We start from the raw sequence: 288,358 nt of genomic DNA, 5'->3' as shown, positions 1-288,358 counted from the left end.
GGAATCGAGAAGGGAACGGCGCCTTCTGCCTTGCCTATCCTGGACAAACCCCTCCCCCCCCCAAAATCTGAAACCTAGGAACCTGCCACCAAGGCCTTCATGAGAGAACTCTTTGCGGCCATTAAAGAGGACATAGCGGAGCTACGCTCGCAATTGGCTTCTGACCTTCGTGAAGTGCGGAGGGACGTGGACGAAGTGGGGGAGCGGGTAGAGACATTGGAGGAACACGACGTGAGTACAGCTGAAGACATCCACCAACTCCAGCAGGAAGTGCTACACTTAACGGAGCAAAATATGGACTTACAGGCCCACGCAGAGGACCTAGAAAATAGGTCCTGTCGCAACAATATCCACATCCGTTCGGTCCCCTGGAAGGGCGAGGGGGCGGACTTGCGGGACTATGTTGAAATGCTCTTCAAACACATCCTGGCAGAGGAGGACATTAAGACCATTCGCATGGAACGAGTGCACAGGGTGGGTCTGAAAAGCGGAGCTCAGGCACCACCCCCTGACATCCTAGTGTGTGTCCATGACTTTCAACTGAAGGAACAGATCCTTCGTAAAGCACGGGATATGGCTCCCCTCCAATTCCGAGACCACCGCCCGAGCTATATCAAGACCTGGCGGCTTCCACCCTGCAGAAACGCAGGACCTTTAGACCTGTGACCACCTTTCTTCAGGAACAGAAAGTGCCCTATTCCTGGGTACACCCATTCTGCCTCATCTTCCGCTGGCAGAATAAGCTAATCCAAGTGCGTTCTCTGGAGGCGGCGATGAATCTTTTGGGCCTGGATCACTCGGAATTGGCGTCTGGGGGGCGGTGGCTCGTCTGGAAGACGGCGACAACGCTCGACGGAGTGGCAAAGAGTGGGCAAGCCATCGCGTATTGGGGGACCGGACCTCTCCGCAAGGCTGCACTAACGAGGAGCAGCGGTCGCCTTGGTGGCCCTGGTCACTGATGCGGAGGCGGAGCAGGATGCAGCTGCTTTGTGAGTCCGAGGAGGCCAACAGCAGGTGCCGGAGGGGGCTTCCACCCTGAGGTAATACTTGTGCTTTCTCTCCACGATCGTGAGGGAGTCCAACAACACGTTCTGGAGGTTTAGTGACTGGCGCCACGTTCCCCTATTCCTCAGACTCTTTCTATCTTGTTTAGTGTATTATGTTCTTTATGGGGGGATGTTGGGGAGGGGGGAGGGATGGGACAGTGGTGGCAGCAGGGGTAGGTTTATAGCGCCTGTCCTAGGGGCTATACTGGCGAGATGGGTTGGGCTGGGAAGGGGGGGAAGGGGGCGATACCTGTGGGCTGGATTGCCTTGGCCATGGGCGGGGGAATGTGTGCTGCAATGGGTCTCTTGGGCCGGTATGGGAGGGAGATGTCTGTTCCTCTGGCTCCACACCAGGGTAATCGGGGACTTCAGCCTTTTGTAATGCTGTTTGGTAGACCCTTCCAATGACACCCTTGGCTTTAGGAACCTGGAATGTGAAGGGACTTAACTCCCCCAAAAACGCAAGAAGGTCTGGAAGTATATCATAGACCACCACCTCGATATAGTGAGACTTCAAGAGACTCACCGGCCCAAAAAGGAGGACTCTCGCCTTAGACACAAGAAGTTCCCATTAATCTACAGATCCTCTGCACTTACGAAGCACAGAGGGGTGGCCCTTATGTTCCGCTCGGCCCTACATTTTCAGGCTATGGGGGTACAGGGTGACAAGGAGGGTCGTTGGATCATGGTTAAAGGCCTTTTGAGGGGTAGGCTCTGCACTTTTTTAGTTTTATATGCGCCTAACACGGGGCAAAATGCCTTTATGCACACACTACTGAAAGCTGTTGTTGATTTCGTGGAGGGACCTTTGATTGCTATGGGGGACTTCAACATGGTCTGGCTGCCAGATTTAGATAGCACACACTCCCACAGATCAGCCACAGGTGTGTTCTTGAAGGACTGGGTTCTTTAAGACCCAGCGGTGCCAGGGCACAACACCTGAAACCTTCGTGGGTAACCTGCTCCGGCGTACGAATGACAGAGACACGGGACACTTCCTTCGGCGTCAAAGATTCAAGGTTTATTTGCTGCAGGGAACACAGAAATCACAGGAAGTACATCGAGTGTAGTTCGGGGAGACTGCTTCAAATTGGTTCTGTGGATCGCTCCTTTTATACAGTTTTTACCCATAAGACAACATGGCACACAAATGTTTACAACCCGGTTCCCACCATTATCCCCCAGAGGGGTCGCTTTGGTCACTTTGATACACATGAGGTCCGGAGCATAAGTGCGGAAACATTTGGTGGTTCCCAACTGTAAAAACCCATCTTCCCACCATTAGCGAATTCCAATCAGCAGTAAAACAGATCGAAATAGGAACAAGGACAGGTGCAGAGGAAGACGGAGACAGTGGGGAGATCGGAAAGGGTGTAAAAGGGGAGGTGTCGGGAAACACGAGATACAGGCATCAAAGGGACGTGCCTAATGAGATGCACGGCTGAGACAATAAGTCCGTGCGGCAAGATGAGCCTCGAGCGGCGCCATCTGCTTTACAGTAGCATCCCCCTCGTCATAAAGACACTTACAAAGGACATGTGTCTTCCGCAAATATCTTGGGAGTCCCAGGGTCGCGAAGCGGACAACGTCCGTTCGCTGGCTACTTGAGGGCAAGAGACAAAATGGATGCCGTATCTAAGATGGAACCCGTGGGTACAGATGAAAAACCCACATAACGAACGAACGGTTTAAGTTAGCACAGCGAAACTGCGCACACTTACTAAACTCGTCATTTGCGGTTCATAGATACCAGACTCGACCATATTCGTGCGAGTCGAAAACACCATTTACAATTGTCACTGAACCTCAGACGCTCCTTTTGCCCTCATGTAGGCAAGCACTAGTCGGAATCATATTCGATATTCATCAGACCATCGAGATGTTGCTGTAGCATAGCTCTGTCCAACCGAGTCCCCTTGGTAACAGATGGTTGTCTCATACACGTTGTAGCACAGAGGCCACATAAGGCAGGACCACACTGCACACAAAGGCAACACGTGAACAGGAACACTACAACGACTCTGATGATCATCAGAATCTTCCAACCCCAAGTCGACATCAGGCCCCAAAACCACCCAAGTAGCGTCCAATCCCCTACATCCACGTGTATGGATTCGGAGATCTTATGCAACCTCGAGATGGCTTGATAGACAGTTGGAGCGTTATCTGGAATGAAAATGCAGCAGCTCGAATGGATCACCTTACATACCCCACCTCGATCTGCTAAGATGACATCTAAAACCATACGGTTTTGTAACGTCATAAGTCTATCCGCCTGAAGTTCAGTGGTGATATTACCAAGGGCACTGGCAGTAATATTAGCTGTCGATTTTACCACCCGAGTCAACTGTCTCAGGTTCCTACTATTAACCATAGGTCCCCAAAACGGGAGGAAACCCTTGAAAAAGTCTCCTGCCTCTTGACCGACAGTATCCTCTTCGCTAATTACGCCTCGCACAACTCTAGTCTTATGATAATCGGCATCTACAGTGAACGTCGGAGGCAACAAATTTGCAATGAAGCATGAGCCCATGAAGTCAGCGGGCAACCATGCATATGCACGATCATAGCAGATAAAGTATGTACCCTTGGCAGCCAGAAACACAGGGGACGAGACCATCGGCAGAATGTAATTTTCAGTGCAAGCACTTGCTCCAAGTCGGGCTTACGATCTTCGACCACGACCCATGAGACAACAATTACCAGTGTGGGGTACGACCCATATCGGAGGCGAGCTTTTAAGCTGCTTTTCGCTAGTGAACGCACTATATTCACCTCTACTTAGGACCCTATAGGCTTGTATCTCTTCTTCGGGAATAAGCGAGGGATCATAGATATCACTATCTAAATCCTCTATTGCTATCGACAAAGGTTTTTGATACGAGGTAGGACCAGAGTAGGGGGAACGTGGTTCTCGAATGGGGTGGAAACCCAGTGCGCTTCGAAACATTGTTTGAAATGCTCGAGCTGACCCTTGGGAACTATACGGTAACACCAGATATGGAATTCCCTTATCCGTAGTATGTGGCATCAACCCACACACCCAGCAATTAGTAGTGTTAACCACTAACTGATGCTGATGAAGGAGCTGAATAAAGGAATTGTTGCGGAATTCTACACGTCTAGCCTGTTCGTGTTCCGGTAACATGTGAAAGGAATGAGGAGAAACAGTGGAGGTAAGTTTAGGGTCAGGAGTAGGAGTAGGTGTAGCAGAAGGTAAGAAGTAAGACATCGTGTAATACACCCCACCCGCCAATAATGCAGAAGCAGTCAAAAACAATACAAACAGTTGGAATATAAAACATTTGGTACGACTAAGTTGCTGCAGCTTAAATCTATGAGCCTGAGCTCCTTCCAAATCATTCAGCTTCGAGAATGCCATTCCCTACGACCGTCCGCAACGTTTCTTGACGCACTTCGTTCTGTGTAGCAATAGTCAATCCCTAGGAGTTCCCAGGAACCGACGGCCTTTAACCTAGCGTCAAGACCTACTATCCAGAAGGAAGTACGCGCGCGGCCCTACGGCCTTTAATGCACAATATGTATATATGCAAAAACAAAGTCTCTCAGCTGTGGAAGCAAAAAAAGTATAAGGAATGAAGCTCAATATATATGTACAAAATAATTACAGTGATATGAATGTTCAAACTGATCACGGAAAACGGGATAATGCAGTTGTCAATACAGCAAAGCAGGATCTTTTATTAGTCTTTAGTGCTAGATCGTAGAAAGTATCGAGTTTTCCCAGGACGTGTCTGCTCGTCAAACAAAGGATCCGTTGAAGAGACAGCTTCCCGCTGATCAGTCGAGTGGTTTGATCTTGAGTCTTTGGATGATAATTGTTCAACAGTGTCTTTCTGCTGCGCTGAGGATTCTCCAACAGGCTGCGCGTCGCTAAAAGGTACAAACACCGACAATCCTTCAGTTTCAGTTGATGCAATGCCTCTCCTTACCCACGGGTCTGTCGGCAAAGGGATAGGGACCTTTTTGGTATGGGTGGCATGCACCCAATTCTTGCGTCCCTCGAGACGAACAGCAGTCCTCGTGGCAAGGAGAACCTGATAGGGTCCAGTAAACCTCGGGTCCAGGTTATTCTTGCATGAAAAATTTCTCGTCACCACCCAATCTCCGGGCTGGAGCTGGTGGCCTGGACCCTCCGTCTGCGTCGGCAATGCGTCGTAAACCTGTTGGTGAATTAACCTCAGTTTAGCAGTCAAGTCATGAAGATAATCGATCAACATTGGGTACTCAAGATCACAGAACATTCCTGGCCTAGGAACCCCCCACACATTCGCAGGACGGCCGAACACTATTTCATAGGGACTAAGCCCTACTCGGGAGTGTACAGTCGCCCTAGTTGACAGTAATGCTAAAGGTAAAGCGTCAGGCCACGAAAGACCAGTCGTAGCCTGAATCTTCGCTAGCTTTAGTTTGAGGGTGCCGTTGTACCCTTCAACCAATCCAGCTGACTGGGGATGATTGGCGCTGTGGAATTTCTGATTAATTCCAAGGCCCTTACACACACTCTTCATCACACTACCCACAAACTCACTTCCGTTATCTGACCACACGACTCTAGGCATTCCATACCGAGGAAAATATTCCTTCAGTAGGATTTTCGCAGTAGACAAAGCAGTATTGTCTTTGAGAGGATAGGCCTCGATCCATCGGGAGAATGCGCAAACCACAACTAAAACGTATTTCAGGTTATTGCATCGCTCCATATGGATGAAGTCCAATTGAATCACCTCAAAGGGGCATGAAGGGGGAGCAAAACTGCCAGGAGGAGTTGGGGTTCCTTTGCCAGGATTGTACATCATGCACACCATACAATTCTTCACCAGACGTTCAGCACATTTCGTGATACCATCATTCTTCCATACAGGGGACAGCAACTTACAAATACCTTTCGCGCTAATATGTGCTAACCCATGCGCCATTGTCACAACGGCCAGCACATACGCATCCGGTAACATCCATCTTTTCTGATCAGACAAATCAATCCAACAACCATTCGCATCCAACTTTCCCGTATTTTCTTTCCACTTCGCCTTTTCAGTCTCGGTGGCCTCATTCTGAATTTCTTTCACACTTTTGATAGTGTCTTCACACATGCTCGATTCTGTAGGCCACCTAACCGAACTCGTCACATACATTCGAGTGCTAAGGTTCCGGGCAGTCTCCTTAGCAGTCTCGTCCGCAAACGCATTACCACGACCAACATCATCCGTCACCTTACGATGCGCACTACATTTAACAATTGCAACTTGCTTAGGCAACGTAAGTGCATCCAAAAGATCATTCACAAGCTGGCCATGCTGAATCTTCGTACCATGCGACGTCAAGAAACCTCTCTCTCTCCACAATCGTCCAAAACTATGTGCGACGCCAAATGCGTATTGGCTGTCGGTAAACACATTCACACGTTTCCCTTTCGCTAACACACACGCTCTAGTAAGAGCGATCAGCTCTGCAGCTTGGGCAGAATTCTGATTCAATCTTGCAGCCTCAACAACAGTATTCAACGTTACAACAGCATAAGCAGTAGTCACATCGCCATTCGGCAACTTAAAGCATGACCCATCCACATACAATGTACCATCCGGATCTTCCAATGGGGTGTTTTTAAGGTCCACTCGACCTTTTGTTTCCTCCTCTGTCCTCAAGTAGCAATCATGTTCTGCTACTTCATCTGACTCTGTGCTAATTGGTAACAAAGTTGCCGGGTTCAGAACATTACAACGTTTTATTTGAATGTGGCTTGCCAACAGCGTCAACTCGTACCCAGACAACCTCGCACTCGTCAAGTGCTGAGTTTTCGTACGATTCAAAAGAGTATCGACTGCATGCGGAACCATCACCGTAAGCATATTATCCATGACCAATCCTGCTGATTGTCGGATGGAGACCGCAGCTGCCGCTGTTGCTCGTAAACAACTTGGCAATGCTCTAGCTACCGGGTCCAAGGTCGAGGAAAAATATGCACATGGACGTTGCTTACCACCAAAAGGTTGCGTTAAGACACTCAAAGCACAACCTTCCCTCTCGTGAACATATAACGTAAACGGCTTGCTGTAGTCAGGAGTACCCAACACAGGAGCCGAACACAATGAATCACGCAGTTCAGAAAAACTTTTCTGACATTCTTCCGTCCATGGTAAAGGAGTTGAAACATCCTTGCATGTAAGAGCCACCAATGGTTTCGCTAGCAATGAAAAATTAGGAATCCATTGCCTGCAGTACGACGTGATACCTAGAAAGGCACGCACATCTCTTTGGGTTGTTGGCACAACCATTCGCGCAATTGCTGCAATTCTCTCTGGGGTCAACCTCCTTCCCTCCTTTGACAATAAGTGACCTAGATAGGTTACTTCTTGACAACAATATTGGAGTTTAGAAGGGAACACCTTATGATTCAACTCACAGAGATGTTGCAGCAACGACACCGTAGCAATTTTGCAAATGTCCTGAGTATCAGCAGCTACCAATAGGTCGTCGACGTATTGGATTAAGGCCGCACCAGCCGGCAACCTAAACGCATCCAGTTGACCCTTCAAGGCTTGACTGTAAATAGATGGACTTTCACAGTAGCCCTGAGGAGCGCGTTTGAACCGGAAGCTGCGTCCACCAAGAGAGAAACCGAAAAGGTCTCTGCTCTCCTCGGCAATCGGGATGCTGAAAAACGCATTTTTCAAGTCAATCACCGAAAACCATGATGCAGAAGCTGGAATCAGAGTCAATAGCGCCGTGATGTCAGGCACAACGGGGAATTGAGGAACCACAATTTTATTCACCTCCCGTAAATCGATAACAAAGCGATAAACAGGCGGCTTTGAAGGATCAGTACGTTTAAGAATGGGCAGCACAGGGCTGTTGCACACGTTTCCCCGAGTCTCCTCAATAACATCTTTCTCGATCAAATCATAGATGATCGCTAACAGTGCTCGTTCACCATCAAGGGAGATACGATATTGGGGAATACGTGGCAAGCGCACATTAGATTTCAACTGAACAACATATGGTGAGATATCAAGTAGGCCCACATCATTTGGACCCGTTGCCCATAAAGACGCAGGAAGAGAACTCAATTCCGGTGGGAGTTTTTCGAGGGACAAGTACATGGGAGAGACAACCCTCTCTCCTAACGTAAGCTTTACACCCGCAGGAGAACAATACAAAGTCGCATACAAACGTTTAAGCAAATCCAGGCCCAAAAGATTTTCACCACAACCCGTAGTCAAAATCAACGGAGCTTCTAGCTCACGTGGCCCAATTTTAAGGGGCAAAGGGCGCGAAACTGGATTGCTAACAGGGGCGCCAGAGAATCCAACGGAAACATTTGTTAAGCCAGACAAAGGTGCGCCAGGGAGTTTCGAATGCTTAATGGAACTTTTCGCTGCACCAGTGTCCAACAGAAAAGGCTCAACGACGCCCGATGTAGCAACTGCGACGTAAGGCCCTCTCTGATCAACCGGAACTGATACCACTCCCTCTCCTTGTCTTTGGCTGTCCTAGTAATTACTGTCGTCAGTTCCCTGATCGACGTAATAATCATCTACATTGTACTGCGCAGATCGTCCTTGCGACGATCCACGTTGATCAAAACAATTATCGGAATTTGATGAGTTATCTGAGCGATCGTTCTGAGCTCCACGACCTCTACCACGTGGTGCCTGCTGCGAACCACCACGACCTCCTCTAGATGAGTTACCACTATTACGTTCATTCAAAACAGGACAATTGAATTTAATGTGACCCTCTTGTCTACAATAAGCACATTGATTGTACCCTAACGAGGATCTTTGGGAAGAGGAGTCATTACGAGTTTGGGATCTGGTCGATTGCGGCTGCGATCTATTCTGTTGTGAATTATTCTGATTTGAACGTGGGGGATACGCTTGCTGAAGCAACACTTTAGTTTTTAGCTCTTTCGTTTTTTTATCGGCTCGGTCATTCTCTTCTTTCTCTCTGTTCTCATAATATTGTGCCGTAGCCAATATCTGAGCCGAAGTAGAAACGGCCCATGCACTTTCTGAATTCCTCAATTTATTGCTCAAATCGGGCAGTAAGTTCGAAACAAATTTATCCACGAACAATCTTTGACCACCCTCAGTGCTCATATCCTGGCCACTATGGTCGATGAATGCCTCCTCGAACCTCGTAAAGAAGTCGTAAACACTCTCGTCCTTCTTTTGCTTACAAGCCGACAATTTATCCCAATTTACTCTCATAGCCGGCATAAGAGTTTTCATTAATGTTATTATTCGTTGGGGAAGATCAGTAATCAGCTGGTCGGGCTTAGCACCACCAACTTGTCCGGCATCTGCCGCTACAATGGCAGCCCAAGCACCACCTAATTCATTTGGATGGTTTTCATGGCGAATCTTAGCCCATACCGGCTGCGGTACGACATTGCCGAACAACATGTCGATATCGGCAAGATTCATTATCGTAGCATCTACGAGCTGCGATAATTCTTTGTAATACCCTGCAGGATTTTTGCGAGGGTCAGGCAAAGATTGCTTCACCTGTAACACCTCTGATCGCTTCCACGGGAGATGTATCCATACTCTCTGGAAGAACGGCAAGATCGGAGGAGCAGCTGCGGGGTTACCTGGCATCCAAACCGGCGGAACTTCACGCATGGGATATTGGCCAGACTCATCTGTCTGTCTTTCGACATCCTCGACAAACAAGGCTTGAGGTATAGGAGTGGGACGAAAAGATAGCAACCGTTCAACAGCACGTCGAACATTAGTATCCACTATCAGTCCAGTCGAAAACTGAAGCTGTAGATCAGACAAAGCGGTCAGCACCTCGTCAGGCGCGTCGGCCGATATCTGATCACGAAGAACCTTACACATTTCCTCAAACACAAATCTCTGGGTTGGTATATTGAACTGACAAAACGTGTCGAGTACAACACGTGGTGGATTTCTAAGGGGGTGCGTCATCCAACCCATCGCCATATTATATAGCGAAGCACGTTCCCTATTACCAGGAAGCTGACTACGTCTCTGAGGACCATCTGAACCAGCGGACCCAAGAACAGGTCCGAGTGAATGAAAGAAGCTAGCCGCAAGAGGAGAATTACGACTACGAGTAGAGGGAGAAGCATAGGACACAGGACTAACAAGTGAAGGGGTAGAGGCAGAAACAACAGCAGGGGTTAACAAAACAGGAGCAGTAGCGTGAGCAGGAGTATGTGGAAGCGGAGGAGCAGTAGGAATAGAAACAGAGGAAGGAGCAGGAACAGTCGGAAGAACGGGTGCAGGTTGAGGAACAGGCAAAGGAAGAATAGGTGCAGGAACAGGTCCAGGGGGAATCACAGGGGCTGTGGTACCCTGTACGTACGGAGGTGGCGATTTCATAAGATAGGACATTAGAGGATCCTCAACTGCATCTTCCTTCTTTTCCGACTCCGTAGGCAAAGTAGGATAACATTTATCTATAGTCATACGCTGTAATCTGTCAAACACTTCCTTTTCCCTAACCTCCTTATCATGCTGGAACTGCTCTGCTTTCTTTACAATGGTACGAGCACTATCTCGCTGATTTCGTTTAGTCTGTCTGATTTCTTTCTGTCGGGCTTCTTTACGCCACAACCGAAAGGCATCAAACATGGCCGGCCTTGACTTTTTCGCGAACAATTTAACCTCTAGATTATCTAAGATCGGTGCCTCAAAGCTACCATGTGGTGGCCAGCGAAGGTCACCATCTTTCTTCGTATATTTGATCCAGTATTCATTAAAAGTAATCGGGCCTAGCCCATGTTTGCTATATAGTTCATACGTGGGAGTTCCAACCGGAGGTATCGGACACGAGTCCTCCAGTCGGGAATCCGTACCACAAGGCTTGAAACAACTAAACAAAGTACTGCGACCAGGCATCTTGCACACTAGCCGAGTTTCACAAACTTCAAGGGTTACGGGATTTACCAAGTCCCAGCAAAGAACAAAACCCTCGGTTTTTGGCGGCTGCAGTCGTCAAACAACACAACAAAGTACGCTAGCAAAGTGTCACCGACAAAAACACTCACACAGCGTTAACAACAAAAACACTCGCTAAAGTGTCAACAACCAAGAACTCTGGGAGCGACCCACAAATACTTAACTCAAAGATCGATGGCGTCACCAGGAAGGCCCGTCAATCGTCTCGCTATACCAAGGTCTACGCCAGGCGCCAAAACAGGTCTACAGTCAGGGCAGCAGTCCGTCGCAGCCGTCAGGAGGCGGGAATCTTCGCGGGAAAAGTCTTCGGGCCACTTGTTTCGACAACAGGATCGATGAAGCGGAGTGCACCTTCCCTCGGAGATTTCACACGAAGTTCCTCACGATCGTCGGGCTTGGACCGGTACCACTGATGCAGCCCCACGTTGGGCGCCAACTGAAGGACTGGGTTCTTTAAGACCCAGCGGTGCCAGGGCACAACACCTGAAACCTTTGTGGGTAACCTGCTCCGGCGTACGAATGACAGAGACACGGGACACTTCCTTCGGCGTCAAAGATTCAAGGTTTATTTGCTGCAGGGAACACAGAAATCACAGGAAGTACATCGAGTGTAGTTCGGGGAGACTGCTTCAAATTGGTTCTGTGGATCGCTCCTTTTATACAGTTTTTACCCATAAGACAACATGGCACACAAAAGTTTACAACCCGGTTCCCACCATTATCCCCCAGAGGGGTCGCTTTGGTCACTTTGATACACATGAGGTCCGGAGCATAAGTGCGGAAACATTTGGTGGTTCCCAACTGTAAAAACCCATCTTCCCACCATTAGCGAATTCCAATCAGCAGTAAAACAGATCGAAATAGGAACAAGGACAGGTGCAGAGGAAGACGGAGACAGTGGGGAGATCGGAAAGGGTGTAAAAGGGGAGGTGTCGGGAAACACGAGATACAGGCATCAAAGGGACGTGCCTAATGAGATGCACGGCTGAGACAATAAGTGCGTGCGGCAAGATGAGCCTCGAGCGGCGCCATCTGCTTTACAGTAGCATCCCCCTCGTCATAAAGACACTTACAAAGGACATGTGTCTTCCGCAAATATCTTGGGAGTCCCAGGGTCGCGAAGCGGACAACGTCCGTTCGCTGGCTACTTGAGGGCAAGAGACAAAATGGATGCCGTATCTAAGATGGAACCCGTGGGTACAGATGAAAAACCCACATAACGAACGAACGGTTTAAGTTAGCACAGCGAAACTGCGCACACTTACTAAACTCGTCATTTGCGGTTCATAGATACCAGACTCGACCATATTCGTGCGAGTCGAAAACACCATTTACAATTGTCACGGAACCTCATTCTCCCCCGACACGCAGCAGCAACTCTCTGACCTGGGCCTTATTGATGTCTGGCGCTCCCTATACCCTCAGTCTAGGGATTTCACTTTCTACTCCCACGTCCACCACCCTCCCGGGTTGATCACTTCTTCGTGAGTCAGTCGCTGAGGGGGGATCTGAGAGAAGCCAAGATTTACCCGCTCTCGGTATCAGACCACAGCCTGCTTGCGATAGGACTCCAGTGGGGGGTGCGAACTGACGGCAGCTCCAAGTGGTACTTCCCCGCCTCCCTCTTTAGGGACAAACCCTCCTGCACCTCCTTACGGGATCTCATCAATAAGTACTTCACATTCAATGCCTCGGGGGAGACTTCCATATACACCACGTGGGATGCCTTCAAGGCGTATCTTCGTGGACACTGCATTGCACTAAATGCCACTCTTAATCGGCAGCGAGGTTGTGAGCGGGAACAACTAGAAGCAGAGCTCTCGACCTTAGAACAGGCACATAAGGAAAATCCCTCCAAGATCAGGCTCAGGCGACTGAGGGCCATCAAGGGTAAACTCAGGGCCCACTATGACAATAGAGCTGAATATACCCTACTGAAACTACAACGGCTCTTTTACTCTCAGGGTAATAAGGTGGGGCGCCACCTTGCCAGGCAATTACGGGTTAAGAGGGAATGTGAATTTATTGGAGGTATTCAGGATGCACGAGGTGAGGTGACGTATCAGGACGAGGCGAAGACGGAGCTCTTAGGGGACTTCTACAAGTCCATTTATACAGGGGAATGCCTGGGGGACACTGCCCAAGCCAAATACTTGCAAGGGCTGACACTGCCTCAGGTGTCAGCAGAATGGAATGAGGCATTATCCGCCCCATTTACCAAAGACAATGTGATGACAGCCATTAAGGCCCTGAAGCCTCACAAGGCTCCGGGTGCAGACGGGTATACGGCCATCTTCTATAAAACTTTTGCTTCTGAACTTTGTCCACAACTGGTACAACTATTTAACCATGTGGCTTAGGAAGGTGAGACCCCCCGAACCATGGCGGAAGCACTCATTTCCGTCATCCCTAAGCCCGGTAAGAATCCTAGTAAATGCATGTCCTACAGGCCGATTGCCCTCCTAAACCTGGACGCAAAGCTTTATTCTTCCATCATCGCCCACCGACTTAACGACCTCATGCCGGCCCTTATAGGCCCGGATCAATCGGGGTTCATCAAGGGGCGCCAGACTCACGATAATACCCGGAGGGTGATTCATCTTATCGAAAAAGTTACCAAATTTAACATCCCGGGGTCCTGGTAGGACTAGACGCCGAGCAGGCGTTTGACAGGGTAGACTGGGGGTTCCTCTTCAAGACGCTGGCGGCATTCGGCTTCTCCTCTAAATTCATAACGATGATCCGGGCGAACTATCTCTCCCCCCGATCCCGTGTGGCAGTGAATGGTCGATACTCTCAATTCTTTGACAACTCCAGGGGCACTAGACAGGGTTGCCCTCTTTCGGCGCTGCTCTTCGCCCTTAGCATTGAACCCCTGGCTATTGTGATACGAGCTAACCCTGACATCCGCGGGATACCCTTCACGGGGGAATCCCACAAAATCACACTCTTTGCGGATGATGTTCTGCTATCCCTTTCGGACCCGGCTCGCTCTCTCCCTCAGGTACAGGCAGCACTACAGCGCTTTGAAGCAGTAGCAGGTTTCAAGGTCAACTATGATAAGTCCTACGTCCTCAACCTTATGATCCCTCAGGTGGACGTCCCCAGCCTTCAGTCGCTCACCCCCTTGCCATGGACGAAATCCTCCATTCAATACCTGGGCGTCCACTTGACCCCCACACTGGGGAAACTATACGCTGCTAACTTCCCCCCTCTACTTACTAAGATCCAGTCAGAGCTGGCCAGATGGAAACCCATGTTCATCTCCTGTCTAGGGAGGATGCACGCAGTCAAAATGACCCTCCTCCCAAAGCTCCTGTACTTCTTTCAGGCCCTTCCTATAGATCTTGATGCAGAATTCTTTCGGCGGATAGGGTCGATGCTGCTGCTCTTTATTTGGCAAGGGGGTCGCGCGCGGCTATCTTTCGCCACCCTACGCAGACCAGGGAGAGAGGGAGGGGTGGGACTGCCGGATATGCATCTGTATTACAAAGCTGCACAACTCCGCATTATAGTTGAATGGTCACAACAAGAGCCAGAAAAACACTGGCTGCATATGGATAGGAGCGTGGCGGGGAGGTCGATTTGGGATTTGGTGTGGAGGCCCAAATGTGACCGACCAAAGAATGTCTACCTCAGCACCCCTACAGGACCGTCCTGAAGGTTTGGGACTCTATCTCCACTGATGATAGATGGACCACCTTTCCCTCACCCTTCACACCCATTCACTTCAACCCTGCCTTTCCTCCGGCATCCCATGAGGGGACTTTCAAGACGTGGAAAGACGGAGGATGTCTAGCTCTTACTCACCTGTTCCACAATTATGACCCACTGACCTTTGAGAATTTCAAGAGGGACTATGGAATATTAGAGACTGAACGATACCACCATGCCCAATTACTCCACTGGGCACTTTTGCCACAAGTGCGGGAGGCGGCCACCCGACCCCTCACACCATTCGAGAACTTTCTGACCAGGACAGCATCCATGAAAGGGGCGATCACTTTCATCTGTCGACACCTCCTCACCACTACCACTTTTCCTAGGCCCAGGTACATGCATATGTGGGAGGGGATCCTCCAACACGACATCTCTGACAATGAGTGGTCTCACCTATGGTCTGATATTGCTAAATGTAACCACTCGGTGGAGCTTAGGGAGGCGCATATGAAAACAATGATGGACTGGTACTTATACCCCGCAAAATTGAAACTGATCTTCCCGGGTACTTCAGATAGGTGCTGGAGGGGTTGTGGGTTCCTGGGGGACTTCCAGCATATTTGGTGGGACTGCCCCGTTATACGCCCATTCTGGGAAGAAATCCTGGCCCAAATTAAAGATGTTCTGGGATACCCTATCCCTACCACGATGGCTGCCACCCTGCTGGGCCTTCGTGTTCCCAATCTCGAACACCAGACCAGGGCGGATAAGAGAATATTGTGGCTCTGTATTGGGGCAGCTAAAATTACTTTGGCGGCAGCCTGGAAAAAGAAAGAGGCCCCGGCCACCTCGCTCTGGCACTCGAGGTTGTGGAAGCTACTCAGTTTGGAAACAATGGCTGATATCTTTCTAGATGACATTAAAAACTTTGAATTTCGCTGGGGCCCGTTGGTGAAGTTCCTCTCCAGGGGCCTGCCATCCGCAGTCTGCCCGCCCAGCGTCCGTAAGCTCCACCTGTTCCAGGTTTGAACCCCTGTCGCTACTCAATTGGTTCTTTGACTGCGCTTTATTGCTACCACCACTAGGGGAGGGAGGAGGGAAGGAGAGGGAGGGAGGGGGGTAGTTTCTTATGTCTTCTTTGTTGACTATTGCATCCCACTAAGTGCTCTGCTACATTGAGACCACAGAGCCCTAAATCCACCGCAGGATTCCTAGCATTCTCATGTGCCAAGTGTACCACCCTGATGGAGGGCTAATTAAGGCTCCAGGTTGAGAGCCTCCGGTGCACTTTTGCCTTTCAGCGTCCCGCCCTAGAGGATTAATGACTAATGTCCTATATGCTAGCAGCGTAGCACTGCCCTGGACATCCAGCTGATGAAATTGCCTTGTGTGCGACAGCCCGGCCTGACTCTGTTGGGTTGCTCCAGGACTCATGTTTTACACACCCCTGCGTGGGCTGAATTGTGGGATTGTCGCATGTTTCTTTTCTATGATTCCCTTTCCCCTTTTTATAATTGAACAATAAAAATACTTTTGACAAAACAGTGAACTAAGAGGTAAGGCAGTTATATGCACTCTTAGGGTGGGCTCCTATTACACATAATCAACATTATAGTTTATTAAATCAAACAAAGGAGAAGGTTTTGTGCAGAGCACACCCTGAAGTAATGAATGTATTTCAAGATCTTTTTTATATGCGATAAAAGAAAAGGGCGAGAAAGTGAAATGAAACAATTGCCTAGGATCACACAATTTGGTGAAGTGTGTAAGCTGGGATTAGTCTCAGCTTTTCGGGTTTTATATTGTGCAATTCAGTCACTAGATGTATATGCTTCACTTCCCCAATACCTACCTTAATGCGTGCCGCCCCCCCTTGCGGCCCCCGGTCACATCATAGACCAAACTTTGCGGCCCTTGGGAAAATGTTTGTGAGTACCCATGCTGTAGAGCAAGGGGCTGCTGTAAGAAAGGGCGCCATTTTGTCGGAGCTCCCCATCTACTTTTTCCTGTTGGACTTTTCTGGCATTAGAACTTTGCACATTATAATATTTCGAATCAGTGAATGAGAAAGTGTGTTTTTGTTCTAAACATATGCGGTAAAAATAGCTACCACCTATTGCCTTCTTTACCTTTCCACTAAGGGTATGTTAAGTTTGCGCTGGAAATATATCAGTGGTGTGGAAGGGTTATGTAAAATGCGAACTGCGGTTTGGATTTACAAACCCCCTCCCTCCCTACATACATGACTAAAGTGTATGGCTCCAGAGTACACTATTACACACTACTCCAGCCTTTTACTGGAGAAAATCTCCCACCATTTCCAGAGTGAGAATGAGTTGGAAACAATTTTGTGAACGCCACCTGCTTGCATGTTTGTCGGCGTGCACAAACTCTCAAGTCAAATCATGCCTTCATCTACCAACTTCCCACTTACATCTGTGCAATTTTACACATCTCTGTCATAGAATCATTCTCACAGTAATAAAACAAATTATGTCTGACAGGTATGTTTTTTCGTCGGTAAAAATATGATTAATTACGTCTGAAAATGGCCCTGTGAACTGGGCCCAGCTTTTTATCCAAATATCAAAGGAGTAACCCCCAGACTGATAGTCAGAAGAATGTGGGTATGAAGGGGGATTTCCTGTGGGAACACTAGCTGCCCGGCTTTACCCTCATTTCACCCAGAAACATGTTGTCAGAGCTGTAGAGCCCCTGGTAAGTAGCAAAAAAAGGGGTTCATCGCATGAGAACCACAAAGAATAACATATAAGTGCTAATCTCCCGTGAAACACATTTATTTATTTACTGGTGTGATATCTCACCTCTATGGCTCTGGAGGAGAAACCATGCCTTTTTTTGTTTTAGATCCCGCTCCCTATAACTAGCTAACTAAGCAGATCTGTGCATAGAAGAGAGGAAAGGTGTATTTATATTACGCATATGGCTTCTCTATTTAAATCGTAGTATCACTTACTTTATTAATTTTTAAAAAAGTACATGAGAGAAATTGTGGATAAAACTGACTTCTTATGATAAAGGTGAGCAATATTCATAATGCTATGACTAAATGTTTAAACTTAGCCGCTCTGCTGTAGGATAATAAAGTACACATCTTTAATTTTGCACGTCTGTCTTTATTAACAATGAAATGAAGCACTTACCGGGGGCTGCTAATGTTCTCTGGGGATAATGGGAAATCTTTCTTTGCTTTCCTCTTGTGATTTTAGCATGTTCCATATCCTTTCGCTGTCAGTCCTTTAATTGCTTTTTTCCCTATTAAATGCATCTTTTGCTGTAAATTACGCTAATCATTGAGCAGATACCAGAACTTGCCATCGAACGTGACACAAGCACGAGGGCACTTGGATGCTGATGATGTTTGCAGTGGACAAGACAGATTGCATCAGTTAGAAGAAGGAAACGAGGCCGGCACTTTCCAAACTGTGCCACTCAACTTTAATGGCCCACCTTGTTCCTGACCTAATTTGTCTTCCATTCAAGTCTTGAGACTCCCAACAGCATATTCATATTTGAGTTTCACACACTTTTTTGGTTATTAAATTACTGATTTTCAAGAAAACGCATATATCAGGATGGAAATTTGTTACAGAATGCATGAATAAATATACAATGTATAAATAATATAATAAATATCTCAACACCCTTGCATTATTCATTCATGAATATTCATGTGTAGTATAATATCCACAGCTCAATTTAGTGAAATCCATCAAAAAGGTCGCAATGGACGTTAACTTGATCAAATAATAGTCAGCACTTATATTATTCCCGTCCATAAAAGGACAGCTTATGAACCAAAGCATGAAGTTGTAGCAATAAAATAATGTAATTTTTCAGATAGGATGAAACAGTCAGTGTTGCCCTTTCCAAACTTCTTGTAGCACTGGACTGATCTGTATGTAGCAAGATGAATGCCAGGTAAGTCATAGGCATACATGTAGACAGGACATTTGGGGAACCAAAACAAGGTGAGGGAGAGACAGGTCACAGCTTGGAAGTTGGGCAGTTTTCCATCAGGTATTTCCCCTGGTGTCAATGACACAGGAGTGTGGAATTGGTGTTTCTGCACCGACTCCTGAAGTTTTTCACCCTGAGATTTTACCTGCTTTGAGGAGATGCAGCCTCAAAAGGGGGGGGGGCACTTCTGGCCCACTCGATTACCGGGGATCGTGAAATCACGATGGGGCGCTCACTTCCCATCTGGATTACAGCGGGACTCATAATGAGACCCTGTGAAATATTTTCACTCATAGTGAAGCTTTTTCTGTGGATGTATCAGGAGCAACGGGCCAGTTGAAAGCGGTGGTTTATTTGGCCTATAGTAGTTGAGTGAAGGGTCAAGGTACAGATAAACTGCCTGAAACATATACATTCTCCCTGGTCTGATTACCCACTGATTGCTCCTTTTGTCCCCGGATTTTCATAATATGACTTGAACCTCAAAATTCCAATAAATTCAGTAACTGCTGTCAGTGGCCTCTTGAGAATTAGGAGACCACTCGTAATGTGGGCCTAAGTAGGAAATGTCCTTTAGCAGATACATTGCTTAGCTTGGAATTAGAACATTTTGTGATTCTTTTCTTTTACATTTTTTTTTCTGACAAAACAAAACACAGACACACAGGTACTAATATGCGCCCATTTAAAAAATAAAACACACATCATTAACAAGCAAATGTCCGTTTTCATACAAGAAAGAATTAATGACCACTGACTTACAATATCAGAAATAGAATGACTTTCATATTAAATTAGGCAGGAGAGTGGAAGGTTTCCATGTTTTTCTAACATCCTCAAAGCTTTACAACATTACTACGTTTGCAGACCTTTTAGGTGGGAATGAAACGTTGAAAATGAGATGCAGCTGGCCAGAATGTGCCAACCAGAAATTGCCTGGTCTGTGCAGTGGCGTAATGCAAAATGATGGCGCTTCCTGCAGAATATCAAGAGGGGCCTCTGACACTGAGACTCACATATCTTACATGTATTTATTGGTCGTGGGCTGAATGGGAGGCCCCCTGAAGGGTGTTGGTCCCCATGAGCCACAAGGGCTGTAGAGACGGCTTTACACCCCTTAATCTGCCTAAACAACTGAAGGAGCCGAGTTCCATATTCTAGACTTACTCTGGAAATCCTAGCCGTTGTCTCTTTTTGTCTACGTGAAAGTGTGGAGGGTAGGAAAATATCATAAGCCAATTATGCATTAAAATTCCAATGAACCATAACTCTGAAGAGTTACAGCTCCCAAATCAGTTTAGTTTATTACTAGGCGAAGAACAGCTGTACATACAGACACCTCAAGACAAGGATGTAAAAATGCATTGAACTAATACAAAGCCAAATCTAGGGGGTGAAGTTAAGACGATCTAGCAAACACAGATTAACCAATTTGAGAATCAGGACACAGAATATCACAGAGCTTATATCCAGAGTCCCCTTCATTGGAGGTTCCTAAGTAAAAAGCATTAGTCTGTCCCTACACTACTGCTAACATGACACCCCTACTTAGCATTCCCAAAGGCAAGTCCTGAAAAGGTGTCAAATCATGAAGGCTTCCTAAGAAGACCATTCACATTAAATGGGTCAAGTAGCATAAAGCTACAGAGCTCATTCTAAGATGCTCTCCCCTCTCAAGGTAAGGCAGAAGTCCCCGAACTCTGTCCCCAACTCCAATACAGGAATTGAATTCAAACTGCCATCAGGCTGTGCGGTATCACCCCATCCACGCAACACACCTCCTCGTAGGTTAATTTTCAAGCGACAACAACGCTCCCAGGCTTTGGCTCAGTGACCTTGCTTCCCAGGCTCTCTCCTGTGAGGAAGAACACCATCCCACATTATCAGCATCACTGTTCAATGTATCTTCTCCTCCCTAAGCCTAACTCTTAAAACAAATACATTATTCCAACTAACAATGATGCATTTCTCTACCTGCAATGGAAAACGCGAGAAATAACAAGTTCTGCATACACATGAATTCTAATAATCAACCGAACTTGAGAGCAACAGGGAGAAGTACACATTAGGCCTACAGAATTCAGACAACCTAAGAAACAACACGTAAAGTCATAGAACACACGTGTATATCAGCATTGGTACTGTGCAAATTTAAATCAACATGTTACAAAAGCATACAAATTATAACATTCATAGTCACAGATACAATTCTTCACATTAAGGTTTTCATCTAAGCATACGCAATAGCAATATGGATTTCTCTACATTATACGGAAATATTCCTGTAGCTTCACTTTCCAAGTTATTACAATGCACAAGCTAATAGCACAAATGTTGACATGATGAAGATTACATGCGGATGTGAACTAACCATGATTATAATGCACCCCTACATTGACAGAGCATTTTGCCTGTATCCCAACTAAAATGTCTGAATCAGTGAGTATCATCACTTCTAAACACTAGACAGAAATACGCTTCCATGACAGACATAGGAATCAATCAATCAATGCAAAATGCTGTTCTCAGCAGTTGCTTTGCGATATAGAGAAGTATGGACTTTGTTATTCTTAATATAATATAACTGGGAGAGAAACATGTTTCTCTCCCAGTCTCGCAAATTTGTTTATGGGAAGCTGGGAGGAGAGCATTAGGGCCGATCCAACATTGCAACAAGATTTTCAGAAGGTGTCGATGTGGCTTCGCTACATCGACGATCTGTTTATTGTATGGAGGGGGTCCACTGATGAAGCCGATAACTTCATTAGAAAATTGAACAACAATAATCGTAACATTGTACTCAGTGGGACTATGAGTAAAACCAAAATTGAGTACCTTGACGTCATAATAGAGATTATGAATAACAAATTCCATACTTCTCTATATCGCAAAGCAACTGCTGGAAACAGCATTTTGCATGCCCTCAGTAGTCACCCGGATAATCTCAAATGGAGTTATCCGTACGGTGAACTGCTGAGGGCCAAACGCAATTGCAATACCAATGACTCATACTCTCTGGAAAGTGAGGTAATTTTGGAGAGGTTCAGGGAGAGAGGCTATCCTGAATAGGTACTCAAAAATGCACTCAAAAGAGCAGCAAAGGTAGAGAGGGCTCAGACCATTGCTGACGCCCCCACTGATATTGACAATGACAATGAGACCACTAGGCTTGTACTTACATACAGTTCTGATGCCCAGGCCATTAAGAAAATCATGGTTAAACATTGGGGGATACTTAGGTCTGACAATGTGATTGGGAATAGCATCCCCGGTAAACCCAGTATTACTTATCGACGTAATAGAAACATCAGAGATATGTTAGTTCACAGCGACATTACGTCTTGCCCTCCAACTACACTGCAGGACCTCAACGGTTTCTACCCTTGTGGCCACTGCAAAGCCTGTGGCCAAAGTAGAAGTTGTAAAGAGGTTTGTCATAATGGAATCACTAAGAAAATCACCCAATTTCTCACTTGCAGCTCCACCTCTGTGGCGTATGCCATCACATGTACATGCTACAAGTGTTACATTAGCAGTATGACCTGCATGGCAAAGAAACGTATTTTGGCGCATACCCAGGCCATTAAAAATGATGACCCAAAATACCGCGTGGCACGTCATTTTAGGGAGAATCACAACTACTATACCAAGAATCTCAGTTATATCATCTTAGAGTATGTTGCCAAAAATCCCAGGGGAGGGAATAGGGTCCTTAGATTGAGATAGAGAGAGTCGAGGATGATTATAGACTTTCAAACCAGGGCTCCGGGGGTCCTTAATCAAGAAGAGGAATTATCAGTTCACCTTCAAGAATAAGGTCTGTTCTGTAGTAGGTTTCTCATGATTCCATTTCCTCATGTAAATTTTGTATAGTCCTGTGTCCTTGTTTATTCAAGAATATATTATGAGCTTTAATGTAATTGCATTACAGGCTAGTGCTAGCCTGTTTTTAAATCACAGTTTTATTTCTCTTCTTTTTCCAGGAGGAAAGAGAGGGGCCCAAGTCACTCACATTCACTTGCCATGGTATAACGCAACTTCTTCATTGTCGGTGAGGAAATAAGAAGCTGAATTTAGAATGCTGGTTGGCTAGGAATAAGCTAGAATTAGTAAAACAAAATACGTATTTAGGTCTGAAATACATTTCCAGCTACATTGGGATGATTATTCGCAAATTGTCAGAGTAAAGTGCATTCTAGACTATGCAACTAAATATGTTTTGATCTGCAGTATGGTTCCGTGGTCTTTCGTTAGTTCATGTAATGCAAGCTTTTCAAGGGCAAGTGAATATTACACAAATTGTTTAGTTTACAAAGGCTAAAGCGGTTAAGTTGTGTTGCACATCCATGTGCTATCCCAAACTGTAGTAACATTTAAAGAAAGTGTTTTTTTATTCTCGGTGCTCAATCCATGCACTGCCTTTCTAACTATGACAGATGCCAAAATGCATATGATGGGAGTTAACTAACAGCTAATCAATAGCAGAGAGCAGCTAACCAATAGCAGCACACCAGCTCATGTCTCGCAACTGATCGGAACAAAAAGCCCAAATTCTAGTCAGAGGTAAATATGAATTTAAGAATGTATTTATACAAAACAATTTCTATTGCAGTTCAGTGAGTAGTCCAATTAGACTGGGTAAATGAGGTGAATGAGCTGATACGAGTTTCATTCCTGTTCCTAGGGATGTCATCAAGTCTGCAAGAAATCAAGTAAACATTTTTTACTTCATCAAATAATATATATTTTTTGTTAAATAATTTTTATTTAAGAGAAGGAACACAGAGTTAAAAACATTACATAACTCAGAGGATATATAGCAAGAAGCAATATAAGATGATACAATCTATTTGAACAAGAATAATAAATAAGTACATAATGCAAATGCTATAATAAAATACGAAAATATAAAAAGAAAGATATCATAAGGATACAAAATCTTAACATCGTTGTTAGAAATGGGATCCCTGGCTGGCCAGTGCTTGCGCCAAAGTCAGTCAGAGACCACCACTCCTAAGTCAGGGCAAGGGAGTTACACGCCAAGATAACCCCTGCTCACCCTCTAGGTAACGTGGCGTGAACAGCAAGGCTAAACTTGGAGGCGATGTGAGTTAAGTATTTGCGCACGCACCCCAGCAACAACACCCAAGGCCCACCACAAAGGAAACTCCACACAAGGTTATATATAAAAATAGCCTTTGTATTATACCAAAACACATTAGATAAAACACACACTTTACAATGTGCCAACGGGCACGGGCAGAATTTACAAGGGATATGTACAAGACAGGGCCACATGGACCACTGTCAGGAATCAGCACTTTTAGAACTTAGAATACAATACTTATAGGCCTAGAACTTAGCACATAGAGCCTAACGGACAGTACCTCCCGTCCTGGTTGCGTGGGATAATGTGAGTGACCTCCTTAGTAAACTTGAGCGGGTGGCCGGCTAGATACAAGCGTTTCCCTGGGGCGACCAATGTGTGCGGCTCAGAGGAGAAGGGGGAGGCAGGATGCGGGCGACCCAGCGAAGTGGCGCGGCTCAGGGGAGAGCGGCGCAGCTCGAGGCTAGGACGGGCTGCCGTGCACGAGCTGCCGAGGGGAGTGAGCGAGGCACACTTCAGCAAGGACGCAGGGGCCCAAGGGAGATCAGACAAGTCCCAGCAATTTGTCAGGGAAGGCACAATAGAGTCCACTGGTCCTGGGACTCTGGTCAGGGGGCGAGCTCAGTATCAAGCCCTTGGAGATAGTTAAACACCAAACAATCAGGTAGCACAAAATAGAACATAAAGCACACAACCATTAACCACTGGTACCAGGTAAGCACCACCTATGCAACCCTAACCACCTTAGGAGAATATTAAACAGGGAACCTGGGCTTCGCTAGCAACACCTGAACTAGCAAGAAAACAACCACCTAAGTATCACAATACATTTAGGGGTATAGGCATATCACACATGATGTATCACAACACATTCAGAGGTGTAGGGAACAAGGCACATGATGCATCTACAACACATTCAGAGGTGCAGGACACAGGGTGCGCAAAACATACAACACACAGTACATTTCCTAACACCTAAAAGCAATAGGACATAGATCATAACAGCATCTAAACCACAGTTAGCGCAGGAATCATAATAGCACATGATTTACATCAAAGTCCATGGTCCAGGTTGCGCCACTGCGCCAAAACCTAAACGTAGCAGCTGCCCACGAAGTGCAGGGCCGCTGGAGGCAGGGACAGAACAGGGCCTAAACGCTGCAGCTGGCACTAAGTGCTGCGCAGCTGGGGAAGGCCAGGGTAGGAAGGAAGGAGTGTGACTCACTCCTAAGTCCAGAACATGTCCCTAAAAAAGAAAGACCTAAACGGTGCAGCTGCCCACTACTTGCTGGGCAGCTGGAAAGAATCTGCGACAGGGGGCCCTCACTGGCCCTCTGTAGAAAAGACTGCGCAAAAGGATTGGAGCCCTCTGGGCTCTGAGAAATGACTGTGAGTATGGGAGCACTCTGGCGCCTTGAACAAATCAATGCCCCCATCGTTGGAGCCACGGAGCTCAGCACGGGCTCCTCGGGCCCTTTAAATCGATACTGTGCCCTGGGGAATCATTAGGGAAACGTTGGGGCGGCCCTCCACCATCCAGGGCTGCCCTGAAGGCACCTCTCTCATTGCGGAGCGCACGGACCCAGAAAAAAACATTATGCCCCCACCGAGCCCTCTAGGCTCGAAAAACAACTACTGTGGGCCGTGGGAGCGGCCCTCTGTCAGGCGGGGCCGCTCAGCGTTGCGAGGGAAACCCTCAAGCACTCTCACCACCCCCACCCCCCCCCGGGCAACCCTACTCACCGGCTGCTCTCCGGAGGCGGCGGGGGATGCAGTCTTCGGGGAGCAGTCTGCCGGGGCTCTCCCTCGCTCACGGGGGCCTTGGCAGATATCTTCTGGCAAGCGGGGCTCTCCCTCACCTCATGGGAGCCCCGCCCGCTCTCTCTCTCACCTTCACCCGGTCCCCCATCTCGGGACCTTGACTCAAGGGGGAGCTGTAAGGCTCCGGACCAAACTCCCCTTCCGTGCAGCGCTGGCCAATCACAGCGCGGCGGCGGACGGGACTTCCTCCGGCAAACCGGAAGTCCCGCCCCGCATCAGGCACCGAAGTCCTAACTTCCTGTTTTGCCGCGCGAGGGCGGCGGTGGTGAAAACTCGGGGCCATAGCGAGGGGTGGGCACCCTCGAGGTGAAAAATAAATGTAGCAGCGAGGTGGGCACTCGCTTAGGACCCTGATAAGCGGGGTGAGCACCCGCAGTACAAATAATGAAAATGGGGCATAAGGCAGGGTAGCACCTGCGAGGAGCACGAGCAGGACAGAGAGCAGCTCCACGCTGCCAAGCTCAAGTAAAGCGCTCCCAGAGGGGGACAAAGCGCAGGGACAGCTTAGGGCATGGAAAATGAAAAGTCAGCACACTCACGGTGCAGGGGCAGCCCCTAAAGTCTCCTTAAGGTCCGGGGAATACTCCTGCAAGGCAAAGGGGGCCAAAAGAGTCCTCCAGCATCCAGGGGCTGGGCAGGGCCCAGGGAGGCAAGCCTTCCCCCGGGCCCAAGTAGCAGCATGCCCCTGGCAGGATTCAAGTTGGGAACAAAAACATTTTCATGGGGTCACAGCCCCTCTTTTATACACCTTTTCCCTTTGTTTGTGTGTGCAGGGTGGGGGAGAAACCAGTCGCAGCTGTTTTTGGAGCACCCTTGATGGCTTAACCACCCCTTTCATTCACTTTGTGGAGAAGTGTGGCTCAGGGGTTAGAGGCGGCAGACCCGGAAGCTGAGATCGGCCCTGGACCAGGGTTTAATTCCTTGCCTCGGTGGGTCTTGGGCTCAAAAATTCCACGGACTCGATAATTCTCGCTCCGGTTCCTTCTCGACTCACAGGTTCACACTCTGCGACTCTGGGCAATAGCTTGCTAAATCTCCACAACGGCCCCTCGCGGCGGGATGCCTGGCTTTCACCTTGTGGATACCCTGCCGGGGTTATCTCACAGGGGAATACCAGGACGGGTTCCCTAAGCAAGCGCTTAGATACCGACCTCGGTCAGTGATTTGTGCTATATAAATACATGTATATTTACATTTACATTTACTAGGGAGGCTAGGGTCATCAGTCGCACCACAGGGGGCGGAGCCCGCATTGTGTGGGGAAAACCCAGCCTCATTCAGGACACAGGTGCAGGCCCTCCCTCACATCAGCATGCTAATCTCTCCATTTACCACCGGGGCAGACCCACACAGACTTCCTGGAGCCAGGCTTCCCAGCCAGCTCCAGCCAATCACACGCCAGGCATATTTTACACTAATATGCCAACTCCTAGAAGTGGCACTTCCGCACAAGACACAATCATGCCACATACATCATTGCGAAGCATTAAATCACACGAGTTTGCACATACCAAACTCGAGCATGCACATCTCACGCATCAGGAACTACCAGGGACACAGACATTCCCCATGCATTCCTATGGGAGGGCAGGCCAATCTCACACACGCACTCAGGGGAGCGCACGCACTTTACACTGCGCCACAGTGTCAAAGTGCGCAAAGACCAGAAATCGCTATAATTATTTATTAACACCAGGCAAAAAGTTCAGGGGTGAACCTGCCAGAAGGGCCAAGTCCAACAATCGTAATAAAATAATGTGTTCTAGAAGAAAGCGGGAAAAGGTATAGTATAATTCTAGATTATTTTTTTTAATAAACAGAGAAAGAGTAAAGAAAAGGTAGAAGAGAAAAGAGGAGAAGAATAGAGAGGAAAAGAGATGGAAAAGTGAGTAAAATGGGTATTATAGGGAAGATGAATGTGTTGACAGAAATGTAGTAAAGGGTAGCAATAATAAATCAGATGTAATCTTTAGATGAATAGAGGAGTGAGAAACAGAAGCAATTCTATGTTCATCACAAATTAAATTCCACCAAAGCAAAAAGGATAATTTAGAATTGTCTTTTCAACATGTTAATATAACTTTAAAAGCAACAGCAATAAAAAGATCAAAGAAAATAGTTTTTGAAAGGAGTTGGTCAAAATCAGGAGAATAAGTGCCTAAAAATATATTGTGAATAGCAAATGGAACCCCAGAGGAAAACATCTAAATACATTTCGGCCAAATAGCTTTCCAAAAGTCATAAACCTTGGGACAATAATAAAGTAAATGTATCAATGTTCCTTCAGCAGAGAGACAGGACCAACGTAATGATGAGATAGAATGTTTAATTTTGTGAAGAAAGGGGGGGAGTAATTACAACTCTGTTATAAATAAAATATAGGGATTGTGTGATGTTGGCGGCTTTGGAGGAGGAGAAAATCTTTTGCCACAATCAATCCCATTGAACAATAGAAAGCGATTGGGATAGATCTTTTTCCTAAGCTAATTCGATAGTAGATTTACTCTGAGTGCTAGTAGATAAGGATACGGTTTGATATATAAAAGAGGCACTGGGAATTGTGTCAGAATGAATTTGAAACAGGGGTGTATCAGACGTAAATTAAATAGGAATGGGACTGGAAATACATTTTTGTAAAATGGTTTGGAGAACCGGTGATGATATGTTATATTGCTGAATATAAGAATCAGGGAGGCTAAATTTCTCTTGTAGTTGATGAAAGGGCAAAATCGAATTGTTAGCTATCAATTGATTAACATAGAAAATGTCCTTTTCTTTCCAGTGTTTGTAGTAAAAGGATTTGTGCCGGAATATAATGTGTTTATTAAACCATAGTGAAGAAGATAAAAAAGATTGGTATAGGTCGAAATTTTTGGAAAAAAGTGTGTGTATTAGATAGAATATTTCAAAATTGGATATTTGGAAATGAAGGTACAATTGGTCATAAGCATAACATCCTGAAAAGAAAAATCATTTAAAAGTGAACGTTCAACAGCAACCCAAGTTGGCATAGGTAAATCTTGATCACCTTTAGACATGGAATAAAATTGGCGAATCAAAAAAGCATTGTGGTATATTTTGAAATCAGGAAATCGAACACTACCCACTGATTTATGATGAATCAATTTAGAAAGGCCAGTACGAGCACGTTTACTATTCCATAAAAATTGGTACATAAAGAGTTAATCTGTGTAAAATAATAATTAGGAATTTTAAAAGGTAACATTGAAAGTATGAATAGTACCTGGGGACCAATCATCATTTTGATTGTATCCAAACTGCCCCACCAGGATAAGAATGGTGGGGACCAGGAAGACAACAAATTAGTGAGTTTGAGTTTTAAAGCAGTAAAATGATGGGAAAATGTGTCAGGAATATTTGAGGAAAAGCATGTTCCTTAGTATTTAATCTTTGGAGACACCAAGTAAAATTGGTTGAATCTGTAGTGTAGTTCCTATTTTCCCAATAGGCTCTGCGCATCGGAATAACATAAACAGCAGTGTAGACGTAGGACTGAGGTCATCTAGGTCTCTACTGACTATGTTAAACCTAATTTCGGTTTGCAACAGCTAGCTCAGAGGTCACCGGAAACTCTCTTGAATGAAGAGGGATGGATAACCTTCCCTGGCTCAGACAAGAAGGGATTCAGGGGCATATTATCAAGCCTGTGCGCTAAAATTATCGCCGCTTTATCGGCCGAAAACGGCCGATAAAGCGGCGATAATGGGCTTGATAATATGCTCTGTGGAATTCCAATCGAAGCCCATGTTAGATGTCTTCACATCTAACATGTGCTTCGATTGGAATTCCATAGAGCATATTATCAAGCCCATTATCGCCGCTTTATCGGCCGTTTTCGGCCGATAAAGCGGCGATAATTTTAGCGCACAGGCTTGATAATATGCCCCCTTGTTTCCGACAACTGCATAAACATGACAACTTTGCTCCCTCAGAATAAGAGTATATCTCTAGAGTCGTGTGAAAACAATAGACAGATATTTCACTCAGTCATCAGTGCATACTTAGTTTCACCAGAGTGCAGAGAAATAGAGAGACAGGCGTTTTCAATAAAAAGGTGTTATTTATTGAGCAGTCTTCTTTCTCATACAAGAGAAGTGATTTGCCACAATTGCAATACTTAGAGTAAAGTAAAGTGAGTACAGTAAAAGTAGTATTATGAAATAATACTGTAAAAGCATTGATACGGTTTCTTAGCCATATGATACTTTAAAATGGTTAAAATATATACATACACAAATACATTGACTAAAATACTCAACTGGTGCTTCTAACTAAGCCTACCCCGGTGTACCTGACCTAAGCCTAATACTCGGGAAGGGACAAGTACGTAGCGATGTTAAGTTAAGTTGGTTAAGATAGTTTTGCCAAGAATCTGCATCAAGAATTCTCCTAAGGGTTTAGTCAACTCCGTACCTTGGTATTAGAATGTGGGAGGTCTGGTATCTCTTTCCTCAGGACTCGATATTCCAGCAACCCGCAAGGGTAGGCTGGAAACACCGGAGCTGGATTTTCTCGGCTGGAGAAAAAGACAGCGTCTCTCTCAGTGCGTCAAACAGGATAGGCGGCTTCCGTGGGCACTCGCATCAGCTGGTCTCTCGGGCAAGTAGATGGCCGCTCTGCTCCAAACCACAGTGTGTTTGCTTAAGGCAACTGTTGGTATTTTATACCTGAAAGGTGCCGGGTTTGACGTAAGGTTGGACATAAGACGTCACCAAGAACTAATAGTTCTTGCAGGACTTCAGGAGTACTTGTTCAAATCAAAACAAAAGCAGGGGGGGGGGGGGGTTCCCGGGCTGCTGAAGGCTTGGTTTGTTTAAAGAACGCATTGTGCTTTCTAGGAGTCGATGGGAGTAGCCGTGCTGTGCTTTGGATTGCATGGGCTATTACTGAATACGAATCTGATTCTTATGCCGTTGTCAGGACATTATTGATTATAACCTCACAGGGGCATTAATCGGGAATATTGAATTAGGGTCCTAGATAAGAACACGACAAATCAAACATATAACGATAACATAATGAATTTAAACCGCTAGCTGCGCTGAATGTTCTGCACCAGTACACAAAACGGGAAGGGCGCATCGGCCAACGGACGTGCGCAGCACTACCGAGGTAGTGTTTGAGATGGCCGTTGGCCGACAGCAGCAGCCAACGGGTTAAAGGTATAATTTCAGTCTTGGAGAAATTAAGTTTGTAACCCGAGTCAGTGGAAAACAAAGTAATCTCTTTTTAAAAGGGAGGAAGTGAGTTGCTAGGATTGGACATGTAAATAAAGATATCATCTGCATAAGCAGAATTTTTAATTTTGTGGGAGTTAAGTGTAAAACCAGTATGTGACGGGAAAGTGGGGCCCATAGGAAGAACTGGTCTCACTCCTTCCCCGTCTGTCTCTTCACAGTGTCCCCCGCCCATTTAAGCCCCCTGTATTACAGCGACGCCGGACTCGTAGCCCTGTTACTTTAATTGGGCGGAGTTGGCGGGTGTTCCCGCCCCGTTCACCAACGTCACTGGAGAAGACGGCTTGAAAGCCTGGACGCCCATTGGAGGAGCGTGCGAGCCACCAGAAAGGAGGGAAGCAGAATTGGCGGAGGAGACGGAATACGCGGAGGCGAGAGAAACAGAGCGAGTGTCCCTGCGGAGCCCGAGCACTGCGATCCTGAGCGGGAGACAAGAGGAGCCTATAGGCCAACGTACCCATGCGCTGCCCAGCCGCTCTTCAGGAGAAGAGTGGCTTAACCAGATACGAGAGCGAATAGCAGGCTGGGCAGGGAGAAGAGTGTGAAACGACCCCCTCACAAAATCCCTGCTCCCAACACCCACTTCCCCTCCTGTTCACCGCCTTCACCGTGTGCTTCTGTATATAACGCACGTTGTGCCTCCCACACTCACTTCCCTGTATAAAATAGGAAAGAGAACATTTCCTGACTGCATCTTTCATTTTTCTTTTGGGGGCATGGCCGTGTGAGGAGTCATCCTGGAGAGAAGACGTAGGACGCCTAAAAGCTGTCTTTTGCCAGACGACGAACCGGAGTCCTCACTGCCTTATTATCGCCCCAGTCCGAGAAGGAGAAAGCTTTTGTTGAGTCTAAATAAATCCCCTGAATCCAAAGATACTGTGTCCTTGCATTCATCTAGCCCGCTCACACAGTAATATTGGGATTATGTCTAATTCATTCGAGAAATGGTTCTAAACAGAGTAGGAAGAGTAATGGAGAAAAGGGCAGCCCTGACGGGTACCTCTTTGTAGATGGAAATATAAGGAAAAGAGGCCATTAACAAACACACATGCGCTTGGGGCAGTATATAGTAGTTTGACATATGAAATAATCCTTTGACCAAAACCAAACCATTGAAGAGTGTGAAGCATGTGTTGCCAATTTATTGGGTCAAATGCTTTTTCAGCATCAAGTGATAGGGCAGCTAGAGGAGAGGAGCACTTTTTTACAAGGGCAAGAATATTGGAGAACATTCTGGCATTGTCGGAGGCAAGACAACCTTTGACAAATCCAGCATGATCTGTTTTAATGAAAAGAGGAATAATCTTTTCTAAACGGGAAGCTAAAAGCTTTGCAAACATTTTACATTCATAATTGATTTGGGATATGGGTCAAAAATGTTTACAAAAAGAGGAATCTTTGTCTGGTTTGGGAATAGCAATAATAAGGGCTCCTAGAAAAGAACCACAGGCTTTAGAATTAGAAAGGAATGAATTAAAAAATTATAATAATTTTGGAGCAAAAATTGAGGAAAAAGCTAAAAATAATTCTACTGAGAAACCATCTGGTCCCGGCGCTTTTGCCTTTTTCAATGATTTAAAAGCATTGGTTATCTCTTGAAGAGAAATATAATTTTCAAGAGGTAAAAAAGTATCAGGGAGAGAGTGAGTTTGGGTATACCTTGGAAAAAAGATTCAAAATCCCCTTCAGTAAGATTCGTATTCTCTGTGTATAAAAGATTATAGTCGGACTGAAAAGTGTCTACAATGCTTCAGAATCAGAGAAAATAAGTTTATTGGTTGTTTCTGAATGAATAGGTCCAATATTTTGATGTTCAGATTTGATTTTCAAATAATTTGCTTACATTTTCCCTGCTTTATTTTGGCCACCATAACATTTTGATTTAATCTTAAGAAGAATGTTACAGGCAACCACAGTGGCAATTTAATTCAGGGTACATTTAGCTGCAATCAATTCTTGTAAAGTGGAGGAAGATTTGGAGAAAAAATAATTATGCTCCAGGGTTTTAATTTGTTGAAGGGTTTCCTGATATTTAGCATTCAGTAATTCTTTCTTCTTTGAAGAGTAGGCAATAGTAAAGGCTCTAAATGATGCTTTAAAAGCATCCCAGTTGTTATGGCTTGAGGTGTCTGAAGGATTGTTAAGAATAAAAATTCATTGATAAAAGAAGTTATCTGTTATAAAGGTTCGGTCTGAAAGAAGGTGATTGTTAAAACACTAATGACCTTGCTTGCAAGTAGTGAGGGACATATCAAAAGAAGCAGACATGAGAGCATGATCAGAAATAAAAATAGACCCAATTTCAGAGGAATGGAGACAGGGGAGTAATGACTTATAAGCCAAAATATAGTCAATACAGGATATAGTATGGTGGACAGGTGAAAAGAAAACAAAAGTCGGAAGTGGCTGGGTTACATGTTTTCCATACATCATACAAAGGACGAGAGGTGATGGCAGACTGAAAAAATGTATGGGTCTCATCAGGTTTAAATTTACATTTAGATTTTCTATCAGAGAAAAGATCCAGCCAATTTTTAAAGTCGCCACCAACATCTATATTGGGGTAAGGGATAGAGGATAATTTCAATGTAATACAGTGCCAAAATTGTGGATCAGGTTTGACAGGACCATAAATATTAAGAAAGGTAACTTGTGATTTGCATATGATAGCATCAACCAAAACCCAACAACCATTGGAATCACATTCTGTTGATATTATTTGGGCATTAATTGATTTATGACATAAAATAGCTACACCACCGTGACAATCAATAGCAGGGAAAAAACAATTTGATTGACCCATTGGCGTTTAAGCTTAAGAGATTCCACATCATTACAATGAGTTTCCTGTAAAAAAGCAACATGAGAGTTAAGTTTAGCTAAGTGAGACATAACCTTTTGACACTTGACAGGAAGACCTAGACCACATACAATCAATGAGACAACGTTAAACATGTTGATGGGTAAGGGGAAACATATGGAAACAGGAACAATAAGCTGTAAGACCAACAAAAAAGAAAAAGAGACAACAATTAGCAAGTGATGAGAGAAAGACATTCCAAAAGGTAAAACAGTAGTAATGAGAAAGAACCGTGAGGAGAAAATGCCAGGAAGCGAAAGAGGAAGAGAGAAGGAGGAAGAGACAGAGAAGTAAATATAGTAAACAAATCAAGTGGTAAAATCCAGATCTGAAAACAAATGAGTAGCCGGAATGAGAGGAGCATGGTGACGTTGAAGGACACGGATGAAGGTAATAATGAGTAGGTAAAGACAAAGCCTCCTAAGAAGAAAGGAACAAATATTCAGAGAACGTCAAATAGATAAACTTTTAGAACAATCCTGTATCTAAAAGAAGATCAAATATTAGTATCCATGCCACAAGAGGAGAAGTTGTTGAGAAAAAGTTTATGTTTTTCAGGATCATCAAAAGAGCGCGAGTGTCCTTCATGGGTAATTTTGCAAAAGCAAGGATGTTGAAATCTGAGGACGAAGAGCTAAAAATTCTTTGCGTCGAGCATTCGTTGCATTGGAGATATCCTGAGAGATGTAAATATTATGTCCCGACCAAGTAAGACGGTGTTTGTGTTTTACTGCCTTCAGAACATACATAAGTTCAGTGAATTCCAGGAACAGCATTATAATTCCACTTGGCTTGTTTGGAAGGAACTACTTCAAAAATGATAACATGTCTGAACCTTCAAGATTTTCTGGAACACCATAAAGGTGAAGGTTGTTCCTACGATTATGATTTTGTGTGGATTTTCAGCTTGTGGATCTCTTGTTCTAATAAAGGAATTTTTGTGGAGATATCTTGAAGGTTGCTCACTAGTTGCTCAAGTTCCAATACCTTTCCCTCCATGACAATCCATCTTTCTTCTATCTGCTTTAATTTTTTGTTGGTAGTGGACATAAAACGTTTAAGGCCACGTACCTCATCCAATATAGAGTCAAGAATCGGATTATGTGAGAAGAGAATAGGAGAAGGTGGGTAATTTTTTCAGTATTTTGGGTTTTCTGCCTGAAGAGGATGGTTTGGTAGAGCTGTTAGAATCGCTTGCCGTCTTAGCTTGTTGAAATGAGCGATGAGTGATGAGTAGTGCTGGTCTGATTTCTCCCATATAGCAATAGAGAAAAAGCTGTAGAAGCACTGAACATCCAAAAAGGAGGTAGGTAATTTGGAGTATATCAGATGTTGTGTAAGTGAAATATATTATTCACTGAAAGGTAAATTTAATAATCACCTCAATCAAGAGTAGAACCTCCACTGTAGTTAATGTTCAAATATTGACAAAAAACCTATTATGTTGCACCATCCAAAAACATAGAAAAAATAAAGCTCCTTTAGCGCACAATAGTGATATGGGAACACCTTGTATTGTAGATCATTCATCCAAAGTAGTATTCACTGAGGAGAAGTTAACTAGCACCATTTCCATGTCCAAAACGTTAGTAAATATAGCCATAAACAAATGACTGTGTGGCTTTCATTGTCCTGATATCAGTATAGCATGGCAACAAGAACCACAATGGGAGCTCAGCTGAGAGGAGAAACGTAACAAAAACGAAACGCGAGCGCCGCGTTTCAAAATAGCAGGTGCTCGCATTTTCTTGAGGAAATAACACTGCGCGGCTCCCGGGCTCAAAAACAATGCTTGACGAGTCAAGGACGGCATAGCAACTCACCGCCACATCATCTTTGCAGGACCGCTCTTTAGGTTCGACAAAGTCCGCAACAAGAGGCACTTTTAGTCACTGATGCTCTGCATTCAAGCAGAGCTTACACCGGGACCGCCAAGCCACGCCTCCCCATCAAATAATATATTGTTTAACATATTTGAAATACAGTAAACAGCTGAAGAAATTCATTATATGAAAATACAAGCAAAAAAATGAATTGTTTCATATCATTTCCTATAATTAGGAGTGCAGAAACAAAGTAATATGTGTATATGCACTCCATAAAGGGTGCTATTTGAAAGAGACATTATAGCAGCCACAAATATTAATGTTCAAATGTTATGAAGCTTAGAGTTGCTACTGTTGGTATTAGCAGTGTCACTGTTAGTGATGAGAATAGTCAACATTACCAAAGTCAAACATAACAAAGCGGGATAGTTATTACAAGGGGTATTGTTAAACCAAAGTTATTGTTTAAGCTTCCCTGATATCATCCCCTATGAAACAAAGTTAGAATAAAATAGATATCAAGATTCATAATATGTGAATATTGTCTACATGAGTGATAACATAAATGATGGAAGACATTACATGTACCATTGGTTTTTGTGACACCAAAAGTTGCTACAGGACTAAAAGTTGCATGTCTCACCTTGAAGTCAGTAACTGGGACACTGTAAAATACAAATTAAACATACAAATGAAATGTAGCAGGGGAATATTGCAATTATAGCACAGTGTTTGTAGGTGCTGAATACATCTTTACTTTGTATTTTTAAGGTAGGAGACCAGGAGGGGAGCAGTAGAAGATAATCAGTAACAATAATACACAGCAAGGCATAACAAATCATGACATTGTAATCTCATTTTTGGGATAAAGTTGAATTGGAAGAAAATGAATGTATATCGGTGAGCACTATCTTTATTAGGCCTGGGCAGAATTTCAAATACATCAGAGTAATGCTTGTAATTCTGCACTACTGCAAGAGCACATTAAGAGAGATACGAGTGGCCGCTCAAGCTCGCTATTCATGTTCTGCTGTATTTAACTCTGTTTCTTATAGCAAAATTCATCCTCACATCCATTTTGGATGTTAGGGTGCATTTGGCAGTAAACAAATAGTGTTAAATGCGGGTAGTAAGTGAGGAAAAATCCTTCCCTGGGGCACATTTAACAAGTGTGAGTGGCATGACGGTGCTTGCTATTTGTGTTCTACTGCATATAGCACTATTTCATTTTTGCTCTAAGAGATTTCGCTAGAAGCAGAATTACTCGTTTGGCATAATTAAAGCTTAATCTTGTGGGATTGTTAGGTAATTCTGCATGATTATGCAGCACAGAATTACGCGGGTTACACCTACCCCTACTCTTTAATATATCAGATAGTGCTAAATCACAAATACATGTTGTCACATGAACACAATGTACATAAGGGTATATTCACTAGAACGTGTGATAACTACAGCAAGAGTGGCGAAACGCAACTTTTAACTTTGCAGCCCATCGCGGGAAAATAACCCCTTGACAACGTGAAATTCACAACATGGTAGTAGCATGCGATAGTCTGCCGAAACCGCTGAAAATTTCCACAATACAACCACCTCGACGACACACCACAACACCAAAAAACCCAAGTTGGGCCCAAGCGTGATGAGGAAACCAGCGATAAGCAGTGCCAGGCCTGCAACACACACCTATCAATCGAGAAAAATCACAATAAAAGTAGAAAAAACACACAAACACAAACTGACCAACACTAAAGCAACATGGAGGCACCTGGAGCAGGCACAGAGGGCGAGCGCAACCCCACAAGCACCCCGGACGACCAGCCCGGGACCTCAGGGACAGGCAAGGGCAAGGACGGCAGGACTGCGTGAACTGAACATTTGGAATCTGAATGTCAGATCACTGGTAAAGCACCATCAGGAGATATATGATCTCCTTAAAGATTAATCTCCTGACGTGCTTTTCTTGACTGAAACCTGGTTGCAGGATTCGGATTCTTCTATACTTAACTTGGCCTTCCCCCCAGATTATTCTATCTTCACTCTTAATCGTTCTACTAGGGGGGGAGGAATTGCAATGGCCGTTAAGCTGTGCTATCCATGCAAGTGGAAGGCCTTGAAACTCCCAGGATGTGAAAGTGCTCTTTTTAAAATTTCGTTCAGCCATCACTTTACCTTTTCTGGCCTATTAATATATCGCCCTCCGGGCTGCGACTCTGCTTTTAGGGCTGCTCTCCTGGATCTAATTAGCACGGAGGCATTAGGATGTGCTAATTTCAATGTTCTCGGAGACCTTAATCTTCATTTTGACTGTCCGTCCTCGCCCCCCATTAGGAGCATTTTGGCTGATTTAGAGGCCTTGCAGCTTTCCCAGCTGGTCATTTCCCCCACTCATAGAGATGGCCACATCCTTGACCCTTTTTTTTACTAACTTAGAGGGAGTCAAGGCTCTCTGTCCGACCCAGATGGTCTGGACAGACCATATGCTGGTGAAAATGACATGCCCCATATCTGAACCTCCTTTTATACCTCAGGACAGAGTAGTCCTTAGACGACACTGGAACAAACTGAAATTGGAGGACTTTTACCATTTGCTGGAGGAGGCACCACTGGGTCCTTTCACTGATGTTGACCGCGGATATGATTCTTTCTGTGAGTGGAGCTCCCATGCCCTTGATTCTTGGATCCCCTTGGTATGGTCCAAGTGTCGTTCGAAAGAGCCCAGCCCATGGTATGACAGTGCCTTAGCGTCTCTTAAAAGAGCCTGTAGACAGGCTGAGAGGCTATGGAGGAAATCGTTTGATCCTGAACTGAAGGCCTGCTACCTTGCTAAAATTAAAATTTACCATAGGGCGGTGTGTAGAACACGAGCATCCTTTTATGCCCAAGAGTTTCAGAACAGCTCGAATCCCTCGAAACTCATTTTTAAGGTGTTAAAGGATCTCATGGCTAAGAGGACAACGGCGGCAGAAATATGTTCGGACTCCCACTGTGAGGGTCTGGCCTCCTTCTTCCTTGAGAAAGTTCAAGCCATCTATCGAACCTTCTCGACGGGCTCTCCAAATTCAGAGAGGGTCAGCTGCATCCCGAGAGGCAGTGAGTGTCTTACTACCCTGCCCTCCCTATCTATGGAGGCCTTCGATTCCCTGAGCCTTAAAATTAAGTCAGGATCTCCTGCAGATCCGTTGAAACTGGCTCAGCCTAAGAACATGTCGCCGTTATGCCGCACTCCGGTGCTGTCTTTGATCAATCTGTTACTTTCCTCAGGTGTAGTTCCCATTAGGTGGAAGCAGGCTGTAGTTACACCTATTTTGAAGAAGGCTACCCTTGACCCCCTTAAACCTGAGAACTACCGCCCTATTTCCTTGCTTCCTTGGGCTACGAAAGTTGCTGAGGCCCATGTGAATGGCATTCTTGCAGACCATCTTACCAGGGCTAACATTCTTGACCCTACCCAGAATGGGTTCCGAGCGGGCCACAGCACGGAGACGGCCCTACTTTCTATGGTCGAACATCTGCGTTCTGTGCTTGATGCGGGTCGGACGGCGGCACTATTGCTATTAGATCTCAGTGCCGCGTTCGACACGGTCTCGCATAGGATTTTGCTTCAGCAACTTGAGGAAATAGGCGTCACGGGCTCTGCCCTATGCTGGTTTCGATCTTTTCTTGCGGAAAGGTCATTCCAGGTTGCGATTCCAGCCGGTAAGTCCAAATCCTATCCGTTGGACCTGGGGGTCCCACAGGGTTCATCGTTGAGTCCCACTCTATTCAATCTTTAAGTGAGGCCGCTGGCTGCGGTCGTCAAGCAATGGGGCTTGACGATGGTTTCATACGCAGATGACACGCAGCTGGCGGTCACGTTGAGTGGGGACTCAGACATGGAGGCTCCCAGGTTCCGTGACGGTCTACGGGCAGTGGCCAACTGGATGAATTCCAACTGTCTCCAGTTAAATACCAAGAAGACCGAGGTTATGGTGGTCGGCAAGCAGGCGGAGTTGTGGGGTGACAAGTGGTGGCCTTCTGAACTAGGTGTGACCCCCTCTCCAGCATCGGAGATAAAAAATCTAGGGGTCTGGCTTGACCCGACCCTCAGTTTCATTTGTCACACCAAGAAGGTGGCGGCCTCTTGCTATGGAATTATTAGAGGACTTGGACCTATCCTTAAATTTTTTGATGCCTCCACCAGACAACTGGTGGTTCAAGCATCAGTGTTGTCCCAGCTGGATTATGCCAGCTCGCTTTTGGCTGGGATTAATCAGTCAGAACTTACCCGGCTGCAGCGAGTTCAAAATGCTGCAGCCAGAGTGGTGATAGGTCTGCCTAGGCGGTGCCCGGTCTCCAAATCTTTGCACTCCACTGGCTCCCTGTAAATCAGAGGATCAAATTCAAGGTTCTTTGCCTTGCGTTTAAAATCTTCAAGCGTACGTCTCCCCAAATTTTGGAGAATCTGCTGACACCGTATGTACCCCCGCAAACCCTCAGATCTCTGGGTCAGAATCTGGTTGTGGTTCCCCGCTTCAGGCTGAGTAGAGCTGGTGGCTGCTCTTTTTGAGTGCTAGCGGCGTATTGGTGGAATTCTCTTCCTTTTCATATCCGGGCTATTGATGACCTTCTTCAGCTTAGACGTGCCATCAAGACCTTCCTATTTGTTTAGCTCTCATGCTGTTCATGTGGCCCTCCTGTTTTTTATCAGTGTTGTGTTGTGTTTGCCTTGTCAAAGCGCCAGGACGCCCCTTCGCTGGGGCAGCTGTGTGCGGTATAAGTAAAAATAACATAACATAACATAACAAGAAGAAGAGGAAGACAAAGTTCAGTCAGCAGGCGAGCAGGATCATAGACACGGAGGTGATGGAACACCATCAACAACTGTTTGTCAATTCCAACGTGTCATTAGGCACCAAAAATGGGATATGGCGGGACATCGTGGACAAGGTGAATGCAGCCAGGGAGCACAAGAGGACAATGGACGAGGTCAAGAGGTGATGGAATTACATCAAGCGGCGGACCAAGGAGAAACTCTCGGCCAACCAGAAGGCAGCAACGCAGACTGGAGGAGGGGGCCCAGAGCCACAGCTCGAGCTAGATGACATGGAGGAGCTGGTGTCGACATTCATTAGTGTAGAGGCTGTGGCCGGAGTCGGTGGATCGGACACTGTTCGACAGCACACAACGCAACCGCAACAGGGTGAGTGACCACCAGGTACTGGGGGGACAGGTGGAGAGGGCCCCAATGGCACACATGCACAATCAAGCAGAGCACAGAGCACACACACAATTACTGTGGGACCCCGCCCAGATCTATAGACTGTCACAATGCACAATGCCTGCTGATTAAATGTCAACATGTACCATGCGGCTACATACATGTGGACACATCGTAATACAACGGCCCCTCGCAGCGGGATGCCTGGCTTTCACCTTGTGGATACCCTGCCGGGGCCTCTCACAGGGGAATACCAGGACGGGTTCCCTAGGCAAGCGCCAGGATGCCCTTTGTGGTGACAGGTCGCGCTATATAAGTATACCTACATTTACATTTACATTTTACACCATCTCCCTTTCACATTGCATGGGCACCATCAACACCTCCTGCAGAGCAGTCCCAGCCACTCTTTACTGATGATGAGGAGGACAACACCAGCATCGACACATCAGCCATCCAAGACATCATTGACCTCACCAGCCACTCGCCTCCAGGATTAGGGCAGACCAGCTATATCAAGGAGACCCCATCCACTACCCAAACCACCCAGCAGGAGGCACTCACAGCCCTGGCACCCCCTCGACCCCCACAAACAACACATGGCCTTCCAACACCGCGTGTTGGAGTGCCAGAGGGACACAGCAGAGCGGGTGGGCTTTCGCAACATGACAACCAAACTTAACACCATCCTTGGGTATGTAGCCCCGCTACATGGTCTCCAACGAGCCCTGACTGACATCGCTGGAGTCATGACGCAGAGAGAAGAACACCTCTCTGCTCATAGTGGCTCCAGCAATATGAGCTGTGAGCTGCCACAGATGCAGAGACTCATGGAGCACATGGTGCGGATAGAGGCGGAAAGGATGGCAGCAACCGCTGCACATCAGTGGAATGTAGATGGGATCTACCATGCCCTGCAGATCCTCATCATGGCATTACTGCCACGCCGGGGCTCTGGGCGTGGTTCAGTACTGATAATGTGCAAATGCATGTGTCTCTGTCGCAGTGTGGGTCTCCGTTGGGGGGTGTAAGTAGTTCCTGATGGGACTTAAACACCCACGTATGTGATCAAGTTCGGCTTCCATCAGGTCGAACCCCACCCGCACCTGTTCGGTCACCTCCTTCTGGCAGTCTAACACCTGGCCTTGGAATGCGATGTGTGCTTCAGTGAGGTGCTGGGAGCCAGCCGTGGTGGTGGGTGCTTCCTGCTGAGTGGTCTGTGCAGGGGGTGGGGTCTCTTCGATGCAACTGGGCTGCTCTGCTCCTGGAGGTGGGTTGCCTGAAATGTCCATGAGCTGTTGTAGGGCGTCGGTGTCGAAGGTGTGGGGGTCCTCTGCAGCATCACTGATGAGTTGTCAGGTGTGCTCTGCTGGAGGTGTTATGTGTCCCTCTGCAAAGTTAAGGAGAGATGCATTTAGACATTGTGTTGACATGTATGTTGGTGCATTGGTCATGTTTAAATACAGACTGTATGACTATGTACATTGTGACTGTTTGGGAGGAGCTGACTATTTCATGCCGAACAGTGGACATTTGGACTACATGACGAATGTGAGGTTGTACACGTATATTTTCAACTCAAAGTTTCCTGCTATGTCAGATGTGATTGGCCAGTTTCTAGGCACAAGCGGACCCAGTTGTGTCCTCTGTACTGCAGTGTAAGTGTTGCACTTTATACCACATTGTTGTCAATGTGGATGTGCTGTTCTTGCTATGTGTGTGTGCTGCTTTGTGGGAGATTCACCCCTGTAGCTGTGATTTTTCTTCCCCCTATCCCTTTGAGGCAGTGTACCTTTGATTTTTGTGCTTTTACAGTGCTTTTACGGTGCTGAGATGTTGGCGACTTGGATCATTTGTGTTCTTGAACGTTTTTTGTGGTAGTTTGTGCACGTGGATGTGTCAGAGTGTGACCTTCTCCTTTCCGGATGAGGTCCACACTCATCCACCTCAGTGTGGTGGTGTGAACAATGTCATGATGGCCTCTGCACATGGTCCGGGTGCATTCATGGTGCTACGTAGTTTCTTTTTTTTTCCCTTTGTTTTTGTTCTGCTTTTATGGTTGCATTTTCCTGCGTGAGGCGTGGGAATTGAAGGCCTGTCGCTGGTTATCGCTCATTTTTGTGTCACAATTGGCCTCATCGCAACTATTTTTGCGTTCGTGTATTGCATGTTTGCGGCGTTGCGTTGATTTTGACATGGTCATTTGACGCGTTTTCGTGTGCCTATCGCATGGTACCGCCGTGTTGAGAATACAACGTTAAAACGGCTTAATTTTCCCGCAATAGACCGAGATGTGAAGAGTTGCGTTGTGCTAATTTTGCGATGATTATCACTTGTTCGTGAGAATTTCCCTCTCTGTGCAAGCAGCTCCACAGTGGGAAAATAGCGAATGTCACATGACATTCTCACTTGTACACCTTGAAAACAACTGCGCAGCTTTCCAGTCGAGCTTCTGTGAATGTTTGTGGATATCCAAAAGTCATAAATGTGCACCAATGCATAGGAGCACATTTAAAGATCAAAATTAGTAACTTTTTGTTACACATATCTGGTCCTTTCTGAATGAGGCCCCAGGTCGGTCACTTCAAAATAGTGTTACAATAATATTGAGAGTAAGAAGACAGGCTAGGTAAATCAGACCGACCCGCTCGCGCAGCATCTATTTTAAGCATTACTAGCGACAAACAGTGCTGTATGCAACATGCCCTGTATGATTGATTGACTGAACCTAGACGACATTTTTTCCCTTCAGCGGTTTCTACGAGTGCTGGTGAGGGCTGTAAGGCAATATCCTGGAAATTGCAATGTGACCCATCACAGTATTTCATCGTATACGCAGTAGGAATTGCAAAGAGCATCAGTGGGTGCAGAACAACAGAGCTACAGTTTAGCCGATTTTATTGGCCACAGTCTACCAGGATTCTCTTCCAGACGGAACTGACGCACTTTACTTGCTACATATATCTTAAGAGTGTCGTTAATGGCTACATGATCTCCCCGTGTTTTTTTTTCTTTCTCTGCCTCTCTTTTTGCTATCTCTCATTCTCCTCTCGCCAGCTCTCACCTTCCCCAAGATGAAGGGCACGGCAGAGAATGACTCATAAAGATGGCTGCCAGAAAACGAAGCAGGCCCGTTGTCCTCTAATGTTATTCCGTGCACATTAGCTGGAGCATCTCCAGCCCCTGTGACATAGGCTGGAAGCCCTATCAGGGCAGATTTGACAGATGACTTGATAAAATGTCATCCTGCACTGTATGAAATCTATTTCTGCAGCTGGGGCCCTAATGCATTTGTGCTGATGTGCCCGTTTTGGTTTTTTTCTTACAAAGGCACATTCTGTTTGAACTCAAGTTGTGAGCGAGGGTCAAATCTGAAGGTCAAACTTTTTTCTTGGGCTTTCCTCAGCAGCCTGTCAGTTTCTGTACTTGAATTCAGCATTGTGTTCCATTTCCTGTAAACAATCATTCTACTTCCGAGGACAGCAATCAAGGAAAAAATAAATCAAATCATATTGGACGTTAGGTTTAAAAAGACAAATATTCGGGGTTATTTAGATTTTGGTGGATGCAGGCCATTGCCCCCCTATACTTTTTACATTCATATTCATATGCACTCTAAATAAGGTGATGGGACAACCCCCTTGTTCTCTTAAGAGAGATGCAAACATTCTCTCCACAAAAATAGAGAAATTACCATGGGGGCATATTACCAAGCAATATCGATAATTATCGCTATTGCTTGGTTAGAGACAAAAATGTACCGCTGAGCTGCGGCGATTTTTATCGCAGATAAACCTTGGTATTACCAAGGTTTATCGCAAATGCGATAAAAATCGGCTGCAATGCATGAATATCGCTGAAAAGTCAGCGATATTCATGCATTAGCGAGATAATGCTCTTAGCCATGTTATTCACCTCCCATTGGATAACATGGCTAAGAACTGCTCAGGGCAGGTGTTAGCTTTTGGAGATATTCGCGCTTAGCGGGAATATCTCCAAAAGTTGGTAATAGGAGATAGCTGTTTCCAGTCGCTAACATCTTGGCACGCCCACTTTGCATGTCATTAGTGATAAATATCACTGACATGCAAAGTGGGGCCCAAGATGGTCGCTATCTCCTACTAGGTGTCGCTAACTGGTGTTAGCGGCAGCTAGGTAATAGGGAGATAATTTTATCTCCGCTTTCTTGGCTTTTAAAGCCAAAAAAGCGGAGATAAACCCCCTTGATAATATGCCCCTTTGTTCGTTTACTAAACTGATGAAACACTAAATAAAACCATACACAGCTCAGATTCCCACAAGGATATTGATTGGCAGTACAATACTGGTATATCGGTTGACAGGACAATAGCAGTTTTTGGTCTCAAAACCAAGCAAAGAAGGTCTAGTGTGATGTAAAGCCATCTTCTATACACCCTCGGGGGTTTCGGTCAGGTAAATCGCGCAGGTAGAGCACATGGGCTTTGCTCTTCTATGAATGGCTGAGCAGAAGTGTCAGGCACAAAGGGCTTGATTATCAAAAGCCGTTTGCCCTTGTGTTCAGCTCACAAAAGTTGATTAAAAAGTGCAAGACCTTCACATAAACTGACCTCACACTTGCAAAACATGTACTCTCGGAAACAAGTAGTGACAAGGGAGGTAATAGTGGTAAAAATCCTGGAAAACCTTAGTAAATGTATAAAATTCGTAAAATTGCACCTATTCTGAGTCAATAACCTGGGGATGCAGAGTAACACGATTTATCTGAATGCAGCCCTGAGAGCTTAGCATTCAAGGCATGAGTACATCCCACTTTCAATGCCATCAGTCAGCACAAAGTGCTGGGGAAAGTTGGTCCAAGGAAGAAAGGCCAAATTTGGAGATCAAGAGACCATATAAGTTAATTAGGGACGGAGAAAAAAGAAGGATAAGAAAGATGATTGGGGCTAATTCTAATGATAAAGCGAGCCAATAGCAAAAGACCTAGTTGCACCACAAAAGGAAGAACATTAGGAAGAGGCCATCAGAGGATTGTAAACAAACATGTACAGACAGCCGGAATGGATGACCACCTCCATAGAGCTTTCGGTTGCATTTTTAGGTATCGCCTAGGCAGCGTATGCGCTATCTCGGCGAGAGATGCTGTATACAGTATAGTGGGGGAAGCTCTCCCACTTTCCGGCTAGCTTTGTGATTTGCTGAAATCCTAAATGCTGCAATCTGATTGGTTTTCATCAACTTAATCCCGCCTCCTGACGGCCATGTCATAATTTTTCTCCTTCCATAGCTATCAGCCCCTTCACTTTCAAAACATTTTTGTTCCCCTGTCTCCCCCGTTCCCTCCCACAGTCTGTGGATTCTCTGCCCACCACCACCCCCCTCCCACTCCCATTCGTACCTTCTTCAAGGCATGCACTTTTATTTACACTGCAATAGGACTCCTATAAACACGAGTCCTATTGCCTTTATAAATGCTTGTTTTTTGCTCAGATTGGCTGGGGGAGTTCGCACTCTATTTTGCCTGACCTGTCCACAACACATGCACGCACATACAATGTTTTTCATGCTGAAGGAGTTTGTTCTTGTTTGCAACACAGGTGGAAGGCAGAGACAGCACAAGCAGGGAAACAAAACAGGACAAAGAGAAGCACACCGGGTTGAGTACGCTGTCCTTGTTTTTTTATTCATTTCTGCGTGTGAATTGCTGCTGTGGGTACACGTCATGCCCTGTTTATGTAGGCGTGCCGCAAAATTAGCATATCCGAGGTCTGAATAAACCTTGATGGCCGCCTTCCTCAAGACGAATGGATCCCTCGACCACTCACAGTCTGGCTTCCGGGCCAACCACAGCACCGAGACCGCCCTCATCGCAGCCACCGACGACATCAGATCCCTGCTCGACAACGGAGAAACAGTGACCCTCATCCTCCTGGACCTCTCCGTGGTGTTCGACATGGTCTGCCACCGCACCCTAGTACAGCGCCTCAGCAACAAAGGAATCCAAGAGAAGGCACTGGAGTGGATCATCTCCTTCCTCGCCGGAAGAACCCGCCTCCCCCCGTTCAGATCCGAGGCCACCAAAGTCATCTGCGCCGTATCCCAAGGGTCATCACTCAGCGCCACGCTGTTCAACATCTACATGAGCCCCTTTGCGGCCATCGCACGCCAACACAACCTCAACATCATCTCCTACGCCGACGACACCCAGCTGATCCTCTCCCTCACCAACGACCCCACCACCGCCAGAACCAACCTTCACGAAGGGATGAAAGACGTAGCCGAGTGGATGATGAACAGCCGCCTGAAACTGAACTCAGATAAGACGGAAGTCCTCATCCTGGGATCTTTGCCCTCCGTCTGGGACGACTCCTGGTGGCCCCCTGCCCTGGGCAGCGCACCCAAACTGACAAACCAGACACGCAACCTGGGCTTCATCCTGGACTCCTCCCTCTCCATGACCAGACAAGTCAACGCCGTCTCCTGATCATGCTTCCACATCCTCTGCATGCTACGTAAGATCTTCCGGTGGATCCCCACCGAAACCAGGAAGACGGTCACCGAGGCCCTCGTCACCAGCCGTCTGGACTACGGCAACTCCCTCTATGCTGGAACCACAGCCAAACTTCAGAAGAGACTCCAACGCATCCAGAACGCCTCAGCACGCCTCATCCTGGACATTCCCCGACACAGCCACATCTCCGAACACCTGAGAAACCTGCACTGGCTCCCCATCAGCAAAAGAATCACGTTCCGACTCCTCACCCACGCACACAAAGCTCTCCACAACCTAGGCCCAAGATACCTCAACCACCGCCTGACCTTCTACACTCCCACCCGCCAGCTACGATTGACCAGCCATGCCCTCGCCGCCGACCGCCGCATCCGAAGAGTCACAACGGGAGGAAGATCCTTCTCCTGCCTGGCTGCCAAGACGTGGAACTCCCTCCCCATCCACCTCCGCCTGACCCAAGACCACCTGTCCTTCAGGAAGCAACTCAAGACCTGGCTGTTCGAGCAGTAGCGGACCCCCTTCCCCCAGCGCCTTGAGACCCTACGGGTGAGTAGCGCGCTATATAAATGCTTTGATTGATTGATTGATTGATTGATTGATGCAGGCCACAACAGAAGTCAATGGGAGAGGGGCACTTGAGCGAACGCAAGCTTCTACTTCAGTAAGATTTGGCAAGACAATGATTTAGGTACAGCACTAGCCCCTTCTTACATGCACAGGAAACCCAAACTACTCGTCACTTCTCCGAACTTGAAACCACAGAGCATGCGCAGTAGTAGATTGCCTCGGCTGGGGCATAGCGCTACAGTACTGGCTTACGACTGTCATTTGTGAGTTTGCAAACACCGTTGGAGGAATACAGTGGAGGCGGTGTTACTGCCACCGGACGAGCGGAAAGAAAGTCGGAGGTGGGTATACCGGAGTGCCCCTCTTCCCTCTGAGGCCCCACCACTTCTATCCTCACGACTCTGTTCAATGGTGCTAGACTGCCCGCTAGGCAGGGCTTTTTGCATGCAGACACCTGCTTCTCCCTGTTGTACTGCGTGAGCCTGGCAAGATAAATAGTTATATGTTTGTGCGGCCATGCAGGTAGCGTGGTTTGATCGGCATGCGGGCCAGTAGGTCGCTACACCCATAAGACCGCTTCAGTTCTAGCACGTGCGCAGCGCAATGGAATCTTGTGTTGGAGGGAACTTCTTCCTCCGTTGCGGGGAGTGAGCGGGCCAGGAAGGCTTTCCGGTGGCTATCGGTGAATACTTTGCCTATGACACCAGAGGGGGGACGGTCACTCGCCTGCTGGTTAGTTGCACTATTAGCCCCACGTGGCTTTTGTTACTTAACCTTTTCGGGGTCCAAAAGGTCGATAGCACCTCTACTTAGGCTGACTAGATGCCCCTGATTTCCCGGACAGTCCCGACTTTCAAATGACTGTCCCCGCGCTTTCTTAAATTTGAAGTACATGTCCCGGTTTTTGGGACTAAGGTCATGTCAGACATGGGAGTGGATGTGGTCTGACGGCTAGACTGCTGACTTTGGTGTCACTCTGCTCGCCAGAAAAAGTAAGTGTGCCGGTGCCCTACTTTGTAGGAGCTGTGCGACATAGCTGAAGTCGCACTTACTGCTGGTCAGCAGGGGAGGGGGGATCTTAACCCAACGCTCGGGGTATAATGATTTTAAAAACAAAAAAGGAAGTATAGAGGAAATGATAGAATCACCCTCCTGGTCAATCCATATAAACAAAGAGATTCTATCAAGAAAAGTGCAAGTGTTAATTTTTAGGATTTTTTATTAATTTAAAGGGAAATTGGGTCTTCATCAGACCTGTGGGATGAAGGCACTATGTGCTTTTAAAATACCCCTCACACACTAAGAATCCCTTAGTGTCATGCTTCATCATGGGGGTCTTCCCGTCTCTCTACGGGGCGGGGCGTGCTACGACCTACAAGCTACGCGGGAGCACTTTTATTTTGTGGTGAATGACTATGTGTTAGTGCAGTGACAGTGGAGGTAGTGAGGTGTAGGGACCTGGTGATGTGATTAAAAAAGGGTTTAAAAATTCCCTGGCTAGTGGAAAAAATAATGTTATTCGCTTCCCTGGCTGGGAATGTTAAAAAGGGGTTGTGAGGTAGGGCTGTTAGCACCTACCAGGTCGACATGTTTCACAGACAGTCCCCTACTGTCTGATCATCAGGACCTCTGGTGGTCCCTACTAGGAGGTACTCAGTTCTAAATAGTTTTGCTTAGAGACCTACAAACCGATAGCAAAAATAAGCTGCCAGTTTTTGTGCTTCAGGGCATGAGTTGGCCCGAAGTGAAGCTTGAAAAAATGAAAAAATGAAAAAAGACACACTGGTCTTTTCTCAGTTCTGAATGAGGGTTCTCCTCGGAGCGGCACGGATGTAGGAATAAAGCACTGTCGATCAGCGGTTAATTGACCGCGTTGAAAAACCCTCGTTTCAGCCGGCTCATGAGGCACGCATTCAGAACTGAGAAAAGACCAGTGCGTCTTTTTTCATTTTTTCATTTTTTCAAGCTTCACTTCGGGCCAACTCATGCCCTGAAGCACAAAAACTGGCAGCTTATTTTTGCTATCGGTTTGTAGGACTCTAGGCAAAACTATTTAGAACTGAGTACCTCCTAGTAGGGACCACCAGAGGTCCTGATGATCAGACAGTAGGGGACTGTCTGTGAAACATGTCGACCTGGTACGTGCTAACAGCCCTACCTCACAACCCCTTTTTAACATTCCCAGCCAGGGAAGCGAATAAAATTATTTTTTCCACTAGCCAGGGAATTTTTAAACCCTTTTTTAATCACATCACCAGGTCCCTACACCTCACTACCTCCACTGTCACTGCACTAACACATAGTCATTCACCACAAAATAAAAGTGCTCCCTCGTAGGTCATAGCACGCCCCACTCCGTAGAGGGACGGGAAGACCCCCATGATGAAGCATGACACTAAGGGATTCTTAGTGTGTGAGGGGTATTTTAAAAGCACATAGTGCCTTCATCCCACAGGTCTGATGAAGAGCCAATTTCCCTTTAAATTAATAAAAAATCCTAAAAATTAACACTTGCACTTTTCTTGATAGAATCTCTTTGTTTATATGTATAATGATTTTAGCCATCAGTAAGTCCAGTCAAGGAGTACCTTTTTAAATAATTGCTGCCGGCTTTGATAGTTCAATGTCGCTCATAAGTACACTGAAAACTTGGCAGCAATGAGGGTTTAATGTCTCGTATTTAAAGGTTTCCCTCGTCTTTATTTCTTGGTTTTGCTTGCGGGAAAGTGTCAGTCATAGTACCCGAATATCACTCATAATTACACTGACATTACGGAAATGTCATACATAAGCAGTCTGAATCCTTGGTAGCTATGCACTGAGAGGGTTCATTACTGTGGGCACAAGACTGCAGGGGGCAGACTAAGGGTTAAAGTGCTCCTGCCTGCAAACGAGGACAGCGGCGCGCTCTTTGGATTGCTTTTCCAACTCTGCACTGCACCAAGGACATATTTTATAATACACTAATTGGCGAAACCAATTGGCATGGCCAATGCTTGTTAGCATCGGCATCTAGTCAAACGGGAGAGGAGGGAAAAAATTGAACATGGTCTTAAAGAAAGGATGTGTATATGGAGCAGTAGCAGGAAAAAAGGAAAAGATGATTTGCAAATGAATTAGAGGGAAAGAAGCTTGTGTGTCTCGAATGAGAACATTGAAGGATAGCTGGTAGGGAGGGAACCCCTGCACCGAACAACAGAGAGTTATCATATCTGTGAGAACATGGAAAAAGAGAACATTGCGACACCAGAGGGTGGCTTGTGACCCACAGTTGGACAAAATACGGCGGGACTGGGCCTTGATAGAAACAGAGGTAAACTACAAATGAGAGGTTTATTAGGGAACCAAAGAAAGAGGATACAGAAAGAATAGGTAAAGGGGAAGCCCCATCTAGCACTTAGAGAGTGCTGGATGGGTAAGTGGGAAAGCTACATAAATAGCAATGCTGGTAAAGGAGTGATGTTTATGGACATAACAAAACTAGAGAACAAATCTAATGTCCACGACTAAAGATAAGCTTGACTAGAGGGGTTTGGAATGATGTTTAAACTACTACAAAGGGAAACGAGTTGCAAAGAAAGATCTAAATAGGGGATAATGGAACAGGCCCTGGTTCACAAGAATATCTTCCTTCAACTGTGCTCTCCAGAAATGCACCAAAGCCTCACATAACTACTTCTAAGAGATGAACATGTTACTCTTCAAATACAACAGTGTAACTCGCATGGCTTACATAAATGTTGGTGAGATTTTACCTCTCTGGTGGCACTAATAGTTTAGAAGCTACATGGGGAAAACCCTTCCAAATATGGGGAAGAAATTAATATTGATGTGTCATTGCAGAGGGTGACTTTCATACAGTCAGTTGCAGAACAGCATAAGTCATTGGCCTAACCTGATCTATACAATCCCTATCATGGGCATGGCACCCAAAAAGTGGAATTTATAACAAAAGAACATATGACATGAGAGGGGGTATTTTGGATGCTAAATAAAGAGCTATGCTTGAGACTACCAATGAACAGCAGGCATAAAATGTGGTGAAAGATATTCTATATTGCAATTATAATGACAATGGAAAAGACAAGCAGGCAGAACAGTTTATGGGGGTGTACAAGAACCATTGGGTATTGACTCCTACAACATTTCAAGTGATTAAGAATAAGGGATTTTGGCCTGTTGCACAGACAAGGTAAGAGAGATGATTTGAATGGATTGTCCAAAGGCGCACGGTTTGAATATGTTTAAACCCTCTGGGAAAGAGATGTGTGGGTCCAATACCTGTGATACAGGCTGAGAACATATCACCTGTGAAGGGGACACCACACATTTTTGAAAACGTGATTGGTAAAGGGGCTAGAAGGTGAGTGATTGACAGACCCCTTCATAGTCTCTCCCAAGGATTACTAATAAGAAAGCACATAAAAGCACAAAGTGGGTATAAACTTACTCCTCACTTGACAAGCATGAAGGTGCAGCTGTGAATAATTTCATAGGTGATGATGAATGCTATGTAGAGTATTCTAACATTGGCTTGAGAGTGAAGTTAATAAAATGTTGTGGGATCTACTAGTCTATCTGAACTGTATATATGCTGTGTTGATAGGTGTAGGGAATTACGCTTAATAAGTTCTGGAAGGAAATGCCTCTTTTTGCATGATCACCTCTAAACATTTGGACTGATACTGCTGGCTCGTCTACTCTGGGAGCGCTCTGAGGCCTGCTAACCAAACTACAGTGACAATGCCGGTGCTCTGACCCTTAAAACTTCTTTGTCTGATTGGTTCACCCCCAATTGGCATTAGGTAACTTACTTTAAGTCCCTACTAATTGGTACCAGGGGTGCCCAGTGCCTGTAAGTTTAAGTGTCCCTCATAGACTGCAACACTTATTGTGCTACCACATTTGTGACAAAGCAAAACAGGATGCCCAGCCTGCCATTGCTGGCTGGCCGACAGTTTATGAAGTGTTAACTTGACTTTGCCACTTGAACTAATAACTCAGGGCCCGATTTAATCATTGGCAGATGAAGTAATCTTTGTCAGCCTGGGGAAGAAATTTAAATCTGTCAGGCCAAGACTAATCTGTCCCCCAAATTTAGAAATGACTGCCAAGTCGGCAGTTATTTCTAAAGAATTTGCAGGAACTGCCATCGCTGCGGTTACTGACAATGCTTTTGAAAGATAGGCTCGTGCTTCCATCAACATGACAGAGCAATTAGTTCAACTTTTGTTTTTCTTTTCAAAAAGGAAACCGCAAGGTGAGATTTTCATTTTAGAAATGAAAACATCCTCACCATGAGAGTTATGTCCAATGGTGAGGGGGGCATTAGACAGTTTTAATTGTACCATACCTCCAGAGTTTTCCTGGCAGGTTAATGGCAGTGAAAACTGGCCTGTATGTCTGCCCTTCTACATTAGGTGGGCAGACATGGAGGGCAGCCTCTGACAGCCCTTTATCACGGCTGGCCATAGGAGGAGTGTGACCATGGTTGAGATGGAGTAATCCTTGCCTTGGTTACACCTATGGTCTGCCCGTATCTTAGTTCGGCATGAGGACCAACATCTTGGCAGTAAGGATACTACGTCACCATTGCGATGAAGTATCCTTACTGCTAAAGTTTGAAATAGCCCCAAAGTCCAGACGTTCCTTTTTAATGTATATATCACCCTTATGGCAGGCTCATCGAGCCTAAAGGCAGGGTGCTTTAGATTAAAAAGTAGGATATATGCTTTTATGTGTCCCTAAAGAAAAAATGTAATTTGCCTTTTTTTGTGTTGTAGAAAGTCTAGCAACCCAATTAGTTAGTACAGGGTTACACAGTGACTTCTCAGCAGCGCTAACTGAATGGGGCGACTAAATTTGGTACTTCAAGGTATCAAAAGGATCATTACATTAAGCCCGACTAGATGCCCATGTTGAATTTATTGTAAGTTTTAAGTTAATGGCAACTTTAGATATTTGCCATTCTGTTACCCCAGCCTTAAGGCAGGGTGCTCTATATTAAAAAGTAGGATATATGCTTTTATGTGTCCCTAAAGTAAAACTGTAATTTGTCTTTTTTTGTTGTAGAAAGTCTAGCAACCCAATTAGTGAGTACAGGGTTACACAGTGACTTCTCAGCAGCGCTAACTGAATGGGGCGACTAAATTTGGTACTTCAAGGTATCAAAAGGATTATTACATTAAGCCCGACTAGATGCCCATGATGAATTTATTGTAAGTTTTAAGTTAATGGCAACTTTAGATATTTGCCATTCTGTTACCCCAGCCTTAAGGCAGGGTGCTCTATATTAAAAAGTAGGATATATGCTTTTATGTGTCCCTAAAGTAAAACTGTAATTTGTCTTTTTTTGTTGTAGAAAGTCTAGCAACCCAATTAGTGAGTACAGGGTTACACAGTGACTTCTCAGCAGCGCTAACTGAATGGAGCGACTAAAGTTGGTACTTCAAGATATCAAAAGGATCATTACATTAAGCCCCGCTAGATGCCCACGTTGAATTTATTGTAAGTTTTAAGTTAATGGCAACTTTAGATATTTGCCATTTTGTTACCCACATTTTTTATTTACCGTTTATAGGTGCTGAATACGAGGCAACCTTCTGCTTGTGGAGAGACGCGGGGGCTCTCAGGAAGGGACACAAGGTGCCGGCCATTAGAAGAGGTTTTTACCTCTCCCTGGTAAGAAGGCCAAACATGGTGTGAGCCCAAAAGGTGAACTTCAAAAGAGAAGCCACATTTAAAGGGCAAATGGTGGACACATCTTAGAAGGGCTTCTCTTTTGCTCTGGTATACAGGTTGACAACCGGGACCGAGGGTGAATCAGTTGCTAAACCAGATTTCTGCTGGCGTTTAGCCCTCAGGTAGCCACACCTCTAGGGTAGGATACTATTCTCCACATACATGAAACAGAGAGGTTATGCTTTCTTGGAAGTGGGCAGGATATTGGATTCTGGAATAGCTAGATGCACACTTTGCAAGAGGTCAACATCAGACAGGAGGGGACCTGGCAGCCCATTGGTTAATAGGAACTACATCCCAATGGCAAACTCTGAGCATAAAAATGGCAACCTTGGCCCCCAGACCACAGGTGATGTCTGCACTGGAGGGAGGACCAAATATGGATTGCCCTGCTTTTCCCTGGACAAGGCAAAGAGAAGCTGCACCAAAGACTGGACAGCACCTGCAGATCCTTGGGCTGGCAAAGAGAGGACTGGGCCTGTAGTGCCCTGGTCGAGGAAAGGTAATCCTGGGCCCCAGACATGAAAAAGTGGCTCCAGGAGTCAGTTGGCTGAGTTGATATTACAGTTCCACTGCCTCAAAAGCTGATATGGCCTGCTTTAGTGAGTTTGTAGTCACAACTGCTTGATTGCCACTGACCGCTGAAGCGCAGCCTGGGAGACCGAGTCTCGACACACAAAAATTGCACCAAGGCTGATGGACCCGGAAGAGTGGTCAGAGTGCAGTCTGATTGCCCAAGACAGACACTAGCCTTACTGAATAGGGAACTCCTAATTTTGTTGCAACTGAAGAACAGTAAACCAGTATGCAATTTGTTTTTGGCTGGGCTTCAACCGGGCTTAGAGGGACATCGGCCTCTGTTGCCCAAGTTGCCCCACCACCTCTATGGACCAAGGGGTGGCCCTAGGAATGTCCCTCTCACCAGATCAGCACGTGCAGCATCCTTCAGCATCTTCAGCACCCTTTATCCCTTGCATCATGACCACTCCACAGATGTCTTTGATGGTTCACACATAGAGCCTAGATCTGGACTGGAGACAGCTTAGATTGCAAGGAAAATGTCCCGCCAAGTCTCATTGGTCCCTTTGACTTGCACTTGTAGCTAAATACAACTTTACAAAGGTTTTCAAAAGTTTTCCAAGTAACCTCTTATCACGGTAGTTGCCAATGTTTGTTTGTGATTTGAAAGAAAAGCAGTGATTTATTTTGTGCTTAATAATTTGTATCTCCTGAACCCTCTGGTAGATTCTGCTCATTTTGGTGTCTTAAAAAAAAATGATACAAAGAAGAGCTATTCGCATACGTTGGTGTTGGATTTCCTTGTGTCATGTTACTTTCTTATTCAACTGTTTTGGTATTTCTAATCGCTTTGCACTTGACATAGTGATAGAGTCCATGCTGTTTGGAGATACATCTACCTACACAGTGTCCCTAAGTGAATACCGTAGAGTGCTCCATCTGTTCCTTAATATTCTGACCTTGGACATGACCCTTTTCGGTACAGGTTCAGAGATAAGCCCTTGTTGTATTGGCTTAAACTTTGGTCTTCTTATAGGATGGGCCTTGCTGAACTTTTGGACATTCCTAGGTCAAGATATCTACCCTGGATTTTTTCAATGTATGTTAGTTTGCACTTTGACACAGCGTGCATTGGTCACTGAAAATAAAACGATTACAGTAAAAGAGGAATTCTGTTGGTGGTAAAGATGTTACAATGTTTCTGAAATAATTTGTTATCAAGGATAGGTGGGATCCCAGCTGTTACCTTAACTTGTCTAGATCGAACAAGAAAAAATTAAATTTCATCACATTGTGCCTCGAAATTCCCTAATGGCTTCCTTCACCGCGATATGGAGAGGGGTATTTCTCCAAAACCCTATTGCTGGGTGGTCGCTGAGGCACATTTTCTTCTTTATCGAGACCCTTCGTAGTTTCACAAAGGGTGTTAGCCCCTTCAGTTAGAACAGCTAGAATCAAATGTTGCATGGGGTTCTGTAAACTAGCATATCTAGCGTTTTGATGTGTGCAGTTTCCCAGTTTCTTGAAGGGTTTGCAGCCAATATGCAAAATAAAGGCCCATTAGGAAATGAGGCAGTAAACAAAATACCCTCCTATGATTACGGTGTTACACATTAGGATGAATAGTGATGTATTTGTATATGTATTTGTTAATTTTTATACTACGAAGTGACTGAATTCCTGTAAGGTTTCAAACATGAATACAATTGTTTTATGATGTTTCGTCCTAAATAAACATCTATTGAATTAAATGGAAATTCCTTTGCTGAGTTCCAGGGTCTGGAGTTATTACTGTAGCTGGACTGTCATGTAAATCCCACTTACCCAGTCCCACCTGGTAAACATATGTGTGCAGTGTGTGTGCCTGGTCCAGTGGCTACCTCCACCAACTGAAAAGTGACTGTAATTGACAGTTTTGAGGTAAGCATCTTTGATGCTTTGGTCCCCATGGTTGACATAGTATATGTGACCAACTACAGCACCAGTAGTCTGTCAGTGCTGAGCTGTGGATTCGAAACCAGTTTGGTGGTCTACTGGTCTCTGCCTGACATGTGTTCCCTTGTGACTACCAATAAGAGGAATCTGAAAAGCTCAGTTAACTCTACTCCAAGAATTTGGCAACTATCCAGTCGTACCCAACATCATTACAATTGAATTTGCTCATGTTCATATTTGTGACCTCCTCCTGTTGGTGGAGAAGCACTATGATTGTTTGTGGGTAGCGACAGCATTGACAGATGAGGCCCTTTGGTGTGGGACCACAAATGGCATCATCGGACAAGATGAGGTGCATTCCGATATGTTGATATGTTGGTGGAGACCCACTCGAGGAAGAACACCAACTGGAGCAAGGTGAAGGGCGGGACCCAGAGCACTGACTTAACCCACTGGAAGGCGTGGCCCACAAGGGAGAAGATGCTTATGAGCCTGGGACCCCCAGCAAGACTTCTTTCTTTCCGCACTCCCCCTGCATGGGAGGCTTCATCCCAGTGGAGTGCTACGGTGAGGTGGTGGTTAGGATGTGGATATGGCGGGCCTGATTCTCTCTGACACCGTGCGAGTAGCGGGAGGACTGGTGCAGGGAGTGGACTTAAAGCTGGGTGCAGTGACCACCAGGGGTAGTGAAGACAGTCATAGACTCTGGTGGCTTTCTGGTGGTTTATTGCCCCCTCCCTATCCTTGCCTATACGAGACAGTGTGCTGATGGCCTGTGTCCTTGGCTCCCCCACCGGCGGAAGGAGATCCATTGTGAATGTCTGCTGCTGGGCACTTTGTCTTGCCCTGACCTACTGAAGCCTCAACTGGAGGGGCACCTAAGCCAATGAGGGGAGCTCTGTAGCTGGGGATGGGAGGTCCAAGCCCTAATCAAATGGTGGACTGAACTACAGAGGATGAGTGGATCCTAGCGTGCAGACCCCCCCATGGTGTGGAAGGTGTTCTCCCCTTCCCTCAAATTAAATTTTTTTAGGCTTGACTGGTGAGCTCATCGATCCTGCTGGATAAGATTAGACAGGAGTTAGTTGATGCGGGTACCCGCCTGTCCAAGAGAGATGCAAATAACTTCACAAATCACGGTCCCTGTAGCTGTTTGCGCTAGCCAGGAGGGAAACAATGGGCAAGGAAAAATCCTGGGTTCCATTAAGGGAAGGAAAGATCAATCATCACACCAGGCCCACAGATGCCCCGGAAACCGGGGACACAACTAAACACTTGGAGGTCCCCAAAGACTCTGGGGGAGCTGCTTCATTTTCCCTAACAGATAAGATGCTGAACTGTGTACTAGCCCTAGAAGACAAGTAAGGGGGTGTTGCAGTTGAGGTGTAGTTTCTGCGTCAGAACCTGCGGATGCTCTCGGATCAAACTATGGAGGTTGAGGTCCAAGTCTCCACTGCAGAAGATGGTGTGGCATCCCTTCTACAAAGAGGTGAAACAGCTGCAACAAATGGTGAAAAAAACACCATCTAGTTTGGGGTCTAGAGGGAGTCGAATGTCCCAAAATGGAGCAATGCTTCACTACCTGGTTGAAACTTGGCTTAACAAAGAGGGTTGTCTATGTGCTGCATACTAGAAAGGGTGACCATTTCTTTGTGTCCTATTCCCCACCGGGAGCGTCCCCACGTCCTATTATCATCAGGATCCTCAATTATGCTGACAAAGGTGCCATCCTTCAAACTGCTAGGCAAAAGAAAGAACTGGTCTGCCAGGGCTGTGGGGGGCCTCTTCTTTGGAGGCAAGGATTGGAACTAGCCCAGCCAGCCCAGCCAGAAAGACAAACTGAAGGTGTTCCTGTTGATATTCCTGCTCCGGTTGATACTGTGCTGGGGACACCGGGTTGGCCGCTCCTTAGCCACTTTAACTTCATGGAACGCCTAGATAAGGGGCGCACTGATCTATTCATCACTGTTAGACTACCACCAGTTATTAAAACGTCCTAAATGCAATGTGCATTTTTCAACTAGTTTTTTAAAATGGCGACAGATTCTTCAGTACTAGAAGTGTAGGGTGGGGTGTTTTCAGGGATGTTTGTTTTTTTATGTTGATATGTAGGTCTACAAGTTGGATATGATGACGTGCCTCACTGTTAGCTCTGTATAAGTTGACCTCCTGGAATGGTAATGGGCTGAATAAAAAAGCTAAGAGAGGGGCAATTTGTCAGCAAGTCAAGAAATGGGTGCCCATAGTGCTACTATTGCAGGAGACTCACCTCCTGGGGGAAACTTTCAATTATTGGGCAGACAAGGCAACTCCATATTTTTTCATTTAGGGTACAACAGAGAATCTAGGGGTTTGGTGATTATCCTTCATTGCACCTTCACCTTCGAGGTGGCAGAGGTTAGTCACAATCCTCTGGAGCGATGGGTAACCATTACTGGCAGATTAGAGGGCAGGGCATGGTCGAATGCTAGCATGTACAGTCCTTCAGCACTGATCGAAAATACATTTCAGGACCTGGCAGCACTCCTGTAAAAGCTCCCGTTAAGTGCTGTACTATGAGGGGAGATCTTAATTCAATCATAGATAGTGGACTTGATTCTACTACGCCGACCGGATCAGCCAAGAAAATGCCCCTGAGGACATGGATGCCACTAGTCAGTCTCTCGATATTCAGTGGCTCATGCACCCATGTACACGTCAGTATACCTATTACCCTTAGAGACACCACACGCAATCAAGATTAGACTATAAGCTAGCTCCTCAGAAGATATTTGTCTGATCACTCGCCTGTCAAGCTGACCATTGGATGTCACAGGGTGGTGACTGGGCAAGCTGGTACTTTCTTACCTGGCTCCCATAGGAGTCTGATTTCCAGGAGATGATTCAAGAGCCCATCAAATGATTTTGGAAAGGTGGATAGTCATTTCCGACGTCACCCTGTGAGAGTCTCTTAAGGCGGTCATTATAGGTGATATCATCTCCTACGCCATGCAATGTAAGTTAGGGAAATGTGCCGTACTCACAGCGCTAGAGAGGACATTTGAAGAATTAAAGGGAGAAGAATCCTGATCACTGGATCTTTTTGTTCTACATAGACTATATATAGACAGGAAGGCAATGAAAAGTAAACTGTGGGTGCAGGCTAAAACAGCAATACTCGCCACAAAATGCAGAATCTATGAAACTGCGAACAAAGCTGGTAAACTGTTATGTTAGTTTGCCAACAGGGTGGTAGAAGTAAACTTTCTCGAAATATTCATGGGAGGGAGCAAGGCACAATCAACTATTCAAAGGGACTGACAGCCTCCTTTCTGGATTACTATACAGAACTATTCATGAGGTAAGAGCCGTTACCCCAGGTACTACACAAGCCCTTTGTTAGAGACTTACTACTCACCAGTCTAGCAGGGAAGGTTATCGAGGAAATGCACCAACACGTGTCAGAGGAGCAACTCATGAGCACAATGAGTGGAATGCCCACAGGCCCTTCAAACATGACACGTCCCATCTAGTATTGTAGTTCCATCTATGATATGAAGCGGCATTGAAAATGAGGATCCTGCAATATTATCTCAGGGGAACGCACATAGTGGTAATTCTTAAGCATGGTAAATCCCAGATGGGTTGTGCCTCATAAAGGCTGATTTAATTGATAAATATGGAATCTAAAATTCTAACCAATGTCCTGCCTTCCCTCGGCCGGTTGGAGGTGATTTGGCACTGGTACACTGGGACCAGAATGCCTCATGCCTTGTCAGGGAATGAGACATTATTAATGCTGCATTCAGGCAGAGTTGGTCCTGGAACATCGGTCCATGGAGCCTCAAGCAGTAACCTCAGTTGATTTCAAGAAGGCATTCGACTCTGTTGAATGGTCCTTCCTACACCCAGTGTATAAGGAAATGAATGTTGGCCTTAGGTTCCGTGCAAACGTTAAACTCCTTTACAAACTGCAGTGAGGGTGAATGGTGTGTTGTCTCTCCTTTTTTAATGTGACGAGGCACGAGACTGGGATGCCCCTTCTTTCCCCTTTTGTTCGCATTGGCAGTGGAATCTCTCACGGAATGGATCCAGTCTGATGCTCAGATATGGGTGTACACCAAGATGGTGAAGACCGCATTGTTCCCAATTGTTGTGGATATAAAACTTTTTGGGGGAAGATTCTGCACTCACAGTAAACTGACAAAAGTCAGTAGTATTCCTAATCAAAGTCTCGCCAGACACAATGAGAGTTCAGGCTTGCAGCCCCTTGAGGAGTGTTGTCAGTTTTTTATTTTATATTTGGGAATATACATTCCATTGGATCATGATCAGTGCTGGGAGCTAAATCTGGCAAAGATGCGGAGTTGGCTCTGCACCCAGCTCAGAGTCTGGGGCAAACTCCCAATCTTGATGATGGTTCTCAGTGCCGTATTGAAAAAGATTGCCCTACCCAATAGCTATACCTCCTTTAAAATTATCCATACGCTTTCCTTGGGGTTTTTCTTCCTTTCACTGAAAGCCACTTTAACCATCTACATTTGTGCTGGGAAACCATCCATGGTAGCCTTTAACAAATGCATTTTGTCTCCATGCGCAGGTGGATTAGGTCTGGTGGACATTAGACACTACTATCAGACAGCATAGAGGCTGTTCATAAATGGCTGGTTCTACGCAGATGGGAGGAATTCCAGCGTAAAGTCGGAAGTGACTTTCGCTGGAGTACTGACGATGTTATCACAACTACATTGTTATAAAGTGTCTAAGGACCTCCCTGAGATCACACAGCACATGCTAGAATGCTGGCACTGCGCACTTAGAGACATCAAATGGCAGAGGAAAAATACAAAATAAATGCTTCTCTGGTACTGAACATGGTTCATGGAGGTCCCCCACCTGAACGGCTTCTCTGGAGGATATTATTGGGATATCCAAAATAGGTAACTTGTGGGAGACATCTCATATGGACCCCTTCAACAGGCTACAGACAGATTTTGCACTCGACAAAATACAATTTTTCCCGTGCTATCCATGTCATAAATGCAATGAAAAAAAGGATCTGAATGCCTACAAGAGAGCCCACCTGTTGGAATCTAAACTGACAATGAAACGGCAGGGAAAGAAGACTGTCTCTTATGCCTACACGGTCCTAATAGTGAACATGCTAGACCCAATGCTGTAACTTAGAGAGAGATGAGAAAGGGGCATTGGCCCACTGGAGGAGGAAAATTGGGTAGAGGCAAAAATGTGGGGATGACAGCTGTGCTCTATAGGTGCACTCTTTCCCAAATACTAGTTGTACTACTAAATATCAACCCCCAGAATAGCATGACACAATAATATAAACTGCAAAATATTGAAAAGGTAAATGTATCTAGAGATGTATAGATTTACTATTCCGAACTGCAGATCTCCATACCATGATGATATATGTATATTGCGTAGGTACATATATGCGTCCTAGGGTATAGATAAACTATACTTACCAGTCAATATTTTGGATTTGATGTCCTGTCCTTGATATAGTGTGCTATCAAAATAAATTATGGTTTTGAAATTCAGGTGCACACTTAGTGATTCTGTGTGAAGGAATACATGGATCTTTTAAGGTGCACATTAAAGGGCACTGCATCAACTTTCTGCAGTCCACCTTTTAATCCTATCAGTTAGATGGGATTTAAAGTAAAAGGGTGTAAAGTTGTAAAGTAGGCTGACTCTCAACTTTGTGCTTTTTCTAAACTGTTCAGGTGTTGTGCAATACAAAGTTTATCAAGTTCTTGTTTAACTTGCTGGTTTCTGATCCAAGCCCTCCCTCTCACACTTCCTACATCTGGTGGTGGATGTCCAACCTCCACGGTCAGAATTATTTTGCTGAAAGATGTCCTACCTGAGATATTCTGCATCTGGAAATCATCACACTTGGAAGGACCAAAGGGATAAACCTTTCCTCACATAAATGTAGGACATTTTATCTGCTTTGAAAAATGTGGAGTTTCCTAATTCTGACCAACTCTGTAAGTAAAGTTTTAATTTAACTCATCACTGACTTAAAAGAACTTTCGAAAGATCTTGAAGCATAGCCATTAAGAACATTGTGGGTAATTAGTGACAAACAAGGGGCGCGTCACTCTGCCCATTTGCTTACCTACTCCTCAGCAGACCTTCTTAGTCTCCAGGGTTCTTGGTCCTTACCTGCGGCCATACGTTCCCGTATTTCCTTACTTGGCTTGTCCCCCTCTCACGTTCCCCCTCCCCCTTACCACGTTCCCACCAATCCCCCGAGGGGTACTACCAATCCTGCACTCGTCAAAACTCTTAAAGCTTGCTATCTTAATACCCGGTTCGCCGTTGCTCACTCGCATGAGCTATCGGTATTGTTGGACCTTCATGCCCCTGATTTGCTGTTTCTTACAGAAACATGGTTTCGTGACGATTCCCTCCCGCCCTTTTGGCTACTTTACCAGCTTCATACTATGCCCTACGCTCGGACCGCCTTACCGGCAGGGCTGGGGGAGGCGTAGCGCTTATTGCCCGAGCAGATTTGCCTTTTCAAATTCTCCCGCTGCCCGATATTGCTACGACCGAGTACCTGGCCATTCGCACCACTTCCATTTCCCCTCCTCTTACCTGCTTACTTATCTACCGCCCCCCCCAATCACCCTTATCGTTTCTCCCTACCTTCTTGGAAGTATTAGCCACAATTGTTGTTAATAACACTTCCATCCTGCTCTTGGGTGATTTCAATTTTTGGCCGTCAGACCCTGCAGAGTGTTCTTCCTCTAAGGAATTTTCAGAAACCCTCCGATCTTTTAATTTTATACCCCACATCCACTCCCCCACCCATGCTCAAGGACATGTGCTAGACCAGATCTGGTCCTTGAACTGCCCTGTAAATTCTGTTTCTATTTCACCCTGCACCTGGTCGGACCATCATTCGATCTACTTTACCCTTCCCATATATCCCCCGGTCAAACCCTCACTTCCTAAAAACGTTTGGGTCCGGTCCTGGGGACGAGTAGACCCAGGCAATCTCTCTGACTTACTTACTGCCTCCTACCCTTCATTACAGGGGTTATCTACTCTCACCCAAGCCGCTTCCATCAACCAGTGGCTCACCTCTGGTTGTGACTCCATTGCCCCACTCAAGCGGGTTACGTCTAAGCGGGAGAAGGATGCCAACCTGTGGTTTAATGAGGACCTCAAGACTACTAAATTAGCTGTACGTAGTGCTGAGCGTGCCTGGAGGAGAAATTACTGCCCCCTATTGAGACTGGAGTTTATTAACATCCTGGCCCAGTATAAGCAGGCCATCTTAGGGGCAAAAACAGCTTATTTCTCCTCCAAAATCCTCGCCGCAGAGAACCAATCGAAAGTAATCTTCTCGATTGTGAACAACCTGGCATTCTCTGACAGAACTACACTAAAACCCACTCCCTCACCTGAACTCTGTCACTCCCTTAATAACTTCTTCATCCAGAAAATCTCTACCATCAAGGCCAACATTCCTCCTCCCTCTCCTACGTTTGTGGACCATCAGTGTCCCCCCCCTAAGGGTCAACTTGACGGTCTTCCTCCGCTGACTAAGGAATGCCTTACCTCGATTATTCCCTTGGTCAAATCTGGTTCCCCTCTTGATCCTTGTCCCTCCCACATTCTCCGTCACATTTTTTCTTCATGTTCCGATCCCCCCCTTCACTTCCTTAACAGCTCACTCTCCCAGGGTGTGGTGCCCACCCCACTGAAAACTGCTATCATTGTCCCCATCCTTAAGAAACCTGGCGCGGACCCCTCGGTCCCGGCCAACTACCGTCCCATCTCCCTTTTGCCATTCTTAGCAAAGGTGCTAGAGCGCCACGTCACTCGCACCTTGAGCACTTTTGTGGAGATGCATGGGGTCTTAGCCCCCCGCCAGGCCGGTTTCCGCCCCGCACACTCCACGGAGTCCGTGGTACTGTCGGTCCTTGATAACCTCAGGGAGGGAATGGATACCAACAAGACCCAGGCCTTGGTCCTGCTTGATCTCTCAGCCGCCTTTGACACGGTCGATCATACCATCTTACTTTCCTGTGTCAGGGCGGCGGGGATCGGAGGCACTGCATTGGTCTGGTTATCCCCCTTCCTGAGGGACCGCACCCAGGCTGTTCGCCTGGGTGACTTTACTGCGGATTTCCGGAAAGTTCAGTGCGGGGTCCCCCAGGGCTCTTCTCTTTCCCCCCTCTTGTTTAATCTTTACATTGCCCCACTTATTTTTTCTTTACAGCAGATGGAGGCCGCAGTATATAATTATGCTGACGACCTCCAACTTGTTTTTGATCTGTCCTCCTCTCCCTCTTCTATCTCTAATTTCCAATCTACCATGACCCACATTCGTGACTGGATGAACCACAACCATCTAAAACTCAACCCAGATAAGACCGAGCTGGTGTTGACGGGTGGTTCATCCAGCCCCTGGTCTCCTCTGTTCTGGCCCCCTTCCCTGGGTTCCCCACCTGTCCCCTCTTCCTCAGTAAAAACCTTAGGTATCAAGATCAATTCTCAACTTACTCTCCACTCCCAGGTTAGCTCTGTGGTGTCCTCTTCCTTTCTTTCACTGCGTACTATACGCAAGGTGTCCCGTTTTTTTTCTTTTCAGGCCCTTAAACTGATCACCTTGGCGATGGTCATCTCCTGCCTGGACTACGGCAACGCCCTATATGCTAGTATACCTGCATATAGTCTTAAGCGGTTGCAACAGATCCAGAACCAGGCGGCCCGCCTGGTGTTCAAACTACCAAAATTTCACCATGTCACCCCCCTCCTTAAATCTTTACATTGGCTCCCCGTTCGTGAACGTGTCCAGTTCAAGCTGGCCTCTATCACCTTCCAAGCGAGACTGGGCACGGTACCGGCCTTCATCTCTTCCGAGATCACTCCCTATGTCCCCACCAGAGACCTTCGCTCATCCACCCAGGCCCTTCTTACGGTCCCGCGATTTCGGAGGAAGAAATGGGGCGGCTCGAAATTTGCGATCCTCGCCCCACTCCTCTGGAATTCCCTGCCCCCTGAGCTTAGGACCGTGACTCTTTATTCCCAGTTTAGAAAACAACTTAAGACTCTCTTGTTTTCTAAAGCTTTTAATTAAAGTCTTCCTCCCACAGTCTGAATTGCTTTATTTCATTGTCCAGTTCACCCTGTTTCTGTAAGTTGTAGCGCCATGAAGCCGCTGGCGAACGTGCGCTTAATAAATAATTTTAAATTCAAATTTTTAAATTCAAACAATGTGCTTTAAACATTTTAGGGCTGGAACAATAGTGAAAACTAAATATCATTTAATTGTCACTTTACAGGGAAAGTTGGGATGGTCCCACAATGAATTTCACTATAAGGTTAGGACAAAGCATAGATATTTCAATTATATTTGATCAAATGCACCAACTGCACAGACCTGAAGCAGGCTCCGAACATTGGCACTCACCCTCATAGATAAGGCACTTTTTGCAAAATGTGTTGTACAAATGGAAAGCATGGTAAAGGATATGTGATTGTGTGAGTGCAGGATGAGTCCATTTGAGGCCTATGACCTGGCTGAGGATGCTAGTTCAATCTCCAGTTAGAGGAGCCATAGTTGGAGAGGCAACAGCACTGTCTCTAAGGATCTGAGTGGTGGTTTCACAGTTTAGGAGCCTGCTCTATTACAACAAATGTCTTGTATTCTGCTTGCATGGTATCTCCCATTTGGATGCTAAAGAGTTGTCAACTTCCATAATTATGGAATCGTTCACCTGCAGTAGACTTTTTGAATAGAATCCTCAAGGTGGCTCCCACAGTGTGGCTAAAATTGATTTGAAAAGCATGCACCTTTCTAAGTTGTGGAATGTAGAAAGAATGGAAGCCCACCATGTGTATACAAAATGGAAAATATTTACATACAAAGATATTATTTGCCATTACTGCTGGTGCAGATAAAAGTTAAGCTTCATGTCATGAAGCAGTTACGAGTCTGCCATATTTAAATGTGCACTGAAAAAGTCACACCCTTAACAGAACTTGGACTTCTCAACTATATCAGCAAATGTAGACATGACTGATATGAATCAATAGATAATGTGTCACCAAGAGCATAGAGTAACAAATAACAAGGAGGTGTAACAAGGAGGTGCCATTGTTCAGCAATTTGCAAAAAGCAATGTGGATCATGTAATAATATATAGACCTTATTAGGATTGTACAGGCTTCTAAACATACTGATTTTTGGATCATGTAGTAAGGTCCCTTTCAGACAATAAAGTGAAAAAAGTGCTTTACAATTACCAATGGCCCAACATCTCCACTTTAAAAGAATAAGCAGCAATTTGTCAGAAGACATACCCTGACATTTAACCTGTCTTGGAACATGCAGCAAATGTAACAAGATAAAGGCTACATTTGAAGGCATGTTTTTTGCTCATTCACCTTCTGAGCTCATGCCCCTCTAAACTGTGCCAGCTGCCTCTGTTAATTGTGGATGCCAAATATAGATATGGACTGGTCCGGCACTCATATGCCCCCCAGTGGCTATGTCCCTGAATATGGGTACTATTACATCACAAAATACACAAAGCTCACAGCAGCAAAACTTTCAAAACTAAGTTACACTTGATTCTTTAATTAGTGTATACCTTTTAAGGAGCCTATTACGAAGAGGCCAATAAAGGCTCCGAACTGTGGTCGGGGCCTTCAGGGGCACATCGTAATGAGCCACGCGGGTTAGATTCTGACTGCCTCATTATGATGGAGACAGTCGGAAAGTAAACCAGCAAGTCATTCCAGCTGGCTTTCAACTGGCTCAAAGAGCCCATCAGCCAGTCGGAAGCTAGCCAGTATTTCCGCCCTTGAGATTACGATGCACTGTTTCCAACATGGTTTCCATGCCGGCCTATCCGACTTGGAAACCATGTCGGAAAGCATGTTTGGGGGCCCCCAGCATGGCCCCCTTTCGTTGCATAGCCTCCAGTTGGAGGATGATGGGGTACCTATGGTGCCCACCTCTTGATACGTGCACCTTGTGGTAGTCACCTTGCGGTGCCTGCCACGGGGTGCAGGGATGAACTGCAACTCCCTATTCTCAATGGGAGCTTGTGTTACGGACCGTTTACGGTGGCAATACAAGATTCCATTCAGAAAAGGGAGCATGGGACTGAACAGTGTACAGTTGTATTGTAATGGGCCGGTCGGGACTGCCGATCAGGTGTCGGTCAGTCCCAGGACTGACTAGGTGTCAGGCAGAAGTAATGCCGCCTGACATTGAAATCAGTCCCTAAGGGCTTAGAGTATTGAATGAATAAAAAAGCAATAAATATTAAGGGGTAAATTACAATACAGAAAGGCTCTGACTGACAGTTGGATCTCCCTAGACCATGTTGGAACCCATCCGCCCGACTCTGTCGGATTCCAAACCTCCTGACTGATTATGATGTTTGCCGTTGGAAGGTAAACCGATCGGTCATTCCGAATAGGTTCCGACTGGCTCTCAGAGTATCTGTGTCGGTCGGAGCCAAATCATACAGCTCTATATACAGCATTTCGGACCAAGCGATTATGATGTTGGTTTCCAGCATCCTTTCCGGGTCGGTCTGTCCGACACAAAAAGGCTGTCAGAAACTGACTTTGGGGGCCACTAGCAGGCACCATGGGGTTCCTGCAACAGGGTGCAAGGTTTTCCGCAAACACCCATTTTCCCCGTAGAAGCCAGTATTGTTGGTCAGAACACTGACTCCCATAGAAGTCAATAAGACTCACACAGAACAATGTTCTGTCGCATCGTAATCGGTCATGCAGAACCGCAGACAGCGAGTTGATCGGAAGTGATTCCGCTAAGGAGTTGGGTGGAAAGTTCCAGCCCAACATCAAAGTAAGAGAATATGCTACAAAACAAGCTAAACACAGTTTATATAATATCAAAAAGTAAGGTATTACATTATACAATCTAATAGGCACAAAGAAAATATTATTTTCTATGAAGTGGAGGTGCCATGCACATATTAGTTACTTTACAACACAACATATACCAACCAATAGAAATACCGCTACCTTGAATGTAAAAACAGATCTTCAGCAACTTTACATTTGTTAATTTAGCAATCATTTGATCAAGGTCAGTAGAAGACATTGACAGCACAGAGTAAGACATTGATATAGGAATGTGTGGCTGAAGCACTATTACACAATAGCAGAAATTTGATTTCTTTTAAATAATCTTAATACAAAGAAATTGTCTCTTTACACATAGAAAAGTTAGAGAAAGATGTGAACAGACCACCTGTTTGACCAATACAAACTGGTTGTCAGTTCCTACTTATTCATTTTTGCAATTTTCTTTCCTTTTTTTTATTTAATCCTATTTATGTGGTCATGTGACATTGTGGTAACATTGAGTCAAGGACAAGCGTTCACACTTGGCTCAACACTGAAAGCATGGCTTGTTGTTTCTCCACAGAAAAGAGTATACAGTATTAACATTCTTGATTTATAAATTGTGGCCCAGGAAGAGAAATTATAAACCAGAATATTGTAACCCTGTAGAATGAAATACGCTTTTATTTTACTCCAATCATCTACACTAGAAATGTGGCCAGTGTGCATGTAAATTTTTTAAATAGAAAAATTGTGTATGGCAGCTAAAAGCACACTGCAAAAGGGGGATACGTACAACTCAATGAGGGGACCAAGCAACTTTATGTATATCTGAGCATAGTTCATCTATTAAGCCTGGGTACCAAAGAGACCATCTAGCGTGTTAACTATTTTTCTCTTCACACAATGGAGACTATCTCACAAACAACAAACAACAACCATCCATATACCACGTGTGTAAAATGATACAGCACTTTGTAAGCCCTCAGTGAATCAAGACACAGTCCATATTTCTGAACTGGATTTACCACATTGGTATCATTGGCACTAGTTCCACAAGGAGCAACAGCCTACTTGCTCACACCAACATACACATGAAAAAAAATTGAGGCACAGCATGTTTGAACTACTCCATTGAATGCCCTCGTGGAAAGCAGTACGTGGAAATGACCACTTAGGAGATGCTCAGAAGGATTTTAGAACATGAATAACTAATTAAGTGCCATGTTGCTAATGCTCCATTGGTTGATTACTATGTGCCACACTAAAATGCAGACACTGAGATCAGTAAGCAAGTTGCTGAATGTTTATTATTTTCAAGCAGGAAACCTAATATGTGTCCGACGTCCACCATATCAGAGACGGGACCACCCGACTTACTGTCAGCGGTCCCGCCAATGATTTAAGAATATGACTGCCTTCATGGCGGTTGTAAAGTGTGTCTTTTGCATTGCGGCATGTGTTGCAGGCTGCAGCACACACTGCAGTACAAAAGATGCACTTTCAGAATATCCCTGCACTCTGTGGCAGGTACCACGTGGTGCTTGCCACATGGTGCAGGGAAATGGTGCCCCCCAAAACCCATAACTGTTGGGCCAAAAGGGAAGGGGGCCAGCTACGGGCCCCCAATGTCCCTTTCACCAGCCTCTTGATGGCAGGTAAACCGCCATGAAACAGTCAGCGGGAAGGGACATCATAATCCGTACGGCAGTGTATGGCAGGCATCACCACCATGCAAATCAATACATTTGGTGTTAGTGCCTGCCAAATCCCAGATATTGATATGTTTATCCATTTATTATAAACCTTCTTAGCATTGTCCATGCAAAGTCCATTGTATATGTACTACATTTTATTTATAGCACAAGTAACATTGTTCTTTCTCTGGATCGATCCACTGTTTCATGTGACAGGTGAGTCTATATGTGTGTATATAGAGTATCCTGGGTGGTAGGCTACTCCTTGATTCAAAACAGAGTTGATGGTTTCTTGCCTTTAGAGTGCTTTGCTGCTGATACATCATTTTTTCACAGTTCTTGGACTCAATATATCCATGAGTTTGTTTGTCATTGTCTCCTCCCTTTTTTAAAGTCATTTGTTGAGTAATCTTTTCCAAATAGTTAGCATTTTGCATTTTTTCTTTTTTAAACTCATTTATTTGCATTTCAAGAAAGATGACTGTAACTTTGAACCAATCTCAGGGATAGCCCCATTGTTTGAGGAGGAGGACAACGCCAATGCAATACCCGCCCTGAACGAGAATTGTATGGTGGCCGGTACAGCATTGGCTTTACAAATTACACGGTTCCTGACCTCACATGGCTTGAGAGCATGTAATGGCCGTATGCTATCAGATAGCCCGAAAGCCCCCACATTTAAGAGAGGCAATTATGGGAGTAAATTAGACTATGTTATCGTCTCCTTTGACCTTTGGCCCTTTACAGTAGACCTAAAGGTCAAAAAGAGATACGAAAGCGACTATTACCCTTTAGAAATGAGTTTTCTACTAAGCATGGTAACGGGGCTTGACAACATGGAGAGAGGCCATAGTATAGCAACCTCAATCACAATTGATAATATTGTCCTTAGCAACAATCGTAGGGTGGTTAAATGGGCATTTGTGCTAGAAAAAGAGGATTTATTGGCCAATATTTACTGCACTTTTGCAGATACTCTGGAGCCATATTGCCCCCTTAGCTGCAACCCTAAAGAATTTATCGATTTACATAAGTCCCTTTTCAGACAATTATTAGAAATTCTTACTAAAAAACCTAAAAGAGGTGCTGGTAGGACTAGTGCAAAATCCGTAGGCAAACCTTGGTATAACAAGGAATGCCGCCTTGCCAAAACTGCACTGATTAACGCTGTTAAAGGGGAAAGTCCGTTAGTAATTAGAGAGAAAAGAAAGGCTTATAACAAAATATTACTAAGAGCTAAATCCTCATGGGGTGAGGAATTGTGGCTCAATATGTTAACAGCCGCTAAAAACAAGGACCAGAAACAATTCTGGGAATTGGCAGCTAAGGAAAATAAACGGGAGAAAGGTTCCAGGGAGGTCTACTTAGATGAAGACACTTGGGTCAAGCACTTTTCGTTATTGTATGCAGCCAAAACTCCGACTGAGGCAGCAAATGATGTACCCCCACTTACAATATTAGCCAATACTCACCCGGTAGTGTTTACCTTACAAGAAACAGAGGTAGCAATTATTACAATAAAGAAAGGGAAGGCGCCAGGGCTTGACAGAATCCCTGGTGACCTGTATTTGTATAATATTGATGTTTGGGCACCCTATTTAAATCATTTATTTAACATAGTTGCGGCTAGTGAGCACATTCCGGATACTTGGAATGGCGCAGAAATCATCACCATTTTTAAAAAAGGGGATCGTGGTGATCCAGCAAATTACCGCCCCATTAGCCTTTTAGATATCACGCAGAAAATATATGCTAGGCATATTCTAAATAGAATAAATTCATGGTTGGAGGAGGAGTCAATTTTATCTAAATACCAGGCGTAATTCAGAAGCAAAACAAGTACTATTGATCAAGTATTCAGGCTATGCTGCTTGTATTGGAAGTATGTCATCATCCGCAAAGGTCACTTGTATGTGACCTTTGTAGACCTACGAGCAGCATTTGATCTCATTCCACGAGATCTACTTTGGGAAACCCTGAATAGGCAAGGGCTGCCTGGCGAATTATTAAAACTTGTAATAGGACTGCATCGGGAGAATTACGCTAAGGTTAGATGGGGCCCAAATGGGGAACTCACAGACCCGATCCCGATAAAAAGGGGAGTGCGACAGGGCTGTGTCCTGGCCCCTACTCTATTCTCCCTTTATGTAAACGACATTGCAACCTACATGGAAAACTGCGATAACGATTCTCCTCGACTGGGAGGGGAACGCGTTGCGTCCCTCCTTTTCGCGGACGATACAATCCTAATATCGCAAACGCCACGCGGTCTACAGATCCTATTAGACAGGTTCCAACAGTACTGTATCCATAAAGGATTAGAAATCAATATAAAAAAAAACAAAATATATGGCACTGAACCCGCATAAAACTTTTAAAAAGAACTTAATGTTAAATGGGCAAAGATTAGACTACGAGCACAGTTTCACTTACCTGGGGGTCTTGATAGACTCTGTAATGGGATGGGGCCCACAATTGGAAAAATCTAAATTGGTGTTTAAACAAAACTGTTTCCCAATAACACAGAGATACAACAAAAGTGTGAACAAAGCAGTTACTCCAGCAATAGAGCTTTTTAGATACAAGGTACAATCCGCCTCTTTGTATGGGGCAGAAATCTGGGGGCCAGTATGCAAAAAAACTTTTGAAGTACTGGAGAACAAATTTGTCAGGGGACTATTAAAAGTTCCAATCAATACCCCCCTGATACCCCTATTCTTAGACCTTAACATTAAACACACAGATCAGCACGCTATATTGAGACCATTGATGTTGTGGGTCAGATTATGGACAACCCTGGAATTATCTGACTATAAAAATGGGCTGAAGGAAGTACTAGAGCTGGATAGAGACAATAAGATCTTCTGGTTTAAGCATGTAAAAAACTGGCTTACCAAGCTCGGATTATCACACTTTTGGAACGAGCCTGGATCTCTAAACTCAACTTCCAAGAAAATTGTCAAATTAAGCTTTTGGTCATACTTGAGTTATGATTCTGTGTATACAAGAACTCACGGCCCTCTCACTGAAAAAATTCTTTTGGCAAAAAATGAGGCTCTATTCGAACAATTTCTAGATGAAATTCAACCTCCACTGGCTAAATCTTTATATTTAAAATTTAGGTATGGAACGTTGAGGATAAAAGTAACTGAGAAAAGATGGGGGAAGACTGATAAAGATCATTGTACCCTGTGCACTAATAACCAAAGGGAGGACATTTTCCACATACTGTTTTTTGCCCCAGTTATGACAAAGCTAGGAAAAAGTGGATAGTCTCCTTGTGCCGTAACATTGGCTCTACTTCCCATAGGGAAGATGGCAGAATCCTAAGCATGGACACCAGTCAAGTAATCGTGTTCGGTATTAGCAAATTCTATTGTCCACTTATTTTGTTAGAAGGAAATTATCTCTTTCATTTTAAACTAAAGAAAGCTGCTATTCAGACTCTCCGAAATCATGAACAAAGCCAAGGCATCGCATTTTTAATTCTGGTTGCTCAAACTCAATGTAATGTCTTTTTAACTTTTCTATTGTTTTTAACATTTTAATATTTATCTGATACTGTGCCAAACTGAAACTGTAAACTATGCGCTTTTATTGATGAAATACTAGCTAACGTGTTAAATTTGATGAAATGTAGAAGTAATGCAGTATTAGGGTGCCCATTATAACGAATGCTATATTGTTGTATATTTTATCATGAACTGTACATTTTATTTGTTATCTTTTATGTTGCAATGCAACGAAATAAAGATTGAAATTGAAATTGAATTGACTGTATACACATCTTTGCAGCAGAAAAGAAAACAGCACACAGTTGAGTCATCACAAGTCCAGGTGGACCACAGACAGTTGATGAATATTCTACTGTATGTCTTATAAATACTCACAATTTAACAAGTTTACTGCCCTGTTCTACGGTAATTAGATTTACATAGTCATAGCAAACTGCCCATAATGGCAACAGAAACTTCCAAACAAACTCCTCCCACACAATCCCACACCCCTTAGGCTTCCATGTGGATATCGCTCACAATGATTACAATCAGAAATATGAGCTGGATGGACCAACAGCAAGGTCTCTTATGATGTAAAACGTGTGAGGTCATGGTTTTTGTGCTGTGGCTGTGCCTTCATTTTCCAACGACCATCTAACCCAGTAAGAGAAGGAGACCTTCATTCCGTTAAATCTTCCTCCGACAGGTTGGCCAGTGTTTGTGTCATCATCCCCCATGAGAGTAAGACATCTGACAACCTGTCATCTCTGTTCGATTGTCGCATGTGTGCCTCTTAGGCACTCGCCCCCTCAATGATATCCCTCCTCCAATCCTGTATTGTAGGGGAGCATAAGCTAAGCCATCGTATTACAATATGTCTCTCGGCCACTACAATGCCCAGAAGTTCAAACCACCTGCTCAGTTTGCTTTTAGAGTTATGTGTGGCCAGGCTCAGCAGGCATTGTTTATTAGTATTGTAGACCACCCATCCTGAGGAGGATTTAATGTGGTACAACACATTTGCCCAGTAAATAAAATATCTGTGTAGCGCCACACTATGTGGGCAAAGTCAGCTTTATAGTGACTGCACCTAGTGCATGCAGAGGACCTACTAGGGTAGATAACGTGGAGTCATCTTGGAGATAAATCGGTGAATTTCCCATGATTATATTGTATACGTTTGAGCCAAGAGTTTCCATAGACTTTCCGCACTGCCTGGTGGATTTTGGCACACTACCCAGAAGTCAGGGGCACGTGACATGCCTTGCGTCAAATCTCTTTCAGTTGGAGTGCCCAGACCTGATGATCTGCCCAGAGTTTCCTGTATATATGTGTTATATGTCTATGGCCCCCAGTTTGAGAGAGCATAGTAACCATGATTAACATGGGTTCTGGGGTCTCAGGGAACATTGGTCACAGTTGCCAGGCTGTGGCGGCTATTTTAGCATATTGTAAGAAGTGCTCATGTCCAAGTCCAAACGCCTGTGAGGCCGCTTGTATAGTGATAAAACGCCCCCCTGGATATAGGTCAGTGAGCAGAAGACAGCCACCTTCCACTTGTCACAATTTTAGGGAAGGGACACACTATCCATAGGTCTGGATGTGGAGCACCCCCTTACAGTTGGTTCCCAAATCCAGCACTGTAGCTAGATTATAGGGGGCACTGACTCTGGGACATTACTGTGCCTCATTAACTATGCACTTAGTTGGTGTTCCTCATGCGTGCCCACTAGTAGTGATCTCTCCCAGTTCTCATTGACATCAAACCAGTGGAAGGCGTGCTGAATCTGGGCCGCCAAATAGTACAGCTCCAGATGCGGGACTGCCATACCTTCCTTCTCCGATTCACACTTAAGGTTAGTAAAGCCTATTCTGCAGTGCTTCCCTACCTATAAGAACTGAATCAAGAGACAATCCAGCTCCTTAAAGATCCAGGTGGGACCTCATACATTGCGCCTTGTGGATCATATAAACGTCTGGGCAGCACTCTCATTTTGAAAAAGGCTATCTTACCCATGAGAGATAACTTTAGTGAGTTCCAAAAATCTATTGACGACGAAGATTATTTATAACCCTTCTAGATTTAATGCATTGTCCTGCCACTCTCCATGAATGGTATAGATAGCCAGGTAACGGACAGCATTGAATTTCTACATTATGTCAGTGTTTGGCATCTGCACCACAGGCAATCTCGCCATCAAGCCAATTGAGAACATGCTCAACTTAGTATTATTGATACACATGGCCGAATAGTCACCAAATTCCGGCATGATATTCAATAGAATCGGGACCAATATATCAGACTGACATAGATAGAGAATTTCATCATTAGCATAAAATGAGACTATATGAGTAGTATTGCCAACATGGATACCTCACTTATGAAGCATGGTTCTTAAGCAACGTGCCAATGGCTCCATTGCAATGGCAAAGAGCAAGGATTACAACGGGAACCCTAGCCGCATTCCTCAGATCTATGAGTGCTTCCACTCTAGTTTGGCATAATGGTATTTTAGGAGGAAGGCCACTCTCACCCTTTATCTCCCGAGGTATGCATATACACGGTTAATCTTTTATGTTTTATTGAGACCTTGCACATTCCAAGTGAGGATTTTGTATTAGGTCCCCCATCTACTATAATGCATTCTGATTGCATATCCAAACTTCCGAAAATCGGCATTAGTCTGAAGTTAGACGTGTCATGACCACTGGCTGTGGAAGCCCCCCATTCAACACCAACAATGCAAGTTGGAACATGGTCTCCCCAACTCTTTCCCTGAACCCTTCCAAAGGCAAGACTAACTGAACCCCCTGACTCAACCGGTGGCCAGAAAGGTCCTGAATCCTGCCCCACACTTCCACCCCCTGAGCCCTAACTAAACCCCCTGTCCAAGTGGCCTACACACACACAAACTGGTTCGCAACACAGAAAGGGTGGCAGGTACTATTGCTGCACTAACCGAGAGTTATTACAACCGTTTTTTGGTTTACACTATTATTTCCAGTTCTGACCACCTCCTAAGACCAGCCACAGGAAATGGATAGGCAAAGCATATCAGTACTACTTTGTGGCTTCAGATGCCATGCATTTGAGTCAACATAGATGACAGGAGTAATGGTTGTCCAGACGGTGACGTGATTATCAAGTGCCTTTATTGTGTTCATAAAATCCACAGCCAAAATCCACAGCCGTTGTTCCTGATCTTTTATAAAGATGTCCTTTCTCTTTTGCTAAGATTTTCATACCTGTACCTTTTATTAGAGGTAAGTAATTTGTCTTCTAGTTGGTACAGACTTAATGTGACTTGCTGGTGGAATACGTCTATACTGTTTAGGTGTGCTCCCTGCTGTATGAACCTGCTGTTGGGATGTAGGCCGCTATCTAGTGTGTAGTCCTGTTCTATACCCATGTCTTTCATGGTCTGCTCAACAGTCTGAGAGTCCCCCTCCGTTATAGACAATAGCAAAGACACATTTTCCACAGCTGACACCGATAAATCTGAGGAAACCATAGAACATTTTTCAACATTTTTATTGACCTTATTTAGTGGAAAATGACATTTAAGTTTTGCCAATCTTGAGAATTTAAACAAATCAATATGTATGTCTGAGAAGTTTCCTCTATTCGCTGGACAAAAACTTTAGCCCTTATTCAAAGCAGACAGTTCATCCTGATTTAGTACATAATTTGACAAGTTTACCACCAGGTTACCCTCATCCTGTGTAGTCTCCTCACGTGCATCATTCCCCTCTAATCCCATTGCTACTGTTTGTTCATTTGCTTTCTCTGATACCGGGTCTGGACTCCTGCTTTTACATCTGTTTTTCCGCCTGCCCCCGTCTAGTCTTTCTTTTTGTCTGTTCCCGATTCTGAAACGGCGTACCTCATCTAAAAAAGGCGCTGAAGTATTCAGAAGCCCCCTTGTTTCAGAACTAGTACTTGGTTCTGGCTCCCCAATCGAAGAAAGACTGGATGTGCTTGCTGTGCTAGATATGCTAGGTGTTTCTGAAGATGTTATCTCAGGGGGTTTAGTAACTACTATGTTATCAAATCGTTTTGCAAACGTATAGATCCCCCCTGTTGCATAATCCCTGTCATCCCTTCAGATTTTTGACAATTTTTGGTCTCTAATGGCCCGTTGATGTTTAGCTATTTGTTCTTTAAGAATTACATAATTCTTATCAGAAACATCTTTCTGTCCCATCTGCTGTATCTCCTCTTCCAACTTTTTAATCTCTTCTCTTAGTATCACACATTTTCTCTCTGAATGTTCTATTAGAATTTTCATCATGGTATATGAGGACCCCTGGAGATTTACCTCCCAGTTGTTCAACAAGTCAGGGTCCAAATCATCAAAATTGGGAAAAGTCAGTAGACGTAATCCCCTTGGAACTTTTTTATTATCCAAGTATTTTTTCAACGTGACTCCGTCCCACCGTCCCACCACAGGCGGAAAAACCGATGTAAAAGCAGGAGTCCAGACCCGGTATCAGAGAAAGCAAATGAACAAACAGTAGCAATGGGATTAGAGGGGAATGATGCATGTGAGGAGACTACACAGGATGAGGTTAACCTGGTGGTAAACTTGTCAAACTATGTACTAAATCAGGATGAACTGTCTGCTTTGAATAAGGGCTTAAGTTTTTGTCCAGCGAATAGAGGAAACTTCTCAGACATACATATTGATTTGTTTAAATTCTCAAGATTGGCAAAACTTAAATGTCATTTTGCACTGAATAAGGTCAATAAAAATGTTGAAAAATGTTCTATGGTTTCCTCAGATTTATCGGTGTCAGCTGTGGAAAATGTGTCTTTGCTATTGTCTATAACGGAGGGAGACTCTCAGACTGTTGAGCAGACCATGAAAGACATGGGCATAGAACAGGACTACACACTAGATAGCGGCCTACATCCCAACAGCAGGTTCATACCGCAGGGAGCACACCTAAACAGTATAGACGTATTCCACCAGCAAGTCACATTAAGTCTGTACCAACTAGAAGACAAATTACTTACCTCTAATAAAAGGTACAGGTATGAAAATCTTAGCAAAAGAGAAAGGACATCTTTAGAAAAGATCTGGAACAACAGCTGTGGATGTTGACTGTGGATTTTATGAACACAATAAAGGCACTTGAAAATCACGTCACCGTCTGGACAACCATTACTTCTGTCATCTATGTTGACTCAAATGCATGGCATCTGAAGCCACAAAGTAGTACTGATACGCTTTGCCTCTCCACTGTTGTGTTAAACACACACAAACTTCCAGTACCACAGACATTCTTTGCAACTCAGTGGAGGCGTAGCCCCAGACACTCCCACTTGAAAATACATTTTAACTCCTGATATTTAAATATCCCTAAGGCTTGGTGAGTACAAAAACAGGAAGTGGGAGGAATAATGAAGAATGAACAATACATAGCTGTACTCATCCCTCCCCTCGGTTGAGTCGGACATACAGTGCTTGCTCAAATTTGATAATTTGTAGTTACATGATGGTCTCTAATGATTCAGTATCCATCTCCAAGTCATCCCTGATCACCCCTCATCAGTGCTATCACTAAGAGTGTCCGGTAAGGTGCAAAATTGGGAAAAATAATTTTTAGATATAATGTCTATAGATTTCCATCAGGGCAAACCACTATATGTCGACCACCTTCCTCAGTAAAATTCTGGGGGCGGTCCTTCGGCTTCACCTCACTTCTGATGGAGTGGGGAACCATTCGGCATTACAGTTCTCGCCACCCCAGGGTAAGTCATTCATGTGCCAGGCCCAAGGCACCACACCAATCAGCCACTGCCTGAGGTGACTCGAAAAACTGGACTTTGCCATTGTGTTGCTTTCTCGGTTTGGCAGGAAACATGAGGCTATATTTGATGTTATGTTTCTAAAGAAATTTCTTGACTGGCACAAAGTTTTAATGCAGGCCTTGGACCCTCTGGGTATAGTCAGGGAAAATAAGTATGGTCCTTTCTCCAAAGAACTGTGGGTTATGGGCGTTGGTGTGCTGCATTATCACATCCTGGGACCTGTAGTTAAACAGGTGGACTATTAGGGCCTGGTAAGGGGCACCCATCTGAGGCACTGGTGCCAGAGCTCGATGCTCCTGTTCAACTGTGAAAAACTTCGGAGGCTTTTGGGCTTCAGAGTATTAAGCATCCAGTCTCTCAAAAACAATCCCGCAGATGGGCCCTCTGCTTGCACTGGGAATCCTAGGAGGCAGATAATATATTCCTTCTTGAAGGGTCCTCCATGTCTTAAATGTAGCCAACTTCATTTTTTGGGAATCAACTTCTGCACCAGCAACATGTTCAGCGACCTTCCGAAGATCCAAACGCAAATATTTAACATCAATGGCTATGGCGTCCATCTTGGCCTCCAAAGCTATCCTGGTGCACTGGCCGCTAGTACCTTAGAGGTGGCCACGCCCTGAGTTCCCTGGTTCAGGTCAGATCGTTCTCCCTGCATGTGACCTTGGGATCCCTGACCTAGGATTTTGTTAGACTGCAGGTTTTGGCCCCTTATCTTTTCCCATCATGAATGTAGGTAGGTCTTTGAAAGTAATCTCAATAAGCACACCCAGCCACACTCAGCTAGGCCACCAAACTGCACCTGCCATCCAACCAGGCCCCCTCCATTAGACAACTTCACAACTCCTTTGTTGCACTCTTGTGCAGACACTGTGAGCCCAGAGTCAATTTCTGCAGCCCGTGTCTTTCATACTGACGTGATGTGTTCAATGGCACCCCTTTCTCTGTGTCTCTAGCAGACTTTCCCATAAGGGCTGAAGGGTAATGGAGCTCATACTGTCCCACCTCCCCCCCTTACACCTCCATCAGTTAGTGGTAGCAACAAAGGGATGTTTTTTCAAGCACTGTTTTTGTGGCAACCAAGGAGGAGAGGGCAATTTTGATTACAGGGGCTCTCGCTTGCGGTCCCGTGTCCACAGAGCAATTGCATCAATTACCTATAAAGTCAGTTGGCCTCGGTTTTGTCATGTTGGCTGTAGTGCACATAGCAGGGAACCCCAAAGTTTAGCCCCACTCCGCAGGGAAGTGGGCGGCAGTCCCACTACTCCGCAGAGTGACCCTGCGAGTTGCCGGGGCTCTCCCTGATCCACAAGCATTTATTTGGGAGAGCACTTCAGATATTCTCCCAGCGTGGCAAATGGTAGGGTTGGGCCTAGCAGCAGCACAGATCAGGGAAACTTCATGGGGACGCCAAGGACCCAGAACGCAGCCTATGCACGTGCTTTCAGGCATGCAGATATATTGGTGGTCCACAAAACATTCTGTACAGTGATCACAAGGCAGAGATTTTCTCCAGTAGTCTCTAGGGATTTCCCAGGTGCTGCATGCAGGGCCACACAGGCTTCCTCATCTGCTGGCCCTGGTCTCCCCACATACACAGCTCCTCACCTTGGCTATCAGTTATGATCAGCACAGGCCGGGGTCATGGTAAAAGAGTTTCTCCCCCGACAAGGGACCAGGGGGCCACATCAAAAGGTAACAGGTACGCCCCCCCCCCGAAGTTTTTCTGCCGCTATGCCTGGCGATGTTGCCACTCACTTCACTGCCACTCAGCACTCCCCAGGCCTGAGATATAATCTCTGGTGCTGCATCAGTCCCTAAGGGCAGGCAGCTGCACAGTAAGTTGGTGTCTACTATGCATCCGCTCTGTCTTCCTCAGTGTTGGGCATAGCCCATCAATAGTCTATGTAGGAAAGGGCCACTTTTTACATGTTCAGCCTCCACTTTTTGCATGATTTAATTTTGAAGTGCATGAGCACTGGGTCCATGCTAGCCAGGTTTCCAGTGTCAAGTATAATTTCCAAAACACTGTACCACAATTGGCACCACTTCAGCTACCCTTGTAAGTCCCTAGTAAGTAGTACCATTTGGTACCTAGGGCAAGGGTACTGAAGAGGTTCCTCTGTGGGTTCCTCTGGGGCTGCAGTACTGGTTGTGCCACCCTAGGACCCCCTCATTTAGACTATGCACTTTGCCATTGCAGGTTGCATATCTTGGTGCAAGACAATCTAAAGAGTTGACATGGCATACCACCCTGTGTGCCACCCATGCCAACCACACACTGTGTACGATATAGATAAGTCACCCCTACTGCAAGCCTTTCGCCCTAAGGCAGGGTACACTATATCCTATGTGTAGGCATATCAGCATAAGCAGAAATGCCCCTACTATGTACAGTCCATTTCGTGATGTTGTAAGTGAAAAAGAAAGCCATAAAGAGTACATGGGCTGGATATTTGTCAGCACAGGTTTCCTAGCTTCATGATCGTTTCACTGATTTGTAAGATGTGTGGTACCAAACATCTTGCATTAATAAACCCTCACTGTTGCCAGTGTTGGATATATGCATATATTTACACAGGAGAACCTTTTAGAGGGTCAAACTTAACCAAACACTAGTGGGGTTTGTGGCCAGTTTTCACCAGCCTGCAATCACCAGACTTGGCCCTGACTTCATGGGGTCTCTCTCTCTCTCTCTCTCTCTCTCTCTCTCTCTCTCTCTCTCTCTCTCTCTCTCTCTCTCTCTCTCTCTCTCTCTCTCTCTCTCTCTCTCAGAGAACCGAATCATTACCTGTTCTGTCCTTCTCCAGGAAAGGATTGGCCCTCCCAGGAGGTAAGCTTAAAAGACAATGCTGCCTTTTAAATCCAACCCAGGAACCCCCAGATAGGGGGGAGGCCAAGCCCCCTTCCCTGCTCCATTTTTGGTGGCAGAAACAACCGGAAAATTAGATGAGGAGGCTGGAAAATTAGTTAGATGAGTACGAGGGTCCCCCCTAAGCCTGCACCACCCCTGGGAGGGGCATGGGGTGGGGGGGTGGGGCTGACAAGCTGAACCCCTATACTGAAAATCCACCATCTTGAGATGGTGGAAAAACCTCCAATCAGAACTAGTAGTCACTGAAGGGTGTAGAAACCCTAAAGGAAGATAGCCCTTTGGCCATTTCCTGTTTCCCCTTGTAACACCCTAAATTCAGTATTTAGGTGCTTCTCTGAGACCTGAACCTTAGATTCATCGGACCAAGGAAGACCAGTACAAAGAAGACCCACTACACTAGAGCTAAAGCCCTGCTGCAGAAGGAAAAGGCGCCAAACCCTGCCAGCTGCAAGAAGCACTTGACAGTCACTGCAGCTGTGTCGTCCTGAAACCTTCAAAGACTCCAAAAAATCTCGAGTACTTCCAGCCTTCAAGAAATCACCAAGAAGCTTCCGCATACACCAATCCTGTGACGTCCGGATTTTCGACATGCTGCTCCCCAACAATCTTGGTACAGCACTGAAGCAAGAAGAGGTACAACAGCTCAGGAGCATCAGATCTGCCTCTCCACCATGTTTGGAGGCACCAGGACCTACCAGAACTGCTGCTTACCAATACCTAGGATCCAGACCCCCAACAGGAAAAAAAAGAAAAAAGAGTCCACACTGGACTTCCAAAGCACCAAAAGCAAGCACTAGTCGAGGGACTTTGAGACACCCGAGACTCACTTCCTAAGTGGCCCAGCTATCCTGAGATCACCTCTCAAAGTTGCCTGCTCCTGACTGCGAGGACCCTAAAGAAGCACGACCACCAGCTGACCGGTTCGCTCTGCACCCGGCCCCGACCGGCCCCAGAACCGATCAACCTGCTCTGCTCCTGTTGTCCCCAGGGACTTGTGACCTCTTCCCTCCAAAGAGAGCCACCGGGCTTACCTGTAAGTATATCTGTGCGCTGCCTTTTCAAGTGGTCCCCTTTATCTTTGCGCACCAGCTCCAAGACCTCGGCACTCTGCTCCCGGCCAATCCTGGAAAGTCCCAAACTTCTCCTGCTAGAATTTTGGACCTGGCCCGACATGGAACTACAGGGAGACGATGAACTTCCTAAAAGCATGCCTCATTTTATATGCAATTTTCTATTTTCTCCCATTGATTACTAAGGTGCTTAATTGCGCACAAATGTGATGCATTTTTTGAACGCCTTAAAAATTGTAACTCGGAAAGTACTTACCTTAGAATGGTTCACCAAGGTGTGTGCACAATGAGGATCAGGCGTAAAAATGGCAGAAATGCGGGTGCACAGCAACACATGAAGATGTGTACATCAGTGTTTTCACAGATGCATGTTGTTCATGATACGCCCCTAAATGTGCTACAGGTATTTATTTGTCTTCGATTATGAAGCAAAAAGCTGGCAATTTATTCAACAATACATTTTGGAAAAAAAAATGATGCTGTCCTCATGGCTTAAATTAACTAGTGAGACAAATATGGAAGCCCCAACGCGAATTTGAATCAGTTAACAAAATATAAGCTCCACGTTGTAATATTTCAGATTTGGGTCAGATTCATAATACTTAATATACATAATTGCCAGAAAAGTCATTTGTAATTCAACTTGCGAAAACGCACACCAGAGGAGAGGTTTCCAAGCTTCATGTAAATTAGTTCCCTCTAGCTTTCTTGTCCCAAAACTGCTGATCAAAACACCTACCTCGAGCGAAATTCGCAGTCTGTTTCCCCTTAATTAGTACTTTAATCTGTTCAGCTAGCACATACGTGTTGGAGGGTTACTTTTATGATACAAGGGCTAATGTATTTTGCTAATGGGCCTAAATGTGGACAGATGTTACCTAATCTGTTCCTGGAAGGATTAGAACTGTACATAAAGGAAACCATAAGTAACCTCGGGAGCTGGAGGGGGGTGGGGAGGGGGCGGACTAGAAGGTTTGCTGGAGAGCAATAATTATACTAACTCATTTTTAATGAGTTAGTGGTTTCTTCATATGTTATTGGATTGAATTGATTACAGTGTTTCTATTTGAAGCAATTGCTGACATAAGAAAAGCCATGCATAGTATACAGGCATGGAACCTTGCTTTATGTGACCCGGAAACAATGTATTTCTTAATATCCCCAAAATGTCATGCTCTTGAAAATATTCATGCCTCTATTAACATTTTCCGTGAATTCTGGTTATTTTTGTCACTCACGTCTAATTCTGTAAAAGGTAAAAAATTACCTCTTTATTTTGTTTGCAGTTTGCAGGGTAGATAATCTATAGAACTAATACAATCATTTTCTTCAAGTATCTGCGTCTCATCACATAGTTACCCATGAATTTCTTTGCATTGTTGTTTTGTTCTGTACTTTTGTCAATGTTAGTAGTAGGAGAAACGTGGACCCCCTTAGTGTAGTAAAATTTAAAACATTGGAGTATCAAGATACTGTCCTCTGCCAGCAGCAGCTCCTCTTCAACGGCGGAAGAGCCTAGCCCAGATGGTTCAGAGCCAGCAGCTGAAAAATAAAGCAATATTTTATAATTGTTTAATTTGTTAGCTGCTGGCCAAACCAGCGAGTGTAGGACGGGCGGAGCTGGGGTCACAGGGGGGAGTGGTTGGTGCATTTTTGAAGTGTGCATGTGTGTTTGGCTGTCTGTTTTAGACTGGCCCTGTCAGACATGAGCAGTTAGTTTTATCTAACCCAGCTGTATTCTACAGCCGGGCGAAGAAATGGCACAGACTCCCTGTCCCTGAGCAGAGCATTAAACTAGCCTACTCAGGCAATCTCAGTGCTGCTCTCACAGTTTGAGAGCACTGTCTGGATTGGTTGGGGAGTCTGTCCCAGGGACTGTCGGGAGCAGCATGGGAAAGAGGAGCACTAACGTGCAAAGCAGCCACAGGATCAGGACAGTTTTTTTTAATTCAACCCCCCAGCTGCTTCTGCTACCCTGCCCCACTCTACTGCATGTTGACAGCAGCTACGACTGGTATCCGCATAGGTTCTCTTCAATGTTCGAAACATTGGTGTATTTGCATAGGTGCTCTGTCCAATGTCTGAAACATTGGTGTATCCACATACGTGCTTTTTCATTACTACTCCTGTCTCTTTGGCTCTTTAATTGATAAATGTACCTGTTATTTTGACATAATATTCACAGTTTATGGGTTGTACGTTGTGATAACATCGGGGTACCAATCAAATATTGAATAATTTAGCTGTGTGCTTAAGATTCATACTGGAAGCACGGGATACGTCCCAAACTCAGACAGGAATGACCTTACAAATACCCATTGTTCCAGAGTGTTGATAAAAGAGGGGGTTGCAAGGTTTTGAAGATGGGAGACTTGTAATTTCCCTTAAAAAATGTACAAACTTTGCAAGATTTACAAAGTGCTAGGCACCTGAAGTTTTTTTTTTAAATAAACAAGAAGGGGCAGTCACTTTGGCCTTGTTGCTAGAGGACTTGAGCACAATGATTTAACTCCAACAATAGAGGAGGCTGGCTCATTAAATCCTTTGCTGAATAGCCCTACATAGACCTTTGTGGTCAACAATGCTCTTAAAGTCTTAAAGTGCTGCATAACCTATGGAAAACAAAGTTAGAGAACTGTGGGTAATTCACTGTCTTTAGGTGGAGAGCTGTTCTCTATATAAAGATTGGGAGCTACCCAGGGTCCTCCCTAAATTTTGCATAATGCTTTATGTATGTCTGTAATGTGGATGTCTAAGATATAGCATAGTAAATATTCTGGTATCAAATCCTCTATTTTATGTATTGTCTAATTTGGTTGTTGTTAGTACATTTTATATATAAATATAAGTTACATTATTATTTGATTTTATATTATTATAACTTTTATTTTTGGGGGTTGTCATGCTTAGTAGGTGATTGGGTGGGAAGTGTTTAATTTGAAAAATATAATATTGTACCAATTTGTGTTTAATTATTTTATCATTTAAACTTTAAAAAAAATGCTATGTTGAATTATTGTTTATTAACATAAGTATGTACGTATGTGGTATTTCTTTACCTCAAGTCTTGCTAAAAAGCAGCGGAATACTGTACATGGTCAAAGAAAAACTGGAAGCCAATGAGTAATAGGAGAGAAAGCTGTGTTGTGGATGGTTAATGCATTGTGACATAGTAGTCTTTAAAGAGGTGAGTCTTCAACTCTTTTTTCCAATGGAGCAGTGTTGGGCCATTCCTGGGTGCATAGAGGGGAAAGGCTTGTTTAAATGTTTTACACTTCTTAGGGGCCGATTAGGATGCCGTCTGAAAAGGCTCTGAATGGGATTTGGAGTCTGTGAATTTTATGAAGAACGTATGTTTCCAACCGATTCAAACACATGTCCAAACGACCGATTACGATGAAAAGAAACCGTTCAAACTATCTGAATTGGGTCCAAACGGCATTCAGACAGCAGGAGTCATTCAGAGCCGAATTGTACAGCTCTATGGGCATGGTTCCTGAACGAGCAATTACGATGACCGATTCGCACAGCTGTTCCGAATCGGTCTCTCCAACATGAAATGGCTGTCGGAATCTGACTTTGGGGGTTAACTCAGAGGCCTCGGGTTGGGGCCCGTGGAGGTACCCATGGGATCACACTTTACCACCATGCACAGTGTGGCAGGCACCATGCAGTGCCCATCACATGGTGCATGGTTTTCCCCAATCACCTCTTTTTTCGATGGGAGCCTCTGAGCACAGGCTCCCATTGAAGTCGATGGGAATCAAACCGAATGATGTACGGAAGTATCATATACGGTCAGTCAGACTCGGAGAACGCGTGTTGGTTGGAAACGATTCCGAAACCAATTCGGTCGGAAGAGCTTCTTAACTACATCATAATCAGCACCTTAGTCTGCAATCTGATAGTTTCATGGCTGAGGGAGTCCTGGAAACCACCAGAGATGGTGAGCTTGTTTGTGACATAAGCAGGATGCAGGTTGTGATGACTTTGTAAATGGAGATGGGGTGATGTGGTCATATTTCTTCATGCCCTTACTGAGATGTGCTGTGGCATGTATGATGTTCTCAAGAGGTGCCAGTGTTCAGTCTGGGAGACCGTGGAGTAGGCATTGCCACCCTCCAGATGCAAGAGTACAAGGCCATGAACAGCAGGTCTGAAGTCACTTTCTGAAAGAAATGGTTCGACTTTTTGACAGAGACAGAGAGTACTGGTACCAGGCATTTTTATTTTGTAGTCATAATTCCTTGAGGGTGAGGTTGTTGTCACAGGTGAATCCAAGTGACTTGGTATTTCATGAGATTTGAGGTTCAGAGCCATCAAAGTTCATGTCATTGATCAAGGTTTGTACTCTCTGTTGTTTATTGTCCTTGGCAAATAACAGGTCTTCTTGGTTGGTGGGCTTCAGCTAGACGCTGGAAATCTAGGACTGTATGATGTGCAAGCAGTGTTTGAGGCATTGAATGACTAAAGCAGATAAGACTTTTAAGTAGAATTGTGCATCTTCGGCCTATTGGTGAATTTTGATGCTGTTATCTGTGAGTAGAACAACACGTGGGTCCATGTAAAGGATGGAGCTGACAGGAGGCACCATGGAACCCTCTTGGACTCCACATGTGATAGAGATCTTTAGTGACTTGGAATTCTCCATGTGAACAAACTGATGTTGGTTAGAAAGGTAGGAGGCGAACCAGTAAAGGACATTGTCGATGAATTTCGTCCGCGACTTAAGGGTGCTTAAGGCGGTCGACTCTGATGAAGACAGTTGAGAGGTCCAGAAATATCAGGATGCAAGAGTCGTCTTCATCTATGGTCAAGAGGGCATTGTCTACAATGCATAAGGTGCCATTCTTCACGTTGCAGTGTGATCTGAAGTCAGATTGGTGGTTGTGAGTTGTACTGGAGATGTTTAGCATTGGAGTTGAACATACACTGCTTCTTCCATGATCTTGTTGGTGAATGGTAGGTGAGTGATGGGTCGGTAGCTGGTGAGGTCATCAGGATCTAGTGTAGGTTTCTTTAGGAGTGGAAGGATCTGGCCTGCCTCAAGAGCATCTGGAAAGATGCCTTCAGTGAGGGAGGCCTTTCCAATGGTAAGTAGGGGTAAGGGAGCATCCACAGAAAGAGATTTGATGAAGGATAATGACAAGACATAACTTCATCAGAGATATGTTTGAGGGAGTTAAGTATGACAGCCTGAACTGGAAAAGATAGGGAATGGTGGGAGTGTACCTGAAGGGGTGGGTGTAAGAGATGAAGCACGCTTGGTATCATCGACGTGCTGTCAGTACGTCTGCATTTTATTTTGCAGAAGAAGAGGTTGATTGCATTACACATCTGTGGAGGGAGGAATTGATGGGTCCGGGAGCGCACTGATGCAGTGCTTGGATGTCTTGGACCAGCACTCTGCTTCTGTTGGTGTCTTCAATGATGGTGATGGTGTAGTACTTTGCTATTTCTATTGTACTGTCTGCACGTTACAGGGAGGAAATTCAGTATCAACAGGTCCTCAGGATTTCTATTTTTCCTCTATTTTTTCCCAACTGCAGATGGATAATTTATTGTCAGAAAGGTCTTTAGAATATCAGTGCACTGAAGGCGTGGATGCAATTGCATGTTTAATTGGTGCATGGATCCTGTGACATTACTTCCTGTGCAGTTGGATAATCATATGTTTTTATGTTTGGCGTTGCAGGGATAATTAGATTCATTGGATGGTTAGGTGGAGAGTGCTTTCTTTACTAATACATTAATATGCATGTGAAATTGTAAAAAGATGTAGTTGTTATTGTATTATTTTACAATTAAATAAATAATCTTGTAAAAATACTATGACATATATTTCAGTTTAATAAATTGTCAAAAATAGGAGCACGGTCCGCTATTTTTTTGAGGGGTCACGAGCATTGTTTATTGGAAAGAATAATTTACATACACATTAGTTGACTTAGTTGGTATTAAATTGATTTTAAATTAGGTTTGTAATTGTAGATATTTTCATTATGCTATATGGGGTTTCAGTGCTTAGGTTACTGTATTTTAAAAGAAAATCTAAATTATTTCCCAAAAAAGTGGGTGCACATCTAGTTTCTATTTAGATTTGAATATTGTCTTTTCAATTCTAATTTCAAGCAAATTATTTTATATGTGGGATTCAATATTATTTTTTTAAATACATAGGTTACTTTTCCCAAAGTTACAAAGACAAGAGTAATTCACCACCTCCAAGTGAAGAACATGACATTTCCACAACATTTGTGAAACTGGAGTTAGAGTAGATCAGCCCACCCAAACATTTATACATCCCTCAAGGTTTTTAGGAACTGGAGTGAAAATAGGAAATTTGCACCCGCCCATCTTTATAGTACTGGAGTTAGATTACTTCATGTAGTCTCTCCCACCACTCCTGAAATAAACAGCCTTTTTTACAGTATTTCTGGGACATGACTTACATTAGTCACCATCTCCCTTCTGGACTCCTCTGAGAAATTGTTCAGCAGGGCTCTGCTGCAGAAATTGGAGCAGTTGGCCACTGATACCTCTATTCTCCCAGAGGCTCAGTATGGGTTCAGGAGGGGGCTTGGGAGGGTCGAGCAGTAGGTAAGTTTAGGCCTACTTATCGGGAAATACACTAAGGTTAAGTCAGGTTCTCTTCACTTGTGCTTTGCTGACTTAGCAGAGCCTTTTACCTGGTGGGCCATTCGATTCTGTGGCACATATTGCTCTCATATGGGGCCCCTGAGAATATTGTTTTTTTTCTTATCCCAGCTGTATGAGAATCTATCTGCTAAGGTCCAATATGCCCCCATAGGGGAATGCTCGCCATCATTTAACATTAAGAGTGGAGTCAAATGGGTCTGTGTCCTGGCACCATTCTAATCTTACCTTTTCATAAACAGTGTTGATGGTGCCATACAGACCCTGCAGGCCAATTCGCCTGTAGTTGCTGGTCATCCGGTTCCTGTGCTTTTGTATGCTGACAAGGTGGTCCCAATGTCTAGGACTGCCATCGGTCTGCAGAGACTGATGGACACTTTTGCTGAATTTATGTAGGCCAGAAAATGAAAGAGTAATAAAACCAAAACATCCACAATGTCTTGTGGGAATAACTTCCTGATGTGTAGGGCATTTTTAATCAAGGGTGCTCCTATGGAGAAGGTTAATTCATTTTGTTATTTGGGCATTCTGTTTTCTAATGATGGTTCATGGTCCCAACATTTACGAAACGCTCGATGTAAAATGAGTAGGGTATGTGAGGGAGTTTTAACCCCTTCCATGCTGATGACGAACCCCAGCCGTCATGCACTACGGTGCTCGTGTGCTGATGACGGCTGGGGTTCGTCACGGCCCGCCCCTGTTCGTGCTGTTTATAGCACACCAGGGGAATAGCGGCCGCATGGAAGGGGTTAAGGACTCCCATAAACTTGGTAACGGGCCCATCAGGGAACTGATCAATATTGATAAGGCTAGTGCATTGTCAGCCGAAACGTATAATGTGGGCCTGTGGGGTCATATGTCTTGCTGTCCTCTTCAGGTTGAAGAGAATGCCTTTCTTTGTCATCTCTTGTGCATCCCTACTTCAAAACTATCTTTAATTGTCCATAAGGAAGGGGGCATAATTTACCTGAAAGCCCTGCTCTTGTTCAAGCCTATTTTACCCTGGCATTCAATCAGGGTTAAAACAATAATGAGTTTCACGAAAGCCAAAGTTTTGGATTGTTTAGCGTTAGACCATGCGTTCAAAATCCTGTGGCTTTCCTATATTAATGATATCTCTAAATTATTATTTGGTTCCCCCGCACTTCAATACTCCCTCAGAATCCTTGGTCTTCACAAGAGTAAGGTGAAGGTCTCTTTTTTATGTGTTAATGTTGAAAACAATGCCCTTGTTGAGGCCAAGAAACATACTATTGTTATATACTTGTCGAATGCCTTACCGGAGGGCTTTCAAACGTAACTGTCCCTGGTACCAATACTCAACATCGCTTCTTTCTAACAAAGCTGCGATTGGCTATAGTACATCATCTTGTTGACTTCCTTATTATGAAACAATGGAGAAGTGTGGCTCAATGATTAGAGCAGCAGATCCTGATGCAGAGGTCTTGCCTGGGACCAGGGTTCAATTCCCCACCTCGACGGGTCTTGGGCTCAAAATTCCACAGACCTGATAATTCTTGCCTCGGTGCCTATTCCAATCATGGGGTCTCACTCTGCAACCCTGGGCAATAGCTTGATTAATCTCCACAATCTAAGGATGCCTGGCCTCCACCTTGGGGGTGCCCAGGAGTGGATGCCTCACAGGGAAAGCCAGGATGGGTTCCACAGCGGTATTCGTACAAGCGCCTTGAGACCCTTGCGGGTGAGTAGTGCGCTATACAAGTATCAATTTACATTTTTACATTTACATGGTACAGGGACACAGTACCATGCCCTTGTGGTGGTATTTCGAAACAGGGCGCTCACAACTTTATACTTTTTTTGTCACTTCTACAATGGCTTAAGGAAATATATTCTGAAACTGATATTTGTTAAGTTTATCATCAGGGATTACAATGTTGCCCTATGCTTTCCGTGAGACTTGGAGACCCCACTTTAAGTTTTAGTGTAGCCTCTTACATTGGGGGAGCGATTTGAATCAACAAAAGTATTTGACCTAATTGTTGTACTTGCTCTGTATGTTCTTTTAACACTGTATGCGTGTATGATTGCTTATTTTATGATTTTAATCTATTTGATGTACTGCATTAATGTATTATCTACTCTTTTATGGCCTACCGTGATTGTGCAGAATAAAGATTTTCAAATCTAATCAACGTACAATAGTAAATTTAACCTCTCCTCAAGAAATATTTATTTCATTATGTGTGAGACTGGAGTTAGAATAGTAAATCTGACTCCCACTCACCACATATATGCACCTTTTCCAATGCTAGTAAGACTAGAATGAGAACAGAGAATCTGAACCCCCTTAAATATATAGGCGTTCCATAATGTTTTTGAAATAGTCATCCACACCACCCTAAACAAATACACTTTTGGCAATGTTAGTTTACTGGATTTCAAATACAAATCTGCCACCACCAAAATATATGCTCTTCCCAATATTTATGGAAGAAGAGTTAGAATAGTATTTTAACACCCCTCCACCCCCACACACATAAATGCCCTTTCCCCAATGTTTGAGTGTCTGGATCTAGAATAGTTAATTTGCTCCCCCAAATATATGCTTTCTCAAATGTTAGTAGAAATAGTGGGGTTGGCATATCAGATCTAAACCAAATACATACACAGTCCCCAATGTCAGCAGGACTACAGTTAGAATAGTAGATCCGACACCATCAAATATGTGCACTGTCCCCAATACCTGTGGGACTTGAATTAGAAAAGCACATTTATCCCAAAAAAGCACTTTTCCCAATATATGTAAAATTAGAGTTACAAAAGTAAATTTGACTACATCAAATGCACCCGTCCCAAACTTTGTGGGACTGGAGTTAAAAAAGTAAGACCGACACCCTCAAATAGATGCACATTCTTATATATAGTATTTGTGGTCATAGAGTTCAAATAATAATTCTAACCTTCCAATATATATGTAATTTCCTCAATATCTGTGGGATTGGTATTAAAAAAGTAAAGCTGACTCCTTGCAGGATTAGAGGTAAAAGAGTGGCTCTAACCCCTCCAAGTGCATGAACTATCCCCCATTTTTGTTCTACTTAAGTTAAATGCAAATATACTACCCTCCTACAATATATACACTTTCCCTCATTTATGTTGGGCTGGGAAAGTATAGCAATTTCACACCTCAATTTTTGGTTTAAAAATGTTTGTAGGATTGTGTATAATATTATGTTTTTATTATTTATTTTTGTTGTGGTAATTTTTTTGTGTTAGTTTGAATTTGAAAATAATTATATTCATATCATTGATGGAACAATCGGCCTGTACATGTTAATGGTGTAAGGAGAGCAAACTTTCTGTATCAAATATGTACATACATTGGGTTGACACTGTTATCACAGTAAATTACACAAGAAGAAGAACATTCAGGAGTATTAATTGTTCTTCTTTTTTTTATTTCTGAACGATTGCCCAGCCATCACGTGTTTTGTCTGGGCAGTACTCCAAGCATTCTTCAGGGCTGAAAGGATGTACAATAAGACAGATCAGACACTTAAACCCAATGAGAAATAGATGCATTGGTGCAAGGCGACTAGTGACATGGTGAATAAGCACCCTCAGTGACAAAACTGTGTTTACAAGATCCAATGGATCCACTTTCAAAGTGTTCAATCCCTGGTGAGTATGTCTGTGGTACTGGTGAGCATATGTATTATTTCATGATCACAAGAACAGAAAAAATACTGGTGCCAATAAAATACATCCGTGTGCAGGATCATGGTGACAACAACTCGAGGAAGAGAGAATGACAAACAGGGAAGGAAGTAAAAGGAAAGAAAAGAAAAGGATGATTCTTGTGGATGTACTGCGAGGATGGGACAGACCCAGTAGGTCTGGAAGGTACGGATTAGTGGACCAAACAGTGGAGTCGAATTAAGGCTCCACTGCAATTAAGAAGATAGACATGATGATGGGTTTGATTCGGGAGCGCATGATTTAAGGAGTGAAAAAAAGGGACAAAAACACACCCAAAACTGAACCCGGGGAAACCAAAAGTGAGGTTCTCGGGCAATGAGCCTGGATCTCTCTGTTATGGGGGATGTGCTGATATGAAAAACCCTCCATATCCCAATGCACGAGGACCGAGACGGTGAGTGGGCATTAAAAAACATCTGTTTAAGATACAGGAAAAGGCGGGAGAAAAACCTCCTTATGTAGTGCCTTCACGAGTGGCGAGAAGCTCCAGCTCACATCCCGGTTAGGTTTGGGCGGGTGGATCCAAAGTTAGCTTTCTGGGGAAACGTTGGAGGGAGTTAGGTTTCTGAAGGAAAAGGTGACCAGTAGATGTGAGTGGGCACCCCCGGGAATCAAGACCCTCATCTGTAGCTCGTAGCTTGTAGCAGCACGTACGCTGCACTTTCTGATGACTGAGGGGTAAAACCGAAAGGGCCGTCTCGGCGTGAGGAGGTCTTTTGGAGTACGCGAGAGTTAAAGGGCTGCACCACCACCTGTGGTCAAGTGCCACGTCCTGGAAGGGAGTGGGTGAAAGTACTTTGAAGGTATAAAAACATCCAGTGGCAGTGGGACGTGAACTGGATGCACTGCCAGATCCGTGCAGCTATTCCTCCAGCACTTGCTGCACTAGAATCTCAAATTGGGCCAATCCATTAGGTGGTTTCACTCTGAAGCTACCTTCAGGAGCGTGCTCCTCACACCTGTGCCCCCTTCTTCTTCTTAATCCTCTCCCTTTCCCCTTTTTCTTTACCTACTGAACCCCACTGGGTCTGTCCCATCCTTGCAGTGCATCCACAAGAACCATCCTTTTCTTTTCTTTCCTTGCACTTCCTTTCTCGTTTCCCTCTTTGCCACTGTCACTCCCTTAAGTTGTTGTCACCATGATCCTGCACACAGATGTATTTTTTTTATTGGCACCAGCATTTTTTCTGTTCCTTTAATCATGAAATAGGCGGACATACTCACTAGGGATGGAACACTTTGAAAGTGGATCCATTGGATCTTGTTAACACAGGTTTTGACACGGAGGGTGCTTATTCACCATGTCACCAGTCACCTTGTACAAATGCACCTATTACCCATTGGGTTTAAGTGTCTGATTTTGTCTTATTGTACATACTTTCAGCTCTGAAGAAGTCTTGGGGTATGTGTTGGCTGGGTAATCGTTCAGAAATAAAAAAAAGAAGAACAATTAATACTCCTGAATGTTCTTCTTCTTGTGTAATTTACTGTGATAACCCTGTCACACCAATGTATGTGAAATTTCGATACAGAGAGATTGCTCTCCTTACCCCATTAACATGTGCACAGGCCCACTGTTACTTTGCTGAGCTTGTGTCTATTTTAAGGGGTTCAAGGTTAGCCCCACCTGTGGCACCGTCATATAGTCATTGTAGCTACATACTAACGCACACCGGCCGCAGGCGCCATCACATACCGCATACGCTTAAACCCTGTCCTTTGTAGTTCCTACCATTGATGATTGAATGCCGAAAAGATAACCTATTGTTTATAAAATTATAAATGGTTTAGCAAGGTATGAATTTGTTAAGATATATTTAGATATATTTTATATTGATACATTCACTGTTTGTAATTCTTTAACATTTTTAACCTTTGGCTGTGTTAGGTGCGAGGAGGCTGAATTTTGGTCAGGACCAGCTAGCTCTGGCTGAACCAGCTGAGCTGTAGAACCATGAACCAAATCACAGAGTCTGGATTTTTTATGATTAGGGCCAGAAGGGTTACCTGCTCATAATTTTGAATCTGAAATCAGGATAGATGTTCTTTGTTGTAAAAAAAAAAGCTCTAGGAGGCCTGTAAAATATACATTATTATATAAAAATATACATTATTATATAGTACTTCCACTATTTACAAGCATGGGAAATAACAGGTGTTACTATTAAATCTACATAATGGTATTTAATTTATCAACCTTTATGATATTCAATGGCTGATCTTCCTTGCTGAAATTAAAACAGGTAATCTGGTGCTCAAGACATGTTTTAGCAGTGACTATTCATCTCATGGAACCATCATGCTGGTTATTGTGTGTGCTGGGCTATTCACTGAGTTGCTCTATGAACTCAGTGACTCTAGTAACATGATGCTTCCACCTCCCCGGATCCTATGTCATAGAGTTTTCAAGATGCAATAGTACCTCTTCTGTGCACTAGAATGCTTATGAATCACATCATCTTTAAAATGGTGTATTGAACAATGGTACCAACACACAGAGTTTGGAATAGATCTGGGGCCTCATTTATGAAAAGTGATGCATCGCTGCGTGAAAACAGCGATGCGTCACTTTTCACTGCGCACTCCTTGCGACACCAATGATGCGTCATATTTAATGTATGGCGCATCATGTCGCAAGGACTTACAGATACGTCAGTATTTCTGACGCATCTGTAAGCGCAAAAGTGACGCATTGCTGGAGTGTGTCACAAAAGTGACGCAACTCCAGCAATGCGTCCTTTCACATGGGGAAAGCCCCATGTGAAAGGGCTTGCGTCAGTCTTACGCCTGCTGTGAGGCAGGCGCAAGATTTTGACGCAAGAGCATCCTAAAAGTGACGCAGTGAAATCTCATAGATTTCACTGCGTCACTATTACGAGGCTTTTTGCGGGGGAACGCCCCCTCTGCATACATTATACCTGACGCAGGTATAATGTGGCGCAGGGGTTTAAAAAGTGACGCATCTACCTAGATGCGTCACTTTTTAAATATGGCGCAACAAGGCGCATGTTTTACGCCGCCGATGCATCACAAAAAGTGACGTATCCGCAGCGCAAAACTGGCGCAAGGCCTCATAAATGAGGCCCCTGGTCTTTAAACATAGACATACAATTATAAAAAAGGAACCTAATGCCTAAACCACTGAGGAGAATTGAAGTGCTGCTCCTCACTCCGAAAAGTATAGGATGTCTCAACTAAAAACAAACTGATGCCTGAGTCAGGAATGAACAGCACAAAGGTGATCTGTCCGCTGATTGACTTTTGACAGCAAAGTGACAGAATGAACAAGCTAATTTTTGACACAGCACCGGTAAAATAGGAAGTCAGTCCCATTAGCATGAAGAAGCATGAATTAGATCTGAAGTGAGCGAACAGTCCCTCTGAAGATGGTCTTCTAGCAAAGCCAGTTGACAGCAGTGATTCTCAGACCTTTTCTTGATGCAGCCTTTGGATTCTGCAATTATAATCGTTATGCCATTAAAGTAAGCACTTTCATATAGTTTCCCTTCATTCGTTCAACGTTTCTGACAGTCTACTGTGCAATTCAGTTTTATTTTGGCATACTTAGAGATTGAATAAGGTGAAAATGGATAATACCTTCAAATCTGTACCAAGCAAGGCACCTTAAAAACATAGGGCCCAATTCACAAAGGTAAACTGAGAAAGTCTAACTTTACTATCGTTATTCACAAAGCGCATTTACAAGAAATAAAGTTAGACTTTTGTCTCAGTTAAACGTACGTTTGGGTCTTAAGTTTAACTGAGGCCAAAGCTGAGACCAAAGTGTAACGTTACTACTTGTAAATGGCCTTTGTGAATATTGAAAGTCACAAAGTAAGACTTTTGTCTCAGTTTACATTTGTGAATCGGGCCAATATTTCGTCCCGCCCTAAAAATTCTTCAGATGACTCTGGGATCAGAGTCTGGCCTCTAAGCCCTCCCAACATTTCAGCATCTGTATCAACTTGGGTTACTGTTCTTTTTCCTCCTTCTGCATTTTTCTATATCTCTGGCACAGCAACAGGGAAAAAGGCACACCTGGGGGCCCAATATTTAAAAGGCGCACTTGCCATGTTTGTGCCCAGTGCACCTTAAAACAGGTGTGCTGGCACAAACAGGACAAGTGGACCCTATTACATAGAATGTTCTGCCCCCACAGCAGCCACAAACTTGTGCTGCGCTAAGGGCATCGCATTCAAGTGAAATACAAAGCGACTTTGAAGCATCCACTCCATATTTCACAGTACAGGCGACAACCCGCCGGCACTTTTAAAGGAGATTAGAGATCCCCTTGCAGCTGGGTGCAGTCAGTGACTGCACCTGCCTGGAAGGGTATGTCTGGGGGGCTCCATGGGAATCCCTTACCCCCACCAGAGGGCTGCAATCTGTTGTCGCACTGACAGTGTTCCACCTTTGAGGTGGCGCACTGTCAGTGCACCTCCTGAGAGCTTCTTTGCCTCTACGCCCACGTCTGTAACATGGCAAAGGTGCAGAGGAAAAATGGATTCCCTCATTTGCACGGGGCCATGCCCCCAAATGAGGGCGCACCCTCTTGAGAAAGCACTGGAACTGTATGTGCACCAGCACTTTCAGTATTACTGAAGGAGCTGCAGAAGTGTCATACCAAAATGCCCCAGGGGCAAGCGAAGCAGGCACACACGCCTTTTGTGGCCCACAGCGTGGTGACTGAAATCTGGCGCACCTCAATGTACCTGATTTCTGTGACCATGAGTCCCTTGCGGTGCAATTGCTCCCGAAATTTACAGAGCAGGAAAAGGAATGCTGCCTCTCGTGTCTATTTTCTTTTTGCATGTACAAATGTGCTTATGTACAAGTGGTCACTGAACTACCTGGCGCACTATTATGTATAGGGTGCACTTTCCCTGTTTGAGCCCTGGCACACCTTAAAACATGTGAGCCGGGGGAATACTGGGAAAGTGCACCCTATTAAATCGAATGTGCTGACCCAGAGCATTTGAATTTTCAAGGAAATGATAGAATGCACTTGTTTTCAACTTTAATCAGATACTTTGAAGTATGTCTTTTGGCAAAATTATTGCATGCAGACTTTCTTGTGCCAACCCCAACAGCATGTTTTAAATGGTTCCACAACAAATGGAGCCTTTTTTACATTCCAAACACATGTCGCCCTGCGGGCAGCGCATTCAATTGAAATATGGAATGGCTTTGAAGCAGCAGGTCCGTGTTTCACTGTGCAGGCGGCAACCCATCTGCGCTTTTAAAGGGGATGAGAGATCCCCTTGCAGGCGGGTGCAGTGGGTCCATATACAAATCAGTCATGACCTTGCTTTATAGGACCACCTTTCCCCCCTCCAGAGGGCGGCTATCAGGAGGCGCATTGACAAAGGTGGTGCACTGTCGGTGCGCCTCCTGAGAACTTCTTTGCCTCTGCGCCCACGTCTATAATACAGCGCGAGCGCAGAGACAAAGGGAACACCCTTTTGGAAAGTGCTGGCACTGCATGTGTGCCAGTGTTTTCAGTATTACAGAAGGAGCCCCACAAGCGTCTGTGGCCCCTTCTATAATACCAAAGTAATTTGGGGGGCTGCAAAGCGGGTGCACACACCTGTTATGCCCCCGGAGCAATTAGTGTTATGCGCCCCCTCTTTCGCTACCGCTCATTGTAGGCGAGAACATTTGTCACTGCTACTTACTACACAGAATGACGTTAAACCTGTTTTGTATGTTAAGAAATCTTCCACTGCTCTTACCTTGGGTAGTTTGTCAGCAAAGGTTGGTAAAAAAGTTTCACTTTCAAGTGAATGCTTTTTACTATAGTGGCTAACATTTGTTGATTGCTTTTTCACGGTGGGATCTGAATTTTTCAGTGCCAAATGCAGCCAATTAAAAATCAGTCATTTTCGTTTTTACATTTCACTTTTTTTGTGTGTATTTAAAGGATTCGACATCAAATCTCTAAATTGTTGGAGGATTTCCATTAATCAAATAAAGCAGTCTATATTTTTCTAATCTGAACCTTCAAAGACCAACATTTTCTCAAGTTGTGTTTTTTACGTGCGAGAGTGTGTCTCTTCCAGTTGTGCTGATGCCTGTGTGTGAGGCACTTCCAATATTCACTGAAGTTTAGAAAAGTCCTCCGCCTAGGATGTAAGTGAAGGGTCGCAGTGCCCGTGATTCATTGCTACATTTTACTGTTCCATCAGCCAGCAGCTCTGACGTCAATACTGTCTATGGTTACAGTATCACCCCCTCCCTTACGCTTCCACAGGATCCCGTTGGGGAATGTCATTTCTGTTCATAAAGCAAAACAAGATTGATGCCCTCCAGTGCCATACTCACACCTGCCAGTTATTTGTTGCTTAGCAATATAAATTGATACAGATCCCTGAACACAGTACGGACAGTTGGCTCCTATGAAGGGGAAGAGTTAGATTTTCGCTTTTCCCTTTGGTTTTAGGTTTTTGCTTTGTTCAATTGTTCATATGTTATCAATATTGTTGCACGAACGTCTGCCGTTATTTCTGCAACAGTAGTTGCTAGATGGGATAACAGAATGCCGTTGTGGGAGTCCGAGACTCATGTAAAAAACATGTGTCTCACTGCATGCTACATATTGGGGCAGAGAGTGTTTTTGTCAGTTTAGATGCGTTGGTAGTTTTATTATCCAAGTGATGGATGACCATGATGGGAAACAAAACGGTCGTGGACGAAAACTCCATCTGCTTACAGCAAACGTATATAGCAAACGTATATATGTGTTGTTTTCTGCTGGCATTTTATGTTATATAGAGCCAGCGCGGCTCAGGGGAGTGTGTCCTGACCCCAGGACACTCCCACGCCAAACAGTGCGCCAGCTGTGACCCTGGTGCCCCCTCGCTGCTGCTCACTCTTCTAAGCTGCTCCTGTCCTCATTTTCGTGCCCCTCGTGATTGTACTTCCTCTCTGCCTCTCTGCTGGTATTGTGATACTGTGCTTTTAGTGATATTGTGCTGATTGTTTATTGTCCCCTCTGGTGTGCCCCTCCCGCTCCTGCTTCCCGCTGCTGCTCCCTCGCGGCCCGCCCCCATTTTCTCTTCTGTACCCCCTCCCGCCTCCCAGCTGCTCCTCCCTCCCACTTGTCCTCATATAGAGCCCGCACAAACGCGCAGCGGTCATGCACAGTGAGCGCGCCGATTGAGCGTCGAAGGTGCGCCAAAGGCAAGCCCGTCTACGCCCGTCGGCGCCTGGACCGCGCCCAGCGCCATGACCCCTAGCCCCCGAAGATGCCAGCCCATATGACGGACATACGATGCCGCCACTCTCAACGCACTCAAACCCGACCGGAATCCCGCCTGCTACCGAGCCACCCCGAAACGCACCCACGAACCCTTCACCTGCCAAGCCTGCAGGTTCACCTGCCTTCGGACCTGCACCGCCCTCGCCAAGCCGAGCACCAGCACAAAACCTCAAGTGCATTCTGCTCAACACGCGCTCCGTCCACAGACACGCCCTCAAACTCTGGAACCTGCTCGACACAACATCACCAGACGTCGCCTTCCTCACGGAACCCTGGATGAACGCCTCGTCAGCGCCCGACATCACCATAACCATCCTGGAGAGATACAAGATCACCCGGAGGGACCACGTCAACCAGACCGGAGGAGGCATCGCCATCGTACGCAGGAACACCATCCGCATCACGACCAACTCCGACGACACCTTCACCGCCGCCGAACACCTCCACTTCCAGATACACACCGACCCAAAGATGACCCTCAGAGGCCCCCTCATCTACAGACCCCCAGGACCATGCACACTATTCAGCGAAGACATCGCAGACTTCATCAGCCCGCACACCCTCACCTCCTCTGACTACATCCTCCTAGGGGACCTCAACTTCCACCTGGAGAACAACAACGACAGCAACACCACCACCCTTCTGGACAACCTCGCCAACCTCAGACTCAAGCAACTGGTGAACACCCCCACCCACTACGCTGGCCACACGCTTGAGAGAGCGCAATTTGAATAAAAAGTATATCTGAGCCATATTCACAAGCATATCGCATAAACGTAGAAATGAAATGTATACCGTAACGTGAAGTTGACACTTGTAGCATAAAGTTAACCGATGTAACCAAAGTAATATAGGAAATGTATTTGTATTTACTCTTGAACATGCATTAGATTTAGAAGGCCCGTATACATAGTGGGCTAATGTAGAAATGTGTAGAAAAGCTTACGAACGGAAGAACGTGCAAAGTAGAGTTCATGTACGTGTGTAACTTTAAATGGATAAAGCGGCGAGAAATGTAAAACGAAGAAATGTGCAGAGCATATATATAGAACGATGTAACGAACGAGAAAATAAAGATGTATTCTATGTAAAATGTATTCACTTATAAGCAAACGATTTGCTAAATGCGATTATATATAAATGTGTGTTAAAGGTTATGCTGTGTAGAAGAGTTTGTAGGAATGTTAGAAGAGTTTGGTCATGTGTGATTTTAACCTGACCGACCAAGGGTTCGCAGGAGTGTAGTCCGCTGTATGTAATTTAGTGGGCTCACAGGAGTCGTGAATAGCCTTGATCTGAACGTGCGAGCCAAGGAGTCTAGGGTCTTGTTAGATTTAAGGTGACAATGCCGGACGAAGTTTATGGCCTAAACGTGAGAGGAGACGCTTGGAATTTGAGTCTTGTTTTGAAATGACCAGTCACAGGACCAAGGAAGGTTAAGCATATAGTCGTAAAGAGTAAAGTTCTGCTGAGGTGATAGACTTTTGCTCCGAAAGTGTTAAATGAAATGTCAAATGAAGTCACCAGCAAGAAGATGAAGATGGCGTCTAAGAAGAAGGGTCAACTTAACGGACGACGCGAAGAGATGAAGCTATGGAAAGAGCTAGAAATGACATCATGGGGAAAGTCCGTGGTGGGCGTCGAAGGGGCGTTCCACCCATACTGTGATTGTGTATTTTAGGGACAGCACCCCGGAGAGAGGATAGCGAATAGCTCAGAGCGAAGGGCGAATAGGGAGCGAGAGAGCAGATGACTTGAGCAGATGCGCTGAGAGAGATCAGAGCGCAAGGGAGCAGTAGGCCGAGGACCCTTAGAGAGCGGATGGGTAGGCAGAGAGGGTACTGCTTCTTAAACTTAAGTTACCATTAGAGGCTAAGAGAGTTTGAACTTCTTTGGAAGTCAAACTGCTGACACCTTTTTTAGGTAAGGAACTTGCGAAGAAGGGATGTCACCTAGCATAGAGAAGGGACAGATTTAACTTGTTTATTTTCTCTTTCTTTAGATGACGCAACGGAACCACATTTTATCTATGCTTTTTAATCTGTTGATTCTCGAACTGATTTTAATTATATTCGTTTGTAGACTGAGGTTCTTTAGGAAATATATGTTCCTTCTAGTTCCTGTATACTTATTGAATCTTATCCTGAGAGGATTGTATTTGCAACTTTTCTTAATTTTATATTAAATCTTTTAAACTTCATCAGTTGTAAGTGGTTCTTCAGAGTTGCGTCAGTTTATGGGGTTTATCTAACTTATGCGGGGTTTGTCTTTTACTCAATGACAGAAAATAATCGATCCAAATTTGACGAATGAGATAGGTATCAAAGTGATCAAAAAGGGTATTAAAATTTCATTCCCCGCAGTTGGTAGCAGAGAAAGATGGTTTTCTTCTTGAGGAAGACAACCTAGGTTAGGTCTAGATTACCCCAAGGTCCCTAGTCATCGACGACCAGAAGAAGAATCCCTGCCGAAGAAGGTGCTGACGGTGCGTCGAGAGAAAAGCAGCAGAGTCGGTCGAGAGTGAGTATAAGGGTCATGCGTTGTAAGATTGCGGTGTTTTATGTTGTACCTGTGTTGTAATGTCAAGCGGAGTTGAATGCCTGTAGTGTGATTGAGGGAAGGTTGTGAGCGCGCGCAACCGGATAAAATCTTAAGATCCAGAGAAGGGCTTAAGTGGTTCGGGTGTATCGAACACCCAGAGTAATTTGTCTACCATTGAAAGGGGGTCATGAGGTACCATTGATCGCCCGACGGACCGATGATAGGGGGAGCGTAAGAGTGAGTGTATGAGTAACGGACGCTGGTCGTACGTTTACTGTGTGTAAGTAACCTATCAGTTACGGCGAGCGTCTGAACGTAAGAGGGAAGACGTTTCGCCAGTTGAGGTAGCAATTACAGTTAGACTGTGGCCGTACAGTCAGAGAAAAGTGATCGCTTGGACGGAAGTAGTCATTTTTCAGTGTATGAATGAGACGCATGTAAGACCGCGAGACGAGTTGAGAAAGGAGGGGAACTGCTGCAGAGGGGACGAGTGACGTCAGCGTAGAGCCGCGCTGAGATTGGCCGGTTGGTGTAGAACCGCGCTGGGATAGGCCGATTAGCGAGAGCCGCACAGGGATTGGTGGTTTGTCATCGGGACGTAAAAAGGAAGAGAATAAGGAAAATCGTAGATTATCAAAAATGAAGTGTTTTAAACGTTTAAGGGCGATCTTTAAGAGAGATAGAAGAAACTTGTATGCAGGAGAAGAAGCTCCACCAGAAGGCACACCAGCTTATCATATGGCAGTAAAAGTAGGCTTACACTCGATACTATGGATCTCTGAGTGGAATAAGCTAACTGAAGGGAATAAGGAACTGACGTTTCCGAGATACGGAACGTTTAAGCTAGAAGTATTGAACCAACTAAAAGCGGTAATGCTCGCAACGAGACCTCTACCGAGGCCAACACAGTTCGAAGCCCTTAGTGCATGGTTCAGAGCAGCACACGAAAAGAGCGTGAGTAGACGCCAAGAAAGAGTGAGACGATCAGTAAAGGCAGTGCAGGATGCAAAATGGGACGATGAAGCTAAAAAGTGGAGGGTGCAAAAGATAGAAGCAGACAAATTGTACCCGATGCTAGAAGTTACGGGAGAAAAGAAATCTCTAGAAGAAGATGAGGATAGCGAGCCAGATGAGGATCTGATAGATAGACTATTGATGGATAGACCACCTCCGTATAACAGAGAAGCCGAAAGTCCCGTACTACAGCAAGGGGACGGAGCTATATGGGGGGAATATAAACCGCTCCCAGTAACAGAGTGGGATACCAAGAAAGGTGAGGAAGTACCTCAATCTAGTTCCGAACAGAGAGTAGTAGGAAGATTCGTGGTCCAGAAGGTGCCAGAAACGCAGCATGCAAGGTCGTATCAAATGCCAGATGCTCTACAAGTACCTGTTACCATAGGCCCTATAGTGTCAATCTACAACCCAGAGGGGGTCCAGCAGGAGGAACAGGCACGATGGGACAGGGAAAGGGCAGAGACGGAGAATAGGAACAACACGATAAATCCTCAGAGGCAGTTGCTAGGACCAATGAGTCGGAGTACCCCATTAGATTCCGCAACGGGTCCCTGGATAGAACAAGGGGGTCAAAGAGGACACATGGATTTGAGGGGACCGAAACCAAAATCCTATAAGAACTAAGGGAATATCTGAGAGAATGGGATGCTGCCGAAGAGACTCAGAATAAAAGATTAGAAACAGGAGCAGAATGGAGAGATCAGGATAACAGGATCCTCTCTCATTGTGGAGCTGGCGAAAGCAGCCCGGAGTGGGAGAGAGGAAGTCAAGGAAGCAGAGGAGATACTTGCCATACAACCAGTGGCAATAGACAAATGTGCGACGACAGGAATGCAGGGTGTGGGGGAGTGCCTCGCGTCATCCTTAGTGAGGGAGAACGAAGGACGCAGGAGTACCGAAATAGTTTCAAGTGCACTCACCATGCCCCGGACGAAAATGTGCAACATTGGAATCACGGGAACATGGAGAGTCGCGAAGGGTCTCGCCATGCATCCGGTGATCATGGACGAAGTCATGAGAATATAGGGAGTCGCGAAACGTCTCGCCATGCATCCGGTGATCACGAACGAGATCGCGGGATCATGGAGGACCGTGAAGGACCTTATCGGTTATTGAGCGACACCAGACAGCAAGGGATTTGTAGTGATACAGAGCAGCATGGAGGGTCCTATATTGTATCTAGAGAAACCGAGCCGAAAAAACGGAATGTAGTGATGGGGAATGGACCAATGTTCCACCATACCCCAAGGGAAGATGGAAAAGCTTGGGATCTAGAGAGGTGGGAACAAAGAGATGCAAGAAGAACTCCTCATAACTCACCTGTGCTTAGACGTAGGGCGCATAGTGGAGGTGAAAGGGGTGTGAGCGAACAACCTAGGACTGACGTACTGAGAGCTGAAATAAAAGCAAGACGGCTTGATGTAATGAGTTTGAAATCAGACTTGGATGAAATAATAGATGGCACAGTGGCAATAGAAAGGTTAGAGCTGTATGAACCAGATGAAATACTGTTTTTATCTAAGGATGTTACTCGGAAAGCAAGGGCAGCTCATGAAAAATTATCTGAATTAGCAGACAGGTATATGATAGACATGTCACGAACTAAAGCTTTACAGGCCAACCATAGGCTGAATTGCACGGATCAGGATCTAGATGAGCGTAGGACGATTGGGCTAAGAGTACACATAAGGGAATTAATCATGTGTATCAGAATATGGAGGGATCTGGATAGATGGGAGGAAAGATGGTCCAAGAGGGGAACCGTCAGAAGGAGTACACTTGCGAAGTCCCAAGATGGAGAGCTAATGCGAATGGAAGCTTTCCCTTTGCGAGAAATCGCGAACGGAAACTACGTCCATGTGCCCTGGAGTAGGGGGGATTTAGCGGCATTTACTAATTCCTTTCCAAAGCTTAGAGAGAACCCCGTGGAGTGGTATAAGCAGGTAGAGAGATTCGTGAAGATCTCTAAGGTGCTCTGGATCGATTTGAACACCTTGTTCGATATCGTAGTACCCGGAGATTTGTGGACGGCATGCAAACTTAGTGTTGAATGGCCCGCTTGCGAGCCTCCGAGGGATGCCCGGACGAATGGTCCATCAGATAGAGTCATGGAAAAATACGAGAGAGTAATAACATGGCTAAAAGAGAAAGTGCCGGTGCAGGACATAGACTGGGTTAAGATAGATCGAACAACTCAGTAGCCTAAAGAGACCGTTCACGAGTTCTATGAGAGATTACTGAAAGCATTCAAACAGTACAGTGGGTTAGACGTAATGGATCCTAAAGACATAGGACAGTTTGTGTCAAAGTTTGTTCTAGGATTGAGACCAGACATAAGCCTGATGATTCAACAGCATTTGATCTGTTGGCAGAACATACCTTTAGATGAGATTCTGAGGTATGCAAGGTACTGTAGCGATGAAATAGATTCGAAGGCAAAGAAACTCAAGGAAAAGCTGATGTTGGTGCAGATGCAATCAGCTGGAAAGGGTGGACAGCGGCAACAGGGAACAGGAACGCCAGGAAAGAAACAGAATAATCAAAGCAGAGATGAGGAAGAAAGACCGAGACCGAGAATAGATATCGCAACACTGAAAAAGACAACGAGGTGCCATCAGTGTAACGAGGTGGGACATTGGAGACGCGAGTGTCCTTATAATGTCGAGACAGGAGAATTAGAACAGGAGGAGGAAGAGGTACAGAACAACGTGGTTAAGGGAGCAGCAGTCCCGAAGGGAAAGTTTGTCAAAGGGGGGACACAGACTCCTCGAGCCCCGTTTCCTCAACCGCCTCGCATTACAAATGGAGGGAAAACCTACAGACAGATGCCATTGTTCGTAGGAGGAGAAGAATGCTACTACGTTGATCCTCTTACAGGGCAACGAGTGAATAGAGAGGAAGACTGTACTCTAGGAGCAGCCCTGGAAGTAGATCAGAGAGGACCATACGTAGAGGCTGAAGTGGCTGGATGTCCTACGACCTTTTTGGTGGATACGGGGGCCACTCGATCCACTTTGAGATCAGCGGTAGTCCCAGGTCTGCCAATGTCGGGAGAAACTATTCAGGTGGTAGGAGTCGCAAACAGGAGGATGACGAATCCTCTGACAGAACCAGTGTTAGTAAAGATAGGGAATTACAGTGACGAACATCAGTTTGTGATCTGTGATTCTAGCCCTGTGTGTTTGCTAGGAAGAGATCTGTTGTGTAAACTGAATTGCACAATACATTGCACACCTGAAGGAGTAGAAGTGCAGACCAACGATGAGGATGCCGATTTTAAGGTTGTAAACTCGCAGGAATGCGTGGAACTATATCCTACTTTAACAGTGGAGGAGCTTCCACCGGATTTGAGGGAGAAAGTGTCAGCTGAGGTGTGGGATTTTACCGGAGAAGAAATAGGATTGATCAAAGGGGTAGAACCAGTAAAGATCCTGGTAAGACCCAATGCCGAATATCCAAGAACACCACAATATAAGTTGACACCGGAGACGATTGCCGGAATAAAGCCTGTGATCGAATCCATGATTAAACAGGGAATACTGAAGGAGATCGTGGGTAGTCCATGTAACTCCCCGATTATGGGTTTGCAGAAGCCTAGTGGGAAATACAGAATAGTGCAGGACCTTCGAAAGATTAATAATATTGTTGTCTCATGTTGTCCAGTGGTACCGAATCCATCAGTGATATTGTTTCAGATACCGTTTCAAGCTGAATGGTTCACAGTGATAGACTTGTGCCAGGCTTTCTTTTCGATTCCTTTAGATGAAGAGAGCCAGTATTTGTTCGCTTTTAAGCTGGAAAATCGCGTTTTAACATGGTGTCGTATCCCTCAGGGGTATACAGAAAGCCCATCGATTTTTAACCAGCTGCTGAAGAAAAATCTTGAAAGTCTAGTACTGCCCAAGAATTCGGTTCTGGTCCAGTACATAGACGACCTCCTGGTTGCGTCAGAAACTGAGGAAGCTTGCAAGGTAGACACCATCACCTTGTTAAATCACTTGGCCGAGAACGGACACAAGGTGTCTCCAAGTAAATTGCAGTATTGTCTGACTGAAGTGCAATACTTGGGCCATAGGATTGAAAAGGGAAAACGGAAGGTGTCTCCAGACAGAATAGAGGCGATTATGAAAATGAACGCGCCTAAAACACAAAGAGAAGTCAGGATGTTTCTAGGCATGGTCGGTTATTGTCGGCAGTGGATAGCCAACTTTTCACTAAAGGCAAAGCCGTTACTACAACTGACGCACAAAGGAGTGAGTGATCCGGTACCATGGGACAAAGATTGTTTGATGGCGTTTTTGCAGCTGAGGGAGGACTTATGTCGCGCCCCGGCTTTAGGAATGCCTGATTACACAAAACCATTTTTGCTTTACTGCTGCGAAAGAGAGGGTTGCGCGTTAGCAGTTTTGGCCCAGATACACGGAGACGCGCGTAGGCCAGTTGCTTATTTTTCGGCTACATTAGACCCAGTAGCCGCAGCGTTGCCCGGATGTCTCAAATCCGTAGCTGCAACGGGTGTCAGCATTGAACGATGTGAAAGTGTGGTAATGGGACATCAGTTAGTGGTGTACGTACCGCATTCTGTGGAATTGTTAATGACCAGGACTAAGACTCAGCATCTGACGAATAGCAGGCTCACATGCTACGAGCAAGTCATATTGGCTGCCGAGAATGTGACCCTAAAGAGATGCTCCGTCTTGAATCCTGCTACTTTGATGCCACTTCCAAATGATATTGATGATGAAATTTGTACAGATCATGACTGCCTTGATGTGACTGAACTATGCACCAAACCGAGACCAGATATCGTAGATGAGCCATTGACTGACCCCGATGAAATATTCTTTGTCGATGGTTCATGCGTAAGAGACGATATCGGTCAGCTGAGAGCAGCTTATGCAGTTTGTACAATTACCAGAGTTGTGGAAGCCGCCTGCCTGGAAGGAGTACATTCCGCTCAGGTAGCTGAAATTATTGCTTTGACGCGTGCTTGTTTAGCAGGTAACAAAATTCGAGTCACCATATACACCGATAGCCAGTATGGTTTCGGGGTAGTTCACGATTACGGGCAGTTATGGTCTCAAAGAGGTTACATGACCTCCTCGGGTTCTCCCATTAGGAATGGAGAATTCGTGAGACTGTTGTTAGAAGCATTGCAAGGCCCGACAGCCATAGCGGTTGTCAAATGTGCCGCGCACACGAAGAATGTAGATTTTGTGTCGCAAGGCAATCGTTATGCAGATGAAGTAGCGCGTTACTGCGCAGAACAGGGATATTCTCACACCAATGTAGAAGTGGGGGAATACAAGAAAGAACTGAATTAACAATGTTGTTAGACACTGTAGATACGTGGGACGAGTTGAAATGTGTTCAGGAAAATGCACCAGATGATGAGAAAAAGGGCTGGGAAACAGCTGGATGTACTAAAAGTGAAATGAACTTTTGGATTTCTGCAGATGGGAGAGCAGTTTTACCAAATGAACTTGTTAGTCCACTGGCAAGGAAATTGCATGGATCAGCACACATAGGTAGAGATGCTATGGTGAGAGTATTCAGACAAACGTGGTTTAATCCGAAATTTAGAGTAGCGGCAGAAGCAGTATGTCAGCGATGTGCGATCTGTCAGCAACTAAACGTAGGAAAGAGAACACCAGTCACATTGAGTCACATAGGAAGGTCTGGGGGGCCTTTCAATAGAATGCAGCTTGATTTCATCGAAATGCCTAAATGCAATAGACTCAGATACGTTTTAGTGATTGTCTGTATATTTTCTAGATGGGTTGAAGCTTACCCTACACGTAGGTGCGATACACTCACAGTAGCGAAATTGTTGCTTAGAGAGTTGATACCGAGGTTTGGGGTGCCATCCTCTTTGGAATCGGACAGAGGAACTCATTTTAACAGCGAAATAGTGAAGATGCTATGTTCAGCTTTGAGTATCGATCAGAAGCTCCATTGCAGCTATCGACCAGAAGCTTCAGGGATCGTAGAGCAAATCAACAGTACAATCAAGTCCAGACTTGCCAAAGTTTGTTCATCAACATCCCTGAGTTGGCCAGACGCACTTCCATTGGTTCTTATGAGCATACGTAGCACACCAAATAGGAAAACAGGTCTCTCTCCACATGAGGTGCTAATGGGGAGAGCTATGAGATTGCCATCGGTTCCGACTGCAGCGTTATTGAACATCACAGACGATTTGATCTTGGACTACTGCAAGGGACTATCTGATGCCATTAATTCTGTGTCCCTCCAGGTCCAGGCTGCAGAGGTTCCACCAGCACAAGACTTGTGCCATGACCTGTGTCCGGGGGACTGGGTCCTGGTGAAGAAGCACGTCAGGAAGAACTGCTTAGACGTGCGCTGGCGAGGACCATTTCAAGTCATACTAGTTACGAACACTGCAGTAAAGTGTGGAGGCTTGCCCAACTGGATACACGCCTCACACACCCGAAGAGTGCCAACACCTCTAGAAGAAACAGCTCCTCTCTCGGATGAGAATCCAGCGGAAAGCGGAGAAGCCACAGAGGTGGAAAGCCAAGCTGTAGAGGTGATCGAAGAGGCTGAGCCTGTGTCGGAACAGGTTGACGACGGTCAGGACACCAGTGGGACCGAAGTCGCCTCAGGAGAAGAAAGTACCTGGGAGTTCGAATCAGATACCGAACAAGCTGAGAGTGACCAAGAGACAAGTCCAAGAACAAGGAGCAGGAGGACAAGGAGTGACGAAGCTAGTTGGCCGGAAAGAAGAAGAAGGCCAAGCTTAAAAGCAAATCAAGAAAGAACTCTTGTCCCGATCGCCGAAGAGTCGGATCAAGAAGAAGAAACTACGGATTCAGGCACTGAGAGTCCGAGAAGATCAAGAAGGGTACGTTTGCCCTGCCGAAGGTACGCCACCCCAGAGTGGACTTATCTAGCAGATGTCTTGGGGACAGAAATCTGGGAGAGTGAGAGAAGTGAAGGTAATCAATCTCGATCCATTTGTGGCAGTGGAGATATGGATGTTGACGCCTGGACTCGAGACTGAGGGGTTACTGACTTTCACACTTCCCATACCCCCATACCTGAGTCGGATCAAAGATCTAGTGCTAAATCGATTACAGTTTCCAACTTTTGGTCATCAAATACCAGAAGAAGAAGAAAAAGTTGTTCGTTTTGAATTATTGGAACATGTTGTTAAAGCTGCAGGTACGAGAATAATTGTAGATGCATAAAGACTTTTGTTTAAGCTATAAAGAAGAAGATAACCTAGCGCCGAGTGGAAAGAAGAATAAAATTAGGGATTACATTTAGAGGACGGAGAAGGGTTAGGGTTGTCTGTTGCTGAAGAGAAAAAGACATTGTTGCGAAAAAGAGACTTTTGTTGATTTGTTTACAGACTGAGAAAGCAAATAAAGACTTGCAAGAAAAACTTTCCTCGAAAAAGAAAGAGCTACGCTGTTTGATAACATGCAGAACGGCAACCCAAACCGAAAAGCCAAATGCATAATAGGTACACTAATAGCAGTAGTAATTTTTCTCATTATTACAGTACTGACCATATCATACATTGTAGGACATGAAAGTGATAAAGAAACAGCAGATGTAAAGCCTGTAACGACTTTGAAACCTGCTCTTGTTGGGAAGAAGGAGGAGAGCAATGTTATTCGTGAAAAGGCGTTACTGGCAGATGAAGCTCGTAGGTTACACGTAGACGAGTCACAGGGAAATTTTAGGTCAAACGCATATGCCAAGCTATTGTACGAGTATATCGATGCCATGGAGGCCAAAGATTGCTATGTTTGTATGCAATTGCCGGCTTCTGTAGATGAAGGCATCAGATATCATCATCTCCCACTGACTTATGGGATAACATGTAGCTTACTGCTCAGTATATTTTATGGTAGAGAAGGGTTCGAGTACTACTTTTCAAATTATGATTCGGTATTGCCTGAAGTTCCGAATTATAAACAAATGAATAAGTGGGACTATTATAAAAAGGAGGATAGACTGGCCAAATTCTTTCTTCCTTGGGATATGCTAGATACTTCATATGCACGCAGAAATAATCTGACTTGCAAAGTGTCAGAGGTTGAGAAAAAGTTCATAGGACAAGTAGATGACCGATACAGAAGGCAGAAGATTCTAAAAATGTCAGGACAGTGGAAAACAGATTGGACCGAAGAAGAGAAGCCACATAAAAAGAAAGGTAGCAATGGTCCAATAGCTTTGGATAGAACGCAGAAGGGAAAGTTATGTTTAACTCGAAGCAAGACATATTATGAGAGTGTATTTGTAGGTGAAGTAAATTGCGAACATGCTTTTAGGTTAGAGTACTACACGAAAGATTTCATGAAAGGGATGCAAGCTATTCCTAATGTGTATTTTGTATGTGGAAGAAATGCCTATGTAAAACTGCCTGACAATTGGTATGGTTCGTGTTACTTGGCAATTGTCTTCCCCAAAATATATCATGCAAAGGATTTAGCGATCATAGAAGGAAAGGCTTCGACAAGAGCGAAAAGAGAAGTAGGAGATGCAGAAGTAGTAGGAGACATATTTGGAGCGATGTTTCCTATGTTAGGTTTAATACTTAACAATGTTAAGATCAGGAGACTAGCTACAGTTGTAGATAGATTATCTGCAAGTACTGCAAGGTCATTAATGCTAGTAGAAGGCGAGATGCAATCGATTAGAGCAATGGTTCTTCAGAATCGTCTTGCTCTAGATGTTCTGCTAGCGAAAGAGGGCGGAGTCTGCAAGGCTTTGAAGGTCCAGGAATGTTGTACTTATATTCCTGATAATTCAAAACCACTTGAGAAAGTCATACAAAACATTACAGAGATACACCAAGAAATAGAAGATTTAACAAAAATAAATGTTTGGGAAAAAGTAGGTCATGGAGTAGGAAAGGTTGGAAGTTGGTTTGCCAACCTTGGTAAAAGCATTGTGTGGTACATATTAAAACCTGTATTAATAGTATTAATTTGCATAATTACATTGTTAGGGTTAGTGAAACTGTACAAATGGTATAGGTCGAACCGGTTACAAAGGTCCATGAGAGAACAAGAAAGGAGATTAGCTGCTTTACAAGATCAACAATATAAAAGTTTAAGAGCTCTCGAAACGATAAAAAGAGGGAATCTTGTAACTAGTTCTGTGTAAAGGTGTTATTCAAATTGCATTTAGTGATGACCCCTAGAGGTCATCAAAGGGGGGAACTGAGAGAGCGCAATTTGAATAAAAAGTATACCTGAGCCATATTCACAAGCATATCGCATAAACGTAGAAATGAAATGTATACCGTAACGTGAAGTTGACACTTGTAGCATAAAGTTAACCGATGTAACCAAAGTAATATAGGAAATGTATTTGTATTTACTCTTGAACATGCATTAGATTTAGAAGGCCCGTATACATAGTGGGCTAATGTAGAAATGTGTAGAAATGCTTACGAACGGAAGAACGTGCAAAGTAGAGTTCATGTACGTGTGTAACTTTAAATGGATAAAGCGGCGAGAAATGTAAAACGAAGAAATGTGCAGAGCATATATATAGAACGATGTAACGAACGAGAAAATAAAGATGTATTCTATGTAAAATGTATTCACTTATAAGCAAACGATTTGCTAAATGCGATTATATATAAATGTGTGTTAAAGGTTATGCTGTGTAGAAGAGTTTGTAGGAATGTTAGAAGAGTTTGGTCATGTGTGATTTTAACCTGACCGACCAAGGGTTCGCAGGAGTGTAGTCCGCTGTATGTAATTTAGTGGGCTCACAGGAGTCGTGAATAGCCTTGATCTGAACGTGCGAGCCAAGGAGTCTAGGGTCTTGTTAGATTTAAGGTGACAATGCCGGACGAAGTTTATGGCCTAAACGTGAGAGGAGACGCTTGGAATTTGAGTCTTGTTTTGAAATGACCAGTCACAGGACCAAGGAAGGTTAAGCATATAGTCGTAAAGAGTAAAGTTCTGCTGAGGTGATAGACTTTTGCTCCGAAAGTGTCAAATGAAATGTCAAATGAAGTCACCAGCAAGAAGACGAAGATGGCGTCTAAGAAGAAGGGTCAACTTAACGGACGACGCGAAGAGATGAAGCTATGGAAAGAGCTAGAAATGACATCATGGGGAAAGTCCGTGGTGGGCGTCGAAGGGGCGTTCCACCCATACTGTGATTGTGTATTTTAGGGACAGCACCCCGGAGAGAGGATAGCGAATAGCTCAGAGCGAAGGGCGAATAGGGAGCGAGAGAGCAGATGACTTGAGCAGATGCGCTGAGAGAGATCAGAGCGCAAGGGAGCAGTAGGCCGAGGACCCTTAGAGAGCGGATGGGTAGGCAGAGAGGGTACTGCTTCTTAAACTTAAGTTACCATTAGAGGCTAAGAGAGTTTGAACTTCTTTGGAAGTCAAACTGCTGACACCTTTTTTAGGTAAGGAACTTGCGAAGTAGGGATGTCACCTAGCATAGAGAAGGGACAGATTTAACTTGTTTATTTTCTCTTTCTTTAGATGACGCAACGGAACCACATTGTATCTATGCTTTTTAATCTGTTGATTCTCGAACTGATTTTAATTATATTCGTTTGTAGACTGAGGTTCTTTAGGGAATATATGTTCCTTCTAGTTCCTGTATACTTATTGAATCTTATCCTGAGAGGATTGTATTTGCAACTTTTCTTAATTTAATATTAAATCTTTTAAACTTCATCAGTTGTAAGTGGTTCTTCAGAGTTGCGTCAGTTTATGGGGTTTATCTAACTTATGCGGGGTTTGTCTTTTACTCAATGACAGAAAATAATCGATCCAAATTTGACGAATGAGATAGGTATCAAAGTGATCAAAAAGGGTATTAAAATTTCATTCCCCGCAGTTGGTAGCAGAGAAAGATGGTTTTCTTCTTGAGGAAGACAACCTAGGTTAGGTCTAGATTACCCCAAGGTCCCTAGTCATCGACGACCAGAAGAAGAATCCCTGCCGAAGAAGGTGCTGACGGTGCGTCGAGAGAAAAGCAGCAGAGTCGGTCGAGAGTGAGTATAAGGGTCATGCGTTGTAAGATTGCGGTGTTTTATGTTGTACCTGTGTTGTAATGTCAAGCGGAGTTGAATGCCTGTAGTGTGATTGAGGGAAGGTTGTGAGTGCGCGCAACCGGATAAAATCTTAAGATCCAGAGAAGGGCTTAAGTGGTTCGGGTGTATCGAACACCCAGAGTAATTTGTCTACCATTGAAAGGGGGTCATGAGGTACCATTGATCGCCCGACGGACCGATGATAGGGGGAGCGTAAGAGTGAGTGTATGAGTAACGGACGCTGGTCGTACGTTTACTGTGTGTAAGTAACCTATCAGTTACGGCGAGCGTCTGAACGTGAGAGGGAAGACGTTTCGCCAGTTGAGGTAGCAATTACAGTTAGACTGTGGCCGTACAGTCAGAGAAAAGTGATCGCTTGGACGGAAGTAGTCATTTTTCAGTGTATGAATGAGACGCATGTAAGACCGCGAGACGAGTTGAGAAAGGAGGGGAACTGCTGCAGAGGGGACGAGTGACGTCAGCGTAGAGCCGCGCTGAGATTGGCCGGTTGGTGTAGAACCGCGCTGGGATAGGCCGATTAGCGAGAGCCGCACAGGGATTGGTGGTTTGTCATCGGGACGTAAAAAGGAAGAGAATAAGCAAAATCGTAGATTATCAAAAATGAAGTGTTTTAAACGTTTAAGGGCGATCTTTAAGAGAGATAGAAGAAACTTGTATGCAGGAGAAGAAGCTCCACCAGAAGGCACACCAGCTTATCATATGGCAGTAAAAGTAGGCTTACACTCGATACTATGGATCTCTAAGTGGAATAAGCTAACTGAAGGGAATAAGGAACTGACGTTTCCGAGATACGGAACGTTTAAGCTAGAAGTATTGAACCAACTAAAAGCGGTAATGCTCGCAACGAGACCTCTACCGAGGCCAACACAGTTCGAAGCCCTTAGTGCATGGTTCAGAGCAGCACATGAAAAGAGCGTGAGTAGACGCCAAGAAAGAGTGAGACGATCAGTAAAGGCAGTGCAGGATGCAAAATGGGACGATGAAGCTAAAAAGTGGAGGGTGCAAAAGATAGAAGCAGACAAATTGTACCCGATGCTAGAAGTTACGGGAGAAAAGAAATCTCTAGAAGAAGATGAGGATAGCGAGCCAGATGAGGATCTGATAGATAGACTATTGATGGATAGACCACCTCCATATAACAGAGAAGCCGAAAGTCCCGTACTACAGCAAGGGGACGGAGCTATATGGGGGGAATATAAACCGCTCCCAGTAACAGAGTGGGATACCAAGAAAGGTGAGGAAGTACCTCAATCTAGTTCCGAACAGAGAGTAGTAGGAAGATTCGTGGTCCAGAAGGTGCCAGAAACGCAGCATGCAAGGTCGTATCAAATGCCAGATGCTCTACAAGTACCTGTTACCATAGGCCCTATAGTGTCAATCTACAACCCAGAGGGGGTCCAGCAGGAGGAACAGGCACGATGGGACAGGGAAAGGGCAGAGACGGAGAATAGGAACAACACGATAAATCCTCAGAGGCAGTTGCTAGGACCAATGAGTCGGAGTACCCCATTAGATTCCGCAACGGGTCCCTGGATAGAACAAGGGGGTCAAAGAGGACACATGGATTTGAGGGGACCGAAACCAAAATCCTATAAGAACTAAGGGAATATCTGAGAGAATGGGATGCTGCCGAAGAGACTCAGAATAAAAGATTAGAAACAGGAGCAGAATGGAGAGATCAGGATAACAGGATCCTCTCTCATTGTGGAGCTGGCGAAAGCAGCCCGGAGTGGGAGAGAGGAAGTCAAGGAAGCAGAGGAGATACTTGCCATACAACCAGTGGCAATAGACAAATGTGCGACGACAGGAATGCAGGGTGTGGGGGAGTGCCTCGCGTCATCCTTAGTGAGGGAGAACGAAGGACGCAGGAGTACCGAAATAGTTTCAAGTGCACTCACCATGCCCCGGACGAAAATGTGCAACATTGGAATCACGGGAACATGGAGAGTCGCGAAGGGTCTCGCCATGCATCCGGTGATCATGGACGAAGTCATGAGAATATAGGGAGTCGCGAAACGTCTCGCCATGCATCCGGTGATCACGAACGAGATCGCGGGAACATGGAGGACCGTGAAGGACCTTATCGGTTATTGAGCGACACCAGACAGCAAGGGATTTGTAGTGATACAGAGCAGCATGGAGGGTCCTATATTGTATCTAGAGAAACCGAGCCGAAAAAACGGAATGTAGTGATGGGGAATGGACCAATGTTCCACCATACCCCAAGGGAAGATGGAAAAGCTTGGGATCTAGAGAGGTGGGAACAAAGAGATGCAAGAAGAACTCCTCATAACTCACCTGTGCTTAGACGTAGGGCGCATAGTGGAGGTGAAAGGGGTGTGAGCGAACAACCTAGGACTGACGTACTGAGAGCTGAAATAAAAGCAAGACGGCTTGATGTAATGAGTTTGAAATCAGACTTGGATGAAATAATAGATGGCACAGTGGCAATAGAAAGGTTAGAGCTGTATGAACCAGATGAAATACTGTTTTTATCTAAGGATGTTACTCGGAAAGCAAGGGCAGCTCATGAAAAATTATCTGAATTAGCAGACAGGTATATGATAGACATGTCACGAACTAAAGCTTTACAGGCCAACCATAGGCTGAATTGCACGGATCAGGATCTAGATGAGCGTAGGACGATTGGGCTAAGAGTACACATAAGGGAATTAATCATGTGTATCAGAATATGGAGGGATCTGGATAGATGGGAGGAAAGATGGTCCAAGAGGGGAACCGTCAGAAGGAGTACACTTGCGAAGTCCCAAGATGGAGAGCTAATGCGAATGGAAGCTTTCCCTTTGCGAGAAATCGCGAACGGAAACTACGTCCATGTGCCCTGGAGTAGGGGGGATTTAGCGGCATTTACTAATTCCTTTCCAAAGCTTAGAGAGAACCCCGTGGAGTGGTATAAGCAGGTAGAGAGATTCGTGAAGATCTCTAAGGTGCTGTGGATCGATTTGAACACCTTGTTCGATATCGTAGTACCCGGAGATTTGTGGACGGCATGCAAACTTAGTGTTGAATGGCCCGCTTGCGAGCCTCCGAGGGATGCCGGGACGAATGGTCCATCAGATAGAGTCATGGAAAAATACGAGAGAGTAATAACATGGCTAAAAGAGAAAGTGCCGGTGCAGGACATAGACTGGGTTAAGATAGATCGAACAACTCAGGAGCCTAAAGAGACCGTTCACGAGTTCTATGAGAGATTACTGAAAGCATTCAAACAGTACAGTGGGTTAGACGTAATGGATCCTAAAGACATAGGACAGTTTGTGTCAAAGTTTGTTCTAGGATTGAGACCAGACATAAGCCTGATGATTCAACAGCATTTGATCTGTTGGCAGAACATACCTTTAGATGAGATTCTGAGGTATGCAAGGTACTGTAGCGATGAAATAGATTTGAAGGCAAAGAAACTCAAGGAAAAGCTGATGTTGGTGCAGATGCAATCAGCTGGAAAGGGTGGACAGCGGCAACAGGGAACAGGAACGCCAGGAAAGAAACAGAATAATCAAAGCAGAGATGAGGAAGAAAGACCGAGACCGAGAATAGATATCGCGACACTGAAAAAGACAACGAGGTGCCATCAGTGTAACGAGGTGGGACATTGGAGACGCGAGTGTCCTTATAATGTCGAGACAGGAGAATTAGAACAGGAGGAGGAAGAGGTACAGAACAACGTGGTTAAGGGAGCAGCAGTCCCGAAGGGAAAGTTTGTCAAAGGGGGGACACAGACTCCTCGAGCCCCGTTTCCTCAACCGCCTCGCATTACAAATGGAGGGAAAACCTACAGACAGATGCCATTGTTCGTAGGAGGAGAAGAATGCTACTACGTTGATCCTCTTACAGGGCAACGAGTGAATAGAGAGGAAGACTGTACTCTAGGAGCAGCCCTGGAAGTAGATCAGAGAGGACCATACGTAGAGGCTGAAGTGGCTGGATGTCCTACGACCTTTTTGGTGGATACGGGGGCCACTCGATCCACTTTGAGATCAGCGGTAGTCCCAGGTCTGCCAATGTCGGGAGAAACTATTCAGGTGGTAGGAGTCGCAAACAGGAGGATGACGAATCCTCTGACAGAACCAGTGTTAGTAAAGATAGGGAATTACAGTGACGAACATCAGTTTGTGATCTGTGATTCTAGCCCTGTGTGTTTGCTAGGAAGAGATCTGTTGTGTAAACTGAATTGCACAATACATTGCACACCTGAAGGAGTAGAAGTGCAGACCAACGATGAGGATGCCGATTTTAAGGTTGTAAACTCGCAGGAATGCGTGGAACTATATCCTACTATAACAGTGGAGGAGCTTCCACCGGATTTGAGGGAGAAAGTGTCAGCTGAGGTGTGGGATTTTACCGGAGAAGAAATAGGATTGATCAAAGGGGTAGAACCAGTAAAGATCCTGGTAAGACCCAATGCCGAATATCCAAGAACACCACAATATAAGTTGACACCGGAGACGATTGCCGGAATAAAGCCTGTGATCGAATCCATGATTAAACAGGGAATACTGAAGGAGATCGTGGGTAGTCCATGTAACTCCCCGATTATGGGTTTGCAGAAGCCTAGTGGGAAATACAGAATAGTGCAGGACCTTCGAAAGATTAATAATATTGTTGTCTCATGTTGTCCAGTGGTACCGAATCCATCAGTGATATTGTTTCAGATACCGTTTCAAGCTGAATGGTTCACAGTGATAGACTTGTGCCAGGCTTTCTTTTCGATTCCTTTAGATGAAGAGAGCCAGTATTTGTTCGCTTTTAAGCTGGAAAATCGCGTTTTAACATGGTGTCGTATCCCTCAGGGGTATACAGAAAGCCCATCGATTTTTAACCAGCTGCTGAAGAAAAATCTTGAAAGTCTAGTACTGCCCAAGAATTCGGTTCTGGTCCAGTACATAGACGACCTCCTGGTTGCGTCAGAAACTGAGGAAGCTTGCAAGGTAGACACCATCACCTTGTTAAATCACTTGGCCGAGAACGGACACAAGGTGTCTCCAAGTAAATTGCAGTATTGTCTGACTGAAGTGCAATACTTGGGCCATAGGATTGAAAAGGGAAAACGGAAGGTGTCTCCAGACAGAATAGAGGCGATTATGAAAATGAACGCGCCTAAAACACAAAGAGAAGTCAGGATGTTTCTAGGCATGGTCGGTTATTGTCGGCAGTGGATAGCCAACTTTTCACTAAAGGCAAAGCCGTTACTACAACTGACGCACAAAGGAGTGAGTGATCCGGTACCATGGGACAAAGATTGTTTGATGGCGTTTTTGCAGCTGAGGGAGGACTTATGTCGCGCCCCGGCTTTAGGAATGCCTGATTACACAAAACCATTTTTGCTTTACTGCTGCGAAAGAGAGGGTTGCGCGTTAGCAGTTTTGGCCCAGATACACGGAGACGCGCGTAGGCCAGTTGCTTATTTTTCGGCTACATTAGACCCAGTAGCCGCAGCGTTGCCCGGATGTCTCAAATCCGTAGCTGCAACGGGTGTCAGCATTGAACGATGTGAAAGTGTGGTAATGGGACATCAGTTAGTGGTGTACGTACCGCATTCTGTGGAATTGTTAATGACCAGGACTAAGACTCAGCATCTGACGAATAGCAGGCTCACATGCTACGAGCAAGTCATATTGGCTGCCGAGAATGTGACCCTAAAGAGATGCTCCGTCTTGAATCCTGCTACTTTGATGCCACTTCCAAATGATATTGATGATGAAATTTGTACAGATCATGACTGCCTTGATGTGACTGAACTATGCACCAAACCGAGACCAGATATCGTAGATGAGCCATTGACTGACCCCGATGAAATATTCTTTGTCGATGGTTCATGCGTAAGAGACGATATCGGTCAGCTGAGAGCAGCTTATGCAGTTTGTACAATTACCAGAGTTGTGGAAGCCGCCTGCCTGGAAGGAGTACATTCCGCTCAGGTAGCTGAAATTATTGCTTTGACGCGTGCTTGTTTAGCAGGTAACAAAATTAGAGTCACCATATACACCGATAGCCAGTATGGTTTCGGGGTAGTTCACGATTACGGGCAGTTATGGTCTCAAAGAGGTTACATGACCTCCTCGGGTTCTCCCATTAGGAATGGAGAATTCGTGAGACTGTCTTTAGAAGCATTGCAAGGCCCGACAGCCATAGCGGTTGTCAAATGTGCAGCGCACACGAAGAATGTAGATTTTGTGTCGCAAGGCAATCGTTATGCAGATGAAGTAGCGCGTTACTGCGCAGAACAGGGATATTCTCACACCAATGTAGAAGTGGGGGAATACAAGAAAGAACTGAATTAACAATGTTGTTAGACACTGTAGATACGTGGGACGAGTTGAAATGTGTTCAGGAAAATGCACCAGATGATGAGAAAAAGGGCTGGGAAACAGCTGGATGTACTAAAAGTGAAATGAACTTTTGGATTTCTGCAGATGGGAGAGCAGTTTTACCAAATGAACTTGTTAGTCCAATGGCAAGGAAATTGCATGGATCAGCACACATAGGTAGAGATGCTATGGTGAGAGTATTCAGACAAACGTGGTTTAATCCGAAATTTAGAGTAGCGGCAGAAGCAGTATGTCAGCGATGTGCGATCTGTCAGCAACTAAACGTAGGAAAGAGAACACCAGTCACATTGAGTCACATAGGAAGGTCTGGGGGGCCTTTCAATAGAATGCAGCTTGATTTCATCGAAATGCCTAAATGCAATAGACTCAGATACGTTTTAGTGATTGTCTGTATATTTTCTAGATGGGTTGAAGCTTACCCTACACGTAGGTGCGATACACTCACAGTAGCGAAATTGTTGCTTAGAGAGTTGATACCGAGGTTTGGGGTGCCATCCTCTTTGGAATCGGACAGAGGAACTCATTTTAACAGCGAAATAGTGAAGATGCTATGTTCAGCTTTGAGTATCGATCAGAAGCTCCATTGCAGCTATCGACCAGAAGCTTCAGGGATCGTAGAGCAAATCAACAGTACAATCAAGTCCAGACTTGCCAAAGTTTGTTCATCAACATCCCTGAGTTGGCCAGACGCACTTCCATTGGTTCTTATGAGCATACGTAGCACACCAAATAGGAAAACAGGTCTCTCTCCACATGAGGTGCTAATGGGGAGAGCTATGAGATTGCCATCGGTTCCGACTGCAGCGTTATTGAACATCACAGATGATTTGATCTTGGACTACTGCAAGGGACTATCTGATGCCATTAATTCTGTGTCCCTCCAGGTCCAGGCTGCAGAGGTTCCACCAGCACAAGACTTGTGCCATGACCTGTGTCCGGGGGACTGGGTCCTGGTGAAGAAGCACGTCAGGAAGAACTGCTTAGACGTGCGCTGGCGAGGACCATTTCAAGTCATACTAGTTACGAACACTGCAGTAAAGTGTGGAGGCTTGCCCAACTGGATACACGCCTCACACACCCGAAGAGTGCCAACACCTCTAGAAGAAACAGCTCCTCTCTCGGATGAGAATCCAGCGGAAAGCGGAGAAGCCACAGAGGTGGAAAGCCAAGCTGTAGAGGTGATTGAAGAGGCTGAGCCTGTGTCGGAACAGGTTGACGACAGTCAGGACACCAGTGGGACCGAAGTCGCCTCAGGAGAAGAAAGTACCTGGGAGTTCGAATCAGATACCGAACAAGCTGAGAGTGACCAAGAGACAAGTCCAAGAACAAGGAGCAGGAGGACAAGAAGTGACGAAGCTAGTTGGCCGGAAAGAAGAAGAAGGCCAAGCTTAAAAGCAAATCAAGAAAGAACTCTTGTCCCGATCGCCGAAGAGTCGGATCAAGAAGAAGAAACTACGGATTCAGGCACTGAGAGTCCGAGAAGATCAAGAAGGGTACGTTTGCCCTGCCGAAGGTACGCCACCCCAGAGTGGACTTATCTAGCAGATGTCTTGGGGACAGAAATCTGGGAGAGTGAGAGAAGTGAAGGTAATCGATCTCGATCCATTTGTGGCAGTGGAGATATGGATGTTGACGCCTGGACTCGAGACTGAGGGGTTACTGACTTTCACACTTCCCATACCCCCATACCTGAGTCGGATCAAAGATCTAGTGCTAAATCGATTACAGTTTCCAACTTTTGGTCATCAAATACCAGAAGAAGAAGAAAAAGTTGTTCGTTTTGAATTATTGGAACATGTTGTTAAAGCTGCAGGTACGAGAATAATTGTAGATGCATAAAGACTTTTGTTTAAGCTATAAAGAAGAAGATAACCTAGCGCCGAGTGGAAAGAAGAATAAAATTAGGGATTACATTTAGAGGACGGAGAAGGGTTAGGGTTGTCTGTTGCTGAAGAGAAAAAGACATTGTTGCGCAAAAAAGAGACTTTTGTTGATAAAGAGCACTTTACAGACTGAGAAAGCAAATAAAGACTTGCAAGAAAAACTTTCCTCGAAAAAGAAAGAGCTACGCTGTTTGATAACATGCAGAACGGCAACCCAAACCGAAAAGCCAAATGCATATAAGGTACACTAATAGCAGTAGTAATTTTTCTCATTATTACAGTAGTGACCATATCATACATTGTAGGACATGAAAGTGATAAAGAAACAGCAGATGTAAAGCCTGTAACGACTTTGAAACCTGCTCTTGTTGGGAAGAAGGAGGAGAGCAATGTTATTCGTGAAAAGGCGTTACTGGCAGATGAAGCTCGTAGGTTACACGTAGACGAGTCACAGGGAAATTTTAGGTCAAACGCATATGCCAAGCTATTGTACGAGTATATCGATGCCATGGAGGCCAAAGATTGCTATGTTTGTATGCAATTGCCGGCTTCTGTAGATGAAGGCATCAGATATCATCATCTCCCACTGACTTATGGGATAACATGTAGCTTACTGCTCAGTATATTTTATGGTAGAGAAGGGTTCGAGTACTACTTTTCAAATTATGATTCGGTATTGCCTGAAGTTCCGAATTATAAACAAATGAATAAGTGGGACTATTATAAAAAGGAGGATAGACTGGCCAAATTCTTTCTTCCTTGGGATACGCTAGATACTTCATATGCACGCAGAAATAATCTGACTTGCAAAGTGTCAGAGGTTGAGAAAAAGTTCATAGGACAAGTAGATGACCGATACAGAAGGCAGAAGATTCTAAAAATGTCAGGACAGTGGAAAACAGATTGGACCGAAGAAGAGAAGCCACATAAAAAGAAAGGTAGCAATGGTCCAATAGCTTTGGATAGAACGCAGAAGGGAAAGTTATGTTTAACTCGAAGCAAGACATATTATGAGAGTGTATTTGTAGGTGAAGTAAATTGCGAACATGCTTTTAGGTTAGAGTACTACACGAAAGATTTCATGAAAGGGATGCAAGCTATTCCTAATGTGTATTTTGTATGTGGAAGAAATGCCTATGTAAAACTGCCTGACAATTGGTATGGTTCGTGTTACTTGGCAATTGTCTTCCCCAAAATATATCATGCAAAGGATTTAGCGATCATAGAAGGAAAGGCTTCAACAAGAGCGAAAAGAGAAGTAGGAGATGCAGAAGTAGTAGGAGACATATTTGGAGCGATGTTTCCTATGTTAGGTTTAATACTTAACGATGTTAAGATCAGGAGACTAGCTACAGTTGTAGATAGATTATCTGCAAGTACTGCAAGGTCATTAATGCTAGTAGAAGGCGAGATGCAATCGATTAGAGCAATGGTTCTTCAGAATCGTCTTGCTCTAGATGTTCTGCTAGCGAAAGAGGGCGGAGTCTGCAAGGCTTTGAAGGTCCAGGAATGTTGTACTTATATTCCTGATAATTCAAAACCACTTGAGAAAGTCATACAAAACATTACAGAGATACACCAAGAAATAGAAGATTTAACAAAAATAAATGTTTGGGAAAAAGTAGGTCATGGAGTAGGAAAGGTTGGAAGTTGGTTTGCCAACCTTGGTAAAAGCATTGTGTGGTACATATTAAAACCTGTATTAATAGTATTAATTTGCATAATTACATTGTTAGGGTTAGTGAAACTGTACAAATGGTATAGGTCGAACCGGTTACAAAGGTCCATGAGAGAACAAGAAAGGAGATTAGCTGCTTTACAAGATCAACAATATAAAAGTTTAAGAGCTCTCGAAACGATAAAAAGAGGGAATCTTGTAACTAGTTCTGTGTAAAGGTGTTATTCAAATTGCATTTAGTGATGACCCCTAGAGGTAATCAAAGGGGGGAACTGAGAGAGCGCAATTTGAATAAAAAGTATATCTGAGCCATATTCACAAGCATATCGCATAAACGTAGAAATGAAATGTATACCGTAACGTGAAGTTGACACTTGTAGCATAAAGTTAACCGATGTAACCAAAGTAATATAGGAAATGTATTTGTATTTACTCTTGAACATGCATTAGATTTAGAAGGCCCGTATACATAGTGGGCTAATGTAGAAATGTGTAGAAATGCTTACGAACGGAAGAACGTGCAAAGTAGAGTTCATGTACGTGTGTAACTTTAAATGGATAAAGCGGCGAGAAATGTAAAACGAAGAAATGTGCAGAGCATATATATAGAACGATGTAACGAACGAGAAAATAAAGATGTATTCTATGTAAAATGTATTCACTTATAAGCAAACGATTTGCTAAATGCGATTATATATAAATGTGTGTTAAAGGTTATGCTGTGTAGAAGAGTTTGTAGGAATGTTAGAAGAGTTTGGTCATGTGTGATTTTAACCTGACCGACCAAGGGTTCGCAGGAGTGTAGTCCGCTGTATGTAATTTAGTGGGCTCACAGGAGTCGTGAATAGCCTTGATCTGAACGTGCGAGCCAAGGAGTCTAGGGTCTTGTTAGATTTAAGGTGACAATGCCGGACGAAGTTTATGGCCTAAACGTGAGAGGAGACGCTTGGAATTTGAGTCTTGTTTTGAAATGACCACTCACAGGACCAAGGAAGGTTAAGCATATAGTCGTAAAGAGTAAAGTTCTGCTGAGGTGATAGACTTTTGCTCCGAAAGTGTCAAAGGAAATGTCAAATGAAGTCACCAGCAAGAAGACGAAGATGGCGTCTAAGAAGAAGGGTCAACTTAACGGACGACGCGAAGAGATGAAGCTATGGAAAGAGCTAGAAATGACATCATGGGGAAAGTCTGTGGTGGGCGTCGAAGGGGCGTTCCACCCATACTGTGATTGTGTATTTTAGGGACAGCACCCCGGAGAGAGGATAGCGAATAGCTCAGAGCGAAGGGCGAATAGGGAGCGAGAGAGCAGATGACTTGAGCAGATGCGCTGAGAGAGATCAGAGCGCAAGGGAGCAGTAGGCCGAGGACCCTTAGAGAGCGGATGGGTAGGCAGAGAGGGTACTGCTTCTTAAACTTAAGTTACCATTAGAGGCTAAGAGAGTTTGAACTTCTTTGGAAGTCAAACTGCTGACACCTTTTTTAGGTAAGGAACTTGCGAAGTAGGGATGTCACCTAGCATAGAATAGGGACAGATTTAACTTGTTTATTTTCTCTTTCTTTAGATGACGCAACGGAACCACATTGTATCTATGCTTTTTAATCTGTTGATTCTCGAACTGATTTTAATTATATTCGTTTGTAGACTGAGGTTCTTTAGGGAATATATGTTCTTTCTAGTTCCTGTATACTTATTGAATCTTATCCTGAGAGGATTGTATTTGCAACTTTTCTTAATTTTATATTAAATCTTTTAAACTTCATTAGTTGTAAGTGGTTCTTCAGAGTTGCGTCAGTTTATGGGGTTTATCTAACTTATGCAGGGTTTGTCTTTTACTCAATGACAGAAAATAATCGATCCAAATTTGACGAATGAGATAGGTATCAAAGTGATCAAAAAGGGTATTAAAATCTCATTCCCCGCACGCTTGACCCCGTCTTCTCCTCCAGCAAGCACATCTCCTTCAGCCACTCCACCGAACTACACTGGACGGATCACCGCTTTGTCCACTTCAGCTTCAGGAGAACCATGACCCACCACCACCCGCAACAAGTTCCCCGCAGGAGCTGGAGCAAGATCACCGTCGACCAGCTCACCACCTCCCTCAGCCAGAAACCTCCCACTAGCACAATGGACCCCAACGAAGCAGCCCGCATCTTCACACAGTGGCTCACCGACTGCACAGATGACCTCGCACCACTGAAGAACCCTCCCAGAAGACCTGGCAGCAAGAAAGCCTCTTGGTTCACTGACGAACTCAAAAACTCCAAGAAGAACTGCCGCACCCTCGAGAAAGCCTGGCGCCACGACCAGACCACAGAAAACATGACTGCCCTCATGAACGCCACCCGCAAATACCACCAGCTGATCCGCACCACCAAAATGACAACATTCAAAGAACGACTGGAAAACAACACCCACAACAGCAAGGAACTCTTCAGCATCGTCAAAGAGTTCTCCAACCCCAGCGCCGGAAACAACGACATCACTCCCTCGCAAGACCTCTGCGACTCACTCGCCTAGTTCTTCCACCGCAAGATCGCCGACATACACAACAGCTTCGGCGTGCTGACCACGCACCCAACCACCGAACCAACGCCCCCCACCACCACCCTCCGCGCCTGGACCACGGTCATCACCGAAGACACCACCCGCACGATGAGCACCATCCACTCCAGTTCCCCTACCGACCCCTGCCCCCACCACGTCTTCAACAAAGCCGACTCCATCATCGCACCCCAACTCCGGGACATCATCAACAGCTCCTTCAACACCTCCACCTTCCCGGAGAGCTGGAAGCATGCCGAACTCAGCGCCCTCCTGAAAAACCAACAGCGGACCCCACCGACCTCTAGAACTTCCTCCCCATCTCGCTCCTCCATTTCCCTGCCAAAGTCATCGAGAAGACCGTCAACAGACAGCTTGCCGCCTTCCTCGAGACAAATGGATCCCTCGACCCCTCGCAATCCAGTTTCCGAGCCAATCGCAGCCACCGATGACATCAGATCCCTGCTCGACAACGGGGAAACAACGGCCCTCATCCTCCTGGACTTCTCTGCCGCGTTCAACACCGTCTGCCACTGCACCCTAGTACAGCGCCTCAGCAACACCGGAATCCAAGAGAAGGCACTGGAGTGGATCATCTCGTTCCTCGCCGGAAGAACCCAAAGAGTCCGCCTCCCCCCGTTCAGATCCGAGGCCACCGAAGTCATCTGCGGCGAGGATCATCACTCAGCCCAACCCTCTTCAACGTCTACATGAGCCCTCTCGCAGCCATCGCACGCCAACACAACCTCAACATCATCTCCTACGCCGACAACACCCAGCTGATCCTCTCCCTCTCCAGCGACCCCGCCACCGCCAGAGCCAGCTTACACGAAGGGATGAAAGACGTCGCCGGGTGGATGAAGAACAGCTGCCTAAAACTGAACTCAGACAAGACAGAAGTCCTCATCCTGGGATCATCGCCCTCCGCCTGGGATGACTCCTGGTGGCCCCCAGCCCTGGGCACCACTCCCAAGCCAATGGACCACGCCCGGAACCTGGGCTTCATTCTGGACTCCTCCCTCTCGATGACCAGACAAGTTAACACCATCTCATCATCTTGCTTCCACACCCTGCGCATGCTTCGTAAGATCTTCCGATGGATCCCCGCCGAAACCAGGGAAACGGTCACCCAGGCACTCGCCACCAGCCATCTGGACTACGGAAACACCCTCTACGCTGGAACCACAGCCAAACTTCAGAAAAGACTCCAGCACATAGAGAACGCCTCTGCACGACTCGTCCTGGACATCCCCGACACAACCACATCTCCGGCCACCTGAAAGACCTGCACTGGCTCCCCGTCAGCAAGAGGATCATGTTCAGACTCCTCACCCATGCACACAAGGCTCTCCATGACCTAGGCCCCAAATACCTCAACAACCGCCTGACTTTCTGCACGCCCACCTGCCAGTTACGATCAACCAACCTCGCCCTCGCCGCTGTACCACGCATTCGCAGAGCCACCGCCGGAGGAAGATCCTTCTCCTACCTGGCAGCCAAGACATGGAACTCCCTCCCCATCCACCTTCCACTGACCCAGGACCATCACTCCTTCAGGAAGAAAATCAAGACCTGGATTTTCGAGCAGTAACGGACCCCTCCCCCCAGCGCCTTGAGACCCTACCGGGTGAGCAGTGCGCTATATAAATTCTGTGATTGATTGATTGATATGTTTTTTCTGCATCTGTAAGAACTGTTAAAGGACTATCTCCAGGGCTTAATATGTAAAACAATAGGGGGCACAATTACTACTTCTGGCTCATCTCTGCTAATCAGCAGGGATGCGCCGGAAGAGTTGCGACACATCTGCCCACCTGTGCACCACCACTGATGCGCCCCATTTACAATGCGGCACACCGTGGCTCACGAATGTGCAGATGCATGTCCCATTTCCCGGGGGAAAGGCGGCGCATTGCTGGAGTTGCATCGCAAGAGCGACGCAGCTCCAGCAAGGCTCGGGTGCCGCTATCCCTAACATGATGCAGCAATCCTTACGCCTGCTTCAAGCAGGCGCAGGGTTTTGACCCAGCATGGCCTTAAAAGTAACTGAGTGAAATTTCACTCAGCCACTTTTAGGAGGCGTTCCTGCACGGGAACGCCCCCCCGCGCAGGAACGCCCACATGTGGCGCAGGGCATTACAACGTGACGCATCTCCCAGATGCATCATGTTGTAAATAGCCTGTAGCATGGCGCTGGCTTCGCGCTGCCACTGCATCACAAAAGTGACGCAACGGCGGCGCAAATCTGGCATAAGGGGCTTGTAAATTTGCCCCTAAGTGCCGGGGCCTTTGTCAGGAGGCCACTGCAGCTTGCACCACCCATTGCCCTGCCAGCGAGAGTACACAAATACTAACCATAACACTCATAGAAGTGCGACAATTCAGACAATTTCAGGCCCTAAAAGCCATAGGAATTAATTTGTCAGGCAGATAAACGTTCTTGTATTTTGAATTAATAAAAAACTGTTGCTCTCACATTTCGAATTTGGGCAAACAGCCCGACCATGTGGCGCACTGTCAACAGTACTGGTCTTAACAATTAAGTGCTGGTGTTGACAATTAAGTGCTGGTGCCAAGCACCGGAACCACCAGCTCAAATTAAGCACTGCCTATCTAGCAGGCTATCGCAACTAAAATGAATGACAATTATTAGTTAGTGATTCCAATATCTAAAAACTTTTACAAAGGTGGACTAAGCAAACCACATCCAAAGATATTACAAGGCTATCCTTCAATTGAAAAGAGTTCCTTCTTCACCCATTGATTAAAGAAAGCACATTTTTAGGATATCCTAGAAGAGGAGGGTGGGTTTTGACTGGAAAGTGTGTCTTATATTGTCAGGTTTTCCATCCAGGGAAAAGGTTTGAATCCATCAGTCGTTATTGATACAAGACTCCAAACTGTGGTAGCCAATGCACTTTAAAACAGATGGGGCAAAAATATTTTCCTGATGGCCAAAGCTAAGGAGCCCTACTTCTCCTCGGAGGATTCTCCCCATCAACATTTTTAAAAACAAGACCAAAATATATCTATAACATTTAGGTCTAAAGGGCCACAAGCAAAAGTGACTCTAGGCTTTGGGGGGAGTTAGAGTGGGGGCTCGTCCTCACTTTCAAGAATTTTAGGGAAAAAATGAGCCACATTGTATGTTTTACAGTATAGTTTTCCAAATATTTAAACAAGCCAAAGGCTTCACTTTTTGCATATGATTAGCATATGGCTGAATCAAAACTGAAATGGCACGGTGTGAAAAATAGCGTTGAACTGGGATGCGCCCAAGTAATCACCAGTGGCTAAGATTGACTGAAGCATTCCATCCATCACTTTTTTGTACACTTCAGTGTGCTGCCCTAAGTGGGAGGGGAATGCCCAGATGTGGGTCCTGTACACACTGTGCCATTGGAACCAATCTATATATCAATGATGAGCCTTAATTAGGACCGAAACAGCCACAGGAAGCCCTGGAGGGACCATTAACTGGTTTTGTCCTTTTTTCTTTAACCCAGCAACCGGTTGGCGACAGGGTAGAGGAGAAGGTGGATGGAGACAGGTGGAGTAAATGTAGGTATTTACTGTATGTATTTGAGTAAGTGACCTTTTCCCTTCACAGGATAAAGGTTAATGGGATCGCTTGTGCACTTAGTGCCAAGTTTGTTACCAACGCCTGATGAATAAAAAGGGTATTGTTGAAGGTGATGATTGATGTATCTGAACCAGAAACGTTGCCCTGACAAAAGAAACAAGAATTGTCTTGGGTTGTTTGTGTTCAGCTTCAGGAATAACCAGCCCTGGCAGTTTGGGCTGGAAGCGGGGTCAAGACTGACTTGTATATTGCTGGTCAATCCTAAGGTGGCATGGTGTGCAATACAACAATGGACTGGGATGAGGCCTCAGGTATTACCAGTGGCTTAGATTGATTCAAGCATTCAATTCCTTACTATTTTGTACACTTTAGTTTTATTGTCTTCCTTCCCTTTCTCTTATCACCATGTATAAAAAATGTACCAGGCACTGTACCTAATGTAAATGTCTTTGCATAGTCAACAAGAAAAAGAGCCTAGCGGTCTTACCATAGCAAGAATAAATGACAATAAATCATTTGTCGCCATCAGTCTGAGTATCAAGGAAATGAAGGGGGCCCGGAATCTCAACCCATCTGGTAGATGTTGTTTGGCCACCAGCAGAGCCAGCATTAGGGCAGTGCGACTGGTGCGGTCGCACTGAGCATCCACCTGCGGAGGGAGCGCTGAAATTAGGGGAGACACTGGTGGTAGTGAGATAATCTAGAGAGGCAGCCATGGGTTGTGAGGGCACCAAAAATGATGGTTTCACTGGGCGCCACCAGTGCTTAAGTCGGCAATGGCCACCAGACTCATGTTGATACCCTGTGAGCCTGCAGAGGGAGAAAGAACTGACAGGGACCTCACTGACCTCACTGACACCTGTCCTGTTGCACAGGATGGGTCAATCTAGAGTCTGTAGAGAAATACCATAAAAATATCAGTATATTTAGATGCCAACCTCCTCACCCTCTTTAGTTCTTCTTAATAGATAGTCCAGAAATACAGCCATTGCTATCTAGAGCTCTTTATAATACAAAACTCTACTGTGAAAAAATTGCAAATAATTACTGCAATGATTAACGATAGACTAGTAACAAAGGCAAATTATAAAAAATTAGAATGCAAAGAAGATACATATCTAACAAAAAGCAGTCTAACAGAATCCTGTCATATTTTCTGACGTTCTTTAGAAATGTACACAGCGCCACATACGTTTTACCTTGCCTTTCTGAGGATGGCCCTAGCCCTTAGTCCAAATCCAAGTCCAAGTGATAAGAAATGTAGCACAGGTCCTCCAGAATGTTGCTCAGCTTATCGACTTTCCTTTGTAGCTTAAAGCTAAAATGTAGATTTGTTTTACCTTCTTACACTGAATAAGAAAAGTGCGAACAGACCATACTTGTTTCTAATGATGTTTGTGAGAATAAGCCACGAAAATCTCATTTCACCCCTCTACATTTCAGTGCTATCAAGAAGCGATGTGTTTCTCATACAGCCTATATGCACTATTGCTATTCAAAACTCAGAAAAATGTAAACTACCGAACATTTTTCAAAAACACCCCAAGCCTACACATTTCATTGCATAAGTAAATGATGTAAAAATGCCCCTAAAAAAATCCTCTATCGAATGCCGGGGCCAGAGTTCATAAATTGGAAACCCTGGGTACAAAGATATAAATTGCAACAGGAGAAAAATATTCAATAGCGGTTATTAAGGGTGTGCAATACGTTCAAATCTTTAACTCTTACCCTTTAGTTCCTCCAGATCATCGTTGTTATTTCTTGCTCTGTGTTAGATATAAATAACCCTTATTAACAATACAGGGACATCTTAAAGAATTTTTAGGGCCCTAGGCCAAACATTATTTGGAGGACCAGTGCTTTAGTATCCATTTTCAGATCATTTAAGCCCTCGGTAGCTATGGTCTGATTATCAACCACCCTCTATGTTGGCTCAAAAAACTTTTAAGTGGACCGAGTCCTTCAAGGACCCCCATTCAGTGCAAACCCTCTGAATATTTCTGAGATATTGGAGACCTAGGACCCTCCTTTTCATATTGTGCAAAAGGCCCCATCATTTTTGAGTCATGACACTGGCTGAAACTGTACTGGATGCTGAATGACTGGGCCTTTAGAAAGGTGGGGGCCCTGGGCAAGAGCCTCATTTGCCCATGCCTTAAAAAGTCTCTGAAACTATATATAATTGAGCAAAGAGGCTTTTGATGCAGAATATTCTGTTGCTTATTTACACTTTAAAGCCAGATTAAAAATGCTTACATTTTGTGTCTGGTTAGTTTCACTGTGAGGAATCAGGGTAGGTTGTCCATGTTTTAGAGGTGCCTCAAAACATGATTTAAATAATCTATGGCCTCATTCATCTGTAGATGAATCTGTAACATCTAAAGGACTGTGACTGCCCTGGTCCACAACCTCATAGTTCCTCTACCTGATTTACAGGTGAGGGAGATGCTGGTTTTCCTGGCTTAGTCTTAACTGGCTCGGCTACTACAAATCTCTTAGCTGGAGGCACCCTCGCCACTTGGCTGCCATATTGTATTGTATTGTAATTACATTTATATGGAGCTTACTACCCCTGACGAGGCATCAAAGCGATTTTTCGGAGAGTAGAACACTACTCCAGAACCCATAAAGGATTAGTGTTTAATTAGTATAGTGAAATATGAAAGTAATATCAGAGTGACAGTAGCCAACCCTTTTACGGGTGATGCCACCATCAATGAATTTCCTTGGCTGTGTCCACTATTTGAAGTATGGTTGTTCCCGGCAGGGAAAACCAACAATGACCGTTATGCCTGGAGAGAAACTTCCCTGTCTTTTAAAGCAAGGACCGTTGTTTTCTTTTTATTTTATACTAGCAGCCCGTCCCGACGTTGTCCGAGAGCAAAAGGCTGCTTCTGGGCCCCCGCCCGCCCGCCCGGACGTTAAGGCTGCTTCAGAGCCCCCGCCAGCCCGCCCGACGTTAAGGCTGCTTCAGGGCCCCCACCTGCCCGACCCGCCCGCCCCGACGTTAAGGCTGCTTCAGGGCCCCTGCCTGCCCCAACGTTGTCATTTGTGTCTCCTGTTGCGCACCCGCGGGTGCTCGCTTCCTCCTGGTGCTCTGTCGGCAGCTTTGACATGGCTCCTGAGCTACTTTGGCAACAGAAAATGTAGCGTATCCTCAGGATGTGGGTGGAAGTCATGCCACTGAATTGCATCATTCGGTAGCTGGATGTACCCAACATAGCATGCAAGGCTTTCACTGCTGGGGTACCCGCAAAGAGGCATGAGCAGTGGGAGTCTTTCTTACCTGCTCCTGAGTTTACTGGTCTGCCGCTCCTCGCCGGTTGTCACCGCTCCTCCCCGCTTGTCTGCCACTCCTCACCGCTCCTCCCCGCCTGTCCGCCACTCCTCCCCGCGCTCACGTCGCCCGCTTTTCCTCTTGCTCCTCCACGCGCTCCTGATGTCAGCATGCACGTCGCAGCGGAGGCTTCTTCCAAGGGACTACTTTTTTTTCATATTAGATTTTTTAAATAACGCCTATTTGTTTTTTTAATATAGCCTATGTCTATCTGCTTGTCCTGACTTTTTCAAAGATGTATTGGGTGTTTGGATTGGTGGTGTAGTTTTCGAGTTTACCTGGCTCAAACGACACACTTCTCTCTTTATAATAGTAGTATAGACTAAAGCACTCTGGGAGTTTGTTTGACTAAAACAGAAAATGGTGGAGCCAAAAACGATAACTTCAGAAAGACACACTTCTTTACCAAAATACATCTATTGCACCGACAGATACACCATAGACAATGAGGTCAATTCAATTAAAAAAGTAAGTTTATTTAGACCATAGGTCTTTAAACAACATAAAACACATACAACACAGCATTAGGTTAAAGTTGTAAAAGAGCCATCATTAAAATAAAAAAAATTATTACAAATTCATTGTCTCCTTATATCAAATAACCTAATTTTCCTAACAGCACCCTTAATTTTGTTAAAAAAATTCCATACTCAATTTATGAGCACACTCTAAAACACATATGTGATCCAAGCATTTTAAATTTCTATTCAAACCATTTAAAATTACCCATTTTAAAATTTCTCTTTATCAATGCACGATCAACTCCTCCATTCCATATTCCATAAATAACCTTTTAACAGCCTAGATAAACGTCGCCACTAGTATTGCAATATCGAGATACTGCATGTCCATGAGGAGCTCAATTGCATGCGTCCGTGACCCAATCCCATACTATTAAAAAAGTGGACTTAGGGACAATTTTAGTTGGTCTTAAAAAATGTTTGCAATCCATTAAAATGTGTAAACAATTGCATTTCATGCCCGTCCCACATTTACATCTGCCATCAGGGTCCATCAGTATTCTTTTTATTTTATCATGGCCTTCAGCGGGATTAATACCTACTCTCACTCTTAGACATTCCATTCTGAGCCATTGATTTGGTAGGGTGTCTAGGTAAGGATACCAATTTTCATTCCTCCAACTAATTATCATAAATTGCATGGACTCCTTTTGTCTCAGATACTCCATATCAGTTAGTCTAAACTTTTCCTTCCCTACGGATTTGAGTACACTTTTTGGTTCTTCAATGTACAAGGACTGGGGGTCGATTTTCAGATTGTCATAGATGGAGTAGAGTTTCTTTCTTATTACTTTTGCTCACTTTAGTTCACTCAGCTGAGTCTCCCTCATTCACCAACGTGGCACTTTACCATATTCCCCTGCCCCCAGTCATTTCCAAAATCAAAGTAAACTCACTTGGACCTGGACGTTCCATGATATCAAGGTTAGCTCTAGTCTAATGGTCTGAATCATCCCAGGTACTTTTCCCTCCTAGACATAACATTTCTGCTCCATGCTGCAATTGTGGAGGGATCATTGCATTATAAGCCTTCAGCAAGGGTCTATGGGACATGGCACCATAATTAAGGTTGAATTTTTCAGCCCGCAGACAGAGGCTAAAGCTTTAGCTTTCTGGGCCTCTAAGTGCGTGCTCCCTTTTAAAGACTTGTCAAACCGTATTCCCAAATATTTATATTCATTAACAACTTCTAGTTTCGTATGCCCCAAAAACCAATCCCATTTTTGATCTCTCTTCCCAAAGCACATAATTTTTGTTTTATTCATGTTCACTGTGAGGTGTTTTGATGCACAATGTGCATCAAACGCATTTAGCTTCCTCTGCAGACCCAATTCTGTTTGGTCGAGAAATACTAAGTTGTCTGCATACATTAGAGAGGACACATGCTTCCCATTTACCTTTGGGCTTGCACTTCTCTCCGTCATTAAAGAGGAAGGTAGATCAGCAAGGAAGATTGCAAAAAGAAGTGGGGCCAATACACAGCCCTGTCTTAGGCCATTATTGTTTGCAATCTCCAGTATCAAGCACCCCATAATATCTTCGATGACCTGAGCCCAGTTCTGGCTATGCAACTCCTGAATTATTACTAGTAGTTCTTCAGGAATATTATACCTTTTTAGTGACTCCCAGAGACACTCCCTGTCCACTAGATCAAATGCCACCCGAAAGTCGACAAAGCAGCAGTAAAGTCTACCTTTCTGTTCTAACGACTTCCGAGCTAATGCCTGTAAGGCAAAGCAATTATCAATTCTGGGTGATTACAATGTACAAATTGATAACCAGGAAGACCCAGATGCTAGCATTTTCTATAACGAAATGTTAGCTTTAAATCTTACAACAAGGAATGATGTCCCTATACATATTGCAGGTCATATTTTACGGTAGGGTGTTAAAATATCGATAACAAAAATATAGCTGACATAAATATCGTTGCAAAAATATCGTTTACAAAAATATCGACACCCTATACTTAAACAGGTAAGTACATAAATATCGACTCCAAAATATCGTTGTAATTAATATAGATGTAAAAAATATCGACTTTTTAAAATAATTAAAATTACATTAAATAATAAATAAATATAAGTACTATTAACAAAATACATTACATTACTTTTATTTTTTAACTATTTCAAACAAATTTACTACACTTTTTAATTATAAACTTAATAAATGTGGACATATAAATTAATTTTACACATTACTTTATATAACAACAATAATACATATATATAATTAAAATACCCCTTTACCCAAAAACCCAAAACTGACCCTGAACCCTAAAAATACCCCTTTACCCAAAAACTAAAAACTGACCCTGAACCCTAAAAATACCCCTTTACCCAAAAACTAAAAACTGACCCTGAACCCTAAAAATACCCCTTTACCCAAAAACTGAAAACTGACCCTGAACCCTAAAAATACCCCTTTACCCAAAAACTGAAAACTGACCCTGAACCCAAAAAATACCCCTTTACCCAAAAACTGAAAACTGACCCTGAACCCTAAAAATACCCCTTTACCCAAAAACTGAAAACTGACCCTGAACCCTAAAAATACCCCTTTACCCAAAAACTGAAAACTGACCCTGAACCCTAAAAATACCCCTTTACCCAAAAACTGAAAACTGACCCTGAACCCTAAAAATACCCCTTTACCCAAAAACTGAAAACTGACCCTGAACCCTAAAAATACCCCTTTACCCAAAAACTAAAAACTGACCCTGAACCCTAAAAATACCCCTTTACCCAAAAACATTTTCACTAAAAAAATCCTGTACACACACCTAAAAATAATAAAAAAATTAACATAATTAATTACATAATTATTATTCAATTAACTAATTGAAATTAATTAACTATTATTTATTACACTATTTATATTCATTAAAAAAATTAATTAATGTATTATTTCATTATATTTAAATTACTTCCCACCCTACTCCCCTATAAACCCACAACCCGCTACGGAACTATTAATACTAAATTCAACTGAAAATACATTATTAAATAATAATATACTACTAAAAATAGTACTTTGACTAAAAATAATCATTAAAACACTACATTACTTATAATTATTTAAAAAACGATATTATTGTAAACTATGTTTTTGTAAACGATATTTATTACAACTATATTAATGTTAACGATATTACTTACCTGTCTGTCGATATTTTGGTCAGACGATATTTTTGTCATCGATATTTCTTCCTGTAGATATTTTTGCGGCGATATTTATGTTAGGCGATATTTTTGCGGCGATATTCCTGCTCTGTACCATATTTTACACCAGCTTCTTTCAAATTCTTCTGATCTAACTTATATATCTACTGTCCCGCTTACATGGTCAGACCATTTTATGGTCTCATTCAACTTCTTAAACCCTAGGAAACAAACTGTAAAGAAGGCTCCGGCCAACAGGACCTTCAGACAGTGGCACAAACTATCTCCCAATAAATTTGGTGTATCGCTTACTTGCAGCAAGCTGAAATCTGGCCCTGGCACCATGGTTAGCCATTATGCGTCCTTCCACAACAAGGTGGAATCTACTCTGGATGAGCTTATTCCGGAGAAAACATCTAACACTGTATCGAGCCGTATACAGACCACCTGGTATACATCTGATCCTAGGATGGAGAAGAGAAATTGCAAAAAACTGGAAGGTAATTGGCGACGCACTCAGGATGCTGTAAATAAAGAACTATATAAACTGGCATTGGTTAAATACCATAAAAATATTAAACACGCACGTAAACACCATATTGCCACTCAATTAGAACAATCAGGCAGCTCTCCTAAAATGCGTTTTCATATTCTCAACACCTTTGTTAACCCCAAAGCCCTTTACACTGAGGAGGAACCCACTCAACTTCTCTGTGATCAAATTGCAGACCACTTTTTTTTCGAAAATAGTGGATATATATAATATTATAACCGCATCTGATATTGGGAGGTGTGACTTTGGCACGGTCCAATCTTCTGACCGTCTTGGACAGGGAACATTCAAAGAATTCCGGTTGCTGACAGCTCAAGATACGGAACTTTTATTTAAATCCGCTTAATCCGGCTCTCCAACTGATTTAATTCCTGCTAAATTCGTTAAAGTATTAGCCACTGAATTAGCAGAGCCACTTAGTTCCATTTTTAACTGTTCTATTAAAGAAGGTAAACTTCCCAAAGCATGGAAAACTGCTCAAATTATGCCCATCCGCAAAAACACTAAATTGGCTTCGAATATCATAAACAATTACCACCCAATTTCCGTTACCTTTATATGGTAAATTGCAAGAGAAGCATGTTAATACCCATCTCTCAGCCTATCTGGAATCCAATAGTTGTTTGGACTATTCTCAGTCTGGCTTTCGTCCCAGACACAGTACCGAACTGGCTTTGGTAAAAGTGACTGATGACATTCGAATGATAGCGGATGCCGATCAAGCAGTAATTCTAGTGCTGCTTGACCTATCCGCTGCATTCAACACTATCTATCACCAAATATTTTTGTAAATATTATGCTCTATAGGTGTCCAGGACACTGTCTTGAGCTGTATTCAAGATTTCCTGACAGATAGAACACAAACAGTCAACCTAGGTGCTTTTAAATCTAAGATCAGCCATGTTACGAAGGGGGTATCCCAGGGCTCATGTCTCAGCCCGTCTTTGTTCAATGTGTATGTCGCTCCCTTAGCAGCAGTTCTCAGGAAAATTGGGTTTTCTCCAATTTCCTATGTGGACGACACGCAGCTGATTTTTACTTTCAATATACCCCCACAATTAGAACACGTTCTTGGAAGGCATGATTACGATCTCCTCTTGGATGAAGAGTAATTTCCTGCCGTTAAATGCAGGAAAAACGGAAATCATGCTTTTTAAGGACGCTGTTACTAGCTGGTCCCCTAGTTGGGGGCCAGAAGAACTAGGCACAACTCCCACCCCAAAGACTGTGGTTAAAAACTTAGGGGTCTTAGTAAATAGAGACCTTAACTTGGAAGATCATATAGCAACTATTAAAAAATCCTGCTTCTATGCGTTGAGCTTGCTCCGCAAGATCTTTTATTTTCTTCCAATCAGCTCTTGGAAAACATTAATCCATGCCTTAGTTCTTAGTTATTTGGATTACAGCAATGCTTTATTGATTTCGGCTAAGGGCTCTGACTTACAAAGATTGCAGCTGGTACGAAATACTGCTGCCCGTCTGGTGACTAGTGACCCAGGCGAACTCCATCTCTTCCCTTACTCCATAACTTACATTTGCTTCCTATCTGGAAGATAATTCATTTTAAAGTATGTTGCCTCATGTTTAAGAGCCTTAATCAGATGGCGCCCACCTATTTGGCTGAGAAGCTAATCAAACATACTCCTTCCCGCACACTTCGTTCGGAGGCAAAAGGTCTACTTGTTGTTCCTCGTATTAGGCTATCTAGACTAGGAGGAAAATCTTTTATTTACATTGCCCCTACGTTATGGAACCAACTGCCTTTGGACTTTCGCCTGAATACCAACTATTTGGCCTTTAGGAAAAAGCTCAAGACTCATTTATTCTAGCTCTGTTTCCCTTCTGTTGTGGTTATGCCAGTGTCCTCAGCGCAGAGATACCCCATATGGGGTGAGTCAGGCACTTTATAAATGTTTAAAATAAAAATAAATAAATACATCAATGGTTGAGTGCCCCTCCTTAAACCCTGCTTATTCCACTGGTACAATCAAGTGTAACTCTACCCAGTCCTTCAATCTGCCTAGGATTTTTTACAGAATACTTTTGCCCCAATGTCTAACAGATTAATTATTCTGGAGTTTTTTGGGTCCTTCCTATCCCCTTTTTTGTGCAGAGGCCTAATCACTGCACCCCTCCACGGTTTGGGGATAATACCTAAATCTAGCACCACAGAAAACATCTTTGAGAAAAATTGTGAACAACCAGATTAACTCTGTTTTAATTATAATAGCGGGTAAATTATCTTGCCCTTCGGCTCGAGTTAGGTTTAACTTCCTAATGGTATCCTTAACTTTTTCTATAGAAAATGAAGGTATTAACTCTTTTGCCTCCCATCCCTTAGGTGCTCTTCCCTTGCTTATTACTGGTGCATTGCTAGCCATATATAATTGGCCTAAATACTCCTCCCAAGATGCCTCTTCAACTACACAACTGAGGGTTTCTGGTGACCGCACTGAGGCGTCTTGGTTCAACTTCCAGAAACCTTTTGATATTTTTTGTTTCTATTGTTTCTAATAGGTTATTCCAGCATTTTTCTTTAAATCTCCTCTTCTTAGACCTCACTAACATTTTATATTCTTTCCTTAATTTAGTTAAGTTGGTAAAGCCCTCCTGATCATACCTTAGCCTCAGACGTCTTCTCTTCTTATTAACCTTTTTTGTCCCTACACACTGAGTCAAACCAGCCTATTTTCTTTCTATATCGGGCTTCTGGATCTTTAATACCCTTTCCATTCCTCTTCAGGTCAGCTCTGAGGCATTGTATGACCTGATATATTTTTTCATCAAATCATATCATCTGATCATTCGCCACCTTCAAGGTTAAGTTTTGTTAAAAACTAGTTAGTTTTACTAGATATTCGTCTGTTAATTTTGTACTCAGGGGTTTTAGGAATGCCATCGATTGGGGAGGATTCTTTCACAGAGTCTTGGGGGCCCTCTCACTAATTCACAAAACCGTTGGTAATGGTCACTTTCTTTACGCTGGATTACCTTGAACTTTTTTACCATGGCGTAGTTCCAAGCATGTACAAACATGTAATCTATGGGACAGTGTTGGTTACCTCTTCTGAACATCTAGTTAGCTGGATGGTCGTTACCCAACCTAAGATTTAAGCTAATTAGCCCTTTTGAACCTAGGAATTTCCCTAAGGCTTCATCTTGTCTACTCATGTCGCAAATGGGGAAGTGTGCAGGCATTATCTTATAAGTTTTAACATTTCTTTACACTAGGGGTCTAATTTTTGGAGGTTTTGTTTATGGGTAAATTCGCCCATAATAATCAAAAGATCATTTCCATACTTATCAATCAAGCAGTTCATATCATCAATGAGGTATTTGGCAGGCAGGTGGTGATGTCAAAATGTTACAGATGGCTCTCCTCCAGGCGAGTGAAGGTCAAGTCCTCGACAAACCTCGTGGCAACCTCTCCAACCTCTGGGTCTGAATGCGGATCTCAATTTAAGATTTGATGGCTTTTTAGAAACTATAAATGGATATGTTTTCAAACCCTTAATACATCTTATTTCAGATCTGCCTCCAAGGTATTTGCTGCTTAAAGCAAACTGCAAATGAAAAGATTCATCATATTACTGTTGAAGGGATTCATCAGAAGGTGCAAAGAGAAGCTCCATGTTTCTGAAGCCTCCTTAAATATTATTTTGTCCTCATTTGCCTCTATTACACCATTTCGCTTTTCTTACCAGCCAAAATGTCCATAACCTCATTTGCTGACATGAGGTACCAGAGGTGGAGTCATTTGGAGGCGCCCTGGAATGATAACTCACACCATCCAAGACCCATTACACACCAATACCAGATGGAGGGAAACCTACCACAGTGGAAAAAGGTGCAATCAGCCGAGGCGGAGAAGGGCTTAATCATGGGACCCCTGATCTAATAAATTACATGGAAATACTTCCATCAGCTCAAAAGAGGTGCCCAAAATTTCTGCCTACGACGGCCCTTGATTGACCTTTCTAATTTTGTCACATTCTTTACAGATCATAACCAGTCTTCATACCTTGGTGGAATCTGGGATACCCACAGTTTGCAGATTTCTCTGCGGGCTAATGAGATCGCGTAAATACCAAATTCCCATGATTCTTATTACTTACATTTTGAGAGTCCAACAGCCCAAAAATAACTAGTAAAGCACTTACCTTAACTTGAATCTTCAAAGAATGAGATAGCGCTTTACACTAGGCCATCCAAAAGGGCTGGTTCTTAGGGCAAAGTAAAAACATGTGGAGATCGTCTTCCTTCATGCTTCCACACTTTGGACACGCCACATCTCCTCCTCTGCCAAACTTCGATAACCTCTGGGGAGACCAATCATTTATTTATTTATTTATACTATTTATAAAGCGCTCTACAACCCTACGGGCATCCTGGCGCTGTGAAATGCAACTGAAAATGAGCATCGTGGGCTGTGAGCAGTATACTCCTGTGGCAGTTAAGCTTTAGGGAAGAGCCATGTCTTTACTTTTTTACGAAAAGGCATCAGTTCGCCTGTTTTCCTTATTGCAATAGGGAGGCTATTCCAGAGATGTGCTGCCGCTATACTAAAGGCTCTGCCACCATGAGTGGCTTTCCTGATCCTAGGTATATTGATGAGATTGGTGGTAGAGGAGCGGAGGGTCCGTGTAGGTTCATACCAGTTAAATTTGTTTTATAAAGGTTTAGGACCCAGCCCATACACTGCCTTGAAGACAGTGCATAGAGATTTGAAGAGAATCCTTTGATGCACGGGCAGCCAGTGTAGCTCAGCCAGTGCAAGAGAGGTGGAGGATCTTCGTCCTCGAGAGAGTGCCATTTTTGCTGCCGCCGCCTGGATGCTCTGGAGTCTGGAAATCAAGTATGCAGGAGATTCCAGTAACAGAGCGTTACAGTAATCCAGGTGGCTGAGAATGGTGCTTCTGACCACGGTCACTCTGGTCTGTGCTGGGAGGAGAGGCAGCCGCTTTCGAAGGCCTCGCATTAAGGCGAAGCAGCTGCTCACCTGCCTGTTGACATTGGTCTCTAGGCTCAGGTTGTCATTGAAGCTGACCCCTAGATTCCGCACTGTTTTTACTGGAGTCAGTGACTCACCCGACTCCAAAGGCCAAAAGTCATCAGGCAGGCTTCTGGCGATTCTTCCTACTTTACAGTGCATTATCTCAGTTTTTCCACTGTTAAACTGTAGTGAATTGCTTTTTAACCAAGTTGCCATTTCCAACATACAAGTGTGAAAGGTCTCGAGTGATCCTGCATGAGCACCGTCAAGAGAAATCATCAGCTGCGTGTCATCCGCATAGTTGATCACGCTTATGCCGTGGGCCTTGGTGATGCCCATCAGGGGTTGCATGTAAATGTTAAAAAGGATCGGACTGATCGCAGACCCCTGTGGGACCCCATGTGAAACTGTAGCAAACTCAGATTGGTATGGAGGGAGTGACACTGCCTGCCACCTATCCGTCAGGTAAGAGCGGAACCAGTCAAGAGCCACTCCCTCAACTCCAAAGCTTTCCAGCCTTGTCAGCAGGATGTCGTGACTCACCGTATCGAATGCGGCGGACAGGTCCAGCAAAATTAGTATTGCTGATTCTCCCCTGTCCGCCCTCATTCGTAGGTTGTCCAGGACCATCAGCAGAGCTGACTCGGTCCCATGGGCTGGTCTGAACCCAATTTGCTCCTCTTTAAGGATGTTGTTAGTTTCCAGGAAGAGGGACAATGACCTGCTGACCAGTAGGCCCTGTGAAGGGTGAAAAGATGGTTCCTTCTCAGGTATGCAGGTTTTACTATTATATATAAAGTACGCATAGATACTTGCCATTGATCTTCAAGGGTAGCCCCACGGCAAGCATCTGCCCCATAGATTGCCTTGGAGACTGAAGTGTCCATCTTCCATTTCCACTATGTACCAGCACCAAAGTGCGATTTCCTAAATTGGAGACCGCCTGGAAATCAATTTTAACTCAAATTCGTTATAGTCTCCAATTTTTGTGCTAGTTTCTTTAAACCAGCTTAGAACTTGGAGGTATTTGAATCTTGATATTCTTTGATCCGATTTCTGATTGTAATCCTCCCAAGAGAACAACTGATCTTCGTATCAAGTTCAAGTTCAAAAGACCTTTATTAGAATTTCATAAAATTCATAAAAGTACCGATACAGCAATAAAACACATTTATATATAATACAGACAAAAATAAAAAGAATTTGTACAGAAAAACATTTCATAATATCATAAAAATTCATACAATAACTATACAGTAAATTTCATTTCATTATAATATTTACACAGTGACACCATTGTGACTAGTTTCTGATTTCAGGGATTTTCCATTGTCTTGCGCGCTCGTATGGCTGATCTTAGAAAAGTGCTAGTGCGAAAGGTCAGTTCATCAGTGTCCAAAGTAAGCAGCATCATGTAGGATTCTTCAAGTGTGAGAGGTCTGTATTTTTTAAAATAGGGAGTTAGGAACCATTTAATAAATCTCAAATAAAATTTGCAGAAAACTAAAAAGTGCAGATCATCCTGTGTGCTCACACCATCACAGGGACATGGAGTGAGATCAGCACTATGTCGGTACCCCATAGGAAAAGACAGCAAAAATTTTACAGTTCCTGCCCTTAAACGGAACAAAAAAGATCGCTCCTAGCTGGACTTAGGGAGGGAGAGATAGGGCGGCAGAGTTTGCCTACAGAGACCATTTCCTATATATTTCATAACGCTTGATTTCTGGGATTCTCTTCCTGTGCGACCATTTCTATAAAGTGCATTTTGAACCTCAACTTTGTCCTTTAGTTCAATTGACATTGGGTCGGTGAACAAAGTGCCTCTGTCTACTTCGTTAAGTGATTTAGAAACTTCTGTGAGCCAAGGAATCTTCATGCCATGTTCGCAATTTATTTACAACAAGGGGTGGTGAGGGACAGAGTCTCTGAATTAAACAGAAAGCTCTCACCCAGTCAAGAGATCAGGGCTAGATCCAACACCGTTTTTTAGCTCACTGCACCATCCCAGTTTCAGAACCTGGCTGTATGCAAATTAGTCTGTTCCTGTCCCAGTGCATGATGGGAACAGGACAAACCAAACTACAAAAGCCAATTCTTACACTGGGAAGGAAACAATTTAGGCAGTCCTTAATGATATTTTGTGTGAGGACAGCAGCATCATTCCTCCAGATTCTAATCCAGAAGAGAGCTGGTCTTGCTCTAATAAAATCACTTATGTAGGGAAGGTTAAGTTCATTATGACAAATAAAATCAGATGAGGAAATCGGTGCGCCCAGCACTTTTCTGCAAAAACGGTTTTCCTCTCTTTGAATACAAATGCTGCTTCCCGACCCCAATACCTCTGCTCCATATGTAGCGACAGGTGAGCACTGTAGTTTAAAAATCTTTAAAATAGCCTTAGTGGCACCAATTTTCTTTGGGCGAGGGAGACTCAAAACAGAATTGTTGGCTTTCGAGAACTTGCTCGTGGCGTGGGCCAAATGCCCACTCCACGAGCTGTTCGCAGCGAAAACCAACCCTAAATAAGGAAATTTATGGACAGATTCTAATTTATCTGTGCCTATTCGGATTGTGTTGAGTTTCCTTTTGCCCGGTCCACAGGACATAATAAAAGATTTTTTTAAATTTACCTTCAGGTCCAGACCCTCCATAAAATTGACAAAACTATGTACAAGCAGACGGAGAGCATTAGGAGTGCGGGCCGTAAGCACCGCATAGTCTGCGTATAAAAGCACAGGTAAAGGATTACCTAAAATCATTGGGACATCGGAGGTGTTTTTTTTCAAACAATTGGATAAACCATTGATATAGATAATGAACAACAGGGGTGCTAAAACGCACCCCTGTCTCACCCCCCTCCCTATCTCAATGGCTCCCGAGACCTCTCCACCCATCCCAATACGTACCCGTGCTTTCAGGTCAGTATGGAGATAGGCTAAAAATCTGACGAGAGTATCATCAAGACCGTTGGATGAGAGAATTGACCAGAGCTTGGATCTATTCACAAGATCAAAAGCGGATGAAAGAGCCATAAAAGCAAGGTAGGTAGGAGATGAGCGGGCAACGCAATATTTATCAATTATCAATTTCAAATTTAGGCATTGCTCCACTGTTCCTACCCCACTCCTGAACCCCATCTGACAAGGATCTAAGAAGTCAGTATCAACCGCCCATTCCAATACCCTATTGTAAATTATACGTCCTAGAACTTTTAGGGTGTTATCCAAAAGGGAGATAGGACGATAATTCGCTGGATCTGATCTGTCTCCCTTTTTATAAATTGGGACAATGATACTGGTAGCCCAAGTAGCCGGCATGGCTGCTTTTGGGAGACTATTAAAAATATTAAGGAGTATTGGTGTCCACAAATCGACATTATATTATAATGACATCGATGGGGAGGCCATCTGGTCCAGGCGCCTTGTTTCCTAAACTCTCTTTTATGGCTATTTTAACTTCATGGTCCAAAATCTTTAAACCATCCAATTGGCCTGAATTAGGGAGAAAATACTCGTCGGAGGGGGCTGCATAGATTTTGGAGAAGTGGCTCTCCCATGCTGCACTTGTTATATTGCAGCTAATTTGTGTGAGCTCTTTTCCCATTTCCCTCGTTCTCCTGACAGCGGACCAAAATGGGCCACTGCCACCCAAGTTCGCACTAATTAACAAAGAGTCCCAATGATCGGACAGCAAGTTAGCCTTCCTTTCCGATATTTTATCTTTATAATTTTTCCTGGCAGCTTGAACAACAACTTTGCACCTTGGTTTGGCAGAGAGTGCCTTTCTTAATTCTCTGTTGGCCAAGGAGCAAGATGAGTCAAACCACCTTGGCTCTTTACGTTCTTTGGGAAGTGGGACTGACAGGAGGGTTTTAATGGTTGAACATAAAGCTTCAAAATCTGCAATTAATTTATCATGGTTTCCACTGGGGAACAAGCAAGATTTTATCAGATGTGGGTATGTCGTTTGTACACTGTCTAAGATGGACACACAATCAATTCCCCTCCATTTTAATTGAAGACCATCAATTGAGGCTGTAATATCCCTTGCCCCATTTAAATTCATATAGATCGGACTAGATGCAAAATTTAAAATCACCAACAATGGATTATGATCACTAAAGGATGTTTGCACCACAGAAGTTTTTGCTATACAATCTGTTAGCAGTGGTGACGTGAATACATAATCAATAATGGAACTACTATCCCTGCTAATAAACGTGGGGGCATAAGGGAAATTCGTATTATACCCTACTCTCATAGCATCAGCAAGGTCAAAATCGGATATTATTCTGGACAATTCCGATCCCCTGCGATCTACTAAGTCAGGGTAAATAGGATCATCAGACCCATAATTCTCTGTTAATTTCACGTTAAAATCGCCCCCTATTAGAATACCAGTCTTAGTGTCTGCTGATAAAGAACATTCAAACATACTTAAAACCTTAGATAATGCCAAAAAATTCTTGTTCGGTACACCATAAAAATCATTATTATAAAAATTAATTAAATAAATCGTGGTCTTTGACTTTGTCTTGTATTCAAGAATTTGGATGTTAGGATTAGCAAGGTTATCAAACTGCAGATCTCTAATTGTACCACCTGCCAGAATTCTAATCCCAATGAAAAGGCCACCCACTGCTCGACCGAAACTGGGTTTAGGTGATGTTAAGCTGAAACAGTGGTAGCCCTCTATGTACAAATTCCCAACGGCCCATGTTTTTTGAAACATAAGAATGTCCACATCATTAATTGTCTCAATCCATGCAGGGTCCGACAATTTAGACTCCAGTCCTGCAACATTCCAGCTTAATATTGATAGACCATAGGTAGTACAACGTTTGTCAGGTCTACTCCCAGTATTCCCTGTTTTATGATGGGTTATTTTATAAGGAATGGGCAAAATACTGTCGGATAACATAATTTCTGTAGGGCCATTCTGGTCCTGACAAACTACAGCTGGAAATGTAGGTCCCTCTGATTTACAGGCTGCAACTTGGCCATACATTTCATTTTTGGCCGATGTACCCAGTCAGTCCTGTTCATCTAGATTAGAAAAATATTCGAACCGATTATGAGTAGGGATGTTAAATGTTGGCCTAACTTCAGTTATCGGTGTAAACTGATAGGGGTCAGGAACTGGGTAAGACCTATCTCTATAATTGTATTGATGCATTGTTGGGAATTGTGGATAATGCGGAGGATAGGGAATGGTAATTGACATTGAGGCCTGATTCCGCCAATTGCGGCTATTCATGTGATTAGCGTTGGGATTCTGGTTCTGAATGAAAAGCGGTGATTTAATCCTTGCTCCAAAATTCAAATCTTGATAGGGAATTGTGGGGTAGTTCACCGTGGCTTGTTCCGAGGGTATCAAGTGTCTGTAGAAATAACCTAATGGAAGGAGTGTGGTGTTAAATTCCCAGGGCGAGTGTTTTCTCTGCCCATTGAGGGCTTTTAAAACTTATAGTAACGCAGTCACCCTCAAACTTTTTCCTGAGTGGGCCTATCCAGCCCACTCGCTGAGTGTTAATGATCTCCCTTGCACCATCTATGGGATAATTGCAATTTGCAATTAACCAGTGTAAGGTTTTATTTTTAAGAGATGTGGGAGATTCGTCCTGGTCCTTCCTTAATTTAGAGACATTTACTAACACCAATACGTATGCTCCGCATTCCGGTGGAAGGTTAATGCGAGAGGGAACTTGCCTAACTGTTTTTTGTGGTGGTTGGGCCGTGGTGGAGCTACTTACGGGGTTCACAGGTTGGCCTGTAGTGGTCCCATTTAATTGTTTAGTATTATGGTCCTTCCTTTTGTCTGAGGCTACATTGTTGGTACTAAGGATAGCTGTTGGCTGACTAATGGTTGGACCCTTTGATGTCACTGATGTAGCGGATGGGACTTTGGGTGCAATATTTGTATTTATAATTGGTGCTTGAGAAGTGTTAGGTTTGGTGCCTGCTATTTTGGTAGAACTATGATTAATTGCACCATTCGCGGCACCTTCTTTGAATAGATTCTTAATAGGGATACTCAGTTCGGCTATTTGCTTTTCTATCCGAGTAAGCCTACTTTCAATAGGAGATAAATAAATACTTAATAATTCACCCAACCTTTCCAGCATGCGGTCGTTCGCATTTTCGGTGTTGTCATTAGTTGTATTATTGTTATCTGATATTCCACCCCGCTGCTCCTTCTCTCTTTCCTCCCCCTGAGTGATCTCCGTGACCCTACTCATATTTTGGTTGAGGATAGAATTGATACCTTTCCCAGTTTTTCTTTTTATCAGACCATGTTTCCTAACCTTTGTAGACCGGGACTTCAGTGCATATGGTTTTTGTTTTTGAATAGTGCCCTCACGTCTGCCTCTTAATTGCCTTGTATTATCAACAGATATTGCTTCAGGAGTGGGATTGATAAGCAAATCTGGGGTCTTCTCCAGATCCATACTAGTATCTGTTTCTGAGTCTATCAAAGGAATAGAGGCTGATAGGTTTACCTCTCTTGGGATGGTATGGATGTCAGCACATACATTTAATAAGGGTCTGATATTGTTGGGCAAAACCTGTGCAGGTGTGGTAGCAGCAGCAATAAGACCAAGGGAAGAACGTTTAGCGTGGGCCAGATCTTGTGAGACCCTACGTTCTAAGAGAGAAATACCCTGGTTTATAGCATCGTTGGCCTTAAATATGAAATTGTCGATAGGGCCAATTACTGATCCGCCCCCTGCAGCAGCTGTTTTACTGCGACTGCCCCTTGGAGACATAATGGAAATGGCATATACTAGTCCAAGCACAATATGAGCTAACGTCTGTTGGACAAGACGGTAATAATGAACAGAGCAGGTACGAAGGACAAAAGCTAGGAGGAGAAATGGGTTACCACTCAATACACAGAGCAAGATGACTGAGAATCAGCATGCAGGTAGTCCCAACTAAGATATGGAACAGTAATGTCAGTAACAATAGTCCTCAGAGTGAGTATGACTGCCCAGGCACGTAGGCTGAATTTAAACAAGTACCTTACGGGGATAACGTTAGGGAGGTTGCCCCGTCCCGTCCTCCTCGTGCCTCTGAGGGCCACAGAGGGCCCGCCCTTTGCCATCGCAGCCCCGCGCGCTCCCGCGACGCGGGAGGGGTTGCTGGATTTTAAGCGCCTCCGGGCTCGGAAGTCCGGGGAAGAAGGTGGCGTCCCAGAGGGTTCTGGGTAGTGTAGTTCCCACTCGGCGGACGCGTTTGGCTGCGGCGGCGGGGAACCACACAAGCTGTCAGCCGGTAAGTTTGTCTCTCACAAAATGCCCCCAAAGGTGTACTGGTGAGCCCCGCTCCACCGGAGGGGCTGCTGGAATTTAAGCGCCTCCGGGCGCGGAAATCCGGGGAAGAAGGCGGCGTCCCAGAGGGTTCTGGGTAGTGTAGTTCCCACTCGGCGGCCGCGTTTGGCTGCGGTGGCGGGGAACCACACAAGCTGTCAGCCGGTAAGTATGTCTCTCACAAAATGCCCCCAAAGGTGTACTGGTGAGCCTTCGTATCAAAGATGTTTCCAAACTACTATGCCCGCTTCCCTCAATGGTACAGCCAGCGCATCTTTAGCCCATTAGGGGGAACCCGGAGAATCCCAGATGGGAGCAAAATGACTAAAATATGGCAATTTCACAGTTCTCCTCACTCTATACCATGTCTCAGCCATTCCTCATAAAATTTTCAATTTAACTTTTTTAAAGTATTTTGGATCTGCGTACTTAAACATAAAACATTCTTCCATCAAATTGTGGTTTCTCAAGCTGGACCTCAAAAACTCTACTCACGTCTGAGTTAGAGGGCGTGACCAGAAACATTCAATCCATTTTTTTTTTTAAAAGGCCAGGAATACAAAAGCATATTGGGTAGCGCTAGGCCTCCTTTTTCCAGCCTCCTTCTCAACTTCTTCCAAGAAATTCTTGGCCCCTTAGAGGCCAAGATGAAGGAGCCAATCTGACTCTGGAGTTTTAAAAACCAAGCTATACAGAAGGGGAGAGGAATAACCGCGAAAAGAAAAGTAAACTTGGGTAGGATTACCATTTGTATGAGGTTAACCCGACCGAACAGAGTCAGACGGAGATGCACCCAGTTCTTCAACAAGGTAACCACTTCCATCTTTACTATCTCAAAATTCTCTTCTGTGAGATTAGTGATGTCCTGTGTAATCTTTACCCCTACGTTTCTCACGTCCTTAGTGCATCTTATTCCCTCCGCTTCTAGATTCCAATCCATAGCCTTGCTGATTAATCTTATACCCTGAGATTTTTCCAAAATCAGTAGTGATTGTTAAAACGAACTCAAGTGCATTGTGAATATCCCTAGTAAAGACCAAGATATCATCTGCATATAGTCCAATCTTTTACTCCAGTCATTATATTGGAATGCTAGAATTTCTGAAGAACCCCTGAGCCTTCTAGCTAATGACTCTATGTATAGATCAAATAGGAGAGGAGACAAAGGACAACCCTGTCTAGTTCCCCTTGATATCTGAACCGGTTCTGTCAGGGCTCCATTGACTAGAACTCTAGCAAACGGTGAAGCATAGATGCATAGAAGCATAGATGCCCTCCAAAGTTCTACATATATTTGAACCAAGGTTGAGAGATTTAACTACTGCTTTTAAAAAGACCCAGTTAACACGACAGAACGTTTTGGCAGCATCAAGTGCCATAACCGCTAAGGGGAACTTATAGGTGATAGCCAAGTCTATCGCCCCAATAAGATTAAATGTCAATTCTAGGAGTGTTCTGCCATGGATAAAACCGTTTTGATCTTCATGCACAACCAAAGAATAGCCCCATTAAGCCTTTCGGCTATGATGTTTGCAAATAGCTTGTAATCACAGTTTAAAAGTGATATTGGCCTATATGAATCACAATCTTTGGGGGATTTACCAGGTTTCAAAATTAAAGCAATGGTAGCCTCTTTCCATGAGTCTGGAAAATCCACTCTAGTTATAAAAAATTCATTAAACATGTGTAGCAGAATCAGTGCCAAAATATCCTCCAGGGCCCTATAGACTTTGTGGGGAAGACCATCAGGTCCCAGAGCCATCCCTTTCTTACCCTCACTTAATACTTTCTGTAGTTCCACTATACTGATCTCTTCATTCAAACTCTGAGTTTTCTCTATTGAAAGCTGTTCAAACGAGTCTTGAGCCAGCCAACTAACAACTTCCTCTGGGGTGACAACTAAATCCTCCTGGTAGAATTATGCAAAATACTTATGAAATGCCACTTCAATAGCCTGGTTATCCGAAAGTGAAGCTGCCGTTTGTTCACATCTGATCTCTTTAATTGTGTTTTTAACTTAATCGCTCTTAACTTTCCAAGCTAGTAACTTACTAGATCCCTCCCCATGTTCAAAATTCTCCAAGGGGCTTGTTTCCCATCTTTCCCTTACCTTTCCTTGAATAGTGGCTGACAGAGTTGCCTTTAAAAACTCGATTTCAGTCAGCCTGGTATCCTGTTGTCCCTGGATATTTATAGAAATCAGACCATTCTCCAGCAACCGGATTTGCTCTTCTAAGTTTAAAATCTTCTGGTGATATAATCTTTTAATAACTGCTGCGAGAGTACCCAGTCTGCCTCTCAAATACGCCTTGTGAGTCCCAAACTATTCCCAATGAAGACACGTTATTATCAAAAAACTCTATTGTCTCATGTTTCAATATATCAAAAGACTGTGGGTCCAACAGAATGGAACGATCTGATGTCCATCTAGTTGAGGCCTTGCCTGGCCCAAATTTATACAAAGTACTATAGCTGAGTGATCAGAAAGGTGTACACCTATATGTTGGATATATAATACCAAATCCCTTAGCCCTATCGATTAGGAAGTAGTCAATCCTGGAGTGATGCCTATATTTCTTATTATAAATGTAAAACTTCTATAAGGGCCCACTCTCTGCCACCAAATATCGCTCAGGCCCAATTGTCTGATCAAATGATGTACAAGTGCCGACATTTTCAGATTAACTGCAGCTCTACTATTTGATGACCTATCCAACTTATGGTCGACCACAGTGTTAAAATCCCCTGCCATAATATTCAGATCAGGAAAATTTAGTAACTCGGCATATAAGGTTTCAAGGGGACCTGTGTCATCTTGATTTGGGCCATAATAGCCCACCAGAGTGTACTTATGGACATTGATATTTAACTTTGCTGCCAACCACCTACCCGAGATAGTTGAAACACTGCCTTCTACAGTAATATCCATTTCCTTTTTTATCAAGATTGCAACATCCTTGGTTACCGCCAACTGCTTTGTTGCAAGTGCACAAGAAATCCATGTTTTAGCCTGAAAGAAATCTCGACTCTCAACCTCTGTCAAGTGAGTCTCCTGCAGAATAATGATTTGTGCCCAGCAATCCCTCAAGTATTGCATTATTCTCTCTTATCTAGCACTGACCCACAGAGCATTCACATTCCAAGAGAGTTTTCTTTTCATTAACTATTTTCTTGGGCATAATCTACAAACTCCATGTTTAATCAAACATTGGCTGAAGATTAAAACATCAATATGGCAGATGAGGATACTTTTTGTTTTTTTCTCTTCATGCTCCCCAGCCTGTGCCCAACAAAAAACCCTCCCACCCCCCAGGAAAACCCTGTCCTGAATTTGCAAACATAGGAAGCCATATGGGTCCCCTTCCCCCAGAGTTACCTCAAAATACACATCCAAAAGCTACAACTAAAAAAAGGGAAGAGAAAAGAAACAAAAACAGGTAAAAAGTGGACCTGCACAAACAATCTTTCTTAAGATCATTCTTTAGAGCTCCTATTTTGGAACTAATATTTGGTACTCCTTACAGGGTCCTTGACTGTAAACCCTCCATAAACCTGTCAACTTCTTCAACAAAACGGAAGGAGTCCATCTTATTATTGAGCATTACCTTTAGCATCGCTTGAACTTTTTATTGCACAGATGCACCAAGCTTCCTAAGAGGGTCAATTCTCCTGCCCAACTCCCATTGCCTATTGTAGGTTCCGGTCGAAACGTTTGATCTGATTTCAAACTTTACTCCATCTATCTCATCCCCTTTTTTGACAGGGCGCGAGATAGAATCTTCTCCTTAAGGGAGTATGTAAAAAAATGTACCAGGATTCTCCTAGGCTTGGCTCTATTTGGGTTAGGTGTGCAAGGGTTCCTGTGTATTCTCTGTATATCCTTGCTGATCTCCTCCTCTGACTCCTCAATAAGTATCTCTTTTTAATCAAATAAACTATAAAAGATTTAATATTCTCCCCTTCTTTGCCCTCTGATATTTTCAGAAACTTCAAGTTATTTCTCCTCTGGAAATCTTCTAGCTTTTCTAGCCTCTCCTGTTGTTCTCTATCCCTCCTTTTTAAGACCTCTAATTCTGCTGAATTACCCTCTATTGTTTCTTTAAGAATCTTTACTTCTCCTTCAAGGATCACAGTTCTTGAACTTAGTTCATCAAATTTCTTCTCCAAATTATCACAGACATCTCTGATGTCTTTCTGGTTGAACTCAGAGATTTCGAAACGATTTTTTATTTCCATTGTGAGAGTTGTGAGAAGACTAGCAATGGACGTATCTTCCTTAGCAAGAGTTTTCAGGGGGAAGCGTAGCTCATTACTGGTCGCAACATTAATTGTTTAATCTTCCACATGACTTAGAGGGCCTAAAGGATCTTTAGCCGAACATGTGGAAACCTCGCCGGGAGAAAATTATGTGGCCAAAACCTGATAACGGTTTGGAGAGACATCATTTGACCAATCCCTCATACTTGGGGTCTGTTTAGAGACAGAGGCAGAGGCAGAGGCAGAAGACGACAACCTGTCACTACTCTCGAGTGGACACTGTTCAGTCCTTGCATCCATCTTAGCACTGACTAGCAGAAAGCTATTACTCAGGATGATGTTTTTTGTAGGATTTTAAAGTAGGTCCCAAATGAGGGGGTGACCTTAATTTTATGTTCGGAAATTGATCTTTTTTTAGTTGGTTTATTACGTGTCGCTGTCCCTGTCACTGTCTCCTTAACCACACCTGTTCTCCTGCTATTTTAATTTCAGAATTAACTTTACTTGGGTTGCTACTGCTGCTACCACCCCAAGATTGGCGGCTTGAGGACTTCTAAGAGTATACTTGAACAGTCCCTGACCCTCCTTGCCTCCCTCCAGCCCCTTTCTCCTTCCTCTGCTTGATTTAAAACTCATAACATTCAAATCGGGGTGAGGGGGTGAGAGGATTCAGAGCAAGCACTAGGTGAAATAGACTCCAAGACTCCTACCTTATTTGAGAGTTTGTTCTGTTTCTTGTATTTTACAATACGCACTGATGCAGGAGAAGTGCCCACAGACTTTCTACACTTTTCGATTCAGCTTATGTTCCTTCGGCGTGTGTGACGAGCTTCGAGGGACTGGTGCTGCTCTGCCCGTCTCCAACACCCCTCTCCCAGAAGGGAATCCGGAAGGCAGCACGCCTTCCTCTACGGAGCTCCATCCACGGCTGACCCCTCACTGTGCTGCCGATCCAAAAATGCCACCAGGGGAGAGACGCTCAAGGGAGAATTTTAAGTAAATTTGTGCTTTTCCCCTATTATTCATTATTTTATTTCCCAAACTGTGTGGATCCTTCCTCCGTGCACGCTGACCTTAGCGCCACTCAAAACCACGCCGTCCTGCCGTGTTGCTTATCCAAGAAAACACGCTTCAAGTCAACATTTAGTTAAATTCAGCACATCACTTTCCTGCTTTCTCCCGTTTTGTCCTGTTTTTTGTCGCATACATTCTCTCTAAATTGAAAACATTAATCCTCTGGGTTTCCGGGCTCCCACGACCTGCACTCTAGCTGGCCGCCATGTTTTCCCTGGGGACACAGCTCTTGTCTACCTAATGCTCACCTTATGAAGCCTTCTTGACTGATTTAAACTTTTGGTCCCTGAACTGTGATGTGCTCACATATGTCCTCAGTCAATGAAATGATGTGCAGTGGAGGACTAAACTGTACATTGGCCTAACTAAACTATTTGGCAAGAAAATAAATCTAAATCGGCACATTCTGTGGATTGACTATTTAACTGTTTATGCATTATACACGTTAATACTTTTTCACATCATTAAAACCAGTTTAATACCTGAACATAACAATCTAGAACTAAAAGGTGAACAGTTGACCTGCGCCAGTGTAATGAACTGCATGTGGCGATTTATTTTCTAACTTTTGATGTTGAGCTGAAATCTGAAAATTTTGCAGAAGATGGTGGACTTTGTGGCAAGTGCAGTAAACCCATCATTATGCTGAAAAAGCTTTGGCTGCAAAATCATGCAGTTGCAGTGGTATTGGCTATATGGCATCTCCTATGCGGACAATATCTGCTCTATTCATGATTTTCTGGTCGTCTGCTCAGTGACATGCGGCTTTTTGGTGTGGTTTAAAAAGTGGGATTCAATAATAAATCCATTTTTTTTCCATCTGAGTTTAAGTATTGTGGGAGCAGTTTTTCCAATGTATTGCTAGTCCATCATAATGTGTTTCCCATTGTGTTAAATTTGATGGATTTTCCGATAAGTGGCAGTGTATTTTCTGCCATTTCTCCCCTCCCTGGGTTTTTGTAATCTGTTTATAGCTATCTAATCCAACACTCGGCTCCAAAGATGTTCCCTTCAATTTTAAAATGAAGTAATTTTTTGAAATATAGATACTGTAATCTCTCATATGAACTAGTCTACTTTCTTCAACCTTTATTTTTGCTCCGCCCTGTCAGATTGTTTGCTCTTGCTTGGATCCACAGTATTCAGAGTTTGAGGTTTTCTGTAAGAACAGTATCATTGTATTGACTGGTGTGGTTCGACGTTCTCCCACCAGGGGCTCTCCTTCAGTTTGGCAAGCTGCATTTTCCATTCTGATTTAATCAGAGGCTCGTATGTTCTTGTTAGCAAGTATATTGTTTGTGTGAGAAAGTATTTGTTCCTCATTATCAGAAGAGCCCTTTTGGGAGTCGCAACATGTCGGCCTCACCGTGACGAACATTTTGTGCATGCATGGAGTTAGCAGACAACCCTCTCATTTCTTCCCAGCACACATCAGTCAAGTTACTATTTGGAAGCACTTCTTTTTTATCTGTACCACAATAGCGCTATTTTGGCTTTGATGTTCATTATTATATTTGTACACTGGGTTTCTAAGAAAGCAAAAGGCGCTGCTTGAATCAAAATCAATGTTGTTTATCACACATTTTCTAGTGTCCCCAATCACAATCTGTTTTAATTTGACACTTTCTAAGAATATTTCCTACTTACCATTTCATCCATCTTGTGAACTGCCTTCAACCACAGATGCCCCGAGGCACCAGTCTGCAGACGAATCACAGCAACAAAAGAGCAAAATAAACTGTTACATTTTTGTTGATTTCCATATATTTTTGTCTTCAGTGATCCTGTTACCCTGCAGAAACATACATTTGGAAATCATTCCTCTCATAGATATAGAGTTGGCTGATTCGGCCTTTCAACTATCAAAAGTGGCAGGCATGTACCCATACCACAAATTGCTTTATTCTACTAATGCTAATGTAACACTACTATTCCTACTGGTAGTTCGGTGGTAGTAGTATCATTGGAACTAGAACTACGACTGGAACGAGTACTACGACTAATACATGTACTCGTTGGCGTGAGCTTCGTTACGTTTGTGGAATATGTATCCAGCCCTGAGAGCAGTATTGTCCCCAAGAAGTCCCTGGGGCCATGAGTTTGAATTCTCACTCTGCCCTATTCAGCTTTTGCTAAAAAAGTATTCATACTCAAGTATGATTTCCCTATTTCAATCTCAATAGGATAAGGAAACTGCTACGTTCTAAGGAAAAATGTAGAGCACACAGGGGTTCCTCAATGCAAATGATAAAGAAGTGGGTGCCCTGTCATCAACTAAATGGGTGAGGGCCCCATCACAAAGACCATATATCTGCTGGAGTGGTTGAGTACAGGTCTCAAGGGCCTAAATGTAAGAAATGAAAATATGCCCCCTCCATCCTGGTTTGCACAGTACAAGAGAGACAAGAAATGGTGTTTCTGGTTGGCTAGGGTACACACCTAAGTCAGGCAGAACCCACCCCTCTAGTCAGGGTAAAGGAGTTAAATACCCAAGATAACCCCTGCTCAACCCCTTGGTAGCTTAGCAGAGCAGTCAGGCTTATCCCAGAGGCAATGTGTAAAGCGTTTGCGCAACAGACACACACACCAGTGGCACACCAGGCACACCACAAAAAAGACTGCACAAACTGGTTTATAAAAAATATCCTTTGTATTATTTACACATAACACACATTAGACCATAAATCACTGTATAGCATGTAAAGACACTTCGGACCACATAACAAATCACTGCGCTACTAGGCGCTTGTCATCAGCAGTGCACCATAGTGAACACTTGCAGCAGTGCACACATCATGAAATACCATTACTTATATTGTACATACCACCATCATCTCACTGTACATATAATGTACACTCTAAAGGAATTCCTTTTATCCTGACCAATACAAGGCATACATCACATGACTCATAACATCACAACAGGCGATGTGAAGCAATTAGAGTGAGACACAATACATGAATCATAAATGCTGTGCCTACTGTGCAACCTCTGTGTCCATACTCATTATCCTGACAATAAAGTAATGCCCCTGAAGACGGAGAGACTTCACTCAGTCTCCTTCCACCTGAGAAATGGCCCACGGCAGTCCCGCAGGCATTCTATGTGACTGTCAGCAACAAATGCGGAGGTCCAACAACGGTGAGGCCAAAGCGGGTTCACCACAAAAGTGACCTTCCCCTGTTTCCCCTACTGCCCTGACCTGGCGGCTCAGCTGCGATGGTACAGGCTTCCTGAGGAGGCCGCCCTCCTCCCGTCAGGGCCAGCTCTCCACTCTGGCGCAGGCAGAAAGCCTCCACTGGGCCAGGGTCTCCCACCTGAACCCTTTTTTCTGCAGGGGCCAGCAAGAGGAGAAGAAGTCGGTCAGCACGCGGAACAAAGTCTCTGCTGCTTCGGCACGGGTTTCCTCTTGAGGAGACCGCCTCCTTCCTTCCTGCTGCAGAACCGGCTTCACTGGCAGCCACACTTTATATGACACATCACGGCAGCAGTAAGCTGCACACGCAGGCCCTGCAGTGACAGAGGCCTGAGACAAGTTTGAAAGGCTACTTCCGTGGGTGGTGCAAGCAGTGCTGCAAGCCCACCAGAAGCATTTCATTTACAGGCCCTGGGTATGTGGGATACCACTGTACAAGGGACTCACAGGTAAATTAAATATGCCAAACAGGTGTAGACCAATCTTACCAAGTTCATAAGAGACAGCACATGCACTTTAGCACTGATCAGCAGTGAGAAAGTGCCCAGAGTCATAAAACCACCAACAACAGGTCAGAAAAAATCCAGGAGGAAGGCAAAAAGTTCTGTCATGACCCTGGCAAAAGGGCCAATTCTAACAGCTGAGTAAAGGTGTCAAGGGCTCAAATGTAAGAAATGAAAATACTCCCGTCCATCTCTTTTGCACAGTAAAAGAGAGACAAAAATAGGGTTCAGTGTGCTCTTGGTTGGTACCCCTGGCTCCAGTGCTGCTTCACTTGTTGCGTTAATGATATCTATGTCCCTGGCTGCTGGAGCCCATGAAAGTTTCCTCAAAGCCTATTGCCGTAAGGCAGGTAGACCACACATTCTGCCTAGTTTCTCCCTTGCCTTGGAAATCTTCATAAAAAACCCACAAACCCACTGACTCAACACACTGACCCTTCATGAACACTCATGTTTCATAGTTACTGTATCAGTGCTCACATACGTTTCAGCCCCTCAATATTTCTACACCGTTTGACCACAACCTACCATAGATGCTTGTTTACTAAAGCACATCTCTTCTCTCTCAGCATCAACTATGGTGAGCACTCAGGGAAGGAGGCAGTACCTGGATCATGACCGATGCTTAGGAAAATACACCCACAATGATGTAGTCTAAAAGTAGAAACAAGCTGAAAAACTCCATCCCTTATAAATTACATTGCTCTATCAGTGGTGGAACTCTTCTCACTATGGACTTTGCAATTTCTCCTAGGGTGCATCTCACTCTAACATGTGCCTTGTATCAACACTGTCTTCCTTAGCGTCAGCTTTTAGGTCCCTTCTGTTCTCTTCTGATTGTGTGTTATGGGCTGACCCAATGCCAGTCATGACACGTGCAGTCAAGAATGGTGGGGCCGGACTGGAAGAGTATTTGACAGACGACCATGAGGGAAAATTAAACAAATTATTAATTTTCCCTCATTGTCGTCTGGAATATATTTATCCACTGTTGATATCAGTAAAAGTCGATGTGGTGTGGAGCCACAGAAGTTTCTAGGTTCCTTACCCTCCACCTCACCATCCAGTAACGTTTCCAACAAAGTCTGTTATCTTATTACATACTGCACATACTGAAACCTTACTCACTAATTTCTTGTTAATTACCTAACTCCCATCCTCTTCTTTCCTCTTCTCATTGACTCACTCACACACTTGCTCTCTCCTTCACTTGTCCAATCACTCCCTTGACCACTCACTCTATTCAGCCCATACCAAAATATTAAACTAATCACTGCTTCATTCGTTTACTTATGCATTCTCAGGCTCGTTCTTGTTGTGTAATGAGGTGGAATGTTTCAAAATTTCTATGTTTGGCATTTGTTGCCGTTCTAGAGTGGCTAGTGTTTTCATGTGTGTTTACTCAAATAAAGACATTACCTTTTAAAGACCCTGCCCGCTGGGTACTTTTCCATTACTCAGTCACTTTCTCACTTGTGCACAGACACTCTATCATTTGCTCAGCCATTCACTCATTCAAATGCTCATTCACTTTTTTATATGCTCACAGGCTGCTTTGCTTCCAAGATCATTCCCTTACTCTCTCAATCCCTTGGAACTTACCGACAGACCACTGACTCGCTTTGTCAATCACTCACTAATGGGCACACTCAATCGCCATTTCACCTATCCACCTTCAGTAAATGGATCCAAAATGTACAATTTTGAGTTCCAAGGTCTCTAATAGAAAGTAAATAAAGAAAAACGTGTACATTTTCCCAATTTCCCTCTAGCTCCTGTGGGCTGTGCATAGCTTTACCACAAGTGTTTTAGGGCCTTGGGAACTACTGCACTGCTAAAAGTGCAAAAGACTTCTCTTTGAATCTTAAAACTCTTTGGGTAATGATGGCAAGGAGTCAAGGTCTAGTCTATGAGGAGGTATGATTTCGGAACACAGATACAGAAAGCACATCCCATTCAATTAAGATCAATATCCAGCTAGAGTTATTGAGAGCGTAAAGGAAGTAGGACTATTGAATAATAAAACAGAAATACATGATAATCAACAAACAGAACTGCATGGTTCAAACATTTTTGGTTGCCGGAAAGTAGATTGCTTGAGTTTTGATGTACTTCAGGATGATTGAATTTAGAGAGGTATAGAAGTTAGGCACTGAGACATCCAAAACTGGAGATGAGTCATGAAAGATTGAAAATGAAAGGATGGGTTTGCCAGCACAGTCCTGGCAAGATAAAGAGACAGATGGCATTACATTATTAAAGTCAATATATCATAAACGTTTTATGATTTGACAAGCAAATCATAATAGCACATAAATTACAATACATTCAATAAAAATCTGTCATGGAGTAAAAGAACATAATTTAGATAAAATACTCAAGTCAAGATCATTAGGAGGCTAACACATCCTTTAAAACTATGGTAAATAAAAACAAATAAGTTAAGAAACAAAATGGCAACTTGATAAGACTGTTCTTATCTGTCATTATTGAATCGAGAAGTCAATCATCTTCTGATGAGAGAAGTGTAAGGAACCAAGAAACAATCCTTTTGGGGGCATGAGAAGCACCAACAGACACAAATAATAAGCTATGAGGTGAACTAGCTGACATGCAATGTGTAATCAGAAAAGAAACCACATATTCAACACACAATCTCTAAGATACCTGTGAAGAAGTACATAGTCTGGTAGTAATAGTGCAATCTTCTTTATTCAGGTAACAGGTAATATAAGATCCTATCCACCGGACATCAAGCATCAACTGACTCAGCAATACGCAACTCCTCTAAACATTCTAGATTGAACTACCAACATTCCACCAAAAGAAAGAAACTTAAAACGTAACTAAACTTTGAAGGATACCACACACCTTCCCCCAACCTAAAAAAAAAACCATGGTAAAATAGAATTACTTCAAGACATAATCATATAGAGCCAAGGGAACCTTGACAACACGTGAGCTCCTACGCAGAGGAGCATTAGACACAATTTGACCAAACTTATAATTTGAGCTCAAAGAGTTGTCAGGACATCTGGGTACAGTCACAGGCATAGGTGTAATTCTATTTAAGTTCCAAATTCGCCCATCATTTAGTTTGACATCATTTTTAAAAAGTTTAACAACTTTAAAAGGAGCAGAAAACTTAGACCTAGAAGATTTGTGAGGAAGAGGTACTCTAACACTGTCACCAATGAGTACCTTAGTGTGAGCAACAGCATGTCTAATGTAAAAAAAAAAATATTTCAGTGGACTTGACTTGCTGCTTACTCAACAATTGTGCTTCATCAGAATTCTTGGCTTCAACACCTTTTTCTCTCATCCAAGACTGAAACATGTAGGTGTTTGGGATGCACCCTCTAAATAGTTGAAAAGGAATTCCACCGGTGGTGGAGTGAGGTGTGATTCTGTACACCATGACTCTCTCATGCATTTTAGCTATCCAGTCATTACCTTGTTCCCTAGCTAACTGAATGGTTTCCTTTAGTACACGGTTGAACCTCTCTACCATTCCGTTACATTCTGGATGATAGAGAGAGCCACGTTTGTGTTTAATACCTTTGTTACTAAGAAACTCCTCCATCTCCCTTGACACTAGCTGGACACCATTGTCCGTCAGAAGAGACTCCGGAAACCCTTCTATACAAAAAACATCTTGTAAAAATGTGATGATGTCTCTGGTTTCAAAACTCTGCGTGACTTTTATTTCTGGCCACCTTGAAAACATGTCCATAAGGACAAGTACATAATATTGACCACTTTTGTTAGAGACAGGACCCAAAATATCCAAAGCTACGTCTTGCCAACACCGTACAGGTGTTTCTCGAATAACCATAGGAGGTACTCTTGTTTTACAGACTTTATCTGAGGTACAGCAATCCACACAATCCCTTATTAAACGCTCTACAAAAATATCAATACCTGGCCACCAAAAGGGCAAACGTACCCTTTCTTTAGTTTTTGATACACCCTGATGTCCTTGGTGAGCCAAATGAACTATTTTTGTCTTAATCGAAGAGGGAGGAACCAACCTAGTACCTCTCCAAAGTAGTCCTTCTTCACAGAAAGCTCACTTCTTACATTCCAAAATTTGCGACCATTCTCACTTAGGTCTTTCAAACAAGACCAACCTTTCAACACTAGATTACAAATTTCTTGTAGCTCTAAGTCTTCACACATCGCATTCTTCCCATCATTTTCTGAAACTACATTTTCAACAATCTCGCACACTTTAAATTCAGCAACCTCACAAGTGTCTTCAGCGTTTAGAGTAACATCAGTAATCTGTTTAGTACCTAAATGTGAGAGACAATCAGCAAGTCTGTTTTCTTCCACAGGTATATATTTCACAACAAAATCACAGTCTTTTAGAGCAATTACCCACTTGCAAATCCTGGAGGAGATTGCATCAAGACTTTTTTTGCAAAAGACATCCTACAATGGTTTGTGATCGGAATGCACTATAAAAAGATTACCCCACAGGAACTTTTTTAACTTCTTGATGGTCCAAAAAATACAGAGTGCTTCCTTCTCAAATACCGAGTAAAGAAGCTCAGGACCAACAAGAGCTCTAGAGAGAAATAGTATAGTGATTTCTTTGCCATCTCTCATCTGCTTAAGGACAGCCCCCAAACCACGTGAGCTGGCATTTGTAACAAGTATTGAGGTGGACAGGATGTCAAAGCTTTGGAGAGAAGGTGCAGAATTAAGAGTGTGTTTGACATCATCAAATTCAACTTGGCACTGAAAAGACCACTCAAACTTCGTACCATTCTTCAAGAGTGACCTCAAATTGGGCGTTCGACAAGCAAAGCGTGGGACAAATTTATTGTAGTATTCAGCCATACCTAGGAAGGTAACAAGTTCATCTCTTGATTGTGGAACAGGAAGGAGCAGGAGCTTGCCTCTTGGATGTCGACCAACTGCCTGAGGCTGAATTGCAGCAAGACGGAGGTGCTCGTGGTGGGGGAGGGTGAGGGGGGGCTCGTCTGTTTGGTCATCGGCATGGTGGCCCTCCTGTCTGGGTCTGGTTCCCACACCGTGTCAGCAAGCAAAAAATCTGGGCGTATGGCTCGATGCGGAATTAACATTTATGCCCCAGATTAGTCGGGTGGTGGGGATGTGGTTTGGGGTCCTGATAGGCCTACGGAAGGTGTTGGAACTCCTCCCAATGGAGGCTAGACGGACACTGGTGCATGCCCTGGTTACCGCCCGACTGGATTATGGCAATCTCCTATATCTGGGTGCTACGGTGAGGAGCCTTAACTGCCTTCAGGTGATACAAAATGCTGCAGCCCGGCTGGTCCTGAGGCTGCCTAGAAGATCTGCCTCAAAGGCCGCGCTGCAGACACTTCACTGGCTCCCGGTGAGGAGCAGAATTGAGTTCAAGGCTCTATGTACGGCATGAGCCGTTACAGAGCCTTTTCACTCTTTATAAGCCGGCTCGAGCCCTCAGGTCCTCTGGGTCCTCTGGGTCAAGTGTACTGGTGATTCCCAAGGTTAAAAAGGCACGTATGGGGGGCAGATCCTTCCGGCTTCTTGCAGCTAGGAGCTGGAATAAGCTCCAGCTGGAACTACGACTGGAACCGTCAGAGGCAAGGTTTAGGGGAAAACTTAAAACCCATTTATTTGTGCAGTAGACTTGCTCTGTGAGCTTTGCTGAGGGCTTGCTGTTTCCACTTACAGCGCGGGGACAAGCGTAACCAGACGCTTTATAAACTTTCCTATTATTACTAATGGTTTTGACAAGGCGACCCTTAGGTTTGACGCCATCTGCTGTCAAGCAGTGACCTAGATAATCAATCTCTGTCAGATTGAATTTACACTTATTCTGCCTCAAAGTCAAACCTCTTATAGTGAAACGTTCCAGGAACAGCTCTCAACCTCACATCATGCTCTTCTTGTGATGATCCATGGATAAGTACGTCATCCTGATATATTTAAACACATTCAATACCACTCAGGACATCTTCCATAACCCTTTGGAATACGGATGCCGCAGAGATTAGTCCAAATGGCAATTGTGTGAACTTGTAAGTTGCAAAAGGGGTTATAAAAGATGTGAGATTCATAGATGCATCATAAATTTTGACCTTGTGAAAGGCTGCTCTAAGATCAAGAGATGAAAATACACACTCATCACCAAGTTGGGTTAGCATAGTGGTGATGTTGGGTAGGGGATATTTATCAGCCACAACCTCTCTATTAGGGGTGTGAAGGTCCACACATAAGCGTACCTCTCCAGAAGCCTTTTTTGCCAAAACGACTGAAGCCAGCCATTCACATGCTTCAGTCTCAATAAAAATACCTTAACTTCTTAACTTCTCTAATTCAAGACGCATCGGCTCTTGCATTGCTACAGGTACATTGCGCACTTTGGACACCACCGGAACAGCACCAGCCTTTAGTGTAATGTTACTGAAGACTTGTTTGAACTTCGAACACCAGCCAGGAATTTTATCAATATCACAGGACCCTGTGTTCAATGAATCTAAATTATGAGATGTATCATTTTCCGGTAGATTCAAATTTGGAAATAAGTCTCTGAGAATGATGCAAGGATCCCCACCTGGAGCCAGAGATACCCCTAAATCAGCTTGATGGAACCAACTGATTATGCTATCACCTCTACAAGAGATGTACAGCACTAGACGGAGGCAGAGTAAGCACTAGACGGAGGCAGAGTCAGCACTAGACAGAGAATATTCCTAAACACGCGGCTCGGGCACACACGGTACCCAGGCACCCCGATGACAATTAGTATCCAAACAACCGAGGAATTCAATTTATTTCAGTCAAGTGTTAAGAACTCTGACACTTTTGAGAACTACACAAATGGTGTGAGTACCTATATGTTTTGTATGTCCTGACGAATGCTCTACAGACCCGGCTCGGCCCAAGGAGCAGAAACATGTCGACCGTTTTGTAATAGATATGAGGTGATCCAGTAAATCGATTGACCACGATATCGATACTTATTTTAACCAACACTACCTCTCCTTTTATATTAAAAAAAATTGCGGAGAGCTACTGTTTTTTACAAAAAGAAACCCCTTTTTCACTTTTTTGCACCTTCTATCTGGGAGAGTCTTTCAATTTCTAGACACTGCTACCCAGACCAGAGGTTGCCTCGGGATGAGGCTGGCATATAGCACAAAGTTGAACACCCGATGACTATGCCATAACACTGATAATGGGCGGACAACAGATATACACCGCATTTATTATCGTAGCGTTTATGAGGGTGCTTCAACTATAACCAATGGTTATGAAGCTACAAGTGTCCATTCTTCCTTTTGATGAATCTGACTATTACTATGGGGATTTGAATGGACCCCTTTCCCTCCTCCCTATTGATTGATTAACCTGATGTATTTGCTAGCCTACATTGTAAGGTGAATTTATTAACTTAGCTTGATTCATAGGCCTCGATTTGTACTACACTTGATGTATCTTCATTTCCGACAGTAATGCTCAGACTCTTATGCAAAATTTGCAAAATGTTTCTGTCTCATGTTTGCATTGCATGTGGCCAATGTATTAGAGGAGAGTTGGGGTATTGTTTCATTAAGCAGGGTTGCAGAATGAAGGAGTTACAATTAGCTTGGTTTCAGGAGATATGATGGAGGGAGGTATTTTCACATGGGAGAAGGAGAGAAGACCAAGGACGAGCTGTTATATAGTGGCGTGTGCACAGAGAAGGCCGTGAAGGGAGTCGATGTCATGGAAATATTTGTGGCTGAGCCCATTGTAAAGCTTGTGAGACGTACATTATGGGACATTTGATGAATACAACTTTATGTTTTTGATGCCTTGTAGAGAGGGACAGTTACCCCCATCCCTGCTTGATCTCCTGACAGAGAGCACCTGCAAGAAGAGGTGCTTTCTTTCCTTTGCATGTGTCTTCATGCCTCTGTCCCATTTTATGAGAATAAACACTACTGGGTATGGGCTCCCAAGCAGCAAGGCCAAGCCACAGCCTAATATATCAATAATCGAAGAGCGCCAATTCTGCCATTAGTTATTTCTCAACATATCAACATCTCACAATCGACTTAAACAAAAAGTGAGGGGATCTATGTCTCTTGAATGAATCTTCAATTTTATTGATTTTTTACTTCATTTGAATTTTTTTGATTTTCTCTAGATCATTTTTCAGTTTGAAAAAACATATAACATACACAATATGGAACACATTATGTACACTTAAAACACTCCCCAACCAACACTCACACATACACTCAGTTGTGAATCACAATCAACCACTCTCACACACTCTCTACAATACAAAGTACATATTAACAATTATTCAGAATTCAATGTAAATCATATATCCATTAATGCCATAGACATTCCTTTAAGCCTATTTGTAAATTTTCACAAGAAATTCAAAAATTCTTTTACATTCTTATGGCATAATACAATACAAGGTCTACGCGTTTCGAACTCTTCATATTTTTCGAGTTCTCATCAGGACCACACACTGTAAAAACGAAAAGGAGGGGAGACCTGGGTTAGATTCTAGTTCTGAACCATAAGTCGAAGTTACTATGTGGCTCAACAGCCGTCTCTCTACCTCTTACCTCTGTATCAATGTAACCAAATCAATTAGTCGAAGTCATCTTAGTACCCGGCGTGGGACCACCTAAACAACAGTAACACAAAAGGCTCAGACGAGCTGTTTATGGGTGTTCTATGTTTAATGCAATGGTTCACACTCACAGTCTCTTACTCACCGGTGTGTCTTGTTCGGTACACCACCTTTCTGTAAATGGACAGTACGATTTTGTATTAGGCAAACGTATAGTCTATTTTGATAGAATCAAAAGAACGTTTTTTGTATTTTAAGTTACTCTTACCTAGATTAATCTTTATGTTGGCGGGGGGTTATAGCGATTGTACAATTTTCTCTCCTAAAATAATAAAGAGTGTTGTTACTACGTGCTACTCCGCGTAATTGAAAGTGTCCGAACTATGTATGTTAATTATCTCATTACCTTAAAGATAAGGAGTCTTTGAGGGGAGGCGGAATAAGTTGTTTCGTGGTGTCCTGAAATGACAAAGCGAAGTATCCATGTCATTTCGGATCCCATACGAGGTAACATTAAAACAGTCTATTCACACTAATAAAGTTCAAGTTCATGTTTTTACCGTGATTCTGGACTTGATTCTTCGGTACTCCGGCCCCTGGGGGTCTGTTTACTCTCGGGTACTCGTATGGCTAGATCTGGATTTTCGGGGCGTATATACATCACTTCCGGGTCGCGCCATCTTGGAGTGGGTTCACTTCACTTTGTTACTTTTCCGCAACATCGATCCAAACTTCGATGTGCATTCTGTTTTGAATAGTGGAATTGCGGAACTCATATAGTTCCCAGGAGGTTGTATATTTCATAACAATTGGTTGTTACGATTTGCACGATGATGCCACCATCTTAGAATAGGTTCATAAATCGATTAGCCATATCAGTTGGAATGCTACGGTGGGTCTGTCATAATAATAGTTAATGGTTTTTATATTTGGTATTCTCCTGAAGTCAACATTCTCTAGCCATTCTGGGGTCTCACGTCTACGAGAGTTTGTACATTTCAGAAATTTCATTTAACCCTTCAGTTGCTGAGTTGAATTTAACAATCATCATTGCCTCATAGCATGATAACTTTGCTTCAAGGTCTCCCCCTCTCTTATCTTGTTCGACCTTTGTTATCACCGTCCAATGCAGATCAGTTTCCAGATGATTTTTTGCTTGTCAATGTTGCACCAGAGGTGCATTAGGTACCTTCCGTTTTATTCTTGATTTATGTTGTTGGACTCTGGTTTTAATCTCCTGATTAGTTTTGCCTACATACAATAAGTCACATGGACATGTTATCCCATATATGACGTAACGTGACTTACAATTGGTGAATGTTTCGTGTCTCCATGAGATCGTCTTATGTTTTAAGGTAATACCTTCTTCTGTAGTCGCACAGCAGTTACAGTTGCCACATTTATGACGGCCTTGGATTGGTGGTAAGCCGTTCATGGTTCTCAGGGTGAGTAAGAGACTGTGAGTGTGAACCATTGCATTAAACATAGAACACCCATAAACAGCAGAATGTAAAAGAATTTTTGAATTTCTTGTGAAAATTTACAAATAGGCTTAAAGGAATGTCTATGGCATTAATGGATATATGATTTACATTGAATTCTGAATAATTGTTAATATGTACTTTGTATTGTAGAGAGTGTGTGAGAGTGGTTGATTGTGATTAACAACTGAGTGTATGTGTGAGTGTTGGTTGGGGAGTGTTTTAAGTGTACATAATGTGTTCCATATTTTGTATGTTATATGTTTTTTCAAACTGAAAAATGATCTAGAGAAAATAAAAAAATTCAAATGAAGTAAAAAATCAATAAAATTGAAGATTCATTCAAGAGACATAGATCCCCTCACTTTTTGTTTAAGTCGATTGTGAGATGTTGATATGCTGAGAAATAACTAATGGCAGCATTGGCGCTCTTCGATTATTGATATATCTGACCCATTTTATGGCAAAGTGACTTCTTAGGAAGGTTTTGCTCACTGACCCCTTTCCTCTCTAACATCCTTTTCTTGCACCTCAATTTAGGAATGTAACTTTAGAGCTAAAGTAGGGATAGTTCGAATTAAATGTTGCACATAGAAAAAGTGCAGAGGGGACTAGGAGCTAGATATAGGTAATAGCAAATTACCGAATGGTAAATACCAAATTTTACCGATTCGGTATTTACTAATCGGTGATTGCTATTTAGGAAAAAGAATCAGTAAAAATACCGAATCGGTAAGATTCGGTAATTACCAAATCAGTATTTGCCATTGATTGTTATGGGCCTTGAAGCCCATAGGATTCAATAGCAAATACTGATTCGGTAATTACCGAATCGGTAAAAATACTGAATTTCCAGGGGGGACAGGGTGTCACTTTGACACCCTGTTGCACCCCTGTTTCTGGCTTGGGTGCCATGTGACACACATACATGCCCTTAGGGCATGTATGTGTGCCACATGGCACAGGTGTACATGCACAGATGTGCATGTACACAGAAATTCGTAATTTATCACCCAATAGTATTGAGTGGTAAATAAAGAATTTCTAAGGGCATGTGGCACTGTAAACTGTACCACCTACATATTGAATTACAGAATCGGTATATTTACCGATTCGGTATTTTACCAAATCGGTAAATTTACCGAATCGGTAAATATACCGATTCTGTAATTTTCTAGCCCCCTACATTACAATACCCAAATACAGGTCGGTAATGGCCGAAATCGGGCGTTACCAACCGGTATTTGGGCTCCTACATCTGGCCCTTGATCTATTGGTTTCTCATCTCATGCATAATTGTAATTGAGCTTCTTGTTTTATTCATGGCCCACAAAGTGAAACTTTTCAGGAGGTTTGGTGTTCTTTTATTTCCCTTGAATTTCTATACTCTCATGCTAAGGTTTGTGTATGTCCAACTATTTTTGAATTTGTATTAAAACTGAGTAACCTTCAATTGATGGTTGATTTGGTTTCTTATGTAACTGTTTGTGTTACATTGTATGTCCAGTGATTTATTAGCTTATCTTCCCAGGCTCCTTCAGTTCGTAGCAGAGTCGGATGGTTAGCACATGAAATGGCGGGAGAATCCAGAACCCAAATCTGGAATAGTCTAGAACACTGACCCAAAAGTCCCCAGGTAGAGCCCAAATGATCGAAAATCGGAGAGGACGGGGTTCGGCGATGCAAGGCAGTGGAAGGAGTGAGTATTAATAGGGTATGTATGGAGTGTGTTAAATTGTCGTAACAGGTTGATTTTGGAATGTCTTGCGAAGTTGTCGCAAGAATTGAGTGAATGTGGTTTTCGTGTCCAGCATCAACAAGGAGTTGATTTATGGTGATTGGGTCCGACGTGGCCTAAGATCCTGGGATATTCACAGGTGTAGAAAACACCTAGGGCCATATGTATCATTGAAATTCGCATTCTCAAAGGTCGAAATTCGCAGAATTTTGGCCTTTGCGAATGCGAATTCCCATTATGGTATGTTTTAAGCAAATGTGGTTCAAAATAAGGAGTCGCACAATTTGCGGTTCCTTATTTTGCGATTGCATTTAAGGAATCGCACAATTAGCGATTCCTTAAATGCAATGTATCATGCAAAAAAATATTTCTAATTGTCCCTTAGGAATTGCAAATTACCACCAACTTCAAGTTGGTGGTAAGTTGCGAATTCCTTTCAAAAAGATATTTTTTTAAAAACAAAAGGTGCCATGTGACACTCATACATGCCCTTAGGGCATGTATGTGTGCCATATGCGCACACATGTCATTTTCAGGGATGCAGCAGTGTGTCCTTTGGACACCCTGCACCCTTGAAAATATTCTCAATTTGCGATTAGCTAATTGCTAATCGCACATTTCCCCTTCATTCCTATGGACCTCCTGGCCCATAGAAATGAATGGGAAATTATTCCTTAATTGCGATTAGCAATTAGCTAATCGCAATTAAGGAATTTTAAGAAATCGCTAAAAAGAAGCTGACTTCTACATACATACCATTTTGCGATTTCTAAATAGCGATTCCTTAAAAATCGCTATTTAGAAATCGCAAAATGGAACTATGATACATATGGACCCTGGCCTATCTGACCAAAAAGTTGAGGAGTTTGTAGTGAGATGTTTTCAACAGCTCCACCTACAACAGGGAACTTTGTGTGACTGGGATGAGTGCAAATTGTGTAGTGGACTCTGAGCACAAAGAGTAAACTATACCGATTCAGGTGATTACCCGCTGGTCGAGGTTTCATAGCAAATGTGCTTTCCTTGAGTGATTATATTCTATTGATCCTTTAGAAAGGCAGACATTTACAGATATAAGATGATTGTGTACATGACAGCATACAAAAAAATTGTGAAGTAGGGAGAGCCCCCGCAAAGAGCGAAGGTGACGTCAAGTGGTGCTACCCTGGGATAGGTTGGGTGGTGTAATTCCACACTGGGATTGGTTGACGAGTGGCTGTTATATCCAGAGTGTTTGAGATTGTATTGCCACGTTAGTTGATTTTAATTGAACTAGAATTGTTGAGTTTTAACCGCAAAAATCATTCTGTGTTTTAGGGTTCTGAGAGACTTGTTTCATGGGGACGAGGGCGTTGTCACAAGGATGGGCGAAGAAGCGTCACCGGAAGATACACCGGCTCATTATATGGCAACCAATGTAGGACTCCACACTATTATTTGGCTTCAAAATTATCATAAGATCACTAAGAAGGAGGGAGCATTGGCACTTTCAAGTTCGAGGTATTAGATAACTTGAGAGGAGTGATGTTCGCGATGAACCTTTACCTTGGCCTACACAGTTTGAGGCACTTGATGCATGGATGTGTGTAGCTCATGCTAAACAGACAGAGCACTACCAGGGAAAGATGAGGAAAACAATGCGAATTTACCAAGAGTCACAGTGTGATGCTAAGCAACAGAGATGGAGGGTGGACATGGTTTAGTCTGAAAGATTTACTGGGTGTTGATGAAGGATGAGGAGCCAAGAGATCAGAGGGAAATAGTGACAGTGATTCCAATGATAGCTTGTTGAATGGCATGTCGGTAGATGTTTCACAACCCGATAGCCCACTGTCGGATGAGACAGAGAGAACCCCGGAAGGGACTGTTAACAATGGAAGCACTTTGGCCCCAATCACCCATGAACCTGGAGTTGTGGGAAGAATATCGGCGGAAGCAACATTAGCGGAGGGGAGGGAAGAGGCAGGAAGAGGACCGATGGGGAGTATGGACCATAGTAATCCAGTTAGTGCAGCTTCGAGGTTACCTGAAGCTCTTACTGTGAGTCACAATTGGGCCTGTTGTTCCTATATAGGATCCAGGCCCAATTTGAATCGACGGTTGGCAACAACAGAATGTGTAGGTTGAAGGAATATCACAGGGCTCATCAGTCAGTGTTGAGGGGGCTTTATTCTGTTGCCACCTGTAAATTCGAGCATGCCATACGGATCAATGGCAAACTTTTCTGTAGACCAGAGTAATTCTCATGAAATGAGGCTCTGAGTCACACCTGACTATGTGGAGAACTCTTCCTAAGGTACAAAGTAGCACGCCTCAAGAGGAAGAAGAGTGACAGGGAACATTTAGTAGTCAAAATATTTTTATGTCTCAGACTTAGAGTCATGGCTTAGAGACAACAGTAGCACCAAGGAGAACAAGAGCATACTGACGACTCAGAGTACTATAAAGTCTGCCATAATGGCTAAACGGGCAGACATGGTAAGGATGAGAGCTGAATTGGTTGAGATAATTGATGGAAATCTGGCACTTGATCGGATAGAGACATACAAACCAGGCGAGTTGCTGTTTATGGCCAAAGATGTTACCAGAAGGGCAAGACAGACGCATGAGAAGTTGACCGAATTGGCTCAAAGGTAAAATGTAGACTTGACCTGACCAAAGATGTTACAAGGGAATCACAGGCTTACCTACAGGGATCAAGAGATAGAGTAAAAGAGGGTGCCCGGCTTAAGGACACACAGTCAGGGACTGGTAAAAAAAGTGAGGGCATGGAGTATGTTAGACAAATGGGAAGAGAAGTGGTCAGAAAAGAAGAATGCAAAGAAAGTGACAGGAGAGCCACTCCACCAAGGGGAGGGGGAGACAACAGGAGTTGATATATACCCATTACGGGAAGAGCCTAGTGGAGGATATGTACATGTGCCCTGGAGTCAAGGTGATCTTGCTGCTTTTACTAAAGAGTTTCCAAAATTGAGGGAGAAGCCTGCTAAATGGTATAAGCAGGTTGATCGGTTTGTGAAGATCTCGAAGGTGCTGTGGATTGTTTTGAATACGTTGTTTGAGATTGTGGTACTGAGTGACTTGTAGTCTGCGTGTAAGATACCCACAGAGTGGCCTCCAAAGGAACCAGATAGGGACACAGTGACTTGTGGTCTGTCACCGATAGTGATGAAGAAATATAGTCAGGTGATCATGTGGGCACATGCTAAGATAGCACTTCAGGATATTTACTGGGTCGAACTACTCAAGAACCCAAGAAACTGTCCATGAATACTATGAAAGGCTGCTGCAGGTTTTCAAACAGTACATCGGGTTGGATACGTATGGTCCCAAGGACATTGGACAATTTGTGTCCAAGTTCGTAACTGGGTTGAGACCTGAGTTTAACCTCATGATACAACAACATTTATTCTGCTGGTAAAATAAGACACTGGATGAAATGTTGGCTATGCCAGGTATTGTAGTGATGAGGTTGATTCTAAGGAGAAGAGATTGAGGTTAAAGCTAATGTTAGTACAGAAGCTGAATGCTCAAAGGGGACTGGCACCTGCTGGAAACACTCCTCGGGTGCAGTGAACTATCCCCACAGGCGTTCAGATGCAGGCAAATGGAGGCATGCCAGGACAAGGGAGAGGTGGAGGGGGCCCTATACCTGTAGACCCTAAGACGGGGAAAGATGTGGCAACCATGAAGAGGTCCAGGATGGGCCATTTTTTAACAAGGTTGGGCATTGGAAGATGAATCTCACCTCAACCCTGCAAACCAAGAGCAATTGGGGAGATTCAGCTAGGGACAGAATGATGTAGCTCCGATACAGACTGTGACTGAACCAAGATCGCTGAATATGAAGACATTGCTTTCAAGCTGGCAAATCAGAATTTCTATGTTTCTATGTTTTCCATGCTGATGGAGGAGGATATGCCTAAAGATCTCAGAGGTACTGTCTCTCCATTGCTGTGGGATTTCTTGGGTAAAGAGATAGGAATCATTAAGGAGGTTTAACAAGTTCGCATACAGGTTAAGCCTAATGCCGAATTCCCTGGACACTGCAGTATAATTTGACACCTGAAACTGTAGCAGGTATTACCCCTGTGATAAACTCCATGACAAAACAAGGCATTTTGAAGGAGATACTGGGGAGTCCATGTAACTCTCCTATTATTGTCTTGCAGAAGGCTAGCTGCAAGTACTATATTGTTCAGGATCTCAGAAAGATTAGCAACATTGTGTTTCCTTGTTCTCACGTGGTGCCAAATCCATCAGTGATGCTGTTTCAAATTCTATGTGAAGCTGCATGGATTACAATTAATGATCTCTGTCAAGCCTTTTTCTCGATCACACTACATTAGGAGGGGCAATTTTTATTCACTTTCTTGCTGGGAGATTGTTTTTTACCATTGTGTTGTATCCCACAGGGGTATACTGACAGCCCATCCATCTTTAATCAAAGAATCTCAAGTCCCTAGTCTTGCCCCACAACTCACCTCTAGCCCTATACATCGATGATCTCTTGATTGCATTGAACACAAGGGAATGATACTATTGATCTGCTGAATCACTTGACTGAGAATTGGCATAAGTTGTCCCTGAGTAAGCATCAGTATTGCCTGAATGAGGTACAGTGCTTGGGACATCAAATCGAGAGGGGCAAGAGGAAAGTGTCACCAGAACGAATGCTAGCGATCATGCAAATGAATCTGCTGCACACTCAAAAGGAGGTCAGGATGTTCCTGGGAATGTTGGGCTACTGTCGACAATGGATACCAAATTTCTCCCTATTGCCTGTGTCGCGCTCTGGCTCTAGGAATGCCTGATTACAACAAATCATTTTCGATGTTCTGCCATGAACGAGAATGATGAGCACTCTCTGTCCTCACACAGTTACCTGCTAGTGCCCCTAGCCCAGTTGCCTGTTTCTCTGTTAGTCTGAATCCAGTAGCTTAAGCTTTCCCGGATGTCTCAAGACTGTTGCTGCAGCAGTTGTCAATAGTGAACGGTGCAAGAGTATTGTGATGGGTCACCATTGACTGTGTATGTTCCCTATTCGGTGGAAATTTTGTTAACTAGAACAAAGATACAGCACTTGACCAATAACCAATAACCGGCTGTCCAAATATGAGCAGATAATTCTGGCAGCTGATAAGGTCTCATTGAAACACTGTTCTGTATTGAACCCTGCTACCTTGTTACCTACACAACATCCACAGGGGAGGAAAGTGAAGACCACGACTGTCTCAATTTCACTGAACTGTGTACCAAAGCACGCCCTGACATTGTCGATGAGCCACTGCCCAATTCGGACTAGCTACATATACGGACAATAATAAGGGTGGATCTAAAATGATTTGTGTTGAAGGGAAATCAATCTGCAGTGAGTAACTACCATGAATAAGGGGATTAATGAGAAATGTAAGTATTGAAAGAAAGAAAAAGTAAAAAAATGAACCAAACAATGTAAGATTCCGATTCTACAAAGTGAAGCACATTAGAAATAAGGATCAGGATTTGGAGGAACGCTGGATTGGAATCAGAGTATTTCAAATCAGTCCGTATTTATTCAGGACCCACAAATACTTATCCAGTTAAGAGGTACTACTGAGAAAATGGAATCAAGCAGCATGAGAAATTTTCAGTGAGAAGGTAATGACAAATAAAGAACACAGGCAATCTGACATGAAGAAACAAACCCCAGTGAAAATAATTGAAGAAGGGGAGGGTTTCTGAATCAAATAAATGGTGGGAGATGACCTCACTAACTAAATATGTTGAATGTGGCAGAGTTCCACATTGATTAAGAAGAATGTTGATTCTCACCTATGATGAAAAGGATCCTGATCTATTGAATGAATGGAGAACACCCACATGAGATTGTTCCTTACATCTGATGGGTAATCTCATTAAACATAAGAAACGTAGAATGGTATATATACTTCCATGATTGAGGAATTGTGAAAGGAGATAGAAGAAAGTAAAGATCAAGATGATGTGAAGACATTACTCACTACGATGGAACAGAGAATTGCAAAGCATGAAGAAGATATTAGAACATGGAAAGCCTTTTATACATATGCAAAAAGATTTGAACCATTGACAGCAAAATAAAAATTCACTCTGATTGCTTCTACAAGCATACGAGTAAGTGAAACAGATGCAAGTTCTGACCCTGGATCATCTGTTGCTGAAGGACCCCAAGAAAAAATTTATTTTTATTGAGAAATTAGATTATTTGAAAAGACTATGTGACGAAGGGGAAATGGGAAGAGAGGAGGCCAGGGATGTGAAAGTATAGTTCAAGGCAGGGCAAAAGACACTTGAAAGCAAAGCCACTGTTGGTTAATATATCAAATGTGACACTGACAACAATAAAAGAAAGAATTTTGAATGATGGACTGAGTTTTTGTCCCACATCAAGTCTGGATTATGTTAATTTAAAGACAGAAGCACGTACATTAAGGAGAACATGTAAACAATGTAAATACCATGTTATGAAATCCTGTCTACCACAGCTTGACAACCCTGAAGAAATCACAAGAAAATCCAGATTTACTGTTGGGGAAGTACCTGAACTAAGAACAATAGAAGAGTTGGTGATTGAGAGTACCTACACAAACGGGAAAAAGAGTAAAGGCTGAATATCATGAAGAAAAGGGGTTCTCTATAGATTCACTCATCCTGAGTGGTTCCACACCACAAAGTAAATTTTGTTGGAAACTAACTGCTGGGAATAAGGCAGATATGTTCCGTAAACTGGTCACGGAAGACATCAATAAGCTGAGGAGAAAACCCAAAACCCACCATAAAGGAAATGTATCTCCAAAAGAACAGCAGGAATTTATGAACCTAAGAAATAACAAATAAATGATCATCAAACCTTCTGATAAGGGAGTCAACATTATTTTTACAGACAGAGAACAATACACATTTGAAGCAGTGAGAAAAGTACATAAAGAGGAACATTGTCATGGTGACAGACTACGGCTCTAGGGGTACTACTACACTACGTAGACTCAGCCGCTGGTGTGACAGGAAACTGTGTGAGAAGCGGCACAAACAATATTTTTTCCTGAAGTACTGGTGGCAATGTCCATGTCAATGGCTGAGATAAGGATCTGTACAATACTGTCCTGCTGCTTTTGATCTTGCCTCTTTAAGGTACACCCTTGCCTCACTCTTGTAACCGAACTCACATAGCCACTGAACAATGCTGCATAACTAGTTACATAGTGGACGTATGCTTTTTTTGTTTTCTGTCTTACTTTTTTTCCCCTTGCTGTAAGGCTTGAACTATTTGTCATACATCCGTGGCAATGTCAGGCCCTGCCTCCTCGCCCAAAGACACCGGCACTGCATGTCACAGATCACCGAGTGCAACAGCCATGGTGGGCGGAGTTTGAGTATAAAACGAGCCCTCCCCATGACCGCATGCTCACTGTTCATCTGCCAATTTGTGGCCCGGATGTCTCCAGGACTCTGTCTTCTGCGCCCAGGAAGAGCTGCAATATTGGAGATCTTTGAACTGCTGATGAGTTGTTGAGAGTGAATGGACTCAGCTTACATATCCAGATCATGTTCGGCATTTCAGTCATGGTAAGAAGATTTTGTCAGATTTGACTGATCTCGTGGGTAAGAGTGCATAACACTTATCATAAACAGATGCCAGAGAGCATAAATATTTGAAAACTTAGTTAAAACTTTGCAAACAAAAGCTTGTATAAAGTTGCTTGGCAGGTCCCACTCATATCTACTTAGCATCAGGAATAATCTAAGATGTTTTTCTATGGTCAAATGCCGATGGGACTGAAAAAATAAACTCACTATCCTACATACTAAAGTACTACAACAACATGTATGACTACACAGGGTTGAAACTAGTAAGCTTTAGTTTAAAGACCATATGTGTAGAGATGTATTAGATGGTTTAATGTCTGATATGGATTTTTGCTAAAATGATTCTTCTTATATTCTAGCCAAGTAGTCATCTATTACCCATCAATAAGACAGCAGCAGTCATACCTTACCCATTAACAGCACAGCAAAACAACAAATGAATATATAATTGTGAAACCCAGATAGAGAAGTTGAATGGGAGTTGGAAAGAAGGGGATTAATGGTTTTGGTTTTCTTTTGCAGGTCTCCTTCCCTGCTGTTCCTTCCACAACACCCTTTTCCCCACCCGGTCACTCGAACCGTCTGTACCAATACAGCATTCAGACTTGGTGGTGCCTGGAGTTGGACCTTTCTGACATCGAGCAAGTTCACAGGAATCATAGGGAGTGACAAACATTATGAGCTCTTGAAAATCAGCCCAATAAAGCAGATTAAACGGGAATATCATTGTATTTTGCTGTCTTGACATGACTGTGAGCGTGTTAATTATGAAGAATATATATAACAGAAAACAAATTATCCCATAATTCCAACAATTTAATTTTTACCAAACATTCATAAGGACAAACAAAATCCACCTGAAAGACCCTTGTTACACTCCATTGGATCACTAATGGAAAACACATTGAGATAATTGGAACATTTTCTATGTAAACATGTCACTACATTACCATCCTATATCAGAGATACTTATGACTTCCTGTGTAAGGTAAACAAGATTCCCTGAAAGACCCCGTATGATCTGGTGACAATGGATAATGTCTCTTTATATATATCAATTAAACATTACGTTGGAATGGATGCATGCATTTATTTTATTAGGCAAGACCCGTTTACTTTTTGCAGCACACTCAAATGATCTTGACAATCTTACAAAATAGCAAAAACTCTTTACAGAAACAAGGTATAGCCATGGGGGCCTCCTTTGCTCCCACATATGCAAACTTATTTATGGGATGGTGGGAGATGGAGGTCACTTGGGCAGATGAACATAAAGAATTCATGGAGATCGAGGTGTTGTGGGTACATTTCATCAAGGATCTGTTTGTCGTTTGAGATGGTGAGGAATTTGTGTAAGGAAATACCTAGGGAAAATAAACAGGCATGAATTCAATAGTCAACTTATCTCCACTTGGACTAAAGTGAAGATTGATTTTTTGGATGTGACCTTGTATGTTGGAAATGAATTACGAACACAAATATATATCTGAGAGATACAGCAAGTAACTCATTACATGAGAACAGTGGTCACCCACAAGCAATAAAATTGAGAATACCCTAGAGTCAACTATTAAGAGCAAGCAGGATTTGTTGTTCGGATGAGGATTTTTTTAGAAGAATCAAAAATTATGATCACAAGGTTTTTGAATAGAGTTTATCCAAAAAGGATTTTATAGGATGCATAACAATGAGTGTGTATGAAAAAAAGAGATGAATTGTTGTATAAAGGGAAACAAAAAGAGAATCTGAATAGGCACAAAAAAGAAATGAATGAAAGGGATTCTCACATTAGGTTTTCCATGGAATATAATAATGAGCATCAGAGTATAAAATCAATACTTAAAAAAACTGGCATATGTTCCAATCAAATGAATAGATGAAAATAAGTGTTGGTTCCCACCCTAAGACTGCATACTGCAAAAACAGATTATTGTATAGCATACATATGAGTGGTTTCTTTCAATCGTTGAATGGAAAAAATTGGTTGACGAATAAAAACAAAGGATTCTAGAAATGTGGGAAGTGTAAAGCAAGCTTGTATAGTATTGATGTGAAGAACTAAAAAACATTTGAAGAAAGATTCAATAGATTATGAAAAGAAGTAACCTTACCCCTGCTTAATGGAATCCGGTGGTAAGGTGGTTAATGCGGTTGGGGACGCAAGGAGGCACTTAATTCCGGGACTCCTGGACATTGGGGTTCTACGCGGCACTGATCCACCCTACGCATTTCCTACCGGCATGAAGAAGTGCATGCTGGGACCTGTAGGCGCTGTTCATGAGGTGTCCACATGGAGGTTAAGGCGATAGGATTGAACCTGAGGGGGCGGAGCAGTGCCTTCAGAAGCAGGGCGGTGCAGGACATTTAACTCTGGGATACTCACCTGCTCTCTGACTGTTACACCCACGGCGCTGAAGAAGGCAAAGGACGCCGAAATGTATTCGCCAAAGCGGGTGTTTTGAACTTCATTTTGCCATCAGTTCTGGAATAAAAGTGTTTCCAACGTTTCCCCTGCTGTGGCCTTTTCTTCTTTCGGGAGGAGATTTGTGGATATGAAAAGATGTACATGCATGTAATTCAGAGTTTGATATATATATATATATTCACTGAAAAAAATATAGGTTATAGACCATATATAGTTAGGGATTAGCATTTTCAAAACCTTAATTTACTCGCACAAAACCATTGAAATTCGCATATATAGTTAGTTGCACTAACTATATATCGTGCAACCGCAATCCACTGCTGATGATGTCACATATTACATCATCATGACATGGTCAGTGACATCACTGATGACATCAATGATGACATCTCAAATGACATCACTGATGACATCACTGATAACATCTCATTTGACATTACTGATCCCATCACTGATGATATCATTCATGTGATAATACTATGAACCTCTTCAGACTCTAATATAACCTTAGATACACTTAGTGTAAACAGACACTCACAGACTGTCACTCATCCATGGAGTTACTCACACACCTAGTCAGTCATGCAAAGAATCAATCACACCTCCATTTCCTCAACTACACAGTTATACACACCTTACTTATTCAAACATATATTAACACATATACTCTCTCTTATACAATCCCTGATACAAGTTTACAATGATCCATACAGCCACTCACACATTCACTGGCTCTTATGCACAGTTATTTATATATGTCAACTCTCACATGTACTGCGTTTTACATATGTACTTACTTTGACATGTAGCACTGAGATATCCATTCACTCACCAATACACTCATGCACACAGTCAACCGCCCATACAGCTGTTTCCACATGCACTTTTGAACCCAGACATCTAGTGAATCAACTGCTCACACATCTATGCACAGAGTCATACACCTCCCAGCCACCCACACACACACTCAGTTTCCCATACAAATACTTCAGCAACCAATCAATAACCCATATAGTTACTCATATAGCTACTGATCAACACATGCAGCAGTTTACAGAACAACAGACATAATGATGCACAAATTAAAACAGTTTAGTCACTAACCCATGCACTCAGTGCGACACATTTAATCACTCACTCATAAAGTCAGTCATGCACCTACTAAATCCTTCATCCAGACACTTATACATCCACTCATTCTTCAATATGTAAGACATATTTTAACTTTACAGAAACATACAGTCACTGGATGTTGTCATCAGTGATGTCATCAGTGATGTCATTTGAGATGTCATCATTGATGTCATCACTGATGTCACTGACCATGTCATGAATGATGTAATATGTGACATCATCAGCAGTGGATTGCGGGTGCGCGATATATAGTTAGCGCATCTAACTATATATGGAATTTCAATGGTTTTATGCGAGTAAAATAATGTTTTGTAAATGCAAATTCCTAACTATATATGTTCTATAACCAATGGTTTTTTCATTGAATTTTCAAGGTTTTGTAAATGCAAATTCCTAACTATATATGGACTATAACCTATGGTTTTTTCTGTGAATTTCAATGGTTTTTTAATAGCAAATATCAAAAGCTGTCAAATGTCAAGTACGTGATAGGTAAAAACGTTTTCGTGTTTATGCACGCTCATGTGCTTTGAATGCTTCCCCCCCCCCACTCCCCTCTTTTCTCTTAGTAGTACTCTCTCTTTGCAGATAGTGAAGGGTAGTTAACGCAGACCTTTACCCCCGTTGTAATCCGTCGTACCTGCTTGTCTCTCCATTTGATTGATTGTTATCCAAGCATTTACTGTTTTAGAATTGGTTCTCTTTGGATCATTCTCTATTTACAAACAAGCACAAAGTCGCAATACTCTGTTTAGTCTTTGCAGATAGTGAAAAATCGTGTAAAAAAATAAAAGTAATCATGCAAAATCAGTAGACCACTAATTGGATCTCTTTTTGACCTCGCTAAAATAGAAACATTAGGAACAACCCTTCATGAGAAATACGTAAATAGTGAAATGAACTGAGCTCCACACCATGAGGGCTGCAAGACAGCTCGGCTCCGTCACCCACCCCGCCCAAAATAACGACAAACCCTATGCAAATATTATAAATATAGACAACACACCAGCAAAGAAACAGGGTAAAACATTTTATTAAATAACTATTTACATAACTATTTTATACTTTTTGTTGCCCGATCCGGCTAGCTCAATCGATCAAGCATGAAACTCATGCACTGATAGCAAGCGTTGAGAGTTTGTAGAACGATGGCTTCAGATTTTCTACATACGGTGTAGTGGCGCGAACTGGGAGGGGGCATTTGGATCCTGCCCCTTCCCCAAATAAGATTTTCATACGTGAGTGTTCGTTCATGCTTTTGGTCCCTGAGTTGCTTCGATGTCACTGCCTTACACAAATGGCATAAGTTCTGGATGTTGAGTGCCATACTTCAGAGTTCTAAGCAGCGCTTGTAACACTGTCTAAACCTTATTTGCACCTGCTGCAGCTTCACTATTCAAAGTAAGTGGGGTCCGTTTGTGGACCTGACTGCATTGGAAAACAATGTGATACAGTGCCTCCCTAAACCGCTTGACGGAGGCCCCCGAGGGGCGGTGAGATGGCGCGGACTGGGAGGGGGCGCTTGGCTCCTGCCCCCTCCCCAAGTCGTGTTGCCCTGGTGTGGCCTGAGATCGCCCCCAACATAGGCGGCCGGCTCCCGGGGTCCGGCGGAATTTTTTGCCTTTTGATGACTCTTCCATTCTGGACCTTGTCCCACAATCCGTTTGACCTGAAGACACGCTGTAGTGGGGCGCCCCTTTACCGTTTAAGTTGCCATTCCGCCCGCTTTTGGTACTCTGTGCCTCTTCCGCCATTCAGCTGTTTACCGCCCGCTCTTGCGACTACAGCGTCTCGCTCACCATGTAGTTGAGTTGCTCCCGCTCTTAAGATTTAACAGAACTTTTTGGACTGCTGAAAGCGGTTGTATTCCGACCGCTGGTTGGTGAAGACATTTTGACTATATTCTGGACCTGCGTTGTCGCGTAATGCGTCATATGACGCGCCGCGTTAGCGCACCCGGAAGTGCTCCGGTGCGCAAGGCGCAGCTTCCCGGAAACGATCCAGAGCGCGCCGCGCAGCGCGTAACGTAAGCATAACAGGACATGTGACTTGTTAATAAAACTTTTCATTGGTTCATTTTACTTTTGTTTTCCTAATGATGTAAGACTAGGTCATGTGACCTAAAAATAACACTTTTCATTGGATTAAAACATTTTTTTTCCCAAACGATGAAAGCCCCACCTTGTTTCTGGATGTTTCAGACTGAAGCTGGCGTCACCATGAGAGCACCACCATCTCGTAGCTCCGTCGTGGCCATTCCGCAAGCAATCATGGCAGCCGCTCCCCACCGGAAGCCTGCGGGAGTCGAGGGCCCCCAAGACTTTTGTACAATCTTCAAGGATGAGGGGACGCTTTCGAGAATGGGACCCAAGCCCTGGCAGACAAGCGTCCGAGTTCCAAGGTGTCCCAGGGCCATTTTACTGGACCAGGCCCAAATCCGAAGAGCCGGCCGCCATTTTAAGAGTCCTGTGGCAGCCGCCTATCGCTGCACCGCAAGAGTGGGAGCAACTCAACTACATGGTGAGCGAGACGCTGTAGCCGTAAGAGCGGGCGGTAAACAGCTGAATGGCGGAAAAGGCACAGTGTAGCAAAAGCGGGCGGAATGGCGACTGAAACGATAAAGGGGCGCCCCACTACAGCAGACAAGCCTCCGCCATGTGCTTCAAAACTGCATACGTATCTCGTGATATCAAGGTTGGGCAACCAGTACACAACAAGCAGTTACGAGTCCCATTTACACCGGCGCCATTTTGGGCGTGGCCGGGCAGGTCCAGGATCTAGTCAAACATAACAAATGAGGCTGACGTCTCTGAAGCAGTTGACGCACAGCAGGACATAGCAAATAAACATGAAGTCTCTAAAGCTGTTAACTCACTGCAGGACAAAACAAGTGAACCTGAAACCTCTGGAATAATTGTCGCTCAAAAGAACAACACACAAAACTCTGTAGAGCCTGAAGAAAGAAAAACAGAAGGGCACTGTAGTTTCAGACACACATAACACTAATGACTTAACAAGGATATCGTCTGTTTATGAAGCAGTTATCATGTTCACAGAATTGACAAAGAAGTGTGCAGACACCAATGCTATTAAGAAACACAAGGAAATCCCTAACGCATCAGCATTCTCGGAAGAGGTTGACACAGATAACATCTTAAGGAACAAAGAAAGACAAAATAAGGATGAGGAAGTTATCACTTTAGTTTTTTCATCAGCTAGCGACAGCAAGAAACATTGTAATGGAGATTAGAGAGGTTACGGATGGATGAATAAATTATCCAAAAAAATGGCGACTCCCCCCCTTTACCAGATTAGCTAAATCTTTGCGTAATTTGGACGTTAAAGTTATATTATTGTTGTTGTTGTTGTTATGGTTATAGTTCTGGCTAATTTTAGCAAGAAACACATTGTAATGGAGATTAGAGAGGCTACGGATAGGTGGCCCAGGATATCACCACTGTTCCCCATGTCATAAAACCTTAGGATGTTCAATAACTGAAACAGCTAATATGGGTTTACTTACAGGGGACATCTTTTGTTCTGTTTTGTAAAGTAAAACTATTGTGAACGCAAGTATTATACATAGTAAGTGTTTAATATAGCATTTGTCAGTCATTGGTTAAGCAGCTAGGACCTGTTCACTCTTGACACCCCAGGTGCTGTGTATGTTGCACTATAGTGCTGCATCGGGAATACGGACAACCCTATTGATGTTGATTTTTCATTATTGATTATTGTAAAGAAATGGCGACTCCCCCCTTTAGCAGATTAGCTAAATGTTTGCGTAATTTGGGCATAAAAGTTATATTATTGTTGTTGTTGTTGTTATCGTTATAGTTCTGGTTAATTTCCATTCAGAGTGTCCTACACAGCACCACTCTAGGTAAACACTACTTTATGTAAAACCTGGGACATAGCACTCATTGAAACTATAGTTGGTCACCATGGGATTTAAAGAAGGGATGGTTCTTCACCTGGGTGCCTTCCACAACTCAGCACGTTGTGCTGCCTTGGGACTATTTGCACAATAGACAGCTTCTGACCATTGTTGTTTTTTTTTATCAAAAAATGTTTAAATATATTTACAGTTTTTGTTGCGTTCGTTATATTTAAAAGTTAATAAAGTTTTATAATCCAACTTTCTTGGAGTACTATATTTTTTTTAAAAATCGGGTGAATGGGGCCTTGAATCGGGTTATTGTCATGTGTGGGCTTTGCAAGTGTACTGCTACAGGATCGGACATTTCAAACTCAAATGCACGTTCTTTTTCTTACCTTTCCGAAGCATGGAGCGCAATAGCAGGCAGAGAAAGGGTGATGCACGTGTTGAACACTGCCTGGCCTGGCAAGTTGCTGGCAGTGCCCCCCCGCCCGCTCCTGAAAGAGGGCACACACACACCGCCGCCCCGAGTACTTCACAAATCTTTAAAAGACCATGCGCTTGTTCATGAGGCTTAAATGGTTTATCACCCCTTCTAAAACCCCTGCATCGACCCTCTGACGTTTCCTGGAAGAATTAGCACGTAACACAATACCAAGCCCTGTCAGCTGAAACCCCTGAGGAATCGTGGGGCATATTATCAAGGGGGTTTATTTCCGCTTTTTTGGCTTTAAAAGCCAAAAAAAAGGAGATAAAATTATCTCCCTATTACCAAGCTGTCGCTAACACCAGTTAGTGACAGCTAAAAGGAGATAGCGACCATCTTGGGCCCCTCTTTGCATGTCAGTGATATTTATCACTAATGACATGCAAAGTGGGCGTGCCAAGAAGTTAGCGACTGGAAACAGTCCCTAACCATCGCTATCTCCTATTACCAACTTTTGGAGATATTCGCGCTAAGCGCGAATATCTCCAAAAGCTAACACCTGCCCTGAGCAGTTTTTAGCCATGTTATCCAATGGAAGGTGGATAACATGGCTAAGAGCATTTGCTGGATAATGCATGAATATCGCTGACTTTTCAGCGATATTCATGCATTGCGGCCGTTTTTTATCGCATTTGCGATAAACCTTGCTAATAGCAAGGTTTATCTGCGATAAAATTCGCCGATGTGCGGCGATAATTTTTGTCTCTAAACAAGTTAGAGACAAAAATTATCGCTAGTTGTTGGTAATATGCCCCCGGGTTTTTCCTTGCAGGAATCGGGAGGCGGAAGACTAGCACTGAAATCAGTAGTCTCACGCCTGAATCGGGAGGATTGGTATATCTGGATTCTCTACAGCTGGGGCCATAAACTACATCTGCAGGGCTAGGTGATAGCCTGGGTCCGGCCTGGACAATCGGACACAGGAAGAGGAGTGTCAGAGGGTGCGGTAGTGAATAGGGTGAAAGGGAGGTGTCGGGCGGGCACAGGGTGTGATTCTCAGGGAAGAGCAGCGCAGATGGGGGGAAGTATATGGCCCATGCATGAGAGAGAGAGCGGGGGTGACCAGTGCGTGGGGGAGATGCTTGCGAGGGTGGGGAACCGTGCTGAGAATCGACGGCGTGCAGAGAGAGGGTCTGGTCAAGGCATCTAAAATAGCTGCCGTGCACGACAAAATTGTGGCATTGGACAAAAAGGCAAGATGGCGCAGACAATGTTTATCAATAAGGATTCATTGGGCCCCGCTTTGCATGTCAGTGATATTTATCACTAATGACATGCAAAGTGGGCGTGCCAAGATGTTAGCGACTGGAAACAGTCCCTAACCATCGCTATCTCCTATTACCAACTTTTGGAGATATTCGCGCTAAGCGCGAATATCTCCAAAAGCTAACACCTGCCCTGAGCAGTTTTTAGCCATGTTATCCAATGGAAGGTGGATAACATGGCTAAGAGCATTTGCTGGATAATGCATGAATATCGCTGACTTTTCAGCGATATTCATGCATTGCGGCCGTTTTTTATCGCATTTGCGATAAACCTTGCTAATAGCAAGGTTTATCTGCGATAAAATTCGCCGATGTGCGGCGATAATTTTTGTCTCTAAACAAGTTAGAGACAAAAATTATCGCTAGTTGTTGGTAATATGCCCCCGGGTTTTTCCTTGCAGGAATCGGGAGGCGGAAGACTAGCACTGAAATCAGTAGTCTCACGCCTGAATCGGGAGGATTGGTATGTCTGGATTCTCTACAGCTGGGGCCATAAACTACATCCGCAGGGCTAGGTGATAGCCTGGGTCCGGCCTGGACAATCGGACACAGAGGAAGAGGAGTGTCAGAGGGTGCGGTAGTGAATAGGGTGAAAGGGAGGTGTCGGGCGGGCACAGGGTGTGATTCTCAGGGAAGAGCAGCGCAGATGGGGGGAAGTATATGGCCCATGCATGAGAGAGAGAGCGGGGGTGACCAGTGCGTGGGGGAGATGCTTGCGAGGGTGGGGAGCCGTGCTGAGAATCGGCGGCGTGCAGAGAGTGGGTCTGGTCAAGGCATCTAAAATGGCTGCCGTGCACGACAAAATTGTGGCATTGGACAAAAAGGCAAGATGGCGCAGACAATGTTTATCAATAAGGATTCATTTATAACAAAATATTTACTCGCAGTGACAAAATGGTGGTCAACACTTCCTGATTTCCATCGAATCGAACGTTAACAGACGTCACGCAGCAAAAAAAAAAAAAAAAGCTCACGCACAGCCGCTGGAAGACATGTATCAACATATATGAGACTCCTCAGCCACCCTCAGAAAACATAAGGGGTCAGGATACGTCTCCCGCACCCCCTTATACCTAGTAATTTAATTAAAACGAAACACAAAATGGCGAATTCCCGTTTCGCTACCAGTTTGCGGCCCAGTTCGCGGCCCGGGAAGCGCTTCTACCGTGAAAAATATATATTTTTTTATTTTCCCCACGGGACACTTTAATAACCCCAACATCATTCCTAGGGGGTCAAGAGAGGTATACCTTGCCCCCTTTCATTAAATTCCCCCTTCGTTTTTCACCTCTTCTTCTCTCTCGATCCTACCGAGAGATAAGATGGCGGCCGCTCCGGACTGTTTAGAATGTTGACAGACACCGGAGAGCCAGTCAGCTTTCTGCGCGCAAAGTTCCGTTTCGCGAAAAGTAAGCGGACCGGAGCGCAGCCCGGAGCGCTGTTACAGATATATATCTTGTTTTGAACGTTAATTTCTCAAAAACCACTGGAGCACATATATTGAGACCTAGCAAAGGCACATCGGGCTAACAGTCCCTACAATTTTGCCTGTATGGATCATTGTGAACTTGTATCAGGGATTGTATAAGAGAGTAAATATGTGTTAGTATATGTTTGAATAAGTAAAGTTTGTATAACTGTATAGTTGAGGAAATGGAGGTGTGATTGATTCTTTGCATGACTGACTAGGTGTGTGAGTAACTCCATGGATGAGTGACAGTCTATGAGTGTCTGTTTACACTGATTGTATCTAAGGTTATATTAGAGTCTGAAGAGGTTCATCGTATTATCACATGAATGATATCATCAGTGATGTGATCAGTAATGTCAAATGAGATGTCATCAGTTATGTCATCAGTGATGTCATTTGAGATGTCATCAGTGATGTCATTTGAGATGTCATCAGTGATGTCATCAGTGATGTCACTGACCATGTCATGAATGATTTAATATGTGACATCATCAGCAGTGGATTGCGGGTGCGCGATATATAGTTAGTGCAACTAACTATATATGGAATTTCAATGGTTTTGTGTGAGTAAAATAAGGTTTTGTAAATGCGAATTCCTAACTATATATGGTCTATAACCTATGGTTTTTTCAGTGAATTTTCAAGGTTTTGTAAATGCTAATTCCTAACTATATATGGTCTATAACCTATGGTTTTTTCAGTGAATTTTCAAGGTTTTGTAAATGCTAATTCCTAACTATATATGGTCTATAGCCTATGGTTTTTTCAGTGAATATATATATATACATACATATATAAACATATATCATCTGTATATCTATATAAATACAAACATAAATGCATGCATACATATACTTATATGCATACAGATGCATGTTATTTACATGAAAGTTGAAAAAACACTAATAAAAGCAAAGCTAAAAAGCCACCTCATTACAAACAGAATGGCTTTAACTTAAACGAGGGCGAGATCTATTGCATTTTCAATGCTTGTTTACTTTGGTTCCATCAAGAAGGCATTCAGATGTGTCACACATTTGCCATAAATTCTGAATGTTAGCACTCTAGTTGCACATTAGATCACTGTAGTAAAGCTACTGCTCACCAGGGACGTCTGCTGCTGGTATTCAAAGTGCATGTTTCAGTCTGCATGTCAGAATTTTTTTAATGAAATAGAAGAGGATTTGAGAAGTCACTCAAAATGATCCCTAATTTTTCTTTCTGAAGCACTAATCATACTTTCTATGGCAAAATTAACCCCCTCATGTTGTTCCTTTTTAAATTGAGTGTTTTCAGACTTACCACTTCATTCCAATCAAGATGGCTTCTGGTGTGCCATACCTTTGTAATAAGTAGGACTGTTAGCGCTCTAGTTGTTCTTTAGAACACTCTGGGACATTCTGTCATTGGGCTATACTTGGGGTACATCTGGGTGATATTTGGGCTACATTTAGGCTCTTTTGTCTCTGGTGGCCATCTTGGGAGACTGTATGTCAGAATTTTTTAATGAAATTGAAGAGGGTTTGAGAAGTCACTCAAAATGTGCCCTAATTTTTCTTTCTGCAGCACTAATCATAATTCATATGGCAAAATATACCCCCTCATTTTGTTCCTTTTTAAATTAAATGTTTTAAGAGTTACCACTTTATTCCAATCAAGATGGCTTCAGGTGTGCCATACCTTTGTAATAAGTAGGACTGTTAGCGCTCTAGTTGTTCTTTAGAACACTCTGGGACATTCTGTCATTGGGCTATACTTGGGCTACATCTGGGTGATATTTGGGCTACATTTGGGCTCTTTTGTCTCTGGTGGCCATTTTGGGAGACTGCATGTCAGAATTTTTTAATGAAATAGAAGAGGATTTGAAAAGTCACTCAAAATGTGCCCTAATTTTTCTTTCTGCAGCACTAATAATACCTTCTATTGCATAATATACCCCCTCATTTTGTTCCTTTTTAAATTAAATGTTTTAAGAGTTACCACTTTATTCTCATCACGATGGCTCCAGGTGTGCTATACCTTTGTAATAAGTAGGACTGTTAGCGCTCTAGTTGTTCTTTAGAACACTCTGGGACATTCTGTCATTGGGCTATACTTGGGCTACATCTGGGTGATATTTGGGCTACATTTGGGCTCTTTTGTCTCTGGTGGCCATTTTGGGAGACTGCATGTCAGAATGTTTTAATGAAATAGAAAAGGATTTGAGAAGTCACTCAAAATGTGCCCTAATTTTTCATTCTGCAGCACTAATCATACTTTCTATGGCAAAATATACCCCCTCATGTTGTTTCTTTTTAAATTAAATGTTTTAAGAGTTACCACTTTATTCCAATCAAGATGGCTTCAGGTGTGCCATACCTTTGTAATAAGTAGGACTGTTAGCGCTCTAGTTGTTCTTTAGAACACTCTGGGACATTCTGTCATTGGGCTATACTTGGGCTACATCTGGGTGATATTTGGGCTACATTTGGGCTCTTTTGTCTCTGGTGGCCATTTTGGGAGACTGCATGTCAGAATGTTTTAATGAAATAGAAAAGGATTTGAGAAGTCACTCAAAATGTGCCCTAATTTTTCATTCTGCAGCACTAATCATACTTTCTATGGCAAAATATACCCCCTCATGTTGTTTCTTTTTAAATTAAATGTTTTAAGAGTTACCACTTTATTCCAATCAAGATGGCTTCAGGTGTGCCATACCTTTGTAATAAGTAGGACTGTTAGCGCTCTAGTTGTTCTTTAGAACACTCTAGGAGGCTGCAGTAGAACACAAAGGAATCAACTGACAGTCTCTGTCCTTGTTGGATGTACATGTTTTACTGAGAATGTAAGACTTCATTTTCACATGACTGAGAAAGATAATGTGAATTTACAGAAAATATGCTTTCAGTTTAGCTTATAGATCTCCTTCCAAACCACTGTGGGAAAATCATGAGATATTAGTTTTCTTTCAAACAATATTCATGATATCACAGCAGAAGGTTTTTTCACATGGTAAAATCACCTTAGAACCCACCACAATTCCTAAAACGAGTATGGTACCATCAACAAATGATTTATAATGTAACTAAAGTCCTAAAACCCTCTATTAACTACAATGCTTTTTAATGAGGTGCTATCATGTATATTGGTCCCAAGATGGCTGCCAACACTTCTTGGATGAAGTGCTGACAGCCAATCAGATCAGATGTGTGGTTAGGCTCCGCCCAGATATATATCTTTTTTTGAACCTAAATTACTCAAAATCCACTGGAGCACATATATTGAGACCTAGCAAAGGCACATCGGGCTAACAGTCCCTACAATTTTGCCAAGTTTCGTGCAAATCCATTCAGCCGTTCGAGCTAAAAGTGAGGCCAACCGCCCTATGGAAATTAACATGGGAAAACCCCGTTTTGGGACCCCCCTTTTTTCTCGGCCCCCCCTTGATGAAACCCCCCCAAATTGTCAGGGGCTGCTCAGAAACAAAATGTTCCATTTTCCTGAAAGTTTCAGCCAATTCCGTCCACAAACGCCAAAGTTATTAGACATAGAATTTTCAAAAATCCCATTGAGAAAAAATCCTAACTATATATACCTACTGGCGACCGCCAGTAGGTAATATATATATATATATATATATATATATATATATATATATATATATATATATATATATATATATATATATATATACATATATATATATATATATATATATATATATATATATATATATTCTTTTCACGAATCAGTTCTGTATGAAATGATAGCCCGAAAACCTTTTCTGTGCAAATATAATAGATTTATTGGCAACAACAACGCGTTTCGGCGGTTAAGCCTTGATCACGCTTACCGTCTCGCCACAAGAACATCAGTTTTAAATCCACAAACAAGTGCAAAAAACATAGAGGAAGGACTGTTTTGCAGGTACAACCAACATGATGGTAAATGTGTCGGCCATCTTAGTATGTCTAAAAAGCTTAAATAATAGCAATGTGACATATAAAAGTAGAATAGTGAAGAACATGTATGACACCAAAATTCAATGCAAGCCCAGAGTAACGCCCTAGTGGGCAATTCAAATTACACACAATCACAAATTGCAATGTCCACCAATGGTGATTGCCTGGAAAGGTTGCCAAACAAAAACATAGTGCCCAAGTGGGCAAATCAGGACCACGAAGCACTGAAAGCATATACTTCGCCCTGGTGGGCATGTAAGGGAAGTCACAAATTAATGCCTTAAAAGTTCTTGCCCCAGTGGGCATTATTGATGATAGGTACTGTGTCTCTTCAAAAGGTAAGTTCTTCACAAAAAACCTACTCTGCAAAACATGTTCTAAATGTCTGAAAGAAAAGAAAGAATTTAAAATTACTGAAAGTCAGTACTGACAAGCTACGATGCCATTTACAATTTTACTGCAGATGTATTGCAAGCTCTTCATTAACATTTAGGCCACCGGGTATGGTACAGTCGAAATCAATAATATAGGTCGATTCAAGTTTCCTCAGGGAGAGTTCACGGTTACCCCCTCTCATTCCCAGATCTATCTTATCAATCACCACCATACGGAGTTTGGTTTCATCGCTAAAGTGGTGTGTCTGGAAATGACAAGCAACAGGGTATGTTTTAGTTTTGTTTCTGATGGCTCGTAGATGTTCCAAGATTCTTTTTGTGGCTGTATTTATATATATATATATATATATATATATATATATATATATATATATATATATATATTACTTACTGGCGATAGCCAGTAGGTATATATAGTTAGGATTTTTTCTCTATGGGACTTTTGAAAATTCTATGTCTAATAACTTTGGCGTTTGTGGACGGAATCGGCTGAAATTTTCAGGAAAATGGCACATTTTGTTTCTGAGCAGCCCCTGAAAATTTGGGGGGGTTTCGTCAAGGGGGGGCCGAGAAAAAAGGGGGGTCCCAAAACGTGTTTTTCCCATGTTAATTTCCATAGGGCGGTTGGACTCACTTTTAGCTCGAACGGCTGAATGGATTTGCACGAAACTTGGCAAAATTGTAGGGACTGTTAGCCCGATGTGCCTTTGCTAGGTCTCAATATATGTGCTCCAGTAGTTTTTGAGAAATTAACGTTCAAACCAAGATATATATCTGTACCAGCGCTCTGGGCAGCGATCCGGTCCGCTTACTTTTCGCTTATCGGAACTTTGCGCGCAGAAAGCTGATTGGCTCTCCGGTGTCTGTCAACATTCTAAACAGTCCGGAGCGGACGCCATCTTGTCTCTCGGTAGGATCGAGAGAGAAGAAGAGGTGGAAAACGAAGGGGGAATTTAATGAAAGGGGGCAAGGTATCCCCCTCTTGACCCCCTAGGAATGTTGTTGGGGTTATTAAAGGGTCCCGTGGGGAAAATAAAAAAAAAATGATTTTTCACGGTAGAAGCGCGGCCGCGAACTGGTAGCGAAACGGGAATTCGCCATTTTGTGCTTCGTAAATTAAATTACTAGTTATAAGTGGGTGCGGGAGACGTATCCTAATCCCCTATGTTTCCTGAGGGTGGGTGAGGAGGCTGATATATGTTGATACATCTCTTCCAGCGGCTGTGCGTGAGCTTTTTTTTTTTTTTTGCTGCGTGACAGTCCGGAGCGGCCGCCATCTTGTCTCTCGGTAGGATCGAGAGAGAAGAAAAGGTGAAAAACTAAGGGGGAATTTAATGAAAGGGGGCAAGGTATCCCCCTCTTGACCCCCTAGGAATGTTGTTGGGGTTATTAAAGGGTCCCGTGGGGAAAATAAAAAAAAAATGATTTTTCACGGTAGAAGCGCTTCACGGGCCGCGAACTGGGCCGCAAACTGGTAGCGAAACGGGAATTCGCCATTTTGTGCTTCGTTAATTAAAGTACTAGGTATAAGGGGGTGCGGGAGACATATCCTAATCCCCTATGTTTCCTGAGGGTGGCTGAGGAGGCTGATATATGTTGATATATCTCTTCCAGCGGCTGCGCCATCTTGCCTTTTTTCGAATGCCACAATTTTGTCGTGCACGGCAGCCATTTTAGATGCCAGGCTGGTTCCAGGCTATCACCTAACCCTGCGGATGTAGTTTATGGCCCCAGCTGTAGAGAATTCAGACATGCCAATCCTCCTGATTCAGGCGTGTGAGTACTGATTTCAGTGCTAGTCTCCCGCCTCCCGATTTCTGCAAGCAAAAACCCGGGGGCATATTACGAACAACTAGCGATAATTTTTGTCTCTAACTTGTTTAGAGACAAAAATTATCGCCGCACATCGGCGATTTTTATCGCAGATAAACCTTGCTATTATCGCAGAAAAGTCAGCGATATTCATGTATTATCGACCTAATGCTCTTAGCCATGTTATCCACCTCCCATTGGATAACATGGCTAAGAACTACTCAGGGCAGGTGTTAGATTTTGGAGATATTCGCGCTTAGCGCGAATATCTCCAAAAGTTGGTAATAGAAGGTAGCGATGTTAGGGACTGTTTCCAGTCGCTAACATCTTGGCACGCCACTTTGCATGTCATTAGTGATAAGTATCACTGACATGCAAAGCGGGGCCCAAGATGGTCGCTATCTCCTTTTAGCTGTCACTAACTGGTGTTAGCGACAGCTTGATAATAGGGAAATAATTTTATCTCCGCTTTCATGGTTTTTAAAGCCAAAAAAGCGGAGATAAACCCCCTTGATAATATGCCCCACGATTCCTTGGGGGTTTCAGCTGACAGGGCTTGGTATTGTGTTACATGGTAATTTTTCCATGAAACGTCAGAGGGTCGATGCAGGGGTTCTAGAAGAGGTGATAAACCATTTAAGCCTCATGAACAAGCGCATGGTCTTTTAAAGATTTGTGAAGTACTCGGGGCGGCGGTGTGTGTGTGCCCTCTTTCAGGAGCGGGCGGGGGGGCACTGCCAGCAACTTGCCAGGTCAGGTAGTGTTCAACACGTGCATCACCCTTTCTCTGCCTGCTATTGCGCTCCATGCTTCGGAAAGGTAAGAAAAAGAACGTGCATTTGAGTTTGAAATGTCCGATCCTGCAGCAGCACACTTCCAAAGCCCACACATGACAATAACCCGATTCAAGGCCCCATTCACCCGTTTTAAAAAAAATAGATAACACTCCAACAAAGTAAGGTTATAAAACTTTATTAACTACTAACTTTAACAAACGGAACAAAAACTAAAAACATTTAAACATTTCTCAACACAAAAAGCAACAATGGTTAGAAGCTGTCTTTTGTGCGAATAGTCCCAAGGCAGCACAACGTGCAGAGTTCTGGACGGCACCCAGGTGATGTCGCCTGGGTGCCGCACTGGTTTAGGGATCCTACAATGCTGCTCCGAAAATTGGCGTGGGGCGTCCCGGGTGGGGCGGGGGGAGGCCTCGTCAGTAGCGGTCTGTTGTGCGAATAGTCCCAAGGCAGCACAACGTGCAGAGTTCTGGACGGCACCCAGGTGATGTCGCCTGGGTGCCGCACTGGTTTAGGGATCCTACAATGCAGCACAGAAAAACAGCGTGGGGCGTCCCGGGTGGTGCGGGGGGAGGCCTCGTCAGTAGCGGTCTGTGTCCAGTGTCACATGGCTGACACAACATGTACGACAGGCACCCAGGTGATGTCCAGTAAACTGCCGCACTGGTTTTGGTATCCTACAATGCTGCTCCAAAAATTGGCGTGCGGCGGCCCGGGGGGGGGCGTGGGGGAGCCGGCGTGAACGGGCCTCCCCAGGTGGCGGCCATCTAGCTGAGTTGCGCTCGCTCTTGCGGCCACAGCGTCTCGCTCACCATGTTGTTGAGTTGCTCCCACTCTTGCAGTGCAGCGATAGGCGGCTGCCACATGGCTCTTAAAATGGCGGACGGCTCCTCGGTTTTGGGCCTGGTCCACTGAAATGGCCCTGGGACACTTTGGAACTCGGACGCTTGCCTGCTAGGGCTTGGGCTCCATTCTCGAAAAGCGTCCCCTCAGCCGTGAAGATTGTATAAAAGTCTTGGGGGCCCCCGACTCCCGCAGGCTTCCGGTGGGGAGCGGCTGCCATGATTGCTCGCGGAATGACCACGACGGAGCCACGAGATGGTGGTGCTCTCATGCTGACGCCAGCTTCAGTCTGAATGATCCAGAAACAAGGTGGGGCTTTCATCGTTTGGGAAAAAAAAATGTTCTAAACCAATGAAAAGTGTTATTTTTAGGTCATATGACCAAGCCTTCCATCTTTAGGAAACCAAAAGTAAAATGAACCAATGAAAAGTTTTATAAACAAGTCACATGACCTGTTATGCGACATAGGGCTACAAAAAGCGTAGAAAATCCGTTGGCACGTGAGGCGGCGTCAGTAGCGGACCGATGTGCGAATAGGCCGAAGGCAGCACAACGCGCCGAGATCCGGATGGCACCGAGGTGGTGTCCAGCAAATTGCCGCACTGGTGTGGCCATCCTACAATGCTGCGCCGAAAGACGGCGTGTCCAGCTGAATTGCGGTCACTGTTGCGGTACAGTGACTCGAACGCGCCGAGATCCGGATGGCGCCGAGGTGGTGTCCAGCAAATTGCCGTACTGGTGTGGCCATCCTACAATGCTGCGCCGAAAGACGGCGTGTTCAGCTGAGTTCCGGTCACTCTTCCGGCACAGTGACTCAAACGCGCTGAGATCCGGATGGCACCGAGGTGGTGTCCAGCAAGTGGCTGCACTGGTGTGGCCATCCTACAATGCTGCGCCGAAAGTCGGCGTGGGGTGCCCCGTTGGCTTATGAGGTGATGTCAGTAGTGGACTGATGTGTGAATAGGTCGGAACCAGCACAAGGCGCCAAGATCCGAATGGCAAGTCCTGGATGTTGAGTGCCTCAGTTGAGATTTCTGAGCAGTGCTTGTAGGACTGTCTGAAGCTTATTTGCACCTGCTGCAGCTTCACTAGGTCCGGCGGAACTTTTTGCCTTTTCCTTTCTGCTTCTTTTCCTACAATGCGTTTCATCTGAAGACACGACCAGGTCCCTGAATGTGTGCAGGGGGACGCTATTGATTGAATGAACGCGCCGAGATCTGGATGGCACCGAGGTGGTGTCCAGCAAATTGCCGCACTGGTGTGGCCATCCTACAATGCTGCGTCGAAAGTCGGCGTGGGGTGCCCCGTTGGTTTATGAGGTGATGTCAGTAGCGGACCGATGTGTGAATAGGTCGGAACCAGCACAAGGCGCACTGCACTGTTGAGCCTTTTTCAATGTCTGTTTTTTGTTGTTTCCCCTCCATCAAAAACAAAACAAAAATACAAGGCGCCAAGATCCGAATGGCAAGTCCTGGATGTTGAGTGCCTCAGTTGAGAGTTCTGAGCAGTGCTTGTAAGACTGTCTGAAGCTTATTTGCACCTGCTGCAGCTTCACTAGGTCCGGCGGAACTTTTTTCCTTTTCCTTTCTGCTTCTTTTCCTACAATGCGTTTCATCTGAAGACACGACCTGGTCCCTGAATGTGTGCAGGGGGACGCTATTGATTGAATGAAAATGGCGGCTTGACACAAAGCTGACTCAAGCGTTACTGTTGGTGCTATACAGACAAAAATTGGTTTTCAGTTTGTACATTCTTCAGGTTTTTTTTTTCCATCCAAGTCTGATTGAGAGTTTGTAGAAAAATGGCTTCAGATTTTCCACATACTACTCTTCAACATTCTTCCTAAATGTAACAATGTGAAACTCACTAGGAGAACGGCTGTTTCTGTTTCCTTTCAAAATGCTGCCACCAATATTTTCTGAATGGAAGACACCATCTTGTAGCATAAAGGGCCGAAAGGGGTTCTGGTCTGGCCGATGGTTGGTGGAGACATTTTGACTATATCTTGGACCTGCCCGGCCTCGCCCAAAATGGCGCCGGTATAAATGGGACTCGTAACTCTTTGCCCGCAAATGTATATCTAGAAAATGTTATTGTAAGTGGCCCTGTCGTATTTTAATTACAAAATGTACGTCCACCGATTCCGCAACTGTTAGACACCTTTGTTCTTGTCACCTAATGGCCCGCTCGTTACGTTCTTCTACAGTGTAAATGTCTCCTCATCATATACGATTTCAGTTTGCTCCGTGGCCGGCCCACGTGGTTATAGGCCCGTATTTGTATACTGACATTTTCACAATAAAGGTTTTTAAAACAAAACACGGTAGTAGTATTTTCATTTGTAAAGTTTTTACTTTTAGTGACTGTTTTCGAATCAGTAAAAGGCAAGTGAAATAAAGCAGTCCAATTACATGACGGATAAAAGGTATAATATGTAGGAACGCAGTAAAGATAAATGGTCAAGGGCAGTTGTGTTTTTCATGTCTGCAACATAAAGTGATCGATAAGAATCTGATAATCAGGCGTATCGGCGACTAAGACAGCAGGCCGAATCTCTTTTACTCAACGGCTCCGTCATGGAAGGAAGAAACGCCCTTTTTCTCGAAAAAGGAATATATTTTACTTGCAAGACAGTTTTAAATTTTCCGGGAAAGTACATTAGCCTGGAATATTATAACATATGTTTGAAAAAAAAATATTGTTCGAAAATAATAAAAAGCGTAATTTTTAGGTCATATGACCAAGCTTTTCATCATTAAATTAACAAAAGTAAAATGAACCAATGAAAAGTTTTATTAACAAGTCACATGACCTGTTATGCTTACGTTACGCGCTGCGCGCCGCGCCTCGGATCACTTCCGGGTGCGCTAACGCGGCGTGTCATAAAACGCATTACGCGACAACGTAGGTCAAGAATATATCTAAATGTCTCCACCAACCAGCGTTCAGAACACAACCCCTTTCAGCAGTCCAAAAAGTTCTGTTAAATGACAACAGAGGGGACAGGCAACAAGAACCATCAGTCAAAGAGGGGAGGGCAAGTTCTTCTCTTCCGGGTCATGTTGGGGCGCTACCGGAACTGATCGAATTGGTAGTCTACAGTGTTTCTGGATGTTTCAGACTAAAGCTGGCGTCAGCATGAGACCACTACCATCTCGTAGCTCCGTCGTGGCCATTCCACGAGCAATCATGGCAGCCGCTCCCCACCAGAAGCCTGCGGGAGTCGGAGGCCCCCAAGACTTTTGTAGAATCTTCACGGCTGAGGGGACGCTTTTCGAGAATGGGACCCAAGCCCTAGCAGACAAGCGTCCGAGTTCCAAGGTGTCCCAGGGCCATTTTAGTGGACCAGGCCCAAAACCGAAGAGCCGGCCGCCATTTTGAGAGTCCTGTGGCAGCCGCCTATCGCTGCACCGCAAGAGCGGGCGCATCTCAACTACATGGTGAGCGAGACGCTGTAGTCGCAAGAGCGGGCGGAAAACAGCTGAATGGCGGAAGAGGCACAGTGTAGCAAAAGCGGGCGGAATGGCAACTAAAACGATAAAGGGGCGCCCCACTACAGCTTGTCTTCAGGTCAAACGGATTGTGGGACAAGGTCCAGAATTGAAGAGTCATCAAAAGGCAAAAAGTTCCGCCGGACCCCGGGAGCCGGCCGCCTATGTCGGGGGCGATCTCAGGCTACACCAGTGCTATAAGACTTGGGGAGGGTGTCGGAGCCAAGCGTCTTCTCCGAGTCCATGGCCATCACACCGCCCCTCAGGGGCCTCCGTCAAGCTGTTTAGGAAGGTAACATATCACATTGTTTTCTAATGCAGTCAGGTCCACAAACGACACTCACTTACTTTGAGAATAGTGAAGCTGCAGTAGGTGGAAATAAGCTTCAGACAGTGTTACAAGCACTGCTCAGAACTCTTAACTATGGCACCCAACATCCAGAACTTATGCTATTTGAGAATGGTAGTGACATCGAAGCATCTCAGGGACCAAAACCATTAACGTACTTTCACGTATGAAAATCTTACTTGGGGAGGGGGCAGGAGCGAAGCGCCCCCTCCCAGTCAGCGCCACCACACCGTATGTTGAAAATCTGAAGCCATCGTTCTACAAAGTCAACCAAACTTGGATTGAAAAATCTAGAAAAATGTACAAACTGAAAACCAGTTTTGGTCTGCATAGCATCAGTAACAACGCTTGAGTCAGCTTTGTGTCAAGCCGCCATTTTGATTCAACAAAGCACAGGCATTGAAAAAGGCTGAAATTCAGAACTCTAAACTATGGCACCCAACATCCAGGAGCTTGCTATCCGGATCTTGGAGCCTTGTGCTGTTTTCGATCTATTCACACATCGGTCCACTACTGACATCATCTTATAAACCAACGTTATGTAAATAGTTTTTTAATAAAATGTTTTACCCTGTTTCTTTGCTGGTGTGTTGTCTATATTTTTAATATTTGCATAGGGTTTGTCGTTATTTTGTGCGGGATGGGTGATGGAGCCGAGCTGTCTTGCAGCCCTCATGGTGTGGAGCTCAGTTCATCTCACTATTTTCGTATTTCTCAAGAAGGGTTGTTCCTAATATTTCTATTTTAGCGAGGTCAAAAAGAGATCCAATTAGTGGCCTACTGATTTTGCTCGATTACTTTTATTTTTTTACACGATTTTTCACTATCTGCAAAGACTAAACAGAGTATTGCGACTTTGTGCTTGTTTGTAAATAGAGAATGATCCAAAGAGAACCAATTCTAAAACAGTAAATGCTTGGACAACAATCAATCAAATGGAGAGACAAGGAGGCACGACGGATTACAACGGGGGTAAAGGCCTGCGTTAACTACCCTTCAGTATCTGCAAAGAGAGAGTACTACTAAGGCAAAAGAGGGGAGGGGGGGGGGCAACGTTCAAAGCACATCAGCGTGCATAAATACGAAAATGTTTTTATCTATCACGTACTTGACATTTTAAAGCTTTTCATATTTGCTATTAAAAAACCAATGAAATTCACAGAAAAAAACCATAGGTTATAGTGGATATATAGTTAGGAATTTGCATTTACAAAACCTTGAAAATTCAATGAAAAAACCATAGGTTATAGGCCATATATAGTTAGGAATTAGCATTTACAAAACCTTATTTTACTCGCATAAAACCATTGAAATTCCATATATAGTTAGCTAACTATAAGCGCTAACTATATATCGCGCACCCGCAATCCACTGCTGATGATGTCACATATTACATCATTCATGACATGGCCAGTGACATCACTGATGACATCACTGATGACATCTCAAATGACATCACTGATGACAACTCAAATGATATCAATGATGACATCTCAAATGACATCACTGATGACATCACTGATGACAACTCAAATGACATCACTGATGACATCTCATTTGTCATCACTGATCACATCACTCATGTGATAATACAATGAACCTCTTCAGACTCTAATATAACCTTACATACACTCAGTATAAACAGACACTCACAGACTGTCACTCATCCATGGAGTTACTCACACACCTAGTCAGTCATGCAAAGAATCAATCACACCTCCATTTCCTCAACTATACAGTTATACACATCTTACTTATTCAAACATATAATAACACATATTTACTCTCTTATATAATCCCTGATACAAGCTCACAGTGAACGATACAGCCACTCACACATTCACTGGCTCTTATGTTCAGTTATTTATATATCTCAACTCTCACATGTATTGTGTTTTACATACGTACTTACTTGCACATGTAGCAATGAGAAATCCATTCACTCACCAACACACCCATGCATAGTCAACCGCCCATATAGCTGTTTCCACATGCACTCTTGAACTCATACTCCTAGTGAATCAACTGCTTACACATCTATGCACAGAGTCACGCACCTCCCAGCCACCCACACACACACTCAGCCTCCCATTCAAATACTTGGGCAACCAATCAATAACCCATATGGCCACTCTTATAGCTACTGATCAACACATGCAACAGCTTACACAACAACAAACATAATGATGCACAAATTAAGACAGTTTAGTCACTAACCCATGCACTCAGTGAGACACATTTAATCACTCACTCATACAGTCAGTCATGCACCTACTAAATTCTTCATCCAGACCCTTATACATCCACTCATTCTTCAATATGTGAAACATATTTAAACTTTACAGACACATACAATCACTGGATGTTGTGATCAGTGATGTCATCAGTGATGTCACTGACCATGTCATGAATGATGTAATATGTGACATCATCAGCAGTGGATTGCGGGTGCGCGATATATAGTTAGCGCTTATAGTTAGCTAACTATATATGGAATTTCAATGGTTTTATGCGAGTAAAATAAGGTTTTGTAAATGCTAATTCCTAACTATATATGGCCTATAACCTATGGTTTTTTCATTGAATATATATATATATATATATATATATATATATATATATATATATATATATATATATATATATATATATATATATATATATATATATATATATATATATATATATATAATAGACATAATGATGCACAAATTAAGACAGTTTAGTCACTAACCCATGCACTCAGTGAGACACATTTAATCACTCACTCATACAGTCAGTCATGCACCTACTAAATCCTTCATCCAGACACTTATACATCCACTCATTCTTCAATATGTAAGACATATTTTAACTTTACAGAAACATACAGTCACTGGATGTTGTCATCAGTGATGTCATCAGTGATGTCATTTGAGATGTCATCAGTGATGTCATCAGTGATGTCACTGACCATGTCATGAATGATGTAATATGTGACATCATCAGCAGTGGATTGCGGGTGCGCGATATATAGTTAGTGCAACTAACTATATATGGAATTTCAATGGTTTTGTGTGAGTAAAATAAGGTTTTGTAAATGCGAATTCCTAACTATATATGGTCTATAACCTATGGTTTTTTCAGTGAATATATATATATATATATATATATATATATATATATATATATATATATATATATATATATATATATATATATATATATATATTCACTGAAAAACACATAGGTTTCAGGCCTCATATAGTTAGGAATTAGCATTTAAAAATCCTTTGAAATTCACTCAAAAAACTATATGTTTTAGGGGTGGTATAGTTAGCTGGACATTTCACTCATACAAAACCATAGAAATTGCTCTTATATAGTTAGTTGTACTAACTATATTCTGAACAGCCGCAATCCACTGCTCATGATGTCACATATTACATCATTCATTACATGGTCAGTGACATCACTGATGACATCTCAAATGACCCAAATATCATCACCAGTGATGAGGAAGCACTAACTAGTGGCCCTTCATTCGAGGATGGTGATTTCACTGCAAGAAACCCAAACTCCATAATTCTTGACTTGGGAGAAGAAGTGGAGTTTTTAGTCTTAGACCGGCTACTAACACTCAGAACCCCAACGAGACAGCAGAAAAAAAGTCAAGACGCAACAAAAGGAGGGGGGAGCGCCGAAAAAAGCACAAAATTGCCCAAAAAGCCAAAGAACTAATACTGGCGCAAAAAACGATAGAGGACAACGCTATCATTAATCTATCAACTTTAACCCTCACCGAGGCGGAAAAACAACTAGTCAGCCTTGGTCTTTTACCTACTGCCCGACTTCAGACTTCAATTATGCCAAAACCTGAATTGATGTCTACTGCTATATCAGAAAATTCAAATGAAAGAAGTTTTTCAACATTAAGGATGGTCCGAGTGACAACACGCAAACCATTAAAACCACCAGTGTTGCTAAAAATCTGACTGTACCGGCTCAAGACACTAAAGCCTTTCTTTTGCTACATCAACTGGCGACAAATGACACATCTCAGACTAATCCCATATCCACTCAAGATGAACTCAGAGATGCGTCTATTGCACAGGTGGGCGCTAACAGCAGTCCCTTTAAGCCCAAATCGAAATTCACACCTATCATGCCAAAGGACTCGATCGACGTTTTTCATGATGTGGTTGTGGAAGATCTAAAACAACTGCATCACAAGATCAAACATAAAAAACGTTAAAAAAGCAAGCAGGATCAAAAGTATGTGTCTCGTGTCCAAATTGAGCAAGGACCACAAAAACATCATCACCACTGCCGATAAGGGAGGCAATGTGGTAATATGGCCTCAGGATGCCTACATTGAAGAGGCTATGAAACAACTTAATGACTCTTCTTGCTACACCAAAACCACGGGCAAGGATTCCAATCAGGCCAAAGATTCATTATTGAAATTGTTGCATAAGTGGAAGAGAGATGGTATGATCTCCAAACAAGAATTTGACTTCCTACATGTAGAATTTCCGATATTACCTAAACTATATCTCCTTCCTAAAGTATATAAAAAGGTTGTTCCAGTTGCCGGTCGACCTATCATCTCGGCCATTGCTGGAATGGCGGAAAATGTCACGGAATATATCGACTACTTCCTGTAGGATTTAGTCAAGGACCTGCCAACATATATCAAAGACGCTGGAGACTTTATCAGAAAAATCAAGGACATTCCATGGAGTGATGATCTCTTATTGATCACCTTAGACATCGAATCGCTCTACACCAGTATTTTACACACATCTGGTTTGGCAGCTTTGGAATATTTCCTTGGGAAAAGACCTGTTAGTTGTTATGTTCATACCAAGATGATAATTGAACTCACTACATGGTGTCTAAATAACAACGTTTTCCTATTTGGCAATAATATCTATATTCAGAAACGGGGTGTTGCTATGGGGGCCTGTTTCTCTCCTAGCTATGCCTGTCTCCACGTAGGCTGGTGGGAGGAACAGGTCCTCATGCGCACTCATGGCGCAACCTACAAGAAACATGTTGTGCAGTGGATGCGCTATATAGATGATGTTTTTATTACATGGAGGGGGACTATGAAAGTGCTAACAACTTTCTTTCATCCATTAATATTAATCAGGAAAATGTGAAGTTCACCTCCAATATAAGTACTAGGGAAGCCAAATTTCTTGATGTAAAAGTATTTGTCAATGATGGTCGTCTTGCCACGAAACTCCAGAGAAAGAGCACTGCTGGCAATAACATCCTTCATGCCAGCAGTGCTCATCCACGACACACTATAGACAACATTCCTTTTGGGGAGCTGCTCAGATTGAAGAGAATCTGTAGTACTGATCGTGACTTGGCTATCAGCACTAATGAAGCCTTGGATAGGTTTAGATGCAGAGGCTACAAAGAATCCATCTTAAAAATAGCTATTCAAAAAACCAACGCTAGAACTCGTGAGTCACTGTTAACCTCTACTCACAGCAGCTCTGCAATAACAGTCAGTGGAACTGAGGAACAAACCCCCAGGCTGATTACCAGCTATAGTAAACAGGCCAGACAGATTAAATCGATTATCAAACAGAGATGGCCTGTTTTAAAAACTGATTTGGTTCTGGCTCCTAGGCTTCCTCATAATCCAACTGTCACTTATCGGAGGGGACCCTCCCTTAAAACTCAGATCAGTCATGAATTCCCAGAGCTTGAAAAGAAGGAGGTTTGGTTGAAATCCCGGCCGGGATTCAAACGTTGCTCTACTTGTAGAGCCTGCAAGTTTGGGAAAAACACCTCCCAATATTCAACTCCATTCAGTCCGGTTATGATGAACAATAAGGGCACATATAACTGCAAGACGGATTTTGCTGTCTATTTCCTGACATGCACCTGTGGTCTTAGCTATGTGGGCAGCACTAAGCTACAGGTGCATGCCAGGATTCTCCAGCATTTACGTGCCATCGTCAATAATGATGGCACATACCCAGTTGCCAGGTATTTCAAAGCTATTCATAACAACAATCTACAATGCTTGGAATACTATGTCATTGCTTCTGTCCCAAAACCTCGGCGAGGCGGTGACAGAGAAAAAATGCTGAGAAGATTAGAATCTCAGTTCATCTTAGAACTAGACAGCAGATTCCCTAATGGATTGAACACTACAGAAGACTTGCACGTTTTCTTATAACCATGATTTCCTCCTTATCTCTCAATCAATGTGCAATTTCCCGCCTTGGTCTGCCTCATAAACCCATGAAATGTCATGAATTTTGTTTTAAAATTTCACACCTTGCATGTATCTTTTGCACATTTGGTTTTTTCCTTTTTCCTCTGGATATAGGATTTGTACTACTTTCCCCACTTTTTTGGGACACAGACAATATGACTGTATTTTGCTTTGTTTTTCCCTGATACATGTAACATCAATTGATGTTGGGAGTTATTAGGTGGGTCTCTATCTTGAGGTTTGAGTATCATGATTTTTTCTATATACAAAAGAAATTTTTCTTACCAGTGCTGTAAATATGTAGATAAACCATTATTGCATTTATGCAGAAATATTGTAAACTGCTGATATAAATGGGACAATGATTTTTTTATGGTCTAATTTTATCTTGTTGATCTATAACATATGATCAATAATATTTTACCATGAAATTATTTATATATATTTATATATCTATGCATTTTTGCACATATTGTCTTGCGCTTTTTGCACAATATATATTTGCACTTTATTCGTGGAATTTGCACCTACATGCATAAAGTGATTGTTGTTTACATTTCATCTTGGATTGACAGCAGTTCATTTGGTTTGAGCATTTATGCCGGTATAACTACATACTCTAACTTGCATATCACAGCACTTTATAAGTAATTTATATTCCGTTGGTATTGGTTTATAAATTAATCTTACTCATTTATAACCTCAGAAGATGATATTTGCGTCTATTCTTCCCTTTAGATTTTTTGAGCATTATTTGTTGTTTGGAAAACCGACTGTATATGTCAGCAATGTGTAGTGTGTCTTTCCTTTCTATTTTTCATCACATGGTGTCGTAATAGTGAAAAAAATGCAATTTGAAACTCAAAAAAATTGTGCACTGAATCATATATAAAGGGTGTTTTGTCATTTACCTGACGATCTGTGAGCAAGGGCGGACGCCCGAAACGCGTCAGATTGGGTAAACTCTCTTTGAAATAAATCTTGCCGAAAATAAGTTTGGACTTGCGTGGTCTTTCCTATCTCTACCTGCTGGGTGGCGGCGTGGTGAAAGACTGCTTTTTCTGCATATATATATATATATATATATATATATATATATTCACTGAAAAAACCATAGGTTTCACACATGTTATAACATCCATTTAGACACTTATTTACCCATTTATTCATCCATAGACCTTTAGATATACATCCATAAAAAATATTTATTTTTCACAAAGACACACATTCACTGGATGATGTCTTCAGTGATGTCATTTGAGATGTCATCAGTGATGTCATGAGTGATGTCACTGACCATGTCATGAGTGATGTAATATGTGACGTCATCAGCAGTGCATTGCGGACGCGCGAGTTATAGTTAGCTGAACTAACTATAACGGGGGAATTTCAATGGTTTTGTATGAGTGAAATGTCCAGCTAACTATAACGTGTGAAACCTATGTTTTTTTTCAGTGCATTTCTAAGGTTTTTTAAATGCTATTTCCTAACTATAACGTGGCTGAAACCTGTTTTTTTCAGTGAATTTCTAAGGTTTTTTAAATGCTAATTCCTAACTATAACGTGGTTGAAACCTATGTTTTTTTCAGTGAATTTCAAAGGTTTTGTAAAGGATAATTTTTAAATGTATTAATTGTTATATTTTTTTATACTGATTTACTACATTGTTTTTAACTATTTATTTTTAGATATTTTATTTTTTAAATTACATTACATATTTTTAATATAAATTGAATAATAAAATGTTTTTAAAAATAGTGAAATTGTAATATATTTTTTTTATTTTATATTTCTTTAATTTATATATATATTATATAGCAGGCAATGGTATCCTATGGAAGGAAATTCAAGTTACTGGTAAGTATGGTTAGAATTACATTTCAGGATCAGTAGTGGGATGAAAGATGCAGCACTGAGGTCTCTCCTGATAACAGGTGAGTAAATCGGGATTCGTAGTTCGGTTGATTTTAGAGGAATTTTTTTAAGTTCCAAAAATCCACACCTAGAAGAATTTCCAAGTGAAACCAGTCAATGTTAGCCTACGTAAGGAATTTAAAGTTACTGTAAGTACGGTTAGAATTACTTTTCAGGATCAGTAGTCAGCTGAAAGATGCAGCACTGAGGTCTCTCCTGATAACAGGTAAGTAAATCGGAATTCGTAGTTCGGCTGATTTTAGAGGAATTTTTTTAAGTTCCAAAACTCCACACTTAAAAATTTTTCCAAGTGAAACCAGTCAATGTTAGCCTATGGACGAAAATTCAAGTTACTGGTAAGTACGGTTAGATTTACTTTTCAGGGTCCGTACTGGGCTCAAAGATGCAGGACTGAGGTCTCTCGTGATACCAGGTGAGTAAATTGGAAATCGTATTTCGGCTGATATTAGAGGAATATTTTGCTCAATAGTGAAGGAAGGGGGTGAGGCCTGAGGTCACATGTGTGCAAACACGCCCTGTGGCGCGTTTTAAGTTGGGGAATAAATTCCTCTTCAATCCTGAGGTCCCCTGTGGGCCAACTAGCCCACCAGGTACCTCTAGTATGCGCCAAGGAGCTGCGTTGCAGAGAGGTGTTCAGAGGCCATGCCCCCTTTTTACAACACTTTGCAACGCAGCTCCGTGGCGCTTACTTGAGGTACCTGGTGCGCTAGTTGGCCCCTAGGGGACCTCTGTATTGAATAGGAATTAAATTCACAACTGAAAACGCGCCACAGGGCATGTTTGCACACATATCACCTCAAACGCCAACCCCTACCTTCACCACTGTGCAAACGCGCCCCGTAGCGCGTTCTAAGTTGGGGGATTAAGTCCCCTTGCATACTGGTGGTCCCTGGGGGCCAACTAACCCACCACTAACCTCCAGTATGAGCCAGGGGGTTGCGTTGAAGAGAGGTGTAAAAAGGGGCATGGCCTCACTACACCTCTCTGCAACGCAGCCCCCTGGTGCATACTGGGGGTTCCTGGTGGGCTAGTTGGCCCCCATGGACCCCCATTATTCAAGGGGAATTAGTTCCCCCTCTGCAAAAGCACCAGGGGGCGTGTTGGGAGAGAGGTGCAATGAGGGGGCGTGGCCTCCTCCCAGATCCAGTTTTTTTTAAATTTACTTTTAAGAAGGGTGGCTGTGTAGCCTCCCTTCTTTTTAGCCCTGGGGACCCCATCCCCCAGGGCCTACCCACAAATTTTTCATTTGTTGCCAACTGAACAAAGTAAAGTCGCACTCTTGCAGGGTGATTTTCCGTGGCAGTGTTAGTTTATTCTTGAAATAATGGAATCAGGAAAGCAGGCGAAAGACCTATGTGTTTCGGTATAACCTATTCCTTGATCACGGTCGGTTTGTTCTGCCAAAACAAGGTTGTTTTTGTAATTTTTAAAGCATTACATAATTTCCTGTTCTATGTGAAGTTTAAATTCAGTGAGGGGGCGTGGCTAGCCAGCCAAGATGGTGGACATAGCCTGCTAGAGCTCCGGACCATCCTGGGGGTAATTATCCTGAAGGCGCGATTCCAGCAGCGCCTGTACCTGCAGGGGAGTGGGACTGTGATGCTGTTACCTCTGTGCCCCCCGGGAGATAATGCGACCACTGAAGCTTGCCTGGCAGTGACGAGGTGGGGCGAGGCATGCCGACAGAAGAGTGGAGGCCATGGCCGGGTGCTGTAGTGGAGGGGGAGTCCGGGCTACATGGAGCCGCCTCCTGGAGGGCACGTACCAGTGCCCCTGGTGCTCGGCCGCAACCGCAATTCGCCAAATGAGGCGTGATTTTCGACGACGACGCTTGCCCCTGGATAGTACCTGGCGGAGGGAGCCTTTGCCTGCTTTGCCCGAGCGGGACCCCCAGTGGAGTGTGACGCAGCCTGAGACCCGACATTGCAGGTGGGCACACACGACAGGAGGCCTGCCGCAAGATCTACGAGAGGGCCTGGGCGGAGAGGAGTGGAGGTGATGAGCCGCACGAAAGAGCGGCAGGAGCGGTAGCACCTCGGCGGGAATCAGATGCTGCCCGACATCGTCATGACCGACGGTGGACCTGCTGGCAGTTGCGGTGAGGCTGGGGCTGTGTGCATATTGTGGCCGCCTGGAGCTGCGGGTGGGCCCTGCTGGACTGGGCTGTGGCGAGCCGGGAGGCGAGGGAAAGTGGGATAACCTGGGTGGCCGAGGGCCTACATGGACTCACACGTCGGGGCCTGAGTGCGGGCCGCGTGGACGGAGGTCTCCCTTGCCGTGCCCCGACTGCGGCTGCTGCGGGCTCGGAGGATGGGACTGGCATGGCAGGGAGAGAACTGAGGAGCCATCTGAGATGACTGATGCCTAGGAGGGCCTGAAATTGCAGGCGGCCTTCCTGGATTGCACAGCTGAGGGTTGAGGAGCGAACTGGTGTTATCATGGCGGGCCTGAGAGGTTGGGCCGCCTGCTTGCCTGGACGTTGGTATCGTCTACTGGAGCCTACCACCTGCTCCTGCGGCGGTCTGGCATTGTTGATACCAGTCGGACCGGGGGGCTGTGGCTGCCGGGACGGTGGTGCATGTACAAAGGGCCCAGCACAGAGACTGTGAGTATGGTACCCCTGTGGGGGAGCCTCCCCTCCCTCTTGCTTGGATCCTTTCAACCTCTTGCCCCCCCTCTTCCCCTTTCTCTTCGCGCAGGGCGCATTTAGGCCTAGAACTGGTTAATTTGGCCGCGCGAAGAGTTTGTCTGGGACGTTGCGGGCTGGCCCCCCCCGGCCTGGGTTGGGACTGCTGGTCCGGGTTGGGGCGCATCTTTCTCATTGGATGCTAGATCAGATCTCCTCTGTGTTCTGCTGTCTACCTGCTTGCCCCGGGGATCACTTGGCTGGAAGCTGGTGTGCACCTTTGCGGCCTGAGGCGGCTACGGGGGGTCATTACCCCGGAACCGGTGGAGACCTGTGCCTCAGCTGCTTGGTGCAGTGGCCCTGAAGCGCTTGTAGAGGAGTTTACATACCATGGGCAAGAACCGAACAAAGGGACAGGACAGATGGAGCAGCTCTGTTGCCCCAGCGCCATGCCGGGCGAGGCTAGCCGGAGCTCTTCGCCGGGAACCACCCCGAATGGACATGGAGACAAACAGACCCCAGACAAATTGGATCTGATCCTCAAGGAGATCCGCGACTCCAGGACGGCGATGGAGCTACAACTAGGCACCCATACTACTGGCCTAACTCTCCTAAAAGCAGACCATGGCAAGCTGGCGGACAAAGTGAAGGAGCATGGACTAACCTTAACGGATCTCGCCCCGACGGTGGCGGAACATTCTACCTCCTTGAAGCAACTCCAACAGCAAGTTACAACGCTCCTAGATTGGATAGAAGATGCAGAAGGGCGCAATACATGCAACAACATACGCGTTATTGGTCTGCCAGAGCTCTGCAGAGGGTCTAAGGCAGCTGAATTTATGGAGCAATGGTTCAGATATCACGTGGAACCTGAAGGACTTTCTCCATATTTCTGTGTGGAACGGGCACATCGAATCCCGACTGGTCAACCTAAGCCAGGACTACCGCCCCGCCTGTTGATTGTGAGGGTCCCTAATTATAGGGGCCGGGACACTCTACTACAGAAAGCTAGGGAGAAAGCAGTCATTCAGTTTGAAAAACACCTGGTGTCCTTATTTCCTGACTACACACTGCTAGTCCAGAGACAACGATCCTCCTATCTCGCAGTGAAGAAGAAACTTCAAACAGCATAGCTCAAATATGAGCTTTTATACCCTGCCCGATTTAAGGTCATCATGAAAAGAAAAGACACTTCTTTGAAAGCCCTGCTGACGTTGAGGATTTGATGGAAGTGATGTGCATAGGCTCCAGCCAGGCCAGTGCTTCGGAGGGACTAATGCAGAGCTCGGGTGGTGCTTCCGAACGGTCCCCTCGTCATTCCCCGAAGCCCAGATGTGGAGGCAGGGGTGCAGGCCTCTCGAAAGAACAGTAACGGAAGGACCAGGAGGGAGCGCTGGCAGCGGCCGGAGCTTTTCGTGAGGACTCACACAAAATCACCACTGACTCGGATGATAGCACCCTGCATTCAGACTCTGAACACAGTGCCATACTGTTCCCCACCATTACGCCTGGAACGGCGGATGACATAATGGACAATTGATTACTGATACTGTATCCTTTTCTATGGTGACCTAGGCATACGTACATTGGTAGTGTTCTTGCTGTGATGGGTTGGGTTGGACTGGTGGTTTGTACCTTTGCGCTTGGGTCCCCGGGGCTACAGCTGAAGCAACTCTTAAAACACGCTCAGTGGGCTGGGGCTCTTGGCTGTGACCCTTATATGTCCGTTTCATGATCTTGAGTCTGTTGTTGTCTTGTACGGGGACCGTGGGGGTTTCCGATTATCGTGGGACTTAGCGGAGGACTGGGCCCATATTGCCACTCCCTTCATACTCATAGCTTTCATCTCCCCCCGGGATGGAGTACCATGGAGCCATCGGGTAACTATGGTTGGCTGCACTGTGGCCATGCAGGCGGCTGTACTAAAGAAACAACGTTCACAAGGAACTCAATCAAAAATTTGGATAACAGATATATGGCAATTTGATTAATTGCCCTGTCTGATAAAACACTATATACTGGTGATCTCTTCTGTATATTACTATGATTCAATCATTACATTTGTACTGACAAGCTCACTAAACAACCCAATGGTTATAGCCTATTTCATTGAACTAGGCACTTTATTTCTAAAAAATCAGCAATTTATATACATTTCACATAAAAACATTAAATAAACATTGAAACCAATTTTGAAAAAACATTCACATAACCCCAAGTGTAGTGACCGTAGCCATATTTACAGTGAAAAATTGTGACATTCAAAAAACAAGGTTATCAGTACAAACAACAAGCAAAGGACACTGTATAAAATGAGACGATTTTGTTTGTTGTGTGTCTCTTCAGTCTATTTCGTTTCCGATTATCGTGGGACTTAGCGGAGGACTGGGCCCACATTGCCACTCCCTTCATACTCATAGCTTTCATCTCCCCCCGGGATGGAGTACCATGGAGCCATCGGGTACCTATGGTTGGCTGCACTGTGGCCATGCAGGCGGCTGGCCATCTCCTTTTTGGCGTATGCAACTTTATTTGTTTTATTTGCTTGTTGCAACACTGTTGGGCTCAGCGCGGTTCTAGCGCTGTGCCGGGTTTAGTTTTAGTTTCAGAGAACAGGGTATCCTGGTCGTGTCTACTTGGGCACTTATTGCAAGCGGGGACTGCACTGCACTATTGGGACTATGACAAGGAAGGCTGAGACGAAGGGGTCTTACAATGTACTCACCTGGAATGTTCGGGGACTGGGGGCCATACAGAAACGACACTGTGTTCATGCTTTCCTCCTCAGACACCAAGCACACATTGTGTTCCTTCAGGAATCCCACCTGACGGATTATGAATCGCAGAAGATGCGGATGAAATGGAGAGGTCGAATTATTTCTACAAATTACTCGGCTTTTGCCAGGGGGCCGACTATCTGGGTACGCCATGGGGTCCCATTTGTCGAACTTGAACACCGGGTGGATGATCAGGGTAGATATATCCTAGTGAAGGGTACTTTAGATGGCACTTTGTTGGTACTGGGGAGCATTTATGCTCCAAACTTCGAACAGGATAGGTTCCTATACAGACTGGGAGCAGTTTTGGCGGTTTGGGACGGGATTCCTTGGATACTTGGAGGAGACTGGAATGTGATATTAGGCATAGGACTAGATAGGTCACACCCACCACTTCAGGCCTCTCCTATGACTAGGTTAACTGAGCAATTCATGTCCTGGGTAGATGGCTGGGCCTTATTGGATACCTGGTGGGGTCTCCACCGAATGTATAAAGAATATTCATTCTATTCTCCAATACACAATCTTCACACTAGGATTGACCGATTTCTCTGTTCCAGATCTCTCCTCACTGATATAGGCGGATCGGAATATCTGGCGAAGAGCTCTGACACTTACGCTCCTCTGTGGTAAGGTACAGACTCCGGTGCCCACCTGGAGTTTAAATTTCATGTTTATTAGAGGACCTCCCTTCCCTTCATCATTATCTACTGTCATATCTAATTTTCCAGGGGAGAATTGGAATACTGCCTCCTCGAATCAGCTAGAGTGGGATACCCTGAAGGTAGTGGTTCGGGGAGCGTCAATAGGGCAACTCGTGGGAGTGTGACAAGAGATACATCGAAAACTTTGTGATGTGGAGGACAGACTGCGGGTGTTGGAGAGGGAGGCAGCCCTTGACCCCGGGAAGAAGGGGGAGTTGCAGGCCACCTATGTCGACCATGCCAAAGCGTTGTAGATGCTCAGGGTGATAGATTATGGGGAATACCTTAAACGGAAAAACGCTGAGGCTGACAGATCCGGTGCACTGCTTGCCCGACTGATACGGGACCAACCGGACCCGCCGAATATAACCAGTATTCGCAACCAGTCGGGTCTCGAAGTCAGTACACAGGCGTAAATAAATACGGCGTTTCGCGTTCATCTTCAGGCTCTGTACGCACCCTCCGTGCTCATAGACAGCGCAAGGATCGACGAGTTCCTACGGGACCTCCGTTTCCATTGCTGATGGAGGACACTAAGAAAGATATTGATGGCCCAATCACCCAACAGGAGATACCGGCAGCGATTAAGAGCCTGGATCGCAATGACACCTGGCATGGACGGTCTACCTGTGGAGTTCTATCTAACTTACTCGGACCTCCTCGTGCCGATATTAGAGACGGTGTATTGGGTGGCGTTTGATACGGGACATCTACCGGAATCTACTATGCAGGCATTGGTAGCGTCTGTACCTAAGCCCGGACGGGATATGCTTGACCTGACCAATTATAGACCTCTCTCCTTGCTCTCCACCGAATATAAGATTCTCAGTAAGGCCCTCGCCAACCGCATACAAACACACCTCCCCACTCTTATCCACCAGGATCAGTGTGGATTCCTTCCGAATCGCAGCATGTCTCTGAACACCTGTAGATTACACTCGCTAATGGTTGCTACTTCATGTGAGCTTCCCAGTGAGGGATGTATAACACTTGACCTTAAACAGGCATTCGACTCGCTCTCAAGGGGATTTATGTTTGAATCTCTGAAACGGTTTGGGTTCCCGTATAACTTTCTGAAATGGGTCCGCCTATTATATGCCTTTCCTACGGCCAGAGCTCGCACAGGCCGATATATTTCAGAACGCTACGCGATTCACAGGGGTACGAGACAGGGCTGTTCCCTTTCTCCCCTGTTGTTTGTGCTTGCTCTGGAACCCTTGGCCTTGGCTCTCCGGGGGTCAGCGGACCATCTCGGCATCCCCATAGATGGGACACAGCACCTCATATCTATCTACCTGGATGATATTCTTCTATATCTCCGGGACTTGGCGGCAGACAATAATCCGTTACCCGCCCTCTTTGATACGTTCAGGCAGATGTCAGGCCTAGCACTTAACACTGGAAATTCGATCGTTTTTTCTTCTGTGAGATGCCACGTTTCACTCACATACGAGTCGGCATGCATGATATTCCTGTCGCCCCTACCACCTTTAAGTACCTGGGTTTACGAGTGTATAGGGCACCGGAAGACCAGATTGATGGTAATATTCAGAGTACAATAACAAGACTCCGTAGTAGTGTGGGATTTTGGACCTCCTTGCCTTTGCCTGTGATGGGCAGATTGCCATTTCAAAGATGGTTATGCTTCCTCGCCTTCAATACTATTTTGTGAACTTACCAGTGAATCTCCCCCACTCTATTTTTAATACCCTGAACACTATCTTGACTACTCTTATCTGAGGGACTTGCCGGAGACGGATTAGACTTCGGAAACTACAGCTGTGAACGACGGCAGGCGGACTGGGAGTCCCTGGTTGTCGGGGATACTACTAAGCTAGTCAACTCCAGTGGCTTTCCTATTGGACTGCGGGTAGGAATTTGTATGAGATTGGCTTCACACCGGAGAGGCTTAACAGGGGGGAACTCCATTCTCTATTATTACCTAAGACCCGGATACCCCCGGTCTGTCCCCCCTTATTGAAAACGGCTTTACACTGCTGGAGGAAAGCCCTCTCCTATACGTCGGTGGCCCCACCTTATGCGGCGAATATTCCCTTATTAGGCATCCCCACGCCACAAGGTAGACTCACACGGGACTAGAATACAATGATGGACGGATAGTAGGGTGGAGGAAGTAGGATCCTTTTTGAGGGACAATGCCTTATTAGACCATGACTCTTTTGTACAGTTGACTGGGGCTCCACCACGGCTATACTTATTACACGCTACTGTGACACATTACATTAGGACCACATGGGCATCACAACGGTCCAAACCCACACAACATGAATTAGTACATCTTCTACACTACATGGGATCAGACGGCCATCTGGTGCGTTGGTTGTACACGGGTAAAAGGGCACACGCAGCGATCCGACTTTTGCTTCTCGGAACAAGTTGGGGGGAGGACTTGGTTACCGAGATTACAGACAAACAATGGAAACTTATGCTTGAACACCCTAAACAGGTGTCACGTAACGTCACACTTAAATTTATTCAATTGATGGTGCTCCATAGATCATAACTTACCCCCAATAAATTACATTGTATGTTCCCGGACTCTCCCTTCTGTTGCCCTAGTTGCGGGATGGAAGAAGCGGACTTCATCCATATGATGTGGTCTTGTCCTCGAGCAAGGGGATATTGGGCGGAGGTCTACCAAGTTCTCACGACTGTGATGAAACTACCGGTCCCTAATGAGGTACTACCCTGCCTGGTAGGGCTACGACGACGTTCAGGGAGGCCAAAACTTACGCTGCGATTCTTGGATTTGGCACTCATTCTGTCCATCAGGGTCGTGATTATGAGACGGAAGTCTCCCAGATCCCCCAAGGTGGCCACATTGCAGACGGACTTAGTACTGTGGGGTCGGGTGGAGGGAGCAGCCCTTCGAAGCGAGGAAGAGAGAGGGCTACGTAAACAACCTATATCAATAGAATGGGAAGCTATGTTGATTGGCCTAGAGGCACTCGATTTAGTCTCAACACAGGCGGCTGGGTCCCAGTAAAGCGTATGAATCCCCAGGTTCTTGTGTATATTTGATTAGATACCCTTCCTGCTGACACAGGTGATTTCCTCTTGTACATACACCCTATAAGCAGACAACTGCCAGGAGTTACCCCATTAGTAGTGGAGGTGCCGGGACTGGAAAGACCGGTGAATGGGTGGGGGGTGGGTTAGGGTTGGTTTGGGTGGTGGGGTTACGAGTGTTATTGTTTAATAATAGATAATGCACTTTATTGTAATGTTATTTGATTTACCCTGAAAACACTCCTCCAAGACTTGGTTGGGTCATGACTATGTAATATGCTCAATTCCCAACGAGAACTACTGTACGATGCTGGGAATGGTGCTTTGATTGTACTTGTTTTACAAATTGAAGGGGTGTAGCTGAAAAGGGGAAAATCTATGATGCTTTTGATCCTGTTTTTTTACCATGCTGACTACGCAATCTATAATAAAGTTTGTTTTGAAAAAATAAAGTTGAAATACAGTGAATTATGGGACATGTAGTCACCTTGAATAACAACCCAAAACAAACACAAGTTTTCAACCAAAACAGAAAAGAAAAACACATGTCTAAGTACCACAGCATTTCAGGTCACAACATTATTTTCTGATTTTGCATGTCTGTTTATAATGTCTATAGTTTTTATAACTTATATTTACTGCAGTTTGTTTCCCAGCATGCAGTTATTTTCTTTTTCATATATAACTTTATTGTTCCATTTTCTGGTATTCATTGTGCTGAGATTTACCATTCTAATGGGAAATATTAATAAACTGATTGTGTGCAATAATAGGGAGTTATTGTGACATCAATATCCTCCAGTACCTCCAGTAGGAGAATAGTTTGCAGATGAATCTTGTCTGTAAAGCATTCATTGATTTTATGTTTTTATCTTGCGTTTTGGTTGTTATCTTTATAATTATGTGTAGAGTACTAATCAAAAACCGGGAAGTTTACAAATGTATATATAGTTCCTCTGACTGGTTCAATCCATATGGGGATAAACTTCTGAAATTTAGAATATGACGGGATTCTTTCTGCCGCAAAGTTCATTCACGGTTTCCTCCTCGAACATTCATGGACACAGTTTCAATCCCGTCAAATTTTAGGATTTTCCAATTACTTTTTTTATGTGTCTCCATGTGTTTTGTACTGAGTTATTTTTGTCTTTGTGTATATATATATATATATATATATATATATATATATATATATATATATATATATATATATATATATATATATATATATATATATATATATATATATATATATATATATATATATATATATATATATATATATATTCACACCAAAACCATTGAAATTCCCATGTTATAGTTAGTAGGACTCACTATAACTCGCGCGCCTGCAATCCACTGCTGATGATGTCACATATTACATCATTCATGACATGGTCAGTGACATCACTGATGACATCACTGATGACATCTCAAATGACATCACTGATGACATCATCCAGTGTCTGTGTGTTTCTGTAAAGTTCTATACATCATTTGTGTGTTACTGTAAAGTTTAAATATGTTTTACATATTCAAGAATGAGTGGGTGTATAAGTGTCTGGATGAAGGATTTAGTTGGTGCGTGACTGACTGTATGAGTGAGTGATTAAATGTGTCTTACGGAATGCATGGGTTAGTTACAAAACTGTCTGTATGCGTGCATCATTATGTCTGTTGTTGTGTAAGGTGCTGCATGTGTTGATTAGTAGCTATATAAGTGGCTATAAGGGTTATTGATTGGTTGTCCAAGTCTTTGTATGTGTGGGTGAGTGTGTGTGGGAGTGGCTGGGAGGTGTGTGACTCTGTGCATAGATGTGTGAGCAGTTGATTCACTTGGTGTATGGGTTCAAGAGTGCATGTGGAAACAGCTGTATGGGCGGTTGACTGTGTGCATGGATGTGTTGGTGAGTGAATGGATATCTCAGTGCTACATATCCAAGTAAGTACATATGTAAAACACAGTGCATGTGAGAGATGGCATATATCAATGACTATGTATGTGAAATAACACTCCCAGGCATACACTTAAAGCAATTACCCAATAGATTAAACAAACAAACTAGTTCAGTTTAGAGAAAATACATTTTTTAATTTGATTAAAAAGAGAGATACTAAAAATCAGTGCATTGATCAAAATTGATAAAATAAGAATATAATAATACAAGTGTATTCACAAAACAAGTTAAAAAGAGGTTAGATGGCATCCGGTCGACGCGTTTCGACATAAAGATTATGCCTTCATCAGGACTTTTACCGTCAAATTTCTGTAAGAAAGATCATAACAATGTTTTACTATTTTTAACCTCCTATCGTGGAATAATACAACCGAACTAGTTTACATGTTTGTTACAACATTCTATTGGTAAAAAATATAAAATATTCTTTTCGCATACATGATGGATGAGGTTCTATACTTTAGAACGTACATACCCCTACCTAGGAGAAAGCTTCTATAAACCAGATAACCAGCAGAGTGAAGGAAGCTATAATCACCAAAGAATAAATAATTTTTCTGACTCCTCGGACCCTGAATCTGATAACGAACAAAACTACCAAGAGGATGGTCATTACAATCCCCAAAATGGCCGCAGAAACATGCGCCAGCCTTTTTTAGGGTACCGAGGAGCAAAACGGGGACGGCAGAGAGTACGCTTTCAGCCGTCAGCCCGAGGTCAACATCAGACTTACCAACACCCCATGGAAGCTCAGCCCCAACACTATCTAGAAACTCGCAGCAGGCAATACCAGAGGCAGTGGATGTGATACCAATCTTCAACCTCTCTAAACATAACTTGAAAGCCTCAGACATATCTCTACTTTCAAAAGGTTTGACTTTTGTTCCACATGCGAATGTAAACCTATTTGAATTGTATCAAGATGTACATTCTTTTTTCAGAAAAATAAGACTTCAAAAATTCTTCATGGACAGAACAGAAATAGATCAGGATAATACAACAAACAATATTGTAGCCTTACCCTCAACATTCACACCATCACTGGACCAACTTGGCCCAGAGATGTTTGAGAAAGTTGTCCTAGCAAAATTAGATCAAGCCCTGAGATTTGTTCCCAAATCAAAATACAATATCTCGAAAGAGGAACATGATTCTCTACTAAATCTAAAGAACAATAAAGAACTGACAATAAAAAGCAGTGATAAGGGGGGCGGCATTGTCCTCATTGACTCCAATGCATATGAAGCAAACATGCTAAATATGCTGAACGATTCTCTGTTCTACAAAGAAGTCACTAACAACCCAACAGATAAGGTAGTCAGAAAGATTCAGCAGACAACAAAGAGAGCACTAGATAGGAAAATAATAACTAAAAAAGAATATGAATTCCTAAACAACTCGCAAGGGAAATTAGCATGCATTTATGGTCTCCCCAAAATGCACAAAAACCAACAGGACCCACCGTATCGACCAATAGTTTCAACTATTGGCACCCCTACAGAGGCCATCTCCAAATATGTAGATAATATATTGAGACCTTATATCTCACTATCTCCATCGTACATTAAGGATACAGGTGAAATAATTGCAAAGGTGGAAAACCTAATGTTTGATGAGAATAAGGATCTATTGGTTACGCTTGATGTTGAAGCGTTATATAGTAATATCCCACAGAAAGGAGCACTGGATGCCACTATGTGGTTTATAGATTTACACCAGATACCTTGTAACAAGCAGTTTGTCTATGAGTGCCTGTCTATAGTGTTGCAGGAAAATGTCTTCCAATTTGGAGACCGAATGTATCAGCAGATTACGGGCGTGAGCATGGGGGCAGCCATGGCTCCGTCCATAGCAAATATATACATGGCTCTTTTTGAGGCACGGAATATATACAACGAGATGGCCCCTTTCTATGAGTCTGTTTCCCACTGGTACAGGTTCATTGATGATATCTTTTTCATCTGGACCAGTGGGAGACAGGCTCTGGAAGAATTTCTGGAGTGGGTTAATCTTGCAGATGAAAATCTCCATTTCACTGCCCATGTCAATACTACTAAAGTTGAGTTCTTGGATATATATATCAGAAATGAAAATAACAAATTGGAAGTGGATCTATATTCTAAGCCTACGTCAAGAAACACCTTACTTCACTTTTCGAGTTATCACCCTAGGAATCAGAAGGATGGTATACCCTTCTCACAGTTTCTTAGGGTGAGACGAAACTGTACAAATATTAAAGACTACGATATCCAGTCCGAAAAGATGAAGAAAAGATTCCTTGACAGAGGATACCCTCACCGGCTAGTCCGTGAGGCATATAAGAGGGCCCGATACTACGATCGGGATGCCCTCTTAAGATCAAAAAACGAAGTCCAGGAACCTAAATTAGTGTGTGTCACACGACATTCAACCCTAAATGCAACAATTAGGCAGATAGTGAATGCAAATTGGCACTTACTAAACATAGAATCTTCGAAACCAAAGCTCAAGAAACCGATGTTTGCACATCGTAGAAATAAAAATTTAAAAGACTTTGTGGTGAGATCAAGATATACTGGCACCTCTGAAAGGCCCCCATTTGTACAAAAATCTATACAGGGTGTAAACCTGTGAAAGGCACTTCAAGATGTGGTTCCTGCCACTCCTGTGATGGCATCATACCAGGACAAACATTTCAGCTGAATGGATACAACATTGCAGCGAATGATTTGTGGACATGCAACACTAGCAACGTGATTTATTTGCTCGTATGCCCGTGTAATTTGGGATACGTGGGTGAAACCTCGAGAACAATTAAAATTCGGCTGACCGAACATAGGTCAGCAATCAAAACTAAAAAACTGGCAGCACCACTTGTTGCACATTTTTTGGATTTCCAGCATGCTCCATCAGACATACGGTGGCGTATATTGGAAAAGATCCATATACCTAACACTAAAGGAGGAGAGAAAATACGAAAGAAACGTGAAGTTTTTTGGATTTTTTCCCTCAAGACTTTCAGCCATGGCCTTAATAATGAATTGCCTTGGGAGAATGCAATTTTATGAGTACTGTGAAAGCTAATAGATAATAAGATCCCACCAATAGTAAATACTTTAAAATAACATATAAATTAGATCTGGGTGATCATTTACCCCCAGGAACTAATACATATGTACTCTATTTAGAATTGGGACACCTTGTCTCGAAACATAAGGCTGGAACACTTGAAATAAACATATTCTTATCTTGTTCATGAAATAAGGCTGGAACACTTGAAATAAACATATTCTTATCTTGTTCTTGAAATAACATATAGAAGAGATCTATGTGATCATTTATTCACCGGAACTACAATATATGAACTACAATATATGTACTTTACTTAAAATTTGGATACCCTCTCCTTTTTTAATATAAGGATGTAACACTCGGAACAAATATACCTTTACCCACACCCTAATATCTCTTCGCATTAAGTCAAGCGAAAGCTTTATATAAATATACTGAATAAATAAATCTTTATTCACATCGTGTTGTGTCTTACCAAGTAGTCACGCGGAAGTTCTATTAACACTGATTTAGACATAAATATAAAAAATAAAACAAAGAATTGTCCAATTACTTCGGAAAAAACTAACCATGTGTAAATAAGACGTTCCCCTTTAAATAGCACAGGTGTGATGCAAACCAATAATAATTGTCCTTATAAAAGAATCACTGAGCTGCCAATCGGGGTTGCTCTTTGTGAAACCTGACCCGCCGGCAGAGTATCGTGTAGCAGCTGTTCCCTCGTAGCTATCCCGGTAAGAGACCGCGTATGCCGTTTGAGTCTAACATAATTGCCGTTTTAGTCTAACATAAATTAAATCGAGATTACGGAATTAAAAATGCTAATAGTTTGCCCCTTATTTGTTAGGAGTAACGTGCGCGCGGCTTTCAAATAATGAATCCAAATCACGACGCCGCCGCCGTAGACTCGAAAGCCTGACTACGAGGTGAAAACGGCAAAACCGGTAAAAATCGTTCTATCGGTAAGCGATACAATTTAATAAGGGATACATCTTAGTGCAAATGTTTGGTTAGTATTCAGGGATTTCTAATAAGGTTATAAATTCTCTTAACAGGAGCTGTTTGTGACCGACGGTTAAGTATAACTTAATCACAACGCCAACGCCGTATTTATGTATATTTTTTTAAACGCCAACAAGAGGAAAAGATTGGCACCACTAACAAACAGCGTTCCCTTATACTTTGGGTAAGCGGTAATGATAAAATAGCTCTTTTTTGCTACAAAACGGGTAGCAAAGGTCGGAACATTCTCTTAGTTTATCTGTATTTTATCTTTGTCAGGACCCTATCAAACACATTAGTGTAACGTTGTGGTGCCACGCAGACAAATAGACCTCAGATGAAAAGCGTATCACAGATCCTTGAGGGTAAGACAACTAGAAGTATGTTTCTCTTCAAAAAGAAATAGGAATATGGTGGTTAGTAACCATATCATATGTCTTTGTTTATAGGGAATTGTCATCGCTTTTGACCTAAATAAACCCATGTTATGAATATATCACTGGATATGCAAGGTGAGCAGTTCATGTGTAAACCCCTTTAGTGTAGCCATAAATCTTTCCCAAAAATAGTGTTTTTTGATCACTTACTAGTAGTTGACCTTGCCTCCTCACTAGTATTTGACCTTGCCTCCTTAGAAAATTATAAACAATAAATGGAGTTTGAAGCTTGAAGACACAACCCTAATACAGCTTCAGTATTGTCCCGGTACAAGAGTACTATTTTGGTAAGAAAATGAGAATTGCGTAAATATGTTCTATGTCAGCAACTAAAGTAGGGGTTAGCTTAAAACGTAATACCCTCCCATAGCACCATTTTAAAAAGAATGAAGAAATAGGTAAAATATTACTATCTTTCTCTTTCTCTATTTTTCTTCCTTTACTCTTTTCTATAACCAAGAGTGAGTAGGCTATATAATTGTTGGTAAAAGTCATATGCAAACAAGTGTTACCTGATTGAGAAGATATATCATGCAAAATGTAAAATAGCTATCAACCACATCATTGGACTTGATTCGTAGAAAAACAGTCTCTGTAAATGCTAAAATTTCTAACTACGTCTCTAGCCAAAATGTTTTAATTGTGTATCTTGGCAAAGATTTGTCCCGGCATTTTCATTTCCCTGTTTGCAGACACAAAACATATTATGGCTTGCTTGTGAAACCAACTTATATGCATAGGTTTCTGATATTTGTTCATATAAAGCGGTATATCATGTATGCGAAAAGAATATTTTATATTTTTTACCAATAGAATGTTGTAACAAACATGTAAACTAGTTCGGTTGTATTATTCCATGATAGGAGGTTAAAAATAGTAAAACATTATTATGATCTTTCTTACAGAAATTTGATGGTAAAAGTCCTGATGAAGGCATAATCTTTATGTCGAAACGCGTCGACCGGATGCCATCTAACCTCTTTTTAACTTGTTTTGTGAATACACTTGTATTATTATATTCTTATTTTATCAATTTTGATCAATGCACTGATTTTTAGTATCTCTCTTTTTAATCAAATTAAAAAATGTATTTTCTCTAAACTGAACTAGTTTGTTTGTTTAATCTATTGGGTAATTGCTTTAAGTGTATGCCTGGGAGTGTTATTTCACATACATTGTTTACCCTGTCCCAGGATATCAATCCGCATCAGGGGGTCCTTGCTGCTAACATATATATCAATGACTATACATGAGAGTCTGTGATTGCGTAAGTGACTGTATGGATCAATGTGTACTTGTATCAGTGATTGTAAAAGAGAGTAAGTATGTGTTAGTATATGTTTGAATAAGTAAGGTTATGTGTGTATAACTGTATACATGAGGAAATGGGAGTGTGATTGATTCTTTGCATGACTGACTAGGTTTGTGAGTAACTCCATGGATGAGTGGCAGTGTGTCAGTGTCTGTAGAGGTGTATGAGTGCATATGATAGTGTTGTATTGATGAGTGACTGTATGTATGAGTGATTGTATGGGTGAATGAGTAGATGTGTGTGTAGACTTAGGAATCAGTGAGTGTAGTAACTAGTATTGGTGTGCCAATGGTTTCAGGAATGGCAGTCTGTATTCAACACTGGATGTATCAAAGGTTAGATTAGAGTGTGAGGAGGTGCATTATATTATCACATGGATGATGTCATCAGTGATGTCATTTGAGATGTCATCAGTGATGTCATCAGTGATGTCACTGACCATGTCATGAATGATGTAATAGGTGACATCATCAGCAGTGGATTGCGGGCGCGCGAGTTATAGTGAGTCCAACTAACTATAACATGGGAATTTCAATGGTTCTGTATGAGTAAAATGTTCAACTAACTATAACTGGTGTGAAACCTATGGTTTTTTCAGTGAATTTCAAAGGTTTTTTAAATGCTAATTCCTAACTATAACAAATGTGAAACCTTTGGTTTTTTCAGTGAATTTCAAAGGTTTTTTAAATGCTAATTCCTAACTATAACCATTGTGAAACCTATGGTTTTTTCAGTGAATTTCAAAGGTTTTTTAAAAGCTAATTCCTTTGAATGTCGAGTTTGTAACCTACGATTTTTAAATAGAATTTTTTTTTCATTAGCTGTTTTTTTAACTATTAATTATAATAATGTTTTTTTTCTCAAAAATTATTTTTTCAATGTATTTTTCATGTAGGTTTTTTTTTAATCATTTTGTCCTGTAGCGCTCAGGGTGCGCGCACGGGTGAGCGCTTGGAGCGCGCCTATAGATATATATATGTTTTTGAAGTTGCTTTTCATAAAAACCACTGGAGCAAATTTAAACAAATATGGAAAAGGCCCTACTACGAACCAGTCCCTACCATTTTGCCAAGTTTGGTGTAATTCCATTCAGCATTACGGGCTGTAGCCGTGTCTAAATGTCCTATGACAAACTGCATGGGGAAAACACATTTGAAACTATTGAAAATTAGAACCAATCAAAATGTTACTTACGTTTTGAATTTGTATGTGATGAAGTATGATCGGTTATGTATATATCTTAAATGAGAGGAAAACACGGCCATTTTGTGATACTCCTGTCTGAGGTACTTTTGAGAAGAATATTAGGTGCTCAATTTCTGGACTTGGAATTACACAGTTTTAACTCTTCTCCTACTTACAAAAAGGTGAGTTGTTAATATGTAAGAGGAACTATGTTGTACACTTTAAGATAATTTGGAAAATGTTTTCTGTTAGCTATTTACAATCATTCTGTTATAATTATGGATTAAGATAGACTTAATCACATGCAGTGCTTTATATTTCTAGTTCCTGCCTCATACTATACACTACCAATTAATTTTTAAAAATGAATTACTTGATTAAGCTACTTTTATATTATGTATTTATAAAAACGATAGTTGAAAGTGATTACTTTTTTCTGAAACTTACAGCAAGAAATTTGAAATTAAAATGGATCTGAATGAGGAGACCAAAGAAATTTCTTTTGAAATTACAACCACATATCTTGAAATTGAAAATGTCATGGATATTGAAAGCACCATTTTATCACAAGGAGGAGATGACAATGATTTTTTGGATGAATCTCTAGAAGAAGAATTAATTGAATGTTTGGAAACAATAGAATTCCAAGAAACATCAATGAACACTTTTCATGAGGAGATTAATTATATGATTGTAGAGGAAATTCCAGATGAGGACATGCTACAAGTTATATTCAATTTTGAAAATTCTGAACAATAAATTATTATTTACAAATTAAAAATTAGTTGACATATAATTCATTTTTATTTCTAATTTATGAGGTAGAAGCGAAGTGATTGTAGTATAATGTGATAGTTATAGTATAGAGGGCAAAATTTTTATGTTACATAGTAACTTTACTCATATTTACTTCCCTTCTCCCACTGTATTTTTACCAATGTATATTTGACATCTCTTCTTCATCTCCTGCCTCCTTTCTCTCACTGTCTGTCTCTGATACACCCTATCGCCGCCATTTTGTGTAGTTACAGAAGAGAGTGAAATATAATAGTTCAAAACGTGAAAAGGAAGCAGGGTAGACTGCCCCTCACCCCCTAGACCTTCTCAGGGGGTCCCAAAAGGATCTCTTCCTGCTTTCCTGAAAGACTATGGTATAAGTTCCATATACCACAATAACTTGCATTACAACATGCAAGATATCTACAGAAGAGACGGTATACATTTCTCAGATGAGGAGAACAGAGTCTTTCTCTTGAATTTTAGACTCTGCATCGGTACCTCCTTGTAGGTACTTAAATCACCCACATAACACAACAGCTCTTTTTGGAGCTACCCTACCTCTAAGCAATCCAAATTCTTATTAAAAACTATTTTCTTTCACTGTTTTACCCTGTGGTGCGCTCAGGGTGCGCGTACCCGTGAGTGTACATGGAAACGCACCCAGCGCTTACCCCGCGAAAATAAAAATAAAATAAAATGTTTTTTTGCCCTTCAGGGTCCTTCTAGGCCCCCCTCAGAAAACCTAGAGGGTCAGGGGGTGTCTACCCAGCCCCCTTTTAATCATTCCCCCCTTTTTATTTTCACCTCAGGTGTCTCGATTTTACCGAGACACAAGATGGCGGACTCTCCGGACTGTTTAGAATGTTGACAGACATCCGACAGCCAATCACCTTTCCGCTCTCGCACTCCCGTAGCGCGCCGGGTGCGCTCTCGGGTACTCGTACCTGTGAGCGCTCGGAGCGCGCCTATAGATATATATGTGTTTTTGAAGTTAATTTTCGTAAAAACCACTGGAGCAAATTTCACCAAATATAGCAAAGGCACATCTGCGTACCAGTCCCTACAATTTTGCAAAGTTTGGCGTAAATCCGTTCAGCGGTTCGAGCTGTAGCCGTGTCAGATCGTCCTATGGAAAATTGCATGGGAAAACACATTTTGAGACCCCCCTTTATTCTCAGCCCCCACTACACGAATCCCCCCGAAACTTTCAGGGAAGGAGCGGAGCGGAGCTGGACGAAATTTTGGAAAATGACACGCAAATTCCTCAACCGGCGCCAAAGTTATTCCAAATAGAATGTTGCGGATTTCCTATGGTAGCTAGGTCCTAACTATAACTACCTACTGGCGACCGCCAGTAAGTAATATATATATATATATATATCTCGTTCAAACCACTTTATTCGGTTACTGAAAACCATACAAGTACCATTCATTAAATCACAATACATTACATAAAACACATGCGGTACACAGTAAGAACACATTCATTATACTATAAAATTTCATAACCGATTCTTCAATAATAGGGCGATTTAATATAAAGATATATATATATATACACACACACATACATACTTAGTCAAAGTACGAATATGTGGAGTTAAGTAATATAAACCTTTCCTTCCCTATGATATCTAGGCCTCAATGTTTTGTTTTGGAAATTATATTCTGGGAGCACGATATTCTGCCGTGGATATTAAAGTGGAATATGCTGGGAAGCAAACAAGGTCAGTCACAAAAATGTCAAACGGAGGAAGAGCGGCTCTCTTCAGTGCAAAAACGTCAAACCCTGCTCATTCCAATAGAGAGAGAAAATGAGGCAGGCTCAAGGTAAAGACATAGAGCTACAAATTAACTTTAGAACGAATTAATAGGACTAACGCTCGCATGATTATTTCAATATTTTCTCAAACTGAAAAATAGTGTTGCCAGCGGTGTACCAGGCGGCATGTTCCGCTGTCCCACAGTGCACATTATTTGCATAGCTGTCAATCGGAATGAAACAAGGTTCTCTATCTTGAAGTAAACACAAGCTGATGCGGAGGATTAGTCCCTGTCACGGAAAGGCTTCTGGCAATCTGACGTCTTTGAAAGGGATTCGGAAGACTAGAGGGACTGGAACATAACCTGTGTTCCTCAAGTTAAATGGTATGCTGTGTAGAGACAGGCGCCATGTTTAAATACACGCACTGACCTGTAACTATTCGAGAGAGAGAACTAGTGTACCAGTCTGTCCTAATATAGGCTTTTAAAATTATATATTCTACCAAAAAGTTTGCAGAAAATCCGAGTTCAGCTGTAAACAGGAGTTTGCGTCCGCACGAGTTTTGAAAGGACCTTGTGAGAATTTCTGCACATACAATATTTCAATGCAAATGTATTCAGGAGACGTTGCTGAAAACAACGAGGTTCTTCGCATGTTACAACTGCTCAATATGTAAATTGAAACTGAACAAAACAATTCAACAGACGACCCCTATAGGAGCAACAGTAAACGACAAACAATGGATGAAAAGCGCTAGCACTTTCGACATTTACATCATCCTTTAACTGTGTGAAAACATTTATGTTGGTAACACAATAAGACTTTTAAAAATAAAAATACAAGCATAATATAGGAACAACCATAAATCTGTTCTAGGAATGCCCTTAACTGAATACTTCATGCATAATCATAAACATAACTGGACATTCACAGTTTTTTGGGATTAGAATAAATCCCTAACCTTTCCAGATGTGGCAACTAGGAACTATGAATGAGTAAACGAGAGAGTGAAATTGTTCTCAGACTAAATACCACCATACATGGGCTCAATAAGCATGTTGCAATGTATTATTGACTCCAATAATCCTTTCTACAACATCAATACATTTGTGACTTTAAATACTCGGGCTGCTATCATTATGCATACAGACTATCCCTGGTCCTCTAGGGAACTAATTAGAATAAACCAAAAATACACATGGCATACGATGCAGAATAACTCTGGTTCACCCGGAAATCAGCATCCATGGGACCACCCAGAGTGTCATTTTTGCAATGGTTAACATTTTCTGGTTGAACATTGATAGATACAGCTACTTCATGTTTTTATATGTGCTAATCATACTTACAAAGTTTACCTATGGGAATGACAAGAGGTATAGAACTTATTTTATTCTGTGTGGTATCAGCTTTTCCAGCCATCCAGAGGTGTTTATGCAAGAACTACTAACTCTATACCACCTTGTGCTCCGATTTCTACCACAACTAAATATTGACAGCATGGTCGAGAAGGACACTTCCCCTCTTCTAACTCCACTTAACCCATTTACTTGTGCAATGAGCTTTCCCAACAAGAAACAGTATACAAAAGCAGTTCAAAGGTCAGAGCATGTTAAGCAGTATACAAATTTACTCGGAGCGGTGCTATGGGCAGTTTTTGGCCATATTGCTTCTGTTGTTGGTCTGCACATATGGCGCCAGCATGTCTTTTTGCACGGATACTAGTTATAAGAGTTTTGATAAGCATCAACATGCTTGTCCGTATTTTTGCTGTTTGTGCAACTATGTTTACTCGAGTCCCTAGCTGCACCCAACTCCAATGAGTTGTGAGATTTAATGGAAAGCCGGAGAAAAAGCATTCTGTGAGTGTCATGACATGAATATTGAGCTGTATGTGCTGAGGGGTACTGTGTGAGAGTTGGGTGCATTACTTGTGTGGGTGTGTTGTTGAGGGTATGTTGAAGTGGAAGTATTTGGAGCTACTAGAACTCAAACCGGGGGAGCTGAGTAAAACTGGGGGTGCTGGGGAAAACCAGAGAAAACAACACTAATAATGCTGTGATAAGCAGTGCCGCCCATCGGACTTCCAAGTGTATACGCACTTTAGGACCTGCTGATTGCAGGCCTCTGTGTATATTTAGTCGGTGTGAGGGGGAGGACATGTGCCTAGTGGGTGCGGGGAGGACATGTGCTGCTTTGCTACAGGGCTTCTTGCGCAGTAAGTCTTGTTCGAAGAGTTTATTTGGCATACAACTGGAAACCAAGCTGCACATTAAAGGGCAGAATTGGTAGCGTTGGTACAAAATGCGAGGAGTTTGAATGAGAGCGAAGTAAATGATTAAAGTTTGCTGCTCGCGCCTACCTCTGTAGCTACGAAGCATGTGTGGACTTGTAACTGGAGAGGATTGGCCAGGCATACAGTGAGACATGACTTGCAGATTAATATAAGATAGGAGACGGAAGCTGGGGGTGGGGTGGGATCGAACCTGGCAGATGCGGAGGCTAAAAGTTAAGGCATGGAAAAAAGGTGAGCAGTTGAAGATGGTACCTATGATGTTTATTAACCTTCCTGCTTTCTCAAATTTGCTTGAAAAGGCACCATATTCCCACTCTTCTTTCAAAATTATATCAGACCCCCGCTTAGGTTGTTTGGGCTCCCTCGCTCACTCCGCTCGCTCGCCGCGGTGCATTCAAACACAAATTGTACACCTCACCACTTTCAAATGTCACCAGCCGCCACTGGTAATATCGGTCTTGCACAGATACGATTGCACTATATGGAAACGTGACTTTATTTTGACAACTATGCTTGATGTATATACTTGCAGAAAATCAGCCTTGCACAGCTATGGCTGCATTATATGTGAATACAACTGTATTTAGAATTAGATAATGTATGCTTGAACACCAGTTTGTACATAATGTCTGATCAAATGTTCATGTTTCTGTTCTTGGTTAGCCTGGCCATAACTTTAGTTAACAAAATTTTGAATGCGATGACAAAATACTCACATAGGCACCCACTTACTAATATGTTCCATTGGCATTAACTGCAGGGGAGTGGGATTGGCACCCTCCACGTTACTCTCTTCATATACCTCACTCTTACAATTGATGACTCTGTTACCCCTTAGCAAAATGATGAAACCAATGCATCACTTTGCCATTTCCAGAGCCCAGTACACCTACCACATATCCCCAGGATATTTCTCTTATTTTTAAAGTGCAATCTGGACGTCACCAATACGATTATCCCAACTCCATGCAGACATTACATTTTCTCTCGTCACAACCTCAACTTACCGATAAAGACGCCACAAATTTCTGGACTTCTCCACATGATCTTTGTCATTACTTCATTGAGAAAAATAACTCCTTGCTCTTCTTTGACTTGAAGATTCAACCAATTTGCCAACTACTTCACGGAGGAGAGCCGCAATTGCAGGGACCGCATTACCAGGTATGCCCCACCACTTTCAAATCCATTGACCATTTAACCGTACTGCTTCCATGTAACCTGCTTGATCCTGGAAAATCTCTAACTCAACTCTTTCCTACCTTACGGAGCATTTAGTAACACAATAACAGCTAAGTCCAGCCTTCCTTCGCACTTGTCCTCTCACCCCTCTCACGCAAAGACATCAAGCCATAGGTCATATACTATATGCTAAATCTACTCCTTCTTTGTCTTGAAGAACTGATTGTTTGTACAGAAACAGGACAATCTTTGATGCTATGCAACATATGATCTCACCCTTTCCATTAAATGCAGCTGGATCAAAGTTTGTGCAAGCTGCCCATTCTAGATATTCTTGAACCACTTACTGTATGTGGGGATTAAGTCCATACCTATCCAATTTACCTTCACCAAACTTATTCTACTTAAATAACTACTGTAAGAATAGCATTTAGAGACAGATTCTATAATTGTTACTTAAGCCCATACCCAAACACCAGCAACAACTCTGTCTCTGACCCATGGTCACCAACATCTGTTTCCACATTTCTCTTACTAAGGATAATCAAATCAGAACCGGGAATCCCCCTGGATCTTGGAACTCTGTTCCTTTCTTTCCTCACTTTAAATCAGACTTTGAGCGGGCAACAATTATTGGGACTAAAGAACACCAAGCTTTCTAACAATGTAAACTCAATGTACAGTATCACCTCTGCTTATTTCAATGTGTCTAATGCCTAAAATAACTTTCTACTCTTCTCTTGTATAAACATTGTAGATTCACCGAAGGGCTACCCAGTGACCCCCAAGCCCCTGAAGGAGGGGTTAATATCCCCATTGGGTGGTCACCCTTCACAATTCTTCCTACCATTTAACCTTTAATTTTTGCCTCACACTGTGTATTTGGAGTGCACCCCCAGTGGAGATAACTTCCTTGAACACTTGTTTGATCATCAATTGATGTTGAATAGCCCCTGGCTTGAGCACCACTAGGTGGTTAAACACATTTAGCTGTACCTTTGATCATATTGCACACCATGAAACAATGCATGGAATGGAAAAAGAACAAAAAACATGAATAAAGCATCATCCTTTTTCTGGAAACTGCATATGTCTATGCTTATAAGGATTGAATTTCTGAACAGATCTCTTAACTCAATCCCTGTATGCGAGCATTTCCAAGAAAATTGTATGTATGTTTTAGATTTTTGTTTAGCTTTTTGAGATCCTATATTTGTCAAAACCTAGCACTCGTCTCTGGCATGAGAAAGCAGATGCTATAAAATCCTCAGATCCACTGGGATTCGGGAAACTGTTCTCATTGATTCTCTTTTCAGTTCTGATCTATGCATTGGAGTTGATATAAAAAACGGTTCTCCTGGAGGTATATTAATTTCTATTATATTTTCTGTTTTGAAGAACTGAGGGCTCCCTTTTGCCTCATGCGTATTATCTCCATTGAGTGAAAAAGTTCTTATTCTTTCCCATTCCATACTACTGTAATTGCCAGACTTTTGGTGTTTCCTGTTGAGGCTGAAAAGATTAAAGTTGGGATTTTCCTGCAACTGTGGCTCTCTGACTTCGAGCCTGGCCTCAACAGAGTAATCTTCCCTCTTAGAGTCCTTGTAGTGGGTGCTCCTGAATGAGTGATTTCCTTGTAGTATAAAGTCTAAAAGGTTGGACTATCTTCTTTTCCTCTGATGACTTCTGAACCAGCACATTAAGATGAGCAGTAAACAGTATAGCTATACATGGTACACAGCGCATCCAACTTCCATGATTTTAAACCATAAAACTATAATAGTTTCCTTCCAGCAATCGACATCTCTACTCGGCGTTGGTTATGATGAAGCTTTCAACTGTGCTGTGAGGCTTTGTGTCTCTTGGTGTCAGTGCTGATGAAGCTGAAGCTATGCTGCAAGGCTTTACGAGGCTTGATGTTGCTCATATTGGTTCCGATGAAGCTCCCAGCAATGGGGTGAGGCTTTGCGGGACTTGGCGTCCCTCGACATTGGTCAAAATGAAGCTTGCAGCTTTGTAGGGATGCTTTGAGGAGCTTGTTGATGTTTTGGACTGAATTTGATGTAACCTTCAGTTAGGCCAGGAGGAGTTCTCTCTGATGCCAGCCAAGGGTCAAGGACCTGGGGAGGCTCATCTTAGTAATCAGGAACTCACTCCAGCAGAGGCATATCCAGTTGCAGGTCAAGTGCAGCAGTTCAGCTGGGCAGTTGCAGGGAGGCCTCTGTAATGTGTTCTGTCACTTTAGGTCAGAACAGAAGGTAAGCAAAGCTGACCATAGGAGTCATTCATCCTGGGATGAATAGAGCAGATCCAGTCTTCCTTCTCAGAGAACAGGTCAGGCCTCGAGCTACAGGGCAGTCCTCTGGCAACAAGGTACTCCTTCTTCTTCAGTAGTTTCCACAGGTCCAGGAATGTACTGAAGAGTGGATTTGAGGGTCTTATTTTTATACCTGGTGCCAGCTTTGAAGTAGATGAAACTAGAGTTTTATTCCCACAGATGTTTCTGGAATCAGTCCTTCTTGTCCTTTTCCCTGGATGTATGGGTTGACAAAAGGCTACTGTGAAGACCTTTGTGAGAGTGCTGCGGTAGCTCCTTTGGAATGTAAGTGGGATATTGTACAGTTCCACCCCTTCCATCCTGACTGGATGGCACATTCTGCCAAAAACCTAGTAAGAATGAAAGAAGAAATGAAAGACAGAAATGATGAAGAAGGCATGAGAAAGACAGAAGAAAAGAGTAAGAAATAAATAAAGAAGAATTGGAAGAGAAGGAAAGATGAAAGGAAAAAGAAATAAAGAAGGCAAGAGAGAAGGCAAGAAAGAATAAAAGAAGGCAAGTATAAGAAAGAAAGAAAGAAAGAAAGAAAGAACGAAAGAAAGAAAGAAAGAAAGAAAGAAAGAAAGAAAGAAAGAAAGAAAGATAGATAACAGGAAAAGGAAATAGAGAATGAAAGAAAGTAAGATGGCAAAAGAAAGTAAGAAGGTGAAAGGAGAAAAGAGAAAGAAAGAAACAAGGAAAGAAGGAAAGAAAACAGAGAGGGAAAAGTAATGAAAGGCAAGAAAGAAGGAAAGAAGGAGAAATAAAGAAAAAAGGAAAGAGAAAGCAGGAAAAAAAGAAAGAAGGCAAGAAAGAAGGAAGATAATAGAAAGAAACAATGAAAGAAAGAAAAATGGCAAGAAATCAGGAAAGGAGGGAGAGAAAGAAAAAAGCAGTAAGAGGAAGCTTAATAATGAACAATTTCAAATGGACACAAGCTGATCTGGAATGTTTTCAAATAGCAGCAGTGAGAAAAGCAGAACACTCCAAAAGGAATTTACAACAGCATTGGCAGGAGATGTGATATGATGAAGATGGAATGTGCATCAGAGGCATCCTGCTATCATCAAATCAGGCTCTAAACACAAAGTCAACACTAAAGTAGTTATAAAGTAAAAACAAAAACACTGGCACTGAAGGGATGTTGTTTGTGGATGTGGTCCTTGTGTTGCAGTGACTCAAAGTGAAGGTAATAAGTGGCTTAAGTAGGCTGTCCCAAGCTATATTGGGCAGAAGCAAATTGTTAATGACACAATCACAGAGCAATGGATGAATAGAGGTGGCTGAAAGTCTCTATATGTAAATATATTATACATATTTTAATAAAATCATAAGGACGTGGCAAATGCAAGACATAACTATACACATCCTTAACATTATGGCCATCTTGGTGTCAAACTACTCAGCAGGATCCTTTAGTCTGTGTTATTACATTTATTTATTCTTAACAATTTATATTTCTAATATAATGGATGTTATCACTGTTCATGAATTCTCCCTTTAATAAAAATGCTCTACTTTTATACCTGTGGCATATATGAATGCTATCCAAAGTTACTCAGCAATGGATTTTTATTAAGAATGTATGTGTTAAATGATGACTTTCCTCAGTCAATAATGCGACTATTTATAGGAATTACTGTTTTTGAACATGTAGCACTGTAGCTGAAACCTAAAAGAAGTTTTTTTAGACAACAAATGAAATGTTTTTTTACTGGTAAACACCTTATTATCATTAAAGGTTGGCTGTGCACGTTTTGCTCTGGTTATCATGACTTTTAAAAATTCGAACCAGAATGTAAGCTTCTATGGTAATTGTTAATTTATAATTTTGAAAACCTTCTTGGTTCAGAACTAGACAGGAAGCTACAAAGGGCATTTGAAAATGATTTAAACCAGGACCCATGCTGCACAGATTAAGCACAGGTTGAGTCAGACACTGTCAGGGAAACTTTAACCGAAGTTTTCCCCTGTAAAAGTCTTAAAAAAGTGGGTCAAAAAATAAATTTTACTCCACAATTTTTTTAAATAATTGCCGAAAAACATAGGGTCAAATGTATGACCCGGTTTGTATCGCGTTTGCACCACACAATGTGGTCGAAGCGCAATCCAAACCTTAACACCTTGGCTGCTTGAGAGGATCTCCTCTTGTGCTGAAGGTCAATGTTAATGTGTGCGGTCATGACGAGCTCAGCTCGTCATGAGCACAGCTCCACTGAACTAGCTCGTCATGAGCATGGAAGGGGTTAAGTGAGATTTATGAAGCCACACAAGCAGGGCCGGACTGCGAACTGAAACCGGCCCTGGCAAACTGCTCAGCCTGCCCTCGGGGGAGGGGGTCCAGCTGTTTGCTAGGCCCGGTTTCTGCCGATTTTGTTACAGGGGGTCCGATATTACCCACCCTGGGTAACAAAAATGGCCCCCCAGGGGCCCAAAACCAGTCCCCACCCTGGCGGCCCACTGGGGAAATGCCCGGTGCCCGCTATGTCCAGTCCGGCCCTGCACACAAAGCCACGTCGCATGGCCCTGGTCCATAAATCTGAAGTAGAGTAACGCAGCACAAATTGCTGCGTTGCCTTACTCTGCCCTGGGAAAGTTTTCCATAGTCATTGCATGAATGTTTTCTCACAACTCCCATTGATTTTGATGCATTCCCAGATTCACTAGACTTGGCCAACCTGGGAAAGCGCCAAAAAGATATGCCTTCCCAGAGGAAGCATAACGAGGAGAAATATATTTATTTCTCCTTGTTACTTCCTCTACCTAGAAAGAGGAATATTCCTCTCAGGGGTTTCTTGTGCAGGACGGTGTCCCTTCCTGTACAAAACCAATCTTGCATGAAATGGAGGCACCCTTGCACCGCAGTGCAAGGGTGCCTGCATTGGTCCTAGGCTGCAAAAAGACCATAAGTGCTGGGTAAAAGGAAGGAATGTGCAATATTGACTTAAATACGGTGCATTCCTACCCTTTCTCTGTCAAGGTATCTTGCTGCGCTGCACTACATGACAATCTCATAAATCTACCCCATAGGGCTTCCAGACATATCTATAGAGGAACTTGTGACTTATTCCAGTACATAAGGCCCTAGCACAGTACTCGGGGACAATATTTGGCTCCAAAATAATATATTACGCTTGTTCTACCAACAGCATTGTGCAATAACCCTTCAGTCGGTTTTCAAGGCTCCCTGAAACTCATTCGGAATCAGCCAAGAAAGCAGCCCACTGCTCTACTACTTGTGCAGCGTGTCTCCAGTCAAGTCCCAGCTCTATTGCAACAGCCACCTTACTTTTACATCAATAAAAGCATGGTGGACAAACTAATGTGGAAGTTAGGCATTCAATACATCAGTCATTCATTTTGGTACTTTTTGTTTAGACAACACATGCTGTGGAAATCACTTGTGTATCGTTTTTAGTAAAATTTCCTTCAAATGAAATATAGAATTTTATTGTGTAAAGTACAATATTTGAAAATCTGCATCTTTTCAGAGTCGCCTGGCAGTACACCCAGAATTTCCCCATGTGCCACAAATGTGCAGATCTAGCTTAATATCGTATCCTGGAGGTTCATGTAATGTTTGCAGACTTTCTTCATGTTCAGGCAAGGGTGCTAGAAAAAGACTATAACTGTCTTGAGATGGAAGTGCTTTTCAGCCAAACATAACAATAGTAGAAAGGATAAATCGCAATTCTTTTAGCATGTAATATAATAATCGAGACTGCGAGCTACAAACCCTCTTTTTATACTGTTTGAAGCCAATAAGAGTTTATTCAGAATATTTTACATTTCTTGCATATTGTAAAATTGTATTTCGGTACCTTATAAGTTCGATGGCGAGCTTACATTTCGGTGAAGGCTGGCCTGAAGGCATTTCTATTTGTGGATGATACCTGCAGAAGAGGCTGTATACCTATCTGTCCCATGCAAAGGGTGATTGCCAATGGTTTCAATCAATCAATCATAGGCATTTATACTGCGCACTACTCACCCGGAGGGTCTCAAGGCGCTTGGGGGGGGGGGGGGGTCCGCACTGCTCGAACAGCCAGGTCTTGAGCTTCTTCCTGAAGGAGAGGTGGTCTTGGGTCAGGCGTAGGTCGGTCGGGAGGGAGTTCCAAGTCTTGGCGGCCAGGTGGGAGAAGGACCTTCCTCCTGTTGTCGCTCTGCGGATGCGGGGGACGGCGGCGAGGGCGTGACTGGTCGAGCGGAGATGGCGTTTGGGAGCGTAGAAGTTGAGGCGGCTGTTGAGGTAAGTCGGGCCTTGGTTGTGTAGGGCTTTGTGTGCGTGGGTGAGGAGGCGGAAGGTGATTCTTTTGTTGATCGGGAGCCAATGCAGGTCTCTCAGGTGTCTGGAGATGTGGCTTCGTCTGGGGACGTCGAGGATGAGTCTCGCCGAGGCGTTCTGGATACGCTGGAGTCTCTTCTGGAGCTTGGCGGTGGTTCCGGCGTAGAGGGCGTTGCCGCAGTCCAGACGGCTGGTGACGAGGGCCTGGGTGACCGTCTTCCTGGTCTCGGTGGGGATCCACCGGAAGATCTTACGTAGCATGCGGAGGATGTTGAAACAGGACGAGGAGACGGCGTTGACTTGTCTGGTCATGGAGAGGGAGGAGTCCAGGATGAAGCCCAGGTTGCGTGCGTGGTCTGTCGGTTTGGGTGCGTTGCCCAGGGCGGGGGGCCACCAGGAGTCGTCCCCGGCGGAGGGTGAGGAGCCCAGGATGAGGACTTCCGTCTTGTCTGTGTTCAGTTTCAGGCGGCTGGTCGTCATCCACTCGGCCACGTCTTTCATCCCTTCGTGTAGGTTGGCTCTGGCGGTGGCGGGGTCGTTGGTCAGGGAGAGAATCAGCTGGGTGTCATCGGCGTAGGAGATGATGTTCAGGTTGTGTTGGGGCTCATGTAGACATTGAAGAGGGTGGGGCTGAGCGAGGAGCCCTGAGGGACACCGCAGATGACTTCCGTGGCTTCTGATCTGAACGAGGGAGGCGGACTCTCTGTGTCCTTCCGGCGGGGAAGGAGATGATCCATTCCAGTGCCTTCTCCTTGATTCCGACGTTGCTGAGGCACTGCACTAGGGTGCGGTGGCAGACAGTGTCGAATGCCGCGGAGAGGTCCAGGAGGATGAGGGCCGCTGTTTCTCCGTTGTCCAGCTGGCTTCGGATTTTGTCAGTGGCAGCGATGAGGGCGGTCTCGGTGCTGTGGTTGGCCCGGAAGCCTGACTGAGATGGGTCGAGGGATCCAGTCGTCTCGAGGAAGGCTGCCAGTTGCTTGTTGACGGTCTTCTCGATGACGTTGGCTGGAAACGGGAGGAGCGAGATGGGGCGGTAGTTCTTGAGTTCGGTGGCGTCCGCCGTTGGTTTCTTTAGTAGAGCGCTGAGTTAGGCGTGCTTCCAGCTCTCAGGGAAGGTGGCGGTGTCGAAGGAGGTGTTGATGATGTCCCGCAGGTGGGGTGCGATGACAGCGTCGGCCTTGTTGAAGACGTGGTGAGGGCAGGGGTCGGTTGGAGATCCGGAGTGGATGGAGTTCATCGTGCTGATGGTGTCAGGACTGTCGCACTCCTGGTGAAATTCTGGTGTACCGGTTAAACTAGTTGGTAGGTGTAGACTGGTAAACCCCCCTGAGTGAGAGGGTGAAGGTAACTCACACAACTAGCTTTGTCCCACGCTGTGGAAACACGTCCCCAGTGTGCACTCAATTGAAAGAATTCATTAGCATTTCAGATGTTTTGATTCAAAGTCAGTCGTGTTTATTTACAAGTTTTTTCTCCAATATATTTTAATTTCATCATAGTTCCAAAAATTCTGCCCAATGCATTTCGGGCATTAGCCCTTCTTCAGGGACTTTATATTATAAACTCCATTTGAGTATGCGTATTCCTGTGAAACTGGGAAAGTTGAAAAGATGTTCAAGCATCCAACGTATGGTGCATTAGACATTAATTCGCCCGAAGACTACAAGACGTTGTCCGTTCATAGTTCAGTAGAGCATCACCTACTGAACTAAGAGCGGACAACTTTTTGTTGTCTTCGGGGGAATTAACATCTAATGCACCATACGTTGGATGCTTGAACGTCTTTTCAATTTCCCAGTTACACAGGAATACACGTACTCATATGGAGTTTATAATATAAAGTCCCCTGAAGAAGGGCTAATGCCCGAATTGCATTGGGCAGAATTTTTGGAACTAATGATGAAATGAAAACATATTGGAGAAAAAACTTGTAAATAAACACGACTGACTTTGAATCAAAACATTTGAAATGCTAATGAATTCTTTCAATTGAGTGCACTCTTGGGACGTTTTCCACAGAGTGGGACAACTATAGTTGTGAGAATTAGCATGCAAATGGTGAACATATTTTGAAGACAAAAAACAGGACACTTCCTAAAAATAGAAGGACTATAAATGTACATCTACTAAGAGCACAGAATGACAATTCTCATCAATATACCAAAACAAACACAGCGGAACTAAGGGAATAGATTAAATGCAACTTTTAAACCCAGAATCATACCTCTTAATTACATTTTTTTCTGATAAGAGGTTTTAATTAGTATTGCTTTCAAACACATAAAAACATGCATCCCACTGTTTTAATTCTACTCTCTCTGAAAACCAGGAAATGAGCTAAATTTGCCAAACAGAAATTCCGGAGGAAATCCGGAAAGCCTGGTCTCCCTACCTATGCAACATCAGACTTCAAGGGCTGGCGGCTTAGCTTAGTGTGAGTAGTGTCCAAGCAATTCTGTTGGATGCCAATTCTTGCTGTGAAGTGTCCCTCACCAGAAAGGATGGACATAGAAAAACGCTGCTCTTCACATAACGTACGGTCTGCTATTAGCATGCACCAGTAAACTCCACTCTGTCAGCAGTTGGCGGAGTTTTAGCTGAACTCCGCTCTGCAAGCGGATTGTGGAGTGGCAAAACTCCACATCCTCCACCCGTGGAACGGAGTTTACCGCTCACCCCTACTACCAATGCAGGAGACTGACTGAATAATAACTTTATATTGAAAATACTTGTACCTCACATTAGGGTGGCATTTTTCCCCTGGGGTCTTTCATGATGGAGGAGAATTTATGACATTAGAAACCTTTTCAGTATAATGAAGATGTCCTGATTCGTTCCCAAGAGGCAAACTGTCTTCTGGTGACGACACTTATGAAAATTGACAAACACATTACAAATAGGGCTGTCAATAAACATTGTACAATTTGTTCCAAGCTGATGGCACAGTCAATGAATTGAAAAAGCTCAAAGGTTTAAAGAATAGCCATGATTTAATCTTGTCTAAAAGTCATAAAAGCCTAGAAAGACCACACTAGTAATATAAAGCTTGTATATCTCCTACAATTTCTTAACATATTTATCCTGCAAATGTCTCACATCCCTATTCTATGAAATGCCGGGAAAACCTAAAACCATCAAATTCCCACTTCGTTTTTCACCTCACAATAATGTTACCATGGCAGATTTAGTTTAAGCACAAAGCAAGGTATACACTCGCTCATTCAGAAGGCCCACTTAATTTTTGAGATCTATTTAAAAAAAAAAAAGCTTTGATCACATAACAGTACCTTAGATAAACCTAGGCTCCATTTAAGGTCGCTTATTCTATCATACTGAGAAATTAATGCTGTCAAGGGCTTCAGCATTAAGTGCAAAGTAAAGGATGTGGGCTTAGCCCTGCATTGTGCTGCTTCTGATGAGAAAAAATGCCATTGCTTCTGATCATTCCTTGGCATTCACATATTTATTTATTTATTTATTTTCTTATATAGCGCAGGAATTCGGCCCCCGAAGGGGTATCTCCGGGCTTGTGTTCTTACCATAAACCAGAGGCCAGAGGTCAGTAAACAAACAAAAAATACAAGGTTTTAGATAGTCAGGAACAAATGTGTCTTTAAAAGTTTCCTGAAAGCTCCTAGATTGGGATTTTGTCTCAGGGGAGGGGGTAGGGTGTTCCAGAGAGTTGGACTCCTATAGGAGAGTAGGAGAGTGCTCTACCACCCTGCCTTTCCCTTTTAATCTGCGGGACTTGGAGCAACAGTTGGTTTATAGAGCGCAAAGAGCGACCTGGCTCGTAAGGTTTGAATTTTTCGGTAGGTATTTTGGACCAGTACCAAACAGGCATTTGTGGATTATGCAACAAATTTTGAACTTAACCTGCTGGCGAATGGGCAGCCAGTGAAGTTTGTTCAAAAGAGGGCGTGAAGGGGATCTAGCTGGGACATTAAGAACTAGTCTTGCTGCCGTATTCTGGGCTACCTGTAATCGGCCAAGTTGTTCCTCGTTGGCAGAAAGAAGGAGCCCATTGCAGTAATCTAGCCTGCTAATCACAAGTGTTTGAACCAGTGTTTTCCTGTAGCTATCTGCTAGGTACGGAAATACACGCCTCAATAGCCCAATGACCCTAAAACAAGATCCAGTGACTTGAGTTATGTGATCTTTTAGAAGCAGTGACTGATCGAGGCGTACACCAAGGTTTTTTACTACCTGCTTGGGGCAGGGAACAGGCCCTAGTTCCGACGGCCACCAATCAGGTGACCAAAGGAGAGAGGCTTCTCCGAAGAGCATGACCTCCGTCTTACCCACATTACATTGTAGGCAATTGGAGGCCATCCAATCGGCTATAGCTCTCATTCCTGCAGCAAAAGTGTGTTTAACTGCTGGCATCAGGGTCTGGAAAGGAAAAAGAAGCTGGGTGTCGTCAGCATACGATATGGGCATAAACCCATATTCTCTCACAATGTCGGCCAAGGGGGCCACATACACGTTGAAAAGTGTAGGGCTTAGGCATGAGCCCTGAGGAACCCCCTTGGTGAGCTCCCTAGAGATTGAAGAATGGGAGCCCAATCGGACAGACTGTGAACGGCCTGAGAGAAAACTCCAGTTGGCACTTTTGGCGGTTACGCGGATATTAACGCCTTAACCGCAGAGGGTTATCCGCCGCGGTGCGGGCATTCTATTAGTTTGGCGGGGTTGTGTCGGCCGTTGGCCGATGGCAGCACTAGCGAGGTAGTGCTCCCATCGGCCAACAGTCGACGGCAGCACGCAAGGGGTTAATAACTATACTTTTATCGGGTGTTCCTTGAAAATGATGATGGCTTTAACTTCTGTACTGCATCGTTATTGTCCTACGGCCAGGGATGTTCTTTCCTTTTGTCGGTCTTTGCCCGAGGCATTGCCGAGTTGCCCCGTCCTCTTACTTTGAGTTCTGCCTATGTTTACCCTATGGTGTAGAATCTATATGCATCATCTTCCATCCTCACAGTTCCATGAGGACTCACTTGCACTACCTATCTAGGCATAATCGCAAGGGTCCTGTTACCTAGCACGTCAATCATAGCGCCAACCATCCGCACATCGCGCCAACCCACGCTATACAATACAAAAGCAAACAAATGTGAAGTGTAATTGTGAACTGTAGTTGTGAGCGTGGGTGGTAATGAAGGATAACTTCGTTGTGCGATTGTTCCATCCTAGTTCGGTATGACAACTATTTACATAACATATGACAAAACAAATCAGTGTTTTGTTTGATGCTGTCACTTCGATCTTGGTAACGTACAATGCTGTTCTTTATGGATCTTTTAATTCCATACAAATTATTCAATCAGTGCCCCCACTTGATTTTCGTGTAACAAGAAGTATGACAGAATGCAACTTGATTGTCAAGTGTCAGTCTAAGGTCGTTATTCATAACGTGACATTTTAATCACGTTTGAAGCACAAATCAAAGTTGGGGTTGGCAGTTTAATTCTTCAGCTCTGCAGCTGTATAGCATAACATCGAGCGGTTGCAAAAAATTACTTTTGTGGTTTCTTGTTCTTGCTCCTACAATTACGATTTTCATTCTTAGTTCTTTGTAGCTCTTTAAGCAGGAAAAACCTTCAAGTTTGAGTGGGGAAAGCACAGACATAACCGGAGGGTTGAAGTAAACAGCCGTTTTATCGATACAACCAGATTTTTAGTATTATGTTCATACTAGATTTGTAGTATTGTTTTCATAATGGCTACAGCCTTAACAGCAAGGGGTATCATATTCTGAACAGTAAGAATTTTTATCAACATATCCACTTGCTGTTTTTTTTACAGTGGCAGGTTATCAGGGGCGGCCCCCATAAATAAAGAGTGGTGGTGGGGCGGGTGGGGTCATGCGGGAGGCGTTGCGCGGGCGTGGGGTTGAAAAGGGTGAAGAATACAATATTAATTTTCTAAAAATTACCTTTTGCCGCCGGCCGCCGCCAGCACCGCGTCTCGTTACCCGCCACTCCTCTTCCTGTCTGGTCTCAGCAGCCCCTGGGACAGACTCTCTGTCCAATCCCCGCGATGCTCTTTGGTCTGAGCAGGCTGGTAAACACCCTACTCAGACCAGGGTGTCTGTGGGGGTTTCTCCAGCCCGGCTTCTCAATGCAGCTGGGCTAGAGAAAATCTAAGTGCACAAGTTGTAGTGTCTTGGTGTGGACACGTTCTAGTGTTTCTATGTAATGCAACACACTCTACACCCACCCACCACAGACGTCATGGTGTCACATGACGCTGCCAATAAAAGAGGCTGAGCGCACGTGCTCAGGACCTTTCCTACCACTCATTCCTGGTGTCCGTGTCATCCTTGCTGCGCCTACCATGAGGGCCCAGGGCCCATACATTCAATCATTACAATGGCGACGAGGTCGGTAGTGCAACCCATGCGTGCCACTACCAAACACTGAGGAAAAGGGGGAGAGAGTTGCCCGCCTGAAGGGCATCCCCTGCAGCAAGGCACAGCGATACGAGAAGCCGGTGAGCACATAGGAGCCCCGCAGTGACCGGGAGCCACACAACGAGTTGACCGGAGTCCACCCGCGTCGACTGCCACCAACGAGTGCCACCAAGTAACGGCGGACCGCCCAGAGCCCACCTGTGACGACCGCGAGGCTGAAAAACCCCACCGGAAAAGGGCACGGGCCGGGCAGAGCCCACCCGCCGCGACCGCGACGGAGCATCTGGCCTGCCGGCCGAAGGTGAGCCCCAGGGGTCAAGTGCCCGCCATGAACTGTGCCAGGAAATAAGCAGCGCCAGCGGAGCCTACCCGCGGCCTGCCCGAGTCACATCTTGCCCCCGCCGCGTGTGTAACGGAAGCGGCGGGGCCCAGAGTAAGCCACGGCGTGAAGGGAAGGCGGCCGGACCCGAAAGTGAACAACACCAACGAGGGGGAGGGAGCGGAGTAGCTAACCGCCTCCCGACCCCCCTCGCGACGAGGTCCAGGCCAGCGGAGCCCACCCGCGACCTGCCGGCACCCCCAGCGAAGAAGAGACTCAGCAGCGCCAGCGGAGCCCACCCGCGGCCCGCCGGTAGCGCCCAGGAAGGACAGTGTCTGCAGAGCCAGCGGAGCCCACCCGCGACCTGCGAGAAGCAAGGCAGGTCTCCGCCGCGCAGCGTGTGCGTGTTGAAGCTGCAGCGGCGGGAGACCGGCGAAAGTGGGGCCAGCAGAACAGTACAGTCAAAAGACAGAGCCGGCAGAGCCCAACCGCGGCCTGCCTCGAGCGTCCCCCGCCAAGGAGGAGTGACCGGAGCGACGTGCTTCCCCGCCGGTGTGAAGCAACTTCTCCCCAGCCCGCGTGAGCACTGCCGAGGCGGCTGTGGACGGGGGGAGAGAGAGAGAGGGAGAAGCAAGCGTCGGCAGGCGGCCAGCGCCGCTAAGATCAGAAGGCGCCCTCCTCCTCGTGTGCTCCGTGTGAGGAGCAGTGGGCACGGGAGCAGGGGAGAAGAGAGCGTCGGCAAGCTGCCAGCGCCGCCGTCATCAGAAGAGCCCCCTCCTTATGTGCTCCGTGAGGGGCAGAGTGCCGGCAAAGCGGTCAATACCGCCAAAAGTTTAAATTAGCCCACCGGAACACTGAAATAATGGAAGTGCCGGTGCACCCGGCAAGAACAGAGTAATTACCCCCATGTGCGCAGAAATGTAAGAGTGCTCACCCACACGGGAAGGCCATCCTGCCCCCCAGGAACAAGAACAATCCATGCACACTGGAGCCTGTGCCTTTCCACCCACAAAAGTAGACAAAAGCAAGGAAAGTGACTCACCCATTAACAGCAGCAGCTCCAACCCCCTGTGCACTGAAGCAGTAGAGTGCACACCAGGGAAAGACAAGACAGGCTGCTAAAAGATCCAGTAACACTGCCACCCAGTGGCCAAAAGCATTAGTGCACCAATATCCTCCGGCACTGAAACAAGCATTGTTCAACGCAAAAGAAGTTAGCACCATCTAGAGGCAACAGACGGAGTAGCGCCCCAAGGGAAAGCTCTCAACGCCGCAATCCAGAAAGCCCGCTCCGCGCAGAAGACAAGGAAGAGAAGACACCCACACGCACCAGCAAGGAGTCGGCGGCTGCCACTGCTGAAGCAACGTGGGAAGAGGCACGAAGGTCTCACGTAACATCAACACCTCACCAAGCATCCAAGCAAGGACAAAATGTAGCGAGAAAACGACTGCCAAGCACTGGAGGAACGATCAGGGAATAAGACTGCCGAGATCAGAAGACGGAGAGGGCAGTGACTCCTAGTGGCCACAGGAGATCACCGCAGCATCAACTACTCCCGCCAACGGTTCGAAGCAGCAAACTTCTGACGCCATCCAAAGCAGCAAGTACCCGACGGTCCAAAGCAGCAAAGTACTGGACGTCAGCCAAGGCAGCAAGAAATCGACGCCAGCCAATGCTGCAAATACAGACGACACGCAACAAGTGAGCCTAGAAAAGTACGGGCGCAGATAACGCGCCACGGGCAAGGCACAGCCCCCACGAGATGGAAGAAGGGCACAGGTAACGCCACAGTGCAGAACAGTTACCGAAGAAGACCACTAAGCGTGGCACCCCCATAAGCCGATCCACAGAAAGATCGCGTACCAAGTATGACCCGCGACGGGTTCTCTAACCTACATCAGAAAGTCCGACAGGACGACCGAAGAAACCTGCCAAAACATCAGCAGGAGCGGACCGCCAAATGGTCCAGGACGTTCGACCTAGTCAAGGTCTCTGAACACCATCTCACGAACGTCACCAACAAGAATCTAGAGTAGAAGGTCGCGACACCAACTCAGGAAGCTGAGGAAGAAGGAGGAAGTGTTCCAGTCGGGGACAAACCAGGATCACGCATGCAGCGGGCGCGCCCTGCATGGAGGGGCCAGGTCAGGAGAGAAGATGCAAGATCGGACCTAGTGATGTCGCGAAACAGGAAGGAAGAAGAGGAGAGATCCAAGTGGCACGCTTGCCACCGTGAAAAGAAAGGAAGAAGATGTGTGGCACGTCTGCCACTGCGAAAAGAAAGGAAGAAGAGGAGAGAGCTGTGTGGCACGTCTGCCACTGCGAAAAGAAAGGAAGAGGAGGAGAGAGCTGTGTGGCATGTCTGCCACTGCGAAAAGTAAGGAAGAAGAGGAGAGAGCTGTGTGGCACGTCTGCCACTGCGAAAAGAAAGGAAGAGGAGGAGAGAGCTGTGTGGCACGTCTGCCACTGCGAAAAGTAAGGAAGAAGAGGAGAGAGCTGTGTGGCACGTCTGCCACTGCGAAAAGAAAGGAAGAAGAGGAGAGAGCTGTGTGGCACGTCTGCCACCGTGAAAAGAAAGGAAGAAGATGTGTGGCATGTCTGCCACTGTGAAAAGAAAGGATGAAAAGGAGAGACAGGTGGCGGCCCTGCCGCTGTTGGAGCGTGGGGAGGAATGTCCACGTGGCCGTTGCCGTGGTTGGGAATGGAAGGAAGTTGTTCCATGTGGCCGTTGCCACAGTTGAAGAGCAGAAGAGAAGTACATCCACGTGGCTGTTGCCACAGTTAGGAGTGAAGAAGATGTCAGTGCAAAATAGGTCCCCACTGTTAGTCCGAGGCCGAACTGGTACGTAACCATCCATTTCACGGCGAGCTGCAAGAACTCCAACCGCACCCGTTACCACGGAAGCCAATAACACAAGGACTGTGAGGTAAAAAGGGGCTACCCAGTCGTTTACAGACTGTTTCCATCTAGCACCACCAACCTGTGCTAAAGCGGACAAAAGTTCCCCGAAACAGACTGAACTCCATCTGCCCATTCCCAAGCTGCGGTGGATAGAATAGCTTGGTGGAACTGAACACTTCACTGCATCCTGAGATAAGTTAAATCCCCAATTGTGAATTATTAAGTTTGGTCTTTTCATTGATTAAAAAGGGGAGTGATGTAGTGTCTTGGTGTGGACACGTTCTAGTGTTTCTATGTAATGCAACACACTCTACACCCACCCACCACAGACGTCATGGTGTCACATGACGCTGCCAATAAAAGAGGCTGAGCGCACGTGCTCAGGACCTTTCCTACCACTCATTCCTGGTGTCCGTGTCATCCTTGCTGCGCCTACCATGAGGGCCCAGGGCCCATACATTCAATCATTACACAAGTGTGTTTAGGTTGGCCTGAGACACAAAAATGCTAAAAGAGATGAGCATTCCAAGGACTACAAGGAACAAGGAATATGAATGCAAAAAAGGTGATAGAATGAAATAGGAAAAACAGTGCAATTGTTTGACATTCTGGCGGCTTCGAGACCATGAAAAAATTCACACATAACAGATATGGACCTGAATGACAAAAAAGGCAGAAAAAGGGCCATTTTCACCTTTGTATGGTGCAAAAAAAAAATACACCCAGCCCTAGTGTTGATAATGAAGGAAGTGCACTTTCAATCACTGCTGGCTTTAGCTTGACTTTGTAAAGTAGGCTTGAGCATTTGTTATTCGTTTGCTGTTCCTTATTCCTTCCCATCAAAACTCATGCAATCAAAGAGGGAAGCTGTCACTCATGAATATCCTATTCAATCTTATAAAAGTTTCTAGAATGAATGGGCCACATTACAAAGCCATCTTAAGGTCACAAAACTTGCAATTTGTAAAAATCACAAAGCTTGCAACAACAAAATGGATTTGTGTTGGGCGCTAAACCAAATGCGAATTACAATTAGAAAGCCGTGTGAATGGGGCGTCCCCACATCCTTGTGAGTAGTCATCGTATGCATCAATGGTTTGTAACTACATTTGCAAACCATTGACAAGTTACCAACTTCTCAAGGAAGGTCGTACCCGGTTCTCAAGGGGAAGCTGTCTCAATAGGATACCTTTATCTTTTGGAATCATGTCCGGCAGCCTCAGCAGGAGCAGGAAGTGGTCCAATTGACCCCTATCTAGGCCCCCTCCCCTCTGCCCCCCCTTTCCTCCGTGGGGTATTATTAAATCACCAACGGTTCCCTTAACCCCTTGCATGCTGATGACGGTCCCCAGCCGTCATGCACTACGGTGCTCGTGTGCTGATGACGACTGGGGTCCGTCATAAACCCGCCCACTCGCGATTCTGCCGCACAGGCGCAGAATCACGGCCGCATGGAAGGGGTTAAGGAACACAAGCTACTTTAATACAAATGTTTCCCATTTGGGGAATGTAAATGCAGGGATGGCGGGATGCTGTTCCTTGCAGGAAGCCATCTCTGTGAATGTAGCCAATCACAAGGGTGTGCCAATAGCAGTCTGCCTAATGAATATTAATAAGGTGCGTCATTCTATGATCCCCTAAGACTCCTATTTTGCGATGCAACTTGTTAGTACATAGGCGGCCACGTTTGCGATATGACCCACTGGAATATATCAGTTGCACTGACAAAATTAAACCCTGGCCTCAAAAACAGGTGTACAATTTGTGATTATTTTTTCCCGCCCAGTCTTTTCATAAATGTAGCCTTATATTTTTCCATGGATGAAATGCACATAAATTAGGTAGTCACACATCATATAAGGACCAATGCGAGCTGTAATTTACTTCCAAAATACCAGACTTTCCATGCTGCTAACAGTTACTGAGATGAAACATATACTTCAATCCAAAGAATATACTGGGTATCAGTACATATGCTTAAGCAATGGAACATTTCCTATTGTTTGAATAGACATGAACTAAAAAAGTATATTTTTTAAATTTGCATGATGGAAATAGCTTCTGAAGGCAAAATAAAATAGTATATGACCGTAAATAAATTTATGTTTCTTGTAGAAACTGAATATATTAATAATACAGCGATGAATTTAGCTGAAGTACATTTAACTTAATAAATGGAGTTTCCCTATATAAAGATTTCATAGCCTGAAAACCAGAGGGATTGTTGATTTGCAAATGTGTTTTCTCATTTTTTGCAGAATGTGCACTTATTTTAAGAAGAGAAGCAAGATAATTTAAATTAGTTGAAAATAGACCCGGCAACAATGTCTAATTAATGCTCAGGGAGCCAATGTCACTCTAGCTTAAAATCAATGACATGATGGAAAAATGCCCTGTAGATTGTACGTTGTCTGTTATCATGGCTTATGACTTTAGTGTGCTCTAAGTTTATGCATTGAATTTTACCAAAAGGCACGGCATGCAGAATGGTCATTCCCTGGGGCTGCGGGAAGCAGGCCTCAGTATGTTAACTAATAATGAAGTATGCATTAAACACGTTTTGGGGGCATCAGAACATGGCCGTCAGCCTTAGCTATTTACTGAAACCGCAAGAAAGATGATACAAGGACATTCACATTACAGAGTCTTGCACTTAGCTGTTTGTGAAACTTAGCATGATAGCTGTTCTAAATGTAGCATGGTGAAAGAAACATGTTTTTCAGATGTAAAATGTAAGGCCGCTACCACCAGGCAGCTACATGGCAAACGTTCTAACATAAAATAAATGATGTTTTTCTTGTTTATATTCCAGTTAAGTGTAGTTAGACTATGTAATTTATTGTAAAATAATTTGCCCTGCAGCAAATAAATAGGTCTATGGGAAAGTGCCCCTTTTGATATGGTTAAACCACTTTTTGCCTGGTATCTGGTGCTCCTTTGAATGAGAGTGTGCTGTATTCCTGCTAACCAGGTCACCAGTACCAGTGTTTTTTCCCTAAACGGTACGATTCTTTAACAACTTGCACCCCTTTAGGATCCCTATAAATCCCTAGTTAGTGGTACCCCTGGTTCCCAGGGCCTTTACTAAAGAGGGCCCAAAAGGGCTGCAGCCCAAATTGTGCCACCAAAGGGAACCCTCACCATGCTCATGCAAAGTGCCATTGCAGCTTGTGAGTCTTGATGCAGAGAAAACAAGAGTTGACATGGCGCACATCCTTGTGTTCCATACCTGCCAGCATTACGTGTGGCTTAGGTAAGTCACCTCAATGGCAGGCATTACAGCCCTAAGGCAGGGTGCCCTATACCCATGTGTGGTCATATCTGCCGGAGTGGATATGTCCTGGTGATACCTAATTTCGATATTACCAGTGCACAGGGCAGCCATAACGAGTTCATGGGCTGAACACTTGTCATTACGAGTTCCCACGCTACATAATGGCTTCACTGTACCCAAGGTGTTTGGTACCAAACACCTCATTTTAATAAACCCACACTGATGCCAGCGTTGGACTAATTAAGAAATGCATCTTAGACATGCCCCCTGAAAACCTACCTCCTCCAAGCAGGTTGGGCATTCCAGAGCAGGAAGATTCAAAGTCCCTGCCGCCTTTGTTATGTGACACCAGGCCTCTCCAGATAGTGGAAGGGTCCACCTGTACTGACCCTGTTTTTGCAGCAAGACAAGCGGGAAAATTGGTAAGATTAGGAGGTGTGCCCACATTCAGACAAGCAACACCCCTAGGGAGGGGCAGCTGCTGGGGACTCCACTTTTCTGATTCTTCCATGTTGTTTTGGATGGAATTAGCCTTCTAGGGGCAGGGTTATGCCCACCCACTTCCCACAGGAAGTGGGCATAACCCTGCAGTCCGCAGACACTGACAAGCAGAGTCTGGTCCACCACCTTGCAGCTCCCAGGACCCACTGACATACCAGGAGAAAGTAAACATGCTCTGGAAGGTCAGATATGTCTCCCCACCAAGTGTGAAGTGACCTTTATGCATCTTTGACATTTCCTTCCATAAGATTCCATTTTGCACACAGGTTTGAACGTTTTAGTTACTTGTGAATATTCTATCGAAAACTGTACCTTTGAACTAAGTATTTGAGTTTAAAATATATATAAGAAGAAGTGTTGTTTTCAAATTTGGTCTCAGATTTATTCTTTGAGTGTGTGTCTCATTTATTGCCTCTTTTAGTACAACAAATGCTTAGAACTACCTTCTGATAAGCCTAACTGCTCGCCAACGCTACCACAAAAGAGAGCATTAGTATTTTCTACTTTAGTGTCTGTAAAACAATTAGCGACCCACTGGACTCTGCACAGTGTACTTCTTTTTAGTACACTATATAGAGAGGCAACTTCCTATAAGGTCCAATACATTCTTGACATATCCTGTATATCAATATAAGAAACAATTAGGATCGCCTCGCAGATCATCTTCCAGAACACAAGGGGTATAGAGTGGAAACCCCTGATGCTGTATCATGAATCCGTTTCATGTACTTTGTCAGTGCAGAAGGGGTCTCTATGCTTCTTTTTGGTACATGGATTGCATGCATTAACTTGAAATATCTCCAAGTCAATGCATGTTTTGCTAACACCAAAGTTTGCATACACAAAGTAGACATTACTACCTTGTAATTTCAAGCACTGATGTAATCAAAACAAGCTTTAACTAGGAGATGCCTTTGAGGTATTGTATGTAGTCAAGATGGCAAAAGGGAGCACACAAACCCCTTCTGCATTGGTGCAGCACAGAAAATGGTATAATGATATGGCACCTGTTCACAGCTGGCACTCTAAGCAGGGGGAATAAGCAAATGTTCTGCACTAAGTAAAGGTTACATAAGGGCATATTTATGAGCTCCTTCAACCTTCGCAGCATCACTTTATGTGACGCCCCAGGAGGGCAAACCACAAAATCATATTTATGAGGCCACACAAAGCCACTTAGATATGGAGTAAGGCAAGGCAGCCCAAGTCGCTGCATTGCGTTAGTCTGTGCTACGGAGGCGTTCCATGGGTACTGCAGTGAGGTTCCCACGCAACACCCATGGATTTTGATGCTTTCCCAGATTTACAAGAACATGTAAACCTGGGATGCGCCAAACCCTTCATCCTCCCCAGGAGAAAGCAACATGTGTGCTGCATTGTGCAGCACACATAGAAATAGCATAACGCCTCCAAGGACTGTTTTTGTTCAGGAAGGTGCCTCTTCCTACACACAAATAGTCCTGCCAACAACACAGGCACCCTTGCACCATGGTGCAAGGGTATTTGTGTTGGTACTAGGCTGGTGAAACGGGCCAGCACAGGGGGAGAGGATAGGATTGCACCACATTAAATAAATACAGTGCATTCCTTTCCTTTCATTTTGACGTAGGGCAGCACAGCAAGGTGGCATGCTGCACTGCCCTACGCCAAATCCCCATAAATCTGCCCCATAGTCTAGGCTGATGAGGCTAACTGAGATTGCTATTCCAAATGTCATTGCACTATTTAGTATAAATGTAGTGTGAGAGGTACTCATGTATATGACAGTGCAGTGCAGCAGTGACATATGCTGTGCTGCATTACACTGGGAGAGAGCAGGACAGCTCTACATCCAATAGGATATGGTGCTGTTGTTCTCTTCTCCAGCGTCGGTGTTCTTCAAGGCAGCCTAGCTTCACATACAATTCTTTGCACAACAGTGGAAAGGTGTGTGTGCGATGTCAAGCATAGGGAGTGTACCAGAAGGATATCATTGCAATAGAAAATGTTATACTCAGACTTATTTTAAAAGTTTTTCCACCTTGTATGTATGTTGTACAGTGCAGAGCACATGCAATAAGTAAAAGGTTAGGCAAAAATAAACCATTTCTTCATACTAGTGCCTATCTCAAAAATGCATTATTTTTCGGTGCTAAGTCCTGTCTATCATTGGTAGCAGATACGACTTTGTGTTGAAATCCAAGGTTAGTAGAGTGGGAATGCCCATATACCAATCAAGGGGTCTATCCCTTGAAACACAATAGTTCGAAGTGCACAAAGCGCTATTTGCATTACTTTTAGGGCTAGTTTTCAGTGCAACCAGTTTGCATCAGTGTGGCTTTTCATCAGCACAAGATGTTGATAAATCTTCCCATAGATTAGCAGGCCATACCCCTCTCTTAAATTAGTTGCTCACGTTAACACCTGGATTATTGGACCTGATCTGTTCTGTTTGATTTTAGATTCTGTATACATTTCCCAATACATGCCCTTATATGGGTATATTTCACATTTCCCTTATATAGGCATAGATATCCAGTCCGAATTTAGGCATAGTCCATGCTACCCAAATACAGGCATGGCTACTTCCATCCGTTCTTCTACGTCACAACAGTTCTAGGAAAACCAGGCTCTTAAGCTCTTAGGGACTTCCCCTTGCTTGGATATTGATTTCTCCAAGAATTCCGTTATTATGCTTGAACATCTATTCCTTAGGGGTTCATTCATGATGTTCATATGCCCGACTTTACGTCAATACCGGCATTCCTAAAACACCGTCAAGGTATAAATATACCTTCACTTGCTATGGCAAAGCACGGTGTGGTTCGGTGCAGTTCGCCTACCTACTTGCCCGACGCAGCTCGCTACAGCAAGTGCCGAAGGAAGTCAACTCTCCAGCTGACGCACTGATCAGAAGCTGTCATTCTCATGCCGAGAAATCCAGCTCCAGTGTTTTTGACTCCCCTTGTGGGTTGTAGGGAAATCGAGTACCAAGACAGAGATACCAACCTCTCATTCTAAGGTATGGAGCTGATTAGATCCTAGAGAAACCTTTGGCAATTCTTGGCAGAACTAAACCTATGCTAAAGACAAACACCTACTTATTCCCTTGTACTAGACCTAGGTTAGGTACACTGGGGTAGGCACATTTTAGAAGCACCAGTTGAGTATTTTATCCTGTGTTATTTATGTATGTATTTTTATATGTCATAGAAACAGACAATGCTATTACAGTATTATTTTATATTACTGTTTACGCTGTACGCATTATACTTCACATTCTGTCTAACAATTGTAGCAGTTCACCTCTCTTGCATGAGAAAGAAGACTGTTCAATAAATCCTTTTTATTGAAACGCCCATCTCTCTATTTCTGTGCAACTCTGTAGAAAGGAAGCATACACGATTGACTGAGTGAAATAGTTATCTATTGTTTTCACGACTCTGAAGATATTGTTCAGGTTCTAGGGGAAACAAAGTTGTCATATTTATGCGGTTGTCAGAAACTAATCCCTTCTTGTTTATTCCAGAAAGTTTCTAGTGACCTCTGATTAGCTGGCACACACAATTAAGTTTAATATACTCGATAGAGACATACTAACCTCAATCCTATGTCAAATCTATAGTGTATATTATTCCAATGCGCAGAGCCTATTGGGAATATAGGAAATACACTACATGGCGCCCAACGGTTTGGTAAGGCACTAATTTAACGCTAGATACTACAGTAACTCAGTCGTGCTTTTCTCGGAGACTCTTTTTTCCGTAATACTCCAATAGACGTCTGGAGTGGGTAAAGGGATAATATCCACCATTGCTGAGTAGGACGAAAACTCCTATGTATTAGCTTTTTGGTTTGTTCAAAGTTGAAGGATACAGTGTTCCAAAATATTGTGCACCTTATCTTTGTTCTCTTGATACTTGCTCTGCAGTTTTGGTTAAACAAAAAATGTCCCTAAATAGGGATAACAAAACCAAAACTGGTGGAGCTGCCGCTGATCCAGCAGCTTTTAACCTAACAGGTTTCCAAGAAACCGATGAGAATGCTGTAGTCATTCCTCAAAATGTAAGGAAAGCCATCACTATAAAACTTATAAAACATGCCTTAACATCAAGAGGTGGTAGTGTAGTTTTTGTGATAGGCACATGAATATCACCAGACAGAGGTATTCTATTCATGGATAGTCTTCCCAGAAGAAAGATATCCAGTAACACACGTTTCACTTCTACAAAGAAGATGGACCACCAGAGGAATACATTCCTTTGAGGATATTGAGATTCCACTAACATACCAGGAGCATAAGCTCTGGTTTAAAGGCACCCTAAAACATTTAATTCACATTACCAGGCTCGGTCCACTCGGTAGACCAGGAGCAACATGGTCGGCCTTAGCCAGCTACATACCAGACCCAGACATTGAATCAATGTCGGACGAGAACTTACTTAGTAACATACAAAATTTAATAGAATTATACAGTTAAAGGTTTTCTAAAGAGAAGCGTTTTCATTCCCGAGGTAGGTCTCCTTTAAAGAAGCCCTCTGAAAGGAGGTATAACCTCATAAATAGGGATAATTTGAGAAAACCTGATAGATATCAAGATACTGATACACGTTCCTCTCGTACCTTTCAGACTTCATCACAGAAATCCGAAAGAAGAGGATGGTCAGAAAACAAAGAAGAATGCATGCAGTCCAAAGACGATCAACATGTTTAGAAAAATAAGAAACCTCAATTCACCAAAAAGAAGGTGGCAGGTCTAAAAATCAGACATGCCGAATATCTTGAGGACACAACTCAAGAACAGAGAATGGACTCAGACGATGTTGGACAGCGCAGCAGAAGTCACAATACCTCGCCAGAACCTGAAGGATCTTCTGGAGACAGTGGACTTGAATGAATTCATTCAAGTTGAAACTGCAGATACCAGGGTTAATTCTCCACATAGGTTATATGAAATAACACTCCGGAAGGAGGGAGACATACTAAGAAAAATAAAAGCACTCTTTTGGGAGCGACTTTGTAAGGGTTATGAGATTCTTCTAGCTGAACAAGACTGGTCACCAGAATTTATCAGGCAGTGCCCACATGGCAAAGACATCATTATTCCAGCCTTCTCTAATCATATTCCGATACATTTAAAAAATACTTATGCCAGGAAATGGACAGTCTCCCAAGCTCCTGCATTATACAAAAATCATGTAGGATGCGATGAGGATTCTCCTCACCATAAAATCCAGTTGAAAAATCAACCAACTCCACAGAAGCAGTATCCAGTCAAGCAAGAAGCCAAACAACAGTTCAGGGAGATATTAGATCAACTTGAATACCAGGGGGTGATTGAAACATGCACCTCGTCAATGAACAATTCTTTGTTTCCTGTATCTAAACCAGACAATACATATCGTCTAGTATTGAATTACAGACATCTAAACTCTTGTTTGAAAACATTTGCAGTGCAGAATGCACACAGTACAACATTAATCAATAACATTGTGCGTAAAAAATGTAAAACCACATTAAATATTTCTAACAGTTTCTTTTGTCAAAGCATTGCACCAGAAAGTAAGTATTTGGCTGCTTTCTCAATTACGGGGACACAGCGTCACTTCTGACGTCTCCCACAGGGGTTCAAGAATAGTCCGGGGTTATTCTCAGCAAGGCTAACAGATTTGCTACAAACGTATGATGATGAGGCATTGTCATATGTCGATGACATCTATCTGACACACAATGACTTGGAAAGGCACTTGAACAGGGTGAACACCATTATACTGGGCTTCGCCTCTGAGGGGTACAAATTCAATTTTAAGAAATCAAGAACTGCCCATCACAACGTCCTTTTCCTAGGATATGAATTATCAAGTGAAGGCAATAGCTTGGCAGCCAACTTTTTAGAAAAGTGTGCGCTGCTCCAACCTCCGAAAATGCTGAAAAACTTACAGTCGATTCTAGGTCTCCTGAAGTTCGGAAGAACTTACATTCTAAACTATACAGAAAGGGTAAAACCTCTCTACGAATTAATCAAACCTGATTTTAAAACAGTAAATTGGACACAAAAACACAGATATTTTGTGTTCACTCCAAACAGACATGTTAGCAACAAAACATATGCAAACACGGAACTTAGTGATCCGGATCATTCCAGGACAATGCGGATTCACGTACTTAACTTTTCACGAAGGTGAAAAAGTACCAATAGCTTACAAATCACACTTGTACACACAAGCTGAAATGAATTTCAATTCTACAGAAAAAATTCTGACAGACGTTCAAACTGGGTTAATTCTCTTACTGCAACAGATGTTGAATACGTTTTTTATCCATATTTAAAAACACAAGCATTTCTACAGTACGAACAAGAATGTCCTCTGTCTACTGAAATTCTCCCTCTTGATCAGTTTGAATGTATAATTTATACTGATGGATCAGCTCAAACCGCTACGGGGGTAAACAAGCCTATAGTGTGGCGTGCACAATCGTTAAAGGTCGTTGGGGCGATGGCAAATTTAGACCCATGGTCACTAAAACTCAATCTTTAGGAGATTGTACAGCTCAGCAAGCTGAACTACAAGCATTCAAGATGGCACTTGAGAATACGGATCGTAAATTCCCCACACTCATAGTGGGCGGTTCTTTTTACTGTGTCCAATCCTACAATGAATATTTACAGAATTGGCTTCAAAACAGTTTGAAAGATGCATATGGTGGCACAATTAAGCATAAAATGCTTTGGGAACAAGTAGTTCAGTTAAGAGAAGGATTACAAAACACTCACGTGATACATACACTGAGTCATCAACTTGATGGCGTTCACATTGAAGGAAATTCATTGGCTGATGAAGCCGCGAAGGCAGCTGCGCAAATGGCTTCCGTAGCTGCAATCACTTGTTCAAAAACGAAAATAGACAGCGAAATAATGCTGGCTCTCAGTGCTACATGTAAAGGCAGCGGGCAGTGTTACCTAATACGTTACCACTCAAGTACTCATATATAATTGATGCAAACAGCGTTACTTTTGCTCGAATCCCTGGAGTGGGAACTAGGGTAATTCCAAACAGGAAACAAAGAGTAGCTTTGATAAATGAAGCATATTTGGGAGAGGATCTGATACATCAAGGGATCTCTAAAACAATATTAACGATAAAAGAAATGTATTGGTGGCCAGGGATGAATGCTCACATCCATATGTTTGTCATTGACTGCATAGACTGCAATAGTGATCGCAACATAGAACGCCGCCAGATTCCTGACTATAGCAAAGGCAGCCCAGTACAGACACCATTGTTAGGCAGCATTAGACTTTCTACATGCGACGTTCCCATGGACAAATGAGGTCCCAAAAATATTAAGGCAAGATTCCTTTGGATGTGGCCTCAGCGTTCGGCTGACGCTCGAACTGTTATAAAAGATTTGCAAGCCTTTATCGGCACATAAGCAATCGGCACGCTACATTCTGACCAGGGTCTGGCATTTAGCTTTCGGGCTTACAAGGAGGCCATGGCTAATTTGGGAGTTGCATTGTGGTATTCTAGCCCCTTCCATCCTGAGGGAAATTCGGTTGTGGAGAGAAAAAACCAGGACATAAAGCAATCTACAACAGCTTGAGTATTAGGTTTGGGTGACGGGTGGGTCAAACATAAGTGTCCAACTTAGTCCTAATAACTTGCCACGAAGTTCTCTAGGGGGTATCACTTCTTATGAGGTCCTTTTTGGAACAAGAATGTTAGTCGCGTACCTTGATTGTCACTCATCAGTGGTGGAAAGAAAGAAATTTGATATCAAAGATTGTTTGGCTGTTTTACAGGACTTAAATGAACTAAGATCAAAACAAAGCAACATTTTCCTGAAGCCAACCACCACTGAGGAAAAAACAACCGTCCTAGCAAGGCCTGTCTGGATCCCAAAGCTTGTTGATCTAGTCAGAGAAAAGATCGTGGACAAGAAGGAATTTGGGCCTTCTTACAGACAACCAGTCCTAGCAATCCATGGATCAAGAACAGTTTTACTGCTGTCCCTTGCTGGTAAAAAGGAGAACAGGTTTGTGTCCATCGACCTGATTAAATCTCACTATGTGGTCAATAATAAGCAGTAGCCCAATTGGACTCTGACCAAGTAGCAGACGCCCTGATCTAGCTACAATCCAAGAGGTTCAAACTGAGAGACTCATCACCTTTGAGGAATCTGCAGTGCGAAAAGAAGGACTAAGCAACAAAGATATGGAACTTGTTCCTCTTGAGACCCAAATAACAGTTCGTCAAGACACACCTGTCTACAACGAAGTAGCACCTGTCTACAATGAAGTAACAAGTGATAAAGTGGTTCCAGCGATTTCAACGAATCCTGAAGCAATCCCAACAATTAACAGAATTGCCTCTGGCTATTTTATTACCTTTGATACATTTTCTGAGGATCCCAGCGAACCTGAAACAACGCCAGCAAAAAGAACTTTCAAAGAATAAGTGGTTGACCTTTTTCATCATCACCATGGATTGAACATTGGGAATATTTTTTCTTCAACTTTGGTTGACTCTGGTAATAACTCTAGGTATGCTGATAAATGGAAGATATGTCAAAATGGACACAAACAAGTAAGACCGTCAATTTACTACTCAAACCACACAAATCATCCCATTCTGAACGAAGAGACTCGTCATCAGTAAACATCACAGCCATTCATATACCTGAGGGTATAGCTTGGGACAAAACAGAATATTAAATTTTTGGTCGGTAGGAGCTGCTAAAGATTCCACACGTATTCAAAATTTCACTAAGTGACTTTGTTTCATCCAGTACTTTTTCTGAAGATTGGGACTTCGAGACTGTTAATAATATGATGTAAGACTTAGAAATGTCTGCAGTATTCACAAATCATGAATATTTAGAAGGTTCATCTGAATATGAACAAATGTATTGTTATAATCATTATGGTCATAATTTCTTGCACAAATAGGCAAATCCTAGAAATCTATTAATATACAACCAATGGGCACATTATCCAACGCCACCAAAGGGTAGCTCAAAAACTTTTGCTAGTGAATTTACATACTTTTCAGGGTTCAATGTAACCAACCCAGAATCATTTTATTTTGGAAATGTGAACAAAACAGGACAGAAAAATATGTTAACGAATACCAAACAGATTTACTCTGCAGCCTTTTTTGCCCAACTGTCTAAACTAGGTTTTGACTTTTGGAAAGACAACATTGAGACAAAAACTGTCTGGGGTACAAAAGATTGCCAGGTGCAGGGTGTAGAAGCTTGGTTTAGAGCCTGCATCATCCCTGAGCAAATTATGTTTTTGAATGACACTGTCCAACAGACATCTTGCCTTCGGTTAGCCAAGATCAAAGACATGAACAATCCCTCCATACTTACACCTACACCTGATAATGATAACACTTCAGAGGGAGAGGTCGACATACATAATATTTTGCATCACAACAGAACAGTTCCAGATTGGAATAAATGGTTGATCTGGCCCACAGACATAAACAACTGTCAAGATAGATTCCCGAACAAAACACAGGGTTTCACATTCAAGATATGTTCAAAGACAGCATCCTGGAATAGTAACAACATACAGTATAGGGAAGCTCTGCCTTGATTGGCTACAAAGATCTACACTTAAGGGTGTAAAGCAACACTTATCTTTACTTAAAGATGGTGTTTTCTAGGACCCAGAAAACTGCGTCAAAAACGTTTTATATATGCCTGTGTCTATGCTGGTTATAATGAAGCATGGTAGATTACGCAAGCAGAGTCTGCAGAACGAATACGAGAAATTGATCGTATTCATTTAGAGAACTCTCTCTCTGTGGTTGACAATGGATTAACGACTCTGTTGTCCAGGATATATTCATTGGACAGCATAGTGTCTTCTGCCATAGACATCATGGAACAGGACTTGGTCATGCTGCAACATGGTCAGTCGCAACTACGTTCTATCATGCTACTGGGCTGGACATTGCAAAACCTTTGTTCAGGCTATGTGCCTTTGCGTTTAATCAATACTTCGTCACTGTTTTCAGAATTCAATCTCACTGATAAACAGATCAAATTGGCACAAAGGGGAGCAGACTATAAGAAGCTTAGCATTGAAAAACTGGAAAGATTGCCATTTATGGTAGCAGAGAAACCAGCTACTGAATGGATTATACATGGAACAATCACTTTGCCTGTTACAATTTTTCATTTTCAGTATTGCCTAAAACACATACCAGCAGACACATATGAAAGGTTGGGTAAAGAATACATCAAGACATCCTGGGAATTATCATACACACACAGATGTTGGAGTGGGAGACATAAAGTGTTTCTTAGCGGTTCAAACTGTGAAAACGCCGTGAGGGGTTCTCTCCTTTCTCAGGATATAAACTTACACGGGGCCTGTGATGGTTCCACTAACGATTCATCCTGCCACCTGCAAGGTTCACCAGCTGAGGTGATTGATCCAATTTTTGGACAACTTTCAAATGGAAGTTACCTAAGTAGAATGATCACAGCTATTGTGGCATGTTGCCAGGAATACCATATCTAGTTACTGTGTCATCCAGGGTCACTTGCAGTATGCAAGAATTGTTTCCAAAAACCAAGTTAGTCAGGGAGTTGCCACTTTGGCCTTTACTGAACATCTCTTCTATATGAATTGATACTCGAAGCAGAATGAAAGCCATTCTTTTGCAAAAAACGGTGCCACTGACCTCAGCCAAAGAGACCTATGGTCTACAAGTCGCAAGGACTTCTGCCGAGATACATGCCCTTTTAACTACAAACTGCCCTATACATTTCTCAGAAATGTTAACTTATATCTTAAATATGTCTGATACAAGCGGTATTGTTAGTGTATTTAAAACCGCATTTTCCGGACTGTTAGCACCTTTTCAAGCAGTTCTAGGAATATTTCCAAACTTTGTGCACTCTTTGTTTGAAAAACTGCCCCTCGTTTTGGGACTCGTTGCAGGGATACTATTTTTCCTCCTACTGCTGTGATATGGCAAGCTAAATCACCAGCAACACCCAGTTCTCCATGGGGACAACTCTAATGGCGATGGAAAGTTATGAGCATACAGTCCAAATTTTGGGACTACCTCGTCTACGAGAATTAAATACCACATGGTTTCTGTCATTGAGACCAATTTGGCAAAATTATATCTTACATGTTCCACGCTGCCTGCTATGCGGAGAAGAAAGCGTGTTAGACACATGTCTCACACTCCCATCAGACATGCCAACGGATGTTGATAGTTTGCTTGAACTGGTAACGGCCCATGCTCTGTGTTGTCCCCAAAGGAAATGATGGATGGAGCATTGACAATACAAGCACTCACCACCAGTCAACAGATCTGGGTTTAATCCATCACCGTTCTTTAGCCCACTCTGCCACCCCAGTTCAGACATGGCCATATGCAAATCAGTCTGACCCTGTGCCTCATGGGAACAGTCCAGCCCTAACTGGCAAGCCATGCCTTCCCTGGACCCGAAACAAGCTACTGAGGACCGGTTTCTGGCATTTCAGCCTTCCTCAGCCCGGCTTGCTTGAATCCAGTGGCAAAGTGAGCAAGGGACTCACGTCTGAGCATACCCTGCCAACTTATGGCAAACAAAGAAAAAACAAAGGAAATGATGGACGGGACGTTGACAATACAAGCACTCACCACCAGTCAACTGATCTGGGTTTAATCCATCACCGTTCTTTAGCCCACTCTGCCACCCCAGTTCAGACATGGCCATATGCAAATCAGTCTGACCCTGTGCCTCATGGGAACAGTCCAGCCCGCACTGCCAGGCCATGCCTTCCCTGGACCGGAAACAAGCTACTGAGGACCGGTTTCTGGCATTTCAGCCTTCTTCAGCTCAGCTTGCTTGAATCCAGTAGCAAAGTGAGCAAGGGACTCAAGTCTGAGCATACCCTGCCAACTTATGACGAACAAAAAAAAACCAAAGGAAATGATGGATGGAGCGTTGACAATACAAGCTCTCACCACCAGTCAACTGATCTGGGTTTAATCCATCACTGTTCTTTAGCCCACTCTGCCACCCCAGTTCAGACATGGCCATAGGCATATCAGTCTGACCCTGTGCCTCATGGGAACAGTCCAGCCCAAATTGCCAAGCCATGTCTTCCCCGGACCGGAAACAAGCTACCGAGGACCGGTTTCTGGAATTTCAGCCTTCTTCAGCCCGGCTTGCTTGAATCCAGTGGCAAAGTGAGCAAGGGACTCACATCTGAGTCAGATGCAGGATGTAGACATGGATTGGTGTGTTGACGTTTCGGTCTTTTATGTTTTTATCCCAAGACCATCATCAGGACGGAGAATTTTAGTGCAGTATGGATAACCCTTATGATAAAAAACACAGATAGCACTGCAAACATTCAGAAGTGCAGTTCAATGTGTAAATTCATACCCTCAGGGATTTAAAAACTTGTCCCTTTAATTGCGTCCCAAGTGGTGATTCAAACCAGATTTTATTTCAGGGTGTTTAGTGCCGGAAACGTTTTTTTGCTCGAAGGAAAACGGACGCGCAAAACCGCAAGCATCGGGTTAAAGGTGATCCAAACGTCGACACACCAATCCATGTCTACATCCTGCATCTGACTTTCTGTTTATTCCAACAAGGAGTCAATTCTTCATTTAATTTACAGACTGGATCAATTTTCTTATGTATTGATGGAAGGATTTTGTCGCTTCCCTATACCTAAGATTTATTTGCAATTATTTTGACTGTGAACCCTTGTAAAAATTTGAATTTGATTTGAAAATACAGATAATAAGCTTCTTTAAAATGATTTTCCTGTGTTGCTTCTCATTAATCTTTTAATTTTTTACTTTCTGAATTTCATTTGATGAACAGAATTGTCATTCCAAAACTGTTTGATTTCCTCGGGGCTTATGTGGTAGCTTCCTTGAGGTTCTAAACTGTACTAAGAACTATAACAGTGACTGATTTGTTCAGTATAGGAGTCTTAGTAAGACAGTCCCTATTACACTGAAAAACTCTGATCTTCAAAATAAAACCCTTGCTGGTACTTTCCCTTAAATACATATTGTCTGCCCGAGCCCGCAAGGGTATATTGGGTTATCCACCTCTTTAACTAGCTGCTCAAAAGCAGTCATCCTCCTGCCGAGACATCCAGCTCCAGTGTTTCTGACTCCTCTTGTAGGGTGTTGGGAAATCGAGTCCTGAGAAAGAGATACCAACCTCTCATTCTAAGGTATATGGAGCTGATTAGAACCTAGAGAAACCTTTGGCAGTTCTTGGCATAAAACCTATGCTAAAGACAAACACCTACTTCTTCCCTCGTACTAGACCTAGGTTAGGTACATTGGGGTAGGCGAATTTTAGAAGCACCAGTTGAGTATTTTAGCCTCTGTTATTTATGTATGTATTTTTATATGTCAGAGCAACAGATAATGCTATTACAGTACTATTTTATATTACTGTTTACGCTGTATGCATTATACTTCACATTCAGTCTAACGATTGTAGGAGTTCACCTCTCTTGCATGAGAAAGAAGACTGTTCAATAAATCCTTTTTATTGAAACTCCCGTCTCTCTATTTCTGTACATCTCTGTAGAAACGAAGCATGCACGATTGACTGAGTGAAATAGTTATTTATTGTTTCCACGACTCTGAAGATATTGTTCCGGTTCTAGGGGAAACAAAGTTGTCATGTTTATGCGGTTGTCAGAAACTAATCCCTTCTTGTTTATTCGAGAAAGTTTCTAGTGACCTCTGAGTTATCTGGCACACACAATTAAGTTTAATATACTCGATAGAGACATACTGACCTTAGTCCTAAGTCAAATCTATAGTGTATATTTTTTCAATGCGCAGAACCGTTTGGGACTATAGGAAAACACTACAGATCTTCTGTGATTGTGCTGTTTTATGAAAAACTTGCACATTAGTAGGTTGCCCTTATGCTTGGTTCATGCTAAAGTCAGTTGGAGCATTCCAATCACTTGCTTCCATTACTACACTCCATCCCACATGCAAACACTTCATCCCACATACAAGCAAAAGGGCACACTGAGCAAAGCTCCTCATTCGAGTGCAGAACAGGGGTGATGTGGACGGTACTTAGATGTTGCTGTGCTTACAACACTTTCACTACAAAACAAACACAGTTGACAGAATTCCGAGCACATACCCAACAATGTTCTCATGTTTTGTGCAGTCGAGTCCCTCCAGACTCATAACATTACCAATCATCTAAAAAAAAACAACTGCCAACAAAACACATTAATCACAATAGTCCGTAAAAGGCACACACATCAAACACAGCTCAAATGACCCATATGGATGGCCCTCACTGAGCACACAATAGGGCTCCATTCTTACTAAAACTAAAATTCCACTTCATGACAACTCATAAAACACAAAACCATTGCCTACCCAAAACCCTGCAATTTGTTCTGTTCTGTTCAAAGGAATACTGTAGATCCTAAAAAGACAACCTATTCTCAATTTTCTCCAACAAAAACATCAAGCCATGCAATAAACATACCATAGATCCCAGATGGCACGTTCCAGAACGGGACCTTTGATTATACACCAATCAGCACTGACCATTATAACAAACACCACAAACATATACATGAAAGCAGTCTATTAACCACACTCATTCTTCAATTGCTATATCTCAAACAACCTGAAAACACAGTCTAGTCTGTAACAGAATTCAGGATACCTGGCCATGAACATCCCCAAACTCAGCCAGCAAATAGTAAACTGGTGCTACAAAAATGTCTTTCAGGTAACAAAATTGAATCCTTGCCAATTGTTGTGGGAGCCCTATGTTATACTTTTAACCTTGAGGATCACTCAACTGAATATATCAAACTGTGGGGATTAATATGGTAAGGACAGAAGAGTGAACCAATGTTTGGCTGTCCTCCCCAGTGTATATATGAAATCACCAAAGGGGTCTTGATAATATTGCTTTTAGCTTTTTAGTCAAGCAGAAGAGTAGAAGTGAAGGGACGTTAATGGGGAGATGAAGCAGGATGAGTACTGCAGTATATGTCACAGGATGTGGTGGCAGAGGAGCTCAACAATGAGAGGCAACATCTAGGAAAAGACATTGGTGTTTAAAGGGTTTGGCAAATAAGAAAGAATGAGAGTGGGAACCCGAGAGTTTGCCTGTGCCCTGAACATTTACTAGTGTTCTCAATCAGCAGGGAGCATATGAGCAGTTTATGTGATGATCGTGGTTGTGGCCACAGTTTTGGATGAAGCAAACACAAGGAGATGATGGACGGAGCTCTGAAACTTTTCAGACACTCACCCCTCAGTCACAGATCTGGGTTGAATCCATCATCGTTCTTTAGCTCCCTTCTCCACCCCAGTTCAGACCCAGCCATATGCAAATCGGTCTTGACCCTGTTCCTCATTTGAAAAGTCCAGCCCGAACTGCCAAGCCAGGTCTTCCCCGGACCAGAAACAAGCATCCTGGGACCTGTTTCACAGATGTGGATGGGCTGAAAAGGGAATGAAGGCTGAGCAATGTTGCAATTTGTAGCTGGAAGTCTCAGGAGGGTTTTAGTCAGGAAAGGGCGAAGGATTCTCTCGCATCAAGTAAGATCTGTATTGCTGGTGACCACAAATCATAGAAACTGAAGAGTGTTTCAAACCCACAGACTAAATACTTAAGCAGCAATTTATTGTGGTGTTCAGTATTCAGAGACTACTCAACTAGTCTACTAAGCAGTCCTGGTTAGGCTGACCCTGTTTTGACTATGATTATTATATCAAGAAATCTTTCTTCGGGTTTAAAGAAACCATAAAAGAGGCATAAAAGTTAATATAAACAGTTATTGAATAAAATAATAATTGAAATCAAAATTCCTACATTGCAATTAATCATCTTCAAATGTACAACATATGTGAAAAGAGGCAGATCATTCTGAACAAAGACACAGTTACAACACAGCCCTTCATGGGCACGCCTTCTCTCACCATTTACTCAACCCTTTATCGATCTCCTGAAAATTTACTGCAGATTTGAGAAAAAACCTTTATGCTACTAGAACACAGTCTGGACTTCCGGAGCTGCAAATACAATAAAGCTTCACTACATTTTGTAATGCTGAAGTCATTCAAAATGATTTCAGAAACATTGATAAAATATGTTTATAATATTATTTAAAAAATGAAAATGCTGCAAGGACTGATAAGAAGCCCCCTCACAAGGATAGACAGGCAAATTAGATTTCCATTGGTGAACATTCCATAAAAATATAACTATCACCACACTGTGCCATCTCTAACACAGAAAATGAGAGATGTTTACCATTTTGTCTGCTAGAGCAAGAGATGCTAAGGTAATAAAAGAATTCTTCACAGACTTGTTAGTACACTCCTGTGAGAAGTTGGCCTGATATGTGATGTTTCCAATTCTGGAACCACCTTGTATCAGTCCAAACAATCCCTTATAGTGTCTGGTTGTAAGTCAACCTTATAGACAAGCTAGCCTAGTGGTAGCATGGACTAAGCAGCCTTAAAGGCTAAACTCAAGAGGTCGTGTTAAGCGAGCTGTTCTACCAATCACAATACTGTAATACCAAATCAAAGGACATCACAAGTTATATATAAAAATATATGTATTTATTTCTAAAATAATCCTCTGTACTCTTTATGAGTGCAGAGGCACACGCGTTAAAGCAAAAGCACAGTTAAACATATGAAAGTTGCACAATTATGGATGAGGCCAGGTGGCCACGCAAACCATATATTAAAAAAGTGGTATGAGAGATACCAATCGAAAAGTGGTTAGGCCTAGGGCCTAGGGAATCACTGGAAGCAGTCGGGACGAGCAATGCTGAAGTCGGGAAAAGCCCGCGTGATTCGGGTGCAGCGCTTAAAGCGCACGCACGCACCAATGCAAAGTCTATGGTGCGCAAAAGTTGTAAAGTTATAGTTTAAGGAGACTTCTGCTTAACCTAGCAAGATGAAACTTTAGACACATACACTAGAAGTATGTACCAGTGTGGGAACACCGACATTGATGAGTTACCTCACCAACAGGAAGCGGGTGCACAGGTGTGAAGAAGTGTCGGGTTTTGTCACGCTGGTCGATGGTGCTTGGATCTGAAGATGCTGCAGGCGTCGTGAAGGAGAAGTGTCCGGTGTGATCCAAGGGTGGATCAGAGTTGTAGAGTACCTGAAAGCAGAGGGGACAGAGTCTGAGTCACTCAGCAGTGACCAGGGTGGAACCAGGACGGAACCAGGCAATGTCGGGAGCAATCAGGTGGTTGTCGAGGAGCTTCGCTCCGCTGCCACGTGGACTGTAGGGCATCTGCGACGTCCAGGAGCGGATCACGAGCTATCCCACAAAGGCTCTCGCCGTTGGCGGTGTCAGCTTTGGGATTGGAGCAAAGAACACTTGGCAAGAGCAATCCACGCAGGACTGGAAGATTGCTTCTCACTCGGACCAGGAGGGTCAGAGCGTGTGCTCCTTTTCAGAGGAGCGAGTGCAAGTCTGGAGCAACCAGAATCACAAGTTAGATTTCATAGTTCGTTGGCACAGGGGCCACAAGCCAACGGGCAAGTGACCGGGCCAATGCGTTGAGCCAAAATATGCAGAAGGGCCCCACGCAGCACTCAGTGAGTGTAGAGGGGTGAGCTTCGGTGCAAGAGTGGCTCAGGGCTGGGGCTTCTCAAACCCCGATGTACAGCTTCGAGGGTCACTCGTGGGCTGCACGGTCAGCGTCTCGTGGTCTTTCCAAGATGGCGGGCCCCACGCTTCCGGTCGCCTCCAGGGTCTCAGCTCTGCAGGGACTGTGAATCGGGCTGTTAGAAGGCAGGTTTGCTTGGTCTTGTTGAACTCTGTCACTCGAGTTCCGGTGGGAACTGCAACAAAGCAAATGTCGAGGTGCTGGATGGTGCCTGTTTGCACAGGGTGGTCACTCCTTGACCACAAGGGAGATTCTTCAGTCTTCTACGTCGAGTAGGATGTCGAAGGGTCCAGAGTTTCGTTTCATAAGTTTCAGTCAGGATAATCTGAGTGCTTTGGCACTGCTCCCATTCTTATACCAATCTAGGGGGCTGGATTACCTGCTAGGTCCCCTCCTATGGGTGGGACCCAGTAAGGGGGTGGTTACACCCCTTTCCCTTTGTCCAGGTCACGCTTGAACTGGGGCTGGGGTGCCCCAGAACCGGTTTGACCGGATTATGCAAGGGGAAGCCTTGTGCTCCCCAGGCAGTGTCTGGTTTCTTTCAAACCTCCCTGCTACAATCCACTATCTCCTGTCTGGGGTGGTGTGACACCTCCCCGTGACAGGAAAGCCTTTGTCCAGGCCTCCTCGGCTGAGTTTCGGTCAGCAGCAGGAGGTCAGACTCGAGTCTGTGGCAGAAGCGTCCATTTTGTGATGCTGATGCTCTTTTAAAATCAACCGCGTTTCAGTAAAGTAACATGTCTTCTCCCTCTAGAAGGGTGGAATGCTATCCCCGTCAACAGGACTGTCGAGGGGATAGTATTCCAAATCGTATGACACCTTCCACGACATGTTTTGATAAAGCCAAACCAAAGTTAACATATAACCGCGAGGATTATAATGCACTTAATAGTATATGGTATGGCATTATCCCGGAACAGCTTAGGGAGTTGTTCCCGACAGCTGCAGACAGGCTCAGCTCATGCTCGAGCTCCATCTCGCATTAAACCACACACTCTGCCTCCAGGATTGATAAGGCCTAGGAGTGACTCACAGGTTTATATGTGTCCAGACATAGGTTTAGATATAGGTATACTATATCTAAGCAAGGGGTGATTACACCAACTTGCCCCAGCTGAGTGGTCAGCCATTTGTGTCAATTTAAGAACCAGCCAGGGGTGGCAAAAGCTATGCTGCAGCCCCTGGTAGGCCTTGGTGGCACCTATGCCCTGAGCACCTATAGTGCATGGTACAGGGGCTGACAAGGAGTCCAGCTCCAATTGGGTTATGTACCTATAGTACATGTATGTTAATTTAGATAGAGAACAGCTTGCTGGGGGTCTGATTAGCAGGCCCACAGCCTCAGTAAGTCGAAAACCAGTGAAGCAAAAAGCAAAAATTGGGGTGACCATAGGATAGCAGACCCTACTCTCCTACACACACCTCCCCCCCCCCCAAACGCAGGGACATTAAACTTAACCTTGACCAGATAAGTCTTCATGTTCTAAGTGGAAGTACCTGGAGAGACCATCTGCATTACCATGGTCAGTCCCTGGGCGGTGCTCCACTGTAAAGTCCATACCCTGTAGGGAAATGGACCATCTGAGTAGTTTGGGGTTTTCACCCTTCATCTGATTTAGCCACAAGAGGGGCTTATGGACTGTCTGAATTAGGAAGTGAATTCCAAACAAGTATGGCCTCAACGTCTTCAGGGCCCAAACCACAGCAAAGGCCTCCCTCTCAATAGCTGACCAACGTTTCTCCCTGGGGGTCAGCCTTCTGCTAATAAAAGCAATGGGCTGGTCATGACCATCTGTATTCAGTTGTGAAAGCACAGCTCCCACCCCCAACTCAGAAGCATCTGTCTGTACAGTGAACTGTGTGGAGTTGTCAGGACTCTTCAGGATAGGTGCAGAGCACATGGACTTCTTCAGGTTATCAAATGCCTTTTGACAGCTAACTGTCCACTGAACCTTTTTTGGCATCTTCTTGGATGTCAAGTCATTTAATGGTGTCACAATGGACCCATAGTTCTTCACAAACTTTCTGTAATACCCAGCCAGGCCCAAGAAGGCTCTGACTTGTGTCTGGGTAGTTGGAGGAGCCCAGTCCTGTATGGTCTGGATTTTGCTCTCCAATGGTTGAACCTGACCCCCACCTACTAGGTGGCCCAGGTACACAACCTTGCTCTGCCCTATCAAGCACTTAGTAGCCTTGATAGTCAGGCCTGCCTTTTGCAGGGCCTCCAGAACCTTCTTCAGGTGAATCAGGTGATCCTCCCAGGTGGAGCTAAAGACAGCAATATCATCTAGATATGCTGCACAAAAGTCATCCAACCCAGCAAGGACTTGATTCACCAACCTTTGGAAGGTGGCAGGTGCATTCTTCAAACCAAAGGGCATTACCACAAACTGATAATGTCCACTAGGGGTAAAGAATGCTGTTTTGGCTTTTGACTCTTCAGCTAACCTGATCTGCCAGTAGCCAGCTGTCAAATCAAATGTGCTCAGAAACTTGGCAGAAGCCAATTTATCAATGAGCTCATCTGCTCTTGGAATGGGATGTGCATCTGTCCTAGTGACAACATTGAGACCTCTGTAGTCCACACAAAACCTCATTTCTCTCTTTCCATCTTTGGTATGGGGTCTTGGCACAAGGACTACTGGGCTGGCCCATGGGCTCTCAGATGGCTCAATCACTCCAAGCTCAAACATCTTTTGCACCTCAGCCTTTATACAATCCCTGACGTGGTCAGGTTGCCTGTAGATTTTATTCTTCACAGGCAGACTGTCACCAGTGTCCACCTCATGAGTGCACCAGTTAGTTTGACTGGGTGTGAGTGAAAACATATGTCTGTGGGCCTGCAACACCTGTCTGCAGTCCACCTGTTGCTGCTCAGTGAGGCTGCCTGCCAAGGCTACTCCATCAACTGAACCATCATCAGGGTTCTGGGAAAGCAGGTTTGGGAGAGGGTCCCTCTCTTCCTCCTGGTCCCCATCTGTGGCCATGAGTAGGCTCATGTCCTCCCTGTCAACAAATGCTTTCAAACAATTTATATGGAGCACCCTGTGGGGGCTCCTAGGGGTTCCAAAGTCAACCACATAGGTGACTTCTCCCTTTTTCTCAACAATGGGGTAGGGTCCAGTCCATTTGTCATGGAGTGCTGCTGGGGCCACTGGCTCCAACACCCACACCATCTCCCCTGGCTTGTACTCCACCAGAACAGCCTTTTGGTCATGCCAAGCTTTCTGTAATTCTTGACTGGCCTCCAGGTTTTTGGATGCTCTCTCCATGTATTCAGCCATCCGGGAGCGGAGACCAAGTACATAGTCCACAACATCTAGCTTAGGCTTTTTGAGAGGTAACTCCCATCCTTCCTTTACCAAACATAGTGGACCCCTCACAGGGTGGTCAAACAAAAGTTCAAATGGGCTGTAGCCAACCCCCTTCTGTGGGACCTCTCTGTAAGCAGAGAGCAAGCAGGGTAAAAGGGTATCCCATTTCCGCCTAAGCTTCTCTGGTAATCCTTTTATCATTCCCTTGAGGGTCGTGTTGAATCTCTCCACAAGCCCATTGCACTGTGGGTGATAGGGCGTGGTAAACTTGTAGTTTACTCCACACTCCTTCCACATTGCTTTTAAGTATCCAGACATGAAGTTGGTACCTCTGTCTGAAAGAACCTCCTTTGGAAAACCCACTCTTGAGAAAACTGCAAGAAGGGCCTTTGCCACAACAGGTGCTGTTGTGGTCCTCAGGGGAATTGCCTCTGGATACCTGGTGGCATGATCCTCTACCACCAGTATAAATCTGTGCCCAGATGCTGTTTGAGGATCCATGGGACCCACAATTTCTATTCCAACTCTTTCAAAGGGTACCCCCACCACAGGTAGTGGTATTAGGGGGGCCTTTGTTGTGCCACCTGACTTACCACTGGCTTGGCAAGTGACACAGAAGCGACAAAACTCCTTGACATTTTCTGACATATGAGGCCAGTGAAAGTGAGTGACAAGCCTGTCCCAAGTCTTGTTCTGGCCTAAGTGTCCTGCAAGGGGAATATCATGGGCCAAGGTAAGAAGGAAGCCCCTAAATTTCAAAGGTATGACCAACCTCCTGGTGGCACCATGCTTGGGGTCTCTAGCCTCTGAATAAAGGAGCCCATCATCCCAATACACTTTATGGGTACCTTGAGCATTCCCTGCAGCCTCAGCAGCAGCTTGCTGTCTGAGGGGTTCAAGAGAATGGCAATCTAATTGGGCCTTCCCCAGGTCTGCCCTTGGGGGTCCCCCTGTCCCCAGAAACTCAACCTGATCAGGTTCAAGCTCCTTAGAGACAGTCTCCTCTTGGACTGCAGAATCAGCTCCCTGTGGAGTCTAATCCTCAACCTGGGGCAAGTGGGAAGGCACAGCCTTTACCCTCTTGCTCTTTCTCTTGGGTTGTGGTTGGTCTATTGTTTCAAGATCCACTACAGGTTCAGGAAGGCACTTCTTAGCCTGAGTCCTTGTCACTGCAAGGACATGTGCTGAAATCCCTAGCATTTCTGCATGAGTCCTGTACTCCACGTTTGACCAAACTGAGCTTTCAAGATCATTGCCTAGCAGACAGTCTACTGGGAGGTCTGCACTCACAACAACTTTCTTTAGGCCATTTACCCCTCCCCAGGAGAAGTTCACAACAGCCACACTATGTGTAGTAGTGGTGTTGCTTGCATTGTTCACTAGGTAATTCTCACCTAGTACAATCTGTCCAGGGTCCACAAAGTCAGGTGTCACCATAGTGACACTGGCACAAGTGTCCCTGTAGGCCTGAGCCAGTTTCTCATTTATCAAAGGCGCCTGCCTATACTTGCCCAGGTTACTGGGACTCACAGTAGTGGACAAAGATAAGTCCACATCATAAAGCAGAACTGCCTGAGTAGGGACTCTGACTAGGCCAGATTCCATCTCAGTACCCAGGGTTAACCCTACTTTGCCCTTAGGTTGTGCACTACCACTGCTGACTGTACTAGGGGGTGCAGGTGCTTTAGGAGCTGCAGTGGTAAGAACTGGATTTTTCTTGGTGCATTCACTCCCCCAATGGGAAATGGACTTACATGTATTGCACCAAGGTTTCTTTGGGCCATCATTCTTCTTCTTTTTGTTCCCATTTTGGGAACCACCCTCCTTATTAGAATTTTGTGGGCCTGAAGAAGACTTCTGGTCTTTTTCTTTATCTTTCTTATCCCCACCCTTCTGGTCTGTTTTCTTCTGGTCACCATCATGGTGCTGGGGTTTCTGCTTAATCCTTGTTCTGACCCATTTGTCCGCCTTCTTTCCCAATTCTTGGGGAGAGGTCAGATCAGAGTCGATAAGGTATTGATGCAACAGCTGGTTCTGACAGTTATTAAGGATCTGCTCTCTCATTATAAGATTGTACAATCCTGTATAGTCTGAGACTTTACTTCCCTGCAGCCAACCCTCCAGAGCCTTAGTGTCACAATCAACAAAATCAGTCCAGTCCTGAGTCTGCGCTTTTTGGGTGTCTCTGAACAACAGCCTGTATTGCTCAGTGGTTAGGCCAAACCCTTAAATAAGAGCACTCTTCAGGACAGAGTAGTTTTTGGCATCCTCAGGTCTAACTGTGAGGAGCCTATCCCCCCTTTCTCAGAAAAGGAGTACCATAAAATTGCAGCCCACTGATCCTGAGGAACCTGTTGTACCATGCAGGCTCTCTCAAGAGCAGTCATCCATTTGTGGATGTCATCCCCTTTCTTGTAGGGGGGCACAATTGTTGTCAGGTTTCTATTGTCATAGCCCCTGTCTTTCTCTCTAGGAACATTGCTGCCACCAGTGGAATCTAATCCACACAACTTTTGTTCTCTTGCTAAAGCAATTTTAGATTGAGCCAAGGCTATCTCTTCCCTCTCTATCTGAAGTTGGACAGCCCTCATTCTGGACCTATGCTCTTTTCTCTGGGGGGAAGTCATTCCCTTTTGAAATTCCCTTGAGACACTAGAAATATGAGAGTCCCCTGAGGGAGATCTCAACCTTCTATTGCCTGAGGGAACTATGTTATAGGATATGGGGAGGTGCTGGCCCTCTCCATTCCCATGTAAGTCTAAGTTGGTCTGGTTAAGCCTGCCAACTACAACCTGGTTACCCTTCTGATTCTGATCAGACTCATCTACCTCTGAGTCTTCCTCCTCTTCTTCTTCCTCCTCATCCACCTCTGGGGTGGCCTCAGTCTCAGTGGTGTTCACTCCATCTCCTGCATCTAAGGGAACTGCATTCTCCTTATCTAAGTCATCCTTTTCCAGGATGGCTATCAGGGAAGGAATGGTGGGGTTGTGACCCCTTTTTAGCCCTCTTGCAATGCATAAGGCACTCAAGTCTTTATGGCTAAGTTTGTCATAGCTGGAAGTTGCCTTGGTAAGGTCAACTGTCACAGGTGCAGAGCCTGAAGCTCCTCCTGTGCCAGACATGACTGCTAGTGAGGTGCAAGTGGTGCACTTACCTACACTAAGTGTTTTCCTACTGTACCTTGCTAGTGAGTTGTAGGCAGGGTGTGCTAATCCCTTTAATCTACAACTACTAAGTTCAGTAGAACTTAAATATGCTAAGCTTTTGTTTATATGTACCTAAGGTACTTGATGTGATCTTTCAATATGATAAAAAGATTGCAATGATAAAACAACAGCAAGCTCAAATCCGCACCGCTGCACACCAATGTGAGAATTTGGCCTGATATGTGATATTTCCAATTCTGGAACCACCTTGTATTATTCCAAACAATCCCTTATGGTGTCTGGTTGTAAGTCAACCTTATAGACAAGCTATCCTAGTGGTAGCATGGACTAAGCAGGCTTAAAGGCTAAACTCAAGAGGTTGTGTTATGTGAGCTGTTTTATCAATCACAATACTGTAATACCAAATGAAAGGACACCACACAAGTTATATATAAAATATATGTATTTATTTCTAAAATAATCCTCTGTACTCTTTATGAGTGCAGAGGCACAAGCGTTAAAGCAAAAGCACAGTTAAACATATGAAAGTTGCACAATTATGGATGAGGCCAGGTGGCCACGCAAACCATATATTAAAATAGTGGTATAAGAGATACCAATCGAACAGTGGTTAGGCCTAGGGCCTAGGGAATCGCTGGAAGCAGTCGGGACGAGCAATGCTGAAGTCGGGAAAAGCCAGCGGGATTCGGGTGCAGCGCTTAAAGCACACGCACGCACCAATGCAAAGTCTATGGTGCGTAAAAGTTGTAACGTTATAGTTTAAGGAGACTTCCGCTTAACCTAGCAAGATGAAACTTTAGAAACATACACTAGAGGTGTGTACCAGTGTGGGAACACCGACGTTGATGAGTTACCTCACCCACAGGAAGCGGGTGCACAGGTGTGAAGTAGTGTCGGGTTTTGTAACGCTGGTCGATGGTGCTTGGAGCTGAAGATGCTGCAGGCGACGTGAAGGAGAAGTGTCCGGTGTGATCCAAGGGTGGATCAGAGTTGTAGAGTACCTGAAAGCAGAGGGGACAGAGTCTGAGTCACTCAGCAGTGACCAGGGTGGAACCAGGACGGAACCAGGCAATGTCGGGCGCAATCAGGTGGTTGTCGTGGAGCTTCTCTCCACTGCCACGTGGACTCTAGGGCATCTGCGATGTCCAGGAGCGGATCAAGAGCTATCCCATAAAGGCTCTCGCCGTTGGCGGTGTCAGCTTTGGGATTGGAGCAAAGAACACTTGGCAAGAGCAATCCACGCAGGACTGGAAGATTGCTTCTCACTAGGACCAGGAGGGTCAGAGCGGGTGCTCCTTTTCAGAGGAGCGAGTGCAAGTCTGGAGCAACCAGAATCACAAGTTAGATTTCATAGTTCGTTGGCACAGGGGCCACAAGCCAACGGGCAAGTGACCGGGCCAATGCGTTGAGCCAAAAGATGCAGAAGGGCCCCACGCAGACTCGGTGAGTGTAGAGGGGTGAGCTTCGGTGCAAGAGTGGCTCAGGGCTGGGGCTTCTCAAACCCCGATGTACAGCTTCGAGGGTCCTTCGTGGGCTGCACGGTCAGCGTCTTGTGGTCTTTCCAAGATGGCAGGCCCCACGCTTCCGGTCGCCTCCACAGGTCTAAGCTCTGCAGGGGCTGTGAATCGGGCTGTTATAAGGCAGGCTCGCTTGGTCTTGTCGAACTCTGTTGCTCCAGTTCCGGCGGGAACTGCAACAAAGGAAATGTCAAGGTGCTGGATGGTGCCTGTTTGCACAGGGTGGTCACTCCTTGACCACAAGGGAGATTCTTCAGTCTTCTACATCGAGTAGGATGTCGAAGGGTCCAGAGTTTTGTTTCATAAGTTTCAGTCAGGATATTATGAGTGCTTTGGCACTGCTCCCATTCTTATACCAATCTAGGGGGCTGGATTACCTGCTAGGTCCCCTCCTATGGGTGGGACCCAGGAAGGGGGTGGTTACACCCCTTTCCCTTTGTCCAGGTCACGCTGGGACTGGGGCTGGTGTGCCCCAGAACCGGTTTGACCGGATTATGCAAGGGGAAGCCTTGTGCTCCCAAGGCAGTGTCTGGTTTCTTTCAAACCTCCCTGCTACAATCCACTATCTCCTGTCTGGGGTGGTGTGACACCTCCCCGCGACAGGAAAGCCTTTGTCCAGGCCTCCTTGGCTGAGTTTCGGTCAGCAGCAGGAGGTCAGACTCGTGTCTGTGGCAGAAGCGTCCATTTTGTGATGCTGAGGCTCTTTTAAAATCAACCGCGTTTCAGTAAAGTAACATGTCTTCTCCCTCTAGAAGGGTGGAATGCTATCCCCGTCGACAGGACTGTCAAGGGGATAGTATTCCAAATCGTATGACACCTTACACGACATGTTTTGATAAAGCCAAACCAAAGTTAACACATAACTGCGAGTATTATAATGCACTTAATAGTATATGGTATGGCATTATCCCGGAACAGCTTAGGGAGTTGTTCTCGACAGCTGCAGACAGGCTCAGCTCATGCTCGAGCTCCATCTCACTTTAAACCACGCACTCTGCCTCCAGGATTGATAAGGCCTTCCATAGGAGTGACTCACAGGTTTATATGTGTCCAGACATAGGATTGAGATATAGGCATACTATATCTAAGCAAGGGGTGATTACACCAACTTGCCCCAGCTGAGTGATCAGCCAGTTGTGTCAATTTAAGAACCAGCCAGGGGTGGCAAAAGCTATGCTGCAGCCCCTGGTAGGCCTTGGTGGCACCTATGCCCTGAGCACCTATAGTGCATGGTACAGGGGCTGACAAGGAGTCCAGTTCCAATTGGGTTATGTACCTTTAGTACATGTATGTGAATTTAGAGAGAGAACAGCAGGCTGGGGGTCTGATTAGCAGGCCCACAGCCTCAGTAAGTCGAAAACCAGTGAAGCAAAACGCAAAAATTGGGGTGACCATAGGATAGCAGACCCTACCCTCCTACAACTCCTGATCCAGAAGCTGAATTAGGATATACTCCATAAAGCTGTTCTTCACTAACAATGTATCTGATTTGGTTAAAGTGAGTAGTGCTTGGAAAAGGGTGGGTAAACCTATATCAATAAATTATCTGTGCACGTAATTCAACCAGGGAATAGAAAAACATCTATCAAATGTTAAAACTGTCATCAGTGTTGATCTATATGTTAATCCCACAAGAGCAGTAGAGTCAGCCTCACTATGTCGGAAATGTATGGCGAGTTCATTTGTTAATCTAATATAAAACAGGAACTCCAGTGAGGCAGGTTCAAAAATCACCTATAGATACATTTTTCTTCTACCTATAGGGCCACTGGATTTTTGTAGCACCAGATCAGTGCACCACACATGGCCACTGAAGTACACTGATGGGTATACATTTTATAAACAATTCAGTTGAGCCCTTAAAAGTTGAGTGAGTGAGACTTAGGATTGTCCTGGCTGTCCTACTCAGCTTTATACATAAAGTAATAGGCTGAGGCTGACAGGAACCACCTGAGTTAAAAGTGTCCTCAAGATAATTAAAATTGTTCACACTACTCATAAATCTATCCTTAACTGATATGGAGGTCAGATTTTTCTTCCCATGTCCACACATCATAATATGTGAATTTCCATAGCTAGTTGATAAATCGAAACTACCCATCAGTGAGTGAAAGGCTTCCACTAAACATCTCAGGGCTCATGGAGTTCTTGCCAACAAAACGGCATCATCAGCATATAATAATGCAGGGACTAACCTATTTAAATCTTTGCTTCATCAAAGGTGACATCTCCCAAAAGAGGACACAAGTTGTTAGCATACAGAATAAAAAGAAGGGCACAACTATGCATCCCTGCAGGACTATGTGGGATAAGTGGAAAATGTTGGAGGTGTCCCTGGCAGGGCCATATCTCACCTTAACTGATACATTTTCATGCAGGATATAAAGAAAATTTGCAATTGCCTCTTCGAAGCCCAGGTCCAATAGCAATAACAAGAGCTTGGTCCTGTTGACAGAATCTAAAGCTGTGGACAGGTCCATAAAAGTTAGGCACAGAGTGCCTTGCCTAGCTAATGTGTATTTGCCCAAAATTAGATGTAAGTTAAGGCATTGCTCCACCGTATCCAGCCCAGGATGAAAATCATGATAAATCGGAGATAAAATATTATTCTGGCTAGACCAATTTCTTAAACACTTGAAAAGTGCTCTGCCAAAATATTTTCACTGTGCTTTCTACAAGAGATATAGGGTGATAGCAATTTGGCATGTTCTGGTCCCCTTTCTCAAAGATGTGGACGACATGAGACAACCCCCAGAATCCTGGAATTTTAGAGCAAAATGAGGTGTTAAATACATTAGTGAGCAAGGGGCCCCAAAGTTTGCTGTTAATTTTTTATAAAGTCCATAGCAACCCCATCAGCGACTGGATTCTTCCTTCTCAAAGTTAGGTTTATTGATTCCACAACCTGACTTCCTGACAATTGTAAAGGGGTGAGTTACAAAGTCTGGAACTTAATAAGTTCAATAATGAATTCTCCTCTTCTGCCTGAAACATAGCACTAAAATGAGTTACTTCAGCCTGGCTCGAATGACAACAGGAAAATAAAGGGTTGAGTGGAGCTTACCTCCTTCTAATGTTTTCAACTGTGCTCCAAAATACTTTGCTACTATGGTTATCATACATTGCTCAATTTTAACAATTCAAAACCCACTACACTAGAAAGCAAGAAGTGAGATAACTTGGGGTCTCTGGTTGTGTAGACTAGAATTCTGTGGGCAACTCCTCCCTGCCTCTCATGCCACTAAAACACTGGGCCTATAGCAGCACAGGCAGACTAGGCCTTCTTAACTATTACCTCTCTCCCTTGACTCTAAAGGACTAGGATGACCCAGATTGTCATGAAACCAGAAGGGCCACATTTGGGTAAATGATTACTTCATTTCTAATATCACTCCACAGCTTCCCAAAATAGAGTGGTTGCTGGTAGTTCTGTCTCATCAGGCCCTTGCCTGAATGGACTCAGATCTCTTTGAAGATACTTCTCCACTTACTCCTAGAGCATCAGACAAGTAAAATCATAGCTATGGGTGGGTAAGCTGGGTTTAGTTTAGCAGCTTCCCTCATTTCTCTGAAAGATCACAGGTGAATCCCGAAACTCCAGGCCTGTGGAGCAACCAGTCCTAATTGTAGTATTTCCACTACCGACATTTGTTTCCCCAATCGCACTGCAGACCTCAAGTTCAAGTTCGAAAATTTGTATAGCGCACTACTCAACCAGAGGGCCTCAAGGCCCTTGGGGGAAGGGGGAACTTTACTTATCGAATATCCAAGTTTTTAGTTGCTTTCTGAAGGAGAGGTGGTTCTGTGTAAGGCGGAGGAGGGTGGGGAGGGAATTCCAGGTCCTGGCCGCTAAGTAGGAGAAGGATCTTCCCCCCATGGTGGATCTATGGATGCGCGGAATTGCGGCGAGGGCTTGGTTGGACGATCGTAGTTGGCGGGTGGGGGTGTAGAAGGACAGTCGCGTGTTGAGGCATTCGGGTCCTAGGTCGTAGAGGGCTTTGTGTGCGTGGGTGAGGAGACGGAACGTTATTCTCTTGTTGACGGAGAGCCAGTGGAGGTCTTTCAGGTGACCGGAAATGTGAGCTTGACGGGGGATGTCCATTATGAGTCTGGCTGAGGCGTTTTGGATGCTTTGGAGTTTTTTCTGAAGTTTGGTTGTGGTTCCGGCGTAAAGGGTGTTTCCATAATCCAGTCGGCTTGTGACCAGTGCGTGGGTGACCGTCTTTCTTGTTTCGGTGGGGATCCAGCGGAAGATTTTTTTGAGCATGCGTAGGATGTTGAATCTAAGCATGGGCGAATTTTGCGAATCTCGCGTTCGCGAATTTTGCGGATTTGCGAATTGGCAATCCGCAAAATCCGCGAATTCTCGCGAATTTGCGGATTTTTTTTTTTGTGTTCGCAAGTGTTTCTACCAGTTCGCGAGGATTTGGTACTAGTTCGCAATTGCGAACTTACTTGTCGGCTCGCAACGGTCGCGACTATGTTGTTTCTACGTCTGGTTCATCATCACAGCCTCCCAGCACCCTCTGTTTCACCACTGGCACCCTCTCTTTGACCCATGCCACCCTCTGTTACATCAATGCCACCCTCTGGTTCATCATCACTGTAGAAGATGGGGGGGGGGGAAAGCAAGCCCACCTGCCCTGCTTGAACTGACATGAATTAATTTGGGGTTAGTTTATTAACAACACCTGCCCTGCCCCAACTGACAATAATGAATTAGGGGCTAGTTAATGTGTCACTGAAAGAATTTCAAGTTCCAGCCTGGCACCTGCTTGTCTGCTCCTTTAGCTGTAAATCAGGACCTTTGTGGCATACAGTTAAGGTCAGAGCAGGGTCACACAATAGTTGCAAGCAGGCAACCGAATTCTGGAGGGCCCCCTCAGGAAGCACTACAGAGAATCGTTACAAATCATGAGGTTGACCTTTTGCACCTGCTCATTGCTTTTGCTTTTGCTGAAATCGTTTTTCGGTTTTTTCGCGCTATTCGCGGGGCGCGGCGTCGTGCGAAACCGACCGCGGAAGCCGCCAATTCGTGCGAATGAGCATTTTATTTTTTTGTGGCTTGTTGTTTCGCGAGTTTTTTTGCAGTATTCGCGAGCCGCTTGCAGCGCAACACGCAAATTTACCCCAAGGTCGAGTACGGGCGCGGCCATTTTGTTTGCGTGACGTATTTCCGTTTCCGCCCGCTATGTATAATCTCGCGCAGTAAGCGCATTGCGAGTAGAGGTTCGCACGAGATCACGCGGGAAATCTAGAGGTTCGCACGAGATCGCGAGGAAAATCTCGCGCGAACTTACTTTCGCGCTCGTGAACGGGCGCCGGCCATCTTGTTTTTCATTCATTTCCTGTGTCTGGGCATGGTGTTTAATCCTCTTGGTATCTTTGCCATCCTTTGCTTGTTTTCAGTTTTTTTTTACGATTTTGCTTCTTATCTATCCCTCTCTTTTCCTAGCTGTATATTTTTGTCTTTTCTGCTATTTTTCTTTACTTTTAAACTACTTTTTTAAACTCTTTTCTTTTCTTCTTCCCTATCCTATTCTTTCTTAATTTTCTACTTCTTCCTACCTTACCTGGCCAGACCATGGTCAAGCCAGGCGCCGTGAAGCTGCCCAGGCACTTGAGGGCCGCAGCGGCGGCGGGGAGTAGTGCTGGACCCAGTGCCAGGACAGCATGCGGGAGATTGAGGGGGGAGCAGGTGACGCGACGGGAGATATTCAGCCCGGAGGAAGTGGGCGCGCTGGTCTACTTCGTCCAGCGCCGCCTGCCCAGGACCATCGCGGGAGGCGGCAGGATCGCGGCCGGCGGCTACAACATGCGGGAGCGCCGGAAGCGGTGGGAGAAGGTGTGCTGGGCCATATCCCACCTCTACGGGGTCCAGCGCACCTACAGCCAGGTCACCCATCGCTGGACGGACCTCCTGGACCGCGAGCGCGACCTGCTGGACCAGCTCGGCTTGGAGATCCCCGGGCTTGGTGAGTAGTAGTAGCCATTTAATCACTCACTACTATGATGTTTTCTCCTGCTCTGTGTTGTTGTATTGCAAATATTTGTTTTTTACATGGAGCAAGCCAATAATGCCGCTGATGACGATTACATTGTAGTTAAATTATATTTCAAAATCTTCTGTGCATTTCAGGTGCACTGCTCTCCTTCTCAGTGGCGTTGCTACTATGCTTATTTGTTTTCTATTTCGTGGTCTCATTGGCCTGAGTAACTATTATGTATGAGTGTACTTTACAGAACTGCGTAATGCTAGACACTAGGGGGCAGATTACATTTACAAGCCCCTTGCGCCACGTTTACGTTGCCTTGCGTGACGCAACAGCGGCGTAAACGTGCCGCATCCCTGCGAGTCATTTATGACATGACGCATCTAGGGAGATGCGTCACATTATAAAGCCATGGGCCTGCACCACAATGGGTGCGTTCCTAGTACGCAGGGTGGGCGGTCCGGCGGCTGTGCGCCTCGCAAAATTGCCTGTGTGAAATCTACAAGATTTAACGCAGGCACTTCTGCGACGCTGCTCGTCAATTCAATTCCTTATGTCTGCTCGAAGCAGGCGAAAGGACTGACACAGCATGTTAAGTATTGGGTGGCCCTGAGCATTACTGGAGTTGCATTGCGTTGGCGACGTGACTCCAGCGATGCGCCGCTCTTACGTGACGAGATGCGTCACGCAAGTGCCTACCCTTGCGCCAGGGTGCGCCGCATTGTAAATGAGGCGCATCTGCCGTGTCGCAAGGGTAGTTTTGCGTGACGCATTTGATCTGGCGCATCTCTGGAGATGCGCCAGAACGCGTAAGTAAGTATGCCCCTAAGGGGCAGAATTGCAATTACCGTCGCATCCCTGCAAAGTAGCAGGGATGCGCCATTAATTGTGCGGCCTGCTACCACCACCAAACATGGTGCGCCGTATTTGCAATGCGGCGCACCATGGGCCCAAAACGTCACCGAAGCTTTACTGCTGGAGTTGCGTCGCAACGATGGCGCAGCTCCAGCAATGCTCTGGGGTACCCTATCTCCCCAATGCTGGGTCAAGCCGTACGTCTGCTTCAAGCAGGTACAGGGTTTGTGAGACGCATCATTGTCCTAAAGGTGACTGATTGAAATTTTGTAGATTTCCCTCAGCCACTATTAGGATGTGTTCCAGCGCAGGAATGCCCTCCCTTGCGCCGGAACGCCCCCTGATGGCGCAGGGCTTTATAACGGGATGCATCTCCCAAATGCGTCAGGTTGTTATAATATTATACGCCGCACCATGGCGCCCTTTTTTGTTTAGCTGCTGCGTCACAAAAGTCACGCAAGAACGGCGCAAAAGAGCCGCAAGGGGCTTAAATCTGCCCCTTCCTTTGTACCCCTGACAATAAGAAAAATAGTGGCGGTGGATTGATAGTTTGACTATTTAAATGACTGGTAATGTAGCAGGCAACTGTTAGTGTTGTCACTGATCTGACTGAAATCACAATGGAGTTTGTCTGTCACTTTGCGTCTTGCCTGCGGACTGCTGCCTGCCAGTCCTAGGTGAACGTTTCAGTACTTTGTTTAGTGAGTTACGTGACTTTCGAAGTCACAGGTCCGCAAATAAATGAAAACTAACCCTAATCAATATAATTTCGCGGAAATATTTTGTTATTGTTCTTTTGAAATGTTTGATTTGGTTGACATTGACAAGCAACAATCATCCATGTTTTCTGTTCTTTCTTTCATGTTGTACGTCAGCTCCCCCCAGGGGCGAGA

This window comes from Lissotriton vulgaris, chromosome 8, assembly GCF_964263255.1.
Source record: "Lissotriton vulgaris chromosome 8, aLisVul1.2, whole genome shotgun sequence".
Taxonomy (NCBI): domain Eukaryota; kingdom Metazoa; phylum Chordata; class Amphibia; order Caudata; family Salamandridae; genus Lissotriton; species Lissotriton vulgaris.
The sequence above is the reverse complement of the archived record's forward strand: the minus strand, read 5'-3'. Positions refer to the sequence as shown.